The following is a 261131-nucleotide window of genomic DNA, read 5'->3' as shown; positions in this document are numbered from 1 at the left end:
GCCCTGTCCCGCCGCCGCGCTCGCCTCTGCCTCGCCGCCACTCTCGCCTCCAGCCCGACCCCGACCGCCGCATCACCATACCGGAGATCATGGAGCTGTACGACTCCGACACCGACACGATCTAGTCCTCCTCGTCGTCGGAATCTCCCATCCCGGTGGCCGGAACGCCTCGCGTGAGCTCACCTCTCCGCGGCCGCCGCCTCGCCTCTCCGCCGCGCTCGCCTCTCTGCCGCCGCCGCTCTCGCCTCTCCTCCGCCGCCGCCTCGCCTCTCCGCCGCTTTCGCCTCTCCTCCGCCGCTGCCTCGCCTCTCTGCCGCTTTCGCCTCTCCTCCGCCGCCGCCGCCTCACCTCTCCGCCGCTTTCGCCTCGCCGCCGCGCTCGCCGCTGCCTCGCCGCCGCGCTCGCCTCTCTGCATCCGCCGTCGCCTGGAGAAGTGAGAGAGAGAGAAGTGAGAGAGAGAGAGTATTGAGAAGAGAGAGCAGTGCATGACAGGTGGGTCCCACAATTTTTTATAAAGAGAATGATGACTGGACTGCTACGTGTACGCCGTGTACGCCACGTAGACTAAAACTACTGCGGATTGAATCGAGGGGAGTAATTCGTCCGGTATTTATAGTTGGGAGTGAAGAATGTCCGATTTTATGGTCGGGGTAATTCGGACGGTTGGGGGTAATTCGTACTTTTCTCTTAATTGTAACGCTAATAAGTACTAATAATTGAATTAATTGTTTATCAGATCCCTTCAGATCTCATGCACGTTCAGCGTGTACTATCTGGTGGTACACCTCTCGCATGGCCTGCTGTCTGTCTTGTCAGTTATCAGCCACAAGCATATATTTTAATATTAAATTTTGATTCTAGAATTGATTTTATATTTTTTTAACTTTACTTTTTAGCATTTTCTTTTAAACCACAACTATTATCCCATAAATATTTCTACGGCTTATTCTCATAGCAGTTTGTATGCTGCACAGTTTTATGGATAATTGGATATACAGTAGTACTTTCATCGTCTCATAATAAGTTTATTTTTATTTCTTTTAATTTGTTTTAAAATAAGTTTATTTGAGCTATTGAAGTTTGTGAACTCATGATATATAAATGTACTTAGAGTAGATGAAATTTAGGAAAACAGGAGTATTATAGCCTTTTTTTTCTTTATTGGTATGTGTGGAATTATTTTAGAATTGAGAAAGTACAATGCAGTACCGCATCATCTATAGTACGAGCAACTAACAAATGAGGCCGGGCACGTATATCAATCCCTATTTCGATCCATCAGCTCCTACAAGTGTAGAGGCAATATTGTAAAGAACCATGCCTATATAAATCTGTGTTTTTTCTTTTTGTCACCATGTAATGATGCATGCAACAAGATCCTGAGGTATTCTTGTGTTCATGAGACTATCAAGGTGTCAATCGAAGTTGCCTGTCTCATTTTGGTGAAGAACATTAAGGCTATGTTTAGATCCAAATTTTGGATTCAAACTTCAGTCCTTTTCCATCATATCAACCTGTTATACACATATAATTTTTTAGTCACATCATCTCCAACTTCAATCAAAATCTAAACTTTGCCATCAACTAAACACAGCCTAATTGGAATCCTCCTCCAAAGTGATTTGGGGTCTGGACCAATCAGGTATTCAGGTGGAGTACTACATATTTTCGCTGCAAGGTTGTTGAGCTTTGTGCTTAGTGATGTGACTGACCTTGGCCGGCCGGCGGAAGCCGGCTTAAGAATTTCTTCTCGTTTTCTTTTTAGGGCATGTTGAGTTTCTAAACAAAATTTTTCACGCTGCCACATCGAATATTTAGACACATACATAGAGTATTAAATGTAGACGAAAATAAATTACACGGTTCGCTAGGAAATTGCGAGACGAATCTTTTAAGCATAATTACGCCATGATTTAACAATGTAATGCTACAGTAAACATTTGCTAATAACAAATTAATTAGGCTTAATAAATTCATCTCACAGTTTTCCGTGGATTCTGTAATTTATTTTGTTATTAGACTACGTTTAATACTTCAAATGTGTATCTATATATCCGATGTGATATGTAGGGGCAAAATTTTTTGCCAACTAAACAAGCCCTTAGAAAGGGAAGACTCTTTACCAGAAATGATCGTGACATTACAAGCCAAAAAAATATTAATAAGTATATCAAATAACAGACTATTCTTTCTTTAGATAAGTATAACAGACTATTCTGAAGTCTACCAGGGACGGCAACTGGTAGTCTGGACAAAGCGATAGGAAACAGAAGCCGAATCTGAACGAAAGCAAGAAACGATTCCGCTGTTGCTGCTTCACACACAATCGAACGAATGGGACGTGCTATTTCACGCTGCAAATCGGACGCGGGCGGGCGAGAGGACGGGGTTCGAAGCTCTGGAAATCGGAAGTACTCCCTCCTTCCAAAAAAAAAAAAAAAAGGCAAACCCTGGATTTTCTTGCCAACGTTTCACTGTCCGTCTTATATGAAATTTTTTTATAATTAGTATTTTTATTATTGTTAGATGATAAAACATAATTAATACTTTATGCGCGACTTATTTTTTAAATTTTTTTTATAATTTTTTTAAATAAGACGGACGGTCAAACATTGGACATGGAAACTAGGGTTTGTTTTTTTTTTTTTGGACGAGGGAGTAGTAGGTAACTGGAGAGAGGTACCACTCGTTTGCTTTACTATACAAGTACCTGAGTTTCGATTGACGCGTGTACGTACGGTAAAAATAAATGAAGTACCAGGGCAACCCCCCCCCCAGCCCCTCTCCTATGTAGCTCCGCCCCTGATAGGCAGATGACGTACCAAACGAACCGATGGAAACATTTCATATGCGCATGTACTCTCGAATGTGTCTGTCGCTTTACACGATATGGACATCTTATCTAGCAACTGACTTTTAGAACCGGTGGTGGAATTGGCTAATGGTGTCCGTGGTTGGATGGCCGGAGCTGAATGGGAGTTGGTCTTCTAGTTTTTGGTGATGTTTGTTTGAAGGGTAGGGTGAATGAGGCAGCTAAAAAAATGAAATATTCTCTCAATATTCACGATAGAGGGATTAGGCTTATTTTACCGGATGAAGACATCCATCATGTGGATGGCCAAATGGACTGTCCAGCCGGGGCATGACCAGACCCGAGCCGGAGATCAGTTGGGTCAGCACGACTTGACCTGCATGTTGGGCCGGGCCATGCCCACCCATGGGCTGCACCAACAACCCAAACACAGTCCAATAAGACTCGGGTCGTGCCGAGCTGGCTCGAAGGTACGAAAGCCCACCGTGCTCCTCCTTGGAATAAGTCTATTTTATGTCCCTCATATCTTTGGGCCGTGTCTTATATGGCTGGAATAAGTCTATTTTGCATTCTTTATCTCTTTGGGCCATGCCTTATATGGCTAAAATAAGTCTATTTCTCTCCCTCATCTATTTTGCCTCCCTAATCATTGGAACATGTCATATCGGGATGGTCCACCATGCTGAGGCAGAGGCCCAAGCACAGCCCAAAGGTTGGGCCAGGCCATGCCATGCCTGGGCCAAGTTGTCGAGCCTCAGGCCTTTTGGCAATCTATAATCCACCTTGTCTAGAATACTAATTAGTGTATGATTACTAAGTAGGTTAAATTATGATTAATGATATTAAACATGTTTGATATTGATTAGTAATTAGCACGATAAAATTAGTGTAAACAAGTGCTAATTTGTATTATTAATTGTATGACTTACTATTATTATAGCACTTCTATATCCGTACCTAACTAAAAGATTCGTATTTTTTCTTTAGTCACACTTTTTTCGTCCGTCCGATTCCCTCCATCTCAGCGCGTGCGTGCGCAGATTTGAAGAGAAACAGACTCGAACTATAAAGCTAGGGTTTCTCTTCCGACATCTATACGACGTGGTTTTGTTTTGATTCTTGGGAAAACAGAAAGGGGAGAAGATAAGGATCAAAACCCCTCACTCAATTTCTAATTATCTCCATGGATGTGGACTGATTTCACGGAGGAGGCGGATTCAGGTGTCATCGGGCAGATGCGGCAATACGGACGAAGGTAGGAGACAACCCGGTAGCACTGGCCCACATGACAGTAAAAGAAGGAGCAAGGGATGCTGATTAGACTTGTAGTGCGTTGCTGGGCCGGATGCGTACTTGCGGGCCGAGGAAGAAGGGAGGAGAAGGGAGAAAAGTGGGCCGGCTAGGCTGCAGGCCGAGGAAGGAAACGGGCTGAAATTGGCCCAGAGAGAATGGAGAGTTTTTATTTAGATTTTTTTAAATAAATTCTTAAATGATGTTTGTATTATTAAAGTTAGCAATTGAGATCTGAAAATTTCAAGAAAATTCCAGAGAGTGTAATTAATCATGGAGAACTTCATTAAAAATTAAATTCAGCCATATCATTTTATTTCCACACTTACTTTACTTTTAAATTAATTTAAACACCTACCTACTTAAAAAAATCAAGTATTCCAGGAAATGTGTATTTAATTTAATTACATAATGTAAATCTTTCTCAAATTCTCCTCAATTTTCTCATCTTTTCTTCCCGTTGCAACACACGGGCATTTTTTCGAGGAAGATATTATAATTAAGTTTATTGCTTTCATCCAATCCATCCTCATCCTACCAATCAAATAAGCTTATCCCATCCTAAAAAAAACTTAGCTTCATCCTCTAAAATATAGATGGCTATATTACATCCAACCATAACCTTGAACCAAACATACCCTATCCGATTGATGAAACACTAGTGACCAAAGGCCAACTCAAGAGCCTAGACCACTTGCACAACAACCTAGGACCCAGGTTGGTCGGGGGCTATCACTAACCAACCTAGAGAAAATTGTCACCTGCCCTCACGTCCAACTCGCATACGGCCACACCTTACCTCATCATGAGTTCATGACTAAGATTATTTAAGTTGTGGTCTTATGATCTTCTCATCTTCTGATTTTTGCATCAATTTAGCCTAAAACTTAGGCTAGGATTTTGTTTCACTCTTATTTAATTTACTTCACAATTTTAGATGTTTATCATGTTAGTAATTGTTGGTATTTCTCAATGTCACAGCTAGAATCCGCAAGCGCACGGATATACTGATGTAGCACTTCCCCTACGGAGTATTCCAAAGGTATCGAATCCAAGAGAATGTGTATGATTATCTCCTCGTCAGGTTCATCCAAGGACACAAAGCTAATGTGGGCAGAGGGCAGAGAGGATTTCCTAATGAGAAACAGTGTCTAAGGAAAGCTTAACTTTAATCCTAACACAATACTTCAGGCACTGGCAACCCGCTGTTACCAGATGTCGCTCTACTACGTAACCGGACAGGGAGTACTTGAGTGCTCTTGAGGGCTGTCACCACCTCTACACCTACCTCAAACGTACTATGGGATACGCAGCAACCACTGCAGATTAATTATCTAGACACCGCATCTACGCAATTAATAACTACTCTAGTGCCGATCAAACACTAAAGCAATCACTATAAATAAATAGACTATAGTGAACAATGATCCCGTATGCTAATTAGGAACTAACCAAGAAGTAATTCTCACTAAGCAAATCTTAATTACTCAGAATGATATTTCTATTAAAGCAGAGTAAATAACAAGATACAAAAGTAGGAGGAGATTACCGACAACTCCGGGATTCCTCCGATTCCTTCCACCTTACCCTCTCCCTATTCTAATATACAATAAAGTATACTAGAGCCTCTTATAATTCAGCTTATGATTTGGTGTGTGTTTACAAGTGAGGATGAGAGGGGTATTTATAGGTGGAGAAGTGCCTTGGGAGTGTGGAGATGCTCCAAGCATCCAAAGAGCATCATCTCTCTTGTGTTGCCAAGCGTCCAAGCTTATGACGGTTTCTACCGGTGAAAACGGCCATAACCGTCATTGGGGGGCGGATTGCTACCGAACTGAACTTGGGCTGGGGCGAACGGCCTCTGCTAGGGTTCGGCCGAACTCGGGGGTTCGGCCGAACCTGGGACGGCTCCATTTGCTCCGGTTTTCGTCCTGGACACTCATTTTGGGGCCCTCAATTCATTGTATGAATGTTTGGCCCATATGGAGGTGTTTAATTGGGTTTATAGGTCCAAAACTCCTTAAGTTCGGATACGAGTTTGATTCTCATCCTCCTTCATGTATATTTCCTCTCAACCTTGGTAGTTTCACCTGCATATGAATATACACCAACACTTGTGGAAATTATTAGAAATAAGCCCTACCACTATGTTGGATGTTTACAATTATGGTCTTATGCTGGTACTGACGGTGTTAATTCGATACTTAACAGCCATCAACAGTAATGTTTATTTGTGTTACTTTAACTGATACATGATTTATCTCTTCTCTGTCTCTACTATTATAAAAATTGAAGATGTTTCCGCAGTCCGTCATCTGTGTTTGAATCGATTATAAAAATTGAAGATGTTTTCGCGGTTCGTCATTCGTGTTTGAGTCAACTTTAATTTTATGTTTTAGTTTTAGTCTATATCTCTTCTCTATCTCTATCTCTATCTCTACTATTATAAAAATTAAAAATGTTTTTGCCGGTATTTTGGTACGTCATCCGTGTATGAGTCGGTTTTTAAGTTCGTTTGCTTTTAGAAATACATATTCGCATTTGAGTCAGTTTTTAAGATGGTAATATAGAAGGAATCATATGAGAAATATGTTTAAAAAAACTCGCATGCTAACTGAGACGATCGGATTTCTAAGTGCAGCTAATGATTTCCTAAAAATATATATATCCAAGTGAACTCCCACAGTGAATTTTATCTTAACTAAACCATATAACAATAATAAGATTAAAATAAAATTCACTCGTTGTAATGTACAGGTATTTTTTCAAATCAAATATATTTAAGCCCTAAGCGCCCATATTACCGAGTTTGTTTAGGGCCCTTGTAAATATAGCGCCGGCTGGGCCGGCGACGTCGATGACTAGACGCCCGGCACGGGCACTCTAAGGATTGGACGGAGCAGGAGGTTGGCCTTGCGGCGCGCCGTGATGCCGAACGCCTCTGTCATGTCGAACTCGGTCGGGTCAGCCACACCGGAGGCCTCCCAGTCGAAGTGGAAGAGCAGGCTGGCGAGTGGGAGCTCCACGTTTGCGAGCCCGAACGCCATCCCGGGGCACATCCGCCGGCCGCCGCCGAACGGCAGGAGCTCGAAGTCGGCGCCCTTGAAGTCCACCGCGGCGGCCGCCTCGCCGTCGCCGAACCGCTCCGGCCGGAACTCCTCCGGCGAGCCGCCGGGCCAGTACCGCTCGTCGCGGCCGATCGCCCAGGCGTTCACCAGCACCTGCGCGCCGCGCGGCACGTCGTAGCCGAGCACCCGGCACGGCTCCCGGCACTCGCGCGGGAGCAGCAGCGGCAGCGGCGGGTGCAGCCGGAGCGTCTCCCTGACGACGAGGCGCAGGTACGGGAGCTCGCCGACGGCGAGCGCGCTCTCTGACACGGCGCCGGCCGCCTCGAAGTCACGGCGAACCTCGGCCGTCGCCTTCTTCATCGCCGCCGGGTTCCGGATTAGCTCCGCGAACGCCCACCCCAGCGTCGTCGCCGACGTCTCGCAGCCTCCGCTGATGACATCCTGCGTGTGTTTCATCGTTTTTGTTATGATATGAAGCTGCGTGATCGAGCATTCGAGCTGGCCATCATGGCAGAGAAAAAAGAAGAACAGCTTGGAAAGACACCATGAAACCATTGTTCATAAGAAATGCTGCTAGTCACTCACAACGACGACGCATTTGACGGCGTCCATGTCGAGAGGGAACTCCAGCCCGCCCTCCTTATGTATCCTCAGCAGCACGTCCAGAATGTCTTCGCCGGCGCCGCCGCTGCCAGTCTTCTCCAGGTGCGCCTGGATGATCCCGTCGAGGACGGCGAACATCGTGTCGCGACACCTCTCGGCCTGGCGCACGGCGCCGCTGAGACGGCCGGCGAGACGCGACGACGGCCACAGGTCCGCCACGTTGAGCCCAGCAGCGAGCTCGATGGCGCGGTCGAGCTGGCGGAGGAACACGTCGAGGCCCGCGCACCGCTCGCCCACCACGGCGCGCACGGTGGAGTCGGCCACGAGCGCGCACAGCGCCGCCCGCAGCTCCACGATCCGCCCGTCCGCCGCGGCCGCGGCGACCGCGCGCAGCGTGGCGGCGACCTCCTCCTCGCGGATGGGGCGGAAGGACAGGACGCGGCGCGCGGAGAGGAGCTCCGTGACGGCGATCCTCCTGAGCTGGCGCCAGTAGTCCCCGTACGGCGCGAAGGCTATGTCCCTGCCTCCTTTGGTGGCCGCGCGCACGCTGGCGCTCAGCGGCCGCGACGCGAACGCCGCGTCGTGCGTCCGCATCACCTCCCGCGCCGCGTCCCGCGACGACACGACCAGCGTGGGCACCTCGCCGAGCCGGAGCATCATGACCGGCCCGTGGCGGCGCGCCAGGTCGCGCATCGCGCGGTGCGGGAGCTTGCCGGCGAGGTGGTGCAGGCTGCCGATGACCGGCAGCTGCCATGGCCCCGGCGGCAACCGCAGCCCGGCGTCGCCATGTGCCGCCGCCGCCGAGCGCCTGCGCTTGGCGAACAGCACGACGAGCAACGACACGAGAGCTAAGCCGAAGTAGAAGTAACCATCTGCCATTGCTGTGTCGCGCAGGCAGGATGCTTGGGCGCTCGGCTAGTGTTTGCCAATTGCCAGTGTGGGTGCGTACAAAATGGAGTGGAGGAGAGTGGAGACGGCTCGTGGATCAAGGGGATTTGGTTCTTAATCTGTAGTGAATAGTGATGTCGTTTTCAGCATGGAGCTCCATAATCCGGATGCGACGAAAATGCAGTTAATTTGCGTGAGGACAAATGAGTGTTACCTGGTTTATTTCTGGTCATTTATAACGTTAATCGTAAAATGGGTATAAATTAACCGGTTAGGTTTCTGGAACCTATTTATACGGATTTAAATTATAAAGAACAGGTACAATAACAGGCTATAAGTCAGCTACAAATATATTTTAAGGAGATAAATGAGGAGAGAGAAGGACAGCTGGCTACAGATTTATAGCCAGCTATAGCACGGACTCTAAGACGCAGTGTGTGTATAATATATGAGACCAGGTATTAATAGTGTAGTATGTAACTATTGTATAAATAGACTATTAGATTTAGTTATAGATGAATTGGAGCTAGTAGTTGGCTATACTATTAAACTTGCTCTAAGTAGGCATAAGCACTTGTCTTTATGACTAATTATTATTAGACGATGGGGCGCGCCAATGGCATGCCTCCTGTGTGTTGCTTGTTCGATCATCTATGTGGGCATATATGTTTAGTTTTTGTTTTTAAGACAATAAAGAAAAAGGGATGAAAGAAGCTAAAGGTAAATGTGAAAGGCATATAATTTGTCTATTCGGTAGTCACTTCTTAGACGTTGATGCTTAGACGTTGTGCACTTGTGGTTATAATATACTCCCTCCATCCCTAAATATTTGACGCTGTTGACTTTTTAAAATATATTTGACCGTTCGTCTTATTAAAAAAAATTAAGTAACTATTAATTCTTTTTCTATCATTTGATTTATTGTTAAATATACTTTTATGTATACATATAGTTTTACATATTTCACAAAAGTTTTTGAATAAGACGAATGATCAAATATGTTTGGCGTCAAACATTTAGGGAAGATAAGAGTAGTTCATGCACTGACATGCAAGGCCAGCATACGCCAAGCAGTACCAAATTGACCTATGTACAATTAGTGTCATCCTGAAGTGGTATATATACTTCAAATGGGAATATCAGTACACAAAAGCATCCATCTATGGCATAAACGGCAAGTGTGTTACTAAAATCGCAAATAATAAAGGTTGGTGCAAAATCACATACATTGACGAAACGACCAGAGACCCACATGATATTGTAAGCTCCAGGTTGCAACCTGCCGAGTGACGACAAGTCGACAAGCACATTTGTGCTCCAGGTTACAACCTGCAAGATGACCACAAAATCGACAAGCACATTTGCATGACACTGCTCTAGATATGGCAGTGCAAATTTCACTACCAAACTTACAAAGAGGGGGTTCGCCTCCTAAGTATAACAAATATCAATTAACATCTTCCTTAAAGGGAGGCGCTTCCTAAGTATATCAAAAACATCAATTAATATCTTCCTCATTATTGGCTTGGAAGAAACAAAGGTAACACTCGCAAATTGTTTAGAGTTTATGCTCAGTTATTAACACCAACAATGACCAACGTGTAAAAAGAAGTAGCTTCAAGCAGGCCCTGTGGAGTAGTTTTCCAGCCACTCGAAGCTGACACACTTTGGTCTTTTGAGCGCAAATCAGCTGTATCACTAATAACGTGTCAGCACTTGTTGGTTGAAGAAGCAAATATAGAGGCAAAGCGTGGAAGGGAAGTGGAGTATTCGCGCGTTCTAAAATAGATTTGCTATTCGATTATAAGTTCAAGATTAAATTAGTTACTACATTATATAACCAAAACGGATAAACAACCGCGAGAGCTCCAGATAACTGTTCAGCAGGATCCGCTGTGAGCATCAACATTACGACACGATTTTTTGACATGCAAATACCGATGATATGTTCTTATAATCTTATATCTTAATCAACAAGATGGCAGTAAAAGAGCAGCGAAGATGAATTGAAGTAGTATTATACCTTACTAAGCTCAGCGACATCGGAGGCACAACTTCATACAACTTGAAGATCTGAAAGAGGATAGGTTGATATAAATCACATGGAGAGTTGGACTGAAGTCATGCAATTGAATGAACATTTTAGACTAACCAGTTGGAAAAGTGGATCCTCAGGCAAGTAATTCAGTGTAAACTCCCTCTGACAAGTATATCATGGAACAATCTTACGCATAACTCCATGACCAAAGCCAGGAACAATCTACAAATAAATCCGTCCTGATATTAGTATATTTGAATTTTAATTCAAGTTCAACAAAAAAAGTAAAAGTGATAATATATTTGAATTTTAATTCGAGATTCAAACAAAAAATCTGTGTTGAAGATCATTAGAGAGAGAGGGGGGGGAGAGAGAGAACAAATCCAACATAGCATGGATGCACAATCAACTTGAGTTCACTGCTTAGCAATGAACTTTCAGAAAGTAGAACACACCGTTTGCGGAGTCCCCCGTGTCGTCCTCCCTCACGGGCGACACGGGAGGCGGACACCACCGCCGCCGTCGTCCGTTCCCCCCCTACCTTTGCCGCCTCGCCACCGCCCGAGCGGCCGCCGGCAAAGCCGCGCGGCCACAAGGACGGCGGCGGCGGGGCTTCGTCTCTCCCTCCCGTCGGCGGTGGGGGCACCGACGCGGCCTGGGGCGCGAAGACGGCGGCACCGGCCTGCCCGGCCGGCTGGCGAGGTGAAGAAGGCGGCGGGGTGGAGGAGGCGGTGGCGGGTTGAAGGAGGTGGCGGCGGGGTGAAGGAGGTGGCGGTGCGGCAGAGGATGCAGTGGCAGCGAGGGCGTAGGAGGCGAAGTTGGCGGCGGGGTGGAGGCCGTGACGACGGGCTTGCCGGCGTGCGGCGACGCCGGATCTGGCTCCCCTAGCGCCGGATCCGGCACTCCCCCACCTGGATCTGGTCTCCCCTGCGCTCCTCGCGCGGCGGAGGCGAGCGGCCGGCTTCGGTGGCGACGGCGTGGGCAGCGCCCGGTGGTGCGGCGGCGGGCGAGGCTGACTCCGCGGCCATGGAGGCGCGCGGAACCCGTGCGACGGCGGCGGCTTCGGCTGGCGCAGCACTGGCGGGGCGGCTCGGCCAGCGACGGCACAACCCAGCACGGCACGGGCAGCGGTGCGTGGCCGGCGGAGGCCGGCATGGTGGCAGCGGTGCACGGCAGGCGGAGGCCGGCACAGTGGCGCTGGTGGCGGCGGGGTTTGCTGGCTGCTTGTGGCGGAGGGCGACGGCGCAGCGGCTTCTTTAGCGGTAGTGGCGGTTTGCGGAGACGGCGGCTGGTGTCGGCGGCTGGTGACAGCGGCAGCGGCGACGGCGGTCGGCTTGCGGCGGTCGTGTCTGTGAGGCGCTGGCGAGGTCGCTAGATGCGGCAGCGGCTAGCGACGTCGTGCAGACGATCGCCGGCGATAGCTAGTGGAGGCGGAGAAGGAGTCGGGTGCGAGGTGTGGATGGCGACGGGCGTTCGGCAGCAGCGGCTGCGGTGGTGGTGACCGTGTCTGCGGTCACTGGAGGCATGACGGCTTCGGTCAGCTAGCCGAGGGCGTGGCAGACGGCTACTTCTTGCTGGCACGGCATTGTTTGGAGGAGGGGTCGGAGACCGGCTTGGCGCAGAGAGGCGCAGCCGATGGCAGCGGAGGCCGGCTCGGCGCGAGAGGTGCGGGCGGTGGAGAGGGAGGCCGGCGTGGCGCAAGAGGTGCGGCCGATGGAGGGAGGCCGGACTGGCGCGAGAGGCGCATCCAGTGGAGGAGGCCAGCTTGGCGCGAGAGGCGCGGCCGGCGGTGAAGGAGGTGACCTCGGTGTGAGGGAGAGCTGCCGGTGGGTGTGGCGCGGTCTTCGGCGCACGAAGGCTGGCCGGCGGGGGGCACCGGTGCAGGGGTCCCACATGTCGGCAGAGCTTGAATGGTGGTGGAGCATCGGGGCACCAGCCGTGGAGTTGCATGTGGTGAGCAGCAGGTGAAAACCCAGCCCGATCTTGGCCGAACCGGCAACGATGATTCCCCCTCCTGAGGGCGTTGTCGTGATGTCTCACTCCTCAAGGGTGGTTGCAGGGCGAAAGCCCAGTCTTGGCTCCTTTGAGCCCCGACGGACGGCGGCGGCGGTTCTTCCATCGCTTTCTTCTTGAAGACGTCGTTTTGGCATCCCCTAGGGGGTGATCTCGTGTAGGTTCTTTTGTTGGTCTAGCGGCGGTCGGTCACGCTTAGCGGCGGCCGGTCCGGTGCTTGCCTTCTCCCAGGCTTGTGTGTTGGCGCTGTCGATGTGTGGGTGGTGGTATATTTTTTCCTTTATCTTGGTTATGACCCTCCAGGGTTGTAATCTTGTAATTTTTTCCTGCTCTATCAATAGAACTTCGCACCGTCTCGTGCAAGTCGTTCAAAAAAAAAAAACTTTCAGAAAGTTGGTGTTTTCAGTTAAAACACAATCATATGCACCTTCTCTTCAAATAGATATACTGAAATACCTTTCCACTATTTAGTGTTTTCCACACACTCTTTGAGCTGGTCAGTTTTAATGTCACTACCAATCTGACCAGTTATAGGTTTGATCCACAACAGCACTTCCTGCATTGCATGTTGACTATGGTGAGTTCATACTTCATAGTTCACACAAATATCGATTTAAAAACAAAAAAAATGCATATGCTCCTTTAAAAGAAGAACTGCACCATATGTTCTAAGCCAATAGCACAGTGAGTCCTTGTTTACCAGGATGTGAACGCATACCTGATTAGACATGCCATGCAATGGTCTGGCGAAGCTGTTGAGCGCAGCTACAAAAGAAAGATAAGGACCTTCCAGAGCACTTCCAACCTGTAATTAATTAATATCATCAGTGCATATTGAAGAGGCCTGTGCCCAAAAATGAGTCATGAGAGATGCAATGGCCAACAAAAGAAAAATAAAAGGTCATAAGTGACAACACAAGGGCTTGAAACAACCTTGTACGATAGTGTAAAAATCCTAAAGCTAATGGATTGCTGCAAGGTTTTCCATGGTAGATTATGAGGCTACCTTATACTATCACCACAACCACTTCTACCTCGAACATAGAGATTCAACTCTCAGGATCACCATACAACCAATTACATTAACTTTTTCCAATGCTTTACCACAAGGCCACACTAATACACACCATGATTTTTCTAGATATACAATAGATAGATAGTCTCAATATCGTAGCTTTGATGCTATTAGATAAAATTTAGTCACTACTATGAATTTCGTAAGGCTAACAACTCCATGTGTAGTCAGCAAATCCTTCACAACAGGTCGACAACGGTTGAACTAAATAAGAACTCACCTAAAACTATTCCGCTTAGTTATGGTCCAATGCAAGTTCATAATCCTAGTTGAACTAATTGGTTTATCCATGCATACTAATATATCTCTGATACATAGTAACCATAATGAAGAAAATCAAAGGCTTGAAATGGCATCAAGTGCAATGGTGCATGCTAAAACTGTAGCATATAAAAAGGAACAAGGATGATACAACACCAGGAGTGATCGTTTGCAGGTTGAGATCAACTGTAGTAACACTAACAAGAAAATCAAAACTGAAGCCAAAGAAATAATAAATACGATATGCACTACGTTTCCGCATTCATGATCACAGGAACAACCAGGTGGGGGTAAAGGACGCGACTACACAGAGACCGGTATCGCGATAGCGCTATCGCGCGACGCGCGCATCTGGCGATTCTGCGCCGCGCGCGCGCCCCATGCCAAAAACGGAAACCACGTTTTTCCTGGGCCCCCACACGCGCCATCGCTAAAAAAGGAAAGCGCGCGCTTGCGCGCGCAAGCGCCGTGCGACGCACGCGTCACTAGCTGGCGTGGGCCCCACCTAAAACAGCGCAATGCGTCTCTCTCCCCCACTCCAACCCATCCGGCGACATCAATCCACACACAGCCGCCACGGCGGTAAAAATCAGAAAAAAATCGTCATCTTGGAAGAGAGGAAGGAGGAGAAGCAAATCCAAGAAAAATATCCAGGTAAAGTACACATGAAGTTCAAATTCTGTCTTCTTGAGATCCATCCAAAAAAAAAGAACTAACCTAGAAACTTTTAGATCTTTTCTGTATTCTTCGAGAAACAAATTGATATGAATCTGTGCTATAATTTTGTAAGTAATGAGCTGTAGTCTTGTTTTCTGTCTTCCTTCTTGATTTCTGTCTTCCTTTATACCCCAAATTCACTTTCTAGTGCTGCTGAGAAAAAAGGTTGTAGAAAAGGCATGAGTACTGGTGTTTCAAAAAACTCAAAGCAATTTTTAGGAACATGCAACTTACTTCCAGATAAACTTGAATTCACAATTCCTAGTTTACAGTTTACACAGCATGAAATCATCCCATCTAATCATCCCATCTAGTTACCTCTCAGTGCAATCTGAACAGAAAAGTTACTTTACTTCCCAAATTAAATTTGAATTTGCATCCCCTAGTTACATAGGCATGAGTGCTGGTGCTGGAAATCTCATAGCAATTTTAACAGAAGTCTCAGTGCATTTTTAACAGAAAAGTTACTTCTAACACTTCAATGAGTTACTTCCAGGAAACATTAAGTTACTTCTCACTGTGTATTAAGTTACTTTTCACCGTGCATTAGGTTCTCATAGCAATTTTAACAGTCTCAGTGCAGTTTTAACAGAAAGTTACTTGTAACAATTCAATTAGTTACTTCCTAGAAACATCGAAGTTACTTCCCTATAAACTTGAATTTACATTTCCTAGTTACACATTTTGCACCTTGTTTCTATATACAGCATGATGCATCACCTAGTTGCGTCTCAATTTCATCTTGTACTTCATCAAAACAAATTGTGAAAAAAAAAATCATTAGTATAGCCACTGGTCTTAATTTGAGAAAATTGCTTCCTAGAAAGCATCTAAAAAAGACATGTAGCAAAAACTAAAGTTACTTCTCCCCCCCCCAATTACTGAATTACCTCAATGAATGTTCTGTATAAACTTTGTTACTAATAGTCTGAAACACATGCAGCAAAAATGAACTTTGACCTCAACAGTATCCCGGAATTAGTTTCTGGTGAAAATGAACCTCCATGATGAGATGCAAGTATTTGAAGAAATGTCAGAACATGCAGACACAATGCATACTAGTGTTGCAATTGGCGCAACAACTGCTACTGCCAACACAATTTCAAGTAAAGACTCTGGAACAGATGAACACAATTTCAATTTGAACACAATTTCAATTTGAGATCTACGAGGCCATGGAAGCCAACCCCCTCTATTAGTCGCTTTTGTTCGCCACTCATATGGGGATACAACTTTATAAGTTTCATAGGTGAAGCCCTGCTATTTTCTTGCTGCAAATGTATAAAACAACAAAAAGAAAAATAAAAAAACATGAGCATTTGTTTATTTTTTTAAAAAACATATATAAAACAGTTGAAAAAAGGGTAACTGAACCAAGAAGTAACTTGCCATTAAGTTAGTTCTAGAAAATAACTTGCCCTCAAGCAGCAGCATCAAAATATTTTAGGCACGGCGAGAAGTAACTTAATGCACATAGAGAAGTAACTTAATGCACAGAGAGAAGTAACTTCAGGCACATCGAGAAGTAACTTCTTACTTGTTAACAGAAAATCTCAAAGTAATTTTAACAGGAAGTTACTTCTAACAAATCAGTAAGTTACTTGCTATGAACATGCAACTTACTTCCAGATAAACTTGAATTCACATTCCCTAGTTACACAGCATGATACATTCCATCTAGTTGCCTCTTAGAGCAATTTGAACAGAAAGTTACTTGTTATAAAACTCAAAAAGTTACTTCCTAGAAACATGCAAGTTACTTCCAAAATAAACTTGAATTTGCATTCCCTAGTTACATAGCCATGAGTACTGGTGTTGGAAATCTCATAGGAATTTTAACAGAAGTAACTTAATGCACAGTGAGAAGTAACTTAATCCATAGTGAGAAGTAACTTAATGCATCATAAGAAAATGTAGTGCATTGGAAAAGGCAAAACATTGCTTGAGGGCAAAAAATGCATAAAAAAGGTGGATGCTTAATACCTTTGATCTGCTCCTTTTTGGAGGAGGTTGCTCTATATCATCTGCATGATCATCTCCGATACTTCTTTTCTTAGCACGTTGCGAAACCCCCCTTGTTTTTTTACTTGGCTCTGGTTTGCCTAACATGCCTTTCTGTACAATGGTTTTTCTTTTTCCCATTCCTGGAAATACATTTTGGATGTTAGTAATCAACTTCCAACTAACCATCGATCAACTAATAATCAACTTGCAACTAATAATGTTAGTAATCATTTTGGAAATTCATTTTGGATGTTAGTAATCAACTTGCAACTAACCATCGATCAACTAATAATCAACTTGCAACTAATAATGTTAGTAATAATTTTGGAAATTCATTTTGGATGTTAGTAATCACTAGTAATCAACTTGCAACCGGAAAAATCTACATAAGCCAGAGAGAGAGAAATTTAAATACCTTCAAATGGAACCTGAGATCCACAAGCTGACGCTTGAGGGGGCGAATTCCACCGCAACCTTGCGCTCGCCGAGAGAGGATGAACTAGCACCTGATGAATGAGGGAGAGAGAGAGAGAGGGGAAATAAGGGAATAGGAGAGAACAAACCGGGAGGTTTGAGGAGCAATTTGCGCAGCGAAAAACTGCCCAATCTCTCCACCTCCCCGGCACAAAAAACGCACGGAAAAACAGCCCCATCACTCCACCTCTTCGGCTCAAAAAAACCGCAACGAAACCGCCGCATCACACCGCAACTTACCGAAAAAATGGCCGCCGGATTTGGAGGAGAGAAAACCACCTCCGCCGTAGCCTACACTTCCCACCGCAACTGCCGGCGCGATGAGAGGAAACCGTCGGCCCCGCGCCTCCGCCATCAGCTCCGCCGACTCTGCCGACGCCGGCGCGACGAGAGGAAACAGCAGCAACTCCCCCACCCCCCCTTCGCCACGGATTTCGCCGGAGATTCACGCCGCCTCCGCCACTCTCTCTCTCTCTCTCTCTCTCTCGTCGAGCGCCACCCAAAAAATTTGAACAGTAAACCCTCGCTTGTTTGGTCGGAAAATGTGACGCGTAAGGTCGCTCGGTCGGCCGGTCGGGACGCGCGGCGCGCGCCGGATGGACGCCACGTCACCAAGCGCGGATCGACGGCTGCCACGCGTGTCGCGCGATAGCGCTAAATGGAGAGGCCTCTCCGTTTAGATTATAGGTGGGTAAAATCAAACCAAGTGCTTTAGAAATAAATGTAGAGATTAAAATAAGGATGGGATCTTTCCTGTTTGTGCTGTCTCCTAGGCCAATTGGATCATTTAGCACTTCAAAGTGCCACCAGGCCCATGCAGACCCAGCTGCCCAAGCTGCTGCTCGTGCGGTCGATCCCAAGCCAGCCGCAGGTCACGCTCTTTTTTTTTTTTAGCGGGGGGGGGGGGGGGGGGGAGGGTTGCCACATATGTTTCCGGATACGGTTTTGGACCTTTTCTTTTCCTAGTAACTTGAATTTATCTTAGAAATCGAGCCAATTTTCCTGCTGACGGGCTTGAAAGCTTCTAAAGGAATCCCTTGAAGTCTTGGAAAAGCAGAGAAGACAGTTCTTGTGGGCGGGAAACGAAACCATCACAGGAGGGAAGTGCAAGGTGAATTGGATGCGGACTTGCCTTCCTACTGCCTCGGGAGGTCTTGGCATCCTGAGTCTTGAAAAATTCGCAAGGGCCCTTCGATTGCGATGGCTCTGGCATAAATAGAAGTCACCGAAAAAGGCTTGGGTGGGGTCAAAAACACCTGTGATGAAACTGACAAGCTGTTGTTTGAAACAGCAACAACAATACAAATTGGAGATGGAGCGAAAGTGAAGTTCTAGGAGTCGGCTTGGCTCCAAGGGCGAAGATTGAAGAATGTCACACCACTAGTCCATGTGGCCTCTAGGAAAAAGAGCAAGACCCTCAAACATGCTGCTTTGGCAGATCAATGGTTGCACGACCTTGCTCTACCAATAAACGAAGGATGGACAACGGATCTGATTGACCAGCTCATCACCGTTTGGAGCGCTGTTCAGAATGTACACTTCATGGAACATGAAGACCAGATCACCTGGAAGCTAAATAACCACAGCGAATACGCGGCCACCTCAGCTTATAAGGCGCAGCTCCTGGGTACAACATCGTCAAATTTCGACACCCTAATATGGATGCCTTGGGAGCTGCGCAAGTAAAAGACCTTTGCCTCGCTGATACTCCAATACAGAGTGTGGACATCAGACAGACTAGCCACCAGAGGCTGGCCCAATGGTTCCACATGCCCTTTATGTCGCAAGACTCAAGATATGGCTTTCCACCTGCTAGCAGAATGTAGATACACAAGGAGAATCTGGAATGAAATCGTGCAGTGGGCAGGCAGCGACTATCTAAGACCTTGTAGCTGGCAAGCAACTTTGACGGTATGAGTGGTGGGAGGCCACCGTAAGCATACAGGAAGCACACACTAACCTTGCTTGTGAACTAGGAGATATGGAACGAAAGGAACCGGAGGACTTTCCAGCATAAGGAGTTGCCAGCGTCAACTCTGCTAGCCAAGATAAAGGAGGAAGCAAAAACGTGGGGGCTGGCAGGCGCGAAAAATCTCGCCGCCTGTTTGACAATGTAATTGCCTATAGTTAGGACCGTGGCCCTAGTTTGTTTCCTGTACATTCTCCCTTTTTGTACAGTTTTTTCTTCTCTATTTAATAAAATTGGCAGCCTAGTCGATTCGTTCAAAAAAAATTATCTTAGAAATCGAGGTGCCACATGAACCAATCAGATGTTGACATAACAACATTAGAAGCATTGATTGATTGATTGATTGGTTGATTAATAAGCCCTGGGACGTTGTACGTATTTCTCTTATGTTTCAGGATGCACATGTCAGTTTCTACAGCCATTACAGAAGCAGTATTGGTATACTACTACCTTCATTATAGTTGTGTGTTTCTGTGTCCAACATTTAACCACTATCTTATTTGAAAAATATATGAAAAAAATAAAAAATAGTCACACATAAAGTACTATTCATGTTTTATCATCTAATAACAATAAAAATACTAATCGAAAAAAATTTTCAAATAAAATGGACGGTCAAATGTTGGACATAAACCGTGCAAAACTATGATATTTCTGGAACGGAGTTAGTACAAAGGATCACGAGGTCACCAGTCACGAGACTAAAAAAAGCATGCACATTTACTTCACATTTATAGTAGAACGTCATGCTATTATGCAACTCCTGTGCTACATGCGTAGTAGGGGTTACATAATGTTTACAAAATGTGGAGACACAAGATGTAGAGGTAGGACATACTCTCATTCATTCATTCATTGCTCCAGAGTATAATAGTGAGTCTTTTACCTTCTATTTATAGGCATATATAATACATATATGAAAAGTAAGGTGAAGGGTCCAATAAGTATATTGGGCTGGGTCTTCATGGGCAAGCCCAAATGTTTCTTAATAGGCCAGACTTATTGCGTTGGATGAGCATATATAAGGACGTAACTACACAGCTAGTGGTAGCTGGTTTGACTCCATCTATAAGAGGCACCATCCACCTATACTTCAAATATAATTTTCTCTTGAACTACTCATCCGATCTACGATCCGATTACACCGTTGTGTTCGTAACAATTAAATCTTTACAACAAGATCTCACATGATTATATTTTGATGAAAAATCAAAAATTACTTTTATGATATGTCTAAATTACTTTTAGATTTCACTAAGTTACTTCTTAGATATATAAAAGTAAATTCAGTAAAACCTAAAAGTAATTTACATATATTATAGAAGTAACTTAGAACAAAACGAAGGTAACTTTGGCATGCCATTTGAAGTAAATCCGTTGTAGAGATAAAAACATGACTCTATCTAGAAATTAAATTAATCCGCATAAATTATGGAATTAACTAAAAAAATAATAAAAGTAATCACCTCATAGCATTATGAATGTATAGGAAATATTTTAATCAAATCTAAAAGTAACTTATATATATATATGATAATTTGTTCAATGAAAAAAGATATTAATTAAAGTTACTTTCTTTTTTTATAAGTTACTTTTATAATATATATGTAAATTACTTTTAGGCTTGACTGAATTTACTTTTATATGTCTAAGAAGTAAGTTAGTGAAATCTAAAAGTAATTTAGACATATTATAAAAGTAATTTGTGATTTTTCATCAAAATATAATCATGTGAGATCTTATTGTAAAGATTTAATTATTACGAACACAACGATGTAATCGGATTGTAAATCGGATGAGTAATTTAAGAGAAAATTTTATTTGAAGCATAGATGATAGGAATATTTTCCCTACTTGTTCAATGGTTAGTAGCAACTAAAACTCCTAAAGTACTTAGCATGTGGGTGTCTCTGGTTAAGACTAATTGGAGAGGTCTCTCCAATTAGATTTACCGCATATATAACGATGGTTGCGTTGGATAAACTTATATACTATGCGACATATGGCCAGTGGCGGATTTAGGCTATTTCTGTGGGGTCGGCCGACCCCACAGCTTTTTGAAAAACGTCCATAAACCTCAATTTTCATGTATAAATCTAAAAAAATTTAGAGAAATGATCTCACTTAAATACAAACCACTGATCTCATTGGTTTAAATTCCTGGCTCCGCCACTGCATATGGCTGAGGAGTTGTGACATCTGTACTGCGCAACGAGCTACTATTTAAGTGTTCGACGAAACGTCGGTGATCTCGGCTAGACGCCGGGCACGGGCACGCGGAGTATGGGGCGAATGACGAGGTCAGCCTTCCGGCGGACACTGATGCCGAATGCCTCGGTCATGTCAAACTCGGCTGGGTCTAACAAGCCGGGCACCTCTCAGTCGAAGTGGAAGAGCAAGCTGGCAAGAGGGAGCTCCACGTTGGCGAGCCCGAACGCCACCCCGGGGCACATCCACGTTTGCTTCTCCCGGATGACGTTTTGTCCTTTAATTTACAATTGAAACTTGTCCTAATTGATTGATCTACTTAAGTTCGCGTGTGGCACGTGCCAGCGTAGCAGTACGTTGTACCGTTGCAGCTCATGCGTGTGTGTTAGTACCAACGGTAGAAATTTGCTAGTACTTGCTTTCCCTGCTTACCGTACCATGTGCAGAGAAGCTCAAATGGCCATTTTCATCGGCAGAATAGGGTAGGCAGCTGGTTGCATCGAGCCGAATCACTTTGGCAAAGCTGCCTATTATCATTGTTTCTTAACTATGACAATGCTTTAAGCCAGACGCCCGATCCATAATAAAAAATTGGGCGCCGCTCTCCAGTACACTACGTTGTCATTGACTATAACTAACCTCTATTATTTCTCTCATTTTTTATTCACAGTACATATCTGGACATGCATGTTATGTTATGTCTAACCATGTATGTGCACATTGGTTTTTATAAGTCATTTGCACTTTTTCTCTTTTCTTCAAATGTTTTTTATCCTAAAACAATTATCAATTTTACGATCAGATTATACCGTTGTATTCTTTACAACGGGACATGTCGCCCCATTCTTTTCTCCAACAAAAATTGGATGAAAATTTGGATATTTATGGCACACTACTTAAACCGCTAAACGGTGTGTTTCGTGCGCAAACTTTTTATATGAAAGTTTATCAGATAAATATATTTTTTAAATTTATAATAATTAAAACTTAATTAATCATCATACGTTAATACCACCTCGTTTTACGTAAAATACTTATCTTTCATCTGACCTGGCGCGGAGAGCGATCTTCCTGAGCTGGCGCCAGTAGTAGTCCCCGTACGGCGCGAAGTCTATGTCCCTGCCTCCTTTGCTGGACGCGCACACGCTAGCGCCGCGTCGCGTCCCGCGACGACACACCACCAGCGTGGGCACCTCGCCGAGCCGGAGCATCATGAGTCATGAGCGGCCCGTGCCGTCGCGCCAGGTCGCGCATCGCGCGGTGCGGGAGCTTGCCGGCGAGGTGGTGTAGGCTGCCGATGACGGCCGGCCGGCAGCTGCAACCGCAGGTCGCCGTCGCCACGTGCCACCGCCCACCGCCGAGCGCCTGCGCCTGGCGAACAGTACGACGAGCAATGACACTAGAGCTAAGCCGATAGGTGCCACATTGTTGGCATAAAGTATTGCTTGATTGATTATTAGTTGATTAATAAGCCCCGGACGTTGTATGTATTTATGTTGGGGCCGCTAATGCGCGCGTACGCGCCAGCAATTTAGGAGGGGTTTAGATTTAGGGGTGGAAAATTTTGGCGTGTCACATCGAATATTATATAGGATGTCGCATAGGGTGTTCGGGCACTAATATAAAACTAATTACCGAATCCGTTAGTAAATAGGAAGACGAATTTATTAAGCCTAATTAATCCATCATTAGCAAATATTTACTGTAGCGTCAAATCGTGGAGTAATTAGGTTTATAAGATTCGTCTCGTAAATTAGTCGCAATCTGTGCAATTAGTTATTTTTGCCTATATTTAAATACTTTATGCAGGTATTCAAATGTTCGATGTGATAGGGTGTAAAATTTTTGTGTGGGAACTAAACAAGGCCTTAGCTGGCGCGCGCGCGCCAGCTGGCCCCCCCCCCTCCCCACACCCTTTTTTCGCCCTTTTTCCTTTTTTTTTTGTGGTTAGTGATATTTTCTGATTTTTGCTTCGCGCGATTTTCTTTTTTTTCGCCGTTTCTTTCAAAAAAAAATTTCAATCTTTCGCACACCTCTTTACAAATGTAGAATTAAAAGTTATAAATTTTTTCTCGAAAGATTTCAAATCATGACTCAAAAGTTTTCAAATTTGGGTTGAAAGCATTTAAATCTGGGTTGAAAGTTTTAAATTTAAGTTGAAAATTTTTAAATCTGGGTTGAATATTTTCAAATCTGGGTTGAAAATTTTAAATTCGAGTTGAAAGTTTTTCAAATTTGAGATGAAAAGTTGAAAGTTTTTAAATTTTGACTTCAAAACATTCAAATTTCGAGTTGAAAGTTTTCAAATCTAGGTTGAAAGTTTTCTAAATTTGATTTCACGTATAGATTTCTTTTCAATTTGTTACTTTAAAAATATCTTCCAAAAAAGACAAATCTACAAATCTTACCTTAATTACGGTCATTATCTATTAGGTACGCATCTCCGAAAAAAATCCCAAAAATAAAAAAGGAACCGCTCAAAAAAATCCGAAAAAACCCTAGCCCCTCCGCGTGCGCGCTGCCAACACGAGTGCGCGAATTAGCCTTTCCTTGTTTCAGGACGCCTACAGCCGTTAGAGAAGCAGTATTGGTATACTGCTACCTCCGTTCTTTTTTAAGTGTAGTTATACGTTCTTTTTTAAGTGTAGTTATACGTTTTCGTGTTCAACGGTAACCATCCGTCTTATTTAATAATTTTATGAAAAAAATAAAAAATAGTCACACATAAAGTATTATTCATCTTTTATCATCTAATAACAACAAAGATACTAATCGTCAAAATTTTTTAAATAAAATAGATAGTTAAATGTTGGAAATAAACAATACAAAACTACAATATTTCTGGGACGGAGGTAGTAAAAGGATCACGAGGTCACAAGTTAAAAGACTCAACAAGCACGCACATTTACGCCACTCTTACTAGTACTGCTACTTATCTCTGCTGTAAAATATAAAGAAATTTATAAATATAACTATGTATACATAATTTCTTATATTTTAAATATAGTTGGTAGTCACGTTCCCTACTAGTAGTATTACGGAGGAGGGAGGACAGAGACGGCGCAACCGTGCAAGGTCGGTGCGGCCTTGCGATGCAGCAGCTGGATCAACGCTTCGGTTAAAGCAGGTACAATAGCAGTCATAAGCCAGCTACAAACATATTTTAAGAAGATAAATAAAAAGAGAGAAAAAACAGCTGTAGCACGGACTCTAAGACACAGTGTGTGTATGACAGGTAGGATCAGGTATTAATAGTGTAGTATGTAACTATTGTATGAATGTGATATTAGATTGATTATAGATGAATTGGAGTGTTGGTTATACTATTAAACTTGCTCTTAGGCATATAGCCACGTGGCCCTGTCCTCTGTGGCTGCAAGGCACGAAGAGGGGCGGCCATGCGATGGCGGGGCAGTGCGGCAAGCAGCCACGGCCCACTGCAACTCGTTTGTTGGTGCTTCTTTCTTTTTTTTTTCTCCCATGGCTCGGTGCAATGTCTGTGGCCGATGCGGCATGGTGAAACGCTCATTGGAGGGCAACCGTTCCCAAAAAATCCCCGATCGGTATTCCCCGGCGACTCCACGTCGGCGTTGGAGGATTTCTCCGAGAGCAGTAAAAAGGAACAAGAATAGAGAGAGGAATCTGTTTCGTGATTATATTAGTGAGATGCAAAATGGATTTGCAAGTTGTTACTCTCCTTCTTCCTCCATTTATAGTAAAACGTCATGCTATTATGCAACCCCTATGCTACATGCATAGTCCAGAGAGGTTGCATAGTGTTTAAAAAAAGTGAAGACATAAAATATAGGGATAGTATATACTCTTATTCATTCATCCATTGCTCAAGTGTACAATAGTGAGTCTCCTACTATCTATTTATAAGTATAATGCATATATGAAAAGTAAGGTGAAGGGTCTTATAAGTATATTGGGCTGGGTCTTCATGGGTCTAAGCCCAAATGTTTCCTAATAAGTGAGACTTATTGCTTAGATGAGCATACGATGGTGGTTGCGTTGGATAAGCTTATGTACTGTGCAACATATGGCTGAGGAGTTGTGACACCTGTAGTGCGCAACGAGATAATATTTAAATGTTCGACGAAACGTCGGCGACCTCGGCTAGACGCCGGGCACGGGCACGCGGAGTATGGGGCTAATGATGAGGTCAGCCTTTCGGCGAACACTGATGCCGAACGCCTCAGTCATGTCGAGCTTGGTCGGGTCGGTCATTCCGGGCACCTCCCAGTCAAAGTGGAAGAGCAAGCTAGCGAGAGGGAGCTCCATGTTGGCGAGCCCGAACGCCATCCCGGGACACATCCGTCGGCCGGCGCCGAACGGCAGGAGCTCGAAGTCGGTGCCCTTGAAATCCAACACGGCGGCTGGCTCGCCGTCGCTGAACCGCTCCGGGCGGAACTCTTCGGGCGAGCCGCCAGGCCAGTACCGCGGGTCGCGGCCGATCGCCCAGGCGTTGACCAGCACCTGCGTACCACGCGGCACGTCGTAGCCGAGCACCTTGCACTGCTCCCGGCACTCGCGCGGCAGCAGCAGCGGCCCCGGCGGGTGGAGACGGAGCGTCTCCTTGATGACGAGGTGCAGGTATCGGAGCTCGCTGAGAGCGGCCTCTGACACAACGCCGGCCGCGGCGAAGGTTTGCCTCACCTCGATCGTCGCCTTCTTCATCGCTGCCGGGTTCCGGATTAGCTCAGCGATCGCCCACCCCAGCGTCGTTGCCGATGTCTCGCTGCCGGCGCCGAAGACGTTCTGCATGCATGTGAGCCATATTTTTAGGACGTGGATTTTCATCCCTCGAGGGAACATCCCCTCATTGTTTGCATGTCATATTAAAAAAATTTAAAAAAAATTGACAACATATATGCAAGACCAAATTTAACTTCTATAAGTTGCAACAAAAATAACAAATTAAACTGAAAATAGTTATCGCACATTCGCAACTATATTTGTTATTTTTGTTACAACTTGTAGAAGTTGAATTTAAACTTGTATATTTATGGAGTGATATATTTCATATTAATCTATGTTGTCAATTTATTTCATATTTTTTTATGACTATTTAGGTGATATGTACGAAACGAGGGGATCCCCTCGAGTGATGATTTCACTTTTCCATATTTTTATTGAAGCTGCGTAGCTAACCATCACGAAAGAACGAATAGATTGGACTTCATGGCTTTCAATGACGATCAAATTCGTACCGTAGGCTCACTCTAATAAACCCGAGATACAAGATACGAAAAATAAGACAATGAGAGGCATAGATGAGGGAGATCTAAGCGCTGAAAAGAAGCAGAGGAATGAGATCAGATAGTAGGAATTTCCGGAAGAGGGGGACTGGGGGAGGTCTCTATTAGTTTCTACAGGTGATGTTTTTATATATATATACTACCTTCGTTCTTCGTTTTCTTTAAATAGATGATATGATTAACTTTTAAAATAACATTTAGAATAACAGTGAGATACAAGCCCTACTTAACTTTATGTAATAATAAAATAAGTCAGAATAAAATAAATAATATTAATATATTTTTTTAAAAATAAGACGAATGAACAGATGTCATATCAAAAGTTAACATCATCTATTAAAAAACGGTGCAGTGTCATCTAAAAAGTTAATTACAAATTTGATAAGATAAATCAATATATTGTATACCAGCCCACAAATATGCAAGTTTAAATTTGACATATATAGCATATGTATATCACTTAATAAACATGCAAGTTTAAATTTGACCTATATAAATATATTTTTTTAGCATGTTAATTTGTGGGGTGATGTACCATAGATCTATCTTTTCTTTTTTTTTAAGAAAACAGTTTATGACTTTATAAACGATATGCACAAACTGAGAGGATGTCCACTCCATTCTATCTCGAAGAGGCAGCAATGAACATGAAGAGAGCCAACTGGCCCAACTCTAAGGTTTTGTAGTGTTCTTATGATGTTCATCATGTCTTCACTCTGTACACTCCCATCGTTTAACCTTCAGCTTATAAGCTATAGCCGAAATTTGATATGAATTACATTTCACTCTTTGTGGATTTTTTAGTTAAAGTTTAACTTTCAACATTTGATTTTAATTTACTAACAAACTCATGTATAAAAGTTTTATCATAATTATCTTTTGTTGTTCTAAGCAGTAACAGCTTATACACACTACTATAGAACTTCTAATAGGGCTCGGCTCATAGTAGCCGATTCAATTGGAACCAGTACCTATTACCATTTCCCACCTCTATAGGCAAAAAATAAAAAAAAGTATACAACCGACACCTTTGAACAACTATAGATACCGGTTTTAGAGAAAAACTGGCAACAATACTAGTGATATTGATTTTTTAAAAGAACCGGCACCTACAATGTATTATAATTGCCGGCTAATTAAAACATAGGTACCCGTAAAAACCGAGCTAAGTCGAGCCTCTCATTCTTATCCATTCACGCTGAGTCCTTTGACCAACCGTTATCTCATTTTCCCCTCGCCACCAGCGAGCACTGGTGGCACCCTCTCCCTCGCGAGTGGTGGCAACATCCTCTCCTTTGCGAGCAGCAGCAACACCCTCTCCCTCGAGAGAAACGACGACATCCTCTCCCTCGCTAGTGGCAATGGTGATGGCGGTGGAACCGATGCCAAATCCAGCGGGCCTGAGTTCGGGGTCCATCGGATTTGGCTCCCGCGCTAGTCCCCGAGCAGCATCTGGCTTCTCCTTCCTTCGACGTCAACAAGGGTGAGCGGCGGCGCCCGTTCTAGTGCTCTAGTGCTTGTTGTGGGATGTTGGATGATGAATGTTTGTTTGATTCTATTATGAACATTCTTGTGTTATTGTGTCTTTCAATTCATTTTTTTGTTGGATTTGGAGCATCGGTTCAACTCACTTGAGCTGAGTCTTTTCTTTTCGCAAATCGTACAGTTCATAGGTGCCAGTTTATCGATAAGACTCCTCGTTAGTGCATCTGTTAGATGCCGAGTGGAAAATCCGGCACCTATATAACTTTCCCATCCGACGCAATTTAACTTTTGTGAAGTAGTGACATTAGCAAAGCGATGACCGTGCTCACCAGCTAAAAAGCTTTGTACTGCCCTCTGGTTAAAAACCATATGTGACCAGATGCCATAGTGTCAGGCTGGAGGACAAGTTGACAGTTGGCACATGACACGGAAAATGACGTAGGGTCTATTTGATAGAGCTCTAATTTTTTCATTTAATGTAGGAGTTAGGTATAAAGTGGAGTTATGGAACAGTCTAAATCCAGCTTCACCTATTGAGTTGAGAACGCTCTACCCAGCTGTGCTCCTATTTTAAGATGGAGCTGAAATTGTTTGGCTGCGTTCCAACTTCAAAAGAGGTGAAGCTGGAGCTGTGCTAAATAGTGCCCTAAGATAATTCGTGGGGGCGTAGTCACTTACATGGATGACAGACTTGATGACGTCCATGTCGAACGGGAACTGGAGCCCTCCCTCCTTCTGTATCCTTAGCAAAACATCGATGAGGTCCTCGTCGGTGGCTTCAGCGCCGCCGCCGCCGCCGCTGCTATTCTTCTGGAGGTGCTCCTGGATGGTGCTTTCGAGGATGCTGGACATCGTGTCCCAGCATTTCTTGGCCTGGCGCATGGTGCCGGTGAGACAGCCGGCGAGGCGCGACGATGGCCACAAGTCCGCCGGGTTGAACCCGACCACGAGCTCGATGGAGCGGTCGAGCTCGCGGAGGAACACGTCGAGGTGGGGGAACCGGTCGCCCATCACGGCGCGCACGGTGGAGTCGGACACGAACGCCGACAGCAGCGGCCGCATCTCGACGGCGCGCCCGGCCGCCGCGGAGGCGGCCACCGCGCGCAGCATGGCGGCGACCTCCTCCTCGCGGATGGCGCGGAAGGAGGCCACGCGGCGCGCGCTGAGGAGCTCCGTGACGGCGATCTTCCGGAGCTGGCGCCAGTAGTCCCCGTACGGGGCGAACACGATGTCCCTGCCGCCGTTGCTGAACACGCGCGTGGTGGCGCTCAGCGGCCGCGACGCGAACGACGTGTCGTGGGTCTTGGTCACCTCGCGCGCCGCCTCCCGCGACGACACCACCAGCGTGGGCACCTCCCCAAGCCGGAGCATCATGACCGGCCCGTGGCGACGCGCCAGGTCGCGCATCGCTTGGTGCGGGAGCTTGCCGACGAGGTGGTGCAGGCTGCCTATGACCGGCAGCTGCCATGGCCCCGGCGGCAGCCGCAGCGCGCCAGAGCCATGCGCCGCCGACGAGCGCCTACGCCTGGCGAGTTGCACGGCGAGCAGGGAAACGAGCGCCAGGCCAAGGTACAGATAGGTGTGAAGATCTGCCATTTTTTTTGTGTGGTGTACGACGATGCTTCTGCAGCTGTGTTGGGAAGTGAGGCTCTATGTACTCGTATATATATACAATTCTTGGGTGTTGGTTTTAATGGCGTCTATATGGAGCACCAAGACACAAGAGTCTTTCATAATCAGATGTGTTCTGTTTTTCACAAAGAATTAAATGTACATTGGTACAACTAAAATTAATGTGTACAAAACAGGAGGTTTGATTATGGTAACAAAAATGAAAGTACAAGTACGTATTACGAAGTACCGCTAAAGGAAGAGTTACACTACTTACATGCTTTTATGATATATCACCCTAGCTCCTTCCTCCCTATTGAGACCTTTGTAAAAAAAACTACCCCTGTCCTATAATATAATATAAGAGATTTTAAGTTTTTACTTACACTGTTTAACCACTCGTCTTATTAAAAAAATTTAGAATTATTTTTTTTGACTTAATTTATTATCTAAAGTAATTTAAGTACAACTTTTCGTTTTTTATATTTGCACAAATTTTTTTGAATAAGACGAGTGATCAAACAGTATAATCAAAAACTCAAAATTCCTTATTGTGGGACGGAGGGAGTACTTGTATATTGTGGAACGGAGGGAGTACTTGTTCATGCTAAGCCATCGGTAACTCTCTTGCCTTGGTAAATAAAATTTACCACAGTACACGTTCTAACTAAGACCTCCAGAAAAATTTAAATAGATTCCATGTAGTCATTTTCAATTTTTTTTCCATCATGATAGTATGACGATAAATTATCTCTTTATCACAAGTATTACTACAGTGAATCACCATTTTGTTTTTTAAAAAAAACTACTTACTGAAATTCTAGAATAAATTAAAAATTGCTACCTTGTCAATTTTCCCACTTTATTTTACACAAAAAATCAACATATAGGTTGGGCAAAGCAGAAAGGAACTTGCACCCTCATCTTAGATTAAGTTTCCTATAAATGACAAATTATGGAAAATGAATCTTGATATTTTAATCTGTCAAAATTTCCTTGGAAAATCAATAGGATTTAGAGGTTGGTGGACGGGAGCGTCCATACCCTCATTTCAAATTAGGTTTCTTATAAATTGAAATAAATTAGCGGAAATGAATCATGATATTTCTAAAATTTAGCAGAAAATCAAAAAATTTTGAAGAGGGATGGGAGGAGAGAAGAAAAATACTATGAGATATGGATGCTCAGTGCCAAACCAACTGGCGTCAAGGGTTGGGTGTTGGTATCGAGACATTTAACTTCAGTGCCAATAGCCTTAGGCGCGAGCTATGGGTCCACTTTGATAGTAAGGTTTACAAAGGGGCCATTGTAAAATAAGTTTTTAGAAATAACCAAATTGTAAAAAAAAAATCAGGTTATTTGACACTTTTCGATATGGTGTGTAGGCTCGCATTTACCACGAACAAAATAGGACAAAACAAATGGTACACATATACAACTTAAAAAACCAACATGGCGAAGCAATGATGAAAAAATTTTGTGAATAAATTTTTCAATAATTTACGTTTATATGCCCGTATGAAAATATAGATATACTCGTTTGGTGGAGTGAGGACGCGGGGACGCGGCTGATATGCGATCAGCCGCGCGCGCGGAGGCGCGCAGTCAGCCGCCCCACCTCCTACCTCCAGTCTCTCATATGTACTACTATATACATCATATGTATATACTATATATATACGTGTATATATATATATTTTTTATGAATATATTTCAATGCATAAAAAATATATACACACGTATACAAAGTTTGTATACGCGTAAATAAACTTTGTATATATGTATACAAACTTTGTATACGCGTATAGAAAGTTTGTATACGCGTATATAAACTTTGTATACGCGTATAGAAAGTTTGTATACGTATATAGAAAGTTTGTATACGCGTATACAAACATTCTATATATACGAATACAAACTTGGTATACATACGAATACAAACTTGATATTTATACGTCTTGAAAAAAAAGCCGAACTGAAGAGAAACCGGAAAAATAACAAACCGAACAAGGAAAAAACCGAAGGAAAAAACCAAACAGAAACGAAAACACTGGTGAAAAAAACCAACCGAACAGAAACGAGAAAAAACGAAAAACTCGCTCCTCCCTCCGGCGCATCGCCGCCTCCTCTCCGCGCGCGACATGTGTCCAGTCGCGCTAGAGGGGGGGGGGGGGGGGAGACGCGCGACTGATCGCCGAATAGCAATCTCGGTATGAATCCACAAGGTGACCGCCGGCCCGGCTATTCCCGAGCGGAACCGCCACGTACAGTCCCGCGACGCGAGCTAGAAGTGCGGGATCACGGTGGTTGCGCGGCTCAGACACGGGCGCGGCAACGCAGCGGCCAGCGAGATCGCGCTATCGAGGCAGCGCACCGCGTCGCATGCATCTAGCGGCTCAAGCATGCAGCTACGCATGCATGCACATCAGCACATGCACCCGGTCTCCCATAGCCAGCCCGCGGGACCATGCGGTGCCGAGCAACGGGAATTACCTGCAGTACACGTCAGCCACGACTACTGCAGAAGCAGTATTGCAGAGGATCTGCAATCGGTGCCAAGCACCCGGTACTGCGCGCGCCCGCAACGCGGGATTGCACCGGCCGCTGCTCCCGTGTTTTTTCACCGTGCCAAAAACTTGGTTCCGTGTTTCGAACCCGCAGAATGCCTATATTTTTACAATTGTTTTCGAAACCAAGTATATAATTAAAAAAGGTTAAAAATAATGGATATTTCCAAATTTTTTTCAAGCAATGATCGAGCCGCAGATTGACTAGCATTGTATTATCACCTATAGAATGATCCCTATAATTAATCATCACCATCAGCATATTTAACAAACTATGTTGATGACTAACAAAAATTTTCAGGCGCCAAGCTCAACCAAATGGAAGTATTATGAAAGAAAATCATGCAATAACATACTATGGTTTATATTAATTAGAAACGCTAAACAGAGAAGGCAGACACTGTTCAATTGAGATCGACGATAGCAAAATCCTAAAAATTCCTAATAACTACAGAAAATAACAGGCTGAAGAGGACACACTTTTGAGCTTCAGTTAATTTGGCTATACCGACCATGCTGACCCGGTGTGTTTGCTTCTCCCGGATGATGTTTTGTCCTTTAATTTGGAAACTTCTCCTAATTGGTTGATCTACTTAAGTTCGTGGCACGTGCCAGCGTAGCAGTACGTTGTACCGTTACCACTTGCTTTCCCTGCTTACCGTACCATGTGCAGAGAAGCTCAAATGGCCGTTTTCATCGGAAAACTCTGTTCATCCCCTCATTTTTACGTGCCAGTTAAAAAGTCATCAAAAAGTTTAAAAAAAATTAGTGGAATAAATCAATTTGTGATATGTCACTTTACAAATATGCATATTCAAATTTCAACTTATACAAGTAGAAACAAAAATAACAAATTTAACTATAAATTAATAGAATGCGCAGTTCACGATCAAATTTATTATTTTTGTTTTGAATTGTATAGATCAAATTTTAACTTGTAGGTTTGAGAAAAGATATATCATATATTGATCTATCTTCACATTTTTTTTCAATTTTTTTGATAACTTTTAAATGTCATGCACAAAACGAGAGGACGTGCCGTCGAATGACGAAAATCCACTTCCGTTTTCATCGGCAGAATAGGTAGGCAGTTGGTTGCATCGAGCCGAATCACTTTCGCAAAGGCACCTATTATCGTTGTTTCTTAATTACGACAATGCTTTGAGCTGGACGCCTGATCCACTATCTAAAAATTGGGCGTCCCTCTCCAATACTCTACTTTGCCATTGACTATAACTTACCTCTTATTATTTCTCTCATTTTCTTATTCACGATACATATCTGGACATGCATGTTATGTTATGTAATGTCTAGCCATGTATGTGCACATAAGTTTTTATATCTCATTTGCACCTCTTCTCCTTTCCTCAAATATTTTTTCTCCTAAAATAATTATCCGTTTTACAATTCGATTATACCTTGTATTCTTTACAATTAAATCTTTATAACAAGATATCACATTGATTACATTTTGATAAAAAAAATCGAATATTGTTTCACCACTTAAACAAAATCGTTTCAGTTCACTGTATAAAGTGTTTTAGAGAAATGCAACATCTAAAAATACTAACTTCAATACCAATAACCACATATAGGAAAAAGTATGAATTACCCCCTAAACTATCGTGGTCGTCCAAATTACCCCCATAAACTCGAATGCTAGATATTTCACACCCTAAACTTTTAAATCCGGACGAATTACCCCCCCAACTGTTCTGAAGTGGTTTTCGTCCCACGTGATGTACATGTGGCAGTCTGGTCGGTATTTTTTTAAAAAAATAATCGGTGGGACCCACATGTCAGCTTCTCTCCCCCTCACCCCCTTTCTCTCTCTCTTCCATGATTCATCCTTCTCTCTCTCATCTCTCTCGCATTTTGTGCGGCGACGACAGTGGTGGACGGCGGTGTCACAGGGAGGGAATGGCGACCAATGGGCCGAGCCGAGGAGAACGGTGGAGGCGATGGGTGGCGCCGAGGAGGACACTGGAGGCGGCGAGCGGCAGTGCTCGTGGGGAGGGCGCGGCGGCCGATGGGCCATGCCGAGGAGGATGATGGGGGCAACGTCGGCGACAACTGGCTGGAGGAGGTGGGGTTCGAGATAAGGGCGGCGGCCAGCGATGAGGCTTTGAATGGGGAAAGTGGCCAGTGACGGAGGTGTTTAGGGCGGTGGTGGAGGATTTCTAGGCCTCCTCCCGCTTCCGCCTCTCTTCCTCCTCCTCCTCCTCCTCCCCTCTCCTTCCAGCACCGCTCTAGCCGCAGCGGCCATGTCGGGCTCAAGATGGGGCAAGAAAGATGAAGAAGGGGGCGGCCGTGGGAGTGGGAACTAGTTGCGTGACTAGGCGGGCTCAAGTGAGGCTGTCTTAGGCGAGGCGGGCGTCATCCGCTGCCGCCCCTCTTCCTCTCCTCCCCTGGAGGTATATGGACACCGGCGAGGCGAGCCTCACCGCTCCTCATCCCTTCCTCCCACCTCCACCCACTCCTCCTCCTTCTCCGCCTCCTCCTCGGTCGTGGCTATGACAGCCAACGTCCAGCCTTCATGTCCTGTGCCGCCGGCCACCGCCTGCCCCCGCGCCACTCACCTGCGCTCGTGCTCGCCTCCTCCTCCACCACGCTCACCTCGCCGTAGCCTCGCCTCGCAACGCCTCCCCCGCCGCCGCGCTCACGTTGCCTCGCCGCTGCCTCCGCCGTCGCCCTAAAGAAGAGAGAGAGAGAGAGAGGGAGTGAGAGATTGGGTAAGAGACAAACTGACAGGTGGGGCCCACCTATTTTTTTATAAATGAATTGCTGACTGGACAGCCATGTAGGATCAAAACCACTGCGGATTGTGCCGGAGGGGTTATTTGTCCGGTTTACAAGATGAAGAATGTCCGATTTTGTGGTTCGGGGGGTAATTCGGTCGACCGCGATAGTTCGGGGAGGAGTAATTCGTACTTTTTCCCCACATATATGAAACATTGAGTACCAACAAGCAAAACTAGAGAAGTAATATGAGAGATACAATATACTTGAAAAAGCACAATATTGTTGAAATATTTTTATTACATGAATATTAAGTTGTAGCTATTGAAACCCTACAAAATACTTACCAAAACATTGCAAGAACACGGCGTGCAACATTTGCAAATTAACTAGTGAAACATCATACGTATACTAGTTGAAACATTCACATAAAACATGTGCAACATTTAAAAAATACATTAACAAGCTAAATATTATTTTTATTGAAATACTACAATATGTGGTCTTGTACTAAAGATTTAATTGTAAAAAATTTAGCGGTGTAATCATATCATAGATTGAACAAGTAATTTAAGAGAAAAAATAATTTAAGGATTGCTAAAAATAGGTATACCAACCCAACTAACCATGGTTATTTTTACTACTAGTGAATTTAGCATACATGTATCTAGTAGTGACTAATTACATATGGAGCTCCGTAGGATGTAGCTCCGCCAGGTCTCCATAACCGTTTGCTGGTTGAGCGACGGAGGCTGAGGCAGGTCGCGTCATCATAATTAGTAGTGCTAACTATATATCGGACAACGGTCAGTCAAAATAGTTAGGTCCGCTTATTCAGTCCAACTATTTGTGGTAGCACCAATAGTACCCATTATTATGCCGTGTTTAGTTTCCGTCCTATTTCCAACTTTCCATCACATCATATCACATTAAAAACTTTCCTGTATATGTAAACTTCCAACTTGTTTTTCAAACTTCCAACTTTTTTCAGAAACTCACCCTTACACTGGTAGAGAAAGGGTCTTTTCTCCCGATTTGTAACCCCTTTATACTCCTGGTTTTGCAACCGGGAGTATGAATCCGGGACTAAAGATGAGTATCTTTAATCCCGGGTCAAATAACCGGGTCAAAATCAATTTTTAGTCCCGGTTAGTGTTCCCAACCGGAACTAAAAATGCTAGAGCTAGAACTGGCGACGCGCAGTTTTTTTAATTGTTTTTTTTTTCATATTGATTTCACTAATCACTACATCACCTAATCATCCCCGAATAGAGAAATCCCCAAGTCAGCTCCACATCACATCTCCAAAATCACAGATCAAATTCATCATAAATTCTAAAAAAATTACATCACAAATTCTGGAAAAACAATCACAAATACATCACATATTCACAACACATATTCACAACACAGATCACATCACAAATTCTCAAAAAAAATCATCACAAATCCTAAAAAAAAAGAAAACAAATTCCGAAGAGCACCGTGCCTCCCCAACCGCCGGATCTGGTGGAAGGGAGCGCGAGGCGCCGCCGCCGACCCCGCCCGCCCGGCCAGCCGCCGCCGCTCCCGCCCGATCCAGCGCTCGCTCCCGCTCCCGCTTGCCCGGCCGGCTGCCGTTGCTCCCGCCCGCCCGGCCTGCCGCCGCTGCTCCTGCCCGATCCAGCGCAGCAGCGCCCGCCCGCCGCCGCTCCCGACTTGCCGCCGCCGCCGACCCCAACCGGCCGCCACTGACCATAGAGGTCATGGTAGGAGGAGGAGGAGGCGGGGAGGGGGAGGAGAGGGGAATGGGGAGGAAGGGGAGAGGAGAGGGGGATCAGAGAGAGACGATTGAGATGGGATCGAGGCTGGATAGTGGAGATGGTTTTTATCGGTCTTATTGATAAGACCGAGAGAGAGAGAGGACTCGGCGCGCGCTCGGGAGGATTTTTGTCCCGGTTGGTATAAAGAGCCAGGACTAAAGATCTATTTTTAGTCCCGGTTGTTTATACCAACCGGGACTAAAGATAATTGGGGTCCAACTCGACCTGATAACTTCTTTAAATCGGGACTAAAAATGATCTTTAGTCCCGGTTCCTATTCGAACTGGGACTTGTGATTTTTGGGCGACCGACCAAAGATGGTTTCTCCCAGTAGTGTTAGTCTTCTAGCTACAACTTCTACTATTGCTGCAGAGAAGCTGCAAAGCCAGCAATCTCTCCTGAATACATCCACAAATATAGAAATACACAATTTTATCATTTGTATAATGATATTTATTGATAATTATTTAGAGCCAATAACATGACAATTAGAGTTTAGTCTACTAACCCTACACCCGCTAGAGATACATATACATTTATATGACCACACTTGATTAGGTTTATTATGGTGAAAATACATGATTTTCACATGCATTAAACTGGTGTCCAATAAATGAAGATTAAGTAAGGACACAAAATGGAAAAAGTTATTAGCACAAGATTAATTAAGTTTTAATTATTATAAACTTGAAAAATAGATTTATTTAGTATTTTAGATCAACTTTTACAAGAAAAAAAATCGTACGAAACACACCATTCAGTAGCAGTTTGAAAATCGTGTTGATAAAAATCGAGAAAAAATTTGCATGTCAATGAAAAAAGAACGGGGCTTAGAGGTCGTGTAGTGTGGTTGACCCCATGCAAAAACATGCTTTGACCAACTATATATAAGAATAGTTTCTCCAGTAGTGCAGTACGAACTAACACATTGTACCCCATACGTGTACAAAACAATTTAGTCTCACCACACACTTATACCTTATACGTACTAAACAATTTAGTCTCATCACACATTGTACCGTACCCCATACATACTAACGTGTACAAACCCAATAGGACAGGGCTATTATTGCCTGAACCTGTATATTTTTTTTCTCATGCGCATATAAGCTGGTCAATGCAGTGCAGTATCAATTGTCTTTACATAAATATGATCATATACAAACTTAAAAGCACTAGTAGTTACAAAAATAATCATCCACGGACAGGACTATGGTCCCGTTATTTTCTCCCACAAAAGTTGGATGAAGATTAAGATTTTCGTGGAACGCTTTTCAAACTTCTAAACGATGTGTTTTGTGTGAAAATTTTCTATATGAAAGTTCCTCTAAAATATCATATTAATCTATTTTTCAAGTTTGTAATAATTAAAACTCAATCAACCATACGTTAAAACCACCTCGTTTTGTGTAAAAAACTTAATCTTCATCTTCATCTTCATTTTCATTATGTGATTTAGCCCCATCTATGATGAGATCTGCTTTCGTCACAAATATTAAAAAAATTGTCACATACAAGATCATTAATTAGTGAGTAAATTTTATAAAACTGCATATATTTTGACCAAACTATCGCAAAACTACACATATTCAAGGCATTGCATCAAAACTACAGATATTAATAGCAAATTTATCGTAAAATTACATATTTAAGGCCTACTATCACAAGACTGCATATTTAATATCGAAGTTATCAAAAAAATTAAAGTATAGGGTTTAAATCCCTTGCAATTCCATTACCTTGGACTACAAACATTATAGCTTTGTGCTCACATCAGCACTACACCTATAGTTTTATGATAAATTTGCTAATTAATCTTTATTTTTATAATACTCAATCTTAAATATGTTGTTCTGAGAGAACTTCTGCACTAAATCTATATTTTTATGATACAACGCCTTAAATTCGTAGCTTTGTCATAGTTTGCTCGAAGAAAATATGCTCTCGTAAAATTTACTCTTAATTGGCTGAAGTATACATATCAATGTACACAAGCCTTCCCATGTACACATCATGCACATCAACTAATAAATGTCACCAAAAAATCTAAAAAACATATACTTTCAATAGCATTATATCTATGTATAAAGTTTCATCTTTAAATTTATTTTACATAGTGCAATAAAAAGACAAAATTCTAATAATAGACTTGTAGTCTTAGAACTGCCAAATTTTTTATGGCTAAAATAAAATGAATTTGAGCTTAAGACTTTATATGTAGGTGTAATACTATTGAAAGTGTATACATAATTTGTTCTAGTTTTTTTATGATATTTGTTAGTTGGTGTCCATAAAGTATGCACGTGAAGCTTGTTTACACAAAACATGTTCTCGTAATGCATGTGTACGCAAATAACGATATAGCTAACTATGGTAGTAGATTTTTTTTATTAGTGGGATATACGTTTTCTATTTTGCACATTATTTGGTGAGTATTTGTCACATCCGGATAAATTTATCCCAAGTTAAAAACCACCTTTCTAAAAAGAATAATAGAAATAACTAAAAAATCTAAAAGAAATATCAAACACTAAAATACATCCAAGACAAATTTGAAAGTGGCTTGGAATATTTTTATTTAATTCTCCATGCTCTAAATTGGTCTTTCAATTTTTACTTGAATTTTCATAGCACAAGAAATAATTTTAAATCAACCAAAAACCAAATTCACAGTTAATTAAAATGGAAAACCAAAAATTAAATCTCTCCTTCTAAGCGCGCCCCCGCCGATAACCAGTGGTGCCGCCGCCGCCCGCCGCACCACCTCCAACCGTCTTCGGCCACGCCGCCCGTGCGCCAGCCGACTACACCGTCGTCACCCCCTAGCACCGCGTGACGTTGTTCTCCGCTCCGGCCAAGCCTCGTCTTCGCCGGCCCCGTCGCAGCGCCGTCGGCCGCGCCGTCTCATCCTCGGTTCCATCGGCTGGCTATACAATTTCGAGGGCTCTACACAAACTCGGTATCATAGGCTCTTAAGACTATTCTTTTACTTGTAATATTTACACTATAACTACTTATATCCTTTACAGAGAAAGAAGTAACATTTCTAACATGATATACAATAAATCATACTTAATAAATAATATCGATAATATCGATAGTATAATTGACAACTAAAAAACGTTGCATAAATAAAGTAGTATGAATACCTTAATAGGAGATCGCAAATATCACTTGTCTCTTATAAAATTTTTTTTTCGGGTATTTCTTAAAGCAAAATCACTAACGACAGTTTTGAGATCAATATTGTCCAAGAAATTCTTATCAATGTTGCACATAGCCAAGCCATTCACGCTTTCCTGCCTATGCGAATCAATAAACTGTTCGTTTCCTTTTCTTTTGTATTTTTTATGAGCACCTGACAAATGCTTTTTAGGTAGAGTATTTTTACCATCCTTGAGTAGATTCCATGAGGTACCAGGTACTGGGAGTTATCAACTCCATCCATCCGTCCCTTCACAAAGGATACGATCGGAATAGCGCGTCTGCGCGTGTGGTACCCCTCCGCTCCTACACCTAACATCGTCTCTTCTCCGTCTTCTTCTTCGTCCTCTTCCCCTCCGCTCCGCATCCTTGTCTTCACTTGCTTTGGCGCCGGCGCACGTCCCTGGATGGTGCGGCCTCTCCTTTCCTCCAGGACGCCGTCGGCCGCCCATCTATAGCGCCGCCTCCACCCATCTATCTTGCCGCCGACCATCGATCCACGGCGTCGCTGCTTCATAAAGCCAGCCTCCCCGCTTCTTCTGCTAGCGTCTCTGTCCTCCCCGCGGTAGGGTGCCACTGCTCCCTCCCCTGGCCGTCTCCGATTCTTTGTCCTTTCTGCTGCAGCCACAGTGCGCCGTTGCCTTCATCTGTCGGCTATCTCCCCCTTTGCTCTTGGTCATCGTGCCCTGCCCAACTCCACACTTAGACAGTCATGTCGTGTCCATAGCATGCATAGTGGTTTGTCTTGTGCTAGTATATATGCCGTGCTTCAAAGCTCGCATGAAGTACGAGTGTTCAGTATTGTGAAAATGCCAAGTTCAGTTCCTGGAACTCTGAACCAGTGAACCTTGTGAAACTCAAATGAAGTGGAAGTGTGGAACTCTGAACCTTCTTTAGTGTGGTACGCAGTGGTTATTCAGATCTTGTCTGTGGAATATAGGATTTGTTAGGAATTTATGTCAGATATGTATTCAGAACTTTCTAATGATGACTGTTCTTCAAGCTCCTTGTTCCTTTTTAGTTGGAGTATTGTTCTTGAAAAGGCTCTTTTGTAAACCTTTCTGTAATTAGTTGTGGTTCAGCGCATAACGATGCAATTAGCTTGCAAACAAATGTCTGGTTTGCAGGACTTCTAACTCCTTGCCATGAGGCCTCTGAAATTCATGGATTTATATTGGCTTCTCTAGATGAGCTTCTCGAGTGAAAAGCTTTGTCTGCTTCAAGTTTCCTGGTGACCTCACCGTAGCCCGTAGCTGCCAATCGCCCTGGCGCTATTTGACCTTGCAGCTGCCGGCGCCCTTGCGATGCCCGTCCTCGCTCTGGTGGAATGGGTAGGAGGGACTAGAATTAATGCGGCGCCGTCAGGATCGAACCGGGAGGAGGAAGGAAGCGGGAGCACTAACGGGAGGGAACCACGAAGTCGCCGGCGTTCCCCATCGGCCCACCTCCCCCGAGGTCACTGCCGCCCGGAAGACCACCGCATCGGTTGTCTCAGGCTCGTCGCCGTGTTCGCCTATACGGTTTCTGTTCGATTTGAGGAGTCGATGAGTAGACGACTGCATCGGACAGATGGTGCTCCGCTCCAACTTGATTCCTGCATGTGAAAGTACAAAATTGCCCTCCCACCATCAACAACATTCAGTACCTGCTTTTGCGGGAGATGTGGTACCGCTAGGTACCAAGCCTTCCTAGGCCGTTAGATTGAGTGGAATGGATGGCTAGAATATGGTACCTTCTCCAATTAAGAACAGTAAAAAGCCTCTTTTAGCTAACATTGTAACACCTAAAGTAAATTAAATAGCAAGAAAAAATCATACAAACAAGAAAAATCCTACGTTCCTAATCTTTCTTAGAACTAATCAAGGAGGAAGTAAGAAGGCTGCCTGCTATGTTGTGCCTCTGGTCCTGCACTGCTGTGCTTGCTTTGATTGCTGCGAGATGGGATCACTGGATAAACAAAGGAAAGAAGAACTCCCTCCGTACTCATAACGGAAGTCGTTTTGGACAGCGACACGGTCTCTACAACACAATTTTGACTTCTCGTTTCTATAAAAATATTTGTTGAAAAGTGATATAAGTATACTTTTATGAAAGTATTTTTCAAGACAAATCTATTCATATAACTTTTACATTTTCAAACTCAACAATTTGAAAGTTATTCAAGATTTATATTCCCAAGGTTTGACTTAAACATTGTTCTGAACGACTTCCTTAACGGGTACGGAGGGAGTATTGTTATTAGTAAGGTGAGCCATTTTAATAATTTGGAATAGAAAATGAGCCGGAAAAATTATTTTGGGGCTAAGTGTTCTGAAAAAATATAGTTCAGAAAGTAAAATGAAATTCTTTTTTTAGAACCGTAATACTTGACACAGATTAGAGCGGCATAATTCCGCAGCTTTTTCCTTCAATTATTTCTCCACTTATTTAACAGAGAAGCTACAACATGGCTTGTTGTGTTTGACATATATAATTATGATATTAGTATTACTAGTGACTTGTATAACGGTGATTAGGAGATGTAACACAAGAAAGAAGGCTGAGCAGATGGCTGAAATTCTGGCAACGGCTTCTAGTAGCCGCCGGGCACGGGCATGCGGAGGACGGGGCGTAGCAGGAGGTCGCCCTTGCGGCGCGCCGTGATGCCCAACGTCTCGGTCATGTCCAGCTTGGCAGGGTCGGCCATGCCGGGCACCTCCCAGTCGAAGTGGAAGAGCAGGCTGGCGAGCGTGAGCTCGATGTTGGCGAGCGCGAACGCCACCCCGGGGCATATCCGGCGGCCGGCGCCGAATGGCAAGAGCTTGAAGTTGTTGCCCCTCAAGTCGACCGCCTCGGCGCCATCCTCGAACCGCTCCGGCCAGAACTCCTCTGGTGAGCCGCCGCCGGCGACGGCCGGCCAGCACCGCTCATCACGGCCTATCGCCCAGACGTTGACCAGCACCTGCGTGCCGCGCGGCACGTCGTAGCCGAGCACCTGGCACGGCTCCGAGCACTCGCGCGGGAGCAGTAGTGGCCCCGGCGGGTGCAACCGAAACGTCTCCCTGATGACGAGGTGCAGGTATCGGAGCTCGCCGAGCGTGCCCTCGCCCTCCGACACAACGCCGGGCAGTGTGAAGGCACGTCGCACCTCTGCTGTTGCCTTCTGCATGGCCATCGGGTTCCGAATCAGCTCTGCCATTGCCCATACCAGCAGCGTCGCCACCGTTTCGCCGCCACCGCTGAAGAGGTCCTGCATATGAAGAGATGGGGGGTCATTGAATAGACTATAGGAATATGTGGAAGAAACAATAGTGAGGAAGAGTGCACGAGCATGAGCATTCTGTAGTTGCATGCTCATGGTGTCTTAGTATCTACACCATGCAACTTTTAGAAACAATTATGTAATTAGAATATAATGATAGTACATGTAACTATAATGTAATTTATTTGTAACTTTCACGTAATTTTGAACTGTTGGATTTTTTTCAAGATTTGTGTAAGTGGGAAAGAAAAAAAGGCCACTAGTACAGATCCTTCTATCTGTGACGGGCTCTAATATGTTTAGAAATAGCGGGCCGTCCGATTGAGATATGGTCGCACAGACATGTTAGATGGGTATAAAACTTAAGCCCGTCACGGATGACACCTATTAGTGACGGGCCACAACTTTAGGCCCGATTGAGATAACATTCCATATCTCAAACGGGCCTAAAGTGGTGTGACGGGCCACAACTTTAGGCCTGTTTGAGATAACATTCCATATCTCAAACGGGCCTCAAGTTGTGGCCCGTCACAAATGACCATCATCTGTGATGTGCACCAACTTGAGGCCCGTTTGAGATAACAACTAAGTCCGTCACAGATGACTCATCAGTGGCGGGCTATATACTTAATCTCTATCGGGCATTAACTAAAGCCCGTCAACAATGACTATTTTTCCATTTTTCATATGAAATGTTTATATTTGTAAGTTGACTATAGCAAATAATTTTACAGGTAGTAAATGATTTCAAATGGAAAAAATGTCAACAATAAAGTTGTATAACTTATCAATATTTACAACTTTTAGTTTGGTCATTTTTCAATATAACATTTTTTTGAACAATTTGAATTTGAATTTAAAAATATGACAACTTCAAACAACATTTTCAAATACTAAATGATTTCAATTGAAAAAGTCATCAACAACAAAGTTGAATAGCTCATCAAGATCTAAAACTTTTATTTTTGTTATTTCTTCATCTGACGAAATGTTAGTAATATTATTCACAAATTTTATATATATGTGTTATAGTTTATAAAACCAGATAAGAGATATGTCAATTTTGTGAACAATATTACTATCACTTTGTCGTATGAAGAAATGACCAAAATAAAAGTTTTAGATCTTGATGAGTTATTCAACTTTGTTGTTGATGACTTTTTCAGTTGATATCATTTAGTATTTGAAAATGTTGTTTGAAGTTGTCATATTTTCAAATTCAAATTCAAACAGTCCAAAAAATGTTATATAGAAAAATGACCAAAATAAAAGTTATAGATTTTGATGAGTTATACAACTTTGTTGTTGATGACTTTTTCAGTTGAAGTCGTTCACTGATCTAAAATTCTATTTGAACTTTTCAAACTTTGAATTTTAAATTTCAAATTGTTTAAATAGAGTCAGATGGAGAAATGACCAAAATAAAAATTTTGCACCTCGATGAGTTTTACAACTTTGGTTTTGGTAACTTTTCCATTTGAAATCATTTAATAACCCCAATTTGACATCCTGGCCTAGGGCATAATAGGATTAATAGAATACTCATACCAACATGTTACAATTACTTTTTCGGAAGCCAATCTCTAAAGAACTTTGACGTTAAGTGTGCTTGGTCTAGAGCAATTTTGGGATGGGTGATCGACCGGGAAGTTCACGAGTGAGGGCTAGCCAAAAATTAAAATTTATTTATTTTTGGAATATACTCATCTATGACGGGCATTAACTCTACCATAAGTTAATGCCCGTCATCTGTGACGGGCTATAATTAATGCCCATCACAGATGACTCATCTGTGACGGGCTATAGTTAATGCCCGTCACAGATAAGGGTCATCTGTGACGGGCGCTAGTTGTGGCCCGATTGAGATAGGTCATCTGTGACGGGCTATAGTTTGACTGGTCGTCTGGGTCAAAGCTATCGGTGACGGGCTTTACTTAGGGTCCGATTGAGTTAATGCCCGTCATCTGTCATCTGTGACGGGCTATAGTTAATGCCCGTCACAGATAAGGGTCATCTGTGATGGGCGCTAGTTGTGGCCCGATTAAGATAGGTCATCTGTGACGGGCTATAGTCTGACTGGTCGTCTGGGTCAAAGCTATCGGTGACGGGCTTTACTTAGGGCCTGATTGAGATAGAATCATCCGTGACGGCCATTTGCCCGATTGAGATAGCTCTTCACATCAGTGACTTCTAGCCTGTGACGGACGCCATGCCCGATTGAGATGGGGCTTACTGCCCGATTGAGATGAGGGTATCCGTTCTAGTGGGCACAGCGCACACACGTGTGAGAATTACTTCTCATGACCTTTGTTTTACTATAGTACTCCCTCCGTTCCATAATATAAGTCACAGCTACTTTTTCTTGAATGTTCCATAATATAAGGCATGCATGTATGCATACAATTAACTAGGACCTCTTCTCTATTAAATTATTAATTTTTTAAATCATCCACCCTTAAGATCTCTAATTCTATTGGATGCATGCATTATATTTATTAGGGTGATCTAAACTAGGAGATGATAATAATGGTTTCTTGGTCTTTGGGTTGAGGGTGGTTGTGCCTTATATTTTGGAATGGAGGGAGTATCATGTTATGGAGGGATTTTTTTTAAAGTTACATACATGTTTACTGTAGTTGTAGTTATAGTTTAATTACGTCAACGATTATACTATAGTTACAACTGTCCAATTTTTGAAAAAAAATTTGTAGACAAAAGTATAGGTGATTTCTAGACAAAAGTATAGGTGATTTCTTGTACTCCATCCATTCCATACGATAAGATATAACTACTTTTTTTTTATAATATAAGACATGCATGCATGTATACAATTAACTTAGTATATTCCCTCCACCAAATTATTATTATTTAACTCTTCCATATTCAAGATTTCTAATTCTATTGGATCGTTGGATCGTTGTGCCTTATATTTTAAAATGAATGGGGTAACATTTTGCATGACATAAGGTTGGACATCTACTTAAGTGATTAATTAGAGTTCCCGTATCTTCAACCGGGCACAAAAGCGAAAAGGCTGGTGAGTGAATGCTCTACGCTTTACTTCTCTTGGCACCAAATAAACCATCGGTAGATAGCAGTGATTTACACTTTCGCTTTCATTGAAAATTTCGGTATTTCAGCGGCAATCGAAATTTCTGAAAATGGGGTTTTTTTTGCCGAAATTATTGGAAAATATAATATTTTTTCATAAATTTGAATAAATTTTGACCAAGTTCACAAAATATTGAAAAAAAATCGGCAATATATGTGCTTGTCGGTGGGGGGCAAAATTACTGAAATTTTGAAAATTTCGTTCTGAAATTGCAAGCCCTCTGTCCATATGTCATAGTGTCATGCTCCGTGGCAAGTTGCAGGTTCCTGTTCTTCATAAGAAATCACATGAAGGCAGTTGATGAATAAAATTTAAAAATATACCTTTTTTCATAATTTGCGTTTTTATATACTGGGAGGAGGATTTACGCAAATATACCTCTCTCGCGTGCTAGGAAGGCAGGAGCGAAACGAATACGCGCCGTGGTGAGCCGGTCCCGCGCCACCGTTGCGCGCAACCGCTGCGCCTTTCGGTCACGCACCACCACGCCGCGCATTCGTTTCGCTCCCGCATTACTAACAAGCGGGAGAGGTATATTTGCGCAAATCCTCCTCCCCGTGTATATAAACGTAAATTATGAAAAAAAAATGGGTATATTTTCAAATTTTATTCGGCAGTTGATCACTTACAGTGATGACTAATGTGATGTCGTCCATGTCGAGCGGGACCTGGAGGCCGCCGGCACCGCCATCCTTGTGTATCCTCAGCAGCACGTCCAGAATGTCCTCGCCGGCGGCGCCGCCGCCGGCGCCGCCAATCTTCTCCTGCAGGCGCTTCTGGATGATGCGGTCGAGGATGCCCAACACCGTGTGGAGGCTCGCCTCGATCTTGCGCACGGCGCCGCTGAGACGGCCGGCGAGACGCGACGACGGCCACAGGTCCTCCGGGTTGAACCCGCTCACGAGCTCCATGGAACGATCGATCTCACGGAGGAACGCGTCGCGCTCCTGGCAACTCTCCCCCACCATGGCGCGCGCGGTGGAGTCGGCCACGACCACGCACAGCGCCGCTCGCATCTCCACGGCGCGCCCGTCCGCCGCGGCCGCGGCCACCGCGCGCAGCACGGTGGCGACCTCCTCCTCGCGGATGGCGCGGAAGGAGGCGACGCGGCGCGCGGAGAGGAGCTGTGTGGCGGCGATCTTCCGGAGCTGGCGCCAGCGGTCCCCGTACGGCGCGAACGCGATGTCCCTGCCTCCCATGGTGGCCGCTCGCACGGTGGCGCTCAGCGCCCGCGTGGCGAACACCGCGTCGTTCGTCCTCATCACCTCTTGCGCCGCCTCCGGCGACGACACCACCAGCGTGGGCACCTCGCCGAGCCGGAGCATCATGACCGGCCCGTGGCGGCGCGCAAGATCGCGCATCGCGTGGTGCGGGAGCTTGCCGGCGAGGTGGTGAAGACTGCCAATGACCGGCAGCTGCCATGGCCCGGGAGGCGGCCGCTGTGCCGTCGCCGTGCGGCTGCGCTTGGTGAGCAGCACGCCGAGCAGCGCCACGACAGCCATGGCGAGGTAGACGTAACCGTGAGATGCATCCTCCATTTTTGCGTCGTGCGCCATGCTTGCTTGAGCAGCTAGCTTTCCGTTTTTTGCAGCGTGGGGATGTGTACCATATCGTTATATATGGATCGATCGAGATAGCTAGTTCACCATCAAGGGACCGGGTTGTACTTAATGGTATAACGGATAAGAATATTCATTCATTATTATAGTTATGTTTTATCTTCGCCAGTTTTACTTAAAAAAAAGCATAAACTTAAGAGCATCACTAAGAGAGTACGTATTATCTCCCCTTGTTTTTTTTACTAAATTAAAAATGGAGCTGTCTATACATCTATTAACAGAAAATCCCACCTTTCATCTTTCAAATTTTGGACCATTGGATGTGTTTTATGATTCGTGCAGATGCATTAACCCTGCCTCTCCTCCTCCCGTTCCCCTCCCATCGCGTTCGCGAGCGGCTCTGCCCAATCCCCCGCTGCCACCGCCCCACCGCGCCGCCGCCCGCCTCACTGGCTGGCAGAGGGTGTCAACGGCGAAGGCGAGCCCGCGCCCCCCTCCCCCCGACCAGCCTCCTCCCCCTACCCCCTCCTCCCCTCCTTTCTTCTCGAGCCGTCGACGGCGAGGTGCCCTTGCCACCGACGCTGGCCCACCACCCTCCTCGAACGCTGCGGCTCTGGTGCTGCCGGAGCCGCCTCGTCGCCCACCTGATCCGCCTCCCACCGCCGGGCTACCGCCTCCCCCAGCCATCCCTCTAGAGCCGGCGAACTTCTCCCCTCCCCCTTCCCCCTTCCACTCCCACCCCACCCCACCCCGGGACCCTAACCCGTAGGGTCCTCACCGGCACCAGAGAAGAAGAGGTTTGCCGGAGTTGGAGGAGATGACATGGAGCACGAATCTCGAATTCCATCTGATATCCTAAAATCTGTAAGATTTGGAGATGCAAAATCTGTCCAAAAAAGGTTAACAATTCCCTTTTGTTAAACAAAAAATAAAATTCTCTTCTTTTTTTCCATCTAACGTGGTGAATCAAACCAAAATTGAAAAATAGGAAGTAAAAAAAAACTCTCCAAAAGAAAGTCTAAATTTTATTAAAAACTAAAAGTGAGCCACTCGATTAAACTACCAACAAAATTCTCCTGTTTTTTCCATCTAACGTGCCGAATGGGATCGTGAGATCCTCCATCTAACACACGGGAAGGAGAGGAGTGACGTGGGACAGTTGGTGATGCTGTAAGACGTTGGGGCCACCAACTTGCGCGCAATTGCAAACAAAGCACTAAAAAAAATAAAAAAAACTAAGGGTGAGTTTAAGGAGAAGGTGATCGAGGAGATTGGGAAGATACGCAAAACGAGATGAGCCATTAGCTCATGATTAATTAAGTATTAATTATTTTAAATTTCGAAAATGGATTAATATGATTTTTTAAAACAATTTTCTATAAATTTTTTTTTTACAAAAAATACACCGTTTAGTAGTTTGGGAAGCGTGCGCGCGGAAAACGAGGTGTTATCTCCTCGATGTTACCCGAACGAACGCAGCCTAGGATTATTACCCACACATTGGGCCAAAAAGTAAACATACCCAACAAACAGCAGAACTAGACATTTTCAAGACACTACTACATTGTTGTCGCAAAAACGGCACATAAGCCACTGCCATTCCACTTCCTCCTCGCCTTGAGCTAGCTTCTTCACCACCGTCCTGACCGCCTTCATCTTGGTTCGTCCTCTCTTTCCAAGCCCCTGATTCTGGCAAGCAGCAAGTTCTTGAAAAAGTCTACCTCTCCATTGATCTTCATCGATCCAGCGGCCTCCACTGTTGCATCAAATTCACCACCTTGTCAGCAATGCTACAAATGTTCATAATGTATTTAGAGATCTGCTCCGGTCCAGTAAAAAGTACCTCGAGGTATTAGTATCTCACGGTATCAAATCGTTTTCGATGGTTGAATCTAACAATACCCATCCTGCACAGCTAGATCCAACGATTGGAAACAATTTAGTACCGTGAAGTACCGGTACCTCGAGATACTTTTTACTAGACCGGAGCAAGTCTCATATATTTATCATTGAAAACTAAATCATTTCTCATAAGCCAAATGGCCCAACAAGCTGCAGAAAAAAGGCAAATACAGCTAGGTTGCTCTTCTCTCCAGGGTCCTTCAAATTTCTGAGCAAGTCAGCTCTGCCCTTTGCTTCGAGGTACAGAGCTCTAGTTTAATACTCCCTCCGTTTCACAATGTAAGTCATTTTAGCATTTTTCATATTCATATTAATGTTAATGAAACTAGATAGATATATATGTCTAGATTTATTAACATAAATATGAATATGGGATATGCTAGAATAATTTACATTGTGAAACGGAGGAAGTATATCTCTCGCACAGCACCATATAAATCTTGCTGGAGCACATCTAAACATCACATGGTCTACTTCAATTTCTCCACAAAGTCTACAGAGTTGGTTTCCCAGCCAATTCATTTTCTTGAGTTGCTTAGCAGCTTGAAATCTCCCTATCAGCATTAGCCATATAAAAATTTTGATTTTCAGGGCTATTGGAGTTTTTCAGATTTCTCAAACCCCCCCCCCCCCCCCCCCCCCCCCAAAAAAAAAAAAGTCAATTCCTTATACGTACAAGGATTTGACTGAGAATTTGCCCCATTTTTTTAGTTTCCATTTCATCTCATCTACTATAATTGAGTTGCACTTCCTGTAGCAATTCCGGGCCTTCCATTCCTCTAGTTTCTCAGCTGATATTGTTAGCACCGGTAGCAATTTTGGTCTCGGTCTGTTCTCTTGTCAGTTAGCATGATCAATGGAAAATTTTCCTAAATGTTCCTATCAATCGAGAGGAAGATCATGGGCTTATTTTTGATAATATATAATTCCTGCTGTGTTGTCTTAGAAGACATTCTTCAATAATGATCTTTCTCTCCTTTACCGAGTAAATTTAGATGAGAGATCTCTTCTTTCCTCTTGTTAAATATGTTGTAACTCTTTTTTAATAGTCTATTTTAATATAATTTTTTATTTACTGTGCGGCTTCCCCTACAGTATTTTTTTTTAAAAAAAGTTGATCTTAACTGTTACATTAATGCGGTTAAAAAAAAGAAAACAAGTGCTTCATTAAAACACGTATGCTGGCCCATACGGTTTAGAAAAAGACATATATAATCATGTTTGCCTAGTGATTCTTGATGGAGAAGAAAGGGAAAGAATAGGACGGATGGATATGTGGCCCTCACAGTTGTCTAACTACACCCTCTCGTTATTGAATCTCTTTTGTGGATTTAATTTTTTAGAACGTGCCAATTTCATCCAATTTTATACAGCATGAAAGTTATATGCATTTGAAATAGTTGTACAAAGATTAAGAGAAAACTAAGGTAAGAATTGTGAGAATCGTTTTGACCCCGGTAGGTCTCAGGTTTTAGTCTCTCATTTACCTTTGCTGCGAATCAATAAATTATTCGTCTCCTTTTCTTTTGTCTTTTTTTCCGAATACATGACAAATGCTTTTTAGTAGCATCGTATAACATCTAAAGTAAATTAAATAGCAAGAAAAAAAATCATGCAAACAAGAAAAATCCTAAGTTAATTTCGGGCCTATTTGGCACAGCTCCAGCTCCACCCCTCTTGGAGCTGGAGCTCAGCCAAATAGTTTCAACTCTACTAAAACTGGGAGTGGAATTGGGTAGAGCTCTCTCACAAAATCTACTAGAGTTGTAGAGCTGGGTTTTGCCAGCTCCACAACTCTAGTATGTTTTGTGAGAGAGCTCCATCCAACTCCACTCCCAATTTTGGTGGAGCTGAAACTATTTGGCTGAGCTCCAGCTCCAGGAGGGGTGGAGTAAGCGCAAGTACTATAAGCATCTTATCACTAATTACAAGATGCCATGTAGACTCAAATGATGATGTGGAGGAGAGAAAAGAAGAGAGAGAGAGGAGCAGCCACCCCTCATGTAAGGGGCAACCTCCACACAAGTTTCAAGAAATATGAGAGACAGAGAGAAGTGGATTGGTAGCAACTGTATTGGGTGTAGTGTAAGTAGATGTAATCTATCGTATGTATTACCTCTAAGTTAATAATGTATAGATGATTTGGACAAAATTAGATGTTACCATCTCCTCTATTATAAAACTTACCCTAAGAAGGCTACCTGCTGTTGTGCTTGCTTTGATTGCTGCGAGATGGGATCACTCGATCAGGGCCGGCTGGCTGCACTCAATCAGACGATCAACAGCCCTCGTCGGCTTCTTCGCTTCGAGGTCAGGAGAGAAGGCGCAGAGACGATGGGAGAGAACTACGCGGCGCAGCAGTAGATCGATGGGATCGAAGACGAAGCGACGTGCGGTGGCCTGGGCTGAATCCTGAATGGCCGCGCGCCCACGCGCCCGGTGAGACTCGGCCTCTACTGGAGTACTGGGCCTGTACGTCGGCTGCCACGGGTGGGGGTCTGGGGGATGGAGAGTTGGTGGGTGGGGCCGTCCGCTCTAGCTCTTAGGCGATCGCACAACCGGCCTAGGCCAGAGCCATCCAAGAATGCTGCATACATGCAGCGTTACCGGCCTAGTCTGCTTTTCTTTGTCTATAAAAGGAACATTTAATTAGTCTCCAGCAAAGAGTAATGCATTGTGAAGTAAATAAGTGAAGTTCAGACAATTGTGCTTTCCAGCTTTTCGTTGCTCTGTTCCTACAAGTCCTCTCAGTAGTGTGTATTTGTGTGATGTGAATCTACTACAAGAAGAAGTATTTTTGCAAGCTGTCAAAATATATTTTTGCAGGCGGACCCTTTCTCCGTCTAAGAAAATAAATTTCGCAGACGACCTCTCCATCTTCGCAGGAGCTAAATCCACCCGACTATGAAAATATTTTAAACAAACAAAAAAAAATCCTCCGCCACCACCCTTACCCGTCGCCGCCCCCCTCCTCCAGCCGGATCTAGGGTGAGGATTTTGGGAGGGAAAGGGAGGGGAGGGGAGAGCCACGCCGCCGCCCTCCCCCTCCGGCCAGACTTGAGAGGGGATGGGAGGGCCGCCATCAGCCAGATCTGGTAGGTGGAAGCTAGGAGAGGGGAGTGCCGCCACGAGCCCTCCGTGTCGCCGCCACCCTCCACCCCTCCCCCCCCCCCCCCCACCGGCCGGATGGGAGGGAAGGGGAGGGCCACCGTCGGCCGGATCTAGGATGTGGGAGCTAGGGGATTGGAGCGCCGCCATGAGCCCTCCGCACCGCCTCTGCGGCCCTCCCTCCTCCGACCGGATCTGGGAGGGGACGGGAGGGGAGGGCCGCTGTCGGCCGGACTGGGAGGTGGGAGCTAGGGAGGGGAGCGCCACCACGAGCCCTCCGTGCTGCCACCACTGCGGCATGCGGTGGTTGCTGCCACCACACTCACATCCTTCTGTCGAATCTAGGAGGGAGGGAGGGGAGGGGAGCCACGCCACCTGCTTTGAGAAGGGTGGAGGGTGAGGTGAAGGAGAGGGAAAGAGAGGTGGGAGAGGGAACGAATTGGTGGGAGAGCCATTTTGATAATTAGGAGTGTGAAATGAGCGGAAAATTATTTTGGGGGCTAAGTGCTCTGGAAAAATAGTTCAGAAAGTAAAATGGACTTTTTTTTTTACACCCGTAGTCAGACAAAACATGAGAGATTTGTGCGGCATAATTCCACGGCTTTTCTCCTTCAATTCTTTCTCCACTTATTTAACAGCGAGGCTACAACATGGCTTGTTGTGTTTGACATATATAGTTGCGATATTAGTGTTACTGGTGACTTGTATAACGGTGATTAGGAGATGTAACACAAGAAAGAAGGCTGAGCAGATGGCTGAAATTCTGGCAACGGCGTCTAGTAGACGCCGGGCACGGGCATGCGGAGGACGGGGCGTAGCAGGAGGTCGCCCTTGCGGCGCGCCGTGATGCCCAACGTCTCGGTCATGTCCAGCTTGGCAGGGTCGGCCATGTCGGGCACCTCCCAGTCGAAGTGGAAAAGCAGACTGGCGAGCGTGAGCTCGATGTTGGCGAGCGCAAACGCCATCCCGGGGCACATCCGCCGCCCGGCGCCGAACGGAAGGAGCTCGAAGTTGTTGCCCCTCAAGTCAACCGCCTCGGCGCCATCCTCGAACCGCTCCGGCCGGAACTCCTCCGGCGAGCTGCCGTCGCCGCTGCCACCGGTCCAGCACCGCTCGTCGCGGCCGATCGCCCAGGCGTTGACCAGCACCTGCGTGCCGCGCGGCACGTCGTAGCCGAGCACCTGGCACGGCTCCGAGCACTCGCGCGGCAGCAGCAGCGGCGCTGGCGGGTGCAGCCGAGACGCCTCCTTGATGACAAGGTGTAGGTACCGGAGCTCGCCGAGCGCGCCCTTGCCCTCTGACACGGCGCCAGCCAGTGCGAAGGCTCGTCGCACCTCCGTTGTCGCCTTCTGCATGGCCATTGGGTTCCGGATCAGTTCTGCCATTGCCCAGACCAGCAGCGTCGCCACCGTTTCGCCGCCGCCGCTGAAGAGGTCCTGCATACGAAGAGATTGGGGTCATTGATTGAATAGATTATAGGAATATGTAGGAAGTGGATTTTAATCCCTCGAGGGGATATCCCTCGTTGTTTGCATCACTTAAATGATTATGAAAAAATTTGAAAAAAAAATTGAGAAGATGTATTAACATGTGATATATCACTCCACAAACATGCAAGTAAAAATTCAACTTCTACATCTCGCAACGAAAAAAACAAATTTGACTCTGAATATACATTAACTAGTTGCGGTTTAATTTGTTTTTTTCGCTGCAAGATGTAGAAGTTGAATTTAAACTTGCATGTTTGTACATTATTATATCACATGTTAATACACCTCAATTTTTTTATTACCATTTGAGTGACATACAAATAACGAGGGGATATCCCCTCAAGGGATTAAAATAGTTTTCCGAATATGTATGTGCTGTAGTCGCCCATGGTGTCTTTATCTTCCCCATGCAACTTGTTAAAATAAAAACTCAAGTTTATGGAGTGATGATATAATATTACGTACTAGTCTTTCTTACTAATTTTAATTAATTTTTAAAATTGAAAATTTTTGCATGATATGTAAGGTTGAAGTTCCGCTCCACTTAAGTGTGAATGCCTCATGCTTTCCTTTTGTTGGCACCCACCAAATAAACCATAGTATATCGGTACGCAAAATCTAAACCGAGTTTAGGATAGGCAGCTACAGATCGGACGTCCGATGAAACCTATGGCATCAGATGCCCGCCTGTGATGACCCCATTCGCAGCTGCACATACAGGTTTTGTGGGCCCATGCGCTGCTACCATACTACACACTACACCTCTAGAAGTATTAATTAGTGCAGCAAGCAAGGTGACATGCTACATCTATTCAACATCTTCTCTAAAACAACCTTTAACAAACCTTTAAGCATCCTTTACTTGTAAAAAAATTATCTTATGTAATATTCAATTGCATCATCATATATATTATAGTTAAGTCTTTAAATCAAGATCTCACATGATTATATTACTAATATATAAAATTATATTTCTAATTGACACATTAGTATATAATACATGAAAGTGAAACATCACATGGTACTTATTAAAACATCCAAATTACATAACATGCAACATTTACAATAAAATAGTGAAACATCACAAAATACTGGTGAAACATCTAAATAACACTGCATGCAACATTTTATAAATGAACTAGTGAAATATCACAAAGTACATGTTGAAACATCCGAACAACACTATGTGCAACAATTAAAAAATCAATTGCAACATAACAGTTTGAAATATGCAACAATGTCGAATTCGGACTGAAACATACACTTCTCACATGTGAAACATCGAAATTTTATGGTTGAAACATATATTTATTTTAGATTAAAATACAATCATGTGTGATCTTGTTTGATAGATTTAATTGTAATGAATATAACGGTATAATCGGATTGTGGATTGGGTAAATGAAGTGAAAAAAATGTTTGAAGTTTGAAAATATAGTGTCATAGATGAAATGAATATAAATGATGTATCGATGCAAGTGTAGGTGATATAACAAAATAAAGGGTGCTGCATGCACATGCGTTTCTACGTATAAGAGAAAGGGCTCATTGGATGTTGTCGGTGTTCGATATTTTGATCTCCATCAGACGACCGAAAGTAAGCATTCTCGGCTTAACCAGTGAGGGAAGTACTACACATGCATGCCTCTTTTCTACTAGACATGCATGTATTTTTTCCCCTTTTTATAAAGTTTTCTCTTAAATTACTTATCCGATCTATAATCCGATTACACCATTGTGTTCGTTGCAATTAAATCTTCACAACAAGATCTTAGATGATTATATTACAATGAAAAAATATTTTTACTTTTAAATTACTTTTATTATATGCGTAAGTTACTTTTATCATATATATATAAATTACTTTTAGATTTGACTGAATTACTTCTTATACATCCATAATGCTCTAAGTTGATTATTTTGTTATTTTTTAATCAATTTTATAATTTATGGACTTTAAATTTAATTTTAGATAGACCATATTTTTTCTCCCTACAACGAATTTACTTTTAATGTTGTAACAACTTACTTCAATTTTGTGCTTAAGTTACTTTTAGGATTGATATAAATTACTTTTAGACTTTATTAAATTTACATTCATAGATACATTTTATCGACGAGTGATACTCGTAGACCAGATGATTAGGGTATTGGGGTACGTTGGAACGATGAACTACGTAATATGACATCAAGCAAATAGAAGATAAGGATTATACTGGTTCAGGCCCCTTATTAGGTAATAGCCCTACTTGGGTTTATATGGGATTGATGATGAAAAACCACATAATACAATGGAAGTAGACCAAATCGATGATACCGACGAGATCGTGATCGATGTATTCGACGAGATCTCCTGGCGACTTGGCTTCGCACACTCCGGCTTCGTAGGCTGTGATGGGTGTGTTGGTGATGAGATTCGATGCCTTGCACCCCTACCTGCGGGTCCCTTTTTATACCGTGTACCATCTTGATCTCCAAGTAAGACTCGGAAACATCGGATCTTGTACAACATACTAGAAACTCTATCCCTTCCAAGTAGGACTTTAGAAATCACTTGACTCGTAGAGATATTTTCCATATTTTGTAATGGATTCCTACAACGTATACGGGAACAACCCGTGTACATGAAGGTATACCATATCCGTATATTCCATAAGTCGTAGAATAGGAGGTATTCCTTATTTGTAATCATGACAAATATAGTTCTATATGGAAACTATAAGGACTACTCGGATTGTATCCATATTGGTCTCCCTAGTTCTACTTGGACAAATGGACACCTATGGGTATAAATAGACTCCTTAGGAGGAGAGGGGGACAATCAAGATAGACACAGACCAACAAGACACAACAGATCGACACACAAGACAAGACATGCCAGATATTAACATCAGAGATTAGTCTAGACATACCCCATCCGGTGCCTACAGAGGCCGGCAAGAGGGATCTAGCGTCATCTCTGATCTCGACGAGTTCATACTCAAGGAGGAAGACTACCTTGTCGTCGACTACGTGTCGGTTATCCATGCCGCCAAGTCGACGACAGCTAGATATGTTATCCCAATTATTGTACTTGCGTGATTCAGATGAATGAAGAGCAACACCGACTTTGGCCAACAGGAGTAGGGCTATTACCTATCAGATAAGGGGCCCGAACCTGTATAAAAATCTTTGTCTCCATACTTTAATCTCGTATATACCCTGATACCAACGATCCCCATACTACGCAAAATACCGTAGTCGAGATCTCAAACGTTGACAAGTACAATGATGCAAATAGATCTTGAAAACAATATGTGATTTAAAAGATATAAGTTATTCAAGAGGTTAAATCTAAAAGTAATTTATATATAAGATAAAAATAACTTACATATATAATAAAAGTAATTTACAAGATAAATAATTTTTTTATTAGAATATAATCATGTAAGATCTTGTTGTAAAGATTTAATTGTAATGATCACAACGATATAATCGGATTATAGATCGGATAAGTGATTTTAAAAAAAATTCTATAAGAAGAAAAAGCAAGACATGCACTATTGAATGTACTGTACTAGTAGCAATCAAAGTGAGCTCAACTGGGTATACGTGTTGCGTGGAGGACCCAGTGCTTTTTGTTGGAAAGCCATGTGCAAAAACAATGTGTGATTTTATTTTTAGTAACAGAGTGCTGGTCGCGGATTAGGACTAACACGCTACTATGCTCAGTATAGTCGCGTCCATATATCATATATAGTGTCATTGCTCCACATACGGCAAGTTGGAGGTTACCGGCGGCGACAATACTTTTTTTTAATGACTCGCACCAGACAGTATGAAATTCATATTGATAAAGTAGGAAAAAATTACAAGATTATAACCTTGAGAATATGGCTATCAACAAGCCGAACTTGATCGAACGAGCTTATATGTGTAGGCTCGAGCTCGATACTAACTCAAGCCGAGCTCGAGTCGAGTCTGGTTTGAACTTCGAGCATAAAAACGGGCGCGAGCTTGGCTCGCTCGAGCCTCGAGCTTTTTCAATTTTAGATTTTAAATAGTCTGTATAGATGAGAGCATGGGAAATCACGGCGGTATTGGACAAGTATACCCAGCATTAGGGCAATAGCAATGCTTAAGGTCTTGGTGAAAATAAGGTATGTCCCACCATACCCTATGTCCATGGCCACAATATTGAAGGCAAGAATATATGTTAAGATGGGTCCCACATCTATGTAAATAAATTCTACTTTAAGGTAGTTTCCACCATATCATAATCTATTCTCATCCTCTTTAGTGTGCATGTGTACTTTATCTCATTTTTTTTCTTAAGGTTGAGCCATAAGCTTTATGGTTATTTTTTAGCATTTAATATCTTATTGCTAGTGTCTACAATATATATGGCTAGTCATTCTTATAGCACAATATTGGAGATGCCCTTAGACTTGTACCGGAACTATTATCGTTTTAAAACATGATGTGACTAATAATAGTAATATTAAATGGAGATGCATGCATGCTAATAGTACTAGCAGGAGGCCAGGGCCTGCAGGCGTGAACCCATGCTCTATTTCTATGCAGCTTTTTATTAGGAGTTGGGAGATGAGTAGTAGTTGTGGTGTCTCTGCTACAAGAAAATTTTTAAAAATGTGAGAGACAGTAAAGCCAGCTGAAAAGAAATGTTGGCAACCTAGGCTCAACGAACTATTCGAGCTTGGCTCGTCAAGCTCACGAGCTTGGAGGTAGACTTGGGCTCGGTTCGAATTATTCACGAGTCGAGCAAGCCAAGCTCGAGCAGCTCAAAAGGGTTCACAGTTTCGGATAAATTTTTGAAATTTCGGTTCTATCGTACCCCCATACGATATTATTTTGGCTGAAAATTTTAGTTTTTTTATTTTTTTCGTGAATTTGGTAATATTTTGTTCAAAAATTCATATAATTTCGGTCCGAAATAATTTCGGACACCACCAATAGAAAACCCTCAACCGAAAGATTAAACCCTTCAGCTCACGAGCCTCAGGCCTTTTGGACAGCTCTACTTGGGAGTTTATACTCAGGAAAATGAAAAAAAAAAAAAACACCACCCACACTCTGACAGCATCAAAACACAAAACGAGGCGACAATACTTGTTCTTCATGAGAAATCACACGAAGGCATGCATGCAGTTGGTCACTTACAGCGATGATTAATTTGATGCTGTCCATGTCGAGCGGGAACTGGAGCCCGCCGCCCTCCTTGTGTATCCTCAGCAGCGCGTCCAGAATGTCCTCGCCGGCGGCGGACGATGGAGCAGTCTTCTTCTGCTGCAGGCGCTTCTCGATGAGGCGGTCAAGGATGCCAAACACCATGTGGAGGTTCGCCTCAATCTCGCGCACGCCGCCGCTGAGAAGGCCGGCGAGACGCGACGACGGCCACAGGTCCGCCGGGTTGAACCCGCTCGCGAGCTCCATGGAACGGTCGAACGCACGGATGAGCGCGTCGCTCTCCTTGCACCGGTCTCCCACCACGGCGCGCGACGTGGAGTCGGTCACGAGAGCGCACAGCGCCGCTCGTAACTCCACGGCGCGCCCGTCCGCGGCGGCCGCGGCCACCGTGCGCAGCGTGCCGGCGACCTCCTCCTCGCGGATGGCGCGGAAGGAGGCGACGCGGGGCGCGGAGAGGAGCTCCGTGGCGGCGATCTTCCTGAGCTGGCGCCAGTAGTCCCCGTACGGCGCGAAGGCGATGTCCCTGCCTCCCATGGTGCCCGCTCGCACGGTGGCGCTCAGCGCCCGCGTGGCGAACACCGCGTCGTGCGTCCTCATCACCTCCTGCGCCGCCTCCGGCGACGACACCACCAGCGTGGGCACCTCGCCGAGCCGGAGCATCATGACCGGCCCGTGGCGGCGCGTAAGATCGCGCATCGCGTGGTGCGGGAGCTTGCCGATGAGGTGGTGCAGACTGCCGATGACCGGCAGCTGCCATGGCCCCGGAGGCAGCCGCCGCTGAGCCGTCGCCGTGCGGCTGCGCTTCGTGAGCAGCACGCCGAGCAGCGCCACGAGAGCCATGGCGAGGTAGACGTAACCCTGAGATAGTACATCCGCCATTTTTGCGTCGTGCGCCATGCTTGGTTGAGCGGCTAGCTAGCTTTCAGTTTTTGGCAGCGTGGGTGTGTACATGTTGAATTTATAAGCACATAACATAACGATTTAATTTATTTCATAAATAAATCATGATATTACAGAGATAAACTAGCATAAACGCATCATAAGATTTACAAATGTAAACTAGACAGTAAAGAATGAACAGATCAAATATGCGTAACATGCTGAACACATACTGAGGGTATCGGAAAACCGGCTGCTTAGCAGGAAAGACTCGCAGTTGCGGGCTTTAACGACGGTGCGCAGCACGCAAGCGAAAAGGAAAACAAGCCGTTGTGATCGAACAGGGAGCAGTCGTACGAAGTGCTTCCCATAAACTTTATTACCACCTTCTCCCATTGCATGACGGCGAAGGCGAAGGTTCCGGAGACCTGCTCTCCCGATCACCAGTGCACGTCGACAAGCGGGGTGGAGTAGACTACGAGCGACAGTGCAGTATAGAGGAAGAGCCAAACCCTATATTGATTTCACGTGTATTGCGTGGAGGCTACGGCTTGACTTATATAGAGATATTAGGACGCTTGATCAGGACGCCTGTACGATCTCCACTCCGCGTAACTGAACCAGATGAGTTGCGTGTAACTTATTCGGACTCCACACCGTTTCATCCCAGTGCAGGACGTCGAAGGCGAAGGTTCCGGAGACCTGCCCCCCCGATCACCATACCGGTGCACGCCGACAAGCGGGATGGAGTAGACTACGAGTGACGGTGCAATACAGAGGAAAAAGAAAACCCTAAATTGATTTGACGTGTATTGCGTGGAGGCGGCGGCTTGACTTTTGATCAGGACGCCTGCACGATCTCTATTCCGTGTAACTGAATCGGATAAGTCGCGTGTAACTTATTTGGACCCCATGCCGTCTCACGCACTGGATTATTCGAACTGTTTCCAAAAAACAAATCCGAATTTCCCGCAGCAAAACAAAACTACAAAAGTAGAACTGTTTCCAAAAAACAAATCCGAATTTCCCGCAGCAAAACAAAACTACAAAAGTAGACTGCATCTACACATGGGTGATGAACCAATTTTGTCGGAACATTTGATGTGCACGTGCGCCACCATGCCAGGTGAGGCGAGGAGCACGTGTTCACCCTCTTCTCTCCGCACATGCCTGAAGTGGCTAGAAGAGTATCATCCTTATAAGGAGGTATCCCTCTCCTAGAATAGGTATGGTGGTACTAAACTTTCTATGCATGTCATCTCATAAGGTGTGCTTTTGTGATTTTCCAAAAAAAATATTCTTTGAATGGGGGTAAGGCCCATCTATTAATTCTATATGTTGGAGATAGCTAGTTCACCATCGATCAAGGACCGGATAGTATTTTAATGGTGTAACCGGATAAGAATATTCATTAATTATAATAGTTATGCTTTATCTTTATCTTGACCAATTTAGTGAGTAGTTGTAGGTTCGACTCTTGTACTAGCGCAAGATGATTATATGTATATGTTTGTCCATCTATTATCTTATAATCTTAAAAAGAAGCCACGATTCTTTCTATGAAAACCTAAAAATTACACATTAATAGGATAAAACAAGAAATATTTATATAGCTAAAAAATTATTAAATTAACCGAAGAAATATATACGACTAACTTGTGTGTTACACGACATGTGATTACTAAAGTTGTTATCTTTAAAACTCTATCGGTTTATATTAAAATAAAAGTCCACGTCATTTACAGCCCATTAATTATTAATTTTAAATTTTATAAATAAATAAAATATTAAATTGAGAGTTAAAGATAGATCCGATATACCGTCAAATTATAGAATTACTAAATTAGAGTTCACGATAGATTCGAAGGTGATGAATTATAGTGGTTGAAACACATACTCCAACCCAAAAGTGGTGAAGTGTGGTTGTTAAGCGTCTATTTGGAAGTTCGTTTCGCTTTTGCTTTTTTTTCCGTACGTAAAATAAGAAATGACATTATTATATAATTTATTAAGCATTCTATTATAAATATAAAAAATATATTTATTTGATTTTCAAAGAAACTTTATCTATATAAAAAGTTTGTGTAAAAAAATCTATCATTTAGCAATTTAGAAAGTGTGGGGGTGCTGAAGCCAAACGAAGGAATGAAAGAAGCCTCGAGCAGTACAGTAGGATATTTATTTACAGCTTTTAAGAATGGACGACGTGCATATATATCTTCAGTAGAGAGGACGCGGCTGCAAAACATCATATGGTGTTTCTCCATTTAGCGAACAGGATGAGATTAGATTGGTGCCGGCGTCCTGTTGTGAGTTCGTCATGATCAAATCACCAATGAGAACCGGTTTGGGTCATCAATGATTTGGCTTACGTTCGGCGTGATCAATGCACTACTGCCACAGAACGGGCTAACAATACCGGTTTATAGGCCTATCACTACTGGTTCTCTTTGAAGGTTCACACCGGTAGCAATTTTGGTCTCGGTCGTCTGTTCTCTTGTCAGTTAGCATGATCAATGGAAAATTTTCCTAAATGTTCCTATCAATCGGGAGGAAGACCATGGGCTTATTTTTGATAATATAATTCCCTCTGTGTAGTCTTAGAAGACATTCTTCAATAATGATCTTTCTCTCCTTTTCCGAGTAAATTTAGATGAGAGAGATCTCTTATTTCCTCTTGTTAAATACTACTACGTAGTATGTGTAACTCTTTTTTAATTGTCCTATTTTAATATACTTTTTACTGTGGTAGCTTCTTCTACAGTTTTTTTAAAAAAAAAGTTGATGTTTTATCTTTTTTTTAATTTTCCTATTTTAATATAATTTTTGATGTGGGGCTTCCTCTACAGTGTTTTTTAAAGTTGATCTTAACTAGTAATTAATGCGGTTTAGAAAAAGAAAACAAGTGCTTCATTAAACCATGTATGTTGGCCCATATGGTTTAGAAGAAGACATATACAATCATGTTTCCTCAGTGATTCTTCACGAAGAGTCATGATGGTGAAGAAAGAGAAATAATAGGACGGATGGATATGTGGCCCTCCCACATCCTCTCGTTATTGAATCTCTTTTGTGGTTTTATTTTTTACAAATCAACGTATAAAACGTGCCAATTTTGTCCAATTTCATTTAATATAGCATGAAAGTTCCATGCATTAATTAAAATAGTTGTACAAATATTAAGAGAAAATTAAGATAAGAATTGTGAGAGTCGTTTTGTCCCTGTTAGGGCTTAGGTTTTGGTCTCTCACTGACCTTTGCAGTGAGGAAAATCATTGAGAGTTCTCCGCGCTAAAACACCCTTTGGATCCTCCCTTTTCATATCTCCCAAGTCACTAGTAGATATACGAATGATAAGATTTTCAACCATCAAAACAATGGATTTAATATTCTAAAGTATAATAAATAAAGATAATTCTAAAGATCATACTTAGGTTGAAATAAAAAAAATACGGGAAAGAGGGAAGGAACAAAATAATTTTCATTTTTCCATCAAGTATGACCAATTTTAGGGTTATTATATAAAACCTCTAATTTAAAGTCCCAAGCCATTTTCAACTTCACTTTAATTCTAGCCTTGAATAAGTTCACTTCAGGTCTCTCATCTTGTTCCTTTTCACCAGCAGATCCTGCTCTAACCACACCACGTTTCATTATCGTCTAATACCGTATTATTGTTAGGTCATGTGGACTTTGTCACAATGTTTCTCACCCCTTTGGCCCCTCCCACTGTATGGCGTTGTCTCTTGCCCTCTCCCCTCATAGGTTCCTCCACCGTGCCCAGCCTAGCTATATTCCGTGGCCTAAGCTCACGGGGCTCCGACTTGACCATCCAAAGCTTGGGCTATTCAAATTTAAAAGATTTGTCTCTACTACTCTCTCCATTTACTTTTGATAGGTATATTTTCAAATCTGAAAATTTTATGTTTGATATACATATTTCAATCCAACCACCTATATCATCTTAATGACTTCGTCGAATTTAATGAGTGACTCTCCATTCTTCCGTGCAAAATTGGCTATATGGGTATCGAGAAATGTAAATATTGATAAATCGCTTGTTTATAAGGAATAACTAGTAGCATATTTAAATGGATGATATACTTATCCTTAGTAATTGTGCCAAGATGAAATATTACTATCAAAAGTAGATAGAGTGAGTATCTAAAACCGATGTCATGTTCCTTCCATCCCTTCCTCCCATCACGTGTAGCACGTCCATATGTTCCGTGTGCGTAACTACTTCTGTCAAATAAATATGGGTATATTACTATTACATGTTTGAACTTGTTGGAGAGTTAAAAAGTAAGAGCATATTCAGTAAAGCACCCTAAACTAAACACTCATACAATTTTTGTTTTTGTGTGTGTGGATGTGAAGAAACGAGGTCCATACGGACCTCTAATATACGGCCAAAAATAAGAAGGCCCCCAAATCAACTCGTATATCCTATAGACCTGGGGACTCCACATGCAGGCTGCAGCCCCCAATCGTCTTATTTTCTTTGGCGAGGAAAAATTCTTGATCTCGCGTGCCATTCCATCCTTCCTCAGTCACGCGCCATCATCGTTCTTACACTTTATCCTCCAGCTAGCAACTTCAGCATGGCATGAACTGATCACCATTAGTTTTCTTTCCCTGTAGTAGCAGGCTAGCAGCTAGCTACATGCATGACGATCACCTTTCAATTTCTTTGTATTGTTAGAATTTGTTACTCCATCTGTCTTTAAATATAAGGGATTTTAGTTGGACGTGACACATCCTAGTATAACTGTACTAGGATGTGTCACGTCCAACCAAAATCCCTTATATTTAGGGATGGATGGAGTATATTGTCTTATTGACATGTTGCATATAATCCTGTGGCATAAGTGGCACTTATCAGATCATTTAGAAACAGGAGAAGTGGTTGGGTAGTTGACTTGTCACTCGTTTATAGCTAGCAATCATGCATGTATAGTCTCAAAGAAAAATCATGCATGTGTACGCTACCTTTCAGAAAATATATAATATTCCCTCCGACTTATAATATAAGAGATTTTAGAGAAATGTGCTACATACTTTGTTCAGATTCATAGTATTATAATGTGTCTCTCTAAAATCTCTTATATTATGGGACGGAGGGAGTATATACTACCATGCACATATATGCGGTTTAGAGAGAGAGAAAAGAGAGGGATTAACTATTTTTCAGGATGATCTTGATTGAATTGAAAAGGAAATATAATTAATTAATTCCATCTTTTGACCAGTTCTCGCTTAATTTAATATATTAATTGTGTTATGAAAATAGATGCACAACGGAGACACGAATTTTTACGTGGAAAATACTTGCGGGAAAAAACCACGGGCGCCGACCGGCAATGATCACTATAAAGGAGATGATTACAAACGTAGGGGAATCACAATGGGAACGCCACCCCTTCCTGAATGACTTACAAGAGTATATATAGGGGATAAAAGAAAGACACCTAATAGGACTCCTACTAGGAAACTAATCCGAATATATTGTGGGCCCAAAATTCGGATCACATATTTAACAATCTCCACCTTGAGACGAATTTCCTCTTGTAGCATAAAAACATCAATCACAAAAAATACCTCATGTAGGTAAAATCACCGCGCGCCAAATAGTCTCTAGGACTATACTGTAACACCCACCAAGCTTGAGCAAAGCTCAAACTTAGTAGCAGGAACTGACTTTGTCATCATATCGGCTGGGTTATCATGAGTACTTATCTTGCATACCTTGACGTCACCTTCGGCAATCACACCTCGAATAAAGTGATATCTCACATCAATGTGCTTTGTTCTCTCATGGAACATCTGATCCTTTGTAAGGCATATTGCACTTTGACTATCACAAAATATATTAATGCAAGACGTAACTCCACAAAGCTCAGTGTACAAACCTCTAAGCCAAATAGCTTCTTTACAAGCTTCAGAAATAGCCATATACTCTGCTTCAGTAGTAGATAAGGCAACAGTTGCTTGCAAACTTGCCTTCCAACTAACAGCACATCCTCCAATAGTAAAGACATAACCTGTGAGCGATCTTCTCCTATCTAAATCTCCAGCAAAATCTAAATCCACATAACCAACAAGTCCATCTCTAGATCTCCCAAACTGCAAACAAGCACTAGATGTACCACATAGGTATCTGAAAATCCATTGAACAGCTTTCCAATGCTCTTTGCCAGGATTAGCCATGTATCTACTGACAACACTCAATGCATGTGATAAGTCAGGACGACAACATACCATGGCATACATAAGTGAACCAACTGCACTTGAATAAGGAACTCTAGACATGTACTCAATATCATAATCTGACTATGGACATAAATCTGAAGATGATCTGAAATGTGCAGCTAAAGGAGTACTCACTGGTTTTGCATCATGCATATCTGAAGAACTTTTTCAATATAACCTTTCTGACTAAGATATAACTTGCCAGAATGTCTTTCTCTAGTAATTTCCATACCGAGAATTTTCTTCACTGCACCCAAATCCTTCATCTCAAATTCACTACTCAATTGTGCCTTCAACTTTGCTATCTCTGATTTATCTTTTGCAGCAATCAACATATCATCGACATAAAGAAGCAAATATATAGCTGAACCATCAACAACTTTGAGATAAACACAGCTATCATAATTGGATCTTCTAAACTTCTGAGAAAGCATGAAAGAGTCAAATCTCTTATACCACTGTCTAGGTGACTGCTTCAACCCATAAAGAGATTTCTTCAACCTACAGACTAGGTTCTCTTTTCCAGGAACAACAAAACCTTCAAGTTGCTCCATATAAATGTCCTCTTCTAACTCCCCATGTAAAAATGTAGTCTTAACATCCATTTGCTCTAGTTCATAATCATGCATTGCAACAATACTGAGTAAAGTGCGAATTGAACTATGCTTCACAACAGGGGAAAAGACATCATTGAAATCAATACCTAGAATCTGGCTATAACCTTTAGCAACTAGCCTTGCTTTGTATCTTGCCTCATCACTTGGAGACATACCTTCCTTTCTTTTGAAGATCCACTTGCAATGGATAGGTTTCTTCTCCTTTGGCAACTTCACCAATTCCCAAGTATGATTCTTTTCAAGTGATTCCATCTCATCATGCATAGCAGTTATCCATCTATTGCAATCATCAGAAACAATAGCCTCAGAATATATAGAAGGTTCGGCATTACCTTCAATTTCTTCTGCCACACTCAAAGCATAAGCAACTATGTTCGCTTCTTCAATATATCTTCGAGGAGGTTTAATATTTCTTTTGGGCTTATCTTTTGCAATAGAACGTTTTGGAGACTGATGAACAACAGAAGAATCTGAATCTTCAATAACAGGTGCATCTTGGTTAATAGCAACATCTTCTTTTTCTGGTGCATGCCCTGAACTGATCAAGTGCTCCACCTGCACACTTGCTTTCTCCTGACTCTCAACAGGAACATTAGTAGAAGGTTTGTCATGTAATATAACTGATTCATGGAAGACAACATTTCTACTAATCACAACCTTTTTGGTTTCAGGACACCATAACTTATAGCCCTTCACACCAGACGGATAACCAAGAAAAATGCACTTAATAGCTCTAGGCTCCAATTTACCATTATCAACATGAGCATAAGCAGTACAACCAAATACTCTTAAGTCTGAATAATTTGCTAGGGAACCAGACCATACCTTAATTGGAGTCTTCTTATCAATGACATAACTGGGTGATCGATTGATAAGATAACAAGCAGTGGAAACAGCTTCCGCCCAAAACTGTTTAGGCAAACCTGCATTAGACAACATACAACGGGCCTTTGATATAATTGTCCTGTTCATACGCTCAGCTACGCCGTTTTGTTGAGGTGTGTGAGGAACGGTGTAGTGACGCACAATGCCTTCAGACTTGCAATATGATTTAAATATCTTAGAACAGAACTCCATCCCATTGTCAGTACGAAGGATTTTCACCTTCCTCTCAGTTTGTCTTTCAACCATAGTTTTCCACTCTTTAAACACATCAAAAGCTTGATATTTGTGCTTCAAGAAATAAGGCCAAACTTTTCGCAAATAATCATCAATGATAGTCATCATGTAACGAGCACCTCCAAAAGATGTCTTACGAGCAGGCACCCATAAATCAGAATACACATAATCAAGAATACCTTCAGTAGTATGTGTAGATGTGTTGAACTTCACCCTCTTATGCTTGCCAAATATGCAATGCTCACAAAATTTGAGCTTCCCGATGCTTTGTCCATATAGCAATCCTCGCTTGCTCAATTCTGCCAAACCAATTTCACTCATATGCCCAAGACGCATATGCCAAAGATTAGTAGCATCGGAATTAGATAATGAATCAGAAACTGCTGCAACATTACCTAATATAGTTGTACCTCGCAGATGGTACAGGTTGGTAGATTTAATATCAGCTTTCATCACAACAAGAGAGCCTTTAGTTACCTTCAAAATTCCGTCTCCACCGGAATATTTGTACCCTTTGCGATCAAGAGTACATAAAGAGATGAGACTTCTCTTCAAATTTGGAATATGCCGCACATCTGACAATGTTCTGATACAGCCATCAAACATCTTGATTTGAACTGTTCCAATACCTGCAACCTCGCATGGTGTATCATCACCCATCAAAACAATACCACCTTGCAAAGCTTCATAGGTGGCAAACCAATCCCTATTCGGACACATGTGATAGGTGCATGCAGTATCAAGAATCCACTGGTCACTAGTTTGTGCACAACCAGCATAAGCAACAAGCAATTCTGCATCAGACTTCTCATCAGTAACAACTGTGGCTTTACCTTCCTCTTCTTTCTTACCTTTTGGTATATACTTTCCGGTTCTCTTGTCTTTGTCCTGTAGCTTCCAACACTTAGAGATATCATGTCCATCTCTCTTGCAGTATTTGCATGACTTATACATGCCTCTGGACTTTGATCTCCCACGGTAGCTACTTGAGCTTTTATCTCTTGATTGGTTCTTTGTGTTCTTCTCCTGTTGCCTGCCCCGAACAACCAAGCCTTCTGCTTGTGAATTTGAACCTTCAGAGGTTACCATCTTCTTCATCTTTTCTTTGGCATGCAAAGCATCATAAACTTCTTTCAAAGTTAGAGTATCACGGCTATAAAGTATAGTATCCCTGAAGTTTGCATATGAGCTAGGCAATGAACACAATAGAATAAGGCCTAAATCCTCTTCATCATACTTTACCTCCATAGACTCAAGGTCAGCAACAATTTCCTTGAAAGCGGAGAGATGGTCCATCACAGACTCATCATCTTGCAACTTGTGCAAAAATAACTTTTGCTTCAGGTGCATCTTACTGGTCAGATCCTTAGTCATGCATATCTGTTCCAGCTTCAACCACAGCCCAGCGGCTGTCTCCTCCTTAAGCACCTCCTGCAAAATATTGTTAGATAGATGAAGATGAATATATGACATAGCCTTATGATCCCTTTTCTTCTCATCGTTGGACCAATCCTGAGTCCTCTTATCAAATCCAGAAAGCGTATCATCGAGGTCTTGCTGTGCAAGAACGGCTCGCATCTTCACTTGCCAAAGTGAGAATCTTGTGTCTCGGTCCAGGAGCGGTAGATCATACTTCAAACTCGCCATGGGAATTAATCCTGAATTTGCTGGTAAGAAATTAGGGTAAACTAGCAAAAACGCCGGAAGACACAGGAATAAGGGGATCATTTCCAAAATTTTGCCTAGGCAAGATATGCCCTATTTGCAAGATGGAACGCCTGTTGATATGGTTTTCAATCCCTTAGGAGTACCCTCCCAATGTGGGACAAATATTTGAAAGCTCGCTCGAATTAGTAGGGGATCTCCTAAAGAAACATTCAAGGAGTCAGGTCCACTTACTTTATCTTTCTTTCCAATTTTATGGGGTGGGTTGGTTTGATAAGACCCCTTTTTGCTTTGTTGATAAATAATAAAAAAAAGAGTTTTTTTCTATAACCTGCTTGGTTTATTATAACAAGTCCTAGCAATTTCCTCCTTGGGAAAAAGCCTGAACAGAACAGCCAAGCTCTCGGCTGATTGTTTTAATCCTCGTGACGCGTGCGCTGCTTGTAGTACTCCTCTCACGACGCCTGAGCGGCTGTTGCTGCGGTGCTGCCTTTTCTTCTCGCGCAGGAGTGGGACGAGGCCGACTCGGAGTCGACAGGTAGGGGGCCGAACAGATTGATTCGACGGAACGACGAACACGACGACGCGTGCCACCGATTAGATCGATTTCTTCGATCGGGAAAAATCGCCGGTAGCCGGGACTGCAGTAGATCGATCTCCAATGCTCTGATACCACTTGTTATGAAAATAGATGAATAATGGAGACACGAATTTTTACGTGGAAAACACTTGCGGGAAAAAACCACGGGCGCCGACCGGCAATGATCACTATAGAGGAGATGATTACAAACGTAGGGGAATCACAATGGGAACGCCACCCCTTCCCGTACGGCTTACAAGAGTATATATCGGGGATAAAAGAAAGACACCTAATAGGACTCCTACTAGGAAACTAATCCGAATATATTGTGGGCCCAAAATTCGGATCACATATTTAACAATTTGTAGTGTTTGGTTTAGGAAAAGGTGGAATAATTAACTATACCATCACACCGATAGTTGTTCTCTTTCTACTTCTTAATACAGCAATCCGTTGTAATTTCTTAAAAAAGAAGACAGAAAAACTAATGGATAGAATTCCGTCGGAAGGGATATACTACTTAATATAACGAACACCCCAACAACCCATATCCGTTTCTTCTTCCCCAGATATATCTCTCATCCTCATTTCTCTCTGTCCTCCATCCCCACCACCACACCCCCCTTGCCCCCCCACCCCGCGCGGACTCCTCCACTCTAATCAATATGGCATCCCTTCGCGTTCTCAACAGCCAGCGGTAATGCAGGGTCAGTAGTTCTCAGCGTGAGGGTAATCTCAGAGTTTATGCGGGTCTCTGAGGTTGTCGCATCGTACTCCTCGCTAGCTCCTTGTGCTGCTTCCTTTATTGTGGGTAGGTAAGTCATCCTCGACTGGTATCAAGTATCAGTCATGATATGTCTAGGGTATCATGGCTGATACCAAGTATCAGGCCTGGTACCACGGAGAATCATGAATGATGCCCACAAATATCAGCCCTAGTACCCAGGTACCAAGATTTGATACCTAGGTACCAGCCGGTACCCATAGGTACCAGGTACGAACCGAGTGTGAGAGGGAGCACACGTCATCGCCGCTAGACCGACCAGTGAGCCCCTTGCTGTCATCTCCTATCCTCTTCTCCCTTCCTCTCCTTAACATGCCCCTTCCCTTCCCTTCTGTTGATGTAGCTGGCGAGACAAGGGAAAAAATAAGTGCATTTGCTATCCGCTTGCACGTTAAAGCTCAGCTAGACATAGGAAAGGAAGAGGGAGGAGTCACTTAAGTATCCCGTCCTAACTGGATCCTATCATCTAGTCGCTCTCTAAAAAAATGACTGAGAATTAACAAACGGATAATAAATACTAGGTCGGTATACCGTTGGTCCCAAGGAACATTTTAAGTGATGATATCACACAGACATAAGTATGATGCCTTAAACTCTAGTACCTACCATGTTGATGCTGATGATACCATAGGTAACACACTTAGTGCCGATGATACCAGATACGATACCTATACGTAACACATCTAGTACCTAGATACCATACTAACATCATGATGATGTCGACAAACATACTCCCTCCGTCTCATAAAAAAGTAACCTAGGATAAGATGTGATATTTTCTGATACAAAGAATTTATACAGTAGGAAATATCACATCTCATTTTATGTTGGTTTTTTATGGGACGGGAGGAGTAATCGGTGAACTAATATACTGTGAAATTAATTAGTGGGCTTGGCCCAAACAAGAAATAGCCCAAGCAAATAGCCCATGTGGTCTTCGTAGTGAGGCACCGCCGTCGCCTCGCCCTCGACCCCTCCCGCCGCCGTGGGTTTCCGCCTCGTTCTCGAGCGCTCTCGCCGCCGCCGCGGCCTCCTCGCTGCGGTCTTCTCCCTTCCTTCTTCTAGTCTAAGCCGCCGCTGTGAAGTGGAGCTCGATCTGTGCCCCGTGAAACTTCGCCGCCAACTCCATGGCCGCCGCCGCCGGAGGCCAGACCGTCGGCCGGAGCAGCTTCTCTCGAGCAGCGGCACCTCATGTGGCGTCCTCATCCACCGCCGCAGGAGTCAAGCTTGGTCCTAATGGCGCCGCCTTCGTCTCCTCGGGCATCCCCGACCTCGACAGTAAGCAGATTCTTGCTTGCAGACCCTTTTTATTGTTTTGCTGAATTAAAATCTTGCGTTTTTTTTTCTGTTCTACTAACGCGATTATTCCTATTTATGTAAGAAATTCCTTTTATCTTTAGGTCACTTCACATGCTTGGTTGTTACCTAGGAGATTAGGGAAAGGGTGCTAATTGGAGTATTATTTCATAGTACAATATATGCTACTACTAACTATTTTTGCAAATGCAATGTGCGTAGTTTTGTTAGGAATCAAATAAAATTGCTTCGATGATATATCTTGATCACCTGCATTACTTGTTATTTTAGGAGTACAAATTCCTTTCAATATTTTGTGTTTAGCCATGTATAGATGCCGTGAGGAAAGGTTGGTTCTTGCGGTGAGTTTAATGGGGTAAAACCTTTAAACTGGAAAAAAAAGCTGATGCTCTTATGAGTTATGGTGATGTGCAATTCAGTTCACCATAATTTACTAGTTTAACGGATGCAGGGATTCTAGGTGGGGGTTTTCTTATTGGATCAGTTGTAATGATCATGGAGGACTCTGATGCGCCTCACCACCTCCTACTGCTTCGAAGCTTCATGGCGCAGGGTGTTGTGCACAAACAACCGCTGCTCTTCGCAGGACCTATGAAGGAACCCCGCTTGTTCCTTGGTACATTACCTGCTGTTGCATCTTCAAAGGAGGATGGACGACAAAGAGGGATGGGGGCTGGAACAAGTAGCGATGGCCGAACAAGTGTATGTCTCGAGGAAGAATATTTGGCAGTCAACTTGAGCCCTGAAAAGTGTTATTATTTTAATGTTGATCTCGACATGTAATTGTGTAGGACGAGGCTTTGAGGATAGCTTGGCAGTACAAGAAATACTTTGGAGAAGAGAAGACTTCTCATGCTGAACACAGAGGTGATACTATTATTTCCTTTGTATTCTTGTTGGCCATGAATACGCAAAAAAGCATGCTTGTAAACATTTTTGAGGATACGCAAGAAAACAAAATAAATAATATTGTTCGTGAATGGATTTTGTCTGAGCCCTTAGCTTCTATAATCTACTTATTCCTAAGCACCATTGTTGTCACTGACACCTGAGCTGGGCATTAGGATACATTTAAGGCGTGGATGATGATGATAAGAGATTCCCACCATATCATAAGATTCGCGTTCTTTCTTGAAAATCGACATTTCTCCAAATCCAGAAGAAAGATGGGATTCTAGGATTATCCTTTTGGGCAAAGACCTAAATGCATAATATTAGCATACTTCAGGATAATAGCAATGTTCATAATACCTATCAGTTTGCTTTAAAAGTGTTTTTTATTAGCTATCATCACTGTCTATCAAGATGTTTGTCAAAGTTCTGACTCAGTTTAGTATAATTGCAGACAACAAGCAAGAATTTAGCAATGATTTTGATTTACGGAAGCCCTTGGAAAGGCATTTACTTAATGCTCAGAATATTGAATGTGTTAGCACTCAAGAAGGAGACACTCTTGGTGTCCTCCAGGACCGTTGTTCCACATTCTTGTCCAAACTTCCGAGGTAAGGGTTCTTGTCTCTATGTTCAGACGGTTTTTCTGAAGGAAAATCATTCTAACATTGCAATGCCATGTTACCATAAATTCGTCTACCATAATATTTTTTTTATTAACATAAAATTTGATGGCATGTACCATATTCGTTATTACTCGTGAATTTATTTTGTTATTGGTGTTCAGAAAAGATGGTGGAAATGCGCATGCTGGACGGATTGCTATACAATCACTATGTGCACCACAATGCGGATACTTTGAGAAGGAAAGTATTTAATGCGACTGATGTCTATTAGTCTTGATTGGTTGCTGCGATGCATTGAATCTTTTTTCAGACCAATTTATATATTTTCACCTTTCTAATATCATCGTTATGTACTTGCAACTAATTATATTTGTGTATTGCAGGACTGGGACATGGTCTCATTTATCAGATCGCTGAAGGCCATGGTTCGTGCATCTAATGCAGTTGCTGTTATAACATTTCCAAATACAGTTTTATCAAGCTCCTTTTGTAAGAGATGGCAGCACCTGGCGGACACACTTCTGTCAATCAAAGCAATTCCAGGTAAGCAAGCATGGCCCTTTAAAGTATGTCATGTGATTGCTATTTTGATCAACTATATCCTTTATTAAGTTTCCATTTTATTTGTCACCAGATGAGGACAAAGAGTTAGCAAAACTCCTCACTGGATATCAGGATATGGTTGGTTTTTTACATGTGCATAAGGTGGCACAGACTAATAGCCAGGTATCAAAGCTTTCATGATTGTTTTTTTTTTCCACGAATTAAGCTTTCATAATAGTTGTATAAACAAAACTTTGCACTCTCTCGTTTCAATGCCTTTCTTATCAACAAGCAGGTCCCCGTCATATTGGAGGCGTCCACGTTTTCTCTGAAGTTGCGCAAGAGGAGGTCGCTGGTGTTAGAACGGTTGAATCAAGCTCCAGTGGATGGATCAGGTGGTCCTTCACTTGATGCATCTGGCAGTTGCTCCTCATCCTCACAAGGTTCACAGCTTGATTTCTAGTTCAGATGCTGAACCTGGTCTCCGAGAAGATGGGAAGGCCTTCACACGAGCTTCACAGTATCACTTGATGACTAGTAGCTTTCATGTTTCAGCTGAGAGGATGCTCAGAAAAAGTATTGACACAGAAGGTTCTGGTGTTGTGTAATTGTTGCTCTCTGGAAAAATGTAGTTTGTAGAGGTTTAGTTCTTTACAAATTAGGCAATTTGGTGGATAGTATCAGCCAGTCCAATCCCATGTATGGTTCAGTTGTGGACTTCTGCTATACAAACTCTTTTGTTAATCAGGTTGAAATTGTACTACCTCTGTCCAAAAAGACTTCATTTCTAGCGACGAATCTGGACAAGTACTAGGAATGAAGTCCTTTCGGAAAGAAGGTATATTATATGCAGAATTGCAGATGATGCCATATAATTTCCGATGTTGATTGTGTTGCCAGCGTTTATGGCAATTTTCATCCATATTCGCATGCCGTTCATCACGTTGCAGATGCAACTGCAAATTGATAGATCGGGAACAGAAAATCCAGGGATACTGAGAGATTGCAGTGTAATGACAAAAGCAAAAGACAGTATCAGGATTTGGACTGCAAGCCTACAATTTACAGACATAAGCACAGAACATGTTTTTGTGAACATGGAGATGATAGTAGAGTGAAGGTGGAAATATTTACAGGTCTTGTGGCAAGACAAGTTTCAGGTCTAAGTATGAACTACGATTTGCTTGGGCGTTGCATTATCCAGTAGTTCTGAAACTCTCCATCTTGCACTGGTTTTGATTTTCATTTTATCCAGAAAGCGTAGGACCGTCTCTAAACAGCATGTTTGCCACAGTTGGAGGGAGCCATGCTGCATTGGCATTGTTTTGCACTTCTTGCTGCTGTAGTTGCTGATGATCACTCTGATCAGAGACGCTGGCAACCTTTCGACTTCTTGGCCGAGCAATGCCCTTCCCAACAAAGATGCCTAGCTTCAGAGCGGTGAAGAAACCTACAGCAATGAACAGCGGCCTGACCGCCCAATGGAAATCCTCGAGGTGCTCGTATTTCTTCACGATCCCCTCACACTTGTCAAAGCTCACCACCTCAACCTCAGAGGGATCTGCCAAGCAACTGCATACTTCACCAAGGTTAAATTTGCCTGGAAATTTTATGACAAGGCATCCATTTGGTAGTATCTGCGAAATACGGCCTGTAGCCAGTCCTCCACCTCTCTTTCGCTGCCATTCAAACTGTGGGCTTGAAATATTGGCTTTCAGCCGCACAAACTGCCCAACACAGTAGGCTTCAGCCATTTGAAGGTCAGAGTATTCACCCTTCCAGAGGGTGTCCACTCCAATCAGACCTACATAAACAGTACCACTACGGTCAATGCTATGAAGAATTCCAACCTGAGATCGCTTCTTCTCATCCTCCCTAAGCCGTACCCAGTCTCCAGCAGCGAAACCATAGGTTACCCTTTCCACTGTTGAAGAGCGAACCTTCAAAGGATCATGTAAACCATGGATCCTTACAAGAATGTAGCCATCACGCTCTCCATTATCCTCCATTCCAACTATGGTTCCATCAGGGACTTCCATGGTTGTTGGACTACAAGTGTTTTTAAGCTTTCTCGAGCGAACCTTGTCTCCCACTTGCAACTTGTCCTTGAAGAATGACCAGTTAGTGCGGCTTGGCAGGGCTGGACTGACCATCCTTAGATTTTCAGAATTTCCCTGGTCAGTATTTTCGTAATCTACGTCTTTTGCACTGATCAACATTAAAAAGAAATAATTAGGACAACATGTAATCCAAGTTACTGCTATGGGACAGTAAAGAATTATGCAAAGGAAAAAAATGCATATAAATATATAAGATACTTCAAATTACAACAAGCTAACAGAATACAAGTATTAAAACACACAATTCCATGGATTCACATATTTAGCACCGATTAGCTTTTGTAAATTATAGTATATAAGCAAAAAAAATAACTCAATGGCAATTCAATCAAAATGTAAATTGTTGAACATGAAAAGCAGGATAATAAGCATGTTACCTCTCAAATGCATCTAAAATATCAGTCATCTGGGGGCGGTCTCTAAAGTCATATTCAAAGCATCCAGAAAGGACATTCTCTATTGCTGGAGGCAAATTGTATGGAAAAATTGGTTTTTCTTTCTTCAGGACAACCAACTGATAAACCTCATCTGGTGATTTGCCACGCCATGGTTGAATGCCACTCAACATCTCAAGGATGCTGCAGGCAAAACCCCATGAGTCTGTCTCATAGCTAATTGGCCCTCTAATGCTTGGTTGCCATTGTTCTGGGGCCATGTAATTTGGAGTTCCAAGTCGTTGGATAAGATCTGGATTAGGCAGTGAGAGCCCAAACAGCAAGGACGGAATTCCAAAATCACCCAGCACAGCATGGTCATGTTCATCAAGGAGAAAATTACAGGGCTTAAGATTTAGAATCAATATTCCTCTTGAGTGCAGGTCTATAATGCCACGGGCCAAATCAGCACCATATCTGTGAATTAAAAAGATATATAAGAAACATTCTGAAGAAAATAAGCACGAAATTCCTCTAAATAGACCATAATCACTCTCAGAAATCAATAAGAACTTGTGCCAATGCTAAAATGAGAAAGGAAATCAGACAAATAATCCAACCAACCAAGTCAGCAGTCAGAACATCAATAGGAAGTTGCAAACTACATGCTGAAATCCTAAGGTTCAATTTGTAATGCGTTGATCATGGCAATATTAGTATATGTGATAAACTGTGGGAAATTCTACCGTACCTTAAAACATCTGATAAAGGGATCCTTCCACCTTTAAGCCGGGCCATCTTATCTCCAATGGATCCTTCGTAAAACTTCATTGCTATACAAATCTAAAAAACCATGATACAAAATAAGCTATTAGGCTGGCCTGATGTGCAAAGATAATCAAGACAAGAAAGATCAACACACCACTAATAGCATACATACCCTTCCATTCTGTGTTGAGATGCCATGTAGGAAGCACACATTGCTTAGACCTTGGCATTTGCTAAAGATCTCGTCAAACCTCACTGAGAAGGCTTGCAGTTGGTCCTCTCTAATTGGATGCAACATCTTCACAGCGACCTCATGGTACCGATCATGATCCTCTGTCCTCTGATGGTGGGTTGCAATCCAAACATCCCCAAATGGACCTCTCCCTATCCGGTGCTGCAAAGTCAGCACGCTCGGGTCGATCCACGGACTTATCTGGCTCGGGCCCGAGAAGACTGTACGGTAAAGATCAGGGTCCCTCTCAAGCAACATGTATTCGAACGATTCATCTGACTGCGAATCAGATCTTTGCCCTGCCATTTCCTGCCAACACAATTTCGCCATTAAGCACTCAGGCAACATTCAACTTTCTATGTTCTCACCAAGATTTTCTTGTTTCTGGAGCACAGCACTCCACCAAATGAAACTCAACCCAATTTTCTGTGGCTGAAACTAGTAGCATCAGAAATCCAAAACTTTTTTAGTGGGGTAAAGTACTAGAAGCTTTTCTTTTTTGCAATTACACGGCAGACAAACGCACACACACCACTACTCACGTGACACCACACTCACACCCCCGCATATACACCACTTAACATAGGCTCTAAGAGACGGACACCAGCCGCACATCCCTGATCTTACTAAAATCCTTTTGAAAGTCCACATGCATATGCGTAATATTCACGGGCACCAGGATTTAACCGTGCTTGCCGGGGAATGTGGTCACTCCAAGCTCAAGCAAGAACAGCTCAGTAACCAGTAAGGATCACTCAACCCGGCCAATTTGGCCATTACAATAACGCAAAAAGTCAATGGGGCACGAGAGCAGAGGAGGACATAACGCCGGGGAATCGGTGTTCAGCCGATTAATTCCCCAATCCTCTCTTCAAGCAAACTGCCATCTAGTAACCTGTACGGGTTAACAAATTGGGTGTGGAATGGAAGATACCGCACAAAATCCATTGTTCGCCCGGATGGATCTCCAATCTATGACGGCTCATGAAGTAGCAAAGGGAAGGAGAAACGGATACCTTCAATTCGGTTAGAGGAGCAAGCAGGCCTGCCACGTCGCCCCCCAACTCCAAACCTGCTCGCCGGCGGCGGCAGCGCGCGCGAGGAGGCGGCACAGGGAGGGTGGGAGGCTGCGGCGGGGTCGGGGGAGGAGACGACGCCGTCCGCGCACCTGCCGACCCGCTCCGCTCGCCGGCCGCGCGCGCGAGGGAGGAGAGGAGAGCGAGCGAGCGAGAGAGGGAGAGAAAGGAGGTGTGGAGTAGAACTGTAGAAGAAGCGGGGGCCGGGGGAAGGAGGGGAAGCGGTGGAGGGGGGAGCGAGGGCATTTTGGTCATTTCCTTTTTCGAGTTATTTAATTTTTTTAAACAGTTATTTGAATATTACTTGGAAATAAAACTTGTTATTTCCTCGATCTCAAAATATAAAAACGGAACTTATCCGGACTAAATTCTTATATTTTAAGAAAAAGGAAATACTAACTATCAACATTGAGTTCTAACTTGTAATTCAAGACTCATGAGGCATAAAATTTTTCCTTTTCTTTAAGAAAAAAAAGGAAGGATATACAAGTAATTTACAACATCATTAAAACGCAAACTGACCCATACTAAAAGTTATTCCCTCCATCCCATAATATAAGGGATTTTGATTTTTTTTTTCTTGCACTGTTTAACCATTCGTCTTATTCAAAAAAATTTGGAATTATTATTTATTTTTTTTGACTTACTTTATTATCCAAAGTATTTTAAGCACAACTTTTCGTTTTTTATATTTGCAAAAGAAATTGAATAAGACGAGTGGTTAAACAGCAAGCAAAAACTCAAAATCCCTTATATTATGGGATGGAGGGAGTATGCCATATTTTTAAAAATTCTTGATTTTTGTTTGTACGGTTCCCAAGCTTCCAAGCAACACCTTTTCGTGCAAAAAGAAAATTATATTTTTTTTTCTTGAAATACATTTGTAAAACAACTTTATAAAATTTTACAAGCTAATGCATTCATTTATACTCTTAAGATATCACAAAGATCAGATTATCCATGGATCAATCAATTTCAGTTATCTTAAATGGGCCCTAATATTTCAGGATTAAAATATCGAGGGTAATAAACAGGTGTAAAATCTTAACGTAGAGATGATATATCAAAGATACGCAACATTGGGGGAATATTTTTTTATTTTTTTGAACCTTTTTTATTTTAAATACTTATTTTAAAATCTGAATCTTTTAATCACGCTAGCCAAACTACCATGACAAAAGCCGGTCTCGCTAGTGTGATAGAGGTATTTGGCTACGCCGGTCTCGTTGGTGTGGTAGCGTTATTTGGTTACACCGCTTTTGCTGGCGTGGCAGGATAAAACTGTTACACCTACTTCAGGTGACGTGTCAGTGTTGTTTTGCCACGCCAGACGGGCTGGCATGGTCAGAAGGTTTAGATTTTGGAAATTAATTTTGAAAAGGTTTACTTTTAAAATTAAAAATTAAAAAGGTTCAAAAAAATCCAGTCAGGGATCCCACATTAGTCCACTTTTGAGTATTTTTGTTTTGCTTTTAACCAAACACTTTTAGTTTTACTTGATGCAAGATGCAACCACTGGTTTTCCAAGGGAATGATGAGGCTACAAAACTTTATTTCAGTGCCGTCATTTTGGACTGCAAATGGTTGGTAATTGCTATACCAAGTACTAAGATTGTTGAAATACTGTCTCAGGCGCAACATATTATTATTCCCTACTTCTCCATCCTTCTCGACCATGCTGTGGTGCTATCATTTGTGTGGTAAAAAAAGGTTGCTAGTTGATGAAAGATTCAGTGATTCACTTTGTCTATATAATTGACCCTTTGTTTCCACAGCAAAAGATGGTAAAATTTGATGGCACTAAGCAAGGAAATTCAGAAGCAGAGCAGAGTTACATTCAGTTAATAGTAACTCAGTAATAACAGATGATTTGATTTGACATAGTCACTATTACTAACTTAAGTAGATGATTTGACATCCAACTGAACAGCTGAACCTACACCACTAATTATTAATCATTTTGCTGATTTTGTGCCCTTTCCTCCCTGAAAAGCTGAAAGCCAAACCAAAGAGGATTTGGTTATCTGAAGATTTGGTATGGTCCAAAAATATCTAAGCACACTTGATTGCCTTCTAAAGAGCTCTGGACTAAAGCCTCTGTCTGACTGTCAGCAAAGGAATCCTAGTACTATTATCTCTCTATTTTACTTCAGTGCAACAAGACACAACAATCTGACTAGATTACTGAGCTACTATCTTGTTATGATAAGAATTTGAAAGAACTTGGCTGCTCCATTTTCTGCAAGATTTCTGCATCTGTGGCCAGCAATGGCTCCGGGTGCCACACTCTTTCGCATCAGTTCTCTGCTTGTACGCCTCATTTCTTACTGTAATGACAAACTAAAGCACTAACAAACAAAAGGCATTAGCAAAGACAAGATTATGTACAGAACTCTTCAATGCTAAAAATGTACGTTTAGCAGAAAAAAAAAGAGAGTATAATAGGTTTGCACTTGGACTCGATTACATGAGCATGGAAACACCTGTTTAAATTACTAATTAATTAGCTCAAATTAAAGATTGTGTTCCCATGAGCAGCTGACAAAGCCTGAATCCTCAAAGTAAAGCTTGTACCTAGTTCCAACTCCCAATGAATACGAGGCTATGAGCAAAGTACAATGGATGGCCTGAGACAACATTGTCATACATAGTACTGACAAAAGATAAAAGAGCCAAGGTATCTCCATCTTGTGCAGTGTTCTTTGTTGGAGAAATAGGTTAATATTTATTACTAAGATGGTATTATTGGGGCCTTCACATAAAGAGGAACAAATAACAGTGACAATATAATGACACTCGTCACAGTCATCGACTATGCTAAGGATGAAATATCTAGTTTTCCAAATAGGCAAACAGTTGCAGAGTCTCTGTTCAGGTTACAGCTTCCAAATTGACGACCCATTGTGATGGTGAAGCTTTGTCCTTATACAGTTCAGTTCCTGTCAAAGTTCAGAAGTCTCACAGAAACAAGAGACATTGCTTCACAAGATTGACATGCTTGAATCGATAAAATTGCAGCACAAGAACTCCAGATCCACTTTGCTTCGAGGTTCAGCCGTTCAGGAGGACAAAAAGAAACAGCAATGGGCGCTCTCACTGGCCCTGCAAATGACTAGACATGATAGAGTGATAGAGAACGATCGTGTCTTGGATCTGCGAATCACTGGATCGGACAGTCACTGCTACTTGCTTAATCTTCTGTTATTCAGTTCAGTCAAGGTTGCGTCTTGATCTCTGAATCCTTGGTTATTTGCTTGCAAGGACGATGGACTTTGCTCGTCAGAAACTTCTCTCAAACGAGAGGATATGGCTAATTTCGAGAAAATAAAAGAGAGAAACGATTTCGTGGAAAGATACAGGTACTTAGAATTTGTCAAATGACAGGCAGCAAAACCGTAAAAAATAAAAGGGGGGGCTTACGACAATTCTTTAGCAATTCCGTCTTGGATTTAGATGTGGAAATTTTGTGTTTGTTTGAATAAGTTGAAGATTAATCACTCGCCGTATTATACTCGATCCCGATCTTTTATTATCCCCGACACATACATCTCGATCGCAGCACGTTCCACTCCGGCTCGGAGATAGAGTACGTACGTAAGTAAAATGGAGGAAACTACATACGAACACCCGATTCCAAAATAAAAAATAAAAAATCAGATGGTTAAATGCTTCGGTTGATTACCGGTGAAACATTCAGTTATATGTGGTGAAATGAAAAACCAGGCATTGACACATTTAAAATATTTTTTGAAACATAGTGGAAACACCCGATGAAGCATGTCACTATCACATATAAAACAAGAAGTTTTAACGGTTTAAAACATATATGATATCTTGTTTTCTTTTATCAGAAAATAATTATGTGATATCTTGTTATAAAGATTTAATTACAACTAGTGCAATGGTGTGTTCGGATCGTAGATCGGATAAATAGAATAGGAGAAAAAGTATTTTGAATATCGTTATATGCATGCATATATGGAGTGGAGAGAGAGAGAGTAAGGGCCCGTTTGTTAGAGCTCCAACTCAATTTAACTTCAGGAGTTGGGTCTGGAGTGGAGTTGTAGAGCTGCCTAAACCCAGCTCCACATTTCTAGTTCATTTTGTGAGATAGCTCTACCTAGCTCCACTCTCATTTTATGTGGAGCTGAAATTGTTTGGCTGGGCTCTAGCTCCAGGAGAGGTGATGCTGGAGCTGTGCCAAACAGACCCTAAGTAGCGTGACACGAGAAAGAGTAAGGGTAGGTAGTTGTGTAGCTTTGTTAGCCACCGCTAGCGGTGAAACATTATGTTGTCCATGATGTAAAAAAAATCAACTATTGAAACATTTTTTTTTTGGAAACATAGTGGAAAAACAAGTTGAAACATGTTGCTATCCCGTGTGAAACTTAGTTTGAACAGTGTGGAACATATATTTTTTTCATCAGAACATAATTATTTGATCTCTTGTTGTAAATATTTAATTACAACGAATACAACAATATGCTTAGATGGTAGATCTGACGAGTAGTTTATAAGAAATATTATTTTTAAAATTAATATATACATTCATGCATGAATAGAGTAGATAGTTAGTAGATGGTTGCATCGATTGACCGATCCATAGTTTTCTTTTAAGTAAAACCTAATTTTAAAAATTAGATTTCTTATGTGAAAATCTTGCTTAAACGGTTCTTCTAAAGGTGTATCTAAAAATTAGAATCATTTTCTTCTCCTTTCTCACTCTCTACAAGTCAGAAGAAGCTCTCGCTCTTAATTTCAACTCTACAAAAGGAGGAGGCGACACGTGGAGAGAGTTTGCGCGTGGCGAGGGAATGGGTAAAGGGATAAACATGACTACCTAGTGCATGGTAGCACGATTACGCTAACCAGCGACCCACGCGCTTTCCAAAAATAGAACTTGCATCTTTCTTCAAAAGGAAACCTCACGACCATCCCATACGCTCATTTCTAAGAATAAAAAAAACGCACCGCACGCCCCAAATTTCCTCACATGGGCCAACCCAAAGCCCACCACAACTAGCACCTTTGGCTCCCCTGAGAACTAGCACCACCATTTCCAGCAATAAAAAAAGATAGCGAAGCCCACGGCACCTTCGCCTCTCCAAAAACCAGTGTTGCCATTATAGTCAGAAAACAGAACTGAAGTAAGGAAGAAGAAGGCATGGAATACCCAAAATCAAATAAAAAGGTGATCCCAAAAAATTTTCATGTAATTTACATCCCACATTTAATAGATCTAGATCAGGTTCGCCAAAAGAAGAAACACAAAACAAGAATTAAACACACAAGTAGTTCATAGAAAAATAAAGCACCAACGAGTGCCACAGATACTAAAAGCAACATGCTGCATCGACCCCCTAAAAATCTAGTTCCAAATTTCATATCCTTTTCTACAACAAGCTGCATGTAAAAATGTGAAAAAGAAAAATAAGTCTATACTTAAAACGACTATACATAAAGTTACTTCTCGGGCATATAAAAGTTACTTGCTAGAAACATGTAAGTTTAAACTTATGCTCATTTGGCATCTCTTACATGATTACTTATTTGTACTAGCACACGTATATCAGAAACATGTATAATAACATGGAGAAATTTAAGGTTCCATATCCAATTCTTTTCAATTCAAAAGTTCCTTTTCAGACATATAGGAGTTACTTACTAGTAACACGTAATTTACTTTTGAAGGTTCCATACCCAAGTTCTTTCAATTCGAAAGTTATGCACAATCGATTACAAAAAGCTTGGTAATTTAAATAGTTACTTTTTAGACATATAAAAGTTACTTACTAGTAACTTTTAGGAAACATATAAAAGTTACTTACTAGTTCAAAAGCCCGTTGTCGTCTCTGCTACAGCTGAAGCCCGCAACCGCGGAATCCCATCGCGGCCACCGCTCGTCGCTGTTGTAGCAGAAGTCGTCAGTCGCTGCTTCATCAGAATTTTAGGAGGAAACAATCACTACCCTCCCCTTCTTCGTCGTGATTTGTGGAGTAAAACTGCTACATCCATCTACCTCTTCACCACAATGAGGGGAAATAGCCGAAACCTACCGCAGTCTTCACCTCCTCTGCCGCGATGGGATGAAACTGCCACAACCTCCACCTTCCCTTGCCGCGATGGGACAAAACCGTCATAGCCTCCGCCCCTCTCTCTCTCTCTCTCGATTCCCATAATTTGAACAGTGGCGAATGAATGAGGACGAAAACGAACGGCTTAGATGGGAATGTCAATGATGCGTGGTGGGAACAACTGGGACAACGACGCGTGAATGGACGGCTATCGAACACGTCACGCTATAGAATGTAACCGAGAGCGCTCTCGATTTAGATTTCCCCATTTTTTTTATATATACATAACGTTGGTAGTGATGAGTGGATCCACCTTTTATTATTGGGAGTTGATTTAACATATCTCCTAGAGATAAAAATCTGGTTACACCATAAAATCGAATTAGAAATCTAAAAACTAAATTTTAGAGATATTTGTGGGTATCTGTTAGCCATGCTCACGATCGGTTGGTCGACAGCGCGCGCCCATAAATCCAACGACGCGCCGTCGGTGGCGGCGGCACAAACCGCACAACCACAGCGATCAGCTCTCTCCCAGCCTCGACGTCGAACCTCGTCTCGCCGGATTAATTCAGCTAGCCGCCGCGCGCCGGCCGAGGCGCCGACCGACGACGACCGCGACCGGCGACCAGCCATGCATTGCCATCACTGCCCAGTGCCGATGATCCTCTTCGACTAAGCAGCAGTAACAATCTCGAGCTCGTCGTCGTCGTCGTCGTCGTCGTCCGTACGCCGGCCGCTAGTTCAGAAGCCGAAGCCCGCCGCCACCGCCGCCGCCGCCGCCAACGGCGATGATGATGCCGCCTGCAAGGTACGTATAGCACGCAACGCATCCGATGTCAACCACATTATTGCACTAATTAAGCGCTATGGATCGATTTTTGATTTGAGAACTAATGCGATCTCGTTATTGTGTGTGTGTGTGTTTTCCCATCTTTGGTGCAGTGTGCGTTGATAACCGTCGGGATCGTCTGCGTCGTCGCCATCGTGGCCATCTTCATTATCTTTTTGTGATCGATCCAGCCTTTTTTGTCAAATGGACCAACATGCATGGCTACGAGTTAATAATGGAAGTCAAGTTATGATCAGTAGCTAGCTAGGATCAATATAGTAGAGATTTCAACGGTTTCCATGTAATTTCCCATTATATAAGATGGTTCGTGTAGTTTTGCTTTTGAAATATCGCGTCATAATTGATTTTATTATTCAATGGAGGCCAACGGGCTAGGAGAACCAGTACATATACTGTTCTAGAGTAATTTTACTTTGTACATGACAAGTAATGAGAGGTGTTACATTGTTTTGGGAAAAAAACGAATTAACCCCTAAACTATTGCAAAAGACCAAATTATCCCATAAATTATAAAAATCAGACATCATGACTTTCTAATCAGATGAATAACCCCCTAACTCAATCCGAAGTGAGTTTAATCTAACATGGCCCCTAACTCAATCCGAAGTGAGTGTTGGGGAGGAGGGGGAGAAGCAGCGGCAGCGCTGCCTCATCGAGCTCGCTCTCTACAGCCTCACTTCGAAGGCAATGGAGGAAACGCTCACCGGGGGCTGCCTTGTCGAGCTCGAGCTCTATAACCTCCTTGTGCCGGAGGTCAAGAAGGAGACGCGCTAGCAGCCACCTCCTTATTTCTTAAGCTCAAGCTGTCACCCCAAATAAATAATACTTCTATTGGTTTTTTTAATAAAACGAACGATAAAAATCATGTCTAGAAGTCAATAGCGTAATATATTTTAAAATGGAATTATTAGTTTCAATAGATTTTCAGCTTTAATTTTTGGAGAATTTGCAAAAGAAAAAGCACCCCATAAATCACTTGAAGTTTGACATTTCATCACATAATTCATTTTCTTATAAATGTTTGTTGACCTACTCAGTTTTGTTGCAAAAACCACTCTAGTGTACATGTGTTTTAGCCAAATGAACATTAAATTATGAGTCGTTAATATTGTCTTTATCAAAATTAAATACTTCTAGAGTATAGTCTTGGACACTTTTTTGGAGAGCTTAAATGTTGTCGCGTTGAGTTTTGTTGTATGCGAAAAAAAAGTTCAATGAAACGTGAAGAATAAATGCAAGCAGTTGGAAAGATGGACTCGTGTAGCTTAGCTTGTGGTAGCTCTGTATTAGTTATAACGGATCGATTTGGTTAAACACGTGCACACTAGGCTGATTTTTTTTTTGAAACCTTAGCCAGCTTAGCTGGTTTTATATTTCAGAAGATAAGCACTGTACAAATGTCACCAAAGGTGACGAGGGGAAAGACAGGGGGGAGAAGAGTAGAAAAAAAGGAAAATTACAACAGAGGATGAGATGTTAAGGCGCTATTCTCGCAAGATTTTTTGCCCCACATGCCGACCATGTATGTATTTCATCCACTATTCTTGCCATTAGTTGAGGGATTTGAAGTTATTTATCTTTGAAAACTCATCTATTCCTCTCGCACCAGATTTCCTAACTCAAGAGCATGTGCAGTGAGTGCATCCCCTTACTTTGACATTTGCTTTGTTGCTTTGTTCTTGATTCCCACCAGTTAACTAGACTCTCGTCCGGGTTGTGCAACAAAACTAAATAAGTGGTTAGGATTTTGCAACAAAAATAACTTATGGGATGAAATGTCAAACTTCGAGCGACTTATGGAGTGTTCTTTTACAAATTTCTCTTAACTTCTTCGTAATGCCGCCCCTAGTCGCATACAGATAGAATACATCTTGCAAGCACGGCAGTAAATCCATCATCCATCGATCGACGCCATAAGTAAATCGTCTCCAACTCTAAGTCGATCGATCGATCGATATATCTCGCCAACAGGTTAACTTAAACCCAACACGAAAACACCGAAAAAAAAACCCACGAACCCTTTGCATCGATCTACCAACAAATCATCATCCGGATTCCAGCCATGGACGACATGCATCACCATCATCATCATCATCACCACCACCACCACCACTATCACCACCACCACACCCAGCCGCCGCATCATCACCATAATCACCATCACCACCACCACCACGGTCACCATCACCATCATCACCAGCAGCAGCAACAGCAGTGGATTGTCGCCAAGATTCTCAAAGAAACCAACCCACCGTCGTCGTCGGTGGCGGTGACGGTGGACACAGCGGCGGCGGCGCCACTCCTGGAGCCCAAGCCCGACACCGGCAACCTCAGCGATCTGGTAAGTACTCCCTCCATCTAAAAGCAAAAAGACCAACTCTGGATTTCCATATCCAACGTTTAACCGTTCGTCTTATATGAAACTTTTTTATAATTAGTATTTGTATTGTTGTTAGATGATAAAACATTATTAATACTTTATGCGCGACTTATCTTTTTAATTTTTTTCATAATTTTTTCAAATAAGACGGACGGTCAAATGTTGGATACAGAAACCCATGATTTGTCTATTTTTGGGACGGAGGGACGCATCTGTAGGTATCTATAGTTAGGTTATTTTTTTGATCAAACGATGAGGTGGGGGGGGGGGGGTTGATCAAACGATGGATGAATTGATCGACCTGTGTTGATCTGCTCGTGGTTGTAGGATTCTGCGGTTGGAACCTGCGCATGCTTCGCCGTCATGGTGATCATCATCCTACTGGTCTTTTACGCGTTATTAAAGTAGGGGAGAATGGGAGATCTCTGGATAAATTTGTTCTTTTACATGAGAACTCGAAATAAAATATGCTGTGGATTCTTGTTCTCCTGCTTTCTGTGTCTGTGTGATCAGTCTGCAAGCTTGATGACAAAAGGGAGAAATAACATATCACTCTCTTCTTTTGTTTATGATATGCGGATGCCATATGCAATACAGGTCTTGTTTAGATCCAAAAAATTTTAGCCAAAAACGTCACATCAAATGTTTGAACACATACATGGGACATTAAATGTGAGAAAAAAACCAATTGCACAGTTTGCATATAAATTGCGAGACGAATCTTTTAAACAAATTACGCCATGATTTGCCATGATTTGATAATGTGATGCTAAAGTAAACATTTGCTAATGATAGATTAATTAGGCTTAATAAATTCGTCTCGCGGTTTACATGCGGAATCTATAGTTTGTTTTGTTATTAGTCTACGTTTAATACTTCAAATGTATATCCGTATACTTCAAAAACTTTACACCCAAAGAACTAAACACACCCACAGTTATACAAACATGCAAAAATGCATTGTAGTGGTACATTAAAAAGCGGGTAATTTCTGTAAAAGACATTGCTATTCTGGATTTGGGTTGTACATTATCTTCCACATCTCCAAATCTTTGCCCCTGTCATATTCTCTGATGTACTGAGGAACCTCTGCAAGGTCCATCTGCTCTCCAACAAAATCTGGTCTACATGAATTATCATCCAGAGCTCCGCTTTCTGCGAACAAAAGATTGTGAAAAATGAAAGACTGAGTACTGTGGAATGAACACAGACAATTGAGATCCTGATACCAATTCTACGTATTCTTAGCTGATCAAAATGCTTTGCAAACAACCTACCATCCTGAACCGTGAAGAAACTTCGGAAGTGCTTGTAACCATTGGCTACAACATCTAGTTCGTCCATACTGAAGTTATATCTCTTCTCCAGGGTCAAGTACAATACCTACCAGATACAAAGGAGAATACCAAGTCTTCAGCATGGAGAGGAGAAACATCTTATCTTAGGGTTTTTGTCAAATTTTAAGAAAAAATGACGGTAACCGGATAAACCGATACCTTCTCAGCACCATGAGACATCAGTTTCTTTGCTATGCTGAAAAACAGATCAGTCAGATCGTCACTGTAAATAACATCCGCAGCAAATAGTGTTGTAGCTTTCTCAGCCGCCTCGATTTCACTTGTATACCATAAGTATTTTGAACTGCATTGGAAAAACCGTTTTACTTAGGCATCAATCATTAAAAAAAATTTTGTATCTCAAACAGCATTGGAGAACATGTTCCTAACCAATGCTGAGGGTATGTTCACCAAAAACATAAAACATGCAAAAGCGTATTACACAAAGAAGTGTAGAAAAACTCCCATGTCTTTGTACACAACAATGTACTAATCCTGCAAGTTTTACATGAATTTTTAATTAACCAAAAGTTGTGAAGACGCACATGACTATCAGATACTCGCATTCACATTTTTACATGAATTCGTGGTAGATAACGCATATTATGATGTATGAAAATTTGTATAAGTGGGAATAGTTGGTGTAGAAGCAGAAATAACCTTGGATCAGATGAATCACATTTAAACACAGGTGGAGGCCATGACATTTTCCAATCCAGTTCCCGCACACAGGCTTTAGCTTCATCAAACTTTAGCATGCTTGAGTTAAGTTGGACATTAGCCAAGCAGTTATCGAGGATATCAGAGCCCCTATCTGATCATTTGCAATGATGAATATGCCGAAATGTTATCAAGATTTTAACATTACCAAATTACAGGTGTCATGCAAAACTAACCTTTTATATATCAAGGAAAGGTTACTAAGACTAAGGAAAACAGTAAGTAATACTCCTGCTGGGTTATTTACCTTATCTTAGTAGCAAAATTGAGTCAAATAATGCAAGACAATGAACACTAAATAAGACTTTGAGCTTCATAGATTGAAACTGAGTATAAGGATTAGAATTGGAATTGCATTCTTAGACTAATTAGATCCATGTATAGTAGAGGAAATTTTGATTTATGCGGTCGCACATGAACTGAATTCTCATTTGAACCAAATTCTGTTATATAGTTTTGCCATTTCAATTAACCCTGTTTGTCAGATATACGGATCAAATTATACCTACTGGATTGATGTGGAACATGCAACTGGACAAAAGGTAAAACTCTAAAACGAACAACTCTACAGAATCGGACTCGAGAAGGCCTAACTACCTACCTGTAATGAAGATTTTCTTAGCAACTCGAGCTAGTGCCAACCCTACCAAACCTGGCAAACATTCATGATTGTAGAGGATCACTAAATTAGTAACAAATGACACATAAATCATGATTCTGGGAACACTTTTTGACTAATTTCACATCGACTAATCACCTGTCCCAGCACCGATCTCTATGGCAGTAACACCATTAAACTCAGACGATGTAAAGCTCTTATGCAATACAAAATCAGTTAATAGCAATGCCGCCTTCCAAACCTGTGAACCAACAACAAACGTGATCGTAAACAAAAAGGAAGACGAAAAGGAATTACAAAAGCAGCATTTTCTCAGACCTGGAGACCAACGCTCCTAAGAGAGGAGGTGATACCATGCTGAACAGTGAGCACATGATCACTCCCTGCAAGCCAATGGTCAGATTAACTGCACAAACCACCAATTTCGGCAAGACAGAATGCAGTTAAAAATAACAAATGCCTCACTGCCTCTGTTCCTTCTCCTGTCAAGAACGAGATCCCCGTCCTCATCCACGGTAACAGCGTCAGGCGAACCACCTTCCCAACAAAGCCAAGAATCAGTTCAAGCAAGCACCACCTTTCAGTCCTCTACACCATAGCAAGAAACAGCCCCACGCACGCTCACAAGAACTGCTCGACGCCGCGACCTGCTCGCGCACACCGCTACATTCTCCGCCGTCGCTGCCCGCAGATGGCCCTGCAAACATCGAATCGAACTAAACCATGGCTCTTCCATCCACCCCCCACATCGGGTTGCGCCCAAGAAGGCGGTGCAGGCAAGGTGTTCGACGGAATGCGCGAGACCGGGCTGTTACCTAGCGGGCGGGAGGAGAAGCTGAAGCGGGAGACGTAGAGCCCGGAGAAGCGGGGCGGGCATCCCAGGTGCACCTCGCTCATCACCTGCTCCTCCTCCTCCTCCTCCTCCTCCGCTCCTCCTCCTCTTCCATCTCCGGTCTCCATTGCCGCCTTGCAGTTTCGCTCTGGTGGAGTGGAGGAGTAGACGCCGCGAGCCTACGAAGAGGAAAGCTCGTGGGCCTAATGGGCCGGAAATATCTACTACACCTTTAAGGAAAAAGTCCACTTTAACTCCCTTAAATATACACCGAATCTAATTCGTACCCCTCAACCAGAAAACCGGTTAGGATGACTCCCCCAATTACTAAAACCGGTACAAATTGACTCCCTAAGTGGTTTTTGAGGGTGGTTTTGCTGACGTGGCATGCTGACTTGGTCTATTGTGCTGACGTGTCAGCCCAGTCACCAAAATACAGATGAGGCCCATATGTAAGTGATAGGAGAAAATATAAAAAGCATAGGGCCTACTTGTCAGCCATCTTCTCCCTCTCTATCATTTCCCCCAAATCCCCCAAAAAGAAACAGCAGAGCAAGCGGGCGAGGAAGCCGAGCGCGTAGTTGCTGTGTGGGCACTGCACCGCACGTTGTCGCAGGTGTAGACGAGGGTGTGGTTGTTGCTGCTCAGCATCAGCTCTGGCTCGCTCCTCTCCTGGTACTGTGCCGCCGCGTCGCCGGACCCGGACGGCCCCGCCAGCGGCCTCGCGCCCGGCAGCGACAGGTCCGGCAAGCACTTCGCCGACCGCTTGCTCCCGAACCGCCCCGGCGCTGCCGCTGCTGCCGGCTTGAGCGTGCCCCTGCCACGAATGAGCCGGTAGATTCTGAGGTCCGCCAATAGCGGCTCCATGTCGGCGTCGAGCAGGATGTTGCTCGGCCGGACGTTGCCGCACGAACTTCTTGTCGTGGAGGAAGGCCAGCCCTCTCGCCATGCCGCGGGCGATGCGTCGTCGTTGTCGATCCTGCGCACCGCCAGCACGGCGCCGTCGTCCAGCACCGCCATGTACACGATGCTGCTGCCCGCCGCGCCCAGGATGTACACCGACGCCTTCAGTAGCGTCTCCATCTCCACCGCGCCGCCGCCGCCACCGTCCTTGGCCCCATGTCGTCCGTCTTGGCGGCGAAGGACGCCGACGTGTCAGTCACCTCCTCCGTGTCGTCGCTCTCGTCTCCGGCACTGCACCGGCGCCGCGCACGGCAAGAATTATACCATTTCTCCCCTCGTCGAGTGTACAAGAACTCCGCGGCGTGTAAAGGGACAACTCCGGCGCCCTCCCGATGACCTTGACCTTGGCCGGCGCCGGTAGCCGCATCCAGCACCCGAACTTCCCACGCCGCCGCCGCCACTACGGCGGCGGCGGAGTGTTAACAACATCGCATCAACATGGAGGTGGAGCTGTACTGCCACGGCAGCCGCACCCGGCACCCGATCTTCCTACCGCTGCCGTCGCCATCGCCTCGCTGTAGGATACGCGACAGGAGCGGCCGCGGCGACTGGCAGCTCTCGATGCCGCCGCTCCGCCCGGCCTTCACGCCGGCCTTCTCCACCCACCGCCGCCCCACGGTTTCACGGCTTCGCGCACTCCCTTGGAGCCCTCCACTCTGCTCCCTCGCAAGCTCTCCGTGCCCTCGGCAAGCTCTCCGCGCTGCTCGCCGACGGGAAGAGAAAGAGAGAGATAAGGGAGAAAGAGGGAGGCATAAAGGTTGGAAAGAGAATGACATGTGGACCCCACAAGTCAGTGGATCCTATTATAATTTTTGTGTGTGAATGACAAATTGGTCCCACATATATATTTTTAAATCTAATCTTACATCAGTGCCACGTCAACGCCACGTGGGACGAAGACCAAGTCAACACCGCCACGTCAGCAAAACCGCCCTTGAAACCGCCGAGGGAGTCTATTTGTACCGGTTTTAGTAAAATGGGGAGTCATCCTAACCGGTTTTCTGGTTGAGGGGTACAAATTAGATTCGGTATACATTAAGGGAGTCAAAGTGGACTTTTTCCCACCTTTAAACCCTAGATTTTTAATGGGCTTTTGTATTGGGCCATAAATCATCTCGGAACCGAATCGTGTTTGTGAGAGTTGGATTGGGGTACGTGTTGAGTGAAAACCCCAAAAAAGAAAAAAAGGGAACGGGAAAGCGGCGAGCGTGCGCGGCGGCGGCGGCGGCGGCCGCGGAAGAGAAGCTGGACCCGACTGTCCTCGCTCCTCCTCCGGAAGGGTCAGTCTGCTCTTCTCAGTTCTCTCTCCGCCCCCGTTTTGCGAACGAAGCATATTTCACGGCAATGTCGCTAACGGAGAAGCGAACCATCGTCAGGTGGTAGGTGTGATTTGGGTGTAATGGAAGAGAAAGGGTGTGAGTTCTTCGGGAATTCTTCGCGTTAGCAAAACTAGCTGATAAAATGGTGTGCAGTAATGCAGTATCAAGCCCTCCCAACTGTTGATCCTTATCTCTATCAATTTGTTCAAGCCTGAAAAGTTTCAAGCACAGTTTCATTAGGTGTGTTTCTATTGTATGCTTTGTAACTGGTTGGATGAACATAGTTACATAGTGTTGATTGCTGATTGTGTTAACAAGTGCTGAGTGCGTACATGCCAATTTTGTCAGAAATTATTCTCTTCTAGTACATCTGCTAGTCTCACTTTGTGGAATTACCCGTTGTATTAAGGCTTGCTCTGTCTGTGGCTACTTTTTTGGAAACCAAAATAATGTCTGGTGGTTGACTCATCTGTACTCTTTTCAACAAATGTTTAATTTTATGCGTAAATGTAAAATTTGTAATACATGCGGATGCGGACCATGCGGTACACCATTTCTTTCCTTCTAGTACCCTGTTTTCTGTAGCTCCATGAACATTTGATCATTATGTCTTCCTATTCTGGCATTCATAGCAACAATGATCTTAACACTGTTGGTCTATGAAAATTATGGCATCTTCTGACTTTGATCTGTGCAGCCTAACTGCAATCTCTTCCCATGCTATACTCTTGCAGATCAGGATGAGAGGCAAAGATCATAGGAGACAGTGTGCTCGACGGAGGATACAGGATACTGATCCTTGAAAGTTATATATATGCCCCTGATCAAACAGCATTAGGAATATGAAGAACCAAAGGCTGTGGCTTTGCCATAGCACCATCTCGACAGCTTCCTGTCGTTGTAAGCAAGAAACAATTTGTAACTTTATGTACTTCCCCCATCTTAATGAAATTTGGTGGCCGTTCCTTCGGCCGACCCGGCAAAAAAAAAAAAGAGAACCAAAGGCTGCACAAGGCACGTTTTTAGACAGTATAATTAACGTGCTTCTCTCCCAAGCAAAGATCAAGGAGGGAGGTCATACTTGTTGTCTACCTGGCGCACGAATGCACCGAGTTCTTATCAGAACATTGGGCTTTAGATTTTATCACCACCCTTAGCTTGGGAGCTTTCCTTTTCCTTCCCCTTGCTGTTATCAAAACCCTTTCTATTCTATTAATATACTAGGCAAAACACCTGCCTATTTTTTGAAGAAAAAGAATTAATATGCTTGCAGCGAGTGAGAATGGTTCTAATTAGTTCTTTTTTATTTTACAGTAAAAATGGAAAGCATTATATGTGATTAAAAATATTTGGGTTTTTCTTGTGTTTTTCAAAGTTTGATGTTTTTAATAATAAATAATTATATATCCTGGAGGTTGCAAATTAAAAAAAAAAACTCTAGATATGAGAGGAAGGGGTCTCATATCAAATTTTATTAAGAGGGGTGATAAGACTTCGAACTTAGGCTGGCTAGCCCACCACCTTGTGCTGCTAGCCGAAAGACCCCCGGCGTTTCTTGTTGCAAATTCATATCAACTTCAAACTCAAACTTTGCTGAAAGATATTTGGCTAAGGCTAACATACTTGACGAAAACTCCAATGGGTGAGTGAAATGCAGGTTCAAAGATCCACTGTAGTTTGAGCAAATGGTAATTACCCTATGTCTCCTTTAAAAAAGGCGGGGCCGGGGGGATTAACAACCAAGGAGAAATAGTAAGAGTGTGTTGTTTTCTAACACACACGCACACACTACAGTCTACAAGATGAACTTAGGGGTTCAATCATACAATGTTAAGGTATATTTGAAGCAACGTATTTTTTCCTGATTATCGACATATCTAGCCCACATGTTTCTTGTAAGCTTTAAGCAATCCTAAGTCCTCCATATGACATCTGCATGTGATGTGAGTGCTTGAGACCTTGAATTTAGTTATTTAACAGGTAGGCCCTGGCTCGGTTCATAAGTGTTGTAAAACTTAAGAGTGCTCCTTTTGTAAATAATGATGCTTCATTATGCACCGCAATGTGATCACCTGCCATTTCTGCAATAAAATGTGCATCTGGAACTCTCATTGCATTGCTACATGCGGTTGCTTTCAGCATGTGCCTTATTACTGATTTGCTTTGCAGTTTGCACATCATGAGCTTTTTTTTTTTTTACCTATTTTTATACCAGCCTCATTCATGTTCTGCTTATCTTTGCAGCTTAAATATTTCCTGTCATTCAAGAAATGAATGCTGGATGATATGCTTATCATCCACTAAAATCATCTGGGTTATGGTGTAAAGAAACATTTTTATGTTCTCATGCTTCTCTTTGCAGTTGAGAATTGCTGTGAAGTTACATATCGTTGTAACTCAAGGCTATAGATACAGTAATGGAAAATTCAAAGAGGACCAGAATTTGCTTCGTTCCAACTTCCAAATGCGCCGCCTGGTGGTGGTGGTACATTGGGTTTGGTGGACAAATAAAGGAGCTTCGTACTGTTGCATTGGCTACTTCTGGGGAGCTCCTCCTTTTGTAGCATTTGATTCCCCTCCTCGCACACACACTTGCCACATTTCATGGCAGGGGAGCATAAAAGCACACTGCTCTTTGTTTTTAAGTGCCTGACAACTGTTGCCTCCCCCTGGGTCCTTGCCACGTTCAAGCTGAAGAGGAGGATCGGATTGATTGGGATAGGAGTTGCAGATCCAACAAAATCCTACTGAAATATATACCACAATGGGGTTTTACTACTTAGCAGTAAATTTCTTTTTTTTTTACTGAACACATATTCCAACACTATGTCATGAACTTGAACATTGTAGTATTAGACAGATAAGATGTTTTCACAAGCTGTAGCATTCATTGTCTGTGCATGGTGATTGTTGCTGTTCTTCGGCTGGGATGCCTGGATGCACACCAAAAGACAGGAAGAGGTGGATTTGCAGCATCTGGGGCTCAAGCATATATTGCACCCAAAGGTACGGCCTTCATTTACTTCTTTTCACAGTTTGGCTGGATCTAAGTTGTAGGTAGCATGACAAGGGGAACTGAACTGAAAATGGGATTGAAGTGATTGTTTCTGCTGGTCTGTGATCAACAAAGGAGGAGAAGATGAGTGATTGATGAGCAGTAAATAAGGACTGCAGCAACCCTGCAAGTCTGCCTCAAGGGGTGACGGATAGAGGAGAGAGAGCACAGGAGGGGGGAGGCAAGAAAAGGAGGAACAAGGACCTACAAGGTACTCTTGGATTGGCCTCTTATGGAAACATTTTGCTTGCTTGCATTTGATTCCCCCCTTCCCTTCGCAGCTGTTTATGATGGTTGGACAGCACTGCTTGGAGATCTAGCACAATAAAAGCTAGCCTCATCATCATCATCTCCCGCATAAATACAAGCGGCTCTTTTTACTCATGGTATTTACTTGCTACTACTACTCTCTCTCGCTTTTTTTTTTTCCTCTTCATGTTGCAATGTATGCACTGCATGTTTCTTTCGTATAGAGACTGTTGGTTCTTCTGAGGAAGACTTTTCCTGCAAAAAAAAGGTGTAGGTGGATTCATTACACTGTCCCTTATATACAGTAAATGTGTTATAGGAGTAGATCTCTTTGTCGATCTGGTACAAGTTATTTAACATCTGAATGTGCTTTCATTGTTGCCTTTAGTTTGGGGATAACAAAAACCCATCAAATCAGTCAGTGGAAAGAAATTGGTGACGGATTGGACAAGTTGATATCTCAAGTGGTGTTCTGTCTGTAGTTTTAGGTTGTGTTTAATTCAGCGCAAAGTTTGAATTTTGGTTAAAATTAGAGATGATGTGACTGAAAAGTTGTATGTGTATGATAGGTTGATGTGATGGAAAAGAACTGAAGTTTGGATTCAAACTTTGGATCTAAACACAGCCTTATAAGGGCAAGGCATTGTGCCAATTGCTTGTTTTTCACATGTTTTTTTAATAAGTTTTATCTCTTCCTCCTAAACGACGTTCTTATAGACAAGTTTAACAACTCCGCATGATTTTAGCATCTATATTAGTTGGACAATTCATCTCCAAGCAATCTTAATTGTCTACTTCAATTTATGCCAACAACAAAAATGAATGCCCTTTTGGCAAGCTTGTTTAGACGCTTTTATGAAGGGCAACACCATAGCTTTCCCAAATCCAAATGCAATTGGCTTTGATGATTTAATGTTTCTTTAAGAGCTACACGGCGAGTATATTTGCAATTTGAAATATCAAATATCTGACAAGCCGTGCATAGTATGGATGTTCTGAAAATTAAATGGAGTCTTCTGATAAAGTGATAAACTACACCAACTACTCATTTCCTATCATACCAATAGCAGTACTAACACAGCCAAAAGAGGGATATGCTTCCTTGGTGTTGCAACAAGGAATAGAACTAATCAATAACAAACATTAGAACATTCCATGAAAATCGCTCCAATCCATATCTTAGCTGCAGCTAACCACATCCCAATCAGTACTGGCACAACGTTAAAGAAAAAATTAGGAATATCTCAACCACTCTCCTTTTCTACTTTAAACATGCAACCTCAGTGCTAATCTCTGTCTCCTAATTATTTTCCATCATGGGTAGCAAGTATGCGCACTTGCCAATACCTTACACCCATTGCATTCGGAATACTGCTCTTCATAAGCACACGAACAAAAACCTTAAGCTGATCAGTAAAAGATAGGCAATATGCTACACACTCATAAACATGGCATATTTTTTTAAACGAACCAGTACAAGAGGGTGCCAATTTCATTGAATAGAGGGATGCGTCGTTGGTGTTGCGTATGATAAACATGGGGTGTGTTTAGTTCACGTCAAAATTGGAAGTTTGGTTGAAATTGGAACGATGTGACAAAAAAGTTAGAAATTTATGTGTGTAGGAAAGTTTTGATGTGATGGAAAAGTTAAAAGTTTGAAGAAATAGTTTGGAACTAAACTCGGCTATGGTGTAATGGACCCAAAATGCACCGGGGGATAAGAGTATTTATCATGCGTATGAACGTATCATGATGTTTTCGATCTGGTTAACGTGGTATTGGGGAGCTGGGGCCTGGGAGTACATGATGATATGGATCTTGAGATCTTCTCCTCTTCTGCACAGGCAGAGGCCAAACATGATATCTTTGCATTGCTTCTGTATTAAACCCTCTTTCACTGGCGGGTGGGTGATGGGGCCTTTATATGCAGAGAAGTGAATGTGCAGACAATGGCTGGGGTGGATTGGCCCTAAATGAGGTAGTACCCAGTGTAGTGTTGGCTGAATACAAGAAACCTGTGAGCTACTAATTAGTTCTGAAACATCTATTGCTCCCTGCTCTGGTTACTTGCAATACACTAGTCTGAAATATGACTAGAAAATTATGGAAAAATCTAAGTGGATTGCTCCCTGCTTTGGTTACTTGGCTACTTGCAATACACTAGTCTGAAATAACAGAGTAAAAGCATACGACAATACTACCTGCGAGAATGATATTGTCTGGAGAAATTTTCAGTGGGATGCATGCATCCCTGTGTTCCAACACAAACCAATGGGCATCGCATTGTGCGCGTCATTGTACATACATACACTGTGCAACGGTGCTACTCCTTACATGTGATCCATTTTTGATCGGTGCCTGCAACAGTGCAAGTAAATGTGCATCATGAAGAGGCATAAAAAGGAGGGATGATTGTTAGGTGAGGAGCCCAAAGCACAGTGAGAGGACACAGAGAGAGGATTAGCAGTAGTAGTATTGTAGGGATGGAAGGAAGCAAGGATAGAGGCCTGGTGATAGATACCGATCTTACATCGTTAGCATGCTTTTTAAACTGTTTAACGATATATTTTGTATGAAATATAAGATAAATTTATCTTTTTTCAAGTTCAAAATAATTAAAATTTCAATTAGTTATGTATTAATGGCTTTCTTGTTTGGAGTGTTTTTGAGGTGAGGCTGTGAGAAACATAGCCCGGGGGTCCCTCTCAGTCTCAACCCTGTGTGTTGGTGTTTTCTGTCTTCTGTTCTGTGTTCTCTTCCCTCCTTCCAAAACCCCCCCATAAAAAGAAGATGCATGACATGAGGTGATAGCATGCTCAGAAATCTCTTTCCTTTCCTTTCCTTAGCCCTTCCTGCCTGGCTCCTTCAGATACCAACCTCACCAATCCATCATCTTCTTCATCGCTGTGCAGCTACACACTCTCACTGTGTGGAGACGAGACAGAGAGAGAGATCACGTAGCAGCATAAGAGGAGGAGAGGAGAGGACAGCGGCCATGGTGTAGAGCAGCTAGAAGAAGAAGAACGCCGGTGTGTAGTAGGCCATGGCGGCAACCTTCTACGGCGTCGGCAGCATTGCACTCGCCATGCACGAGGACGATGAGGAGGAAGGGTCTGGGAGGGTCTTTGGGTTCGCCGCCGGCGATCTTGTCCGGCCGGCGGTCGTCACCCAGCAGTTGTTCCCGATGACGGCAGCGGCGGCGGCGGTGGTGCCGGAGTCGACGGAGCAGCGCCACGTTGCCGCCGCCGCCGAGCAGTGGGCCCGGCCGCCATCGAGGAAGACGCGGCGGGGCCCCCGGTCCAGGAGCTCGCAGTATCGCGGTGTCACCTTCTACCGCCGCACCGGCCGCTGGGAGTCCCACATTTGGTCAGTTCGTCTCTTGTCTTCTTCTTGTATTTATACATGTGCATATTTACGTACATTTGCTTTGCTTTCATATACTTGGCAATTGTATTCTGTAAAATGATTCTGACTGACCCATTTCAATCTCGCTTGCAATGTGCCAGCAATTTAAAAATTTTGCTTCTGTTATTTATCTTTGCTTGTGCTCTGTGTTTTTGAATGTGCAGGGATTGTGGGAAGCAGGTGTACTTGGGTGAGTGCTTTTGTCTTGTGGAAATGTCTCAGTTATATGGTCTGTCAATGCTTAATCAATTACGTGTCAGAATTTGTTCATGTGTGCATTGTGTGATTGTTTCTAGGTGGATTCGATACGGCACAGGCTGCTGCAAGGTAAAGCAGTTTATAACAGAGTTCTGCACATTGTCTTGTTTTTATCTGAAAGAGAGAGAGAGAGAGAGAGAGAGAGAGAGCAAGGTGGGTTAGAAAAACTATCTGAATTGTTCGTCTTCTATGATCTGTTCCAGGGCTTATGACCAGGCTGCAATCAAGTTCCGTGGAGTGGAGGCAGACATCAACTTCACCCTGGATGACTACAAGGAGGACATAAAGAAGGTGATCAGATTAAGCCAGAGCAGAACAGATGCTACCCAAGAAAGAACTGTTCTGTTCACATGCATCTTTCTGAATTTTTTTTTTTTTTGTCATGGCATTTGCATTGGCAGATGAACAACTTCAGCAAGGAGGAGTTCGTTCAGGTTCTCCGGCGACAGGGCGCCGGCTTCGTCAGGGGGAGCTCGCGGTTCAGAGGTGTCACCCTGCACAAGTGCGGCAAATGGGAGGCCAGGATCGGCCAGCTCATGGGCAAGAAGTAAATCAATCCACTCATTTCAGAAAAAAAAGAAGATGAAATTTTGTTAGTTTTAAAAAGTGAATGATTCAATTTTGTTCTGATTCGGTTTCGTTTCCTCCCCGATCGTCGCAGGTACGTGTACCTTGGCCTGTATGACACGGAGATGGAGGCTGCCAAGTATGTGACATCATCGTCGCTGTCTGCTGGAGAATTGCTTGTGATCATCACCTTCATGATTTGTTCTTAATTTATTTTTACTATGATATCAGGGCTTATGACAAAGCGGCGATCAAGTGCTGTGGCAAGGAGGCTGTGACAAACTTTGACACCCAAGCGTACGAGGACGAGCTCAACCTGCAATGTAATCTATCTCCCTGTTTGTATTACAAAACGCTTTGATTTTCTTGGGTCAATTTTTTTTATCAAATTTATAGAAAAACATAGTAACATTTCCAACACAAAACAAACATACTATCAAAATATACATTTAACAAAATTAGTTTAGTATTGTCAATGTTGTTAATTTTTTCTATAAATTTGACTAAAATTAGAAAAAAAAAATTGAAAGATAAATATCTTGAGGAAGTATCTCAGTTCTCTGATGAATGATCACGACAAAAATAAGTTGCCTGACAATTGGCAACTGGTATGCGCCTCGCATTTTCCTGACCGCAGTAGTGTTTTTGTTGTTGCAGCTTGGGACAGCGAGCTTGATCTTGAGCTCAGCCTCGGGTGCTCCGGTGGCGAACGGGCCGCCGGCGAGGTCCTCCACTCTGCACCAAGCAACCAGAGGACGAGCCTGACGGTGAGACTCGCATGTCCATTGCTAGATGACACTGTCGGTGACATTGACGATGAGCTGTTCCATGCCCGGGAAAAAAAAACAGTTCATGCTGCCGGAGGAGGAGGAGATGACCGCCTGCCACCGTCAGAGGAGCATCTGGGCTAGGCCTTCCTTGGCTCCGGCGATGCCGGACGGCGGCGCGGTCATCCGTCCTGATCAGCATCAGCATCACCCCAGTAGCCGGAACATGCTCCTGATGGTATGTATGCTTACTGACAGTGGTGTTCCTACATTGATCTTCCTGAGATCACGGGCCCTGAGTAGATTATCTAATTCTAACTAATGTGTATCGTGTTAATTAGAAGTAAAAATTGGATAATTAGTACTACCTCTCCATTTCATATTAGGCTTAACAGTACAAAAGTGGCTTATGACTTTAAAAAAAGTCAAATGAAAAAGTTATTTATTTGTTTAAGCTTAGACTTTTCAACTCATAAGCTGGCCTATAAGCTTAAACAAAGAAGTCCTAAGTCGTTTGACTTTTTTTAAAATCAAATTTCTTAAGCTTTGATCAAGTTTATAGAAAAATACATCAATATTTTTAACATGAAACAAAGAAACTATCAAAATGCATTTAGTTCTATAAGTGTTGCTGTATGTTTCTATAAACTTAGTTAAACTTTCTAAAAGATTGATTAAAAAAATACCAAAATAATTTATAATATGAAACGAAAGAAGTATATATAGAACTCCAGGCAGTTTTAATTCTGAGTTCGCGACTGCTCGCTGATCAGTTGATCACCTCACTAAAAGATGCATCATGCATGCTAAAAATTGCTAACCACGGGCTACAGGAGTACAAGGACGTGTCGTTCTGCTTTGATTATTTTTTGGATTTGTGACGCAGTGATGAGTAAGTGTAACCCAACAGTATCTGACTAATGAACAGAGCCAGGTCATCAGCAGCAGTGGCGGAGGAGGAGGAAGCGGCAGGCAGGGCGCAGCAGAGCTACACATGCGTCCGCGCCATGGCTGGTCCAGCGGCGGCAATAATTGGGCGCCGCCGTACGCCGCCCGGCCCCGGCTGCCCGGCGCCGAAGACGACGACGACGACGACGACGACAGCGCCGCTGCAGCATCATCAGGATTCCCCATGGGGCAGGTGGCCACGGCGTCGTCCTCGTCCAGGCCCAGCAGCAGCAGCTGCAGCAGCAGGAGGAGCAGCACTGCCGCTGCCACTGCAACTACTGGCCGCTGAATCAGTGGGCTCTCAGCTCGCTGCCTGACTGATCTGCCACTTGCCAAGCTGGGCACGCCGTGTTGCCTAGGATTCTTCTTAGCTGCAGGAAGCCGACGACCTGATGTTCCCCCCTCGGGGCGCCGCGCCGCCGCCGCCGCCGCCGCCGCCGCCGATGACGACGAAGATGGCCGGATTCTCGTTTTTGGTAGGGCAGCCTCGGTGCATATCGATCCCGGCACGGCCGGCGCCGGCATTAGCAGATAATATTTGTACCGTGGACGACCCGTAGTGCATGCGCAGATAGATCGATAGATCGCCATGCTTGGAAAGATTCGAGCGGGTTGCATTCAAGCTTTGGAATTTTTTTTGTTTGAACTGTTGGGTTTCCCTGCAGTAATGGAATGGAATTTTACCATGGATGCCTGCAAATTGTCGATGCTTGATTGATTGATTCTTCCGTTTCTGCTTGCTGAGTTGCTGTGCCTCGCTCTACATGATGTTGCTCCAAATGAAGGGACATAAGAAAAACATGCATAAACGTGCACTGACATTGCGACACAAGGTGTAGAGTCGCAGGGATTCCTGCAAAAAAAAAAAACTGAACTACTCATGTGGAATATGTACTGGTACAATTTTTTTTTATGAAGTCCTTGACTTCTCAGCCCTGTAGTTAGTGATATTCCTCAATTATTTTTAACATTTGAATGATTGATCTGTTGTCATCATGTCCCGCCCAAACACCTAGTGCAGTTCTATTTAGTTACAACTTATGAATGGTCTTAACCCTAAACCATTATGCACTTGGGGTGGATTGGTACATTAGTTTTTAAGGAATAGATCAACTTGGATCTTTGGGGAATATTGCATTCATAGGGATCATCCCATTCTAACTATTCTCAAACCAAACAGTCCGAAAAATGTGTTCAACCCAACCCCATCCATTCCATCTCTTTGTACCAAACACATGATTAGTTAATCATATGTGAACCCTTGGGTTATAGTTTTCTCATGCTTTATTCGATAAATAGGAATACTTAGTAGAAAAAAAATATTATGCCGATTCGTTAGGAAAAGAAGAAGAGGCCAACCCTATGGATTTCTCACTTTGCTCCACAGTCTACACGCAGGTCCCCATCCTTTTCTCTTTCGGATTATGGATTATAGATTATTATGGTCACACTTCCTAAGCTACTAAATGGTATAATCTTTAAAATATTTCTTTATTGGTATTTCTTTCTTATAGAATAGAACTATATTAAACCACCTTTTTAGCTTTCTAATATTTCATCCATTCATCAACGCCCTCAAATAATTGTGATAAACTTTGTTTCGGTCTTCATCTGTCATCTATATGATATGTGGGACCTTACGTTGTCATTGTTGAGTCCTGACCACATCGCTATCATTTACTCCATCCGTCCTAAAATATAGCAATATAATATAGGATGGAATACATCTTAATACTATAAATTTGGACATGCGTCATGTTTAAATTCATAGTACTAAGATATATCTAATTCCATATTAGGTTGCTACATTATAGACAGAATGAGTGTTTTATTCTTGCTCTCCCATAGGGTGATTTATTGTCGGGAGGGGGCTGCCAGCAAAATTTCCACAGCGTGCCCTACCCATCGTCTACCACGTCACATTTCTAGCTCTAGCATAGAGCGATTTATATTCCCCATCCTACGGTGGAGCAGGAGGAGTAAATTTCTACAAAACTTCGAAACAGTCATTTATTTTTTTAGAGTAAAGTGCACAGGCGGTTCTTAAACTTGTAGAGATGTGCTATCTAAATCCCTAAACTCTCAAATACATATCCAAGTCCTAAAACTTGTCAAAGTATGTCATCTAGATCCCAAAATCGCCACGGCCCCTCCAGGATTCTACGTGACGCTAATGTGACATGCCACACGGAAATGACGTGGCATCATCTTGACTGACAAATGGGATCCACTTAAAAATTTTCCTTTTCCTTTTTTTTTCTTCTCCTTCTTCTTTTTTCTTTTCTTTTATTCTCCTTTCTCTATGACCCGAGCATATCGTGTGGCGGTGGCCTACAGTTGTTGTGAGAGGAAGGAGAAGAAAGGAAAAAAGAGGGAAGGAGAAGAAAAAGAAAAAGGAAAGAATAAAACAAGGAAAAAGAAATTTTTTTAAGCGGGTCCTATTTGTCAGTTAAGATGATACCACATCACATCCATGTGGCATGTAATATTAGCGCTATGTAGGATACTAGCGAGGCTGTGGCAATTTGGTCCTATTACATGTGGCATGTAATGGCTTTTTTTTTAACGGAGGGAGTAGATGACACACTTTAACAAGTTATGTGACCTAGATCTGCATTTTGAGAGTTTGAGACTTAGATGACACATCCTACAAGTTTAAGTACCGCCCGTGCACTTTACACTATTTTAAAAATCTTTTTAAAAATCAATAAATAAATATATAAAAAAGAAATTCTAGTAGTGATGTGATATAGATGGGCCTGATGGGCTATCCCATCTCTCGCCCTTATATGGGATAACTGAGCCCAACCAGATAAACGGGCTTTTTTTACCCAAGTCTAACAACAACAACACGCCCAAAGTCCCTAAACCGACCTCCACCCGTTATAAATATCCTCCACCCGAACCAACCTTCCCCACCTCACCGACCCAAACCGCGACCCGCTAAGCCCGACCGCCTCCCCCGCGGGGGGCCCCACCCATCAGGGACTCCTCCTCGTCACCAACGCGTTATTAACGAGGCGCTAATCCATCCTTCTCTCCCCCTCTTTCCCCACCGCCTCCTCCGCCCCAACGCGGTCTCCCTCCCCCCCCCCCCCCTCCCCCGCGCGATCGCTCGCACGCACGGCCGCCGCCGCCGCCGCGCCCAGCCATGGCGGACGTCGCCGCGGACCGGCCTCCCGCGGCCGAGCAGGAGGAGGCGCGGCCGCCCTCATCCACCGCGGCGGTGGCGGAGGAGGACGAGGAGGAGGAGGAAGGGGACGTGTGCCGGATCTGCCGGAACCCGGGGGACGACGAGCACCCGCTCCGGTACCCGTGCGCCTGCAGCGGCAGCATCAAGTTCGTGCACCAGGACTGCCTCCTCCAGTGGCTCGACCACAGCAACTCCCGCCAGTGCGAGGTACGGAACCCTCGGTTCGCTTTTAGGGGCCGCGGGGGCCTTGGGGTTTGTCTCGATTCGGCGGTGGAATCGATCGATTGGATGATAATCCGGTGCATTTGCTCGATAATTTCTGGTGAATTTTTGCGGTGTTGTATGTAGCTGGTGGTTGTAATAGGTCAGCATCACTTCGCTCGCGCTGGATAGGGGCAAGTGATAACAGTGATACCTTTTATGGGCGAGAGAGGTTTCTACGGCTCTAAGATGATATAATTTAGAGAGGTTTCTACGGCTCTAAGATGATATAATTTGTGCAATAGGGTTTGTGAACCGTACGCTGAGACATTGTTTTTATTTAGATTATTTTACAAGGCTGCTAGCTGTATTTATTTGATCTCGTGGCAACATTAGCTAGTTTCAGATATTTCTCTACAATCACATTTACAGATGTAAAGCTTAGTATGGACAAGGTTTTCTACCTGTGACTGCAAGAGATTGAAAACTAGCACATTATTTAGCTTGCGAAGAATATACATCTTGGATCTGTTCATAATATTGACGGACCAGTTAGGTTTAGGTTGATAGATGCCGGGACATGTGCCTCTATTTGCATAAAAAAAGAGGACATTAGCTTAGTAGGGACAAGGTTTCTTCCTGTGTCTGCAAGAGATTGAAACCTAGCGCATTATTTAGCTTGCGAAGAATCTACATCTTGGATCTGTTCATAATATTGACGGACCAGTTAGGTTTTGGTTGATAGATGCCGGGACATAGTGCCTCTTTTTGCATGAAAAAAGAGGACATTAGTATTCTTTTCTCCTTTTGTTTTGTTGAACTCAACAGTTTGCAACTTTGCTTAGGTAATTTTTTAAACTATGTGTGTATATGCTTTGCAGGTTTGCAAACATGCATTCTCTTTCTCGCCTGTCTATGCTGACAATGCTCCGTCAAGACTCCCCTTCCAAGAACTTATTGTTGGTGTTGGGATGAAAGCGTGCCATGTGCTTCAGTTTGTCCTCCGGCTTGCCTTTGTTCTTTCAGTTTGGCTCATGATTATCCCCTTCATCACTTACTGGATATGGAGGTTAACATTCGTGAGAAGTCTTGGTGAAGCACAGAGGCTATTCTTGAGTCATATCAGCGCTCAGTTGATCCTAAGTGACTGTTTACATGGTTTTCTTCTCTCAGCTATTATTGTCCTTATATTTCTTGGAGCTACCTCTTTAAGGGACTATATAAGACACTTGCGGGAACTTGGAGGGCATGATGCTGAGAGGGATGATGGGGGCCGTGAAAGGCATGGTGCACGAGCTGTCAGAAGGCTACCTGGTCCTAATAACAGGGTTCCTGCTGCAGATGGAAACATTGACGAATTAGCAGAAGCCCAAGGACTTGGTGCTGGTGAACTTTTGAGAAGAAATGCAGAAAATGTTGCTGCTCGATTAGAACGACTTGAAGCTCAAGTCGAGCAGATGCTAGATGGTTTGGATGATGCAGATGGTGCAGAGGATGTTCCTTTTGATGAACTTGTAGGCATGCAAGGCCCTGTTTTCCACTTGGTTGAGAACGCAATAACAGTAAGGATTTTGCTTTCCTGCCCCACAGCATGTTCTTGTTTTTTTAATGAACAGTACGACATTGCCATGTTGCAGAACTTCTTGCTTCTTATGGGCCAATTTGGAAGTGATAAATATTACTTCCTCCGTCCCACAAAATGTGTCGCTTTAAGGTTATGTAGCCAAATTAACGTGATGTCAAAAAGACCAAATTGCCCCCATTTATTTGATTCAGTTCTCGATCCTCTATCACCATTGTTGACTGCGAATATGTGTGGTACACCGAGTCCATCAAGCAAGCTGCACCTCACCACCTGCTTTGGAGGCTCCAGCTGCTGCCGCCACGAATCCCGCCACCCCTGATTGCCGGTCACGCCGCACCCTGGTTGCTGGCTGCTGCCACAAATCTCGCCGCCCCCCTGCAGGTTGCCATTGCTGCAGCTGCCGCCCTTTGGGTTGCTGCCGTCGCCAACGTCCAGTCTACCGCTGACAAAGCAACCGCCGTGATGCCCCTCCGCATCGGAGAAGGATCGACATGCATGCTACTCCTCAGTGAGGAACTGGACGCTATCGGCGCCGAGCACTCCACAACGGCGCCTGCATCCACCTCGCCTTCCTCCACTTGCCTGCTTGGATGTGGCCCTACTAACCAGCTGAGTTTGGCCTCCAGGGCCGCCGCGCCATTGCCCACGCTAACTGTGGAGGGGAGAGGCGAGGTGAGGAGGCTAGGGATTGGGGATTGGGGTTAGGGGCGACATAGGAGCCGGATCAAGGTGGGGGGAGATTGGGGATCGGGGTTGGGGGCGATGGAGGAGCCAGATCAAGGCGGGGAAAATAGAAGGATCGTGGGGGGCGGCGAAGATTGGGGATCGGTGCGGTGGGAGGGGGCGAGCGACGGAGGAGACGAGGAGTCGGATGGGGTAACTGAATCAGCGAGAAGGTAAGATCACGGATTGGAAAAAAATAGTTTTTTTCTGGTTCCACGCGTAGACTGGACCCACCACCCATCTGTACAACGACACATTTGTGAAATGGCAGGTTTTGTGGGACAGAGGAAGTATTGAATATGCTACAAAACTACACACTACTTCCCAAACTGGCTTTGCATAGTTTATCTTGGTTTCTTCGTTTGACGTGATGTTCAACACTGTTGCGCATTATGTGCTTATTTTGCTAATTTTGCCAGCTTTTTTTTCTTCCTTTTTTTGCTTCTTCAAGCGTGTTTGTTATTCCTGACTCCTAAAAAATGCCATGAATGGCCTGAGGGAGTCTTTTCTATATCTTCATTTAAAAAGCTTGTAAATCAATAGTGTGGCATGTGCTTTTAAGTTTTAACATGGACCACTTGATCTTTTCAAGTTTTACTGCAGTTGTGCTGTGTCCCATAGTGTTCATTCCTGTTTTTATTTTCTCCAGGTTCTGGCCAGCAATGCTATATTCCTCATTGTTGTGATCTTCGTACCATTCTCATTGGGAAGGATTGTCCTGTACTATCTATCATGGTTCTTCTCTTCAGCCTCTAGTCCTATGCTGGCAAGAATGATGCCGTTTACGGAAACTGCTATTTCATTGGCTAATGATACATTGAAGAGTGCACTTAATGCCGTGAAGAACTTATCTGCTGACAGCCATAATGAAGGTGTCATTGGTCATGTCATTGAGGTGGTTACTCAATCATTGAAGATAAATGCCACTGGTCTTACTGTAATGCAGGCCTCTGGGAAGAGTAGTCTGATAAAAGGAACTGCTATTGGCTCATCCTATCTTTCTGATCTGACAACTCTTGCTGTGGGATATATGTTTATCTTTTGCCTTGTGTTTTTGTACATTGGATCATTGGCTTTACTGCGGTATGCTAGGGGAGAACGTTTCACCATTGGGAGGCTCTACGGTATAGCTACCATTTTAGAGGCTATCCCATCTCTATGCAGGCAATTCTTTGCTGGAATGAAGCATCTCATGACTATGGTCAAAGTTGCATTCCTTTTGGTGATTGAACTTGGTGTATTTCCCCTTATGTGCGGTTGGTGGCTTGATGTATGCACCTTAAAGATGCTGGGTGCAACAATTGCTCAAAGAGTTGAATTCTTCACGATGTCACCCTTGGCAAGCTCCTCTATCCATTGGCTTGTTGGGATTATATATATGCTTCAAATAAGCATATTTGTCAGCCTTCTTCGAGGGGTATTGCTCAATCCTTTTGCTAGTTCCACTATCAGATTCGTAAATTCTCATGGATCTCATTCTCACTGACTCTCTATGATAGGTACTGCGCAATGGTGTTCTTTATTTCTTGCGGGACCCTGCCGATCCAAATTACAATCCGTTTAGGGATTTGATTGATGATCCTGTGCATAAACATGCCCGGCGAGTTCTTCTGTCTGTTGCTGTTTATGGAAGCTTGATTGTGATACTTGTTTTCTTACCTGTCAAACTGGCCATGCGAGTAGCTCCATCGATTTTTCCTCTGGACATCACGTGAGTATCATCTCTGTGTGTGTGTGTGTGTGTATTTATTTATTTTGTTCCTTTTTCATTTTAGATTTTTAAACCTACATTGTTGTTGTGGATTTGCAGCATTTTTGACCCATTTACAGAGATCCCAGTTGATGTGCTTCTGTTCCAAATATGCATCCCGTTTGCAATTGAGCACTTCAAGCCTCGTGCAACAATTAAAGCACTTCTGCATCATTGGTTTGCTGCTGTTGGTTGGGCATTAGGCTTAACTGATTTCTTACTGCCAAGACATGAAGAAAATGGTGGGCAAGAGAACTGGAATGGCAGAGCAGGTAGAGATAGGGTACATGGTGGCCGGGAAATGGTTGCCCCACAGCTGGAGCAGCGTATGATACAACATGTTGCTGATAATCTGAATGGCAGGGGTAATGCCAATGACAGTAACGAGGTCGCTGAAGAATCTGATGTTGATGACCAGGGAGATTCAGAGTAAGTATAATATCTAGATATGTGTAAAAGAGTAACTATTTTTTCTGTAAATGCTTAAACTCGCACACATTATACTATCATCTCATATTTACTTACCTACACTGGTTTGAATATAATTGAGTAATGATTCAAATAGTAGTAAACTGTAGATACAAAAAGTAAATATTGTCTCTTAATATTCACATCTTTTATTAAATTGTAACTATAAAAAAGTAAATATGGTGTTTATTATTCCCTCGATGTTCGTATGTTTTATTTAGAAAAATCTAGAAGTCAGTCAAGAACCCAAGATATTATTTTGCATCTATAGCATTATTATATTATTATTATATCTGTGGCTCAATTATATGATCTTTTTCAAGGTATGGTTTCGTCCTTCGGATTGTGCTCTTGCTTGTACTGGCATGGATGACTCTGCTGATATTCAATGCTGGAATGATTGTTATTCCAATCTCACTTGGTCGTTTAGTTTTTGAGGCTATTCCCCGCCTGCCAATCACACATGGCATCAAGTGCAATGGTAATTTGCTGATGTTAATATGTTCAATTATTTTTTTTGCTTGATAGCTTTCCGTGTTCACAATATTGGTTATCTTCATATTTGCTAACACCATGGTAAATTGTTTCTCTTTGTTAGATTTATTCTCTTTCAGCATTGGATGTTATATTATCTGGAGTGCAGCAGCTGGAACCAGATATGCAATTGATTACATTCGATCACGACGACTGGCCTTCCTAGTGCAACAAATCTGCAAGTGGTGCTCTATTGTTGTGAAGAGTTCTGCTCTCCTGTCAATATGGGTAAATCATCTGGGCTGAATTTCTTTTTCTGTATTTATGGCTTTAAGCTTATCGAACCATGGTTGAAGAGTGTAGAGTCCTTTAACTAGAAGTTGTTCTATAGTTTATGGGTACTTTTGGAGGCTACTTTATATCTAACGAGAAATGTTATATCCTTTTCAGATCTTTGTTATTCCTGTGTTGATTGGACTCCTGTTTGAGTTACTGGTCATTGTACCCATGAGGGTGCCTATTGACGAGAGTCCGGTTTTCCTGTTGTATCAGGATTGGGCTCTTGGATTAATATTCTTAAAAATATGGACTAGGCTGGTAAGATTACACAAATTTGTGATCATTTTGTCACCTCAGTTAATTTGTTGATTGTGCTCCTTAGAGGTCATTGAGGTAGGTTTGTGCTGATTATTTGGCTTACATACTGTTTCCAGGTTATGTTGGATCAAATGGCACCTTTGGTTGATGAAAGCTGGAGGACGAAGTTTGAGAGGGTTAGAGAGGATGGCTTCTCCCGTTTGAGAGGTCTATGGGTCCTGCATGAAATCATAATGCCTATCGTCACCAAGCTCCTTACAGCTCTCTGCGTTCCATATGTTCTTGCAAGGGGTGTCTTCCCAGTGCTTGGTTACCCACTCATTGTGAACTCAGCGGTCTACCGTTTCGCGTGGCTTGGCTGCCTGATATTCAGCGCGCTGTTCTTCTGTGGCAAGAGATTCCATGTTTGGTTCACCAATCTCCACAATTCCATTAGGGATGACCGTTATCTGATTGGGCGGAGGCTGCACAACTTTGGTGAGGACTCACCCCATTCAAGTGAACCTGGAACAACTACAGCGTCTGACGATGATGAACACGAGCAAGCACTCATTCCTCGCGATCAGGAAGGAGAGTTGGGGCTGAGGTTCAGGCGCCATATCATGCGTGGAAACCAACCGAGAATGGCTGCATAAGCAGGGACGAGTTTTTGGACAAAGCAAGGGGCATATGCACGATCTGACTTCTGCCCTGGAGCTTCTGCTTGTGATTAGTAATCCGCATTGTAGAGTGAAATGAGTCCGTCAGTTAGTGATAGGAAAAGTAAGGATTGTTGTACAACAAAGTCCAAGGGAAGAACAGCTCAAAAAAAAAGAATACACACCAGAAAACTCATGGTAAGCTCACTTCCCTGTGGCTATGTGTTGCTGACTGTAAATATAGACGAACTACCCCACACAATTTATTGTGGTTCTGATGTGTAATGGACAATGAATTACTCCTACAGTAGTACATCAAGTTGGATAGTAGCTAGGGTTGGTAGACGATGTTGTCCACACTTCATTTCTTTTCATTTCTTGTGAACTTTTTGTACCTGTTGGTGTTGGATCTTTTTTTTTTTTACCGCGTCTCTGCTGACAAGGAAGGCACACAGCAGCAGCAGCGGGGAGGGGCAACTTGTCGGTTGACTTACTCGGTCGGTACGTGCAAGGAAACTTCGCCTGCATTTGTTCACATCGAGATCGCCAAGGAACATATAAAATAAATGCTTGCTGTGTCTTTGTATTTTGATTTCGCCTTAACGAGGGTCCCGGGATTTGTTTCACCCGCTACGGTACCGCGGGCGGGATTGAAGACCTGCCTAGATCGTTATAGCAGCAGACACGGAATGCCTATATATGTGCAGCACATGGGATTTCACAACCCAAAGACGGGAAACCTCTTGGCAATTGAATGGCACGTTTGCAGTTGAGGATGCACGCGGCTGAAGATGAGCACAGCGGAGACTTAACGCAATCCCTTTAGCAAAGCATTTTTTCTGCGAATATGAATCTATTCTTTCAGTTCATCTTATAAATAGACTTGCCTAACTTTGTTATATGAATCACAAGTGTCTTGGCATATCCAGATTCTAGAGTGGTTCTCAAAAAAAGCAAAATTGTTTCAGTTCGAACAGGGCAGGCTCCAAGCCTACAATACGAACACTACTAGCCTAGAGGCTCTAGCAGAGTCGTCTCGGTTCATCGTCAACTCAGCTCCTCTCTTTCTTCCCCTCCCCCGCTCCTCCGCGAGACGACCCGCGCCCGTAGCCATCCATGTCGATACAAGGCCAGATCCTCGAAGTCAGAGGTGACCCCGAGAGTTTTTTTCCTCGCTCAATTCCGAATCCGAATTTGGCGGCGGCGGCGTCTCACCTGTGTGGCTTTCCTGTGTTTTTCTTTCTTTTTTTGGGGTGTTTTGTCCATCCGTCATCAGTCACTGGGTGCAGGAAGCTGAGGGACACGGAGTTCTTCACGCGGCAGGATCCCTACGTCTGCATCGAGTATGCCACCAACAAGTTCCGCACCCGCACCTGCACCGGTAAAGCCCCCTCTCCATCTTGTTAGTGCTTTGAGCTGTGAATCGTGAATAAACCCGAGTTCGGTAGCGGCAATCCAGGAAGAACCGCTAGGGTTTTGAGCTTTGAATCGTGATGAAATACACTCGAGAATTGGGGTAGTGTTTACTGTGCGTTCCTCTGTCAATGCCGTCATTGTTTTGTTGCCTTTCGGGCGGCACTCATCCGATTGCCTTGAGTGATTGGTACCAAACATGGTCGTTCTTCCTTTGTTCATGGGAATGGGGTTTGCTCAGTTTTGCTTTGAAAGAGCGATGGCGAATTGGTCATGGTTGGAATAGTTAGCTGAAATAACTTGTGAAGTAGTACCTTGCTGACTATTTCCCTAGTTTCTATGTGGACCATGTATTAGACGCGATGCGCCATAGTGTTCAGATTGTTCTTTACAAAATTAGATGTGCCATGGCGTTTAGCTCGTTTCTTTACAAAATTAGAGGTGGAATTATGCCACCTTTACCTTTGTGTTATTCCTTCCACATAAAGGCAGTCCTACACGCTTGTGGTATCCGCTACTTATTGCTTCTCGGCTCCATCATCTTAACTCTTTCTTTTTTTTATCAAAACAGGCAAATGCTTTGCGTCATTTAACAATAGGAAGATTAAAAAAAATAACAAAGATAAAGGTGTACGCCATTCTTTGCCTAGTTTTCTTGTTGACAACAGCAGAATAACAAAAGTACCCTTGCTAGTGGAATTTAGGAGCGGTTTCTTAGGGTACTATGATGATTAGCCATTACGCAAGTGTCTTTTCAGGCTAAGGAAATTACCATAATACTATGTGGTACAAAAAAGAAATTCTGAACCATGTTACCTTATTATCAGAATTTAATTGCTACCAGTACAAGGCTAATAATCAACAATTGGGATTGTAATCTTGTTCCCTTCTGTAAAGTCTGCCAGTTCCTGACATGTGTTGGGTAGTGCTTTCATGCTTTTGGAAAAATAAAGTCACAAATGGAAAGGGAAAAGGCTCCTATAAGAGTGATATGTATTCCAATCTTTCTGGTTTAGAAGTTGAGAAATTCAACTTTTTTGTTTAAATGGGGAAATTGCTGCATACCCACATCCTAGCCTTACAAACCCCAACAAGGAGTTTATTAGGTTATATGTGAATTTTAGAGGAGTGTGCCATTAAGACCAATTTTTATGTTGTTCTTATACTATACAAAGTTTAGAAGAGTGCTGAAGAATGTTTTCCCCCATTTCCAGCTACCTTACAAGTACTGTGCTACAACTGAAAATCCAGGCACTAGCTGCCCTAAACAGCATTTTATTATAGTACAAACTTCGAGTTAATATAGTAATTGTCAGGAAGTTTTCCAAATACGGCGACATGTTCCTTATTCAACTTCCAAGGGGTTCTTAGCTCTGTACTATGTAATAATGAAATCAATCATCAAATGCCCTTTCCTGAGTGGAGTCTAGGATAATATTCATCTTGCTGATATTTTATATCCATGCGCTTCTTATTTTCTTATACAAGCATCCTTCTGCTAAACTGAGCTTCATCGTGCCACTTTCTCTATTCTCTACCACAATCCAGTGCTATACTTTTTTTTATATGAATATAATGTTTCTGCCAGATGGGGGAAGGAACCCTACTTTTGACGAGAAGTTTCATATACCTCTCATTGAGGGGCTTCGTGAGCTAACCGTCACAGTGTGGAACAGCAACACGCTCACCCATGATGATTTCATTGGCAATGGCAGGTTTGTGGACCTCAATTACGCCCATTTGGTGATTACTGTTCTTAAATAACTGTCCACTGAGCCTTTTTGTAGGGTGCAGCTGCATAAGGTGCTTACGCGTGGCTATGATGACGCCTCATGGCCCCTCCAGACACGCCATATGAGGTAGTCGTATTTCTTTTACCTTGTGGTCATTGCACTTGTGAACTTCCTGATAGTAGTGTATCTTCAGGTCTGCTGGGGAAGTGACGCTCATTATGCATTTTGATGTTTCAGCAATGGTGAGAGACTGGTTAATCTTTGCTGCCTTATTCTTGTTGGTATGGCATTGCCTCATGGGTTTTCTTATGTGCACCAGAAGAACAAGCCGGGAAAAATTTCTGCCGCGTCAACCACACATTCTGTTCTTCCAGTGCCGGTACCAGCAGTACCATATGCTGCCCCCTCGCCTTCATACGCACTACCCCCTGCAGGATACCCTGCAGTACCGCCATATCAATCCTATCCTGCTAGCCATGTCCCGGCGCCATATCCTACTTCAGCATACCCACATCCACCACCACCTCTGCTAGCTCGCGATGTTGAGCATGCGGCATACCCTCCTACAAGTACAACATATCCTCCACAGCCGTACCCACCACAGCCGCAGGGACAAACATACCCACCGCAGCCGCAGGGAGAAACATACCCACCGCAGCCGCAGCGAGAAACATACCCACCGCAGCCTCAAGTACAACCATACCCACCAAAGCCACAGGGACAACCATACCCACCGCAGCCGCAGGGACAACCATATCCACCGCAACCATATGGACAAACTTACCCACCACCTCCAGAAGGACAGCCCACATATCCACCTGGTAAGATATGGCTGAGCAGACATGAATTCATCCATTCACATAGCATTAGTCAATAACTAATAAGGTAATTAATCTCTGTTTACCATGATGGATCTTATGCAGCGCCCTATCCTTCAACTTATCCACCAGCACCATATTGATATGGCACACTTGGTGGACTGAAGTTGTCCACATACAAAAGCAAGTAAGCAACAAGTGATGATCAGTTCTTGTATTTATCCAGGGTATCCAGCCTTCATCATCCAGTTAATTGAAACAAATGAAATCATTCCTGAAGCGATTCATGTCAACATCTTAGCAACCAATGGTAGTAGTTACCATCTGGTATGTATCATGTATCATAGCTTGCAGAATGTCACGAATGGAATTTGTTCGATTATGTTGTATGTTTTGGGCTTGTTATAACAGTGATCCACCTTTGTTCTGTTTTGAGGTCATGTTTGGCTGTTCTGTGACTGTAACTACTGCTTTTTACAAAGGGGGGAAGCAGTAATTCTAGTTCTACCTGCAACTGCCTGATAAGTGTTAACTGTGAAAAGTTGCAGTAGCTTGTCGACTTTGTACCATGTTGTTTGAGATGCTCAATAAATTTGCTTTGTACTCTTGATGTGTGGTGAATTTAAATATGATCGGTTTGTTTTTTCGATTAGCTTATTGCTGATGCTGAATTATGGTGGCATTAATTTGCCCCCATTTTAGGTTTGGATGGCTGATTTGTGTAAAGTTGGGCTAGAGTTGGTACTTGATTTTTGCGATGGGCTTGATCCAGATTCCAAGCTACAGTCTCATGGGCCCCTGTTTGCATAACAGGAATTTAATTCCAAAGGAAAATTTGTGCAATACAAATTTATATCAATGGATGATGTTTCCTGTCCTCCAAACTTTCTACAGAATTTTGAAACTTAAACGTTTTAGATGGGGTCTACACTAAAACAACATCAAAACCATTTCAAAAATTTATATCATGGCTGTGTTTAGATCCAAACTTCCAACTTTTTCCATCACATCAACCTGTCATACACACATAACTTTTCACTCACATCGTACCAATTTTAACCCAAACTTTCAACTTTGGAAGGAACTGCACACAGCCCATGTTCAAAACGCACAAATTTCTTAGGGAACCGTTTAATTCTCACACGACCAGAGAAACAAAAAAGACGTCTTATCTTCCAAAAAAAAAAAAACCAGCACGTCTTATCTTCGATTTTTTTTAATGTAAAAAACAGTACGTCTCGCTCGAACTGCGAGCGCCATGGCTCATCTCGCCACCGTCGTGCTCCTGCTCGTCGCGGCCGCGCGCCAAGCTCCCCTCGCCGCCGGCGACCACTCGGCGAACCCTCGCCTCCCCACCTGCGCATCCGCACCGGATGTGGCTGCGCCGCAGGAGCACGGCGACGGCGGCGGCGTAGGCGGCGGAGGGAGGCGGATCCTGGACATCACGCACGCGGTGCGGGCGGAGCTCCCGGTTCTGGGTTCGTGCGACGGGGTGGGCGCGCTGGTGCGGCTGAAGAAGTCCATGGCGAACGGCTCGCGCTCCAACCTCTCGGAGCTCCGGATGAGCGTGCACACGGGCACCCACGTCGACGCCCCCGGCCACATGTGGCAGCCGCACTTCGACGCCGGCCTCGACGTCGACACCCTCGACCTCGGCCTCCTCAATGGTATCGATCGATTATCGAAGCTTACTTTTGGCGTGGTTTTCTAATTCTCCTTTGCACGAGGCCACGCGCTCGAATTTTGTTGGTCCTTCTGATGAACTGATATTAAGACTGAACTCTTTTCAGAATCCATGTGAGTAGTCATGATTATGAGATATGTGAGGCGCATATTCATCTGTACTTTTGGTAGTTTTTGTTGTCAATTTTTTAATTATGGTGATCAGGAGAAATGCGTGTGATTTTGATTTTAAAGTTAATTATTCCTATAAAGTTGTAATAATCAATTTCTGATTGTAATGGACAGGTCCTGCATTGCTGGTTGATGTCCCGAGACACTCAAACATAACTGGTACACAATGTTGTAGTTTCTGAAATTTGTTGAGCACTTTATCCATTAAATGTTGGACTAAATTATCTTCCATCCATGTCAACATAAATCTAAATTTTTATTCCGGGGCTGTAGAGATAAGTGACCTGATGCATGGTTCACACCATTATTCAGTTATCTCTAACTCAGCCCAATTTAGCACTTTGGTTCTATACTTCTTTAAGAAGCTTAAGTTAGTATGTCTGTTCTCATGTGTTTGGGTTTGTAGTACTAACAAAATTGCGTTATGCAGCTGAAGTAATGGAGTCCCTGAACATCCCAAGAGGAGTTCGTCGAGTTCTTTTCAGAACAATGAACACTGACAAGTAATTAATAAATAGCCGACTTAGGTGTACTGCATGATTTTTATCATTTAAGCTCCATGCGTTGAAAGCTTAATAGATAGGGAATTTTTAATTTCCAGGAGACTGATGTGGCAAAAGGAGAGTGATCTGAGTTTTGTTGGATTTACAGAGGATGGTGCGCAATGGTTGGTTGGTTACACTGATATTAAGCTAGTCGGTAAGTAATTGCTATGCTGACATCCTGTCCTATGGAACATCGGTCAGTTGGTGTATATGGTTCTGATAGGTTGATGTGTTTACCTTTTACAACCTGGACTTAACATGTTTGCTTGATAATCCTGTAGGGGTGGACTATCTTTCAGTTGCTTCGTATGAACACATGATTCCTGCACATGTAGTGTTTTTGAAAAGTAAGGTAAGAAACTTGACTTCCTGTATGAAATATTTAAATCTATGGATCAGCTTTAGTACTCTCACCACCTGTAATAAGATCTATTAGTCTCTTACTGTTGAATTTGTTGCCTGTACTGCACAAATTTTCTGTATCAGGCATTGTTGATCGAATTACTCTGAGAATGCTGATGCTAGATCCAAAATAGTACTTCCAAAACTAATCAGCATATTTCTCCTTTCTATTTATTGAACTACAGCTAGCTCCCCCTCCTTTTCTTTAAATCTTTGGAGTACAATTAGGAGGCATAGAAATTCAATAATGGTGTGTTCCTGGGTCCTGAGCTTCAAGATCTATCAGGGGACATTTACGAAACAAAAATAGCTGCACAAATTACAGGGTCTCATACTCCAATGGTGATACCAAGAGGGCAAGAAGTTCCTTGACACTAGTGGTGGATTTAGTCTTGACTTATATGTTGAATATTTTTTTTTCTTTTGCCAATTTAGCTTTCTAAATGACCATCTAACACAAGATGTGTTACTAAATATGCATTGTCAAAGATCCATGCTCAATCTCTTGTATACCAATGAAAAGAAACTCAGATAATCAGAATTAGAGGACTTTCTTGGACAAAGCAACTCAATGATTCATCATTTGTATACTCATTGGTTGACAAAAGAAAAGGATTTGTGTTTTATAAAGAAGCATCTTTTGGCTAGTGCTGGCAGGGGCTTTGGGCTTTATATTGGAAAGGCGATGGTAATAATAGAGTTAAACTGACAAGGTTGGAGATGATGATTTTACGCACTTTACTCTTCACTTTTTGTAATGTGTACTTCCCTTTTGTCTAGTGCTCCTCTGAAGAACATTACACTATGTGTGTCGGTGATTCGAGAATGGTGCATGCTGCTTTTTATGTCAGTCAGATATTTCTTTACTAGTTTATGTGCCACTTATTTATTTGGCTATTTTTTCATGAAGGAAATTGTAATTGTCGAAGCTCTGAAGTTAGATGATGTGGAACCTGGCATGTACATGTTACATTGCTTACCTCTAAGGCTGGCTGGAGCTGAGGGTTCACCCGTTAGGTGCATCCTTATAAAATGATCGCGTCATTGAGGATTTGAGGTACTGTACCAGCTGAAGAGACCGCTGTAATGTAGGATTTGGCTTTCAATGATCATGTACCTTCAAAACAGAGTTCTTTTTCATGTACGTGTTCTTTGCTCTTCCATTTCTCTTTATCAATTCAACACTTGTGATTTTTTTATATATATCATATCTCTCAAGTGCTGTAATTTCCCTGGTTCCATTCTGGTATTATTAGGATACTATCAAATGAGAGTTGGGAACACTATTATTTATGTACAGGTCTATTAAAAGTTAGGTTCTCTGCAGTTAACTAAGTAATCCAATGTCCTATTTCTCTATTTCTAGTTGGAGATAAAGCTCATTCCAGAAACTGAAACTGTATGATGGAACCTGCATCAAACCACTACGTTCCACTAGACCACATTACTGCACCGACATTGCTGGTGTGAAATTTGCACACTCACTCAATGCCCTTGCTGAAAATTATAATCCGGTTGAACAGACATGAACCCTTAAATCTTTTTGCCTATTTCACCCACATCCATTTTCTCCAGTGAGAGACAGAAAGTAGTAGTCCCAGGATCATCCGGAATCTCAATGGCCAGTTGGCACTTGCACAAACATCTACAGAGAAAAGGAGCCCCAAACAGTTCAGATCTTACTACAAAATACAGGGTTGAAACTACTAACTGGTCATTCAATCATCACAGGTCAGCCTTTCTTCAAGGACAGGTCCTTTCCCTGCAGGTCTTCCTAAGCTGCTTTTCTGCTATGTGCTCACAGCTTCACAAGGAGATGAAGACGATGCAGAGTTGCATATAGAACAAGCGGACTATGCCATGGTGGTTAAAATGCCAAGGTAGCTTTGGCATAAAATTCTTTTAATTTACAGCCTTGTCCCATCTGTAGATGAACTGGTACTGAAGATGGTAGACCTCACCTAACCTTCGAACAGGTGAGAAATGCTAGTTCTATCATTGGAGCCGTGTTTCTAATTATTGAAGTGTCGATTGATTAATGATGAGTTTATGCTACGATGTGTTGTTTATATCTTTTGCTTCACTTCATTTAGCAAGGTTTCTAGCTGGGCTGACGAATCTGGTTAGGTTTAGGTGAAGCTGGTTTATTATATATGACAAAATCTGTCTAATCTGCTTGTCTGAGTCTGATCTGGTCATGTACTTGTTCTTTTCGTTCTAGGTAACGAAATAGTAACCTAATTAGATTGTTCAGTTCAGTAGCTTTTGAAATTAGACCTGAACTTACTACAGTTTTTTTTCTTCCTGTTTTCATCTTTTCAAACTGCACAGAACATGCCAAATTGGAGCAGTCATGTCTCCCTTCAAAATAGAAAATAAAGATTGAGTTGCCTTGGTTTCAGAACTTGCACCCATTAAGTTTCTTGGGAAAATTCTCCATTACTTGCCTCGACTTTACTGTCCTACTAACTTCCAAGTGACATGTACAATGTGTACAGCACATTTCTTCAACTTCAAACTTATGATCTGTGATTACTCTTTGAAAATTTGATGGTTGGGGACTAATTAAGCACATGTCCTGGAATGTTTAGATCGGTACTTAAGTCCTAGGAATTCAGCATCATGTTTAAACTAAACTGACCTGTATTTATTCACCAAGTTGGGGGTATCTATCACCATCAACTGGGCAAGAAAACAGCTATTGGGTTGTTTGATAATGTCAGTTGACCTTAAACATGCAACGCTTTGCAGGTTCTTCAGTACACACATGACACCAAAGCACAAATGCGTAAAGCCGGAACGCGCTTGGGGCAAAAGTTCCTGCTTTTCTGCGTGTTTGTCCATTGCATTTGGATCCTCTCAAGGTAGACCCATGACTCAGATGCCCTAGGAAGAAAAAACTAGCCTCATATTTTCCAGCATTATCCACAGTATAATTACTAGTAGCACAGTCTGGGGGCTAATGCTGGGCTGTTTTGTTCCTAATGGCCTTTTGCTTTCTTGCACTTGCATTGCACCGGAGTACAGCCTTTTTTCCTCGGTTGGTATCGAGTCTTGCTCACGTCCAGCCTTCTCTACACAATGATATACAAAGATGCTGATCAGATCAGAGAAACCATGTAAGCCAAAACAATAGGCAAGGAAAAAAAAAGATTAAACTGTAGTGTTTGTTATTTTGCTACTCAGTTTTTAAGTATTTGGTGTATTTTGTTTGATTAGGATAATTTTTTTACGAATAATTACTCTATTAGGATATTTTTTTTACATAATATTGAATTTATTAGATGCATATTTAAAAGTATGATTATGATTTCATATCACATGAATTATATCCTAATAGAGTAATTATTGATCGAAGCCTTTCCGTTTTGAACGGGTGGAGTATGTTAAGTTTTTCATCTGTGTTTGCGTTTAGGAAACTGTGCATGCATCCAATGGTTATAATATTCTTGATGAAGATGAGCCAAAACGCTAGGTACAGGTTTTGCTTACCAGAATACCAGATGCACTATTAATTAGCCTGGTGGTGTTAATTGCTTTGCCATCCCACGTGTTGCGTTCACGGGTCTGTACTGTGATCACATTTATGTGTATGCACCATATGGCAATTTTTAGACAGGATGGTACCCAGAAGGACTGACATGGCCAAGGGCTCAGTGAAGGAGCGCCATTACTCGGTTGCTTGTACAGTTGTGCTCCTGTAGTCCTATGCAAGCAATTAGCTGGAGGTCACTACTTGCTACACTACACAATACCAGTACATCACCGACAATGCCTTCTTCTTGCCAAACAAGGCCAAGGACCATATGTACATGTGGCCTTGAGGGGAAATGAAATGTCCATGAATCTCTAATCACAGGGGAGCAAGCAAGGAGGATCCAAATTACTACTACTACCAGAATGGACCACTGAACTTGTGTAGTATATTTTTGCAGGAGATAATAGTGAAATCCAGAAGCTGTGAACCCCTGCTATCTGCTGCTGGCGATGGTTCACTCTGGTTCACTGCAGGTTTGGGGGCTGATTTCTACAGGCGTTGGTTGTGTGCGACGTCCTTCCCGGCTGCATGAAGATTTGGCCATTTCATTGCTGTACGTCCATCCACCTACTACACTACTGCATCTCTTGTACAAGTTATATAAGGTCACATAAAACCATAGATTTTAACTCTTGATTACCTATATGAATATGAATATTTTGAACGCACATGTGGAAGTTTCTTTTCAACACATGTACAAGTAATCAGCATGTACTTTTCACTACATCTCAGTTTTACCATGTTCTAGGAATATGAATCTCAAAGCCTGCTTGTTTGAGTTGCACCAATTTTGAATTGTAGAATTAATTTAGGGTTTTTTCACCATTTTCGTCACTCAACCTTCTGAAAGAGATACAAAAGGTTAATATTCTTTCCATGAATTATTTTTTATTGTACCACATTTTTATTTTCTGACTACACAATCTCTGACGTGCTACTTTGATCAGCAATTTATGGATAAATAAAATATTTTCAAATAAAAAGAGTTGTGCATCATGATAGTTTGTTTAACGATAAATATAGTAACATAAATCTTTTATGTTTTTTATGGACAGTTGAAGTTAAAAAAAGATTTGACATTACCTTTATATTTGTGGATAGAGAGAGCAGTTTATAAGCCACACGCATAAATACCTTCCAAGCAAGCACAGTTAACTGTACTTACTGCATTTTGTTACTACATTTTGTAATCTGCAATTCTCTGCATGCATGCAGGTATAATCTTTTGCCAGATGAAACCAGCTGCATGTATGGCTGAGCGTGCGTGGGCGCACAGTTAGTGATCAGTATTCAGTAGGTGCCTCCTTGTGACCACTGACCACGCTCCTTTCTACGAAAGCCATATGCAATTAACCACCAATAAGGCCAGACGCTTCTTATCTACAAAAAGAGAGCAAAATTTCAAAAAGAAATACACAAGAAGAGAGCATGCAGCATCTCCGGGCTGCAGGAAGCTGCCCAAATGCAACGGGCTAATCCAGTGGTGGATTTTGTCGATTCCCTTGGCTTTTGGCTTTGCAAAAAAAATTGCATGTGAGTATGTATGTGACCAAGCGAGATGTGACAATGTGACCGACCACGTAGTCACGCATGCACGTATATGTCCAAGGATAAATTTTAAACATGAACAGCTTAGGCTTTTGTGTGTACGGATCAGAGCATGCAGCTAATTAAGCTAGCTCATGTGAACAATTTAACCGTCTTGCTTAAGGCTCGGAGGGAGAAAAGGATGGGTCTTTGCGTAATCTTGCATCGCTCACACACTAATACTCTATATATTCTCGGACATCTGCTTGTCTCCACCAGGTATGCACCTGATGCTTCTCCCTTTGTTTAATGCCTTTTTAATTGGTGCCATTGGCTAGATCTTTATAAGTTCTTAATTAATTTGGGAAGGTTTTGTATTGATGTTTCATTGCTCATTGTTCTCTTTTAAGAAAAGATCTTATAAACTAGCTAGTATGATAATATCTTTTAAGAAAAAGATTATGTGTGAAGCTGGTAATATCTTTAGACCACAGCAATGAAATTTACTCAGTGTGTAGAAGTATTCAAGATGCTTTTCACCCGATGGTCTAGAATGTTATGTTAATTGTTTTAAAGTAACTTTCTTTGTTAACTTTTGAGCCCAAAGAGGATGGACTTTTGGATTAGGTAACTTCAAAAAAGAACCTTTTATACCCCCTTAATGTTCTTAGCCAGGGGCAACACTGAGAAATCACCATCAGCTCCCTAAAATAGTATTTAGGAGCAAACATCCCAAAGCTAATGATAAACCCTAGATGTGCTCTTCCTAATCTATAGTAATTTCCTTGTGTGAGTGCACCCACAAAGGACATAATTTCGTAGGAATCCCAGACTGCTTTTTTACTAACCTTTGTCAGATCCTCACAAATGCCAACATCACCCTGTCCACTAACCTTCTCACTCTCACATCATGATGACATGATCCCCCGGCCCATGTGGTCCATCACGCACTCATCACATGCAACGGCCAAAGCAGCCACACGGAAGAAAATCTCATGACTACACACCTCCTCCATCCATGGGTGGTCCAGTTAAAAGCATATGCAATGCATAGATCCAACACCAGCAACTCCCCCCCTATTCACACACAAAAAACCTCATTCCATGTATGGCCAATCTGCATTCCTAAATCATGGCATTTTTCATATATTGATTGTCACTTGTTAGTGTATAGTAATATATATGAACACTCCATGCCAAAAGAATTTGTTGTATATATATTCGCCAGCTGCAAAATGTGTCAGAGAAATTGTTCATAGTTCAGTTTAAGAGAAATGGTTAGAAATGCCATCAACAAATGCATTATTCTGTGTTTTGCTATTGGCGAGCACAAGTTTTAAGAAATGTCATCGTACAAAGTCAATTCATCTAGATCCAAGCAGTCAAGGTGTAAGCTAACAATATGGGTGTCGATTAATCCACAGTACTGATTTGGCGACCCACTATATATTTTTTAGTTTTTGAACGAATGCACATTTTCACAATAAATATTTAGCAATAAAGAGAAAAAGGTACAATGTTTAGCATAAATTCAAGTGGGTCAACCGGCAACATGAATTCACCAATAATTAACATTCATCTATAGTACTCTATGCCATCTCATGATCAATGTGAAGAAATTTTGTTCAACACTGGTACCGGGCGTTACACCAATCCAACTACCATATATATATCATAGCTTTGTGTTTGATGGCTCTAATGTTTCCTGTTGTTTCATAGTCCTCACAAAAAAAAAAGTTGATGACTTTGTGTTTGATGGCTCTGCCTAATCTGCCCCTTTGATGGCATGAACAATATTCTGCCACAAATTGCACTTATATTGTTTTCTTGCATATAGACATTTAACAAGCCATCACTAAGTACACACAAATAAGTTCGTGTTTCATGTTCCTGAAAACGGACTGTTAGTTTTGTTGCATATATATACGGTATACAGTGCCTATGATGTTGAGTTAGACAGCTCCATTACAAGGAGATCACACAACATGATAATGACTTGACTGTCATATATATGTCAATATGTGTATACTTGTATCTTCTTACATGCATGAATGGATCTCATCTATCAACAATCATGATTTCTAACACTGTTGGTTCTATGACTTTGAATAAGCAACAAACTCAAGCTTCTGGGACAAAAAATCAAATGATATTCTTGTGGAGAAAACAACACCACAAAAGAATTGGCATTGTGTGGTCATATTATTGTACAGATACAATGATCAAATTCAGGGCAAAATCAAGCTGTTTTGTGGGGGCATTTCTACTCCCTGAATTGTCCACCCAACAAGAGTACACACCATGTGTGTGAAGAACAAACACATGGCCGGCCGTAGAAAGCACCCGGCTCGATCTGAACGAACGACAAAGACGTGTTCACTTCACTGATCATCTAGAGGGACACATGAACAGCTCCAGGGTCCAGCTAGGTCTTTTTCTTTCTTTCTTTTTGAAAAAAAAAATGCAGCTATGGTAGTTGCATTCATGCATGCAATGCATATGAATTGATGGACGGCTGATTACTTGATGATAGGATAGGATAGATAGATAGATGGTTACAATTAGCTAGCATGCATGCATCAAGATTTGTTCGCAAGATGCTTTCTCTGGGGGCTTCTTCGGAACACAGGATTTTCAAAACACGGGAACAAAAGAAAATCTTTCGAACACAATGTCATGGTGTCATGCTATAATGTATAAAGTATTGTTTGGTAGCTTTATAGTAAAAATAAAGGAAGTTTGAGTTATATGGAAAAGAAAATATGAGGTCTAATCCCTGTTAATTTCAGAGAAGGAAAAAATGGGGATTGAATTGTTACTTTGGATAAGCTCAAAGAGCACATATAAATTGTGTACAATAGGAGGGGGAGAGACTAAACTGCCCTTAGCATACTAACTCACACTTAACAGTCTCATGTTAGATTTTTTATTCAAAACTCATATGGGATGGGCCATCCATGGGATTTTCAAAGGAATTTGAAAGAGACATTCATATTTTCCAAAGACCATATATCAATTATTTCTATAGGAATCCCCTCTATTTTTTTCTTTGTTATTACAAAGAAGCCCTATGGGGGGGGGGGGGGGGGGGGGGCAACAGGTACCACATTGCAGCCTGTATGCACAGTAATGTGACAACTGGAATCTCTCCTTTGTGAGGGGCCTCGTGCAGTTAAGATTCCATCATCCATATGGGAAAAATCTCCATTAATTGCATGGATGATCCATTTATTCCTGAGGACCCAGATGCTAACCAATCTGGTCATTTCACGTACGGTTCCACCTGTTAGACTCAGAGGAATGGTTGAATCATTAGTACATTATTGATTATTCACATTTCACTTGTACTGGTAGTATACATGAAGCTTAATTACCTTGTACGAGAACATTGGAATTCCTGGCTGTGTGTACTGTTTACTATGTGTACCATTTCTTCCGGAGGTGTAACCAGAGGTAGATCCAAAAATTAAATTAGCCTGACAAAATTAAATATAAGGACAAACTTAAGTATAGTGTAAACGTTTGTCCTAAAATTGGTAGTACTCTGTCTCCAATCCATACAGTAACACGAAAAATACATTGATCTTTTGCCAGTGCTAAATCACATGGTTATCCTGATGCTGTTCTGTTTCTATGACCCGCCATTGATTCTCGACAAAGAGGATCACTGATGACATACACAATAACCACTCCCAACCGAAACTAATGACCTCTTAACGACTAAACCGATCGATTTTCCAGCGCAAACATTATAAAATATTTGGACCAGGGACGACCTCAGCTCCAAAAATGAGAAAAATCCAACAACTATGCCATTGACTTAGCGCACTATTAAAAACTACCATCGACGAATACAACTTTTAAAAAATACCGTTGTAAATCTAGTTTATCTTAGAAATACCCAACATTGTAGGGTTTCATCCAACCCTCTCCACTAAAATATAATCGAGGAATGGATGCGATCCTAACGATGATAATATTTACCGAACAGGCTCCCTCGTACGTTATAATTTTTTAAAAGTTATATATATCAATAATATTTCTTAAAATAAGGTGTTTGTTAACCGTATTTGTTGGATTTTCTTCGTCCCCTCAACATACCTAAACAACTCCTAAGTAGCTGCCCAACAAAATCACGCACCATCAGTTCATCACCAATCGATCCATCCATCCAGCAGGTTGCCCCTCAACGTCACGCTTTACGATGCCATCCACAACGCAACATACACATCCATTGACACGGGTAAACAAAACATCTTTTCGTACAAATCATCATCATCATCCATCTCATCATCCGAGTAATCCATCCGTCAAAAAAGAAAAAATAAGGCCGTGTTTAGCCCTTTGGCTATTTTTTTAAAATATACGGACACACATTTAAAGTATTAAACGTAAACTAATAACAAAACAAATTACAGATTCTACATGTAAACTGCGTGACGAATTTATTAAGCCTAATTAATCCGTCATTAGCAAATATTTACTGTAGCACCACATTATCAAATCATGGTATAATTAGACTCAAAAGATTTGTCTCACAATTTACATGCAAACTGTGCAATTGGTTTTTTTTCGTCCACATTTAATGTTCCATACATGTGTCCAATCATTAAATGTGACGAAATTTTTAGAAGTTTAAAGGGAACTAAACATATCCTAAATCAAGATTCATTATATCAGGATATATCAATTATAGATTTGTCTTTTTAAAAAGAGAGTAGTAGTACTCCCTTCTCTTCTTTACGGGTTCTTGTATCTAACATTTGACCATCCGTTTTATTTATTTTTTTTATAATTAATAATTTCATTCTTATTTGATGATAAAACATAACTATTACTTTATGTATAACTTATTTTTTAATAAAATTTTTAAATAAGGTAGATGGTCAAACGTTTGAAAAAAAGAGCACTTAAGAGCATCTTCAACAGCCTTCTTATTCAACTCTCCAAGTTAAATTTTGGTAATTTTGAAGCAAAATCGTGCTCTAACAGACTAGCCAACCAATGGCCAAGCCATCCGGCTGGCCAAACTACTCCTCCCACTGGCCAAATTCGGCCAGCCAAAATAGCCTAGCCAAATCATGGGTCCCACCCCTTTTCCCCTCTCTCTTTCTCTCTCGTCTTTCTCTCTCGTCAGATGAACGACGGCGCCGCACCTTCGCCGCTTCGTGCCACCGCCCGTCCGCCGGCTCCGCCCCACCGCCCCTCTGCCCCTCCGCACCACCTCTCCGCGCCGCCCCTCCACGCCGCCGACGACGCCCCTCCGCGCCGCTCCTCCACGGCGCCGCCCCTTGCTTTGCCGACGCCGCCGTCGAACGCTACCGGGGCCGCCCCTCCACCATTGTCGTCCTTTGCCGACACTGCCCCTCCGTGCCGCCCCTCCGCGAGCGTCGACGATGAGAAGGAAGGAAAGAGAAAAAGAAAAAGAAGGAAGGAGAGAGAGAGAGGGGAAGAAGAGGAGTGGAGACTAACATGTGGGTCCGTTGTTATTTTGGAGAGGATCAATAGAAAGTCTGTTGAAGTGATCATCTACTATATGAGTGTTTGAAAAGTCTAATTTAGAGAGACTGTTGGATATGCTATGAGATAGAGACCAGGGAGTAGTAGGAGTAGTACCTACCGCTTCTGCATCACGTAGCCCCGCATCGCATAGCGTCGCACTGCACAGCTTCGCGATAACGACACTGTCCCGTCCGTCCGCTGCCCAAAAAACTCGAAAATTTATAGCGGCCGCCCTCCCCCCCACACCCACACAACACAAAACCCCACCGTTTCCTCGCCGTTTTCACGGCCCTCCCCTCGTCGTCTCGTCTCATCCTCAACGCCACCTCCACCCACCCTGCACTCCCCCTTCTTTATTCCCCCGCACATGCCATTGCCAACCTCACCCTGCTCCTCTCCATCTCCTCCCTCTCCATTGTCAACTCGCCTCGGTTCCTTCATGTCGCCGGCGACGACGGCTGAGTAGAGGTAACAGCGGCGGCGGCGGCGATGGAGGGGAGGTGGGTGGTGGTGTTTTGGGTTTTGGTGCTGATGTGCCGTGGCGCGTGCGGGCTGAACGCGGACGGGGTGCTGCTGCTGTCGTTCAAGTACGCGGTCACCGCCGACCCGCTCGGCGCGCTCGCCGGGTGGGGGTACGCCGACGAGTCGCCGTGCGCGTGGAACGGCGTCGTCTGCAACGGCTTCCCGCAGGCCGACGCCGCGGCGGCGTGGACGGCCAATGTCACCGGGGTGGCGGCGGCGGAGGGGGGCAACTCGAGCGCCGCTGTCCCCGTGCCGTCGAACGGCACGGCGGCGGCGGCGGCCGGGCTCGGCGTCAACGCGTCGCTGGCGGCGGCGGCGACGGTGTCGCGGGTCATCAGCCTCGTGCTGCCCAACGCGCAGCTGTCCGGGTCGCTGCCGCCCGAGCTGGGCCGCGTCGAGCACCTCCGCCACCTCGACCTCTCCGGGAACAGCCTCAACGGCAGCTTGCCGCCGACGCTGCTCAACGCGACCGAGCTCCGGGTGCTCTCGCTCGCCGACAATGACATCTCCGGCGTGCTCCCCGACGGCGGCTCCGTGCCCTACTCGCGCAGCCTCCAGGAGCTCAACCTGTCGAACAACGCGCTCGCCGGGCGCCTTCCGCCCGCTCTCTGCAGGCTCCCGAGCCTCGCCGTGCTTGGCCTCGCCAACAACTACCTCGCCGGCGAGCTCCCCATCGGCGGGCTCGCCGCCTTGGAGGTCGTCGACTTGAGCGCCAACTACTTCAATGGCTCCCTCCCGTCCGACTTCGGCGGGAGCCGGCTACGATTCCTGAACATCTCGTCGAACAAGCTCACCGGCGCGCTACCCACCGAACTGTCCGCCGTCGTGCCGGCGAACTCGACGGTCGATCTGTCGCACAACAACTTCACCGGCACGGTGCCGCAGGCCGGCCCGTTCGCCGTGCAGCCGGCGGCGGCGTACGAGGGCAACCCGGAGCTGTGCGGGCCGCCGCTGAAGAAGATGTGCTCGATCCCGTCGTCGCTGTCGAACCCGCCGAACGCCACCGACTCGCCGCCGGCGTTCGCGGCCATCCCCAAGAACCCGACCCGCCCATCTCCGGGAGCCCAGGCGCAGGCGCCGCGCGGGCAGGAGAAGCTCCGCCCCGCGGCGATCCTCGCCATCGTCGCCGGCGACCTCGCCGGCGTCGGGCTCCTCTTCATGCTGTTCCTGTACATCTACCACATCAGGAAGAAGAGGCGGCAGCGGCGGCACCATCATCATCAGCAGCAGCAGGATTCGCCGCTGCAGCACAAGAGCAACCGAGCAATCGGCGACGTCAAGACGCTCGACATCGCCGGAGCCAGAGAAGAGAAGGCGTCGACGTCCACAGGCTGCTGCATTGGCCGCAAGAACGACAGCTCGGACGAGAGCTCCGACTGCTCGGCGTCGTCGGGGGCGGAGACCTCCGACGACGACGACGACGGCGACCTCAAGAAGCGGAGCATGAGCTTCATCGGCCGGAGCACGCCGCAGCATCACAGCAAGAAGCACGACCACCCTCATCATCAGGCGGCGGCGGCGCCGCCGGCGCCGGCGACGCTGGTCACCGTCGACGGCGACGGCGAGCTGGAGATGGAGACGTTGCTGAAGGCGTCGGCCTACATCCTCGGCGCCACCGGGTCGAGCATCGTGTACAAGGCCGTGCTCGCCGACGGCACGGCGCTCGCCGTCCGCCGCATTGGCGAGAGCGGCGGCGCCGACAAGCTCAAGGACTTCGAGGCGCAGGTCCGCGCCGTGGCGCGCTTCCGCCACCCGAACATCCTCCGCCTCCGCGGCTTCTACTGGGGCGCCGACGAGAAGCTCCTCATCCATGACTACGCCACCAATGGCAGCCTCGCCAACATCGCCTTCAGCAGTAAGCAAACGCTTCCAATTTCGCTTAAAATTTCCATTTCATTATCTGCGAAACATTGCAATTTTTGGTCAATTAGTTGTACTCGTAGTCATGTATCCGTAGCTGGATTTGATTTGAGCAGATAGCGTACGGGTGACAGTGTTAAGCAAGATCAAACTGGTTCCAACGGTATAATGTCACCTTTAAGCTTTAGTTACAGTGCTGTACTTGAGAGCTTAATCGTACTGGCAAATGGTAATGATAGATAGCTCGTAATTTGGCATTGATTATGCAGGAACAGTAGACCAACTTTATAAGCACTAAATTCACTTGCAAACTAAGCAAAAACTGAGGTGTAGAGATTAGAAATTTTAATGGAAAGATGATGGGCGATTTGCAGGGCGGTTCGGGGCGTCGTCGCCGCTGCAGCTGAGCTTGGAGGCGCGGCTGCGGATCGCGCGCGGCGTGGCGCGCGGGCTGGCGTTCATCCACGAGAAGAAGGGGGTGCACGGCAACGTGAAGCCGAGCAACATCCTGCTCGGCGCCGACATGGAGCCGTGGATCGGCGACTTCGGCCTGGACCGGCTGCTCTCCGGCGAGGCCGTGCACCGGAGCACGGGCGCGTCGGCGAGGCTGTTCGGGAGCAAGCGCTCGATGCACTCGACGAGCAGCCTGCCCGACCTGTCCCAGATGCCCGGCGCCGGCGCCAGCCCATGCGGGTCGTCGTCTGCGGCGACGTCAGCCGTGGCGGCGGCTGCGCCGCCGCCGTACCAGGCGCCGGAGTGCCTCAAGAACCTCAGGCCGAACACCAAGTGGGACGTCTACTCCTTCGGCATGGTGCTCCTGGAGCTCCTCTCCGGGAGGGTCTACTCGGAGGTGGAGCTCTGCCAGTGGCACGCCGGGTTCGTCGTCGAGGAGCGGAGCCGGCTGCTCCGCATGGCCGACCCGACGCTCCGCGGCGAGGCCGACGGCAGGGAGGACGCCCTACTCGCCTGCTTCAAGCTCGCCTTCGCCTGCTGCGCCATGGCGCCCGGCAAGAGGCCTGCCATGAGGGACGCCGTGCTGGTCCTCGATCGAATACCTTGTTCGTCTTCATCTGCCTCAACCACCACCACCACCACCGCCGCCGCTGCCATTCCTTGATCCAGTGAATTGAATGCCAATGACGACAATTATCAAGGAGGCTGGATGGTCCAAACAACAACAACCACCCCCAAAAAAGAAGGAAAAAAGAGGACGAGATCTTTGTGTGTTAGGAGTGTGTAGATTTGTGTCACTAATTTTGATCCCTGTGATTAACCTCGCGAGAGAGAAAAAAGACCTTAGCTGATGGAGTGCTGATCTAGTAGTGATCTTGTAATCTGTTGCCTCTGATTTGTAATGTGATTGTTACAACCCTTGCATTGCAAACTTGCAATCGCATCCCCTCTCTCTTTCCCTCTGAAATTTTGTTCAGAGTTTCAGAGTAGCGAATTGCCTCTCTTTCTCTCTGAAATTTGTTCAGAGTTTCAGACTGAATTCCGTAGTAGCGAATTGCAGTGGCTGCACGGCGTTGTCAGCCGGTCGGCTTCCCGGCAAAATGTGGTGCCCTCTTCATCTTCATCTCAGCGACCAGACCATGCATGGGAATGCGAGCTCATTGCTGATGCTTCCATGGCTGGCAAGATGGACCACGGGAAGGAAAGGAATGAGACTGAATTTTTTGGGGTTGGAGAGCCGTGGAAGATGATGCAGGATTTTGGCGTTTCGAGCACATAAACAGGCAGCCGTGTCTGCCGGGTTGCATTGCAGGGTATATGTCGTTGCTGGCCTCCTATTTGCATGTGAGTATTGGTGTCTGTGTGCCAAGAACAAGTTGGGTTTCTTTTCCTTGTCCCAAACGGACCAGCCGTATACGGGACGTAGTAAACAGTTTTCAGAAATTTCGTCGGAAATGGATCGGTTTTGAGAGGCTATTACACAGTTCGAGCATTTCGAATGGCTGCATGATACAACTACTGAAGGTGGTTAATAACCATTGGAGTTACCACCACTCCACGGTTTGACGGTTACCGCAAGGTTTACCGTCGTTTTAAAAACTGAGAAAGTTGATAACCGTGAAAACCGCACAGTTTTACCCATGTTAGAAGGACATGTTTATCTATCTTGTCCAATGTCCATTCTTATGTCAATGTCTTCCTTTTATCCAAAAACCGGGTAAATACATGATGAAAAACATGGAAACCACGCAAAAAAGTTGAAAAAAAAGGATTCCACATATAGCTAAGATAATATCAGACAATCTTTCAAAGTTCCAAGAATAAACTCAACTTTATTTGTCATATATGAAATTTAGAAGCAACAGAGGAAAAGAACAACTAACAATAACAATAACCTTTTTCTTTATGATTTGTTAATTTTATATCTCACAAACAAAGCTAGGTTCGTTCTTACAACTTTGCATGGTTGTCTATTTAAACCTTTGCTATGTGTGCTTTTTTCTAAAAAAGGACTTCTATACAAAAGTTTCCAAATTTCCTTAAAAAAAAAGGTGTGGTTTTCACTGTATTCTGTATACTTCCCCCTGAAATCTCCTTTGGAACGTCATTTCAAAGCATGCAGAAATCAAACCTACTACTCCTATGAAAATCACGCGATGTTCACAAACAATTTCAGTGTTCCAATGAAGACCTAGAATATAATACTCCCTCCGTTCATAATATAAGGGATTTTGATATTTTGCTTGTACTGTTTAACCACTCGTCTTATTCAAAAAATTTGTGAAAATATAAAAAACGAAAAGTTGTGCTTAAAAGTAGTTTGGATAATAAAGTAAGTCACAAATAAAATAAATAATAATTCTAATTTTTTTTAAATAAGATGAATGGTTAAACACTATAAGCAAAATATCAAAATTTCTTATATTAGGGGACGGAGGGAGTAGATGCTTGGAAAGGATGGACAAATCAACATACCGTACCTTAACAGCTTGTTCTTAAAATAAGGCTCTGTACGGCATTTCAATAAGATATAAACCAAATTTTGAACATATCCAGTAGTATGTTAGTTGGCAGCTGCACAAGTAGCTAATATCAAACGGAGACTGATTAAGACGTAAGTGAAGGCGTGATCACGGCGCTTCCCTCTAAACCGCATTCAGATCTGAAACGAAGGAATATGGTAATATGCAATCAAAGTTGAGAACGAAAGCTGCTAAGCAAAGTCAGCATATGGATTTTTTTTCTCTTTGTTTTTTTGGTCCCAGAGGATCAGAATACAAGCAGTAGTACAGTACAGTGATAGTGCAGGAGCATGCTTCAACTACACTGCTTATGGGCACATGGATGACAGATACTGGTGTGGGAACACAAATGGCAATGTTGACCATGGCTATGGGTGCTCAAAGAAGTTCATTAATAAGTCAAGAGAAACATATATTCCAGATGAAGTTAATACAGCTGTGAGTTATGTTAACCTAGATAGATCCGACAGTAGGGTGCAAACAGAACAAATGAAGATGGGAGGTCTGAAGAACTGATTGGATAAAGGATTATCATAACTTCTGTCAGAGCAAAATCCAGCTTTCAGATCTCTACTGTACAACCAACATTATCATGCACTGTTTACAAGAAAAAAAATTTGCATGAACAAAGCTTTAAGCAGATCTGCACCAGAAAAAAAAAAGGAGAATTATATACAAGGTAGAAATCTGGCTCAACACTGACCTATTTGTTTGATGCAGATATTCTTTGAGGTTCAGTAAACATCTGTCTCTGTTATCATAAGCTATGCAATCAGTTCAGGATTCAACTGCACTGCATAGGTTTCTGATTTAAAGAAATAAAAATCAGATGCACCACCATAGTGGTCAAGCATGACATCGCCTTGTCAGTTGATCAGTGAGTTTGGTTGGAAATCATCAGGTGATGTCCTTGGATTAGTACTTGATCACATGATGCCGCAGCCACAATTCATACATAATCATGTGAAATGCGTCGTACAGAACAGGAGGTGAATGCCACTCGAAGTGTTTCTGAACCTGCAATCCGAGAGATATTTCAGTGATATATCAGCATTAATATCTCTCAACTCAAAGCATAAACACAGTGAGTGCTCCTAATTAATGCTTATTATTAGATCAACACACGTTAGAATAATGAAATATTCTCTAGTCAACAGGACAACAAGAACAAGATAGAATCTGAGACAAAGAACATGGCCATTCCTGATACTACTGGCTTTATTTAAACACACAACTGACTGCTGATGTCATGGCTCATGTCTGCTACTCAAAAATAATGAACCAACCTGAACTAGCGACTTGTGTAATGAAACAAATTCTTTCTGTGATAAAGACTTCAAGATACTCTTTAGCTCAGAAACATCGCTCTCCTTCAGGACAACAGCGAATTTTCTCCAGTTAAGGATACCACTGAAAGGTAGGTCATAATAGTCTGACAAAATAACTGGAAGGATGAAAACAGAAAAATTAGAAATAACATCTGGGAGATTCCTCAAAAGCATAATTCCCTAGTAGGGGGGGGGGGGGGGAGAGAGAGAGATTGGTCGAATGAAAATCTTGTAGAAGCACTAACCTGGCACACAACCATAGTGTATGGAATCAGAGATACGAGCACTATTAACTTGAGAACCACCAGGGCATACGCAAAACTTGGTCCGAAAGAATTGCTTCTGGTAAACTAAATTTCCGATAGCTCTGTTAATCCGGTTGTTGCTGATAGCAAGCTCAGTATCATTCTCCCAGATTCGTGCTAAAATAACTCTTATTTTGGAATTGCGATGGCCAGCCCAAAAACCAAGTATTGTCCTGCTTCCATTTTTTTTTAAAAAAAAAACACCAAGGGCATTTTCAGCATCTTGTTCAAAACTATAATGCATTTTCAGAAATTAGAAAGTCTCATTTCGACCTGTTCTCAATGTCATTTCCTCCTGCAGGAAGAGCAAATGGCTGCAATATTTGTGGAAGAGCGACATCCTTGTGCGGGATATAGCCAGCATTATAGCTCGGTGAACATACCACTCTGATAGAGTTCTTAATGATAAAGGGAAGCCCTTCGAATGCTCTAACACCAACATCATGGCATGTAACGAAAAAATGGTCAACCCCCACCCCCCAGTGTCCTGTTCCAGCAAGGGTACTTGTTTATCAAGCTCTCAACATAATTCTGAACTATTATTGTCATATTCTCATAAGAAGTACCCTGCAAAGCTAAAGATGGCGCATATATTAACAATGCCAAATTGCTTTAACAAAAGTGCCCCAACATTGGAAAGGAAATAAACATGCAAGCTTAATTTAACTAACAGATTGTAACATCAAAGTAGTAGGAAATACATAATATCACAGCACCAAAGCCGAAATAATTGCATCAAACTACCAAAGAAGAACAAAAATTTTAACAACTTAATCCAAGAATCCACCATTAATTTGCTAAATACCAGAAATCAAATGGAACACTTTAAAGTTTTTCAATAATGAGATTCTATTTCTTGTCTAATTCAAAAATGATCCATTCATACTTCAGTGAGTTTGCACAAATTGAAAATGTAGTGCCAGACTACCAGTATTACAGGTCCGCTTGATCCGTTGCTCGAATTGTCATGCTTACCACGAAATGATGAACAAAGCGGACACCACCAGTACAAATCAAGAAACAAAATAGATCGATCATATGATCAAATATGCAAGATTAACCACGCATATGTAACGAGTAGCAAAGAACTGGGGACCTTGCCGCGCATCTTGTGGGGCGAAATGGGGACGAAGAAGAGGTGCGCCTGCTCGAGGTCGTCGGTGCGGAAGCGGCTCTCGCGAATGTTCTGGAAGAAGTAGCCCTCGCTGGCGTACTTGCCGGTCAGCTTCCGCGGCGTCTGGTAGAACGTGCCGGGGTCGCCGTCGGGGTAGACGAACACCCTGAAGCTCCTCTCCATCTCCGTGTACCCCGCCGAGAACACCGCCGGCGAGTGGTACACCTCCGACGCGGCGACGGCGGGATTAGGGGAGAATGATTGGGCATCAGAGAGGGAGGGGGCGGCGGTGGGGCGGAGCGAGCGGAGGGAGATGGAGACCAAGAAGAGGGCCAGGGCGGAGAGTAAGTGGAGTGCTCGTGGGAGTTTGTGTTGAGGACCGGCCAGAATCAGTCCTCAAACTTCAGTGATTTCATAGAAGATTTGGCTCAGTGACTAACCTAATGGGAATAACAAGAAAAGTAAATGCAGAATAGGAATAACAAAAGAACTGAGCGCCGTAAGACTTAAGGATAATATTAGGGTTCAAGTTTGTGATACAGATTCAGAGCTTCAACTCAGCTTTTAACCCAACGCCAACACAAATAGACAAATGGATGACGTGCACAGTACGGTGCCTGATAGCTACAGCTACTACTAGTAATGATGTGCACCGTTAGATTCATATCACTTTCCTTGCGAATCGTTAAGCGATGATCTGAGCCGTCCACTTCCTTCTTCACTGCTTCTCCTCTTATTTCTTCAGACATTCAGTTTCAGCATTCCCAAACTGAATATTTTCAGTTCCTGTCAATCCTCCCCCCTTGAGTCCCATGTCCTCATGGTTTGAAAGCTGGAAAAACCTTGGCAATGAAAGATGCATCCTCCCAGGTGGCTGCTTCTGCTGGTAAGTTTGCCCAATGAACCTTCCATTGCACAACCGGCTCATTGTTGCGTGGAATCATCCTCCTTTCCAAAACAGCAACAGGTTCTGTTAGTACATTTCCTTCAGCGTCAATGAGAGGCAAGGCTGTTTCAGGTACTGCCTTGGGCCCAAGGTGCTTCTTTAGCTGGCTAACATGGAACACCGGATGAATGAGACTTCCTTCTTGTAGTAACAATATGTATGCTACTGCCCCCACCTTCTCAGTCACACGAAATGGTCCATAATACTTGGAATGTAGCTTCAGGGAACTGTGCAATCCCAATGAATTATGCCGGTACGGTTGCATTTTCAAATAAGCCATGTCCCCAACTTCTAGTGTTCTCTCACTCCTTCTCCTATCTGCAAAATACTTCATTCTTGCCTGAGCCTTTTCAAGATTAGATTTAACCGCTTCAAAGATTGCAGCCTTAGCCTGCTCCCTGTTCCTTGCCCCTTCCACCAATGATGATGGCAATATGTGTTCAGCAACCAAAGGAGGCTTAACCCCATGTAATGCCTGGTATGAAGACATCCCCAAAGAAGTGTGAAAGTTTGTATTATACCACCATTCAGCGTGTGACTGTAAGGAATACCATTTCTTCGGTCTGATAGACGTCATACACCTTAGATAATTCTCCAGACACTGATTCACTCTCTCCGTTTGCCCATCCGTTTGAGGATGATACGCACTACTGAAATGCAGTCTCACTCCTGCCTGTTCGAACACATCCTTCTACACTTGGCTAGTGAATATTCTGTCTCTATCACTTCCAATCACAGTAGGCAGCCCATGATGTTTATAAAAATTGTCTTTGAATTTCTCCAGGATTTGTTCAGCTGTGAATGGGTGGCTTAAAGCAATGAAGTGTGCATACTTAGTCAATCGATCTACAATCACCCAGATTACATCCTTTCCTTCAGATTTAGACAGCCCCTCGACAAAATCCATGGAAATATGAGTCCATGCCATATCTGGTATAGGGAGTGGTTGCAGGAGCCCTGGACTCAACTGATTCTCACCCTTGTTCTTTTGACAGACTGCACACATCTTAACATACTGTTTGATATCCTCCTTCATTTTGGGCCAATAGAACAACAGTTTTACCCTTTGGTATGTTCCCCTTTCACCTGAATGTCCTCCCAAGGCTGAATCATGGAACGATTTCTTAAGTTGTTCTCTCAAAGTTCCCCCACTCCCAATCACAATTCTGTCTTTATACCTCAAAATTCCTCCACTCAGGGAGTAGGGTGGTTGGGCCTGACCATCTATTCTTAGTTTTGCTTCCAGCACTAGGCACTTTTCATCTCCTTTGTAGCTTTCTATTACCTCCTGCACCCATTTGGGTATCACCAATGTGACTGCTTGCAATTGCTCTACTTGAGGCTTTCTAGATAAAGCATCAGCAGCTCTATTCTCCTTTCCCTTCTTGTACTCAATCTTATAATCGTAGCCCAACAATTTAACCAACAACTTATATTGTACTCCTTCAGTAATTCTATGTTCATTAATGTACCTGAGGGAAGCTTGATCAGTCCTGATAATCACTTATGTCCCCATGAAGTAGTGCTTCCATTTCTTAAGGGCCTCCAAAATAGCCAGAGTTTCCTTGTCATAGGTTGAATATCCAGCTGCTCTAGGTCCAATTGCCTTGCTGATGTAAGCAATCGGTCTGCCCCCCTGCATCAACACAGCACCAATTCCACTTCCACTAGCATCAGCCTCCAGTATAAATGGTTAAGTAAAATCAAGTAAGGCTAGTACAGGAGCTTGTGCCAATCTACTCTTGATTTCATCAAAAGATTGTTGTTGTTTTTCTTCCCATTTGAATCCCATCTTCTTAAGAGAATCAAACATGGGTCTGCAAATAACCCCAAAGTTCTGTATGAATCTCTTGTAATATCCTGCTAGTCCCAAGAATCCCCTCAACTCAGTTATATTGGTTGGTGTTGGCCATTCTCTCACAGCCCGAATCTTTTCAGGGTCTGTGGCTACTCCTGCATCACTTATGACATACCCCAAGTATTCCACCTGTCTTTGCCCAAATACACATTTACTTCGTTTGGCAAAGAGTTGATTTGTCCTTAATATTTCCATAACTTTGCTCACATGTTCAACATGTTCTTGCAAAGTCTTGCTGTATATGAGAATATCATCGAAGAACATCAATACAAACTTTCTCAGATGTTCTGCCAAAATTCTGTTCATCAAGACTTGGAACGTAGCAGGAGCATTAGTTAGGCCGAAGGGCATAACAACAAACTCAAAGTGACCCATATGTGTACTGAATGTTGTCTTAGGTACATCCTTCACATCCATCTGAATCTGGTGATACCCCGACCTCAAATCAATCTTTGAAAAGTACTTCGAACCATGGAGCTCGTCAAGTAAGTCTTCTATAACTGGAATAGGGTACTTATTCTTGATGGTGTTGGAGTTTAGCTGCCTATAATCAATACACATCCTCCAAGACCCATCCTTTTTCTTAACCAAAATAGCCGGGGAAGAGTATGGACTCATACTTGGCTTGATGGTGTTAGAACTAATCAATTGCTTAACTAACTCCTCCATAGCATTCTTTTGGTGGTGTAGCAACCGGTAAGGCCTCACATTAACAGGCTTAGCTCCAGGAACCAGGGGTATGGTATGATCACAGTCTCTAGTGGGAGGCAACATTTTTGGCTCCTCAAAAACATCCTCAAAATTTGCCAATACTTTCTCAATTGATTCAGGAGTCCCATGACCTTCCTTCTCCTTCTGGACTGATTTCATGTATAACACTGCACCGGCCATTCCCTGATCGATCCACTTCTCCAGTTTATGCATACTAATCATGAAGTTTCTTGCTGGCACTGTCACATCTGAAAGCACCACTACACTTCCCCCTTTGTTCACTGTCATCTCTTTTGTTTTCAAATTGAGAGAAACAGGACTGGACTGGCGAATCCAGTCACAGCCAAAAATAATATCATATCCCTTCATCTCCAAAACTCTGAAATTGTCACAAATTGTTCCCCTTGGATTGAATATACTTGCTGATGGCACTGTGCCCCAGTATATAGAAATTCCCCATTTGCAACCCTAACTGGGATTGACTCACAATTTTTGATCTCCAGTTTGGCTCTTCTCACTAGTGCAGGTGATATGAAGGTTGTAGTACTACCACTGTCTACTAGAGCAGAAGTTGTTACCTGCCCCATCCTCACTTTCAAGGTTAGAGTTATGGCTCCCTTCTCTCCATTGCTAATGGCATGCATTGCTATTTCTGGTTCCCCCCTATTTTTGTTCTTCCCTTTTGGGCTGTCAGGTGGTGTAGTATACTCTACCTCTCCTTCAGGTGATTCATACTCCTCTTCTTCCTCTTCTCCCCCATCTTCTTCTTCCATAGCCACCAAACATATCTGTTTGTTGGCTTTACACACCTTTCCATGCCCAGGAACCCATGGTTCCTGGCATCTAAAGCATTTGCCACTCCATTTCACCTTCCCCTCTGTTTCACTTTTCTCTTCCTTCCCCTTAACTTCCTTTTTACTGGTACTAGCCCAATCATTCTTTTTCTCATTCCTGTGGAAGCCACTACCACCCCTGTTTGTTTGAAGACCACTATCATAGTTCCTTGCATGCTCATAAGCCTGAACTAGAGAGTGAATCCCCATCGACTTCAGTGGTCTTTTGATGTGTTCCTTCAGCCCTGAGATGAAATAGTCCATAAAGTAATCTTCATTGAGGTTTGAGTTGTTTCTCTTGACAAGGGGCATGATTTTCTCAAATTTGTCTATGTAAGTCTCCACAGAACTATATTGCTTCAAGTTTCTAAAGGTATCAGTGATCTCCACTTTAGATTTTGCAGCAAATATTTTACAAACCATTGTACAAAATTCAGGCCAAGTCAGAGTTTCCGTGGGAATATCATAACTGTCTATCCACTGATCAGCCTTGCCAGTGATATAGACCTCAGCCACCAATACCTTCTCTTCTTCAGGAGTCTTGGTCAAGGAAAAATACTTGTTTGCCTTCCTGATCCATGCCTCAGGGTGCTCTCCATTAAACTCAGGAAAATTGAACTTCTTAGGGCCTTTCTTCACCTCTTCTGCATATTGATTCCTTCCCCTATGCCCATGTTGCTCATTCACTACATTGCCCGTTACCTCTTGTCTATTTGGTGGTGGCTGATTTTCTGTTTGTGTTGGTGGCTCTTGGTGGGGAAACATCCAAGGATGATGAAATTGGGGGCACTGTGGATAGTAGTATGGGGAAGTGTGGTAGTTCATCATGTGGGCATTGGGGTGGAAGTATTGAGTTCCAAAGCTATTTTGTGGTGGGATTGTTTGGGTTGGAAAGAATACTGATGCATTAATCTCAGGTGCAGAGAAAATTGGTGGATTCGTCTGAGGGATATGACTACCAATGCTAGGAGTGACAGCTGCAGTGAATGATTCTGGTTGCGACATGGAACAAGAAACTCCTCTCAGATCTACAGCTCCTGGGGTGGAAGGGAACATACTCATACCTTCACTTTTGTGGGCTGTTTGGGTTGCAGATTGAGCAGTCCCCGGTGTTCTCACAGCGTCGATCTTCCCCTTGGCTTCCTTCCCTGAACAGCTCGTTATTGAGCTCAGCATCTCCTGAATAGCCTTCAGTGACTGCATCATCTCATCGCGATGGATCTGAGCTTGTACAGCTTGGTTCTGGATCTGCTCATGGATGGCCTTGTTCTCTTCCTCGATCTTCTCTTGCAACTCAGCCATAGTTTGCCTCAGCTCTCCTACTTCTCCTGCCCACGCCGGTTCTTGCTCCTCCAAAACAGTTTCAAGATTTTTTCCCCTTCCCATTTTCGAACAGCAGCAAGTTGGGGATTTTACAGAGAAAAAACGAAGTCTTCTCCAACCTTTCCTGCTCTGCTCTCAGATCTGCCCCCAAATCGAGTTTCCTAGCCTGGCTCTGGAATTTTACAGAGAGTACTTGTCTCTCAAACCCTCACCAGCTTAGAACCACTCAGATCTGGGAGCTGGCCAAGAATCGAATTGCTCTGATACCAATTTGTCAAGGACCGGCCAGATTCAGTCCTCAAACTTCAATGATTTCAGAGAAGATTTGGCTCAGTGGCTAACCTAATGGGAATAACAAGAAAAGAAAAGTAAATGCAGAATAAGAAGAACAAAAGAACTGGGCGCCGCAAGACTTAAGGATAATATTAGGGTTCAAGTTTGTGATACAGATTCAGAGCTTCAACTCAACTTTTAACCCAACGCCAACACAAACAGACAAATGGATGATGTGCACAGTACGGTGCCTGATAGCTACAGCTACTACTAGTAATGATGTGCACCGTTGGATTCACATCACTTTCCTTGCGAATCGTTAAGCGATGATCTGAGCCGTCCACTTCCTTCTTCACTGCTTCTCCTCTCATTTCTTCAGACATTCAGTTTCAGCATTCCCAAACTGAATATTTTCAGTTCCTGTCAGTTTGGAGGATGGCGCGGCGGCGGCGGGGAGGCGGCCGGCCATCGCCGGAGACGAGCGGGAGTCGCCGGAGTTGGAGAGGAGCGCGTGATGGAGGGGGTAGATTGGAAGGGAGGGATAAGTGAGGGGGTAATTCGTAAAAGTGATTTACTGAAAATCAAAGTGCATTGGAAGAAAATTCATGTAAAATTTTGTAAGCTATAGTACAGAATTTATGTAGAGTTTTTATTAACCTATTTTCTGTCATTCAAGTTTCAAACAGTGATAAATTGCTGAGGTGAGGACTTTATTCTCTATAACAGATTTCTCCGTTTTTCAAACAATGACAAATTACTGAGATGAAGACTTATTTTCGCTGAAACATAGTATTACTCCATTTTCAAACAGTGACAATTTTCTGAGGTGAAGCCTTATTTTCAAACAGTGAAATGCATATACACCCACTGATCCAGGCAGAAATACATAACACAATCATCCAAACTAATTCACACGCAGATACAAGATTGCAAAATATATTCACCACTGTAATTCATATCACAAATGAGTGAAAAGGTTTCAGTTTCAGTTTCAATGCATATGATCTAGATGTCTAGATGGTCATATTGCATTTACAGCTATTAATAACTATTGTCATGGACCTTTTAGATCCCATTGAGAGTAATCACAATCTGGCGAGGAGTAGCGTAGTCTCGATGTTCACAGAGCCATATACCCTGAAAAGAATAAAATGTCTAAATATGAGGTAAAAAAAATTGCAGGTTATGTCGCAGTTAAAAAAAATGCAGGCTATTGACTACTCTAGTATGAGGTTGACCAACAAATTCAACATACGACTGACAGGTTATGTCGCGGTTAATAACTAGAACTGTACTGTATTCTTTATCTGGAAACTAGAGGCTCTGCGGAATTTCAATCAGGTTCAACTAGAAATAGAGCCTTAAATAGAAATAGTGGAAACTGGAAACTAAGATGTTTCACCTATAGTGTTAAATAAACTGGAAACTAAAGAGATGCTCTGTAGTTAAAGGGGTAAATATTTTCCAGCACCTGCCAAGTTCCCATGTTGAGACGCCCATCAGTGATAGGAATCCTGATGCAATGAAAAAGATGTTACAAATATTTTGGGGACGCAACAACAAATTATGGGCGCAAGGGAAAAGGGAGCACATACGTCAGGGCACAACCAAACATCGACGATTTAATATGTGCTGGCATGTCGTCTGGCCCTGCAATCAGAACACGACTATTAATGAGGGAACCTACGACCAATTTTTAATCCTTACATATGAAAATGCATACAGTCATGAAATTTTTTAAAATATTTCTAGACATGAGGTATGGTATCATCTGCTACCCCACAAAATTTCAATTCAAAACACAACTTGTATAAGGATAAACAAAAGAGAAATGCCATTGGGGAGTAAAGTGTCCAATGGTATTTCAGAGGCATAGTGAGCCAAAGAAAAGTTTGGTGGTCAAATGCTCTGATAAAATGTTAGGGAAGTGAAGTAGAATTTTTTTTTTCAAAAAAAAAGGAACTATGCACTCTAAAGTGCTAAAAATTGTTCGCAGCATATATTATTAACTAAACACAAATGTTGTAATAGAAAACACCATATGCCAGTCTTATGAGGCTTCACAGTTTCAGACAACCAACCTTCTATGGTGTGCCTCCATGGAGCAGATGGACCCTGATCACAATAAATAAAATGATCAATCAGTCATATCAATTAGAACCACTTGAATAGAAACAAATAATAAATTTTTGAGTGATTAACCTCTGGGACAATGCGACTAAGAAATGTTTCAGTGTCAAACTGGACATCGGAGTCATAGTTCTCATTGATAGTCAACGAAGCGCTGGTGTGCTGCACTGTAGGGCATAACGAATTAACCATTTAATAAATACTATAAACAATAGAAATTGAGCACTAAAAGCATACTAACTAGACACCCCATATTATATTCCTTGGCTAAAAATTAGCCAATGACACTGTAAAGTTTTCCTGATATATGTTTGGAGTTTTTGGTTTATACTCTCTTGAAACAAAACAGAGGAGCTTTCTGTCCTCATTAACCTGGAATATATGTAATTACAAATCTAAATAAGTAGTAAATGGGACATCCATACTTATCTTTTACACTACACGCACACCTCCACATACTACCAAGATCACAATTACACACATGAATGAATATGTTCTCCTTCCCCAATCTGTTGTACTGAGAGGAAAAGGATGCCAAGTACCAACGAACTCTTCAAATTGATTCTATGTTGACTCTCTCCTATGTAACAAATGCAAATTCAACGCACAGCTAAATAATCATTAGAACATCTCTTTGATATCCATTTTGGCAGGACAATCATGTATATAGATAATTGGTCAGATAAACATGATGCGCCAGATCAATATTTCCACAAATTTCCCTTTGCAAAATTGCAATACTCTATACCATCAGTTCATCACCAAACAAGAACAAGAAAACAATAACACAAATTGCATCGGGTGAGTGTCTGCATATATATACATACAGAACAGATGTGCCATGCCGCACTTGAACTCGGAGAGGTCGTCTCTTATCCCGTTCACAATCTGCAACGGCCAAGAAACAACAAGAGGATAGCAATTAGCACCAATCTTCGCAATCACACCATTGTAGAACCCAAAACTTGTGGGTGGGGGACGCAGGGGTGGAGAGGCGGAGGCACCTTGGGGGTGATGAGGTGGCAGCCGCGGCGCTGCGGCGGGATGACGACGGTCCTCTGGGCCCAGCGTGGGGCCAACGAGCCGGCGGCCGACGACGGCGCGGAGGCGGCGAGCTCGCACCGGACGGCGCCGGCGCCGGCGCTCGCGCCACGGCGGGGCCGCGCGGAGACGGCGGAAGCCGAGGAGACGATGGGCGGAGCCCACGCGGGTGCTGCCGCCTGCATCACTGAATTGAGCGCGGCGGCGGCGGCGGCGGCGGCGATGGGCGCGGCGGCGCGGCGAGGGTGCGTGTGGTGACTTGCGACGAGCGGCGGCGGTTGATTCTACTTCTCACTTTTTTTTGTGTGGGTCTGAGTTTATTTGCAGTTTCGTTTCTTGAATAATTTCTCTGGTTTTAAATTTTGCGAAATACTCTCTCGTTCCCTATATGTTTGACGCTTTTGATTTTTTCACATGATTGACCGTTCGTCTTATTAAAATAATTAAGTAATTATTAATTCTTTTCCTATCATTTGACTTATTGTTAAATATACTTTTATATATACATATAGTTTTATATATTTCACAAAAGTTTTGGAATAAGACGAATGGTCAAATATGTTTAGAAAAATCAACAATGTCAAATATTCAGGGAAAAAAGGAGTAAGTACTTCGTGTCTCTGTATTTTTTTTTAAAGTACATTTTAGATAACCTTTTTGTAATATTTTGAAAAGAAATAAAAGAAATGGTCAAACTATTTTTAAGACTATAAATTATTCTGAGAGTGGATCATTGAAAAGGTAGAGCCAACAAAACGATGCCAGTGCTATCAAAACATCGAAAATAGGGTTATCGAAAACACCGTATCATAATAACAAGCAAGAAATAACCATGTTTATATTATAAATTTACATCATATGCAACTAGTGGCGAATATTCAAAGTATTAATGAAGTAACTAATTTAAATACTTCATAACGATCATATAGCATTTTATTGACAAGAACATATTGTGGTTATTTTTTTTTCCTATTTTGATGCATTGTCTGTATTTTTATGGTATTGCTTTTGACAATTATATGGTACTCTACCATTCTATTATTATTATTATTATTATTATTATTATTATTATTATTATTATTATTATTATTATTATTATTATTATTATAGATAGATTAATGGTCTCATCTTTTCGCTTATACTTATACTTATCAACCAAAATTTGAATTTGCAACCTTAAATTTGAGTTGATTTTAAGATTTTTTTTCATCGAAGTTTATTTTTCAGTATTTGCTTTTAGGTTGCTAAGAACATGTATATAAAAGTTTTGTTCACAAATTATTTTTTATTTGCAAATATGTCGTTTCGCTTATTCCCTAAATAAGCGAAACGATGGAGCCGTAAATTTCACAAAACTATTTGATCAAAGTATTGCAATACTACATTATACCATAGAACTACATGTTTTTTTTACCAAATTTATCCCAAAACTACATATTTAATATGGCATGCAAGCTTGCATAATGTCTTAATTAGCGTCCAACTTAGTGAAATTAGTTACAACATGTTATTTTGGCTTTGGTTTGCACACATTATACAAGTTTATGTACCAAAATAAACGATTTATTTATGTACTAAATTACACCCCACCTCGCAAGTTTACGTATCACTGGTGCAATTTACTCTATTATAAAACTACATATTTAATATTGATATTATTACAAAACTACAAGCTTAGAGTTTAAATTCTTAACACTAACGTTATCTTCAAGTTGTAAATGTTACTAAATTTGTAATTTTGTAATAATTTATTTGTAATATGTGGTTTCGTAATACATAAACTTAAATATGTAGTTTTACGATAGTTTGATTAAAACATCTATAATTTTGTAAAATTACACTTTTAGAAAGCATAGAATCTAAATAAAGCAGTCGCCAGTCGGTGCAAAATGTTTATTGCTATTGATTTCAGGGACCTCTGGGACAAAATGCTTCACAAATTTTGGGGGTTTTACGAAATTACACACACACTCTCTCTCTCTCTCTATTTTCATCATTTTTTGCAAATGCAACCTTCCTGAAAAACATGGAAGTACGAAGCTGCCCCTCCTCGCCGGAGCAGAGAAACCTCTAGACCGCCTAAACCTACGCAAGGATGCAGGCGCTCCTGCTCTCCCCGGCGGCGGCGCCACGGCCGCCCCTCCCCGCTCCGAGGCGGCCGTCTCTACCCCCTCGAGCCACCTCGATCCTCACGCCGGCGCCGCGCTCCCCCGCTCTCCGTGTGGTGGACGCCTTCGCCGCCGGCCGCTGGGGAGGACGCGCTGCGTCGCGCCTCCCGGCTGCTGCTGCTGCGGCGGCGGCGGCGGCTGAGGCCGGTCCTCCCGACCCCGCGCCTTCCCCCGCCGAGGACGAGGCCGAGCGCGCCATGCTCGCCCAGGTGCCCCACTCGCTTCTTTCATTTCATCTGTTCAGCTCAGTGGCAGTGATGGTGGGGAGGATATCTGCTGTCCGGACAGGATCATAATTCGTGTAGAGTTCTTGATAGTAGCGCTCTATTGGAATCTAGGTTCCTGATTCTCAAGAAAAGAAAGGGAATTAGGTTCATGCGCGCCCATTTACCCCGATTGGCTGAGAGATTAAATCGGTATCAGGGAAATGGACACTCATAATTGAGAGTAGTAGAGTTCATCAAGAGTGTGCACGCAAAATACACACATTATTGGGCATTGCCATCTTTTCTTAGTTCCTCTATTTTTTTGAAGTTGCGCCAAATCCATGAGCCTTTCGTGAGTTAAATGAAACTAGAGATTGTTGGGGATGGATTTATTTCTTCACCTCCTGCTATCACCATCTATTAGTTACTCCATTCCAACTTCAAGCATTTGGATTGTGTGTTCTATTAGCCACCGCTCCATTTGTCGCTTGTCTGCATTCTCATTTACTCCATCTGCACTTTTGTACTATGATCTAGCACCGTATTCTGTTATATGAGAATTTAACTCGTCTAAAAAGGAGTAGGTGAGATCAAATTGATAATATGTTAAACTGTGTTATCGGTCATTAATAATTCCTGAAGTTGTTCTTTTGTGTAATTTCTCTGGTGCCCATGCAGTAAGAGTCTCGTTTGGCATTCTACTCTCAGTATAATCTTTGGTTTAAACTGTAAACCAAAGTGTTTATTCTAGATTATTAGGCTGTTTACTTTACCCCAATGGTTTGCATCGTACACTTGTATTCTCGCTTACAAGTGTATCTACCAGCATGTTATGACCCTCAAGTATTAGCCTCTCTCTATTTCTTTATTTTGCAGGTTAGCAAGAGGCTAGAAAAAACAGCACAGTATTTCAAGACTTTGGGCACCCTGGGATTCTGGTCTCAGTTAGTGTGCACAACTGTCTCAGCAGGAATTTTGTCATTCTCGGCAGTCGCTACAGGGAATGCAACATCTCCCTTTACATTCTTTGCAACTTCAATTGGTATTGTTGCGGCATTTATTTCAGTCTTTTGGGCTTTTGGTTATATCCGTCTTTCACAAAGGCTTAAGAGAACAGCAAACAAACCTGCAAAGGTACTGTCATTTCCTAGAATATATATAGCACTGCGCTATCATCTCTTTGCTCAAAAACTGATGCTTCCATGCACCCACTAATATTGGCATCCCATCTCATACCTGCCCATAATCATCTTGATATCATATTGCCGAACAAACTGATTGAATGGTAGTATCATATTATTATGCCCAGGGGTGTACTACTGTTCGCCGTGTTTTAATTTAAACTGACATAGTAATAGCATTTGATTCTATTATCCATAGCAGTCATGTCAAACTGCTTTCCAGACATAACTAAAATTACTGGCTCTTTTTCCAGGCTCCTCCACGTGCCGATGTAGTAAAAAATCTCAAAAATGGTATTGTGCTCAATGTTCTTGGAATGGGTGCTGCAATTCTTGGTATGCAGGCAACTGTAGGGGCATTGGTAGCAAAAGCCCTCACTACATCTGCAGTGCCGTACTACCAGGGAATATCTCCTGGCCAGAGCCCTGTTCTATCTTTAGATGTTTTCCTTGTTCAGGTATGACATCCAGCCCCAAGCCCCTTATTTATTTAACTCCTAGGCATTCTATTCTTAGTTTTCCATTAATCATATAACTGTATCACAAGAACATCAATTGAGCATTTTTTTTTATTAAAAAACCTGCACAGGCTTCAGCCAACACGATCCTCTCACATTTTCTTGGATTATCGAGCACACTGGAATTACTGCGATCTGTAACCCTGACAAAAGTAGAAGCTGCCTCAACCCCTCGATCTCAGCCAGCATGAGCTTAAGCTTTCCAGAGTCCAGACCAATGTTCCTCCGTTCTTTCTTTGGTTGTATTTTTCTCTGCAATTGCTTTGTGTATTCTTAAAATTTTCTTTTAGTGATAAGCTTCGATCAGTCTAGTTGCGTTGCCTTTGCTGAGTGCAGATTTGAAGGACGCATTCAAATCTGCTCGTCTTTCTTACTACCTTTGTTTATTTCTGAGCATATTAGAAGTTTCTGTGAGAAGTGAGCAAGTTTCGTGATTCCTATGATGTGCGGTGCTGCTTCATTGCTGTTATGGAAATTGGAAAGAAGTTAGACAGATTCTACTCTTTGCTGTTGCCCGCAAATTTGCGCTCGGTTCTTTTTTCATCGACCATCTCCATTCTCCAATGCTTATAGTGCCTTCAAGTAGTCTTTAATACTACGAACACAAGAATTTCTCCATCAAAACATCAATACGAGGATTTCATAATTCAATCCGATCCAACGGCAGACTATAGATCAGACAAAAGAACAATGAAAACTTGCACAATGCAATTCTAAATAAATTGCCATTTCTTTCTTCTGCAATGTAAATGATTGTTCGTTACACTTAACTCTGTGTGATGTTGGCATGTAATATAGGTAACCTAAAACATAAGAAAAATAACTATATGTACATGACAAACAAAAATGGAACTTCCGAAGAAGGGTAGAAAAACAATGAAGAAAACGAAACTTGTTTTACTTCCCTATATATATACGGTTGTCTCGAACACTGCACCTATCCTGTTGTATCAAGTTTGGTCTGTCTCGGTCAATCAAAGAACCTGTCAAAACTCCTGCTGTCACCATGATCCAAAGCGGCTAGATTAGTTCGTTGAGATGGTAAGTCTTCGCGTTGAAAATCTGATATCCCCTCTAAATGCATTAGCTATCAAACTCTTGCTGTTCTCATGATCCGAAGTGGCTTGATTAGTGCATCAAGATTATCAGTCTGCGCACTTAAATCCCCCGAGTCCAATTCCATCAGCGGTATATCATCTGACGCATCTAAAGCTGTAACATCTTCATCCGCATCATCATCCAAGCTGATAAAGCCCAAATCCCCATCAGAGAAAACACGTTGAGGTTTCTCTCTCTCGTCTTCGTCTAAAGAAACTTTCCTTGTCTCATCTTGATGGTCAATGCTGGCATCAAAATACCGGCCCCAACTACTGTTTTGCAAGAAATCTGGTCTTCTGCTCTTGGATTTGACTTTGCTCTTCGGGTGATGAAGTTTGCATCTAGATCCTTGTGGGCACTCTCCAGTTGCCTCGAAGACAGGACATACATAGCTGTGCTTTTTATGACACTGCTCGTAAAGAAATTATTTCAAGATCATGAAAAAGATTAGTGATCTTTATTCAGAATACACAAAGGTTTGTGAAAGCCCCCAAAGTTCAAAAGGCTAACGGGTACATGGCAAAAAACTACCAGCAAAATCATTTTCATCTAATTATATATATCAACACTAAATAACACTAGACACGCCATGTAGACTGAACAATCAGATGCATGCCTTCCTAGATTACAGGAAAAAGAGCTCCTATAATCTCATGCAGTGGATTATATCAACTAAGTATTTAAAGCGCAAGGAGTTATTATTTGATTGATGGAATATAAGAACAGCCTATCACTGAACAGTTTTTTGTGCACCTGATGCTGAATTCCTCCTTTAGCTAAAATGTAGGAAACTGAACAAGCATCTACGTTATTCTGTGATTCTGCGAGCGGAAATTTGATAAAGATCAGCAGATATCTAGTGATAGCATCACATACCTCGTCACCATATGCACAATATCCTTTTAAGAAGTCTTCACAAACAGGAGCATTCAAGTTCACTTTCACATGCCTATAGGGGCAGGCTATGTTGGTACAGAGTCCTGCATGTGATGCCAAAATGTAAGCACGACATTTTTTTGCAGAAGAAAGAGAAAGTAATGACGTTAGACTGGAATGAATCACCTCTCAGAAAATAAGAACAATCTGGCATTCTTTCTGGAAGGACCTGCAATACATGCTCTTGAAATGAAAAAAAATGTCAATGCAAGATTAGTATAGAATCAAGAAGAAAGACCTTACCTTGTGAGTCAGTTTGCAACTAGTATTAGAACACAATCCTTTAAGAAATTTAGTACATATAGTCACTTTAGCTCGGTCATGAATATAAGGGCATTTGCCCCTGGGTTTTTTGCACTCGCCAAACCGAGTGAAGAATTGGCAGTACTGTTGTTTCTTTGCTAGGCGTGATCTCACAGTGTGCAAACTCCATCGAACTTTGTCACTTGCTAGCATGCGGATTACATTCTTCGGATTTCTAACCAGTTGGTTACCTTTGCTAACGCGCACATATCTGCTTCAAACATAAAACAAGGGAATGAGTCAAATTAGAATATCTATGATAAAAGGGTTCATAACATACTCAACACGTGTTCATAACATACTCATTGCAAGTCGATGGCTTTCTCAAATCGGAAGACGATTGGCAGCTGTTTCTTAATTGATTGCCAGTGACAGATTCAAATTGATGATCTGCAAAATTAAGACATCATAGAGCGTAAACAAAGAAAAGCTAATGAAAAAAATGATTAATCAGTAAAATATATGTTTGCAGAGAAGGCAATTCAAGGAAACATGTTTCCACAAGAAATATGAACTCATCGATGGTAAGCACCTAAAAAGGTGATCAATAAGCCACAGTGCTCAAACTAAAGTAACAAAACAGGTTCCTTGTGCTCTATAAAGTAATGCCATAATGCAATTCTGTCTATAGCAGCTCAAATGTTTATTTGGTAAGTTGGAACTTAAGTTGAAATTTTAACATGAAGGAGCATGCGAGTTTTACTTGAGAACTAGTTAAATCTTCTTCATCAGTACTAATAAGAAAAGTTTAACCATGTCAAATTCACAAATTAACACATTACCATTACCTCCCTTATCATGGAGAGACTGCCGCTTCCGTTTCTCCCTTTTCCTTCTTTCAACTTCAGCGAGTGCCAATGTAGCTTCCTGCAATCCAGAGTGCAATTTGATTTTTGTTTAATAATGAGAATAAAAGCACCATAGATTAATACTGATGTTCTAAATGCAGCAATTGGACAGTCACACCACCCTGTAGCTTTTAGTATATGGTCTTTTAAAAGGCCATCCATGGTTACACTATTTAAAATTCAGATGCTCATATAGTATCAAACAAATGAGTCTTAGCAGGGCGACATCATTTATCAGATAACAGAATTTCTTCAGGTCATATGCTCCAGATCATAAAATATGATTGTGATGGATGGATCCAAAAGCTATAGATATAGGCATTGTTTTTTTTTTTAAAAAAAAAGGCACCAGCATAAGGTGGGCAATCATTGCAACATCCCTGTCTTTAGAGCTTACAGTTTAACCAGTGAAAGAGTGTTAAAATCGTATAGTTGTTCTAATAACTCAAGTGTATACCCAGCACAACCTGAGCTGGAAACTTCTAGATATCATGATCAGATGAATAGAATTATAGAACTCCTGGAATCATTTCTGTTGATGACTGAACAAGAAATTAGGAACAAAAATTTCACTGAAGTGAAATACCTTGTTGACCTTTTGAGAACGCTTCTCAAGGGATCTTGACCATTTCAAACTTGATCCACCAACACTTAACACACCAGATTTCCGTAGAGAGAACCCATCAGTTGAGACAGTATAAATCATATCTCTCTTCCTTGTTTGCAGCAATTTTCTATCAAATTATAGAGGATCAGGACATGCCAGTAAGAAAATTCAATAAAGTAAAGTGAATGAATAGAAATAGGTACAGAGAAAAGACCAGACTGAAATATTTACCTGACAATTCGTATGGAGCTCACATTCGACATGTGACTGCTTCTAAAATTCTTGCAGAATATTTTTCTTTTCCATGGAAGTATACGTGGGAAGGCATTCATATGACTACTGCCCATAAAACCTTTCCTCTGTGGCTGTTGCCCATTGAGTGTCCACACATGAGAGAAACGCCCCACATTATTTGTTGTCTGAAGAGCTGCATTGAGAGAAGTGTATGCATATAATATAGTACAAAGGGATTAGCATTGCTTCAATATTACATTATCAGTTTACATAATGCTGTACCCTCCAAAGTAACAGATCAAGAGGCAAAAACAAAGGGACTATCTATCTATATGGCGCCATATTTTTCATGAAAAAATAGTCAGAATGTATTTACATTGTAAGTCCCTAAAATTACATATGTAATTTTAATGTATTTACACTGTAAGTCTCAAAATTGCATATGTAAGTTCTAAAATTACATATGTAAATAGCATGTAATTATAGTGTAAGTAGGAAGTAATTATATAACACTAACTATTTTATCCCTCTCTCGTTACGTGTTCTCATTCGTACGGTCTCTTACTTTGACCAATGTGCAACTGTGTACGAGCATGTAGCAGTACCCAACGTAACACATCTGCTCGGTGAAGTTATCGTATTTCTGGTGGTTATGTACAAGAGCACGAATCTCGGCGTCAATCGTGTGGGTCAAAGAATCGACTGAAATCAAGGTAAAATTGTGGCGCCACAAATTTAGCAGAACCGAAAACAAATAGCACAAGAAAATAATATAGTAGTAGTAAACAAACATATGCTACACCATAAAAGGTAAAGAAATGGGATGATGAAACCATAAGCAAAATGGAAAGCCATCATTTAATAAGCATAACCAGAATAGTGATCCCTGTCTAGAGCTTCAGTGTGGCTAAGATATTAAACAAATGGCTTGTTTAAAACCACATTATCCTAATTGATTATTAACCTGTAAGGCTCTAACTCACATTTGGAGTATGGTTCTTAACCTTTTATCTTTAAGTTTAGATAAAGTTCCTTACACTGAAATAGTTCCTGTTCATTGATTGAACTTTGAATAAATGGAAGACCATTATAAGTTTTCCAAAGGTGTAAAGGTGGTTATTGTTTATGGTTACAAAACAAAATTCTAGTGAACTTCGAAATTTTAGGGTTTTCATTAGATGGTAAAGTTTGCAAAGGAAGAAGAAGTAACAAATGGTTGTACAGTAGATTACCTTTTTGTGGTCTGTCCTTTACCCCAGGGATACCACTGATAGAGCATGCAATCATTAGATCTTTCTTCTCTTCTGAATTTGAATTCTCAGCAGGTAACGTTTCTTTGGTACTCAGACCATCAGAAGGGGAGCAGGAACTCAAAACAATTTGATTTTTCCTTTTCTTTAAATAGAGATCAGATGCTATGGGTGCCTGCAGAGACAGAATCTTATCTGTGGGACTGTTGACTAAATCAATAGGGTGTTGCCTCTGTGCAGCAACCAGTTGGTTTGATTTGGGCCTAACATAAACCACTTTACTAGGATCCGAGGGTTCAGATTTTTGTGCACTTTTGATGCTTGAGTTATCAACGCCTGACTTTGGCTGCCCAGTGAGATCCTCCTTTTCAGCTTCATGACCATGCTGTTTCTGCAAAGTTTGAGACAATGGCTCCAAAAGGGTTGTAGGGCAGCTGGATTTTGTGTGAAGTGGTAAAGGAGGGGTCTTGGGTCTTTCAACTGAGATGTTAGAATTTGCTAAGTCTTTCGTATCAGCTTTCCTTACAAAGTTCATGCTTCTCCTTACCACAGGTTTATTCAAGTTATTTTGAGTATCGTGACCTGTAGAAGAATGAGGATGATTACCATTTGATGGATTTCTAATAAGAGCATTACCTTTCCGTATATAAGAGTTTTGAGCTTTGTCATTCTTCTTGGGTGGTAATTTTGGGGGTAATCCTAAAGGCTGTGAAGCATGCAAAGATGAACTAGAAGATGCTATGTTGCCACGATGCCATGTCCTGTGCCTTGCATTTTGATTTGCTCGAGTGGGTTCTCGGGATGAACTAGGCAATGTTACTTGTTTAGGAGCTACCTTTTGGAGTGTTGAGCTTGCAAAATTTATCTGAGGAGATTTTACTGCAGAAGGCACCACTGTTTCCAGTAATGTTTTCCTGTCGCTGTCCTTTGGTTCTAATAACTTATCTGGCAAACCAACAGTGAGCGGAGTGGACTTGCATGGTGGGTGTTCCTTTTTAGCCTCTGATACAATGGCTTCAATCCAAGAAGACAACAGATCCTGCTTTGCATTTGACTCAACCCCAGCATTCTCAGTATTACTGTCATTGGTGTGATCTGGATTAACGCATACCTGAGAAGAAACTTGATCTGCATCCATAGCATCAGAAGATTTTAAAGCTGAGGGAAGCTTATTCAGTTTATCCACAGGAATATCATCTGTTTGGTAACCATAGTGACCTAAAACATTTACTGAACTACTAGGGTGCAAACCTGTGAGAACAATGCCACTCTGATCCTCACCATTCATGCTGCTCTCTTTGGGTGCCAACAAATGTGAATGAGGCAAATCGCTACCACATAACCTAATGCTGTGATCCTGACTAAAGAAAGCATCCTCACTTCCACGCTGGTCCATATCTTGTGCAATATCATGATCCTGACTCACTGAAGTAGCATCATCCATACTCTGGTCTAAACCTAGCCTACCCTTACTAACAGTAAAACCATTATTCAGAAATTGCCCAGACATCTCCATGCTGTTGATTGATGGAGGTAAACTCAGCCAATTTTGAATACCTGTACTGATGAAGCCCGCACCATTCAGGACTTCTATTTTGCCAGGGCTATCAAGTTTGCTTGTTGTCTCAACAGTTAATCCTTGCTGACCTTCCACTACTAGCTCATGTCTTTCCTCAGGCCAATCATCAGTTTCCGCACTACTAAAATAGATATTGCTACCAAGTGTCAAAGCTGTAGGGACAGACTGCTCACGGTTACCAGATACAGATGAAGTGCCCCGGGAATGTATCAAAGAATCATTCTCAGAAGAAATATGGTCTCTATGAAGATCCAAAAGTTCTGCTGCCTTAGATGTAGTGTTCCTTCCCAAACCAATATTCAAAATACCATCACTGGTAGAATCCTCCATAGGATCATATAATGGCGATGCATATGTACTTTCTACATTTCTGGAAGATGGAGGAACAAACACAGGGGAATCCTCAGCATCAAGAGGATCATCTGTTTCATTTAAAGCAGTTCTATTGTTGAGTAAATCTTCCATCTGATTATCCTCAGTTGCACAAGCTAAACCAAACTTTAAAGTAGTTGCAGAATTACCTCTAGCACCTGAACATCTTTCATTTGACCTCGTTGGGCCTTCGACCACCTTTCTCCCAAGTGACACACCTGTAATAACCTCTTCTGTACTAGGAGCTTCTTCATGGTGCATAATTTCAAAAGTAGTATTTTCACATGATTCTATGGGCCTGTGGCTCTCTTTCTTCTGGGTGTCCTCACTCAAGCTGAAATCCTTTTCATTAGAAGCATTCACATGATTCACGGAAGATGTATTTGTTTCACTTGAACCCATGGGTATTCTACACTCTTTACCTTGGCTATCCCCGCTTCCACTAAAAGCATTAGCTTCACTTAACTCCATGGGTTTTCTGCCCTCATTCACTTGTATGTCCTCATTTCCACTAGAAGTACAAGCTACAATTGATTCCATGGGTACTCTGTCCTCTTTCTCCTGGATATCCTCCTTTTCACTAACTTCTGTGTAATTAAGACCTCCACAAGAGTTCAATGACATAAAATCCTTTTCACTAGGATGGCTTGGCATGTCATCTCCTTCGTTGGGGGCATCCTTACTGGCACCAAATTCTGTTGTCCTATGAGTTCCCACAGAATCACCTAAAAAGCCGATGCTCTTTTCACTTGAACCAGTGAGAATTATACCCTCTTTTTTCTGAGCACCCTCTACAGCAGTCATGCAAGTATCAGATGTACTAGAACTTCTGGCAGAATTGTTTAAAAGGAAAGCTTTCTCGTCATTTATGCCAATCAATTTTTTTCCACATTCCCTCCTTGCATCTTCAATTCCACAGACTTCTGTTGTATCACAATTAGAAGCAACTCCATCCATGCAAACAGCATTGTTTGCATCCACATCCTTAGGTACTTTGCTCTCTTCCATGCTGGAATCATCACACCTAGGAACTTCCCGTGCATCAGAAACTCTCACAGAATTGATTGCAACTGCGACATTCATTTCACCAACCTCCTTCTGAGTATGATTGTTCGCATCTGCAAAAGCATCATTTACACCTGAACCAATAGAGCTCATATCATGCTCCTTCCTAGGATGCTCAGTCCCACTTTTCTCAAGCACTTCTATAGGTTCAACGACTAAAGAAGCATTGCTATTATCAACTGGATTCTTTGGGCTTAGAACCTCTTCCTTTCCAGGATGTGCACTCCCACTACCATTTGGTGGATCGGGAATTTCCATAGATCCATTGGCTGAAGCAGCATTCCTTCCACTTGGATTTGTGAAGTTGGTGTTTTTTTGCTTCTGATCATTTACAGCATTACCAAAACCAGCTGTGTCACTAACGGCGATCGGATCATGTGCAGAAATAACATCCTTCTCAAAAGATGATGTAGTGATCTCACCCTCTTCTTTCTCACAAGCATTAGCATCAATACCATCTCTCTTTTCTGAGACAACCGGGGTACTGTTTTGATTACCTTTCCCATTGATCTTCCTAACAATCTTTTTTATAACTATCTTCTTCACTTTCTTCGCACCAGCACCAGGGCAGGGAGTTGAGACCAAACTTCTAATATTGGAATGCACTGCATTCTTCTGAACCTTATCAGGTTTCTTGAGCATCTTCTTAGCAGCCACTTCCTTTTCCTTGGGCTCCATTGGAGGCTTCACAAGCACTGAAGCCAACACCTTTTCATTCTTCTTGACAGGATTCTTCTTTGTTCCTGTATTACTATCACCATCATTACCATCAGCACTCTTCCCTCTACAATCCACAGAAATCACACTGGCCAACTCCTTCGAAGCAGGAGCAACATTGTTTGACTTGCACGGCAAGACGTGCACCTCCTTAGGCATATGCGGCGGCGGAGAAGACGGTTCATACATTGCAGGGTTCTCCTCGATTCGGTGCCACACAGACACTCTAGAAGGGGCAACCTTCTGTGGGGCTCGCCTCGCATACCCAGCACTCGTGCCATGGGGAGAGCCAGGCAGTGCCATCTGCGTAGGCATCTGGATCTTCCTGCTAACCTTGCTATCACTGTGGATTGAGAAGCCCTCATGGACCATGTAACCAGGATGGGCATTGTTCCTATCTACAAAACTATCATCCAGAGCATAGTCCGGGTGGGGTTGCTGCCTCTGGCGGCGGGGAGGCGGGCCAGAACTGGAGGTGCTCTCAACGTCGGCGTCGTGCACAGCGCAGCGCTGCCTTTTCCGAGGACCAGACGGCGATAGTCGGAGCTGCTGGGTGGCGCCGCCGTAGCGGCGCCTCTCTTCCTCAGCCTCCTCCCACGGGAGAAGCTGTTGCAGCTGCGGATGGTGGTGGTGGTGGTGGTGACCACCACCGACGCGGCGGATCTCGTCGGCGGGGAGGAAGTCGTCGCCCCCGTGGCAATGGTAGTGGTGGTGCGGGGACGGGTCGTGGTACGGCGGCGGCGAGTAGGCGTCGGGATGGCCGCGGGGAGGGAAGCCGTAGTGAGGAGGAGGGGGCTCGAGGCGGTGCTGCGGCAGGGGAGGCGGCGGCGGCGGGGGCGGCGTTGGCGCGGGCAGCTGCTGGTGGTGGTGGTGGTGATGGTGCTGGACGCGCGGTGGGGGGTGGTGGTGGTGGTGGTGGTGGTCGGGGAGGTGGTACTGGTGGTGAGAGTGGGACTCGTAGCCGCCGCCGCCGCCGTACTCGTACCTGGAGCGCGCAGCCGCAGAAGCAGCGCCGCCGCTGCCTCCGCTTCCGCCGGGGGGGAAGTGGTGGTGGTCGGAGTAGTGGCGGCGGTGGAGCGGGTGGTCGAACGGGGGAGGCGGATCCATGGCGGCCCTAGGGATTCGGCCTCGTGGGGGAAGGAATCGCGAATTTGGAGGCGAGGGAAGGGGAAGGGGATGCTCTAGGGTTGCGGGAATCGTGAGGATTGATGAGATCCTTTGCTTACCGAGGCCGGCAACGACGGCTGGATCGGCTGGGCTGGGTGGGGGTGGCTGCGCTGCTGGAATCTGGACGCGTTTGGGTGGGCTCGGATCTGTGTGGATCGCGGCCGGCGGCGGTGGCTGCGTCGTCGCGGGTGCCTCGTGGAGTCGTGACGATCGCGTACACCGGTTCAGGTGGGGGATTCCCACCAGATAGAGCAAAACGAAATGCACGAATTCGGCAAACGTCACAAACCCAACAGTTTGTCCCCCTTACCCTTCTTTTTACTCCCTTTTTACACCGGAAAAGATTGGACAATGGCAGGTCGGTCATTCGAGTGGTGAGGAGTGGTAGATAGGAATTGGGATGGGTTCGTCAGATGGGATGGACCTTGCAACGTGTGATCCACATGGATCAGGCGTGATCTCCACGGACCACGGCTTACATGATAAGATGTTCTTTTATGAGTGTTATCTAACTCTAATCTCTATCCTTTCTTTGATGGGAGATGCTAAAGAACGATAAAGTTACATTATACAACACAACCGCTATAAGTAGACACGCCAGTGGGTGAATACCGAAAATATACAATTTTAAGTAGACCGGTAGAGTTGTTTTAGGTATTATTCATTTAATCTCCATAAGAAAGGGTTTGGATGGAATTGAGGGAGATTAATTTCACATCTCAATAATTATTTCCTCCAAATCCTCTTCAATCCCTTTATGTGGGGATTAACCAAACATCGGAACATGGCCAACTAGGTTAAGTGGGAAAGTCCGTTGAGTTGTGTTCCTTGTCATGTAACAAAATGACTAACTATATCTTTGTTGTTTCTTACTCCTTTATCCCTTAAACATGACTATTGTCAGGCAAAGTAGTATAGGGATAGCACACCCATGTTGATGGGTAAACATATATAAACACGTATAACGTCAATAGATCATATAACTCGTGATAAATACATGTACCATGTACGAATAAGGGATGCGAGATAGGCATACATTAAGTATTGATAAACTCATACAAATTGTCTAAATGTTTAATTAGTTTGTAAGAACAAGTAGCACTTATAAACACATATAAAGGCAATCAATAGATCATATAACTCGTAATAAATATATATGCCATGTACGAATGAGGGATGCGAGATAGGTATACAATAAGTATTGATAAACTCATACTAAATGTCTAAATGTTTAACAAGTTTGTAAGAACAAATAGCACTTATAAACACATATAACAACAATCAATAGGTTATATAACTCGTAATAAATACATATACCATGTACGAATGAAGGATGCGATGTTTTGATAAAGTTGGACTAAATGTATGACTTAATTGTATAAACCTATCCATCAATCATAAAGGTTTTGTTTTGTCACAACATGGACTAGATAATACTACCTCCGTCCCAGAAAACCGTAGTAATAAAATGATGGGAATCAATTCACTATTTCATCTTCTTGCCATTTCTTAGTTGTTGTTCCCATACAAACCAACATTGTCCTCACGTAGATACTTAGAAAAAAGATGGCGGAAATTGTTCAACTCTTACTTCTTCACACCTCTATTCCAACCACCATACATGTTTGCTTGTAGATATGCATCTATCTTTTTTATCACTATAGTACACCTCTAGATAGTTTGAAAACCATAATAGCGCAGGAAAACCAATCCTAACATGTGATTGATTTACCGCCAAGACCTCCTTGCGCCAAGGGTGTAATGGTATATTATGCATTGTACAAAATAGCTCTTGGGTTCACCTTCTTATTGCAAGAATCCATTAAACAACTAATTGTAGTATTTGATTTTTTTTGTTATACAATATATTAACTAACAATAGGTTCTACTTCTCCGTTTCATATTATAAGTCATTTGACTTTTTACTTATTCAAAATTATTTAAGTTTGACCATTTTTTTTAGAAAAATATAGTACCATTTTCAATAGAAAATAAACATATTATCAAAATATATTCAACGTTAAACTTAACTAAACTAATCCCGTGTTGTAGATGTTACTAATACTAAATCTGTATTCGCCGGATATCTACAAATCGTTACCATATCCTCACTTCGGATGGATTTAGAGCGGATAGTATCCAATTCGCTTTCGCCCCTAATCACTATAATGCGGTTGAGTTTCTATATATGTGATGAAACAGTTGAAATTCTACAATTGGGCTCCTCCCCAAATCTCCCATAAAGCTACATAAAGCTAAGATGATCGACGATTTTATAGTCTCTTTTTAACTGTGTTTCTGTTTACTCCCACTATAATCCATTTCATATTCAAGGAAGACTTTTTTGTATCGTTTTTTTTTTGCAATACGAGAAATTAAGTTTCTTGAACACTTCACGATTTGCTAGCCTCGGAAATACATGCCTCATTTTTGCAAAAAGCCCATCTCAAATCTCCTACAAGCTCACTTCTCAATGGATCAAACAAACAAGCCACTAGATGGCCTTTTGGCCCTTGGGCCTTCACCACGAACCTTCGGCTTCACCAAGCTTCTCGTGTGCCCACAGAGCCTACAAAGGTACACAGAAAAGCCAACCTCTGGCCTCTTACTCCATCAAAAGGTACAAAAGGCCCATACTTTTTTCAGACCGCAAAAAGGCCCATTCTCTCACGCAGCAATTACCGCAAAATTGTCACAAAGTACACACACCGTTCTTTCTCCTTGCCGTACACAGAGCGAGATCTGAGCGCATCTCCTTCCCCAGCTGGCGAGCTCGACCTCCCGGGGTTCGCCGTGGCTTCCTCCCCACCGTCTCCACCTAACAGCCACACCCGCAGATAGATATCTTTATCACAAGTCAAATGGTGGCCCTGGCCCATCATCCGCAAGAGGAATCTGGGATTACGTGGCCATCGTCCTAAGCTAAGCTAAGCTAATCTGCCAGCCTTGATCTTGACCAACTGCCCTTCACACTACCACCTCCACCTCATCGCCTCCGCTTTTCCAAAAAGCACAAAACCGCCGCAATCTTTATTCACGGAACCAAATAAACAATGGACGGACGGCCCGGCCACCGCGACGCGCCCGTACCACCTAACCTCAACGCCTCATTCAGTCGTTTTAGATCAAAAACGCGCACGCACGCACCGTTTTAGTACTAGTAGAGTATTTTTTGGGTGTCTTGGCTTGATGATGGAGCAGCTCACCGGTTAGCAGAAGAAGCAGCGTGCGTGACAGCTGAGATAGAAAACCGTTATTCTATTTCTATCTACTATAATGGCACCTCCGGATCCGTCCGGTGTGTGACGTCGGCAGCGATGCGCGATGGCCCTCGTGTCCCGTGCGCATTTGACAAATACTCCCTCCGTCCCAAAATATAGTAATCTTGTACTGGATAGGATACATCATAGTACAACGAATCTCGATATACCCCTATCTAGATTTGTTATATTAGGATGTGTTTTATCTAGTACAAGTTTACTATATTTTATATTTTAGGGGACGGAGGGAGTATCCTATCGCACGCGTGCGATCGATCGATCGATCAGCAGAGTAGTAGGACTTGTATAGCGTGGCAGATGGCATGACAGCGCGATGGGAATCCAGCGTCACAAGCGGGGATCGTCGGCGTGGAGTGAGCGAGAGAGCGAGCGCCTCGGTCTCGGTTGCGCTAAAAAAGCGTCCCAGGAAGCTGCGAGGAAACTGCCCGCCGCCGCCGCGTGCGCCAACCGCCCGATCGAAGCCAGCGCGCCAGGGTCTCGTGTTTTTTTAACGAGTAGTACTAGTGTGGGTGTGTGTTGGGGTTGGGTGGTTGGCAACGGCAGTTCGCAGTAGCGGCTCGTGTCGGTGGGACGGGGGGCCGTTCAATGCCGAGCCAGGCTGGCCTCGTCTCGGGAGCCGCGCGCCCACGCCCGCCCCCTTGAGGCCCTGACCACGTCCGTCCTTCCCCCTCTCCCTGGTCCCACCGAGTCAGCACCCACTTGCTCACTACCCTGCCCCGATTGCGACAGTGGTAGTAGTAGGGGGTGTTTGGGAGAGAAAACACAAGTCTCTCACACTTATGTTGAGACTTTTATGTTTTTAAGAGAGGGGCTCAAGTTTAGCCCATCTCTCCTAAACATCCCTGTAGTAGAGTGCTACCAGTAAAAAGTTCTACCACTAGTGGTGGGTGTATAATTTTACTTACAAGAAATTGGAGTATAAAGGGGTATTTGCATTCAGACCTTGTCATATTGGATGTTTAGATATTAATTTGAAGTATTAAATATACTATCTCCGTTCCAAAATAAGTGCAGCCGTGGAAATCCATGTCCAACGTTTGACCGTTCGTCTTATTTGAAAATTTTATGAATTTTTTTTAAAAAAATAGTTGCTACTAGCTCCAATTCATCTATAGCCAATTTATACAATAATTGCTTATTATACTATTAATATATGGTCCTACCTTGTTAACGCCAAAATTTGGTAAGCTCGAAGTCATCATCGGCCTAGAGTTAGTATTGGCTTCAGTCTTGGAATCGGGCGATGGGAGTCGTCAAATCGCCCGCAGTTGTGTTCTTGGTGAAGTCGGATCAATTAAAGAGAATTTATCTATAAGAGTCCGAGTTCAAGGATGCTACGGCATGGCAAGTGTATCTATTAATTAGGAATAGTTTGTTAGTTCCTTTTATCTTTAGAAAAGTGGAAAGTGTGTTTAGTATCCTATAAGAACTTTATGTTTTTCTTTATCTTTAGGAAAATTTCTTTCTTATCCTACAAGGACTAGTATATCCCTATGGGTATAAATATGTACACCCAGGGTCATTGTAAAATATCTCTAGATCAATACAACTACTCTCGGCGCATCGCCACCCTCTTTACGGAGGTTTTTATTTATAATCTGGCGGAATTTGGCATCTGACGCGGGGCTGCATTGGTTCAGTTCGATCTCTGGCGAATGGGTAAGTCCTATGTTCCATCGGCCCTGGTGAATCTATCGGCTACGTTGGTGTTGTTCAAGGCCGCATCGCTTCGATCTCTTGGATCGCTCTGGTTTGGTTGATATATTTGCCTACATGATATCTCAATTCTATCTCTAATCGCATGGTGTTTAGAGACGTATCGGTTTAGTTGGGACTATCTCAGTTAGGTCCGATCTTATGTCTTAGCTGATATATCTCTACAATCACAATGTTGTTCTAAATAGATTTGTTATATCCGCCACATTAGACAGATCTATCGGCTCATCGAGTATTAGATTATCATATACAATCTCGTGCTATATCGATTAGGTTCGACCTACTAAATTGTTGTTGATAATATAAATCTTGCTGAGCTGATAGGTTCATGCTAGTGTTTTATCATGGTGCTAGTCGATAAGTTATCTGGACGTTGCATCGGCTTATAAGGATTACATACAAGTTGGGTTTAGCCGATCGCATTATCAAAATATATTCAACGTTAAACTTAACTGAACTAATCTCGTGTTGTAGATATTTCTAATTTTTTCTATAAATTTAGTCGAACTTAATGAACTTTGACTAAGAAAAAATGAAACGACTTATAATATGAAATGGAGGGAGTAGTTGTTTTCACCATAGTTATTAAGACCGGACTGGTGAATGAACCAGTTGAGCTCTCGGTTCACTGGTGTAGTGGTCGGACCAGTGGTTTGACCGGTTCAACCACGGTTTGATTACTAATATAGAATGAGTGTTTATATAGTGGCACAAGCGTCAGGATGGTGGCTTGGCTAGCGCGTGCTGCTGTCAATCCCATGATCAGAGGTCAAATCCCCATCTCCAAATTTTGCCCGGTTAATCTCCAGTTTTATATAAAAACCGCCCGAGTTAACCGGTTTTCTTCGGTCCGATTGCATGCCCGATCTTTTAAGGAGACCGGACCGGTTGGAGCCCTGGTTCCGGTTTTTTCTGATCGAACCGCGGGTCCAATCCGGTCCTAATAACTATGGTTTCACTCATCAATCATCGTCACTAATATTAGGGGTGAAAACGGATCAAATTCGGATGGATAGGGGTCATACCATATCCTAATTCCTAAACCATATTTTTAAAGTGGAATCGGGGTAGGTGCGGATGAGGAGCGGATTTGTTTCGGATGTTGGAAATAGAGCGGAGCCCGTGCAGACTCAGCTCAGAAAACAAATTAAAAATCATTAGATGAGGAGCAGATTGTTTCGGATGTTAGAAACAGAGTGGAGCCCGTGCAGACTCAGCTTAGAAAACAAATTAAAAATCATCAGATGCAACATATATATTCAACCAAAGCAACATTAAGTCACTAATTAAACAGACAACAATGCAATAACAATATCACAAGCACATAATAACAATAGCCATGAGAGATTGATACAGGACAGCTAGAGTAGGTACAATAGCAGACTATAAGTTAGCTATAAACACATGACAAGAAGATAAAAGAAGAGAGAGAAGAGCAACGGGCTACAGATTTGTAGCCAGCTATAGCATGGACTCTAATACACAATATGTATATGACAGATGAGACCATATATTAATAGTATAGTATATGTTTATTAACTCACATATACAAGACTAAAAACGATCCAAATAAAGTGGATTAGCTGAGAAACTAATCCCAAAATTGACTAGATGGGTTGTCTCATGTGAAATGAGCCAAATAAAGTGGTTGCATGGGCTAACAAAGTCAGATTATCCACCAACTTAACTGGATAATTCGCATCCACCAGATATCACCGATACTACATCTGGCTCCATATTCGCATGGTACTATCCGCAGGTGCGGACCTAGCCTTGGCCTTGTCAGGCTAGCCCATTGCACTTTGAGCCAAGTTATGGTGAAAATATATACTGTGGCCTATTACTTCATAGTGGATTTTCACTCCTAGGCCTCGGACTGTGGCCTAGGTGGCCCAAGCCCTAGGTCCGCCCTTGACAATCCACATCCAAATCTGTATTCGCCGGATATCTACAAATCATTACTATATCCTTACTTCGGATGGATTCAGAGCGGATAATATCCAATTTGATTTCACCCCTAATCACTATCATGCAGTTGAGTCTCTATATATGTGATGAAACAGTTGAAATTCTACGATTGGGCTCTTCCCAAATTTCCCATAAAACTATATAAAGCTAAGATAGCGACGATTTTACAGTCTCTTTTTAACTGTGTGTCTGTTTACTCCCACTATAATCCATTTCATATTCGAGGAATTTTTTTGTCGTTTTCTGCATTACGGAAAATTAAGTTTCTTGAACACTTCACGATTTGCTAGCCTTGGAAATACATGCCTCATTTTTTTTTTCAAAAAGCCCATCTAAAATCTTCTACTAGCTCACTTCTCAATGGATCAAACAAAGAAGCCACCGATGAAAGATGGCCTTTTGGGCCTTGGGCCTTCACCACAAACCTTCGGCTTCACCGCGCCTCTCATGCATAGTGCAAAAACCCGGACCGGAGGTCGACCCGGTCATGTGGCTGGTTCACCGGTTTGCCGGTCCAACCGCTGGGTCACTGGTTGAACCGCCGATTTGACTTATATTAATATTTTATTCATTTAACATTATTTTTTATGTAAATAATGCAGTTTTTGATATGATATATAGTATGAATATTGACTTATCCAAAGTTTGCAAAGAACAGATTAAAACTGACAACCGAAGATCATATGCATCTAATTCTAATATATCTCTGATGCAACTTCTGTTGAGCCTAAATTCCCCATTGTCAACGAATAGATCAAAGGTGATTTCCAACCAGGGAGAAAAGAGAGAAGCAAATAGATCTCGTATAGTGCAAGGTAGAGACAGTAGGAAATCTTGATGAACTAGTGCTAGAAGCATACCAGATCGTTCTAAGCTAATGAGCTTTGTTGACTTGTGTTGCTCGAAGAGCGGCTCACGCACTACTAGAAAAATCATTTTTCCCAACGTGGGGATCTTTTTTCACAGTCGGACATGACCCTTGAAGCCAAATGACCGCCTACAAAAATATAAATCGGGATGAAGTTCACTGTCCGCCTGCGAAATTCACAGGCGTACCTTATGTGGCCCGCCTGCAAAAATCGTACCTACCAAAAAAAAATTCATCCTTATCCTATCCTCAACCATCCTTATCCTTTCCTCCACCACTCATTCCCTCCCCCCTCCTCTCTCTCTCTCTCACAGACAGTTAGAAAAATCCTCCCTCAGCGCCTCCGCTGGCTCCCTCCTTGCCCCATCCGTCGGCCGCGACGACGACGGATCTCCTCCGCGCGCCGCCGGCTTCCCCTCCTCTCCTCCGCCGTCGGCCACGATGAGCCACGACGAGTGACGACGGCTCTCCTCCGCGCGCCACCGGCTTCCCTCCTCGCCGCCTCCGCCGGCCGCGACGACAACGGATCTCCTCCGCGCGCCACCGGCTTCCCCTCGTCGCCCCCTCCGCCACCAGCCACGATGAGCCACGACGAGCGACGACGGCTCTCCTCCGCATGCCACCGGCTTCCCTCCTCGCCCCCTCCGCCGTCGGCGACGACGACAGCTCACCTCTCCGCCGCCGGCTTCCCTCCTCGCCGCCTCCGCCGGCCACTTCCCCTCCTCGCCCCCTCCGCCGCCGGCGACAACAACGGCTCGCCTTCTCCTCCGCCGGCCACGATGGATGACGATGACGGCTCGCATCCGGCCACCGGCTCTCCTTGTTGATGTTAGGAAACGATAGGCGAACAAACGATAAAGAACAATAGATCAATCACAAAAGACACGAGATTTAACATGGAAAACCCTCCCAAAATAGGAGAGAAAAAACCACGGGCGCCAGCCAGCAAAATATCTTCACTATATCTGAGGTGAGGTTACATCACCGCACGGCGGCTTACAAGAGGTATATATATAGTAGAACCCTAAAAGGGATGATGATCCGTACCGCGGGGGCTCTGCCCCCGCACCCCCGGGCATCCCCAGGCGCACAGCCCAATGGGCCAACTTCAGCCTTCACTCCACTACGGCAGAAGCTGGCCTTTATTAAGTGCAAATGAATTTGGATCACAACTCAACAAGTTGACGCGACAACGACGATGACGGCGCCGACGCGGTGGCTCGGGTCAACGTGGGGGCAGTGGACGGAGGAGAGCCATGGCCGGACGGTGGCCGGCGGCGGGAGCCGTGTTTTTCTTTTATTTTTTTAGATGATTTTCGCAGGCGGGCTACGGGCCCAACTGCAAAAATGGTCTATTTTTGCAAGCGAGATGGTAGCGGCGTTCCTTCCCCCGCCTGCGAAAATTGATTTGGGCCGCTTGAAAAAATCTTGTTTCTAGTAGTGACGTCCACTGCTCCGCCGGCGCAGCACAAATGCTCGCCGTTTCCAATGCCGTGGTCATCATCGCATAGCATTCATCAAGCTGCCGCAGTCACCGTCTAATCCAGACAGAGCAAGCTGTGAGTTATGGCAGCTGGTTGCTGCAGTGCTGCGCCATGGCGGCGCAAGGGAACGGCAAAGAAGGGAGGTAGAAGGAAAGCTAGCCCTAGGATACCTTACAGTATTGGGCTAGTTGGGCTGAAATGGCCCAAGTGGCTGTTCTGCGGGATGTATTTCCCTTCTGACACGAGCCGTCCGGTTCGCCTAAACCGTTCCGGTTCATGGTTTTCCTAAAACCGACCGGTTCATCCAGTTTTCTCCGGTCCAATTACATGGACGGTCTTTAAAGCAAACCGATCCAACAAAGTGCTTGGTTCCGGTTTTATCCGGTTCAATCGGTGGACCGGTCTAGTTTTTTTATACTATGCTCTCATGTGCCCACAGAGCCAATAAAGGTACAGAAAAACCAACCCCTGGCCCCTTCCCCGGACACCCCCCTCCGAGAAGGTTAGTGGGCGAATGTTCGCCCGCTATGTATGTCACGAATCGGTCGGAGCGAGGAGGATGAAAGACGCACGATGTACGGAGAAGGGGGAACTGGGGGAGCGATATTGTTCTTTCCTTTCCAATTTTCAGTTATCCTCTTCTTACGTGGTCTTTTTTCTTTTTCTTTTTTTTCACTACCGTTTTTCTTTTTCAGATTTCTATTTTTGTTAATTATTTTCATTGTTTCTTTAACAAAAACATTTTTTATATGAATCATCTCATGAAAACTTTCTACATATCCATATAGATTTTATGTATGTAAAGTTTCTATATGTAGACTTTATGTATGTAAAGTTTCTATACGTAGACTTTATGTATGTAGAGTTTATGTATGATGAGGACATAACTAGCTGGGATATAGCCATGACTACCTTATATATTAATCAACCAAAGGTGCATATGTTCTATATTAGATAGTCATGGTTATATCCGAGCTAGTTGTGCCCGAATCTGAATCCAAATCGTGTAGAACTTTATCTCTTGTCTTCTATGGACCAAAAGTGACGTGGTGAGAATGTGAGATGAAAGAAGACTTGGAGAAGGTTTTGGTTTGGTCCCTAATCAACTTCTTCAATCATCTATGTATGCTTTACGCTCGGTCTATTTTCCTTCACCCAAGCAAGTACCCCTGTAAACGAAAACACATGAAACTCATTGTATAGCAACGTTTGTTTAAATATATAATAAGTAAATCTAATATAGAACATATGCACCTTTTGTTGATTAGTATATAAGGTAGTTATAGTTATATCCGAGCTAGTTATGTCCTCATTAATGTATATAAACTTTATATATAATTTATATCTCTGTAATTAGAAAGTTTAGTGTATCAATTTTAACAGAAATAGAAAAATGCTGATCATCACCGGATATATATATATTTTAAAAAAGTCCAATCCAAACAAACGTTGCAACAAGAAAACATAAAGCATGCGTATGCTTGTATTTTAACTGATGAAACAAACCACCGGCTCATTAGTCATTACTAATTATGATTAAGCACGTAATTATGCATGTAATTAGCAATGAGGAAGAAGAGATGAAACGGCTGTCGGAACATTTGTGAGATTCTTACCTCGCGAACGTTCTACCGGCCTTGATCTTGACCAACTGCCCGTCACACTACCTGACTACCACCACCACCTCATCGCCTCCGCTTTGTCGAAAAGCACAAAACTGCCGCAATCTTTATTCACGGAACCAAACAAACAACGGACGGACGGCTCGGCCACCCGCGACGCGCCCGTACCACCTAACCTCAACTCCTCGTTTAATCGCTTTAGATCTAAACGCGCACGCACACACGCACCGTTTTTTAGTAGAGTATTTTTTTTTTGACGTCTTGGTTTGATGATGGAGCAGCTCACCGGTTAGGAGAAGAAGCAGCGTACGTGACAGCTGAGACAGAAACCCGTTATTCTATTGCTATTTCTATCCACTACTATAACGGCACCTCCGGATCCGTCCGGTGTGTGACGTCGGCAGCGACGCCCGCGACGGCCCTCGTGCCCCGTGCGGGCTCTGGGAGCATTTGACAAATATCCTATTGCACGAGTGCGATCGATCGATCGATCGATCAGCAGCAGAAGTAGGAGTAGTAGTAGCGTGGCAAATGGCATGACAGGCTGACAGCGCGGTGGGAATCCAGCGTCACATGCGGGGAGGCGGGGGCAAAGATCTCGTCGTCGGCGTGGAGCGAGCGCCTCGGTTGAGCTAAACAAAGCGTCCCAGGAAGCTGCGAGGAAGCTGCGAGCCGCGTGCGCCAACCGCCCGATCGAAGCCAGCGCGCCAGGGTCTCGTGTTTTTTTAACGAGTAGTACTAGTGTGGGTGTGTGTTGGGGTTGGGTGGTTGGCAACGGCAGTTCGCAGTAGCGGCTCGTGTCGGTGGGACGGGGGGCCGTTCAATGCCGAGCCAGGCTGGCCTCGTCTCGGGAGCCGCGCGCCCACGCCCGCCCCCCTGACCGGTCGACGACTCCACTGCGCACTCATTCACCACGTCCGTCCTTTCCCCCAACTCTCCCTGGCCCCACCGAGTCAGCACCCAGTTGCTCCCTACCCTGCCCCCTGAGATTGCGATAGTGGTAGTGGTAGCAGTAGAGTGCTATTCCCTCAGTTTGATAATGTAAATTATTCTAACATTTTTTATATTCATATTAATATTAACAATAATATAAATATGAAAAATGCTAAAATAATTTATATTGTGAAAGGGAGGGAGTACAAGTAAAATGTCCTACCACTAGTGGTGGGTGTATAATTTTATTTTAGGAGGAATTGGAGTATAAAGGGGTGTTTTGGGATATGGATTAAACTTCAGTCCTTATCAAATCAGATGTTTAAACACTAATTTAGAGTATTAAATATAGACTACTTACAAAACTAATTATATAAATGAGAGCTAATTCACGAGTCAAATTTTTTAAGCCTAATTAATCTATAATTAGCACATGTTTACTTAGCATCACATAGGCTAATCATGGATTAATTAGGGTCAATAGATTCGTCCCGTGAATTAGTCTAGGGTTATGAAATGTGTTCTATCAATAGTCTACGTTTAATACTTTTAATTAATGTTCAAACACTCTACTGTGACAAGGACTAAAAATTTTGATCCCCAGTATTGTTACTTGTACCAATTTTTTATCATTATTTTCTCCGTGGAATACCCAAAATAAAAGTTGCATTTTACGATAATATGTACCAATATTCTCTCCGCAAATCAAAATTAGTGTTTATGATAATTTACTAATTGAAAGGTAGAAGGGGGAATGACTACAAAACATATCCGTTGAGCAGAGATGAAAGTTGATCTCGGTGATCAAATGATGCTGAGCGAAAGGCCCATCGCTCAACACATAAAATTACTCGAGGATGAACTTTAGGCTACGTATTCTTTAATTAGAAACACGCCTTTGATACGGGAAGATATTGCTTTCAGATAACTCACTCCGTCTCTAAAAACCAGCTTATGTTCATACGCAGATTCGTAGCTAGATATCGATTTATATAGGGCGGAGGGATACCTAGGCTAAGTTCTTTTGAAAAATAGATTAATATAATTTTTTAGGTAAAAATATACACCGTTTAGTAATTTAGAAAATATGAGTGTGAAAAATGAGAGATGTGATGTTGGAAAGAGCATGGGCGCCCTAGTACAGCTAGTTGGCGTTGCACTGCAACGTGACATTGCTTTCATTTACAGCTCCGGCCGTCCTGCGCCTGTGAAGCTGGGATGGGCCGCCCGCCGCGGTGTAACAGGGCGGCACGGGGAAAACGGTACGTACTACTACTAGCAGCGGATTAGATTAGACCAGCGGGCGAACGAGCGAGCGAGCCCGTACGTACCCGCGCGCGTACGACCGCGTACGTGGCGTGCGCGGGCACGTCCGTCCGCACGCAGGCACAGCTCACACAGCTGTGCCCCCCTCTCGCACCCGTCCGTCTCACGGGGGTGGCCCCCACCCATAACTGCTTCCCACGAAACCGCGCCGCTGCAACCGCGCATGCGCTCCAGCCTGGCCGTGGACCGCCCCACCCGTCCTTATCCCCTCCCCGCACAGCGCCCTAACCGCCTCCCGGACCCACCCGTCAGTGGCACGGGTATCGCCTCTCCCCGGTGACCCCTGCTGCTGGCAGGAGAGGGACAGGTTCATCTCCATCCCCAGATCTCGCAACCCCGCGCGGGGAAGGGGGTACGTACCCGGCCGGTACACCTGTACGGCTGCGGCGTTGGGCCCCCCCGGATCGGGATCGGACGGTTGGGGTTAACTGCGGGATGGGGATGGGCAGGGGAGGTGCAGTTCAGTGCACCGCGCTCGCGGGAGCCGCCACGACGACGACGACGATGGGGGAGTGGATCGTGCCGGTCTCGTCGTCTGATCGGTTCGTTCGTGGGACGGGATAAGCACAGCGCATCGGTGGTCGTACTCGTCCGCACAACACGCCACCTCACACCTCGTGTCGGTTTGTTACGCACGAGCACGAGTACGAGTACTACTCCCCTCCACTGCCGTTGCTTTCCTCACGGTGGTTTCGAGTCCACTCCACTTCCTCTCTCTCCCTCTTCTTTTTTTTTTTTGTCGTGGTATCGAGGTCGCTCGGTTGTACAAGACGACAAGTTAGCAACGAACCTGATAGACGTGTGAATCAATCCTGTCCGGGTTTTTTTTTTCTCTCAGCTGAAAAGAAACTAAACTCACGTAAAAATGGTCGATTCGAATTTTGAACAGACACCGTTAGGTTTACCCAAATTACCGGAATTGGGACCGATTCACTACCGCGGGAAAAGGGTGACAAGTGCTCATAAATCCGTTGGCCGTTTCGGCGCCCCCCCTCTCATCACTGATCTTTCTCAACGGCGACTGCCGTTTCCCACTTTCCCACGTACGAAAACAGAAGACACGGTTCAAATTTCGAATCCAGCTAGGCAGAAACCGCCCCCACCTAAAACCACGGGGCTCGGGTCTACACATCGCTGACAGGTGGGTCCCGGTCGTAGCAGGGCCCACATGTCAATGACGAGGACGAAAACGACAACGGCCCCGGGTAGGAGGCGGTGCCGGGGGGACGCGACGTGTGCAGCGGGTGCCAGCTGTATTGCCGGTCAGAGTCACCGGTCGACGCGCCGCTATAAATACCGTCCTCCTCCACATCACTATTTCTCCAACCCCCATCGCCACCACCACCACCACCACCACTCGCGAACTAGGCAGAAACCGCAAGAAACCAAACACCTTTTGGCTCCTCCACTAGTAGCAACTACTCGTCGTCGTCGTCGACTCGTCGTGGTAGTAGTAGTCTTCTTGGCGTGACGCCATGGGAGGAGGAGGAGTTGAGGCGGATTGCGACAGGATCAGGGGGCCGTGGAGCCCCGAGGAGGACGAGGCGCTGCGGCGGCTGGTGGAGCGGCACGGCGCGAGGAACTGGACGGCGATCGGGCGGGAGATCCCCGGGAGGTCGGGGAAGTCGTGCCGGCTGCGGTGGTGCAACCAGCTCTCGCCGCAGGTGGAGCGGCGGCCGTTCACCGCCGAGGAGGACGCCACCATCCTCCGCGCACACGCGCGGCTCGGGAACAGGTGGGCTGCCATCGCGCGCCTCCTCCAGGGCCGCACCGACAACGCCGTGAAGAACCACTGGAACTGCTCCCTCAAGCGCAAGCTCGCCGTCGCCACCACCACCACCACCACCACCGGCGCCGCCGCCGCGCCGGGAGTGGTCGCCGATGCCGCCGAGCTCGTCGAGCGGCCGTGCAAGCGGTTCAGCCCCACGCCGGACAGCCCGTCGGGGTCTGGTTCCGGGTCGGACCGCAGCGACCTCAGCCACGGCGGCGGGTTCGGGCAGATTTTCCGGCCGGTGGCGAGGACCGGCGCGTTCGAGCCCGTCGACTGCGCCATCAGCCGGCGGCAGGAGGAGGATCCCTTCACCTCGCTCTCCCTCTCGCTCCCTGGGACGGATCAGCGGTTCAACCACGACAGCGCCCACAGCCACTTCCAAGAACTCCCGTCCTCCCCCTCGCCGCCACCACCACCTCCCCCCGCCGCCGCCGCCTCGACGACACAGTACCCGTTCACCCCGGAGTTCGCCGCCGCGATGCAGGAGATGATCCGCGCCGAGGTGCACAAGTACATGGCGAGCGTCGGCGTCCGCGCCGGGTGCGGCGACGCCGGCGGTGCCGACCTCCACATGCCGCAGCTGGTGGAGGGCGTCATGCGCGCCGCCGCGGAGCGCGTCGGGAGGATGCACTGATCAAAAACCTAGCGTCCATTAGAATCTCTACTATCGTTTCAACTTTTTTTTTCCTTAAAAATTTGTTTCTAAAACTGCTGTGAAAACCGAAACAGCAGTCCGAAACGGAAGGAGAACCAAAAAAAATGCGAGGAGAGATGGGAAAGAAATGTTTCGAGCTACGAAAAAAAACCGAAAAGCTCGGCTACCTATGTACAGGAAATGGAAATGGAAATGCAAATGGGGGAAGTGAGTGGTGAATCATGCAAAAAAAAAAAAAATCAGAATTCACCATTTTTGCTACAACTACTAGTGCTAGCTACCGTCTGATCTGGCTCTGAATGAAATGAGTGAATGTCACCGATCTGCTGGATCTGTGCTGACAGCTTGCAGTTACTAGTACCACCAGCCACATTTGAGTCTAAAAAAACAAACCCTTCTCGTGTTCAACGTTTAAATCTCCGTCTTATATAAAATTTTTTTATAATTAATATTTTTATTATTGTTAGATGATAAAACAAGATTAATACTTTATGCGTGACTTGTCTTTTCAATTTTTTCATACTTTTTTTTAAATAAGATGAAAAGTTAAATGTTGGCTACGAAAATTTAGGATTTGTTTTTTTTTTTTAAGGACGGAGGAAGTATTTGACACTGAAACCGAAAGCGATCGGTGCGATGGAGATCCATCTCTCCCTGAAATGGAGAGGCAACGGCTCGTAAATGCACGTCGGTCCAGCTGATCAGCCGCTTCGCTCGTTTCGTCGTCGTCGGGGAGAGCCGGAAAACGGCCAGCCAAACTTTCTTCTTTCGCTCGCCCACCGCGTCTACCCGTCGTCGATCGCGACCGGTTTGGTTGCGAGTAGCCGTCCTGTAGCGTGCGTGATATGTACTGTACCTCCTGACACGATCGAGCGATCGCTTTCGCTATCAACGGTGGAGGGGAAGAGGGGGGGATTCGGGCAAAAGTTGGAAGCGGGCAGTGGTTGCTTTCGCACGAAGGGCCCAGGCCCAGTGGGAAACGCGGTCCGGTTCGTTGCTCCTTGGAACGGGAAAAGTGTGGATCAGTGGATGGATGCATGTCGGCGACGGTGAAATCGATCGAGCGATCGGTTGCTTTTGCTTGTGGCTCGATGGAGTATATGTATGGAAGGTGGCACGTCGTATCGTACCAGCCGGTGTGGCGAGATCTACCGCACGGGATTTGCGTTCGGTTCGGTCGAGAAAGGCGGAGTTTGGCAACGCAATTCCAGGCGTGAGAACTCAGAAGGAATGTGCGTTTGTGTGGTGGCGCGTGTACGTCCTTGTGCTGGGTTTTTTGATGCTACCGTTATCGTGGTCAGTTTGGGCTCAATCCTAGTGGAGTCTTTCTATACTTTTCTATTGGGCCATGTGGTTGATGCTTACTGGTTTGCACTTTGGACTTTCACATTGGATGCTTAGTTTGCTTAATAGACCTCGATCCATGCGCGCATGATGACTGGGGCACAAAGCCCCCTATGTGCTGCCAGCCCGGCCCATATAGTTAGTTTCCCTTCATCATCCTCATGGATCGAAGTAGTAGGAAATCGAGGCAGATAGGACCCCATCCGAATAACCCAAACGGCATATTTGCAAACCAAATATAATTTGTGAAATTGCTAATTAACTGTCCACAGTTTTCAGCGCCGAAAACTTTCGGTTTTTTTGCCCGTTTGATCCGGTTCCAAGATTCGTGCTGGCGGTGCAGGAAGATGGAAAAAAATTACAAGCCCAGTTCGTGCTAGCGGTGCAGGAAGATGGAAAAATTTAGCAAGTGCACCATGGGGATCGAACCCGAAAACCGCAGCATACACATTTGCTCCATTAACCAGTTGCTCCATTGCACTTTTGTGGAAGTTACACCCGATCGAGTTACAGACTTAGTATATTGCAGTTACATAGCAGTTACATAATAATTACAATGTAATTACATTATAGTTACATAATAGTTACATTTGAAAGTTTTTCATCCAAAAAACTGTCGAGTGTTGTATAGCTACTCCCAATTTTTATATGTGTGTTCTTAATAATCTAAAAGCAAAGTCTGAAAAATAAACTTCGATGATAAAACCCCAAAATCAACTACAAATATAAAGCTGAAAAATTTAAATTTTGGCTAATAAGCATAAGCATAGTATGACCGAGATTTCACCGAGAAGAAATTGCCTTTGACTGTCCATCAGTTTCTTGCATACATGGTCATCGCAAGAGCAAAAAGTGTGCCAAAGCTGCTGGCGTTTTCTATGTTTCTTTAAAATACTCCAGTGGTGATGGTGAATGGTGAGTTTGTCATCACTCATCACCACTATCATGTGGGATCTTTTAATAGCGAGTAGGTGAACCGTTATATAAACAGATGTACAAATACATATTTGAAAGCAATTACGTATGCTTGACATACATGAAAAAAATGATGTGAAATATTGATTACAATGAAAATATTATTATTATGATTTTCGGAGCTTTAGAACGTAAGGTGGGGTTCTCTTTTTTATTCCGATGCAAAGCACCGGCATTCAACTATTTATAAATAAAAAAAGATTAAAAGTTCGAGGGACTTGATGTAGTGAATATTCCTAGGGTGTGCATTCTACTTTGAAAATTTTAACCTGTGATGTATTGAAACGGTAACTAATACCTATCGGTTTTTACTAAGAGCAAACAAAACCTTGAACGTTATTTTGAAAGCAGCGCTAAAGCGATTGGTTACAAAATTATAAAACTAATGGTCAATAGATGTACAGGAGACCTTGCAGATTTGTCTAAGCCCTGTTTGAAGAACCTCCAAATTCTAATAAGCAGTTAGCGAGTAGTCAGCAAAACAGCACGAAAGTATTTAGAAAAGTTGGGTTTCTTATCTTGTGTAATATATTTCATTTTCTGAAGTTTATAACTACAAAATTTTAAAATCTAGATAGAAATATAGATTATTTCATGAAGCTGAATATTGATTTTGAAATAAACTATAGTGGTCAGAAACTCTCTCAACCAGAATAGAGACAAAAGGATCATGTTGAACAGTAGCAGTAACAATTACCGCCACTGTTTGTAAGCATATGTTCTATTTGCACATAGTACATCTCACATGTGCATATCTATTCATTCCTGTGAAAAAAAAAGACATACTATGGCTATACATGTACATGTTCACTACGTCATCATATAACCTAGTAGGAGTATAACCCAAATACACATCACAAAAGAACAAATGTAATAGTACAGAGCAAAGGGGCATGAAAAACAGAGATTGTGCTTAGTTCCTGAAATTGGGAAGAAGTTTAGAAAAAAATAGTAGGTTAGAAAAAAGTTAGAAGTTTATGTGTGTAGGAAAGTTTTGGGTGTGATGTGATGTGATGGAAAGTTGGAAGTTTGAGGAAAGTTTGGTGTTAACTAAAACAGGACCAGAGGCTTTTTCCTCAATTCAGCCGTGCACGCATGCTCCATCGCTGATGGATCCCAAAACCCCTGCCACCGCCGGCGTCTAGTGCCCGGCGCCGGGGCTCGGGCCGGAGTCCTTGATCCCGCCGAGCATGTCGAGGCTGACGGACTTGAGCCACTGCAGGCCACCGTCGCCGGCGCCCTCCGTGTTCCCGTCCATCGCCTCCAAATCGACCGCCGGCGACTCCACCACCGCGTCCCCGTCTCTCTCCATCCGCTTAAGCATCCTCGCGTCGGCCATCTTCGTCGTCGTCGCGAGGACGAGACACGCGACAACAACGAGTGTAAAGACGATCACCCTCTGCCTGAGCTGCTCTGCCATTTTGTGCTGCTACTGAGCCCTGCACGGACGGTGTCGATGTAAGTTGGCTGCTGATCAGGGTGTTGGGTTTGAGGGGGGTTTATGTAGGGGAGGAGGAGGTGAACGTCAGTCTCCGTTTTACCAGTAGCCAAGCAGGTGGAGCACGAGAGGTGTCGTGGATTGGCGTCGGGGAAGCGTCGGGGAAGCGAGCGAGCGTACGAGGGTCGCAGCATGCACGCGCGGAATTCTCGCGTTTAAGCAACGACTTTGAAATGTCGCTGAAGCCGACGTGGTGACGACGAGGCGAGAAACGGTTAGCTGCCTGCGAGAAGTTGTTGTGGCCTGGCTGCGTGATCGACGCAGAGAGTCTGGGGGCGGCCGGCGGCGACGACGACGACGACGATGGCGACCGGGAAAATTGAGAGAAGTCAGCGAAAACGCCGGGGAGAGAGAGAGATGGGAACCAAACGTACAGAGGTGCGTACACCTGTGACCTGAGGCGGGTTGGGTCGAGGTGCTGACGCGTGTGCTGCGAGGTGCGACTGACTGATGAGGGATGACCGACCCATGGAGCCAACTCTGACACGGTTGGTTTGGTTTTCATCGTCGGATATGTACCGTCCTGATTTTCACCAGTATTTCGTACAACTTCAGGACCATTTGCTTGCCGACGACCGGCCGGTCGGCCTTTACCGTGACAGCTCGATATATGTCGAGTCAATTTAAACGACGGCCGCAGTAAGGTGTGAATTGTGATGTGTGGCTGTGCCTGAATTCCAAGGTTTATTTGAGCGATTTTACGGTTTTTGAAATTTCTAATTTAAAATTTGCTATATCTCGGTACGAATATTTACACAAAAAATTTTAGTATTTCTTAGTATCTCCTAAGTACTATAAAAATATCTATCTCTGTTTCTAAGGTTTTAATTTCTGTATAAGAGCTTGGAGCGAGTTCAGATTAACACACAATGAACCGAGATCACTGAATATATATCATGCGTGTTAATTGTGCATTCTAGCCCAAAAGTCCATATAGCTGAATGCCACGCGGGTCGAAAAAGACGCATACTACATCTGCCGCCTAACATCCCTGAACGAAATTCCATTGCTTTTTTGTTAATGGTATGCATCGATCAGCGACAGCATGATCAAATGTGATCTTCAGGAGATCATCGGCACCGGGTGCGTGGCAATCTACCCTGTGTACGTACTGTCGCCGTCGAAGCTCCGTGCTGGATCAAAGGATCGACAATCTATATAGGATCAAGAAAATGAATCTATACCAGAACAAATTAATGAGTAATCCTAGGCGGATTACGAAGTGATCCAATTATTTGGATCACTGCACGGAGTCATAAGAAAGTGCTAGATGTATCAAAGAAAATCCCATCATTCAGTATCAGACTGGGCCTTCTTCCCGGAAAAGCTGATGCGTGATCGATCGCCAGGGCGATTTGGGTAGCGATCAGTTCGCCCAATCGCCCCCCCCTCCCCCCTTCCTTACTCCACCTGATTTCCTTTTTTGACATCACATTACTTTTCTATTTTAGTAAATTTATACACCTAAAGTTTATACACCTCAAGTTTACACATATAAAGTTTAGAGACCAAAAGTTTATAAGACAAAAGTTTATATATTCGATTCAAATTTGAATTTGAATTCAAATATTTTTATATATAATATTTCTATACATCTAACGTTTATAGACCTAAAGTTTATAGATCTAAAGTTTATAGGTCAAAAGTTATATACCCGTTTCAAATTTAAATTTGAATTCAAATATTTTCTATATATAGTATTTCTATACATCTAAAGTTTATACACCTAAAGTTTATAGATCCAAAGTTTATAAGTCAAAAGTTTACATATCCGATTCAATTTTGAATTTGAATTTAATTTTTTTATATATATTATTTATTTACATAAATTTTTCTAACTTTTGTGTTTTTTTTAAAAAAATTTGTGGTGTACTGTAGTAGGGAAGAGAAGGAGGAGGAAAGGGGAGAAGAGGAATGTATAGGGGGAGGGGAGCGATCACCCGTGCATTAGCAGTCCCCCTTCTTCTGCCCTTCACCCCAAAGTGCCTCTGATCTTGCTAGCTAGCACATCACCAATCTTAAAGCAGAGTTCTGTATACCCACACCCTTACATTCCATTGTTGTCGCCGCCGAACGAGAAGTGAAAAACAGAAAATTATCAGCGTTGACAGCAACAAAAGCATCCCCTCTTTCAACACGCACACATTTATTTCACTAATTTTGCTTCCCAGTGCGGCTAACCGATACTTTAGTTTATTATAAGAGAAGTCTACGTTTGGTCCTTCAACTATTGACTTGAATCGATTTTGGTCCCTCAGCCACAACATCAGCAAGTATTAGAGCAAGTTTAATAGTATAGCCCATTGCTAGCTCCAAATCATCTTAGCCAATGTAATACTCAATTCATACAATAATTGCTTACTATATTATTAATATCTAGTCCCACATGTCATACACACATTACGTCTTAAAATCCGTGCTGTAGCTGGCTACAGATCTGTAGCCCGCTGCTCTTCTCTCTCTTCCTTTATCTCTTTAAAATATGTTTATAGCTGGTTTATAGTATACTATTGCACCTGCTCTTAGTCATTCAACTGTTAAAGCTTTTAGTATTCCTAAACCACGGTGGTTTTCGATGGCGTGAAGCCTACATAAAGTTTATGTGTGGCCGAAGAATGATGACATCAACATAACAATCAATGGTAAACAACAAAATTAAAAAAAAAACAAGAAAATACTATAAACTATGCGAAATTGCTATATAGCATTTGACAGAAATTTAGAGATAAAATTTTACATGTTTTGGACCATTGGATCTATGCCAAGATTCATGCATTGACTTCTTCTCCTCCAACTTTGACAGGCTCCCCTTCTTCTCTAGCGTCGGCGACACCACCAAATCTGGCAGGGAGCATATGGGTTAGGGTTTAGTGTTAGGGGAGGGGGAAGAGGGGGGTTTTCTCGGGGCTTAAAGGAACGGTCGTGGACGGTGGAGGACCGGTGGTGGGTGGTGGATATGGGTGGGCGGCGAGGAGCTGGTGGTGACGCCAAAGCTGCGGGGTTGGCAACAGGGGGAAGGCTAGCGTTGTCGGCGGGGGAAAATAGGCTGCAACCTTGGGGAAGAGAAGGGGGAAGGGGAGGAGGCCGACCGGCTAGGCGGCGAAGCCGGGTGGAGGCACGGTGACTGTGCGGGAGGCAGAGGAGTGCTCGCGCTTGGGCACATGTGAAAGCGGCGGCGGCGGCGGTGGCGAGAGGACTAAGAAGTGGAGGAAGAAAAGTAGGGTTTAATTTTGTTGCACGAATCTTAAAGTGATCTAATAGTTTAGAATTTCCGAGATTTTGGGAGGTTTTTTCTATCAAAAGACATCTAGATAGTCCCTAAACTATATGTCAACTTTGCTTTCTTTTCCTCTTTCTACCCCTAATCCTATATATTATTAATTTTCAATTGCTAGTCAGGAGGCCACACATGGCACCACATCACTGAAAGTTACTTCAATAGTAGTATCCCCGTTTAGGTAAGGATGAAATATGGAAGATCTAAAGAGCTGAAGAATCATCAATAGTAACTTTCGGCCTTGTTTGTAGTGGGCCTCAATCTTGGCCCATTCACACATATAGGCTAGGATTAATTTTCAACTAGATACATAATTATGCATTATAGAATATACTCCCTCCGTTTCACAATGTAAGTCATTCTAGCATTTCCCATATTCATATTGATGCTAATGAATCTAGACATATATATCTATCTAGATTTATTAGCATCAATATGAATGTGGGAAATGCTAAAATGACTTACATTGTGAAACGGAGGAAGTACATAGTTAATTTTATCAAACTAGAGTGTTTCAAGAAATTTCAAAAAAAAAAAGGGAGTGGTTCAAGAAGCATCTACAAAGTATCCCATATCCATCTATCCCTAGGTGTAATGGTGCCACTCTAGAGTTTATGGGCGGTGTCAAGGGACTAACTACCTCCTCTGGGTAAGATAGCAAGCCACACCTCAACAATGGCGAGAACATAGAATTTAATCAACTACTAAGAGCAGATCACATGTGAATTAACCAACATTATAAATGATACAACCTTTAGCAATTAATATTTGATGCCCCCGCAACATCAGCGGCCACTACATAAGCGGCATCAAAAATTGATGACCAGAGGGAGCATTATATGGATCGATGAATGGTATGATAAATCAATGATGATTTGAAATTCATGTTAACTACAATAAATTCATATATTATGCTTTTTTAGGGAAGCATATGCACATGTTAACTTATCTTGCCGAACACCCTGAAAAAGAAAACTTAAATACTCAATGTTGTTTAACTATATTATATCCCTGATTAATTGAATTAGTAGGAACGTACATAACTCTATAGGATTTTGTTTAAACTAATTAGTTTATTTTCCGTAAAAATCCTTTGAAGCTAGAATGGTTCTAAAAGTGCACTAAATTAGTTACGTGCATGAATCATTTCCCGTATAGTCTAGTAACACACATTTACGAACTACGTACATAAACTTAGGAAAAATTGAGTGGATATTACGTAATTAAATTAGCAGGGGTAGTAGATTTTTATTACAAAACAGTACCTTCATATATTCTTGCCTGGAATATATATATATATATATATATGATCTGGCACGTACAGCAATCAAACTAGCAACAGCTATCAAATTAAATAGAGATTAGGGGGTTCACCTGCCATGGCTAATGACAGATCAATTAATGAGCTTCATGGGCAAAGGAAGCAGGATATAGGAGAGGAAGAGATATTGGCGCGGCTCAATCAGATACTGATTTTACCACTGCTGTAAAACCAATCATCGGATTGAACCTCACCAATATCGCTCTTTCCATTGATCAACCATGCAACTTCTGAAGGCCATGCAAGCTAGCTTGGACGATCCATCTCATGCATGGTTGCAAGAAATTAAGAAACTTTCCACCTTCCGGTAAGAAGAGATCTGCAATGTGAGAAGGGACAACAATTAATCAGATATATATTCAGATCATCAACTGATTAATTTGCAATGTAAGAAGAGATAACAATTAATCAGATATAACAATTAATCAGATATATATATTCAGATCATCAACTGATTTGCAATGTAAGAAGAGATCGAGAACAATTAATCAAACATGAAACACCGGGAATCAGGTCAAGCTAGATATATAACTAACTGAAAAACATCTATACATATCCCGGATATATCGATCTGCGCATAGCTCTAGCTGATCAATCTCCATCAACCGTACGCGTCAGTTGTTATTCACAAGCAGATAACATATAGAAACAATAGAAATGGTTAGTGGCGAACCAAAGCGACTTTTGGCTGTCTGCACATGAAGTGGTGTGTGTGTGTGTTATTGCTAGGGTTAATTGGAAGCTTCATGTAGCGCACTGTCCTCCCAAATGACTTACATGTAAGATCTCACAAGACGTCGCTGTTGTTGTTGACTCTCCATCGATCTGCGAGACTGACATAAACGATGACGATCGACTGACTAGCTCAGTCTCACTCAAATCTGCATATTGTTCAGAAATTATGCAGAGATGGAGACAGATCAGAGATCGATCAGAATTATTCAGAATGAAGGAGACGAGGAAGGTAGCTAGCTAGCTAGCACAGTGGATTTGCAGGTAGGGCACGGAGATGGCGAAGGGGGAAGGGGGCCATGAAATAGGAGGAGGCAGCTCGGAGAGAGAGGCACGCGTTCCGGCCTGGCTCGATCTCCATGGGAGAGGGGGTAGTGAGCAGAATGATGAAGACGAGCAGACCAAAAGATATATACAGATCTCTCTCTCTCTCTCTCTGCATGGTCAGCATGCATACAATAGTGGGGTAGGTCGAGCGTTTCGCGGGCGAAAACAGTTGGGAAGAATGCCAATCAATTCAGAGAATAAAAAACATAAGATAAAGAGAAAACCATCGGTCAAATCATCAAATTCCTTTTAATTTACGTGATTATATATATAACATTAATTAATTAATTAATTTTCGACAGCCACAGCAATCGTACTAGAAGGAAATCGAAGGAGAAGAAGAAGCTAGACGACACAGGGAATGCGCATCGGGGGCAGGAGCGCAGAATGTGTGTGCCTAGAACGACGACGAAGAAACTGAAGAATGCTCTCAGCTCGATCGGAGTGTCCGTACAAAAGGCGGCCAGTTTCTTAATCGGGAGCACCAGCTAGCTTGCACGTAAATCCGTCTCCTCCTCTCTCGATATCTCCGAATTGATCTTTGTAATTTCTTAATGGCGTTTCTCGCCTTTTCTTAACCAAAATTGAACTGATGGTGGGCTAGCTAGTGGTGGTGGTGGCCAGCAGCAGCAGTAATCAATGGGGATCGAACACCTGCGAAGCCGAGCGGGGACAGCGGCGGCAAAGCGGCCCTGCCATGGCGCCGCGCCAGGGGACATCGCCGAGCTCTCGCGCATTGGGGCTCGTTGCGTTGCATCGCATTGTGTAATTGCTTTCTCTCTCTCTCTCTCTGAATTTTGCTTTCTCTTTCTCGTGTGTGTGTTTGTGGGTTTGGTTTATGATCATCGATCGATCGCTGGCTGGGTTGGCTGGCTTCGTTGCCATATTTTCCTGTCACAATTATTGTCTCCTTTTGGTGTTGCTTTCTCTCCTGCTTTTTGCGTCTTTCTTGAACGCTTAAAATAATTAAAAAGGGCTAGACTTTTTGTATTTGGTGCATCATGCATGTTAGCTAGCTACTACTCCGATCGAACTCCCTCTAGACACACCCGGTCTCAAATTGATCAATAATGTTAGTTTTAGAGTGGAGTTGTGTGTAAGTAAGCGCAAAAAGGAATTGATGATATTTTATATGTGGAAATGAAGCGGATTTGTTGAAAACAGCTTTGGGAAAATCAATGAAAAAATAATTGCATTGAATAATACTAGCGATAATACGCTATAATGATCTTCCCTCTAAAACCGCATAGCCTAGCACATTTAACGGGTGAGCCCACTTACACACATATCACTTTGCTTACATTTTCGTTTGCACTTCGTGTAAAAGGGTTGCACATAAGTGATATGGTTGAAACAACAAAATCTTATAATTAAGTTGATTCTACCCTCGCTAAACTAGCATTATGATACTAAACATGCGTACATAGCTCTCATGGGCCACACATGGGCCAATCAAATTGGCTCGGATGTCACACTCGCAGTATGCTCTTATTGGTCGCTTTAATCCACGCATTCCATAGACTATTGCTATTGCTATTGATATTATATTACTCATGCATTCAAAAAAAAAACTCTTTTTCAGTTATATCTATGTTCAGAGTTTAAAAACTTGAATTATTTAAATTCTCTTATCAAGTTTTGTGATTGGTTGAAAATGCTTGGATTTCTATATATTGGAATCAATTACTTAGAAAAACTTGTATTGTATTGCAAATTTTGAATCCTAGAAATGCTTATAATTTGGAAAGGAGAGAGTAGTTATTTTTTTTAAAAAATATATTGTGTATTAGATTTGGAAATTAAAAATTCTTGATCATTAATTTTGCATATTGAAATTAATTCAACAATATATACTTAATTGAGAGTCCTATATTGCTGCAACTTCATAGTATTTATTAACTTTTAATTTTTGACAAATTAGTAAAAGTGATGGGTACATGATATATATTTCCATTTACATGGTTTTACACGAGTTATTGATACGATCCAATTAATCAATTAACAGTTAATTCTGGTTAATGAGATATTTTAGATTAACGTAGGAGCTTTTCTAAAAATGTCCAATTAGTACAGATATAGATTCTTGATTGAATTTTTGTGTAACACAAATTTTCAGTATGATCTACCATCACAACAATTCGATTCACCTAATCAAACGGCTAAATCTTTTTTTTTTCACACACTGGAGGTAACTCAGTGCCCAAACTAGTATAGAGGTATATGTAGACAAAAATATCTTCACACGCACATGTATACATGACAAAGAAAAAGAAAGGTTAACTCACTACAGAAAAAAGGCAAAATTGGTTAAAATTGCAAAGCAAAGCAGTTATATAATGTTAGGCATTTGAATGACCATACTTAATCATGTTCTCTCTCTCTTAGTATCACACAACAAACAAGTGTATAAAGAATACCAGTTACACAACTCGATCAAATGAGTAGTTGGACGCGTGCGTATATTCGATCTCTCCTCTCCGTTTTAAGATAGTTAGTACTACTGGCTACGAACTACGCTACACTTTAATAATTATGCGTGTCTCATGACCCCATGTATATACTCTAATGGGCCCCTAGCTAGCTTCTTCTTTGCCAGGGGGACAAGCTCCCAAAAGCAGATAATCAAAGAGAACTAAAGGAGAATGGTTGGATGGATGAACTGAAGAAGCATATATAGCTATATATAGGCAACATATCCTATGCACACAGGCCCTCACGTGTACACACGTGCACACCAACTAAAAAACGTCACCAAAAAACCTAGAAAAAATCATACACATACTTTCAATTGTATTACACCTAGGGTTAAAATCTTAACGTCAAATTCATTATATTTTAGCTGCAACAAAAAAAAAACAAAAAATCTGACAGTTTTAAGGTTGCAATTTTGTCAGAATTTTATCTTTTTTGTTATTCTCTATGTAGAATGAATTTGAAGATGCGACTTTGCACGTAGATGTAATACTATTGAAAGTACATGTATGAATTTTCCTAGAATTTTTTGTGATAATTTTTAGTTGGTGTACACGGTGTGTACACGCGAGGGCCTGTGTGCATAGGATACGCTCCTATATATATGTGTGTCAAAGATGTATTGTGTGTATAGTGGGAACGTATCATATGCACACAAGTCTTCCCGTGTATACACCGTGCATCTTATATATAAAGTCTCATCTTCAAATACATTATATTTAGGGAACAAAAAACAAGAAAAAATTGTGATAGATTTATGCTATTAAAGCTGTCGGAATTTTTATATTTTTTACAGCTAAAATATGTTGAATTTGAGGTTAAGAATTTATACATAGTTATAATACTATTGGAAGTATATTTTTTTTTGAATTTTTGGTAAAATTTGTTAGTTAGTGTAAATGGTGTGTACAGGAAAAGCTTGTGTATAAGATATATTCCAGTGTATAGTGGACTGGTTGACGTGATGATAAGAGTAGCTAGAGCTCGATCAGGTTCATCAGGTGGCCGGCGTGCCAGTTGGTGCACTAATCAGATTCCCACGCGCTAACCCAACCAAATCATCACTATCCCCATCTACTACTACTCAACTTTTTAACCCTCTGCATACCGAGCAAGGCATGCAAAACCGTGGTAAGAAAAAAACCAAAGTAAACTCAAAGTAACAGCATGGATGAGAGTAGCTTTTTACAGGCCATAATAGTGGGACATTGCAGGAGAGAAAGAGATGGAAAGAAGAAGGCAGCAGCACAACTTTTTTTTTTTTTACCTGGTCCCATGCGTGTGTAGAGATATTAAAATTGAAGAGAGCTACGAAGATCGAGTAGGGAGGAGAGAAGAGGAGAGGAGAAGTGATCGAGATAGTTGGGGGCGGCCGGCGACATTCATGCATGTTTTGCTCTTGGCCAACATCTTTGTAACCGAATCCACGCACGTCAAAAATACGCTTTTCTACCCTGCTTTTGCCCCGCTTTTTATTCTCCCTTTCCTTTACAAGGGGATTAGGCGGCCGCCGGCCAGCAATCCCTTGAACACGCACAGGTCACCCCCTTCTTCACCACCCTAGCTAGCTAGAAACCTAGCTAATCTAGTAATGTGGGGAGTAGTGGTGGGCATTCGGTCTGACCGAGGGATTCGGCTCAATGTTTCAGTCTTTGAAAAATTTCGGTTATATACGGGGCGGAGCAAGAAAATTAGTTCATCAGTGTTATCGGGATCAAAATACACTAATCCTGTTTAATTTCTAGTGTCATCTTAATTACCTAAACAATATAATTATATATTTCGCCGGTGTCGGCTGACCCCGATGGTTCTACTGTAGCTCCGCCCCTGGTTATATAAAAATGCATTATGAGATATTAAAGACCGAATAATTCGGTTTGGGTTTATTTGGTTCGTCTTCGGGTATGCATGACGGGAGTTTCAAGATACCAAAAATCCATATAGTCAACAATGAGTTTTGACAATATTTCTCTTGTTTCAGGACATGTTTTAAAAGTAAACAATAAAAAAATAGTATATATAACACCAATTCACCAAGATATAAATTGAAATTTAAAATGAATGCTTACACATGATACTTAATAGGTTTGCAGTTTACGAAATTTCGGTCTATCCGGTTAAGTTAACCAAGACTAATAATCGAGCAATAAAGAAGTAGCATCCAGCTAGCTAGCCTTTCTGTAATTTTCTTCGAAGATGCTTATAGGTGTAGAGTTTGTGTGCGTGTGTTTATAGGGGTGAATGTGCGTGCGTTGTGAGTGTTTGTGTTATATTGTGTAATTATATATATATATATATATATATATATATACATATATATATATATATATATATATATATATACACACACACACACTAGCCTTTTCGTTTCGGGTCACTTTTTTTTTTAACGTTTCGGCCATTTTTTTCCCACCTCAAGCATGGAGAGAGCCGGATCATGGAGTTAATTCTCATGTGTACAACTCAGAAAATATGATTCTTTTTTTTATGGCCATGCGCACCACACAGGCTAGAGAGTGGTTTCTGAAGCTTACAAAATTCTTCCATCAAAATATACCATAACCTAATTAAATAAGCATGCAAGAAGCTGACGGCTGTGTTCGTTTCCTTGTGTTGGGAACAAATTTTCTTCACACAGAAAACGAGATATCTTATTAGCACATGAGAGTATTAGCTAAAAAACTTAAAAATAGATTAATATGATTTTTTAAAATAACTTTTATATAGAAATTTTTTTTAAAAAAATACATTTTAATAGTTTGAAAAGTGTGCGCGTAGAAAACGATAAAATAAAGTTGGGAAAGTTGTTCAAAGAACATAGCTCTATGCTATTTTCGAATGCATTTACGCACATGTGCACACTAACTCTATTTGGCATAGCTCCGTGTCTAGGATTTTTTAGCTGGGCATTTCTCACTTAACAAATCTATGAATCTAAATTAACAGTTAAATTAACAGTTATGCTGATAACATTTAGATTATAATTTTTTTCTCTATTTTAAATGGAATATAAAATATTATTAAACCATTATAATTTAACATAAATGTAGTGTGGATCGTGAAAAAGAAACTTAACTATACTTATGAACGTTTAGTAGTTAATCCCTTTGATCCCACCGTACGTTATCTCCCCCCCGGCTCGCGTACGACGCGCGGCGCCCACCACCACGACGCGATTCGCGGGATCGATCACGTCGTTTCCCCGGCCGCGCGTGCCGCTCCGCTCCGCGCGCCGCGGCGCGCGCGCACCGGCGACACGCTCCCGACCTCCCCGCGCGCGCGTGCGCGGCTCGGCTTTCGCGCGCGCGATGCGCGAAGGACTCCGTCGGATGGCCGGTTGGGTTGGCGAGCTCGCGAGAGTTTCCCATGAAAGCCCTCCTAGAGCCCATGCTGGCCCATAATAGCACATGATAGCTAGTACTCGAGTATTTTATAGATGGGCCGCGAGTATTTTGTAGCGAAATAAGTTCACTTCATGACCCTCAAAAAGTGATCGAAATCTAATCCGTGACTCTAAACTACAAAACCGGATATCTCGACTACCCAACTCTTAAAACCATTGCAATTTGACTCCTTGGAGGTTTTGGAGGGCGGTTTCGCTAACGTGACGCCTACTGCCCAGTATTGATTCGGTCTTCTTTCCACGTGGCGTTGACGTGACACTTAGGTGGCATTAGAAATAAAAAATAAGGTCTCACCTTCCTTCTTCATCCTCCCTCTCTCCCTTCTCTCTCTTCCTCTTTGGCGGTGGAGCATCTGCGAGAGCGCGACGGGTGAGCGTGCGGTCGGAGCAGGCCCGCGAGCGTGCAGCTAGCAGAGCGGGCCCTCGAGACCTCACCTCGCCGCCGATGGCATCCCATGACGACGGCGGCGGCGATGATGCATGGGTCGGCAGCGATGCAGACTTACTCTTCGAGGGGATGGTCCTTTTCACCCTATCCCTCTCCGTTGATCCTGATCCCAAGCCGCCTGTCGTCAAAGCCCCTGACCCCGAGCTGCCTACCCCTCACCACGATGCCGATGCCGTCGCCGTTGCCGGAGCTGACGTGGCGGCCTCCCACCTCGCCTCAACCCGCGGCTCCTTCCCCTTCACCAGCCGCCGCCCCCGCTTTGCTCCGCCGGCCGCCGAAGGAGGAGCGTAGCCGGCAGGTAGAGTTGGGTGGAGGAGGGAGCAGCAACTGCGGAGGTGGCCGGGGGAGGAGCGTAGCAGCGGCAGGCGAGCTCCGCCCACCACGTCTTCGTCGTCCTCGCTGTCCTGCCTAGGTCTCCTCCGCACCCCACCACCGCCACCCCTCTCCGCTCTGCTTCGTGCGCCGTCGGAGCACCCGACACCGCTCCACCTGCCCTGCTGAAGAGAGAGGATAGAGAGAAGAGGGGAGGAGTGAGGATGACATGTGGGCTGCATAAATTTTTTATACCCTCTTTGCTGACTAGGATGCCACGTCAGCGAAACCACCGATACATACTGTCATAGGACCTTGGGTGCACCGTTTGTGTGAGTTTAGTGTACATATTTATGGTTTTGTAGTTAAGGGATCTTAAAAAATCTTGCTATTAAGTTGAGGGACCTCCGGTGAACTTATTCCTATTTGGAAAATGTCCACTTCAGGTTCTCTTGACTATGGCCCGAGTTCCATTCGTGTCAATTAACTGTAAAATCAGATCCATAATTTCTAAAAGCAGCATAAATTAAATCCCTCGAAAATATTGACAGTGGTTTCAGCTGATGTGGCCTACGTGGCACGTTGATCCGGTTTTCATCAAATGTCATGCTTATGTGGCATTCCAGTCATGTTTGTTTTTTTTTAAAAAAAATGGTAGGTCCCAGTGAAATATTTCATCCCTTCCTACTCTCTCCTCCTTTAGTATTTCTCTCGACAAGGAGCTTGTTACGGAGGCAGTCTCGACTCTCGAGCTAGGCAGCCCAACCACGGGAAGGTGACAACGTTGGCGGGTGACTGGCAATGAGAGCTTTTGTTTTCCACCCTGACCAATATAATGTGCCGCTATCTTCCTCTCCCAATGCGCCTCCCCTTCTTGATCGTTGTCGTCGTCGGCCCTATCGCGTTAGTGGTTGGCTGGTCACTTGGCTTGGTCCTACTCGTGCCTTGGCGACGGAGTCACCGTCTCCGCCGTGCCCCTGGTGTCACCGCCGTGCCGCTGCCGCCAACGAGTCCAGAGCTGATCGGCCGAGGAACACTGCTAGTAGGTCCAACATCGGGAAGGCTAGCGGCCACGCGTGACGACGACGGCCACATTGCTGCACCGCTTTTGCATGCCCAATAGCCAGGCGTCGATGAGAGCAGACAAGGATCTGTTCTCCCAGGGGTGGATCTACCATTGGGCTATGGGATCTTAACCCCCCACTACCAGCGTTGTAATCATAAGAGCCCTATGAAACTCTCACTGAAATTTTGTCATGTATTCATTAGAAGAGGTGACTACGGAGTATAGTTTTGTATAGTTAATTTGTTCAGCCCCATCTATTAGTTCTTTTTGGATCTGTCCCTGCCTTCTCCACCACCATCCTCTTCTTGTCTTGGCCAGCTCTGCCGTGTGCTTGGGTAGAGGACGACAACGCAAGCTCATCCCTCGATGGCCTTAGGGATGATCGGCTTAGATCCAAATCGGCGGCTGGCTTGCCTTGCTTATCTTCGAAGCTGGCTGCGCAAGCATTGGATATAGTCGGTGACGATGATGATCATGGGTGGGAGGGTAAAGTGTCAACAAGGTTCTCGCTGCTTGACATGGGCAAGAGGGCGAATCGGCAATCGGGTCCTAGCTTGTTGCCATGTCATTCAGTATCCCTCTCTCTCTCGTCCTTCCTTCTCGTGTGATCAACTTGTAGCCCCACTCATCATCCACCACTACTAGAAAAAAAGGTTTTTGCATGCGGGCCAAATCTGTCTTTTCAGGCGGACGGGCATTCCGCCTGCAAGCAAACGCCTGCAACAATAGATGACTTTCGCAGGCGGACGGCATTTTCGCAAGCGGTAGATTCACCCGCCTGCAAAGAACATTTCGGCAAATAAAAAAAAAGACGCACCACCACAGCCGCCGGCCTCTCTCTCTGGCCGACGACGGCCTCCTTCGTCTGCCGCAGCCCCCACAAGTGTCGGCGTCGTCGTCACGTCGACGCCGTGGTCGCATCGTGGTCGTGATAGTCGTCATGATGGCGGCAGTCGTCGTCGTCGCGTCGGTGGAGAGGAGGGAGGAGGGAGTCGACAACAAGGAGGGGAGTCGACGGCAAGGAGGGGAGTCGGCGGCGGAGGCGGGGAGGAGGGGAGCCGGTAGATCCGCAGTTTCGCGGCGTCGCGAATGTCATCGTCATCGCAGCCGAGGGGAGCCGGCGGGGAGGAGGGAGCCGACGGCGAGGAGGGGAGCCGGCGGCGGAGGCGGGGAGGAGGGGAGCCGGTGGATCCGTAGCTTTGCAGCGTTGTGAAGGTCGTCGTCGTCGTCGAGGAGGGAGCTGGCGGTGGAGGTGGGGAGGAGGGAGCTGACGGCGAGGAAGGGAGCTGGTGGTAGAGGCGGGGAGGAGGGAGGAGGGGAGCTGGTGGATCCGCAGCTTCACGGCGTCGCGAAGGTCGTCCGTCATGCCCGAGGGGAGCTGGCGGCGTCGCGGTCGTCATCATCGTCGAGGAGGGAGCCAGCGGCGGAGGCGGGGAGGAGGGAGCCGACAGCGAAGGAGGGATGGAGGCGGAGGATTTTCTGCCAAGTGTGTGTGTGTGTGTGTGTGAGAGAGAGAGAGAGAGAGAGAGAGAGAGGAGGGGAGGGAAATGAGTGGTGGAGAGGAGAGGATAAGGATGGTGGAGGAGAAGATAAGGATGACTAGATTTTCTTTGGGAGGCATGAGTTTTGTAGGCGGACCACATATGGTTCCGCCTGCAAAAATCATATTTTTTTTCAGGTTCACCTACGAAAATAAAGGTATATATTTTTGCAGGCGGACGGTGAGCTTCACCCTGGTTTACATTTTCCTAGGTGGCCATTTTGCTTCGAGGGTCATATCCGGCTGGAAAATTAATCTTCCAACGTATGCTAAAATGCTTTTTCTAGTAGTGCATATAAGACAAAAGCACTATCGTAAACGTTTGGGGACGTAAAATGAACATGTATTAATTGAGACAAGGGAGGCAAGTTAAACTCGACCCATAGTCGAGGGATATACTATGGACTATTTCAAGGATATTTTGCAATTGGGCCCTACCTTAGGCCGTTTTGTTGGACCAACTTCGTATATTTTTGTCTTTAGGACTAACAAGGATGGTTTACTAGGCAAATCCACAACACAGATGCATGATTAATCGATCACATAATCGTATGAAGCTCACAATTAGCCATTAACACTAGCTAATTAGTACCACTAGTACACATAACATATAATCAACAACAAACAATCAGTTACCTTCATCATAAATTCATCAAACAACAAGCACACACAAAATTAACCCCACAGTTAGCACCCAGCCGATGAGATCCATTGCCGATCAGTCGATCGATCACAACCAAACCACACGCCGTTCAATTCAGTGGCCGAGGACGACGAGGTCGTCGTCGTTGGAGAGGTCGGGGTCGAAGTAGTCCTCGTCGGCCGGCGGCGCGGCGGTCGGCGGCGGGGTGGCCCTCATGCTGAACAGCCCCTCCTCCTCCGAGTTCTCCGGGTCGTGCACCGCGCCGACGCGGCACGGCCCCGTCGCGGCGCCCGGCTGGCACTTGGGCTTCCCGGCGCCGCCGATCCCCATCGACTTCTCCGCCGTCGCCGCCGCCACCGACTCCGCCCCCACCACCGCCGGCCGCCGCGGCAGCATCACCAGCGCCAGCGCCAGCGCCGCCACCACCACCCACGTCTGCGCGCTCGCCGCCATATATACCACCACCACCGCTCGCTGTTCGGTCGATCGATGCGCGATTATTACACTAAGTTAGCCAAATTCAACGCGAGACGGCGAGATTATAAGGCTGCAAGTCTGCATGGCGAAGGAGAATTTCTGGGTGGCTGCCCTGGTTTTCAGGGGAGAAGCTAGCGAACGGGAGGTCGTCAGATCACTTCCCTGCATTGCTGCAGCTAATTTTAGCTTGCAAGTTATTTCGGTTCTAGCTTCTAATCACAGTCTAGTCCATGTTTAGGAAAGGTTATCAATCTGGACTCAATAGTTTCTGAATTATGGGTTTGTTTGGCAGTTCTAACTTCAATTTCATCTCTTCTTAAGTTGGAGTTCAGCTAAATAATTTCAGCTTCACCTGAAGTACTCTCACAAAATAAACCAGAGAGATGAAGTTGGTTTAGACGTTGGAACCTTATCAAACATATTCTTAGAAGTTATATGAGAATCTATACTTAGAAGACTCTTAAAGTTAAATTTAGTAGTTGAAATCTTATCAAACATATTCTTAGAAGTTATATATGAGAATCTATATGTTTCACAGAGTTGGGGATTCTGAGGAATTAAAGTTACGGATCCTTGACATTCTTGAATACTCTTGAAGTTAAATTTAGAAGTTGAAACCTATTCTAATATATTTTTAGCATTTATGCGAGAATCTGTTTGAAAGAGTTGGGATTCCAGGGGAAGCTACGGCTCCTTGACACTCCCCAAACAGATCACTTAATTTCATCATCTTAACCTGCTAACCAATTTCATAAAAAAAAAAGAGAATATCAGAATAATCAGACAGAAAAGATAAGAGTACAAACTCTGTGTCTCTGTGAAGCTAGCTAAGCTAGCCATCACCCATTAAGATGCATGCTGGCATGACCACGCATGTCGATCGTACCAGTACGTCGCTCTGCCTACCTGCAGCCTCTGCATATATGTGCCGTCGCTCGCTGGTGTCACCTGGATCGCGGCTAACTGCACACAATAAAGCAGCGATGGCGATACGAAACCAAATAAAACAACCTTTATGTCCGGCAGTTGGCGCCACTTAACCATCAACCCACTGATTCTGCACGCATGCATGCTGCATGATCCTAGTTAGTACTAGTATGGTTTAATTTCCAACCTAGTATGTACGTAGACGTCCAATGAGTTGTCGCACACGATATTCTATCTCGTTGACAGATTGATCAAGGAGATACTAGTAATACTGATGGTGATGTGTGTGATGCATGTGGATTTGATCGATCTGTCGGGGGAAAAAAAATCGGTTAATGCGAAGTAAGGCGCAGGAAAGCGATCGACTGCAGTCGGATCAACGTTGAAGCAATTGATCAGTCGATCAACTTTGATTTGACACCGATTGATCATGCAGAGATTTGATTTAGTTAGGCCTTATTTAGATTAAAAAAAACTTTTGGCAAAAAAAGTCACATCAAATGTTTAGACACATGCATGGAGCATTAAACGTGGATGAAAAAAAACCAATTGCACAGTTTGTATGTAAATTGCGAGACGAATCTTTTGAGTCTAATTACGCCATGATTTGACAATGTGATGCTACAGTAAACATTTGCTAATGACGGATTAATTAGGCTTAATAAATTCGTCTTGCGGTTTACATGCGGAATCTATAATTTGTTTTGTTATTAGTCTACGTTTAATACTTCAAATGTGTGTCCATATATTTCAAAAACTTTAAACCCAAAGAACTAAACACACCCTTAGTATTGCATTCATCTCAAAATATACTCCCTCCGTCTTATAATATAAGGGATTTTGGGTGAATGTAACATATCCTAGTATAATGAATCTGGATAGACGGATGTGTTATATCCACCTAAAAAAATTTTAAACCGGTTTGAATATTTTTTTAATTGTTTAGATTCGTAATAATAATAAATATCCAATCTGATTTTAGGTTGCTAATTTAAGATGAAGAAGAAATAATCCATCCATGATGTTTGACAAATTGAAGCTCTTGTCAGTCGTTTGTCACATGCATATGAAGGAGAGAAGAGAGCTTTGTGTGGGCGCAGACGCGCAGTGTGTGGTCATCAGGGTCAGTGTTGTTGGATGGATGGCCCATGAGCATGTGTATCCTTTATTACAGGAAATCATATGTAGTACCATATGACCACGGACACATGGAAATCACATCCATGGTCTCTACTATGAGCATATACTGTAGGCAAGAGTACATTGGATCTATTCAGTTAGGACTTCTCTAGAACATTAAAGATTCAATCGAAGCATGTGCCATGAAAATAGTATGTAGTACTCACATTTGTATAGGGAAAAATAATTAAGTGAAGTGAACTTTCCCATGAATATGTTACAACTGTTTAATGATTGATTAGTCTACTTTATTTTGGGAGATTAGTCATTTTATGTTTGGCTTTATGCTCAATTTGGTTGCTGACGTTCTGTTTTGTTCAAATGGCATGTGCTTTCATTTTCTCGAGTGGCCTAATATAAGTCCTTTGACCAATATTTTCGTAATCTCATGGATTATGGGAAAGTTAGATGTTTGGTGGGACATCGCATCCACATGTATGACGTTTTTGTGTAGATCTGATAGGCCATAAAACAAATTTTGATAAAAATGTTATGCCAATGACTAAGTTGACGTTGGAGCAAAACTTTAGCAGAGCGCCAGAGCCTTAAAAAATTTCAGCAAAGATTTAGTAAAACTAGACACAGTTAGTTGTATCCTCAAGGCTACTGCAAATATCTTTTCGATATACCATTTTTTTTAAAAAAATAATGTAATTTGATTTAGTTTGGTTTTGACATTTTACACAATAATATCACATCTCTCTTAAAAACCATCACAATGCAGAGAAAATATACTACCATTGTTTGTAATCTACGTCAAAACAATAGAGACGCTACATTTGTTGGTTGATTTGCTGGTTTACTGCCGATAAGATTAGGGAAGGGATACAATGTTACCGGTTTTCCTTCCTAACATGAAACAAATTAAAAGATAAATTATATATGTTTTTTTTTGTGATTGGTACCAAATAGATTCTAATTTAAATTGGAGATAAACTCCGAGCCCCACCAGTATCGCAACAAAAAGGAAAGAAGAAAATAGGCAGAGGGAAAACCCGAACTCTCTCTAACCCTAAAGCCATAAACTAATCTCCTTATCGATTTTGATGCTGAAAGGGGCTCATGAGGCATCTCATGCAAGATGATGAAGGAAACATAAGAAGGAAGAAGAAGAAACAGAGAAAGGCGAAAGGAGAAGAATGAAAGGAAAGAAATCAACAAGTGGTTTCAATGGCTTCGTCCTTAGGGCAGCGAATCAACAATTTCCGCATTAAACAGAAGTGATCATGTTTAGGCTAAGACTTAAAATAGATTAATTAGATTTAGCTCCAACAACATTATGTTTTACCACACAATAGAATAAGATATTGTCACAATAGTATAGCTACCTACTATGCCGCGCAACTATTATGTGCACCGTGTCCTTCTTTAAGATAGTTGTCATCTGTTTTACGCCGTGTTTAGTTTCAAAGTTTTTTTTTTCTAAACTTCTAACTTTTCCATCACGTCAAAACTTTCCTACACACACAAACTTCCAACTTTTCCGTCACATCGTTCCAATTTCAACCAAACTTTTAATTTTAGTGTGAACTAAACATAACCTTACTCTAGTTATTATTATCGTGAAAATCGTAACACATTTATGATGTAAAGTACATGAGTTCAATATTACCATGCCAAACATACCACTTTCCCAACTAACATCGATAATTTTTCGCATCATCTAACAAAGCGAGAGCGATCATGCGCCCCTCGATGCAACCTTGAAAAGCCATCTCAACCAGTTTACACACGTCACAGTGTAGGGTACACGCAGCCACTCTACTGTATACTGTACACCGTACACCGCACGCACGTCACCCCCTCTGTCTTCGTGGCCCCACCACCTCGCCTCGCCTCTGTATTTAATGGCGCGCCGCGCGCGAGCATGTACACCCACACCACACACTCCCCCGCACCACCTCAGAGTTCTCGACGATGTCGTCGTCGACGGCGGCGCTCGCCGCGGCGGCGGCGGCGTCGGCGGCGCTTCTTGTTCTGGCCGCGTTCGCCGGCGGCGTGGAGGCCCGCGAATGCGGTTCGGCGTGGTTGCCTGCGGCGAAGAAGGTGCCGGCGGCGGCGGAGGCGAAGGTGCCGGCGGTGATCGTGTTCGGGGACTCGACGGTGGACACGGGGAACAACAACGCGGTGGCGACGATGCTGAAGAGCAACTTCCCGCCGTACGGGCGGGACCTGGGCGCCGCCACGGGGCGGTTCTGCAACGGGCGGCTGCCGCCGGACTTCATGTCGGAGGCGCTCGGCCTGCCGCCGCTCGTGCCGGCGTACCTCGACCCGGCCTACGGCATCGCCGACTTCGCCCGCGGCGTCTGCTTCGCCTCCGCCGGCACCGGCCTCGACAACGCCACCGCCGGCGTCCTGGTACGCAACGCCCCTACCTAGCGCACATTGCAACCTATACTCGTTGTCTCACTAAGCTCGCACTAGTAATTACTATCTCCGTGCGATAAAAATTAAATTTATAGAAAATTAAGGACATATTATAAGGATATACAAATGACTACAATAACCCTAATTAATGAACACAGTACATGCACATATTCCATATATAAACTTGAGACAATGATTAGATATGGATGGAAGGAAAGAAGATTACACGAAAATGTAATCAGTTTAATGGGTCCCACATCAGTAGAAATATAATTTTTATGGGACAAAGGTTCAAAGGTAAAAATTTAATTTTTATAGGACGGAGAGAGTAGTATACTAAACTGTAAAATAATCTTACGCTAATTAGTAATTACAAGGTTTTCACCGAGCTAGAGTACATAGTATATGAGAGCTGAAGATACTCCGTCGGTAAAAAACAATCTCATATTAGATATGACACGTTCTAATACTAGAATACAACACAGTCTAATACAAACGAATCACTGAGTATGTCAGATTAGTTGTAGTTAACTAAGGGAGTATGTGTTAATTCCTTGTTGTGGAAATTTTTACCCATTTTTCTTACTCCATTAAATTTTCTAGTAATTTCTTTTTTTTCGGGGATTTTCTAGTAATTTCTGACCGTACGACGTTAGAATTTGGTCATGTGACTACCGCTAGCCCGGTCCCTAAGGACAAGTGTCACGTTCTCCTATTTTCAAACTATAGACCGGCAGAACAACTGCCAGTTGTATTTCAGAAATATTTAATAGAAAATTCGCCTTTCAGTTGAGATTGGACCACACAGTATAAGATTTTGAATGAATTTTAGCCAAAATCAACATAGCCTCGCTGAATTTCGATTTTGAGTTCTAGTCGGTGAAAAGGTGGGGGGCAGTGTTCGTTGTGCACGATTGCGCTCGTACTCTTTTAGTACTGTGATCCAGGCATAGTGGGGGGCACACCATTCATCATCTGTGCCCCATCCAATTGAAGCACAAAAGACACAATAATAGAGACGTACATCCAAGAGACATGGCCTTAATTATTTCTTATTGCTCTAAAAAATAGGGAGTGATCACTTTAAGATAACATACTACTTTATCCGTTCTAAAATATAAGAGATTTTAAAGAAACGTGATACATTATAATACTACAAATCTGGACATCTCATGTTCAGATTATGGACGGACGGAGTAGTAACTATTACTCCCTCTATTTAACAATGTAAGTCATTCTAGTATTTCTCACATTCATATTGATGTTAATAGATCTAGACATATATATCTATCTAGATTCATTACCATCAATATAAATGTGGAAAATGATAGAATGACTTACATTATGAAACGGAGGAAGTATTTCGCATCGCATCAAATTTTCACGGAAATATATGTAATATAATCACAAATGTAATATAAATCTGAAAACTATAGTAAGATATTAAAATAGATTATAAGATTTGTACAAATTTTAGACGTTTATTTTCTATCATACGATAGTTCGTAAGTTTTCACTGCAAATGTGACTTTCACAGAATATTTTTCCAATATCAGTGAGAAAACAAAAACTCAAATCAATATGTTTGCAAGCGGATGGGGGACATGTACGTACTGTCATCTCGATATGGTCTTTTTGGAGGCACACATCTGACAACGGCAAAGCTTGCAGCCATAGACTTTTGTTGCGGCGTGCCGAGATGACAAGGAAAGCAATCAGGTACTCGCAGAAGAGATCCCGTGAGCTATGTGCAGTAGTGTCCCGTCTAGTAACAAGCTAACAACCAGTCAAAACTGTTTTGCTCTTTTTACTATGGCTAGCAGGACACCGGTAGAAAATTGGAAGATAGCACGGGAGGAGAGTAGAAAATATAGCACCACCAAGCCAAGAGTCTGACAGTGCGATTCAGGATTTCAGGTTTATCACTTCACCTTGCGATAAAGTATTAAATATAGGTTAAAAAAACTAATTATACATATTGCGACTAATTTGCGAGATGAATCTTTTAAGGCTAATTGCTCTATGATTTGATAATGTGGTGATACAGTAAACATTTGCTAATGACAGATTAATTAGGTTTAATAAATTCATCTTGCGGTTTACTGATAGACTCTGTAATTAGTTTTTTATTCGTGCCCGAATATCCCATGCAATACCCTATACAATACCCGATGTGACACACCAAAACTTTACACCTCTGAAAAGTCCTTCCACCGGTTTGCCCAAAACCAAACAAAAATTGGTAAAAACTATAACTTTTAAGTCAACTTCAAAGTGGGCTCATTTAACTTGTAAAAAAAGGGGTCATTTTTGTTAACCTGGTGTGGCTCCTGCAATTCATGAATTGAAGGCAGTATTTCAAATAATGGGCTCATTTAGGGCTTATTCGGATCACGGGAATGTAAAAACGTAGGAATAGAAAAATCGTAGGAATATGATAGGAATGCATGTGTAAAACGGAGGATTGGAAAACACATGAATTCTGTAGATAGGATTGGTAAACATGTGTTCGGATAGGCAGAGGAAAAACATAGGAAATGGAAAAAATGAGGTAGGAGTGGATGGAAATTTTCCTTTGTTTCTCTATTGTTTCCACAGGAAAGGAATTTTTCCTCTGATTTTCCTTTGGGTTGATTCCTATGAACCGAATGACAGGAAATGAAATATTTTCTATCTACAGTATTCCCTTGAAAATCCTCTAAAAATCCCTCGATCCGAAGAGGCCCTTAGATTGGAGCCATTTTTTGTTCTACCAATTTTTTTAACAACTTTAACAGAACCACATTAATGTTTGGTTTAATACCAATCTTTACACACACTAGACACTGTACCAACTCTATCTAGCAAATTTGGTAGCGCTCAACTTATCAAGGTTATTTGGTAGTGTACAAACTGTCTCTAATTCGAACTTGCCGAATGTTCTTCTGTAAACCTGATTAGATGGTGCAAATTATTGTCTGGTGGTTGTTGATTCAGGATTAGAGTTCCGCGAGGTGGCACATTCCGGTGCCAAACTGTAGGGGCATTAAAACCTTTTGCACTTAGTGCTTGGAGTCGCTGTGTGTGCACCACTGCACATGCTTTCTAGGCTATAATTCTTCAGAAACTCTGGTGTTCTTGAGATTTATTCGAACGGTTGGTTCAACTACCGGTAGCAAGATCACTGTGTTCTTCCCTGCTCTAGAGGAGCTCATGTTCGGTGCATTGGATTTATCATGGTACAGTTTTTCATCAGAAAACTTCCATTAATCACTTCATTTGAACCTAGTGAGTAGCTTTCGTTTGAATGTGCATACATCTTCTTTCCTTCTCAACCTTTCCCCTTTTTCATTTCCTTCATCTGTCCAAAATCAATGTTCATATGTTCAAGAGACACACATTTATGCTAGGCACAATTGCTAAGTTGATGACAGTTGTTGGCTGATGTAGCACTTATTTAAGGTGGTGCCCAGCTAGTTTTCCTAGAATTAACTCTCCCTTTTCAACAAAATTTGGTTGCCCAGAAAAGGTGTTCTTGTGTAGGAGTAATTTGGGCCATGATCTACCAACCACCGGAAGTGATCTGCCAATTGAATGGAACAATGCACAGTACAGATTCAGAGCCATTGAACCTCAGCATCTACTAGTACTCAGAAGGACTGGTACCACTGTTCAATGTTCAGATTTCAGAGATTAGGCCTCTAGAACATTTCATTCACTGACCGCATTTGGATTCAAGGGGCCAGTTTGGTTTGCGACCTAAATTGGCCTTACCAATTTTTGGCAATGCCAAATTTTGGCAAGTTTTGGCATGACAAATTTTAGGAAGGCAAAGTTGTATTTAGATTGAAGCTAAAATAGCCTAAGTTAACTATTGAAATGGTATATTTTCATAGGCATGCCAAAATTTGGCTTCAAATTAAATAGACACTAAACACTATTAAAATTGCCAAATATTGGTAAGCCAAATTTAGGCCTCAAACTAAACCAGCCCAAGATCTTCTATGATTAAATTGCAAGAACTCTCTTCATTCTTTGCATTGCATTAGATTTTTGGATAACTGAAAAGTATAACACACCCCTGGCTCTGCATGGCCAAATATTAGACATCTTGATATATTAGTGAATAAAAAATCTCTGACATCTATAGGACTAAAATTCACAAAAAAAAAAATGAGCATAACTGCATTGCAAAAATAATACTCCACCCTTTTTAATAGATGTCGCCGTTGATTTTTAAACACATGTTTGACTATTCATCTTATTTAAAAATTTTATGTAAATGTATAAAATATAAATCATGCTTAAAATACTTTGAGTGATAAAACAACTCATAACAAAAACAAATTATAATTATGTATTTTTTTTAAATACGAATGGTAAAATGTATGATAAAAAGTTAAGAAGGTATAGCACACGGGTATTAAGAAGGTAGATAAAATTAAATAGAAAAAATGTGATTGGTTGAGAGAGAATGTTGGTAAAGAAGTTGTTATATTTTGGGACAAAACTTGAACGTTAGAAGTTTTATATTCCGAGATGGATGGAATAGTAATTCTCAACGGTCAACACTGACATGACAAGTGAACACATTCTGTGTGGTTGAAGGCAGTGATCCCGCTGTGGAAGGAGGTGGAGTACTTCAAGGAGTACCAGCGTCGGCTCCGGCGGCACGCCGGGCGCGCGGCGGCGCGGCGGATCGTCCGCGACGCGCTCTACGTCGTCAGCATCGGCACCAACGACTTCCTGGAGAACTACTTCCTCCTCGTCACGGGGCGGTTCAAGCAGTTCACCGTGGGCGAGTTCGAGGACTTCCTCGTCGCGCAGGCGGCGGGGTTCCTCGCCGCCATCCACCGCCTCGGCGCGCGCCGCGTCGCCTTCGCCGGCCTCAGCGCCATCGGCTGCCTGCCGCTGGAGCGCACGCTCAACGCCCTCCGCGGCGGCTGCGTCGAGGAGTACAACCAGGTGGCCAGGGACTACAACGTCAAGCTCAACGCCATGATCGCCGGCCTCCAGAGCTCGCTCCCCGGCCTCAAGATCGCCTACGTCCCCGTCTACGACGACATGCTCAACCTCATCAACAATCCTTCCACACTTGGTGAGCTATATATATTTGGCGCTGTTCTTTTCAGCTTCTTCACCGGATTATTATCGCAGATTATTTGTTTCACGTACGCTGGTAAAATTTGATTTCTTTGAGAACATTTTTTTACTGCATTGCTTTTTAAAACACTTATTTTAAACTATTTATTAAGTTTATTTCTCGAAACATTTAATTTATCCACATAATCGAATAGATAATCTGTGGCAGTAATCAATCCTATGAAAAATCTGACAAAAAAATGCTCAGAACTGTTGCATGTACGACAAAGTACAGTTAATTTCCACACGAACAACTCACTGAATTCAGCATCACAATGCACGTCAAGAACAGTTTATTTCCACACGAACAGATCACTGAATTCAGCTTCAGAATGTATGACAAAGTTTCTCAAACTGTGATGCAAATGACAGGGCTGGAGAACGTAGAGCAGGGGTGCTGCGCGACGGGGATGTTCGAGATGAGCTACCTCTGCAACGAGAAGAACCCCCTGACATGCCCCGACGCCGACAAGTACTTCTTCTGGGACTCCTTCCATCCGACAGAGAAGGTGAACCGGTTCTTCGCCAATTCCACTCTGCAAATCTGCTTGAGGGAGCTCCTCTCTTGAATGCACAATATTCACACATCCAATGTGGATGTACAAAAAATATTCAGACATTCAGATCAAATGTACTATGGTCTCTGTGTCGATGACCGCCCGTCGTAGATAGGTTTTCGTCGAGGACGATCTAACTTGTACACCGTTCCAATGTGATGATGATCAATTCTTTGGGTGGTTTTAAAGAGAGGGAGATAAAAATTTACACATTTGAGGTACATTTGGTCCATCATTCATGCCATTCAGTTCAGACTTCAGATACTTGTCATGCAAAGCACAAACAGAGGTCTTGAGTAGCAAGGTTACATCAGCATGTGTGTTTATCTTAATCAGAGATTAATTCAACATACATGTATAATTAATACTACTCCAGTATATACGTATGGTGAGTATTTTGATCGAATCAAGCATGCACCGGTATGGACAAGTTGTTGGTGATGCAGCCCATCCTGAAGATCTTGGCGAAGGAGCTCCAGATCCTGAGCTCCTGGTGCGCCATGATCGGCATCCCTTCCTTCACGCAGTGGTCGTACTTCTCCAGCACCGACACGATGTAGCTGAACTCCGGCCGCCTCGCCGGGTTCGCCGACCAGCACCTCTTGATCAGGTTGTTCAGCACCGGAGAGCACGAGGTCGACAACGGCGGCCGCAGATTCTGCTCACAAACAAACATCACATGAACAAGAAAGAAATGATTCAGTAATCCATCCTGATGAAAACCAAAGCAAGAAACCAAGAAGAGGTTGATAGTGATTATGAAGTAAGTGATTCGAACAGTATCACATTTTCCAATGTAAAATTTGATACCTTTAGTACTATGAGGTACCAAATTTTACGCTAAAAATTTTGGTATTTCTCATTTTCGAGATTTGCTTCGGTCCAGCAAAAAGTATCTCGAGGTATCGGTACCTCACGATACTAAATCGTTTGCTAGCTAGATCCAACGGTCGGAAACGATTTGGTATCGTGAGGTACCGATATCTGGAGGTACTTTTTTTTTTTGTTGGATCGGAGCAAATCTCATTTCTCAAAGATGGTAAAATTTTTTATGATGACCTTCTCGGAGGCGGCGTAGGCGGCTTGGACGGGGGTCATGCCCTGGAAGGGGAGGAGGCAGGTGGTGAGCTCCCAGAGGACGATGCCGAAGCTATAGACGTCGACCTTGCGGGTGTAGGGCTTCTCCTTGGTCATCTCCGGCGCCATCCATCGGTAGGTGCCCTTGTTGCCCTTGGTGGCCTGGCACGCCGTCTCCAGGCAGGACGTGCCGAAGTCGGCGACCTTGACGCGCATCTCGTCGTTGAGGAGGAGGTTCTGCGACTTGAGGTCCCGGTGGATCACCCCCTGCGCGTGCAGGTACTCCATCCCCCGCGAGATGTCCAGCGCCAGCTTCAGTATCGTCTCCGACGACAGCGAGTATGGGTCCTTCTTGTTCAGGTACATCCTCAGCGTCCCCTGCGACATGTACTCCGTGATGATGCAGTACACCGGCGGCTTCTTGCACGCCGCGATGAACTGCTCGCCACCGGTCGAACACTTAGCGGGTGTGGTGTAAGGCAAAAGAGAGCTCGCCACCACCGGACGAACACTTGGCGGGTGTAAGGGAAAAGAAAGCTGACCTGGACGATGTTGGGGTGGTAGAGGCGGGAGAGGAAGGCGACCTCGGAGTTGAACTGGTCCTCGAGGACGGCGCGGCGGGCCTCGTCGCGCTCGGGGATGCGGACCATCTTGACGGCGACGGCGCGCTGCTTGTAGATGCCGCGGTAGATGCGGCTGTTGGCGCCGGAGGCGAACTTGTTGCCGATGAAGAGGTGGGAAAGGTCGGCCATCCACTCCTCCCGCCGCCCGCTGTCGCGGCTCGACGTCGGCTCGCCGGAGGGCCCCATGGCCGTGTCCAGCAGCATCGACCACGACTCCATGCTGTCCCACCGCTTCTTCTCCATGTCGTCCGCGTCCGCCGGCCACGGCTGCTTCCCCGACGTCGACGGCGACCCCGCGAACAGGCTCGACGCGAACGGCAGCGACGGCCGCCTCGGCGACGCCGACGCCGCCGCCGCCTGGTTCGTCTCCCCGCCCGGCGGCCGCGGCAGCCGGAAGCAAGAAAGCATGAGAGCTACAAGCTACCCCCTCTCTCTCGACCGACACCGATCAAGACTCGCACAGCATGCCGGTGGCCGGCGGACGTCGGCGGCGCAGCGACACGCCGGCGACCACTCGCCGCCGCGCCACGCGCATTGCTCACCACGCCGGAATCAACCAAACACCTCCTCCTCGATGCAAAGCAAGGTATATCCACGCCGACACGTACGTACTTGCGCACAATCCAAAAGCAAAGCTCAGATCCCCATCTCCCAACCCTACCCTACCAAATCCACCATGGATGCCACTCACCTGTCAGCTCGGCCGCTGCTTTTCTTGGCGGATCGATCGACACAAAATGGCAAGAAAGCGCAAAAGAAAGGAGACGATGCTTTCGTAGTGTTGAGAAGCAAGCTGAAACAACAACGACGACGACGATGACGAGTCGACGACGACGACGGCGACGACGCTGGATTTAGCTGTTGACTCTAGAGATAAGCTAGAAAGGATTAAAGTGGCAATCTGCTCAAGGATGTCTCGTGAAGATGCAGTTCAGAAAAAGGGCATGCATGCATCCATCCGCTGTGCAGGGCATCGCCTTTATTTTCCTTCCAGCAGCTATACATACATGCATCCACATTGATGCTCACTCATCATATCATCTTCCATCGATTCCAGTTTTTTTTTTCTTTTTTTGCCAGCTCGTGTAATTAAGGACGTGTATGAGATTACATATCTCTCTAACAAAAAAAAAGTGCAAAGAAATGTATTTGTGAAGAAAAAAAAAGGTTCGTTAAAAAAGGTTCGTTTTGACGTGACATGACACGAAGTGAGAAGGATAATTAAGGGGGGAGGAAATTGCATAACGAAATTAATTAAAGGTGGAGTTTTGACAGGAACATTTTTTACATTCAGGAAAGCGCATTAGTGGCTGTATGTGGGAGGGAGACGTGGTTTAGTGGTTTACGCTTTGAGGTCTTGATGCGCTTTTTTGTGGCTACTAGTACGAACGACCCGCCGCCGGTTGTATAACATCAGCAGATGCGTCATTTCCTCATTTCTCCCCGTAAAGCAAGAAAAAAAGGAGTGGTTATTGGAAAATTAGGGAAACTAATTTTTGTTAGGCCCATTATGAGGCCTAGATTCATGGGCCGTCAGGCCGGTGTTTCGGCTCTTATAGACAGTGATGAGTCATAAGTAATAAGTTTACTATTCCTCCCTTAACTCATGTCCCTGGTTGAATCGCATCCCTCAACCGCAAAACCGGGTATACCCGTCCTCTAACTCCCAAACCCGCTGCAAATCGACTACACGGGCGGTTTTGTCTGACGTGGTAGTTGACTCGCTAAGTCATCAGGTGGGACCCACTTATCAACGGCCTCCACCTCATCCCATCTTCTCCGTAACCTCACCTTTCCCTTCTCTCTCTCTCTCTTTCAACTCTTCATCTTCTCTCACCTTCCATCAACACAGAGCAAGGGCGGTGGCGACAGCGCACAGGGAAGAGCTTGCCAGCCGGCCGACCGCACGCGCACGGGGAGAAGCTCGTTGGCATGGAGGCTCCTTCGCCACCGCTCTTCTCACATCATTCCTCGTCTTCACACCCTTTGCCCCCATTGCCGACAACATTCTCCAACTGGACCGACTAGCTCTCTCATCCTATCGTGCGGAAGCGCGGTGAGGCTGAGGCCAGCGTGGCGGTTGTCCAAGCCTCCAACGGCAAGCAACAAGAGCGCGCCGAGCGCCATGAGGAGCGTAGGTCCAACAACAATAGTAGCAGGTGCAGTAGTTACCCATGCTACCGCCCGCAGCCGCGACGGCGTGGAGGAGGCATGGCGTGCACTTCTCGGCGTCCAACTTCATCCAGGCGCCGCTCTCCGCGCTGCCTGAGTACTCCGAGATCCTCTACGCGAACCTACTAACGAATTTTAGCAGTGAAAAAGATATTTTATAACTCGACCTACTAAAGTAGGTCATGGGAGGTTAGAGGGGGAAGGGAAGGTACACTAGACTAACTAGGAAAGACAACCGGACTCCTGAAAATAAGAAGGAAAAAGGAGAGAGAGTATAAGTCTAAGTGCCAAGAAGAACTCCTAGGAGATTAGACATCACTGTAACCCATAGCTTCCCTCCTAGCTCGATGAGATTACCCATTGTCTCCATCGTGAAAAGAATCCCCTCGAAGATGCAAGTGTTTCTCTTCAGCCACAGGGGCTAGGTAACAATGAGGGCGAGGAAATCGAACCCCCCTTCCTACTGTGATCTTGCAGTTGCCGGTGAGAAGACTCCCACTAAACTTGAAGTGAAGTTTGTCGGCAGGGTGAGAGGGAGCCCAACCCAAATTTTGTAGCAACTTGTGCCAAACTTATCGCATGAGGATGCACTCTACAAAGATATGGTGACACGTTTCTAGCTCCTACGCACACATAGGGTACATGGTGTGACTGTCCATTTCGCGGCTACACATTTGATCGGCTATCCAACGACCAACACCGCCGCTGTCCATTTCGCGGCTACACATTTGATCGGCTATCCAACGACCAACACCGCCGCTGAAGTGCAAGCCAGAGGAAAAACTTGCACTTCGTGAGACCAGCGCTGTGCGAAAAGAACTTGGCGTATGGCAAGGAGTATCAAAGAACGTGTTGTAGGTTAGGGCGGCACTGTACTCCATCGCTCCCCATCGCTCATCCTGTACTAGATAAAGTCATCTTGGATGGTTGATATAACATCAAAATCGTTTCCCTGTTTATTTGTTTCCTATACCATTTTCATTTTCGTTTTATCAGTTACCGTTTCATTGGTTAGTAGAAATTGAAATCGAGTGTCGTTAGAATTTTATGTAACCGTTTTCACCCCCTGACAACCATCAATTCAAAAGAATGGAACATATATACTCCATCGAATCATGAATGTAAAGAAAAAAAGACAAACTCTGTCTACGAATCTAAACACACATATATCCAGATTCGTAGTTAGGATTGATATATATTTTTTTTTTGAAACGGATGGTGTACACGAGACTCTTCCCGTCGCAGAGAAATCACATAAATCTTGTCACCAAATCTTAGGATCAAGACAAAATTTCTGGGATAATATTCGAGGGGCGTAAAAGATGACTCTGTTATCTGCACCTGAGCCACTGTCACTAATCTCCTTTATCCAGACGTCATTGTTCGCTAATCTCGCTTTTGACAGTCGGCTTCGCGGCAGCACGAACCAAAAAAGCGGGCCCCACTTCCCCTTCAGGTCACCTGTGACTCCCGAAAACGACGACACGTCACGAGGCCGTCGCAAGGCTCACATTCCCATTTGCCCCGGGCCCACCACATCCCACACCCCCGGTGGGTCCCGCACCCACACCCCATCAAATCCCAGCCGTCCATCACGCCCTCCCGACCCATCCCTGACGTCCACGTATCCTCCCCATCTCCCCCACCAGCTCGGTGTGTCGGCAGCCGCTTCCCCCCTCCGCGTGGCCAACGCGGACGGCGGGGAGCCTGCCACGTGTCACTCCGCGGGCTTACCTGGCGGCGCCACGTCGCCCCGACGCGATCATTATCCCCGTGCCTGCTAATTTAATCACTCCCGGTTAATTATCCTCTTTGCTGCTAATGGTGTCATTATCCCGTGTGTACTCCACTTGTGCCGAATATGTGAGTAGTAGTACTTCGATTTAATTTAAATGCGTGAGATTGTGCGAGTGCTTACAAATCGCTGTCCCATGGAAATCGAGAAGCGACCCAATATCGTCACGGGGTTCATTGAAACCGTGATTAGTTTTATATATTTTTTTCAAATTGTACCTGCAACTCAAACACTCCACAAGCAACTAGTATTAATCAGAGAAACACGTGATAATTAAACTGATAATGGTAAGGAAAAAAATTCACCTAAATATAGTGTTGTTTGGTACTATATCGAGTTGGATTAGTTATTTTGTTTAATAATCCGAGATCAGATGGGACGTCAAAGGTTAGAGAAGAATTTGAGTTCTTTGTGCCGGCAAATGCTCGAAGAGGAAAAGCATCGATACCTATAGGGCCCCCACATGACGGCGACTAAAGCCGAGATTTTTGAATTTAAATTTAAACGTATAGTGCCTTCCCTTTTACATATCGTGCCACGTACACGTATGGCCCGGCGAAAAGCGCGGGAAGCAGTGGCCTCCTCAGAGTTACCGCCACTTCCGTCGGTATTACTCTGCCACGACCCGATTAGCTGCACGCTTCCCCTAATCAAGTGCAGAGAAAGCCACTAAAACCTCAAGCTAATCTTTGTACTAAATACATTTAAATAGTTTGTAATTTTTTGTATTAGTGATCGTTTCCAGTCAAGCCGGCCTCGAATTAATTCGGGATTAAGCAAACAAACGCGCAGAATAAACTTCGATTAACACTAAACAGTGCAGTGCATCCTACTCTGTTCTTGATAAGTTGATCACGACATCACGTTGCGAGCTAAAGCAGCACTACTCCTCTTCCTCTGCTTCGTCTTCTTCCTCTCGCTGCTGCTTACGATTCCTCTTCTTCTTCTTCTTCTTGAATTCTTGATCGTGTTGGGATCGGCGATGCACAAGATTGGGAGTGGGATGTACGTGTCCGGGCCGGCGCCGGACAGGGGGAAGGAGCGGCGGCAGCTGTCGTCGGGGTCGGTGGCGACGCCGCCGTACACCGGCGGGGACGTGTCGAGGTCGGGGGAGCTGGGGCGGATGTTCGACATCGGCGGCGCGGGGGTGTCGCCGGCGTCGTCGCGGCGGAGCTCGGGGCCGCTGCCGAGGCCCCTGCCGTTGCTGCCGTCGCCGGCGTCCGGCCCGCTGTCGCAGCTCTCGCACTCGGGGCTGCTAGTCGGGCCGTCGCCGCCGCCGCCGCCGCAGACGCAGCAGTCGCCGGCGGGGTCGTGGAGGAAGTCGAGCCGGAGGCGGGAGGAGGCCGCGGCGGCGCCGGAGGCGGCGCGCGGGCGGGCGAGGCTGGGCGTGTCGGTCGCGTGCTACGTGGCGGCGAGCGTGGCCGCCACGGCGGGGCTCGGCGCCGGGGCATTCTTCCTCGTGGCGTGGCACCGGTGGGAGGTGCTCGCGGCGGCGGGCGGCGCGGTGGCCGCCGTCGCGGCGGCGTTCGCGTGGAACGTGCGCCGGCGCGACGCCGAGGCGGAGAGGTTCTTCCGGCGGCTGCCCGACACGGTGTTCGACCAGAGCGACATGCCCATCGGCGAGCTCGTCAAGATCACCGGGGTGAGCAACCTTGCCATGCATCTACTACTCATCTTCTCATCAAAATCAAATCAAATCAAATCAAATTAACTGTTCAGCTTGCAGCAATTCTATCGTTCCGAATGCAACATCTCTCTGTCAGTGTCCATCCATATCGAAAAAAACCGCATTATTTTTTAGAAGAACCGCATGGTCGTGTTAATTATTTTCGTATTGGGAAACGTTTGCCGTTGCTAATTAAATTAAATAATTTGGAAGCTGATGCGGCGTTTGCGGGCGTTGCTGAAGTCGCCGGTATGCTGTGTTGCTTGCATTCGGCTTAGCTTAATCCACAGGGGAGCGTATCCTATGCACACAGGCCCTCACGTGTACACACCGTGTACACCAACTAAAAATTATCACAAAAAATTCTAGGAAAATTCATACATATACTTTCAATAGTATTACATCTACGTGCAAAGTCGCATCTTCAAATTCATTCTACATAGATAATAACAAAAAAGATAAAATTCTGACAAAATTACAACCTTAAAACTGTCAGATTTTTTGTTTTTTTTGTTACGGCTAAAATATAATGAATTTGACGTTAAGATTTTAACCCTAGGTGTAATACAATTTAAAGTATGTGTATGATTTTTTCTAGATTTTTTGGTGACATTTTTTAGTTGGTGTGCACGTGTGTACACGTGAGGGACTGTGTGCATAGGATATGTTGCCAATCCACAGGCCCAAATTGTTGCTTGCATTTGGTTATGCGTCAGAGGATGTCAACCAATGTCAAAATGGCTTTAAACTCCCATGCGCTGTGGTCAATGGCTTCCTTGTGGAAGGCATGGTACCAACCACTTTTGCTTCACCTAAGTTTGCTTTGCTATCTATCTTATTACTACTACTATTTTCAATTCTATAATTCTTGATATTTTGAACAATGATACGGTCACCAAAATATATCTTTTGACTATTTGCTTTCTACTATAATATATACAATAAATAAATATATTTTTTATTTTTATTATAGTACTTTGTAAGACGAATCTATATATGTTGTTCTGATGCCTTTAAACTAAATATTTTAAAAATTATTGATAATCAAAGTTATAAAGTTTAACTTCAACCATATCCAAAACATCAAAAATTATAGAACCAGAGAAAGTATTGCTCTGCAAGCAACAACAAACAAATAAAACAGGAAGAATCCAAATAACCCCAACAAGTCAGTGGTCTTTCCAATCCCCTTCTCACCGCAATGCGTAACACTCCCCACAAGTTCATTTTCTCTTTCAACTTTCCACCTCTATCTAGTTTTCGGCATTTTCTCGTGCCCTGTGGGCCTTCATTGTGGTTAAGGTAAGTTGTCCCTTGCCACCAAAGATACTATTCCTTTTTGCTTTCGATTTTCTATGCTTTAATTTCATCTAATATACAGCGATAAAACACGATGATGACCACATAACGTTAGATAAGGTGTATTAAATCTCATGTCCAATAAGAGAGAACATAGGTGCAATTTCCCCCACCATGCTGGAGGTCTATAGAATGTGAAAAATCGCTAAGGAGCACGACGAGAATGACTAAAAACTTGACATGGGGGAGAGTTGAAAAGAAAATGGACTTGTGGAGAGTTTTTTCTTACGAAATTAATTTGTAGGGGGAAGATTGAAAAGACTACCACTGCATGTGTACATATTGGTGAAACTACTCGGCATGTTTTTGTTGATATGTCATCTCGAGACTTGTTGGCATGCTCTCCAACGAACGTGTAACGAATATTACTCATTTAGTCATTTAAAATTTGCATTGTTCGTCTAGTGTACTTAAAAGTTTAAGCTGAAAGATGACTATCACGGAGAAATCACTTGTGGCCACCGACATCTCGGAGATCACTTTATCATGTTTGGAACTGGTGGGCCATAAAATTCATTTCCATTATATTACCGTTTCATATTCATTTTATTATAGGTCTATATATGCATATATATTTGTTTTCGATTTTGGAAGAATACAGAAAATCAAATTATGTAAGAAAAGAAGTAACCACCTATACATATATTTCCTGATCTTTCTAATATATAATATATGAACTTCCACACCTCTCAATCTTGAGAGTAGTACCAGCTGAAACAAATTTTATTTTTCACATGTAAAACTCTTATCAATACCAGCCAAATTCTAATTTTCACATGTAAAACTCTTACTATATCATCACCGGCGTTCTCCTCCACATCTCTTAACATAGCAAATATGTGAGAGTATAAATTGGTTTACTCAAATATCTTATCTTTTTATTTTCTAACCGCTATTTCTCCCAAACCAATATTTCTTTATTTCCTCCCCGCTACTCCTCAGAAACCATAAAATGCATCTCCCTGTTGTTGCTCCCAAACCATACCATGTCCTGATGCCTATACAAATTCTCGGTGACTGGATCAATTAATTTATAGTGCTGAATAACATAATAAGAGAGAGCTCATGCGTGGGACATGTTAAGCTGGTATACCATGGAAGTTCTGATAGTGTAACGAGTCATGCCTTTTGGCCCCGTTATTTTCTGTTTACTGCGCCTTCTGTTAGGTTAATCCACAGGTCCAAATTTTTCCTTGCATTTGGTTATGCGTGAATGTCAACCAATGTCAAAATGGCTTAAACTCCCATGCGCTGTGGTCAATGGATTCCTTGTGGAAAGCATGGTACAAAACCACTTTTGCTTCACCAAGTTTGCCTTAGACATCTTACCACCGTTCCACCCTGTTTTGCAAAATAAATAAAAAACTAAAATAAATAGATAAAAAAACAGCATGTGTGCATATAAGCTTATTGCTGAAATTAGTGTGGATCTTTATTGATGGAATGTTGAAACTTGTTGGCATGGTCTACCGAATTTGTAATGAAGACTATTTAGTTGCATTGTTCATATATATATGGCTTACTTAAAAGTTTAAGCTAAAACATGACTATATCACGCAGCAAGTCACCTGCGGCCACCAACCTCTCGGGGCACGCTTCCACGACGCAGCCCGGTGCATCTTCACGTCTGTGCAGCTGTATGAGCGCCGTGGATGCTGCTTCCGGTGGCAACAGACACACTCTGAGGTTAGAGCTAGCAGAGTCTGCATGATTTTCTGTCAGTTCATCAGTTTTAGAAATGGTTTTGGGTAGGGTTGTGAATAGTATATGTATATGGCGGTGATGCACTGAGGTTTCTCATTGATTTTACTTGCAATTTGCAGACACGGACGGCGAATTTCTACATCTCTGACAGGAACACTGGAAAGAGGTTCTACGTGAGAGCTGGCGAGGGTGGCAAGATCACCTGGATGATTAAGCAGAAGACGGACAGCTTCGATGGCGAGAGGAAGGGAGCATCAAGGAACCTCAAAAGCTGGATGGCAAGCAATGATTTATCGTGTGATGGCACTGTGCGTGTCAAAGAAGGGTAAGGTGCTGATGCTTTAGAGAATGACAATTGAAAAAACCCGTCAATTTGAACATCATAAACCTATTTTATAGGTTGAATTTTTGAAATTTTCAAATAAAATTCTACACCATAGTAAGGTTTTATTTACAGTATGTAGTTTTTGAAAATTGAAAAATACCTCTAACGTAAATTAAATCATTGTAATCAACATCAGGATATAAAATATATGATAGTGACGGTTTGAACTGAAAAAAAAAAGAAGAATCATAGGTGACTCGAACAGTCGTGGTTAAAATACATGATAGTTACGGTTGGAACTGAAAAAACGAAGAAAAAAAATCATAAGGGGTCTATCAACGGCGGCGGTTAGAGGTATTTCTATATTCTATCAAGAATTTGTTTGTTTGATTTCCTTAAATATCTGAGCATACAAATCTCAACATGCCATTCATCTCCGGTGTTAACAGATTATCTCTATGTTTGAAAACAACTGATACTATTCCATATTATATATAACTCAACGGTAAATTACTTACTAAGGTCGTGAGATTTCATCCGCATAACACTATTCCTGTGCTGCATGTAAAGTTCAGATCACGAAAAAGCTGTGCCCGCAAACTTGCATTGACATTTGCATCACACAATTTTTTCATTGGGGATCACAACAAATTCTTCAGGTTCATCAGGGAAGGGGACACTGCTAGTGTGATTGGAGTCCTGAAGAAGCACCACGCCTACGACATCGTCGACGCGCCGTCCGGCGTGGTAACCACCGGCTGCCAGTTCACGAGGTGTATGTTTCCAGTCCACGTCGAGGGTCTCATACTTGTAGGAGACGAAGACCCAGATGATGAAGTTTATATGGTCTGACGAACTCTGAACATACAAATATTCCTCTGCTGCTTTGCACAAATCGCATGCAAAAAACTGGACTCCCATGGCTCCAACAACCCACTTTGCATTTCAGTTCACAATGTGATTTGGATCTTGTGTGGTTGTGCTATATACTCTTATTCGTTTTTCAGAGGTTTATTGTAGACTGTAGTGAATGAGGGTGTTTTAGTACCTCGAATTTTAGTTACAGTTGTGTAAATTAAATTGACACTTACAGGCTTGCCAGTTGCCAGTAGGACACTTTGAAACATGATTTTATTTGATAACTTAGTGAGGAGGGACACAAGAATTGCAGATATTCCATACAAAGGTTTACTTTTGAGTAGCATACTCAGAAGTCATGTAACAATTGAGCATATTTCACTATCCGATTAGACTTAATTTCATATAGAAAGCTTCCTGTTTATGTTTTGGAGATGGAAGAGGGTTTCCGTACCATTTGAAAAACAGTGAACATGTTATAAATGTTGCAAAAACACCAACAAAGATTACAAAATTTTACTGTTCGAGAAATATATGTTCCTGTCAATCCCATTGGTACCTCTAGTACCCTACAAAATTCTCTAGCAGCGGCACACCTGGGAATTGGGAGAGTTTCCCTGGAAACTGATGCGGCAATGGTTAAACAAGTAGTAATATCTACAGACTACGATCTCTTCATTCGCGGTGGCTTGGCCCTTGAACAACTGTTGGTAACAAATTTTGTCAATATTCAGGTTAGACTTATGCCTAGAATGTAACAGAGTAGCTCATGTGTTAGCTCAGCTTGGGACTGTTTGCCTGGCTCAGTCTGAACTAGTACTGGTTGATATTCCAGATGATATCTCGGATCATGAGTAATGAAATGTCTAAAAAAACTGCAAAATAATACTAGTAATAACAGAATAGCCCACCAAACTTCTCTTGGAGTTTTCTCTGCATTCATTTCACTGCCCTGCTGTTGTAATGCATTCTAGTTGGCTACTACATATCATTACAGGCTTAATAGTTTTATAGACAATGATAAGCTGGAAAAAGTATTTGGTAAAAATCACATCTTGGGTAAAACTTTTTTTAAAAGTTCTAAAAAATCTCAAAAAAAATCATACATGTAGGTAATATGTAAATAAATAACCATACGAAACTATTTCACGACTAAACTCAACTTCATTAATGAAGTATGAAATTAATTAATAACACTATTCCTGTTGTTGTTTTCTTTTTTTTTTTTTATGTTTCTCAATTTTATATCTCACAAATGAAGTTGAGTTTAACCTCGATACTACTATCTGCAGATATTACCATATACTATCCAACACAGATGTTAGAATAGGTGTTGAATATACTAGTTCTATTTTGGTTATAGTTAGACTTGGGGTTGTAATAGGTGGTAGGGGGTGGAGTTAGAGTTGGACTCTGTAACTCGACATCTCTCTTAAATGGAAAGGAGGTGGTGACCATGGCGACTACAATGTAGCGTAGACACGCAGGGAGATGATGGCAGCGTGGCCATTGATTCGTAGTGGCTAGGAGCTATATTGATTGGGGAGGAGCGCCCATAATCAAAGCCTCGGAGATGTAGGCTTTGGCTAAACTTCGTTAACAAATATCGTGTGTTCCTGTGTCGTCATCCGGTGTGTCTTGGGTGATCAATGACTGAAGCGATCAAGAAGGTTAGTCGTCGTTTTGCTACATTGACTAACTTTTATAATGACAGATGGTCGCCTGACGTGCTCTTACTCTACATGTGACTTTGTTGACAAAGAGATGGCACCGAGTGTAAGTGTCGTCATCTTGCAGGTCATAGTTAGCTAACTTATCTGTATGTGATTGATTATGCAGGATATCCGAAGCTGAATGCCTAAAAATTTTCCTTGAGAGAATGGAATTATTGTTTTAGACATAAGGTTTTTAACGAGGCAACAACATACAATGTATGAGCGACACTATGTACTTTTCCTCCTCGTCTTTTTCTCAACTATTGGGTTTTGGTAGGAGTTTCGACGAGTCATTCGTTGATCACGGTTAGATCATGGAAGAGTGCTGTAAAACAAATCTATAGGAGATATGCTTCTTGTGGTCTCGTGGGCATATCCAAAACAAAGTATAGATAGATTTATCTTCTTTCATATAAATGTGTAGGGGTGGGGTGAGACCTGAGACGTTTGGGTAATTGTATCCGAGAACAGATTTAATAAAAAGATTTCATCCTAATGTGTTCATCATCTACTTATGTTAGATGGATATTCTCCCCCAGGATGGATATTCTCCTCTAATGTTGTGGCAGGATGGATATTAATGTTGTGGAGTGTAAGGAATTGATTTATTAATTGTCTAATAGACCGCGAACGGATTATGGAAATCATGGAAAAAAGTCACATCAACGTCTTCGAGTGATACTTGATTAGTTATAAGGATAGGTGACAATTCCTTCTATTGTGCAAAACTTTTATTTGAATTCTCATATCTGGTACAAATTCTGTCACATTATGCACAATAGATTCTATGATCTTTTATTTGTTTGTTAGGTCGTTTATGGATACTAATGGTGTTATTTATGGATTATGTCTGAGTCGGTAACGCGGGGAGCACATCCTGTTTATAAAAGCAAATATAAAATTCATTCATCAAAACCTGGTTTCTACACCATCACCATTATTTTTAGTTAGATTTTGCGATGGGTAAAGTAAGTAAACATATATGTTGCTTTGCTCAAACATCTCACTTTTTTTCCTCTACCATCATTGCATTACCATATTCTATTCATCTCAGCAACCATGTTGTTTAATTTATAGTGCTGATCAATCAGCGAGAGGTCACTCGTTTGGCATGATGCATACAAAGCAATAAATGAGTATGATATTGTAAGTAACCGTGCTTTCTTTCTTCTTTTAACTCAATTGGTTTTGCTCAATGGCGTCTGTCTTTCTTCTTTTAACTGCCAGACCGTATTAGCAATTGGTTTTGCTCAATGGCGCCTGAGCAGAGTAGGCAAATCATCGCAGAGCTGTAGAGGGAAGGCGGATAGTAAAAGCCACCACATGTACACCGGCGATGTGATTCCTCTCGCAGCACCATTCTGTGCACCCCATTCGGGCGATTGATCGGGTAGGATATCTAAGTTAAATACTTTTTTTTCTATGGGTTCTACCAACCTACAAATGCTGGTTAGAGAAAAGTAAAATGTCTTGGAATTTATTTTTTAGAGCATGTGGGAATTTAATTTGAGAACCTATATATATACCACAATACACGTTAGCAAATTTATACCATTTATTTATAATGTTTATTTTTATTAAACACAAAACAACTTTATTGGTGCTATAATATATTACAAATTATATAAAAAATATATCTAACATATCCATAATCTCAAACAATCGATTTACAAGGACAATCATGTATGGAAATAATAATATTGGTGATATGGAAAAAACACAAATATCATTAACGCGGGAACCATCCGTAATATATAACGACTGCGCTGTCGTTATTACAATATCTAACTACATAAATCTTTGCGATCATTAAATTGGTTTTCTCAAATATTTCAAACTCACTAGCTTCCATAAAGCTATTATTGTTTCTCGTGCATTTATGAACTTGTACTAATTTTTCTTCGTATGATGGTTCCTACGCTTCGTTTGATTGACAGTCCACTTAATATAGCAAAGCACGGTCTATGTTAAAGCTGGTAAAGCATGAAGGCAACGAGTCTGATACTGTGTTGAGTCATGCCGTTTGCCTTTTTTGTCTTGCCAATTCCTCACTGATGCTGCATGGTATGCGTGGCATTTGCGCGCCAATATGCAATGCCTTGTAGTTGTAGCATGGGGGACAGACAGGCCACGGCGTGGTGACAGTGGATCTGCAACAGTTTGCTGCGCCTTGAAACAGGGCTCTCTACTTTGGGATGTGTTCAGTTTATGCCAAAAATAAAAATTTGGTTGAAATTAGAACGATGTGACGGAAAAGTTGAAAGTTTGTGTGTGTGTAGGAAAGTTTTAATGTGATAGAAAAGTTAGAAATTTAAAAAAAAAAGTTTGGAACTAAACTCGGCCTTGGTTATAGAAGGAGAAACCAGAGTCCAGAGGCAAGGGGCAACAAGGGGTACTTCGTCTTCGCTTTCAGCACAATATATGCATGTTTCAGCATAATATATGGCAGAATTGTCAGTTTAGAGAGCAAATAATAAAATTAAACAAGACAAGAAACCAGAAGGTTGGTCGTACCTAGCAGTAGGAATCGGCTCCAAAACCAGCAATATCGTTTCCCTTATACTTATTACAAGCGAAATGACTTTATTAATGATTAAAAATAATTCATGGTAAAACTTTTAAGCAAGCTCTGAAAAATGAACAAAATACTCAAAATCAACTTAAAATTGAGATTTAAAATTCAAATTTTCGCTTATAGTTATAAGCTGAAGGTTAAATTAATGATGGGTCTGCATGTCTCCATCTTAAATCTCCAAATTCAAATTCCCGTGCACGCCATGTCTAAGAATTTCTTTTATTTTCTGAACCTTTTTAATTTTAAAACTAAACCATTTCAAAACATATTTTTAAAATCTAAATCTTTTGGCCACGCTAGCCCATCTGGCGTGACAAAACAACACTAGCACGCCACCTGCAGCGGACGTGATAGTTTTGTCCTACCACGCTAGCGAGCGTGGCCAAATAACTTGTCATGCCAATGGGAGCAGCATGACAATATTATTTTGCCATGCTAGCATGGTTGGCATGATTAAAAGGTTCAAATCTTGAAAATAAATTTTAGATGGGTTTATTTTTAAAATTAAAAATTAAAAAGATTAAAAAATAAAAAATATTCCCTAAGAATACGACATGGACCTGCCGGCCGCCGCCTCGTTGTCGGTTTCGCGGAAGGAACGAGGAACATGCAATAAACTTTAAAGATTTCCATATTTATGAATTTTTCACTCCAAGTTTTTATTATTGGAAAATTTTCTACTATCATTATTTCAATGGTTACAATAATTAGATATAAATCGTTGGATGAAGAATGATAGTGAAGGTCTTGATCAGTTTATGCTAGTAATAGAGAGTACCGTAAATACACTCTAGGATAAACCATAGAAGACAGCATGGTTTGATAGGTTGATGAGTTATACCTTTTGTCTTATCAATTGATTTTTCGACCGCATGCTACTAGCAAATGTATTTTTTGGATAATAGCAACTAATAAGCTTCATACTAATTTATTTTCTTTACGTGATGCTTATGTTGCTTCTGCTTTAGTGCATGTTTTTTTTTATTTCATCTCATGACCCTCATAGAGCTTGCCTAGACGTGTATACAGATGTAGTTTTTTTAGTGCGTACTACTCCTGTTTTTTTAGACGTAACAGGAGTAGTTGGTAACTTGGTATGGGATGGTACAATATTTTATGAGTGACACGGGACGGTAAATAACTTTTTTTTTACCATAAAGAGTGAGAAAAGGGGAAAGACAGGAAAACGTGGACCGGAGGTGGGGACTGGGAACACTATGTGAGGCACTGTTTTATAAACAACGGTTGGTTACTGTTTCATAAAATAAGTGTGATTTAATGTCATCTTAAATTAAACTTCTCTAACATAGATAAGTTTATAAAGAAATACATTAGCATCTAAAAAGAAATAAATGCACCAGCAAAATATATTTCATGGTGGATTTATGAACTTATTTGATGTTTTTGGCGTTGATGTACTTTTCAATAAATTTGGTTTAAGCTAAATTATGAAGTTTAACTTAGGAGTTAGGACCAAACTAAAGCATTTACATTATGGAACAAAGATTATAGTTCAGGCTTCATGTTTTAGAATTTTGCATAGTAGAAAGTGAGCATTTAAATGAACTGAGTTTGGCTAAGCTATAGAAGTCATGTTGTATTATTGGGTATTAAGAACTCAACGAATAATGCGAATGAAAATGTTCTGGTTTTATTAAAATTTATGTATTAATATGCGAAATCATCTCATATATATAGAATATGATAGTTATTAACAGAAATACGCTATACAAAGAAGGACGTTACAAAACCATTTATATTATTTTTGGAGCTATTGATATCCAATAATATACCAGGGAAGTAGCTCAAAAAAATTTATTGCGCGTTAGTACAAGTATGCAGTCCTTCTGATATATAAGATGGGACTATTCGATCCAGTGGTCTAACTTTACATGTAAACCTATAAACCTTTTTCTCCTCCATAATCATAGGTAGATGGGACAGTATTTTGTATATTTCAATAGGTGTTGTCAACAATCATAAAATGTGAATTGGTTCCCACAAATATCTCATAGTGTGCTTGGCTTGGTTTGCAAACTGTCATGCCCAATCCGACTGTCTATCCACACTCACCCAGATTGATTTATAGTACTGAACGAGCTCTGTTTGTTAAGGTGGTAAAACCATGAGAGAATAGACTGGTTGATAGTCATGCACTAATTACTCAATTTGACGGCCAATTGCGCATGAATAGGCAACGAACGACTAAGAGCAGGTACAATTGTGGGCGGTAGATGGTCGATTGTTTTATGAGCTGGAGGAGAGAGGGGAAGACAGAGAGGAGAAGCGGGCAACTAATTAGTCGCCAGGCTATACGCTCAGCCTGAGGTCACGGGGCCCACCAGCAGAGACGGGTTCACCATCCGCGTCGTCCACCACCGTTGCCATCGCTCTCCATTATATTGCCATCATTGTCTTGCGCTCCACCAAGTCACCGCCCTCGTCCGTTATCGCCGCCGCGCGCGGCCAACCTCGTTCGTCGTCGTCGTCGTCGCCGCCGCCGCCAGCCGCCCGTCGCACTCCATTGAGTCGCTGCCCTCGTCCGTCACTACCGCTGCCACCGGCCTACTCCGCCATGGCCGCCGTAGCATTCCACTGGGTCGCTGTCCTCGTCTGTCGCCACCTCCGCTGCCCTCGTCCGCATGGCTGCCGACAAACTCCACCCTCATCCTTCGTCGCCGCCGCCGCGCCCTCGTCCACCATGGCCGTCGTCTTCTTCACACTCCGGGTCTCCATCCTCGCCCGCCATAGCCATCATCGCCGTCGTTGTCACCTACATCCTCCGTAGCCGCCGCTGCCTAGTCCCTTGCTGTTGCCATCACCCTCTTCCGCCGCCGCCGCTGTGCCCTCGTCCGCCATGGCCGTCGTCTTCATCGCGCTACGGGTGCCCTCGTCTGCCATAGCCGTCGTCACTGTCGCCGTCGCCACCGCTGCGTTCCTCGTCCACCCCAGCCGCCTATGTCCGCCTCGGCCGTGGCCCTCATCCACCGCGGCCGCTGCCGGCGTGTTCTTCCACCGCAGCTCGTCCACCGCAGGCTGCTGTCGTCCTCTTCCGCCGCATCTGCTGTCCACCGCCGCAGCTGCCATCATCGTTGTTCACTGCGTCCTCTTCTGCATCGAAAGAGAAGAGGTGAGAGGAAGGAGAGAGAGGGAGGAGAGAGAGGAAGAGACATAGGGAGATGGTGGATCCCATAAAAAAAATAAAATATTTGTGTTATAGTATTTTCTATTGTACAGACATTAGCTGTAACGTTTATTATAAATGACATGGCTATTTTTTTAAGCCAACAGTTGGCTGTATTATTGACCTTGCTCTAATTGATGGGCACAACCGGCGCAGCAGTCACGCCACAGCTTTTGCCGACTCAAAGCAGCCGCACGCAACACGCAGTCTGGTCTCGCGGTTAGCTGCCGTGTTCGAGACTGACTGCAGGCTCAAGCTGGTTCCACTTCCCAACTCCCTACTTTCATTTTTCGCACGTACGTTTTTCAACCTTCTAAACGAAGCGTTTTTTCAAAAAAGTTTTCTATACGAAAGTTTCTATAAAAAATCATATTTTTCTATTTTTTTAAGAAAATAGTAAATATTTAATTAATCACGTGCTAATGGATCGTTTCGTTTCGCGTTTCGTTTTCCGTGTGTACTGGGGAACCGCTGAAACGAACACAGCGTGTTTTCGTGAATTCCAAGGCGCCCAGGGAAGGGAGTCGTGGTGGCCTTGTGGGACGGGCAGTCGGGGATCGGTGGAGCGACTCGCGTTTTGACAACGCGTGATTTCAGTGGGCTGGATAATATCGGGAGTGGATACTAATCCGAGGATGTTCCCTCATGTATTTTTTTTCATTTTTTTTTCAAATTTGAGATAAATAGTTATGAAGTAGTAGAGTTCAGTGATATCCATTGATCCTTAGAAAATCAAATTCAAATTTGACCTATACATCGATAAACAAAAATAATAAATTCAGATGTAAACCGTATGCTACTATCATATGTTGAATTTAACTATTTTATATCTTGACGTATGAGTTAAATTTAGACTTAAGATTTTATTGAGTTGTATAGATATGTTATATGAGTGTATTTTTTTAGAATTTTTTTTATAGCTATTTAGATAGTTTTTAATCAAACGGGAGAATATGTCCTTAAGTGATTAAAATAATTTCTCGATAATATCCCATCACAGGTGTCAAGCAAGCTGCTGCGTGGGTGACTGGCGGACGGGTTGCAAGCCTGCAAATGTGTAAATGCGCGAGTCTAAGATGGGCGTCATGTAACACCAGTGCATATGAAGTACTCCCTCCGTTCCAGCTAACTGTAATTTTGCACGGTTCATATCTAACGTTTGACCGTTCGTCTTATTTAAATTTTTTTTATTATTAATATTTTTTTTATTATTAGATAATAATACATAAATATTACTTTATATGTGACTAACTATTTAAAAATTTTTCATAAAATTTTCAAATAAAACGGGCGGTGAATGTAGTAGTTGCTAAATACTAACCCCGCCAAAAAAAAAAAATCCCCATTCAACCTTTTTGGAATTTTCTCAACTCAGCCAGCCATAGTACCCGAAAAAAGAAGAGCGAATGTACTACTAGTAGCATCCTACCACAATAACCCTGCACACGAAGAAAATGGAGAGGGAAAATGATAGACAACACCGTTCACAATCCCAGCCTATTAATGTGCACGATATACGGACCTAGATCGATCAACGTCACATACATGAGAGGCGATTTTTTTACATTTTTATTAAAATATTTAGAAAATAATTTTTCATTTCAAAAATTTATTATCTAGACGTCTCACGATCTCTAGTGGGATGTTTTTTTTTAAAAATCGTCCTTCCAAGAGCGTCAAGGGACCAATCTAATAATTTTTATTTGTATTTAAATCATTTTCACCAGTTTTAATTCGACACTTCAAATAATTTTAAATGGAAAAAATATAAAGTCTTTTATATAAATCTTATTTCTATCTGATATCGTTTGAAATGTGGATCTAAGATTCCGTTAAAATAGGTTTTAATCTTATAACGAATGTTTGAACATCTAAGCGATCTTAAATGAAAAAATTGTTAACTAAAAGTTGTCGTTCTCCTCGAGAATTTTCATATAAAGTTGATTTCATCCAACTTTATATGATATATTTTTTAATTTCTAAATCATAGAGTTAACAATTTATACTAAAAGAATATATTTAAGCCCCTTAACATGCTTTGGATGGAAACGCCCGCCAAAAGAGCGTGAGGTATCCAGATTTGCAAATTGTTGATAAAAAATATTTTTGTAAATGTTATAATGAAAAAGTAAAAAAAAAAAAAAACGAGAATCGTCATCGTCCTCAGCCTCTTGTGGTTGGTTGGAAGTACACGGACAAATTTTCAGCATAATCAAAACGGAATTTTCAGCTTAGAAAGCCGTAAAACACACGGCCTAGCTAGCTAGCTAGGCAGCGAACTGCTGTGGTGCAAAGCAAATGGTCCCTGTAATGCTTACGCCGGCCACCCCGGGCGGCCGTGCCCCTGGCCGCCTTCCGTTTCCGTTCCACTTGACGTTCTCGAACTGCAGTACTGCCCCGTATATGAACCCCAGCGCCGCTGCCGCCGCCGAGCTGTTCTGCTCGTAGATCTTTTTTTTACGAACACGTAAAAGGACTGCACGTTAATATATTAGAAGAAAACTGCTCGTCCATCACACATGCAGACACAGCCGATGGCCTGCGTCGGTTCGGCATGTCACCACGGCAAACACGTAAAAGGACCGCACGTTAATATATTATAAGTGAACTGCTCATCGATCACACATGCATACACAGCCGATGGCCTCAGCATGTCACCACGGCAGCACGTAAGTCATGACTCATAAGTCCAGGCGTGTGCACAATGCTAAGCACATGTCTGTAGTGAATTATGCTCCATTATAGTGTTGATAATGGGCACAACAACATAACCAAATAACCAAATTTAAGTGGGAGTGAAAATGAAGATAAGTTGTGTGATTATATATGAGGAAAAAGAACCTTAAGAAAACAATATAGGTATACATATGAAATCATAAATACTGCTACGGCAATCGCCTCCTTACAATGAACTACTCCTCCTCAAAGAACTCCTCCTCCTCAAAGTCAGCATGGATGCATGATCAATCTTCACTTCATCCCGAACTTCTCTTCCTCAGTGTCAGCGTGATCAATCTTCACTTAATCTTCACTTGTGTTGACGTTTTTCCTTATCTTCTCATTTTCCCTCTATCATTCAATTTGTTTTTATTGTCACAGTTTCTTGATAATAAATTTATTATCACCTGGAAGACTACCCCATACACTATTACCGTTAATAGGTTTTTTCCTTATCTTCTCATTTTCCCTCTATCATTCAATTTGTTTTTATTGTCACAGTTTCTTGATAATAAATTTATTATCACCTGGAAGACTACCCCATACACTATTACCGTTAATAGGTGGAACACTTTCTATCCGGTCTTGAAATGAGTGTATTTCATTAATCATTTCTTTGTAAATACTTAACTATTTAACTATGATTAGGTAAGTAAAAACTTAAATTGGATTTCACCAATATCTCATATCCAGCCTTTATTCCTAACTGGCATAGCTTATGCATAGCATCCACTCCACCCGTTCATCTCACTGGTAGAAGATAGAGCTCATCCTCTCGTACCATTTTTAAACCATCCAGTCGATAAAAGGTGATAGTCATGCGCTCATACCTTCCACCTCGTCAATTGGGCAAATGCGCATGAATAGCCAACGGATAGGCTCTTTGGTACTTGGGCTGCAAGTCTGAAAATATGTACTCCCCCTGTTTCATATTATAAGTTATTTGGCTTTTTTTTTTCAAAGTTCTTTAGATTTGATCAAATTCATAGAAACAATTAACGATATTTATAATAAAAAATTAATTTTATTAAATTTAACATTGAATATATTTTGATAATATGTTTTCTATATATTGAAAATGTTACTATATTTTTCTACAAACTTAATTAAATTTAAATAAATTTAAGAAAAAAATCAAACGACTTGTACTATGGAACATAAGGAGTAGCTGTGATCTGGCTTGCCTGCAGGCTCTGCTTTTGTTCATGAAAGTAGAGTAGGGGATGTGAATCACATCATAGACCAACACGCTTATATTACACTTAGGCTGTATTTAGTTCACACCAAAATTGAAAGTTTGGTTGAAATTAAAACAATGTGATGGAAAAGTTGGAAGTATGTGTGTGTAGGAAAGTTTTGATGTGATGGAAAAGTTGAAAGTTTGAAGAAAAACTTTAGAACTAAACACAGCATTATACGGATAGCTCGCAGCATGTTCTACGTGCATGGCTACTGACAAAGAGACGGTGCTGGAATGAGTTATACCGAAGGTGCCAATGGGGTGGGCAGAAAAAGACCGAGATCGAAAAGACCGAAACCGATAAATTTGGTCCAGGCAGTGAAATACCGAATTTTGTTCGGTCAATTCGCTTAGTCTCCTTGGTTAACCGAATAGACAAAAAGACCGAATTAACAAAAAAATATCTAAATGCAACCTACAATCCACTAAGTTTAATAGGATTAAACTCTAATTTTCACATCCCTACTTCTTCTAGTCATGCAACCTAATAAGAGTATTTACTCATACGTGCTTACGAATTTTTTTTTATGATTATTGTGTTGAAAATTTTTATTATTTCTTTGCATATATGAAAATTTTGTTAAATTTCGGTCAGGGTCAGGACTAAGACCGAAACCGAATGTCTGTTCTAAAATTTTTGGTTGAAATTCGGTATTCATTTTTCATTTTTCAAAGACTAAAATGACCGAAAGATCAAAGACCGAGACTGAAACTTCCAGTCAGACCAAATCTCCACCCCGCGCCATCATCATGCAGGTCCTAGCTAGCTCATACATACTCTTCCGTACCTAAATATATTTGACGCCATTGACTTTTTTAAACATGTTTGACCGTTCTTCTTATTCAAAAAATTTTGTGAAATATGTAAAACTATATGTATACATAAAAGCATATTTAACAATAAATCAAATGATAAGAAAAAAATTAATAATTACTTAAATTTTGTGAATAAGACGAACGCTCAAGCATGTTTAAAAAAGTTAACGGCGCTAAATATTTAGAGATGAAGGGAGTATAAACGTAGGTGATTTTTCTGATTAACTGTGGATAACTCGAAGCTAAATTTTCCTTTTTTTCGCGTCCACATGTTGAGTGCAAGATTAAATATGGGAGGGAGAGGGAATGAATATAACTATATTTTTTAGCGCTCACAGGTCTAATGTCATAGGGTTTTTGGTACAGTATATCTTCAGAAGCAACATACAGTACTCCTCTTGGAGTGGTTAAAATTCTATATAGATTTTTGTAGAGTACCCTAATTATTCCATGAATATGAGCCATTCATCTGGCTTAATTCTGAAAGTGTCAATTAGGCCTAGAGGGGGGGGGGGGGGGGTGAATAGGCTAATTCATAAATCAACTAAAAGCAGAAGCAGTAATTATCGGATATTTCCGAAATTTTCGGATATATCCGAAAATTTTCGGAGTCAGCACAAACAGCAAAGTAAATCCTAGATCTAGTTGCCTACAACAAGAATATGCTAGCACAAACAGCAACTAGACCTATAGCGGCTCAAACAAGCAAAGCTAGTGGAGAGGGAGGAAGTAAAGTCACCAAAGATGAAGCTCACGAGATTGTTCCCGAAGTTCGAATCCTTGAGAGGATTCTACTCTCCGTTGAGGAGCTCACTAAGAGTCGGGTCTTAGCTAACCCTTTCCTCAAGAGATTGCACTAAGCACTCCTCCTTCCACTAAGGGTATCTCTTCCCTTTCGGAGGTGAGATCCGACCTTCACAAACTTCTCCCGGCCAACCACAAGTAGATCGGTGGCTCGGGAGCGACACCTAGCTGCCTAGGAGTCCTCAACCTCCAAGAGTAACAAATGAAACAAAGAACTCCCGGAGATGATGCAAGTGCTCACAAATCTTCACGAAGTCAACAACAAGCACTCACACAAACTTGAATCCACAACTCTCACACTCACACCAAATCCAAATCGAACACGGGTGAGAGGGGAAACAAGAAAGCAAGGCTCAAAAGTGCTAGAGAGAGAGAGCAAGCCAAGGGCACAAATGATTGGAATGGAACCAGCAGCCCTCACAAGTGAGGGGAGGGGGCTATTTATAGCCATAGCCCAGATTCTGCCCGTTATGCACAATAATTGAGATTTTCGGATATTCCGAAAGATTTTCGGACATGTCCGAAAATTCCAGCCCAGCACCAACAGCAAAGTCAACGAAGGATTTTTCGGACATTCCGAAAACTTTTCGGACAAGTCCGAAAATTTCCAGTACCAACAACATCGTTCTGGATGTTTTCGGAAAAGTTCGAAAATAACTTTCGGACAAGTACGAAAATATACAGAAGCGAAAATGACTCTACTAAAGAATTTCGGAAAATCCGAAAATTAGTTTCGAACAAGTCCGAAAATATACCGAACCACTTTTGCCTTCGCAGTCTTTTTCGGAAAGTCCGAAAATCACTTTCGGACATATCCGAAAATTTCCAGAAGCGAAAAACTGGTTCTGTGTGTTTTCGGAAAGTCCGAAAATGAGTTTCGGAAAAATCCGAAAAAATCCAGAACACACCAAAATGAGGAGAAACACTTTTTTTTTAAAAAAAGATTTTGAGCACTTTGATCACTCCTCGTATGTAAATGCATCATCCCTCTTAATAGTGCGGCTTTCCTATTAACTCAAGAAAAACGAAAACGTACAAAATGCCATTTGCTCATTTGCCGCATCACATCACATCAACGTATTCGGCGGGATATGCATTACGCTAACTCATTGAGGACATAACAACCTTCACATTTGCTTAAATAAAAATGTTAGTCCTCTCTAATCGCATTGTAATTAATCACCAAAATCATTAGGGGCCTAGATGCACTTTTAATCTCCCCCTTTTTGGTGATTGATGACAATACGATTAGAACACAAGAGAGAATGAATATAATTTAAGGTTTTTGGTGCAATGTTTTAGTGAAAGCTCCCCCTAAGAGTGTGCATAAAAGCAAGTGGAGAGCTCCCCTTAAATCATTGCATCCACATTGAAGCTCACAAGAGAATAAATATATCACATATGCTTATCACATCCAACACATCACATGCAAATGAATAATTACATCTCATCACAAGCAACATATAAGGAGGATAAGACATTGCACCACATTAAATATAATAAGATCCATTACATCACAAGCATTCATAATTAAACAATAGACTTACAAAGCTTTAAACTTTAACATAAAAACCACAATAGTCTCATACAGATAAAAACCAACAGTGCTCGACTCTAAGGACAAGATAGATAAACTAAAGCCATGATAGATATTCTCCCCCTTTGGCATCAAGACACCAAAAAGAGAGGACGAGGAGACGATGACTCAAGCGAAGGGCGCCTGAGGAGGATCCTCGGGAGGTGGTGGAGGAGGATAGCCATAGCCATGGCCATATCCAAAGAAGTCGAAGTCGGAAGGCAACCCGGCAAAAGGATCCTCAATCTCTTCATCCTCTGGCTCATCGGGCTCGGTCTCGAAACCCGGAGGAGAAGGAGGGATAGCAATGTGGTGGTCCTCATAATACTGTGCCTTGAGGAACTTGACATCACGAGCTGTCTTCTTCGCCGAATTCCGCAATCGGCGGTTCTTTTTGGCCTCCGCGGAGCAAAGACCAAAAAGACTCCGCAAAATGCGGAATAAAGGAGACGGCTCACGACGAGCCATAGAGGCAGGGCGCTCAGGAGCAGGAGGCGGCTGAGTAGAAGAGGAGGGTATGTCCCGAGCAGCTGAGGAGCGGGGGGCCTTAAGAAGGCGCAAGTGAAGCTGAGAATGAGTCACATCATGGCGAAACTGGAGCTGAGTCACAGTCTCGATCATCCGCATAATGTGAGGGGCATAGACCAACCCCTTCTTGTACTGAATTGAAGCCATGCGGATCTCCTTCCACACAAAGTGATAGATATGGAAGCGATGAGGAGGGGGATCAAACCGGAGAAGCACGGTCCTAGAGAGATGGTTAATGCTGCTAGCATCACCATCCTTAGGCACAAAAGACCGGCGAAACATCCGGTTCAAGTAGGCAAAGTACGGCTTGAGGCCATCAACCTTGCCTAACACCACATTTGGATCATTTGGAGTGTAAAGGGGAAGCAATTCTGTGTTGACAGGAATTTGAAGATTATGAAGGTCATCAAGGTTGAGCAAAGAACGAAGACGGAAGCCCCAGATCTCAGCCAACTGCTGATAAGAAACAGAGTACCAGGACCCCTGAGTCATCCAGTGCATGGCACGATAGCGATCAAAGTATACGGTGGCATAAAACTGAGCAATGATCTCGTTGCACCAATTGTGCTGCAACGTCATGAAGGAGCGGATACCCATGAGATCACAATTGGCAATCACAGAGTTGATCACCGGATCATTGTGTGCCTGCAACTCCTCCCAATTGATCCATTGCATGGGAACAGTGGGATGAGCTTTGGACTTAATCACAGACTCATAAAAGTCTTGTTGAAAGAGAGTCCAAAACCGCGGATCCATGGCGGTGCGGTGAAGGGAGCGCGGATCCTCATCCCGACGAGGAGCAACAACCTCAGACTTGCACCGCCAATCATACACTTGGCGAATCACCGCCGGATCCCTCTCGGGTGTATGAATGCGGAGAGGCCCAATGGGAACATTTGGTTGGTGCGGCGGCGTTTGCGGTTGACGGGAGGAGCCCTCACCATCACCACCACCATGAGCATGAGTAGACCGCCGAGCCACCCGCGCAACCTGAGGAACCGCATCCGCTTCACCAGACCAATCACTGTCCGAATCACCATGAGAAGATGGAGTGGGAGAGCGATCCCTCAGGCGCTTGGACTTGTGGGAGGTTTGCTTGCGGGGAGGCATCCTTCAAACAAGAGAGATACAAGGAATCAGGTATGGAAGCCAAAGAGACAAGAAACAAGTGATTGAGGGCAAGAAACATGCAAATCCGAAGTGATAGGGGTCGGCCAGGATTTTTCAGAGATATCCGAAAATTTTCGGACAAGTCCGAAAAATTCCGGTCGAACCCTAGAACTCAGATGCCGCACAAATCCGCCAACAAAAACTTGTGAAATTGAATCTGCAGGGCCTATGGCACTAGGGGAACATCTCTACCAAAGGAAATCGCAAGAGAAAACTTGAGGAATCTAGGGATTTGATTGAAGGGCAAATACCTCAAGAACGCGAAGAACACGGGAAGAACGCGGTGAAGATTGACAATGTAGGGCCCAAGAAGTGCCCCAAATGTGCTCCCTCGAGGTTGGAGAGAAGGGGAGCCACGGGAGGTCGCCGGAGAGGAGGAGGAAGTCAATCCGAGGAGAAAAGAAGTGAAAAGAGAGAGAAGGGAGTCCACGGGGTGGAATATGAACACCCCGAAATTTTTCGGATATTTCCGAAAGGATACAGAAGAGAGGCGCACGGTTCTGAAGATTTTCGGATATGTCCGAAAATTTTTCGGAAAGTCCGAAAAATCCTGGGATTGCAGCAATTGAAAGATTGACAGGACAGAGATTTTCGGAATGTCCGAAAAATTTTCGGAAAGTCCGAAAATTCCTGGAAAACACAGTTTTGCAATGAGATTTCGCCAGGAATTTTGATGAAAATATTTTTCAAACATTTTAAAGGAAGTTTACAAGGGACAAGCACTGGGAATTTTGACAAAAACAAGTTTTACAAGGATTTTTGATAGGATTTAGAAGGGAAGGGATGGTCGAGCACTAGAGGCTCCATTTGAACTTGTGACTAGCACACAATCAATCACACAAAACAATAGCCACAAGTCAAATGGACGATCCAAGGGATCAAAAGAGAGGGAATTACCATGAGACAAGATAATTCACCCTTGAGAGAGGGAATGTGTGAATCTATTTCAAGTTGTGCTAGGACCAAGATTCATTGAAAAATGAGATCCCCATACACATATATTCAAAAATCTCCACAAAAAAAAAATGACTAGTGTCCATCCATGAATTGAATGACCATTTTGTCACAAAGTGGTATGCAAACCTATTCTACCAAGCAAACGTGCATGCAATAGATCAAGCCACATTCCGAGAATCCAAAATATTTAGTTCACTCCTCAACTCACAAAACCTAGCTTCATCTAGAGGCTTGGTAAAGATATCCGCCAATTGTTTGTCGGTTCTCACATGTTGGATGTCTATGTCGCCTCTTGTGGAATGATCTCTCAAGAAATGGTGGCGAATATCGATATGTTTGGTTCGGGAGTGTTGAACGGGGTTGTTGGCTATCTTAATGGCGCTCTCATTGTCACATAGGAGTGGGATTTTGGATACATTGAGGCCATAATCTCTCAAGGTTTGCTTCATCCAAAGAAGTTGAGCACAACAACTCCCCGCCGAAACATATTCCTCTTCGGCGGTGGATAGGGCGACGGAGTTTTGCTTCTTGGAAGACCAAGAAACAAGGGACCTACCCAAGAATTGGCAAGTACCCGATGTGCTTTTCCTATCCACTTTGCACCCGGCATAATCCGCATCGGCATAGCCAATGAGATCAAACCTCGCTCCCTTAGGATACCAAAGACCAAGGTTAGGGGTGTGCACTAAATATCTAAGAATTCTCTTCACGGCCACAAGGTGACACTCCTTCGGAGTGGCTTGAAATCTTGCACACATGCACACACTAAGCATAATATCGGGCCTAGATGCACAAAGGTAAAGAAGTGAGCCAATGATGGAACGGTATACCTTTTGATCGACGTCTTTACCTTGCTCGTTGAGGTCGAGGTGGCCATTTGATGGCATGGGAGTGTGAATTGGCTTGGCGTTCTCCATCCCAAACTTCTTGAGCATGTCATTCAAATACTTTGTTTGGCAAATGAAGGTTCCTTCCTTGAGTTGCTTGATTTGAAAGCCGAGGAAGAACTTCAATTCACCCATCATAGACATCTCAAAACGTTTGGTCATCATCCTACTAAACTCTTCACTAAAAGACTTGTTAGTAGAACCAAATATAATATCATCGACATATATTTGGCACACAAAAATATCATTATCATGTCTTTTAGTAAAGAGGGTTGAATCGGCTTTCCCGATTTCAAAGCCGTTTTTCACAAGAAAGTTGCGAAGACACTCATACCAAGCTCTAGGAGCTTGCTTAAGCCCGTAGAGTGCCTTGTGGAGCTTGTACACGTGGTTGGGATACTTTGGATCCTCGAAGCCCGGTGGTTGCTCCACGTATACCAACTCGTTGATAGGCCCGTTGAGGAAGGCGCTTTTGACATCCATTTGATATAGCTTAAAATTGAGGTTAGTAGCAAAAGCAAGTAATATGCGAATCGACTCAAGTCTAGCTACCGGCGCAAAAGTTTCACCGAAATCTAATCCTTCGATTTGGGTGAACCCTTGCGCCACTAACCTCGCCTTGTTCCTTATTACGACCCCGGCCTCGTCTTGCTTGTTGCGGAAGATCCACTTTGTGCCAATCACATTTTGCCGAGGTCGCTCCACCAAAGTCCACACTTCATTCCGGGTGAAATTGTTTAACTCCTCTTGCATCGCCATCACCCAATCCGGATCATTTAGAGCTTCTTCCACCTTTAGCGGTTCAAGAGAAGACACAAACGAGTAATGCTCACAAAAATTTGCAATACGAGAACGAGTGGATACTCCCTTGTTGATGTCTCCTAAGATGTTGTCGGTGGGATGATCTCTTTGGATACTTTGATGGATTCTTGGGCGAGCTAAGTTGATCGGTGAGGGTGGCACTTGCTCGCCTTCTTCACCTTGATCCAAGCTTGAGATAGAGGGATCGTCGGCTTGGGTTGATGTAGGTGGCTCCACTTGTGTTGAGGAAGAGGCTCCTTGTTGTGGTTCCCTAGGACGTACATCCCCAAGAGCCAATCTTTTGATTGCCTCGCTCGGATCCTCCTCTTCACCTAACACATGTGAGTCAACTTGCTCTACTTGAGAGCCATTAGTTTCGTCAAATGTCACATCATGCGCGATCTCAACAATACCGGAGGTTTTGTTGAAAACGCGGTATGCGCATTCATTTGACCCATACCCAAGCAAGAATCCCTCATCCACTTTAGGAGCGAACTTAGATGATCTAGCCTTCTTATTAAGAATGTAACACTTACTACCGAAAACATGAAAGTAAGAGACATTTGGTTTGTTACCGGTAAGAAGCTCATAGGGAGTCTTCTTAAGAAGGCGGTGAAGATAAAGGCGGTTGATGGCATGGCATGCGGTGTTGATTGCTTCGGCCCAAAAACGGTCCGATGTCTTGTACTCATCCAACATGGTCCTCGCCATCTCAATAAGAGTCCTATTCTTCCTCTCGGCCACTCCATTTTGTTGAGGTGAATATGGAGCCGAGAACTCGTGCTTGATGCCTTCTTCATCAAGGAAACTCTCGATGCACGTGTTCTTGAACTCCTTGCCATTGTCGCTTCGAATGTTCTTGATCTTGAGGTCGAACTCGTTTTGTGCTCTTCTTGCAAACTTCTTGAAGATAGCTTGTGTCTCACTCTTGTCATGCAAAAAGAACACTCACGTGAAGCGTGAAAAGTCATCAACAATAACAAGACCATATTTGTTACCTCCAATGCTTAGATAAGCAATTGGTCCAAAAAGGTCCATGTGGAGAAGCTCCAATGGTCTTGTAGTGGTCATCACATTCTTGACGGGGTGATGTGCAACAATTTGTTTGCCGGCTTGACATGCGCTACACACCCTATTTTTCTCAAATTGAACATTTGTTAGTCCAAGGATGTGATCGTGCTTTAGAAGCTTGTGAAGATTCCTCATACCAACATGGGCTAGCCTCCGATGCCAAAGCCACCCCGTGTTGAACTTAGCCACTAAGCATGTCTCATGTTTGGCTTTACTTGAGGAAAAATCCACAAGGTAAAGCTTTCCCTTGAGAACACCCTTAAAGACCACGGAGGAATCATTCCTTTTATAGACGGTCACATCAACATCGGTAAAAAGACAATTGTAACCCATAGAACATAATTGAGAAACGGACAAAAGATTGTAGTTTAGAGATTTTACCAAGAGAACGTTGGCAATGGAAAGATCATTAGAGATTGCAATCTTACCCAATCCCATAACCTTTCCCTTTCCATCGTCCCCGAAGACTATGTTATCTTGTGAAGTGCCATTTGGATCAAGAGTTGAAAACATTGATTCTTCTCCGGTCATGTGATTTGTGCATCCACTATCAATCACCCAACTTCTTCCACCGGAGACATATTCCTACAAGAGATCAATTTCTAATTTTAGGTACCCATACTTGCTTGGGTCCTCTCATGTTAGTAACAAGTGCCTTAGGCACCCAAAGTACTCTCTTGATAGAAATATTCTTGCCCCTCGGACCTACATACTTAGCAACAACACGACCACTAGTATTCTTCCTAAGAACATAAGATGCATCAAAAGAACAATGTGAAACACAATCATTAGGAAGGATACTTTTGGCCTTAACAAAGTTGCTAAGACCTTGGGGCCTCTTGATCATCACACTCTTGTCCACCTTTCCTTTTGGTGGAGGAACATACCCAAGACCCTCATGGTTGAAGTTGTCCCTTTGATAGCCTAGGTACTCTTTTAGGGCCTTACTACCCATATGGCACTTAAGTAGGCCATTGTGAAGGAGTCCCATAAGCTTCTCATTTTGCTTTTGCAAAGTACACAAGGAAATAGAATTAGTAGCACAAGCTTCAATATCAATATCTTTGCATCTTGCACAAGGTTCATTGCTTGGAGCAATTTTGGAGCATGATGCCTTGCTAGGGAGAGAGACACTATTCTTTAAGGTTTCAAACTTCTCTTCAAGAGAGAGGTAAGCTTTATCCAATCCATCCATTCTCTCTTGAAGTTGAGCGTTTGCCACCTCAAGATTAGCATGAGACTTTTTGGTTTGCTTGTAAAGCCGTACCAAAGCCTCATTTTTGTCTCTCTCCTTAGCAAGTTCACACTTGAGTTCATGAGATCGCTCTTTCTCACGAATGAGCAATTCCTCTTGCCTCTCAAGTGTTGCATATTGATCCTCAATTCTCCCAAGCAACTCACTCAAGTGTGGTATGGATTCCTTGGTTATAGATTTAAGCAACTCGTCATCCATAACCTCATTCTCAACCTCATCCTCCTCGTCACTAACAAAATCAACATTAAATGACTTGAGAGGAGAAGGTACCTTAGGCTCCTTTGCCATGAGGCAAATGGGAGCATCCTCATCACTTGAGTAGTCGAAGAGTCTCGGTGGTGATGAAGGCTTGACGGCAAACGTGGCGACTCCTTCTTCATCACTTGAGCTTGACTCGGAGTCGGAGACGAAGATCATCCCAAGGTAGCTTGACCATAGTGTTCCCGCTTGCTATGCTTGTGCTTCTTCTTCTCATCCTTCTTCTCACCCTTCTTCTTATCTTCCTTGATGTGGGAACCATCCTTGAGGTGGGGGCAATCCGCAATGAAGTGCCCGGGCTCTTTGCACACGTAACACACTCTTGCAGAATGTCTTCCACTTGACTTATTGGAGTAGTGCTTGGAAGAACCTCCCTTGAAGAAGCTGCTTCGCCTCATGAACTTGCCGAACTTCTTGACGAAGAGAGCCATCTCTTCATCATCGATCTCTGCCTTGCTCTTGCTCTTGCGGATCTCTTCTTCTTCTTCCTTCGCCTTCAACGCCAAGTCTTCCTTCTTGATGCTTGTGGTTGAACTTTGATTGATATATTGGATGACATCCTTGGACTCTTGCACGAGCATGTCATGGGCAAGAATACGTCCGAGCAAATCATGAGGTGTGAGAGTCTTGTAGTCCGGACGCTCACGAATGATGGTCACCAAGGTAGAGTTCCTTGGAGTGATTGCTCGAACCATCTTCTTGACCACAACCTCATCGGTCATGTCCTTGGAGCCAAGTCCCTTGATCTCATTGACGATCTTGCTCAACCGGTCGTACATGTCGCTTGGGCTCTCACCATCTAACATCACAAATCTCTCAAATTGCCCCTTGAGGATCTCCACCTTGGACTCACGAACACTATCCGTGCCTTCATGCAAGTTCCGAAGCGTGTCCCAAATCACTTTGGCACTCTCAATGCCATCCACACGGTTGAACTCACTTCCACTTAAGGCGCTAAGTATTGCATTAGCGGCTTGAGCGTTCTTGTGCTCGTTCTCGTCGTCCTCCTTGGTGGGATCTTTGGGATTCTGCAAAACATAGCCTCTTTCGACTATTCTCCAAATAGATGGGTTAATAGACTTCAAATGCATCTTCATCTTATGCTTCCAAGCGGCGTAGTCCGTACCATTGAAGTACGGAGCTTTGCCGCTATAGGTACTCACATAAGATGTAGATGTAGAGGGATAGTCATAAGGGATCTTAGCTCCCTTATCACCATCGTTCCCATCCCCCGCTTGGCCCGACATGATCTCTCCAAGCGGTTAAGCCTAATTAGGAGATTAGGCTCTGATACCAATTGAAAGTGTCAATTAGGCCTAGAGGGGGGTGAATAGGCTAATTCAAAAATCAACTAAAAGCGGAAGCAGTAATTATCAGATATTTCCGAAATTTTCGGATATATCCGAAAATTTTCAGAGTCAGCACAAACAGCAAAGTAAATCCTAGATCTAGTTGCCTACAACAAGAATATGGTAGCATAAACAGCAACTAGACCTATAGTGGCTCAAACAAGCAAAGCTAGTGGAGAGGGAGGAAGTAAAGTCACCAAAGATGAAGCTCACGAGATTGTTCCCGAAGTTCGAATCCTTGAGGGGATTCTACTCTCCGTTGAGGAGCTCACTAAGAGTCGGGTCTTAGCTAACCCTTTCCTCAAGAGGTTGCACTAAGCACTCCTCCTTCCACTAAGGGTATCTCTTCCCTTTCGGAGGTGAGATCCGACCTTCACAAACTTCTCCCGGCCAACCACAAGTAGATCGGTGGCTCAGGAGCGACACCTAGCCGCCTAGGAGTCCTCAACCTCCAAGAGTAACAAATGAAACAAAGAACTCCCGGAGATGATGCAAGTGCTCACAAATCTTCACGAAGTCAACAACAAGCACTCACACAAACTTGAATCCACAACTCTCACACTCACACCAAATCCAAATCGAACACGGGTAAGAGGGGAAACAAGAAAGCAAGGCTCAAAAGTGCTAGAGAGAGAGAGCAAGCCAAGGGCACAAATGATTGGAATGGAACCAGCAGCCCTCACAAGTGAGGGGAGGGGGCTATTTATAGCCACAGCCCAGATTCTGCCCGTTATGCACAATAATTGAGATTTTCGGATATTCCGAAAGATTTTCGGACATGTCCGAAAATTCCAGCCCAGCACCAACAGCAAAGTCAACGAAGGATTTTTCGGACATTCCGAAAACTTTTCGGACAAGTCCGAAAATTTCCAGTACCAACAACATCGTTCTGGATGTTTTCGGAAAAGTCCGAAAATAACTTTCGGACAAGTACGAAAATATACGGAAGCGAAAATGACTCTACTGAAGAATTTCGGAAAATCCGAAAATTAGTTTCGGACAAGTCCGAAAATATACAGAACCACTTTTGCCTTCGCAGTCTTTTTCGGAAAGTCCGAAAATCACTTTCGGACATGTCCGAAAATTTCCAGAAGCGAAAAACTGGTTCTATGTGTTTTCGGAAAGTCCGAAAATGAGTTTCGGAAAAATCCGAAAAAATCCAGAACACACCAAACTGAGGAGAAACACTTTTTTTTAAAAAAAAGATTTTGAGCACTTTGATCACTCCTCGTATGTAAATGCATCATCCCTCTTAATAGTGCGGCTTTCCTATTAACTCAAGAAAAACGAAAACGTACAAAATACCATTTGCTCATTTGCCGCATCACATCTCATCAACGTATTCGGCGGGATATGCATTACGCTAACTCATTGAGGACATAACAACCTTCACATTTGCTTAAATAAAAATGTTAGTCCTCTCTAATCGCATTGTAATTAATCACCAAAATCATTAGGGGCCTAGATGCACTTTCAAATCCCATGGATAATATTCAGTTCTACTACACCTGGTAATTTAGCACTAGAAGTTGTGGAGGGGCAAATTTGGAAAGATGTATTTTGTTTTAATTCCTAATCTTAATTGATCCATAACCCATACACACGTACAGATCCAAAATTTTGGCTAATCGCTTGATTATGTGCGGCTTAGTCAGAGAGAATAACATGTTCTAATTATTCCATGCACGCACGTACGTATAACCTATCTAAGCGAGATAACTGCGAGGGGATCAATGCAACGGCGAGCCACACGAGGGAAGGGGAATAGATAGGGAGGGGGATAGTGAGTATGACAAAGTGGTTCATAGTTGTTTTTTTTTTCTAGTCACTTACATACGGGTCCACTTCTACTTTGTGATTGGGTTGCCATGTTTAGCAATAGGGTTGACCAAGTCAATAAGCTATGTCAGTGAAAATTGCTCTTAAAACCGCTGAGGAAGTCAAATTACACCGGTTTCAATAGTTAGAAGGCCAAGATATCTTATATTACGGTTAATGGATACGAATTAGATTAGAGTAGTATTTAGGGACTCAAAGAGAACTTATTCCTTGCGAGGGATATATAGCCCAGCAAGGGTGGTACGCAGGCTGCTGCTGCGTTGGTGACCATGGACTGGGTGACTTCTATCTCTTTCTTCACCAAAAGGAGAAGAGACACAAGTGAAAACTAAAGAAGCACACATGATAGATCAATAATGTACTCACTTATACATCCCATGTAACATATACATATATATATATATATATATATATATATATATATATATATATATATATATATATATATATATATATATATATATATACACTCAACCTTTTGGAATTTTCTCAAGTCAAAAACCAATCCAGTGAAAGAACATAGAAGAAAGACCAACATCCCAAGACCACCACACAGAAAAAGAAAGGGGAGATAATGATCAAGACCTAGCTAGGTCAAGGTCACATACGTTGATACATGTACAGGATCGGATCAGAGAAACATCGCCGTTCGTCCTCATTCTCTTGTGGTTGGTTGGAAGCACCCGAACATCTGCATGTTTCAGCACAGCACAAGCATAATTTTCAGCACAGAAAGCCATAGAACACTCGGGAAGATTAGTCATGCCTAGCTAATAGTCTCTTCATTCCAAAATATAGCAATTATAGCAGAATTGAACAAATCTTAATATTATGAGACTAGACAGCCATGGTTTGAAATTTCGGCTCGAAATTTCCGAAATCTCGGCCCCCACCGACAAGGTTAAAATCTCCCCGAAATTTTCAGTTTTTGCCAAACATTTTTAAATTTGGTCAAAATATGTTAAAAAATCAAAAAAAAAATCGTCCAAAAAATTCCGAAAATTCAGTTCTTTCGGTCACCAGCGGCAAAAACACAAGTTTCGAAATTGCAAACCCTGATTACAATATATTCAAGAGTAAAATGCACCAGCGGTCCTTAAACTTGTCAGGAGGTTTCACTTAGGTCCACGAACTTGCAAAGCGTACATCGAGGTCTCTAAACTTGGTTTATTATATCATCCTGATCTAAAGCCACGTTTGACCGTGGTCTTGCCTACGTGGCATGCCACGTGGACGATAACATGGATTTTTTGAAATTTTTTCTCCCTCCTTCCTTCTTTTTTTTTCTCTTTTATGAAAAGACGATGACATGGACGACGTGTACAAGGCATTTTCGTCTTTTCGACAAGGAAGAAAGAGAAAAAAAGAAGGAAAAAGGGAGAAAAAAATAAAAAAATTCCATGTCATCATCCACGTGGCGTGCCACGTAAGCAAGATCACGGTTAAACGCGGTTTTGGACCGGGAAGATACAATAAACCAAGTTTAGGGACCTCGATGTGCGCTTTGCAAGTTCGTGGACCTAAGTGAAACCTCATGACAAGTTTAAAGACCGCCGGTGCATTTTACTCTATATTCAATCTGATCCTTATTGCTATATTTTAGAACGGAGAAAGGCAGTGACCTGCTGCGATGCAAACAACGTGTACCTTGGACATGAGGGAGTGATCCCGAGAGTGCCTCATGTTGGCGGCGCTTATCTCCTGCGGCGGCGAGCGCGGGACGACGCCGGCCGCGCCGGCGCCCCGGGCCACGGCTCGGCTCCGCTTCACGTTGTCGAACATCACCGTGAACCCCTGCACCGCCGCCTCGCCGTTCTGCTCGTCCCACACCCCGAACTTGGGCACCGCCGACGCCCTCTGGCGGCCGTATATGTTGTGCTGCGGCGAGGCGGACGCGGACCGCGCCTTGGGCGCCACCTGCTGGTGGTGGCGGCCGTGGTGGTGCCGCCTCGACGCCGCGTGCACCTGCGGCGACGGCGACGGCGCGCGGCGCCCACCGCCGCCGCAGTTGTACCCGGCATGGGGTGGGTGGTGTCCGTGGCCATGGCGGTGGTCGGAGCTGTGGTGATCGTATTGGGAGGGGCTTGGGCTTGGGCGGAACTGCGGCGGCGGCGCGAACTTGCTCTGGAAGTCGCCCGGGTCCGACGCCACGCTGCCGGAGCGCCGGTGGTGCTGGTGGGAGCCCGGCGGCTGCTGATGATGCCTCTGCGATTCGCGGTGGCCGCTCGACGTCGCCGGCCTGGAGGACGGCGCGGCGGCGAGGTTGTCGGCGGCGCGGATCACGCCGGGGTTTTCGGCGGGGTCGTTATGGTTGTACGGATGGCGGAGCGGCGGCGCGGTGGCGCCCTTGTTCTCGCGGATCTTGTCGAAGTAGAGCGTGTACCCGACATTGTCGGCCTCCCAGGTGCCGAACTTGGGCACGCTGGGCCGTTTCTGCAAGTGCACAAAATCACACACTCATCAGACCATGTCCTCGTGGGCATTTAAAAAACGTGACAAAATCATATACAAGAATATTTTTAGATAATGGGAATAATTAATGTTTCACACTCTCGGCTTCAGTCATAAGACACACAAACATAAATTTGTTAAAAAAAAGTGATGAGATAAATCCCTAACTCTCTCTTGTTATTAGCAAGAACTTATTTAGAAAATAATTTTCTGGTTGATGTGATGGTATATGATGTGATCTATTGTGGTCACTGAGATGGTGGGAGCACCCTTTGTTTCTCACTTCTTCTGTCTTATTTTTGGGTGATTTCTCACAGTGTTATGATATATAATAAGGCAAAGAACTTATTATTTTATACATTAATCAATACAGTTTTGAAAATATTAATACAAAAATAACCACAAATTTCTACTGTAACATAGAGTATTTGTTAAGATCCTACAAAATTGCACACAGTACTACCTAAAACTGATTTACAAGAGAAATCTACATAAATTATTTTGTATATGCAATCTAATTATTTAAAATACTTTGATGTATAAGGTCTTGAAAGTGTGACTTGATTTGTGTCTATATAAAATGACATGTAGTTACCTGTAGGTTACTTTCTCCATTACAGTACGTGCTAGCAAATATGTCACCAAAAATTAGCTTAATTACATGGTCAATGGCACATCCATTTTCTAAATAAAGGTAAGTCAATAGAAGATAATACATAACTTAGACATAAATGTTTAACTCCCATGTCAGGAACCTAAGATATACACGACCAAACAATTAAGTTCATGGGGATATGATGCAGTTTACTCTTTAAAAAATCAACTGGATTTGTAAACAAATGCAAAATTAAATTATTAGCACTGTATTAGTCATAATCTAGCTGTTTTGAGATTTACAAAAAAAAAAATCATCACAGTCAAATGGGGCCAAACAGCAAAGTGGCATTCATAAAGAAAAATGGAAAAGCAAAATCAAAGTGGGTACGTGTCATGCATTTCATGTTTTTTTTAAAGAATTGTCCCATGTTTATTTTTCTAATCTCAGTGAACCAAGAGCTGAAGATCATCAGATATGGATACTGTATTTCTGGTCAACTTTGTATCTGCTATACTATTGGATTGCTATATGGCTCCTGTCAGAGTCGTGCGAACCGCCTCCTGTATTTGAAAGCTACGTGCTTCCAAGTAGCTATAAATTAAACAAAACCGCGTTTCTTTTGCCTTTCTAATCATACTGTATTCTGGATGTGTGGTTTGAATGGGTAAACAAGATTAAGAAAACAGCAATATAATTAACTTCCAACCAAGATGATCGCTCGGACAGTACTTATATAAAAAGGATATATAATCTTATTGCGGCGCGTCAAGATATTCAATGACATACTCGTTCTCATCAATTAATTAATGTATTAATGTGTGCACAGATCTTCAAATTGAAACAAATTGATCTATATGAACGCGTCTCCTAGATCATCTTCTTAATCGTGCATGTCAACAACAAGAAGCTTGGAGCGACAGGAACCTTTCTCTACCATTTCTTCTTGCTCTAATTCCGCTAGAGATCAATTCATTTCAGCGAGATGGTTTAATTTCCGGCATGCATATGTGCTAACTCGTCCTCTTCGATTCATGATCCTATTTGTTGCCAACGTAATTAAGCCTAGAAATGATCTTTATGAAGGTAAGTAATTAATTAGCAACATGATCAACGGCATGCTTGGTCGTCAGAGAAAACAGGTGAAACAACAGTTTATGCATGCAAGGAATAACAAAGCAGAAAGAACATTGATTAATTAAGCAAAGCAAGAAGCCAGCAAGAACACAATTTTGATATGCAAGAATTAAATTAGTTGAAGCAGGGCAATTAATTAAGCAACGAAGAATTGAAGCACTCACGGCCATATATACGCCTGAAGAGGGTTCGACCGGAAGACGGCGGCGACGACGACGACGACGAATCGATCGACGGCGGCGATCGACGACGACGGCGAGCTCTAGCTACTTCTCTCCCCTTCCCCTTGAGAGAGGAGAGAGAGAAAGCAGACAAGCAGGCCAACCTCAAACACGTACCGCCCCCAAAAAACGCCTCTCTATATATGCAATATGCTTGTGTTTATCAGGAGCTTAAATTATCCAGCCTCTCCTAATAAAAGCAAATTAATCGAGCAAAATCAAGCTGCGAAATGGTGGCACCCGAGTACGTTGAGAAGATGGCGACAATAACTAAGATCGAGCAGCAAAGAAAGCTAGCTAGCAAACGGCTGGCTTTGGCTGAATATATATAGGAAAAAGGGAGAAGGAAACAGCAGAAAAACTTCCTACCTACTACCAACCGTGTCCATCTTGCAGATATGTATGTAGTCGTCGTCTCTTTCGTTGTTTGACATTGCCTACACTGACATCGTCTTCAGATAATCGTACCGGCCCCATTGTTTCGTTTATTGGGGGAATAAGCTAAATAACATATATATTTGCAAACAAAAATTAATTTGTAAAAAAAATATATACATGTTCTTAACGATTTAAAAGTAGAAACTGAAAAATAAACTTCGATGAAAAAAAAAATCTTAAAATTAACTTTAAATTTATAGTTGAAAATTTAAATTTCCGCTGATAATTAAGTATAAGTATAAGTATAAGCGAAAATATGAGGCGTAGTCGTCTTTGCCCGTACGTGTGGATGTATGCGTGTGTGGTGATCTATTTTTAATTGGTCAATTTGAACATGCACACGGCATGCATGGCTGGTGTGCTAAAGCTGCAAGTTTCTTATTTAATTTAATTGTTGCTACTGATTTGCCTTTGTCTCAGTTAATTGAAACTCTGATTTACCAGCTGGTCAATATATATATTTTCAGATGCTCGTATACTACCAGTCTACCACAGAAAGGAGATATTCATATACTAGCTACTAGATAGTATTAGTACCTTAATTTGGTTGTGAATTCTGATGCCATACACAACGACACGACCAGTATTTCCTGTCACCTTATGTATGACCATCCAAAGGCTATATATATATCTCTACTTATTATTTTTCAGACCAAGTTCATCAATAAGAAAATCTACATTTCAGTTGGACCTACTGCAACTTCTCTGAAAGAGATTAAGAGAACTTCTTTTAGCTATATATTATTTTGTAACATAAAACTCGGATGCTTCTCTTAATGTGTTTTGAGTCCAGCTAGCTAGCTATAGCTAGGACGCACGCATGCAACAAATCAAATTGCCACAAAGACCGCGTTTTTTCTTCTCATAGAACCACAAAATCAATAATACCATTAAAAGAACAACAAAATCTATAATAAGAGTACTCTACACACCGCTTTTTTTCCCCTTAATTAAGTATGTATCTCAGAGACGTTTAATCAAATATATACTACCTCCTTGCACAAATGTATGGGACGTTGGTTAGTTCAATTTTGAGCTAACCAATTCAAACAAAAAAAAATGGAGGAAGTATTAAAGAAGTGCGCAATATATTAGTTATTGATTCTCACAGCAAGTAATCATGCATGTATGCATAATGAAATAGCATTATACCAGGATTAGTTATACTATACGCCTTCACATGTTTGAAATTAAAACATTCAATTTCAATTTATTTTCTTCTTACATTCTTATCTAGGTATCCATAATATGTTTTTCCTCTCCAAGATCATCTTAATTATATATAGCAGATTAATTAGCAGTATACTGTTTTGACTTCTTATCTTGTATATAATATATAAATATATACTGAACATTTTCCAAAACTATACATATTATATATATACCGATGTTCTATAACCTCCATAATCCACTGCATCTGCTAGCACTATTTGATAATATATGCACGGGAATCATATGGTCAATTTATATATATGAACAAACCATGTTCAAGGAATGCCTCATCGTTAGTACAATTTATTCTATATATCCTGTAAATATAATCTTTCATAGATTTTAACTAAAACTGCAGTTGAAAGCAGTGTTATTCTAGTACGAACAGATCATATCACACCTTAGAAACATGTGTGGGCAGCCAATCCAATAGTTTGAAATATCTTGATGAACTAATGAGAGTATCCAAGAAACAACTTCAACATTGAATTCCATTAATTTAACTATGTTTATTAATATTATCATAAGATAAATTTCATGAAAACAAAAACACCATGCTTCTTCCATAATTTAGGAATTATAACTGAGAGTATACTGGTACTACAAGAGAACTAATCAATTTATCATCAAACCCTCTCATATTGTGTGTGACCATGTGTGCTTTGAAATCATAGGAAAAATGCCTTTCCTGATCAGATTACTAGTAGGTTATCCAGATATTATTCACTACTAGAACTTAATAATAAAAAAAAATAAGATTATGCCGAAACATTTTTTTATTTCATAATTACTTGAATTGACTATATATGTCAATATGTGAAAAATATGTGAAGGATATGTAGGTATATGTATACTAGTATTGGAACAGATTCTGATACAAAGGGGCCTCTACTACGTTACGTCGTTGTCCAGTAACTTTCGACCTTTCAAGGTATGGAATGACTTTCTGCCAATGAATTATAGGGCTTACATCGAACTATTTTTTATGCCAAATAAAATTAACACTCAGATTTTGTCACAAAGGGTCTCTAGTATGTATTGTCCACTTTCCACGTGTGCAACAATTTTTGCCAATGAATTGTAGGCCTTATGTCAAACTAGTTTTGGCGTCGAATGGAATTAAACAATGACATTTTGGCATTAATTCTTTAACATTGTGCCAAGTAATACTTTCTTCCACATATGCAACTCATTTTTGCCAATAAATTCGAGGATATCTCCGTGGAACTATTTTATGTGCCAAATCTAGATTTCTTCGACTTTGCACAATTACCAAACAATTGACTAGACAAGATTGTCTTTACACCGTTGGATACATAAAGTTCTCACTCACCCTGCTATATTGTCCATTTCAGATAATTAATTATCAAGGCACCATACTGCACATCTTGCTGCATCACCTATATATTCACCTTTGGATAAATCATTATATGTCAACTGAATTCAGGGCAAAATATGTAGTACAAACTGTATATGTAATAGAAATTTAGAAACTATCGTTACATAAAAAATAGATGTCTAAAATGGTGTTCACGTCATCAAAAATAAAACTTTTACTTCCAGATTTAATCATGAGAAAAAGTTTTACTCTTGTTAACATGGACAAATATCAAACATCAATTTTTGGATCCAACGATAGTTTTCAGGTTTACACCAGATGTGTGGTTTGCACTGTATGTTTTCCAGAATTTCAGTTAGATGCCCATTACACCATCGCCTGTGATAAGTTCTCAGAGTATAGCATTGCTACAAGCATGTATTCGGTAATCCCTTTTAAGCATACATGATATATTTGAGTAGCTACACTGTTCTTTTGATTATACCCTTATATGAGAAACAAGAGGGACACTGCCTACATACAGTATAATTTCAGGAAAAAAACAGTTAATAGATTAAGAAAAACTATTACCTAATCTTGAGGTCTTAACAGATTATTCGCGTTGATCAGAAGAGGTTGCAAAACAGCAATATAAACAACATAATACATGATAGCATGATGGGGAAAACCATAATGATACAGAATCTATAATATATATATACCATAACGTGATGAACTAATTATACATGAAGACATATCAAGGTATATATATATGAAACATTATTAATTATTCATGGTAAACAACAACAAGATGGATAACACCGACTATAATCTATAATTCTATACTATACTTCTATAAGACAATAGTGGTCATAATATCAATATAACTTGTGAGTGCTATAACAGCTTTTATCATGTACTGGTGGAGTGGTGTTGTAGTAATAGTCATTAGTTGCGCGCTCTTGCTGCAATAAGGTTCTTTAATTTTCTTGCCATCACGATTAAGAAAACTTACAAACTTTTTAGGTTTTCATTGCAGTTTAAAATGAGATAGACAACACAATTTATTGACAAGTACATATTTTCTAATCATATGAAAATGACATACTTTAACAAAGATACTGTCATCGATTTGTACAAAAATCTAGCAATGACATTTTTCTTTTCGCTTTTTGAGACAAAAAGACTTGTTTGAAACAAATAGAAGCTAATATTTTTTTTCAACAAGGACATATGCGATTTTTTTCTATTTTGAATTATCTGTTGTAATGCACGGATATTTGTCTACCTAGTCTATACTAATACAAAAGATGGTAGTGGTGGTGAGTCTGCCACCACCACCACCACCCAACTACCATACGGGACCCATGAACTGTGAGTTGCTTGTCTCTTAGCCTCACATGCCATAGTTCCTGTCGAAAGAAAAAATATGACAATAGAATATTATGAAAAATTTTATCTTACATAATGACAATAAAATTAGCATAATGATAGTATAGTAGACAATTAAGAAAAAAAAAACGTTGCAACACACAGCCATCATGCTAGTGTCTAGAGAATAACTTAAATTGACTTACAACAATGGTTCTTTTGTCATAAAAAAAAAACTAGGTAAACATGCTGGTTTCATGCCTACATGACATGAACAAACCAGCATCAGTATAGGAAAACAGGTAAATTAAACTGAGTACAGATACATATAGCATATCACAATTCACAACATGATATGCTCAAAGAGCCATGAGGCCAAGGATCGAAACGTAGATCAAAATAACTAAACGATTCTTCTGATGATAATCTCATCACAACACACCGAGGAGTTCTTCCAGCATCGTCGTCAATGAATTAATCCCTTCGATGCAGCACACCATAATTATTCAGGATCAGGATCATTCTGGTTGCTTACTGTGTGTCCTCGCCGTCGCCGGCCGGATCCTGCCAGAACGAGGAGCTGAGGATGTCGTCGCCGTCGCCGAGATCCGCGAAGAACTCCATGACGAACTGATCAGGGCTGTCCGGCGGGGTGTAGACGCCGAGGAGCTTCGGCTTCTTGTGCGGCAGCACGGGCTCGTCGTCGGAGATGGCCGACAGCAGGAAGTCATCAGGAGCCACCACGCCGCCGCCGGGAGGGATGATCATCGGCTGGAAGATGGCTTGATTGGCCGGTGCAGGTGCCAGCGCCGGAGCTGCAGCGGGTGTAGTCGCCTGCAGCATCGGAGAATCCTCGGCGACCACCCTCGCCGGCGTGCGCCCGCGGCCGCGGCGGCCGCGGCGACCGCCACCGCGTCTACGTCCACGCCCGCGCCCGCGCTCTCCACGGCCGCCTTGAACTTGTAGCTCGGGCTCAGGAACCAGCGCCGACGAGGGAGGAGGAGGAGGAGGAGGAGCCTCGCTTGCTGGGGCTGATGGCGCCGCCGCCGCCGCCGCGCGACGGCGTCGGCTTCTGCCGCGTCCACCGGCACCACCACCGCGTCCACGTGGGCCACGTGCCCTTGGAACGAGGGAGCGCACCAGGTGGGCGATCCCGAAGAAGACGAGCATGGAACGCATCACCGGCGTGGTCGCCGGTCGCAGCGGCGCGCGGGGGAAGTTGGTCGTCGCCTTGTCCCCGTGGATCACCGTCGCCGCGGTGTCGTACGCCCAGGCGGCCTCCTCGGCGGTGCCGAACGTGCCCAGCCACACCCTCTCCTTCACCCCCATCGTGTTGCGGATGCGGATCTCCGCCGCGTACTTCCCCCACGGCCTCTTCCTCGCCCCCCGGTACTTCCTCTCCGCCGCCACCGGAAGCTCCGCCGTCAAACCTTCCTCCCCCTCCACAACCGGCGCCCCGACGAAACCCTCTCCCTCTCCCTCGACGGCCGGCGCCACCCAGCCCTCCCCGTTTGCGGCCGCAAAACCCTCCGCCTCCGCGGCCAGCGCCGCCAACCCGTCGGTGTTGATCTCCCCCTCCACCGCCGCAGCCGCCGCCACCGCCCCGTTCCCCGCGGTAGCCTGCGCCGCCGCGCGCTGGCAGTACTCCCTGAGAAGCTCGACCAGCCACGTCGTCGTCTTCTGCTTCACCGGCTTCCCCATCCCTACGACCTAACTCCGGCGATCGACGCCGCGCGCGGGCCCTAGCCCTAAATCCCTAATCCCTCTAGATCTGCCTCCCTCCCCTGATCGATCCCCTCTCGCTCGCTCTCGCCTCACGCTTCTCAGGAGAGAGTCACTCACTTGAATGCGAGGCCAGCCACAGCCACAGCCAGCGCCCTAATAGCTTTCCCTTTTTGTCGCGCGCGGGTTTCAAGGCTTTCCTCCTGATCTCACTTGGCGGCGTCACGGCTTGCGTGTGCTGGCGTTTTGCTAGCTAGCTAGCCGTTTGCTGGGCTAGCTGGCGCAGCAGCAGCGGCGGACAGCGGAGCATCCGTACGTCGCCGGTGGCTGGATGCGCAGCGCGCGCGGTGGCCGTGGCTGGGCTAGCTTTAGCTGCGTTGCATGCGTTGCCAGTCTCTCTCTCTCTCTCTCTCTCTCTCCCTCCCTTGTAGGAAACGCAGAGGAATTAAGTGGGCATCCTCTGCCGTTTGGAGATTGTACTGGAGGTTGTGCAGTTGTTTCGATCTGGGTCGCTCATCTGGAAAGGGACGGGAAGGGAGTAGTATGTCACATGGTTTATGTTGCCACTCGGTTTGTTTCTACTGGGGTAGGTAGGTTGGAGTGGAGTCTACAAGAGTAAAGATTCGTCCGACATCTACGTTTGTGGACTCTAGTACACTGTATTAATTTTGATACACCAAGATTTCTATTAAAATTAATGCTGCTAAAGAAAATAAATTTATTCCTAGAATAGAGATGCACATATTTATCAATTATTTGCACAAGAAGAGGCATATCTTTATTATCTTGTGGCTACTTTGGCAACTTTAAATTTCGAAAGGAGCAAATAATGGGCATTTCAATTTTTCACCAAGATAAATGACACTGCTCTAGATTATACGGGTCATAGTAGGGTGAGCCTGGCTAATCGAAGTATGTGAGGTGGCAACACTACTCTAAGGTGAGGTGGCAACATTGCTCTAGGGTGTAGACGGTGGGTAAGGCAGGGAGGTACTTGGTACTATTAATCAGATCAACGGCAGCAAATATGATACTAGTTGTGTCTCTAGCCAATAGTGTTCAAAAAAATTGTTAAGACATGTAGGTAGTCCATTGGATGGTCAATATATACTAGTATAGGAATAAGCCGATAATCAAGTTCTGACAGAGAATGGCCTCTAATATGTGACATCACGTCTAGTAATATTTTATATACGTCAAACTAGCTAGTTATGCCAATAAACGCACTTTACATCAAATAACTTTCCATGTAAGAAACGTTTTTGGCCAACGAATACTCGGGTAGATACTAGGGCTTATGTCGAACTAGTTTTGGCACCAATAATTAATAGTACTGTGATATAAGTCATCTGATGAATACATTCCACGTAAGCAACGCTTTTTTTCTAATAAGTCCTAGGGTTTGCGTTGAACTAATTTTGACGTGAAATCCAAATTTCCTCAACTTACTTAAAACAATGAATCTATATGATTTTTTTTTTGTTTCTCGCATACTATACGATTTCTAATAAACAAAGCATCGATTACAAGATTTTCTTTTACACCAGTGGCTAAAAAATAAGTTCTTAATTAACCTACCTGCTAGATTGTCATTAAGATAATTTATTATCTGACACTTGGTTACCACTGCTCAATAGCAAAGAGGTTTTACCTTTTGGAGCATAACATGTCCCCTGTGACTCTAGCTAGGCAATAGAGGTAGAAACAATACAATCATGGTGAAACGTGTAAGTAGTCCATTGGTGGTCAATATATACTAGTGTAGGAACAAACCAACAATCAGGTTCTGACACGAAGACTAATATGATACGTCACATCTAGTAGGGAAATAACACCTTAATTTGTGCCAATGAATTTTAGGGCTTACGTCAAACTAGTTTCGCCAATAAGCGAACCAAATTTTGACACGAAGGTTCTCTAGTGTGTACATCTAGTAACTTTCCACTTATACAATGTTTTTTGCCAAATAGTGCGGCGGATAGTAGGGTTTACGTCAAACTAGGTTTGACGCCAATAATAATATTGTGACATTAAGTCATCTCCTGCGAATACTGATTATATGTTTCATGCATGCAAACAACACTTTTTTTTGCCCATAAATTCTATGGCTTTCGCTGAACTAATTTTGGCGCGAAATCCTAATTTCCACAACTTTGAACAATTAACCTAGCTATATGATTTCCAACAACCAAAGCATCGGGCACAAGATTTTCTTTTACACACCGTTGGCTAAACAAAAACAAAAAAAATTAACCCAGTTGCACATGTGAAACCCAGTTAAACATCCACATGCAAGGGCACCAGACATGCCAGCAATGTGTGTACAATGCGAGCTCCAGATCGGGTTTCTCCGATGCTGCAACAGCAACTGCAAGCTACTGATCCTGTAGAGTATAGGACGAGACCAACGGTTTGCATCCTGACCGTGATAATCTCTTTTAATTAAGCACCAAATTAAAACATTCATATCTAGCTATGCACCCTCACTTGCATCATCAGTTGCGGCTACCTAGCTTGATATATATAGTCGTTAATTAATCGTGGTAGGCTGGCACAGCAGCCAGAGCAGAGCGAGTGAACGGGGGGAATCGCGTGTGTGCCGCACGGTGGGCATGCAGCTGCGCTACATACAATCAAAGTCGTTCATCTGGAAAGGAACGGAGGAGACCAGCATGTGTATACAATAATCCGTAATTTCTTTGGCGGCCAAAAACCGCTAAGGTTAGCCTGTAAACTGCCAAAGCAATATATCTTCACGGCCAACTGTAAAGTAAGAACCGCTAATTATAGAGCAATAGGGAAATCCCTATTTTTTAACTGCTAACCGTGAGGGAGAGTTTTATTGGTGGTCCATCTCAACATACTATACGTATAGTGTATGTTGTGGTGGCTTACGACCGCATGATACTTGGATACACACATGGTTTATGCTAGCCGCGTGTATGTCTAGCACTTCAATTTATTTTCAGGGATACTGGGTAGAAAAGGAAAGTATATAAAAGTAAATGATTTTGATATCTCTAAGTTGGACTCTAGTACAATATCTATTATATTATTAAAGGAATAGAAAAATGAGCTTCCACGTTTGCTCTCACGGCCTAGAAATTCTCACATTAATCGGAGAAAAAGAAAAAACAGAGTCTATATAGAAATACAATTTAGAAATAGCTGAAATTCGGAATTAAAAAATAAGGAATATTAGAAGAGGAGACTAGAGTCCATATAGAAATACAATTAGGAATAACTGAAATTCGGAATTAAAAATAGAGAACTGCTAGACCACGGCATCCTGCTAAACGGGATAGATTATGATGGGTTAATAACGAGTCATTGCCCCCACCAACCGCGTCCATGTGTCCCCACGCGTCTGCATCGTTCACCCATACCCTTCACGTGTCTGCTACTCCCCCACGTGTCCATGCACTGGCATCAGGTCCCCTGTCTAATACCAATCTGGCACCAATATCTGATACGATACTTGATACCTGAGGTACCAGATCTGGTTGGTACCTGAGGTACAAGATCTAGTACTATGATATCAGATTCGATACTTGGGGTACCAAACCTGGTACGCACTGTCAGGTACCAAATCTGGTACCAGTGTTTGATCAGATACTTGATACCTGAGGTATCAGATCTGGTTGATACGTGAGGTACCAGATCTAGTACCATAGGTATCAGATTAGATGCTTGGGGTACCGATTGATCCGAGACTTGATACTTGAGTTATCATATCTGGTTGATACTTAAGGTACCAGATCTAGTACCATAGGTATCAGATCAGATGCTTGGGGTACCGTTTGATCCGATACTTGATACCTGAGGTATCATATCTGGTTGATACCTAAGGTACTAGATCTAGTACCATAGGTATCAGATCAGATGCTTGGGGTACCAAACCTGGTACCCATGGTACTAAGGTTGGTGGTACCTGGTCTGATACCCATGACGTATCAAGACCAATAGTTGTATATTAGGCCTGGTACTTAAAAAAAAAGTACCAAAGCGTGGTACCTAGCGCAGCGGTATCATCTGGTACCAAACAAGTTATCTTCTTCTTCCTCTCGCTAACACGTTGTATCCCAATTAGCCGTTGATCCCTAGGCATGAAATGAAAGCAACAACCAAAAAAGAAAGATTGTGAATAGATGCAGGCAACAAATCCATACTCTCATCTTCCTCCTTCTCGTGGACATCTAGCCCCATGCAGCCTCTGCTGCTGCTGCACTCCTATCGGCTTCTCGAGGATGGTGCTGATGGCCAGCTCAAATAGGGTGTTACGATCGACATGGCAGGGGAACGGCTCTGGGTGGCTAGTGGCTCGTGGGTGCATAGAGGGGGACACGGAGGGATCAGTGTGCGCGTAGTGGGTGGTGGATGACGTTGTGTAGACGATGAGTCAAGATGAGGCGTGGGGCGTTAGGTGATCATTAGTCTATATGGTATTCCGTTTTATAGATTTTCTGTTAAAAATAAGGAATATTAGAAGTAGAGTATAGGGTCCATATAGAAATACAATTAGGAAATACCTGAATTTCGCAATTAAAAATAAGGAATATTAGAAGTAGAGTATATAGTCCATATAGAAATACAATTAGAAAATAACTGAAATTCGGAATTAAAAATAAGGAATATTAGAGGTACAGTATAGAGTCCATATAGAAATACAATTAGGAAATAACTGAAATTCAGAATTAAAAATAAGGAATATTAGAAGTAGAGTATAGAGTCCATATAGAAATACAATTAGGAAATAATAGAAATTTGGAATTAAAAATAAGGAATATTAGAAGTAGAGTATAGAGTCCATATAGAAATATAATTAAGAAAAAAATAGAAATTCGGAATTAAAAAAATAAGGAATATTAGAAGTAAAGTATAGAGTTTATATAGGAATTTAAAATTAACCTAAACTTTGGAATAAACATAATAAAATTAAAGTAGAGTTTAGAGTCCGTATAAAAATACAATTTACAAATGGAAGAATAGCCTAGAGTCTATATAGAAATGCATTTTACAGATAATGAAAATTCAGAATTAAAAAAAAAGAAATATTGAAAGACGAGTCTAGAGTCCATATGGAAATATAATTTACAAATAACTAAAATTTGATATTAAAAATAATTAATAACTAACACGTATATATAATACAGTATAAATATTACACATTAGTAGTTTCGTAAAGTTAGTACAAAATTTAAAATTATATTATCATTTTAATATATTTGAATAATACATTAAGAAAGCATATATGCTATTACTTAAGAGAAAATATGATGATGCTAGCCGCGCAATCTGCGCGGACCTCCATGCTAGTTAATTTTGATATACTAAGATTTCTATTAGGAATGTTGCTGAGGAAAATAAAGTCAGCTCTGTTTGGACAACTAGGAGATAGAATAGAAAACACATTCCTAAGATACAGATGCACAACTCTGTCATCTTGGGGCTCTACATGGCAATTAGTATCTCTTTCATCATCAAGCAATCATAGGGATAAATGGGTTTTTAATTTTTCACCGAGACAATGCCATTGCTTCATACAAGACAATATATAGCCGCGAGCAGTACGTCGCCGGCCACGTGTGCCGCGCGGTGGCCGGACTAGCTGCATGCGTTACCAGTCAGGAGATTGTACTGGAGGAGGTGCAGTTGTTTCGATCTGATCGTCATCTAGAAAGGGATGGCGAAGGTGTAGTGTGTCTTGCGGTGGCTTAAGACTGAGGATGGTTTGGATTCACATGGTTTATGTTTTGTATCTCTTGTTCAATTCTCGATTTGTTTCTACTGGGGTAGGTGAGGGGAATAAACAAGACTTTGTGAGACATCTAAATTGGACTCTACTGTATTTATTAATTTTGATCTACCAAGATTTTTTTCTAGGAATGCTGGTGAGGAAAATAAATACACCTTTTATCTGAATAAAAGAGAGAGATAATAGAAGGACATTCCTAAGATAGATATGATCATCTTCATCAATCGATCAATTGCAAACTAGATGCACATCCGTGTGCCTAATTTGGCGACTTTCTTTCTCATCTTGGCCGCCGGCGATGGCTGCGGCGACGCATGTGATGGCCATGCGATGTTGGAGAAGACACCATTGGGGAAGAAGGTTGTCATGACAACATCATGGGCTATCAACACCGACTTTTCTGGTTATGGCACAACTGTTGCGGTGGCGAGCTCAGTCGTCACCGGTGCCGGTGCCGGTGTAGCTACGGCAGAGGCAGCGGATATGTATGACACTGGGAAAATCAAAGAATTTGGCTCTAGTGACGGTGCCGGTGCAGATACTAAATAAAAAAGGCACCATTTTTATGCAACTTTGAGCTCTCATGTTATTATTGTAGAACAAAAGAACTCACACACAACAATAGATAACACATTAATTCATGTCAACATAATTAATGTGTGAAACACACAAC

General features: G+C 43.2%; 22 protein-coding genes and 1 pseudogene across 35 annotated transcripts; 10 read left to right on the top strand and 13 right to left on the bottom strand.

The window, feature by feature from the left end:
* Positions 1–6753: 6753 nt before the first annotated feature.
* Positions 6754–8703, bottom strand: LOC127777260 (zealexin A1 synthase-like). The gene is made up of 2 exons (XM_052303831.1): positions 7756–8703; positions 6754–7611 (listed from the first exon to the last, which is right to left on the bottom strand). Exons 1-2 carry the CDS (start codon positions 8650–8652, stop codon positions 6964–6966), a joined length of 1545 nt encoding a protein of 514 aa, XP_052159791.1. The 5' UTR covers positions 8653–8703; the 3' UTR covers positions 6754–6963.
* A 16522-nt stretch (positions 8704–25225) lies between these two features.
* On the bottom strand, positions 25226–29800 carry LOC127775631 (zealexin A1 synthase-like). Its single transcript, XM_052301906.1, has 2 exons — positions 28845–29800; positions 25226–26181 (listed from the first exon to the last, which is right to left on the bottom strand). Exons 1-2 carry the CDS (start codon positions 29760–29762, stop codon positions 25540–25542), a joined length of 1560 nt encoding a protein of 519 aa, XP_052157866.1. The 5' UTR covers positions 29763–29800; the 3' UTR covers positions 25226–25539.
* Positions 29801–42653: 12853 nt separating this feature from the next.
* On the bottom strand, positions 42654–47998 carry LOC127775819 (zealexin A1 synthase-like). Its single transcript, XM_052302124.1, has 2 exons — positions 47072–47998; positions 42654–43318 (listed from the first exon to the last, which is right to left on the bottom strand). The coding sequence occupies exons 1-2, from the start codon at positions 47996–47998 to the stop codon at positions 42662–42664; spliced, it is 1584 nt and encodes a 527-aa protein (XP_052158084.1). The 3' UTR covers positions 42654–42661.
* Positions 47999–53540: 5542 nt separating this feature from the next.
* On the bottom strand, positions 53541–60607 carry LOC127775817 (dolabradiene monooxygenase-like). Its single transcript, XM_052302123.1, has 2 exons — positions 59662–60607; positions 53541–54447 (listed from the first exon to the last, which is right to left on the bottom strand). The coding sequence occupies exons 1-2, from the start codon at positions 60583–60585 to the stop codon at positions 53788–53790; spliced, it is 1584 nt and encodes a 527-aa protein (XP_052158083.1). The 5' UTR covers positions 60586–60607; the 3' UTR covers positions 53541–53787.
* Positions 60608–72516: 11909 nt separating this feature from the next.
* On the top strand, positions 72517–75936 carry LOC127776644 (elongator complex protein 4). Its single transcript, XM_052303137.1, has 8 exons — positions 72517–72862; positions 73353–73603; positions 73693–73768; positions 74247–74403; positions 74580–74660; positions 74804–74961; positions 75053–75144; positions 75257–75936. The coding sequence occupies exons 1-8, from the start codon at positions 72712–72714 to the stop codon at positions 75422–75424; spliced, it is 1134 nt and encodes a 377-aa protein (XP_052159097.1). The 5' UTR covers positions 72517–72711; the 3' UTR covers positions 75425–75936.
* An 18-nt stretch (positions 75937–75954) lies between these two features.
* LOC127776643 (E3 ubiquitin-protein ligase KEG) lies at positions 75955–79702 on the bottom strand. Of its 2 annotated transcripts, XM_052303135.1 has the most exons (5): positions 79472–79702; positions 78396–78764; positions 78207–78298; positions 77459–77932; positions 75955–77169 (listed from the first exon to the last, which is right to left on the bottom strand). In XM_052303135.1, exons 2-5 carry the CDS (start codon positions 78759–78761, stop codon positions 76209–76211), a joined length of 1893 nt encoding a protein of 630 aa, XP_052159095.1. In that variant the 5' UTR covers positions 78762–78764; positions 79472–79702; the 3' UTR covers positions 75955–76208. The 2 variants fall into 2 exon arrangements, with proteins under 2 accessions (XP_052159095.1, XP_052159094.1); XM_052303134.1 differs by lacking the exon at positions 79472–79702 and having other exon boundaries at positions 78396–79439.
* A 9743-nt stretch (positions 79703–89445) lies between these two features.
* Positions 89446–92516, bottom strand: LOC127777234 (uncharacterized). Of its 2 annotated transcripts, none has more exons than XM_052303794.1 (10): positions 92330–92516; positions 92134–92211; positions 91980–92051; positions 91833–91897; positions 91653–91755; positions 91497–91547; positions 90836–90989; positions 90335–90479; positions 90116–90221; positions 89446–89993 (listed from the first exon to the last, which is right to left on the bottom strand). In XM_052303794.1, the coding sequence occupies exons 1-10, from the start codon at positions 92472–92474 to the stop codon at positions 89845–89847; spliced, it is 1068 nt and encodes a 355-aa protein (XP_052159754.1). In that variant the 5' UTR covers positions 92475–92516; the 3' UTR covers positions 89446–89844. The 2 variants fall into 2 exon arrangements, with proteins under 2 accessions (XP_052159754.1, XP_052159755.1); XM_052303795.1 differs by having other exon boundaries at positions 89447–89993; positions 92140–92211; positions 92330–92515.
* Positions 92517–100731: 8215 nt separating this feature from the next.
* On the top strand, positions 100732–104576 carry LOC127775939 (APETALA2-like protein 4). 2 transcript variants are annotated; one of them, XM_052302259.1, is made up of 10 exons: positions 100732–101298; positions 101502–101527; positions 101634–101664; positions 101799–101886; positions 101997–102142; positions 102257–102301; positions 102394–102485; positions 102820–102929; positions 103012–103167; positions 103864–104576. In XM_052302259.1, the coding sequence occupies exons 1-10, from the start codon at positions 100976–100978 to the stop codon at positions 104164–104166; spliced, it is 1320 nt and encodes a 439-aa protein (XP_052158219.1). In that variant the 5' UTR covers positions 100732–100975; the 3' UTR covers positions 104167–104576. The 2 variants fall into 2 exon arrangements, with proteins under 2 accessions (XP_052158219.1, XP_052158218.1); XM_052302258.1 differs by having other exon boundaries at positions 100733–101298; positions 103858–104576.
* A 2395-nt stretch (positions 104577–106971) lies between these two features.
* Positions 106972–113851, top strand: LOC127776648 (probable E3 ubiquitin ligase SUD1). Its single transcript, XM_052303141.1, has 9 exons — positions 106972–107277; positions 108153–108833; positions 110229–110996; positions 111079–111290; positions 111390–111758; positions 112121–112278; positions 112396–112559; positions 112722–112868; positions 112985–113851. Exons 1-9 carry the CDS (start codon positions 107029–107031, stop codon positions 113501–113503), a joined length of 3267 nt encoding a protein of 1088 aa, XP_052159101.1. The 5' UTR covers positions 106972–107028; the 3' UTR covers positions 113504–113851.
* Positions 113852–114050: 199 nt separating this feature from the next.
* On the top strand, positions 114051–118075 carry LOC127776649 (extensin). The gene is made up of 7 exons (XM_052303142.1): positions 114051–114656; positions 114783–114887; positions 116508–116634; positions 116707–116778; positions 116846–116894; positions 116972–117473; positions 117576–118075. The coding sequence occupies exons 1-7, from the start codon at positions 114623–114625 to the stop codon at positions 117611–117613; spliced, it is 927 nt and encodes a 308-aa protein (XP_052159102.1). The 5' UTR covers positions 114051–114622; the 3' UTR covers positions 117614–118075.
* A 569-nt stretch (positions 118076–118644) lies between these two features.
* LOC127776651 (cyclase-like protein 2) lies at positions 118645–126134 on the top strand. Of its 8 annotated transcripts, XR_008018214.1 has the most exons (11): positions 118654–119137; positions 119439–119483; positions 119755–119827; positions 119926–120023; positions 120151–120221; positions 121182–121412; positions 121638–121735; positions 121847–122002; positions 122076–122247; positions 123023–124362; positions 125025–126122. XR_008018214.1 is itself a non-coding variant. In XM_052303143.1 (6 exons), exons 1-6 carry the CDS (start codon positions 118729–118731, stop codon positions 121305–121307), a joined length of 822 nt encoding a protein of 273 aa, XP_052159103.1. In that variant the 5' UTR covers positions 118654–118728; the 3' UTR covers positions 121308–121610. The 8 variants fall into 8 exon arrangements, 1 of the variants encoding a protein (XP_052159103.1); XR_008018216.1 differs by having other exon boundaries at positions 118645–119137; positions 120151–120216; positions 121638–122002; positions 125025–126134; XR_008018212.1 differs by having other exon boundaries at positions 121638–122002; positions 125025–126123.
* Positions 126135–131077: 4943 nt separating this feature from the next.
* Positions 131078–134604, top strand: LOC127777147 (probable LRR receptor-like serine/threonine-protein kinase At4g37250). The gene is made up of 2 exons (XM_052303684.1): positions 131078–133215; positions 133595–134604. The coding sequence occupies exons 1-2, from the start codon at positions 131328–131330 to the stop codon at positions 134335–134337; spliced, it is 2631 nt and encodes an 876-aa protein (XP_052159644.1). The 5' UTR covers positions 131078–131327; the 3' UTR covers positions 134338–134604.
* A 1984-nt stretch (positions 134605–136588) lies between these two features.
* On the bottom strand, positions 136589–140378 carry LOC127777036 (probable glycosyltransferase At5g03795; annotated as a pseudogene).
* A 5428-nt stretch (positions 140379–145806) lies between these two features.
* Positions 145807–148367, bottom strand: LOC127775822 (uncharacterized). The gene is made up of 7 exons (XM_052302128.1): positions 148021–148367; positions 147844–147904; positions 147089–147183; positions 146968–147001; positions 146482–146536; positions 146358–146400; positions 145807–146023 (listed from the first exon to the last, which is right to left on the bottom strand). Exons 1-7 carry the CDS (start codon positions 148240–148242, stop codon positions 145952–145954), a joined length of 582 nt encoding a protein of 193 aa, XP_052158088.1. The 5' UTR covers positions 148243–148367; the 3' UTR covers positions 145807–145951.
* A 1724-nt stretch (positions 148368–150091) lies between these two features.
* Positions 150092–152623, top strand: LOC127777149 (protein TIC 21, chloroplastic-like). Its single transcript, XM_052303689.1, has 4 exons — positions 150092–150434; positions 151308–151565; positions 151867–152070; positions 152202–152623. Exons 1-4 carry the CDS (start codon positions 150153–150155, stop codon positions 152319–152321), a joined length of 864 nt encoding a protein of 287 aa, XP_052159649.1. The 5' UTR covers positions 150092–150152; the 3' UTR covers positions 152322–152623.
* A 218-nt stretch (positions 152624–152841) lies between these two features.
* On the bottom strand, positions 152842–162588 carry LOC127777148 (uncharacterized). Of its 3 annotated transcripts, XM_052303687.1 has the most exons (10): positions 159507–162588; positions 157389–159407; positions 156154–156349; positions 155902–156049; positions 155250–155334; positions 154770–154857; positions 154408–154678; positions 154291–154333; positions 154105–154208; positions 152842–153637 (listed from the first exon to the last, which is right to left on the bottom strand). In XM_052303687.1, the coding sequence occupies exons 1-10, from the start codon at positions 162244–162246 to the stop codon at positions 153221–153223; spliced, it is 6111 nt and encodes a 2036-aa protein (XP_052159647.1). In that variant the 5' UTR covers positions 162247–162588; the 3' UTR covers positions 152842–153220. The 3 variants fall into 3 exon arrangements, with proteins under 3 accessions (XP_052159647.1, XP_052159645.1, XP_052159646.1); XM_052303685.1 differs by having other exon boundaries at positions 157389–162588; XM_052303686.1 differs by having other exon boundaries at positions 155256–155334; positions 157389–162588.
* A 14242-nt stretch (positions 162589–176830) lies between these two features.
* LOC127778105 (transcription factor MYB77-like) lies at positions 176831–178346 on the top strand. Its single transcript, XM_052304763.1, has one exon. The coding sequence runs from the start codon at positions 176980–176982 to the stop codon at positions 177907–177909; it is 930 nt and encodes a 309-aa protein (XP_052160723.1). The 5' UTR covers positions 176831–176979; the 3' UTR covers positions 177910–178346.
* Positions 178347–180905: 2559 nt separating this feature from the next.
* LOC127777316 (uncharacterized) lies at positions 180906–181750 on the bottom strand. Its single transcript, XM_052303890.1, has one exon. It carries the CDS (start codon positions 181667–181669, stop codon positions 181391–181393), a length of 279 nt encoding a protein of 92 aa, XP_052159850.1. The 5' UTR covers positions 181670–181750; the 3' UTR covers positions 180906–181390.
* Positions 181751–197143: 15393 nt separating this feature from the next.
* Positions 197144–197828, bottom strand: LOC127776805 (uncharacterized). The gene has a single exon (XM_052303353.1). It carries the CDS (start codon positions 197739–197741, stop codon positions 197403–197405), a length of 339 nt encoding a protein of 112 aa, XP_052159313.1. The 5' UTR covers positions 197742–197828; the 3' UTR covers positions 197144–197402.
* A 3926-nt stretch (positions 197829–201754) lies between these two features.
* On the top strand, positions 201755–208137 carry LOC127776804 (GDSL esterase/lipase At4g26790-like). The gene is made up of 3 exons (XM_052303352.1): positions 201755–202229; positions 206826–207315; positions 207732–208137. The coding sequence occupies exons 1-3, from the start codon at positions 201789–201791 to the stop codon at positions 207926–207928; spliced, it is 1128 nt and encodes a 375-aa protein (XP_052159312.1). The 5' UTR covers positions 201755–201788; the 3' UTR covers positions 207929–208137.
* A 14-nt stretch (positions 208138–208151) lies between these two features.
* LOC127776802 (serine/threonine/tyrosine-protein kinase HT1) lies at positions 208152–210548 on the bottom strand. 2 transcript variants are annotated; one of them, XM_052303351.1, is made up of 4 exons: positions 210308–210548; positions 209536–210227; positions 208976–209431; positions 208152–208574 (listed from the first exon to the last, which is right to left on the bottom strand). In XM_052303351.1, the coding sequence occupies exons 2-4, from the start codon at positions 210022–210024 to the stop codon at positions 208323–208325; spliced, it is 1197 nt and encodes a 398-aa protein (XP_052159311.1). In that variant the 5' UTR covers positions 210025–210227; positions 210308–210548; the 3' UTR covers positions 208152–208322. The 2 variants fall into 2 exon arrangements, with proteins under 2 accessions (XP_052159311.1, XP_052159310.1); XM_052303350.1 differs by having other exon boundaries at positions 209536–210548.
* Positions 210549–214439: 3891 nt separating this feature from the next.
* LOC127775941 (uncharacterized membrane protein At1g16860-like) lies at positions 214440–220096 on the top strand. Its single transcript, XM_052302262.1, has 4 exons — positions 214440–215225; positions 218169–218294; positions 218432–218637; positions 219297–220096. Exons 1-4 carry the CDS (start codon positions 214566–214568, stop codon positions 219487–219489), a joined length of 1185 nt encoding a protein of 394 aa, XP_052158222.1. The 5' UTR covers positions 214440–214565; the 3' UTR covers positions 219490–220096.
* Positions 220097–244694: 24598 nt separating this feature from the next.
* Positions 244695–248917, bottom strand: LOC127777420 (RPM1-interacting protein 4-like). The gene is made up of 3 exons (XM_052304008.1): positions 248586–248917; positions 245886–246671; positions 244695–244929 (listed from the first exon to the last, which is right to left on the bottom strand). Exons 1-3 carry the CDS (start codon positions 248589–248591, stop codon positions 244894–244896), a joined length of 828 nt encoding a protein of 275 aa, XP_052159968.1. The 5' UTR covers positions 248592–248917; the 3' UTR covers positions 244695–244893.
* Positions 248918–261131: the final 12214 nt, after the last annotated feature.

This window comes from Oryza glaberrima, chromosome 6 (assembly GCF_000147395.1).
Source record: "Oryza glaberrima chromosome 6, OglaRS2, whole genome shotgun sequence".
NCBI lineage: Eukaryota > Viridiplantae > Streptophyta > Magnoliopsida > Poales > Poaceae > Oryza > Oryza glaberrima.
Note: the sequence above shows the minus strand (reverse complement) of the source record. Positions and strands in the feature narration are given on the sequence as shown.

What these genes read in the sequence shown, in the direction of transcription:
- LOC127777260 (XM_052303831.1), bottom strand. Translation starts at nt 8,652, where the DNA reads ATGGCAGATGGTTACTTCTACTTCGGCTTAGCTCTCGTGTCGTTGCTC. An exon ending in CCGTCAAATGCGTCGTCGTT is followed by an intron (nt 7,612 to 7,755) that starts GTGAGTGACTAG and finishes AAACACACGCAG; the next exon opens with GATGTCATCAGCGGAGGCTG.
- LOC127775631 (XM_052301906.1), bottom strand. Translation starts at nt 29,762, where the DNA reads ATGGCAGATCTTCACACCTATCTGTACCTTGGCCTGGCGCTCGTTTCC. An exon ending in TCATCAAGTCTGTCATCCAT is followed by an intron (nt 26,182 to 28,844) that starts GTAAGTGACTAC and finishes ACATGCATGCAG; the next exon opens with AACGTCTTCGGCGCCGGCAG.
- LOC127775819 (XM_052302124.1), bottom strand. Translation starts at nt 47,998, where the DNA reads ATGGCGCACGACGCAAAAATGGAGGATGCATCTCACGGTTACGTCTAC. An exon ending in ACATCACATTAGTCATCACT is followed by an intron (nt 43,319 to 47,071) that starts GTAAGTGATCAA and finishes CTTCATATGCAG; the next exon opens with GACCTCTTCAGCGGTGGCGG.
- LOC127775817 (XM_052302123.1), bottom strand. Translation starts at nt 60,585, where the DNA reads ATGGCGCACGACGCAAAAATGGCGGATGTACTATCTCAGGGTTACGTC. An exon ending in GCATCAAATTAATCATCGCT is followed by an intron (nt 54,448 to 59,661) that starts GTAAGTGACCAA and finishes CTTCGTATGCAG; the next exon opens with GACCTCTTCAGCGGCGGCGG.
- LOC127776644 (XM_052303137.1), top strand. Translation starts at nt 72,712, where the DNA reads ATGGCCGCCGCCGCCGGAGGCCAGACCGTCGGCCGGAGCAGCTTCTCT. An exon ending in TTCTCATGCTGAACACAGAG is followed by an intron (nt 73,769 to 74,246) that starts GTGATACTATTA and finishes GTATAATTGCAG; the next exon opens with ACAACAAGCAAGAATTTAGC. An exon ending in TGCGGATACTTTGAGAAGGA is followed by an intron (nt 74,661 to 74,803) that starts AAGTATTTAATG and finishes TGTATTGCAGGA; the next exon opens with CTGGGACATGGTCTCATTTA.
- LOC127776643 (XM_052303134.1), bottom strand. Translation starts at nt 78,803, where the DNA reads ATGTTGCCTGAGTGCTTAATGGCGAAATTGTGTTGGCAGGAAATGGCA. An exon ending in CCTTTATCAGATGTTTTAAG is followed by an intron (nt 77,933 to 78,206) that starts GTACGGTAGAAT and finishes TTTAATTCACAG; the next exon opens with ATATGGTGCTGATTTGGCCC. An exon ending in ATTTTAGATGCATTTGAGAG is followed by an intron (nt 77,170 to 77,458) that starts GTAACATGCTTA and finishes AATGTTGATCAG; the next exon opens with TGCAAAAGACGTAGATTACG.
- LOC127777234 (XM_052303794.1), bottom strand. Translation starts at nt 92,474, where the DNA reads ATGGAGACCGGAGATGGAAGAGGAGGAGGAGCGGAGGAGGAGGAGGAG. An exon ending in CTTCTCCTCCCGCCCGCTAG is followed by an intron (nt 92,212 to 92,329) that starts GTAACAGCCCGG and finishes CGATGTTTGCAG; the next exon opens with GGCCATCTGCGGGCAGCGAC. An exon ending in TAAGAAAATCTTCATTACAG is followed by an intron (nt 90,990 to 91,496) that starts GTAGGTAGTTAG and finishes GCAAATGATCAG; the next exon opens with ATAGGGGCTCTGATATCCTC.
- LOC127775939 (XM_052302258.1), top strand. Translation starts at nt 100,976, where the DNA reads ATGGCGGCAACCTTCTACGGCGTCGGCAGCATTGCACTCGCCATGCAC. An exon ending in CGCTGGGAGTCCCACATTTG is followed by an intron (nt 101,299 to 101,501) that starts GTCAGTTCGTCT and finishes TTGAATGTGCAG; the next exon opens with GGATTGTGGGAAGCAGGTGT. An exon ending in TGGGAAGCAGGTGTACTTGG is followed by an intron (nt 101,528 to 101,633) that starts GTGAGTGCTTTT and finishes GATTGTTTCTAG; the next exon opens with GTGGATTCGATACGGCACAG.
- LOC127776648 (XM_052303141.1), top strand. Translation starts at nt 107,029, where the DNA reads ATGGCGGACGTCGCCGCGGACCGGCCTCCCGCGGCCGAGCAGGAGGAG. An exon ending in ACATGGCATCAAGTGCAATG is followed by an intron (nt 112,279 to 112,395) that starts GTAATTTGCTGA and finishes TCTCTTTGTTAG; the next exon opens with ATTTATTCTCTTTCAGCATT. An exon ending in TAAAAATATGGACTAGGCTG is followed by an intron (nt 112,869 to 112,984) that starts GTAAGATTACAC and finishes TACTGTTTCCAG; the next exon opens with GTTATGTTGGATCAAATGGC.
- LOC127776649 (XM_052303142.1), top strand. Translation starts at nt 114,623, where the DNA reads ATGTCGATACAAGGCCAGATCCTCGAAGTCAGAG. An exon ending in CTCCAGACACGCCATATGAG is followed by an intron (nt 116,779 to 116,845) that starts GTAGTCGTATTT and finishes GTGTATCTTCAG; the next exon opens with GTCTGCTGGGGAAGTGACGC. An exon ending in ACAGCCCACATATCCACCTG is followed by an intron (nt 117,474 to 117,575) that starts GTAAGATATGGC and finishes GATCTTATGCAG; the next exon opens with CGCCCTATCCTTCAACTTAT.
- LOC127776651 (XM_052303143.1), top strand. Translation starts at nt 118,729, where the DNA reads ATGGCTCATCTCGCCACCGTCGTGCTCCTGCTCGTCGCGGCCGCGCGC. An exon ending in GAGACACTCAAACATAACTG is followed by an intron (nt 119,484 to 119,754) that starts GTACACAATGTT and finishes TGCGTTATGCAG; the next exon opens with CTGAAGTAATGGAGTCCCTG. An exon ending in AGAACAATGAACACTGACAA is followed by an intron (nt 119,828 to 119,925) that starts GTAATTAATAAA and finishes TTTAATTTCCAG; the next exon opens with GAGACTGATGTGGCAAAAGG.
- LOC127777147 (XM_052303684.1), top strand. Translation starts at nt 131,328, where the DNA reads ATGGAGGGGAGGTGGGTGGTGGTGTTTTGGGTTTTGGTGCTGATGTGC. An exon ending in CGCCAACATCGCCTTCAGCA is followed by an intron (nt 133,216 to 133,594) that starts GTAAGCAAACGC and finishes GGCGATTTGCAG; the next exon opens with GGCGGTTCGGGGCGTCGTCG.
- LOC127775822 (XM_052302128.1), bottom strand. Translation starts at nt 148,242, where the DNA reads ATGCAGGCGGCAGCACCCGCGTGGGCTCCGCCCATCGTCTCCTCGGCT. An exon ending in CGGCATGGCACATCTGTTCT is followed by an intron (nt 147,184 to 147,843) that starts GTATGTATATAT and finishes TATGCCCTACAG; the next exon opens with TGCAGCACACCAGCGCTTCG. An exon ending in TCAACATGGGAACTTGGCAG is followed by an intron (nt 146,024 to 146,357) that starts GTGCTGGAAAAT and finishes TATTCTTTTCAG; the next exon opens with GGTATATGGCTCTGTGAACA.
- LOC127777149 (XM_052303689.1), top strand. Translation starts at nt 150,153, where the DNA reads ATGCAGGCGCTCCTGCTCTCCCCGGCGGCGGCGCCACGGCCGCCCCTC. An exon ending in CAGCAAACAAACCTGCAAAG is followed by an intron (nt 151,566 to 151,866) that starts GTACTGTCATTT and finishes CTCTTTTTCCAG; the next exon opens with GCTCCTCCACGTGCCGATGT. An exon ending in TAGATGTTTTCCTTGTTCAG is followed by an intron (nt 152,071 to 152,201) that starts GTATGACATCCA and finishes AAACCTGCACAG; the next exon opens with GCTTCAGCCAACACGATCCT.
- LOC127777148 (XM_052303685.1), bottom strand. Translation starts at nt 162,246, where the DNA reads ATGGATCCGCCTCCCCCGTTCGACCACCCGCTCCACCGCCGCCACTAC. An exon ending in CCATGATAAGGGAGGTAATG is followed by an intron (nt 154,858 to 155,249) that starts GTAATGTGTTAA and finishes TTAATTTTGCAG; the next exon opens with ATCATCAATTTGAATCTGTC. An exon ending in AAGCCATCGACTTGCAATGA is followed by an intron (nt 154,679 to 154,769) that starts GTATGTTATGAA and finishes TGTTTGAAGCAG; the next exon opens with ATATGTGCGCGTTAGCAAAG.
- LOC127778105 (XM_052304763.1), top strand. Translation starts at nt 176,980, where the DNA reads ATGGGAGGAGGAGGAGTTGAGGCGGATTGCGACAGGATCAGGGGGCCG.
- LOC127777316 (XM_052303890.1), bottom strand. Translation starts at nt 181,669, where the DNA reads ATGGCAGAGCAGCTCAGGCAGAGGGTGATCGTCTTTACACTCGTTGTT.
- LOC127776805 (XM_052303353.1), bottom strand. Translation starts at nt 197,741, where the DNA reads ATGGCGGCGAGCGCGCAGACGTGGGTGGTGGTGGCGGCGCTGGCGCTG.
- LOC127776804 (XM_052303352.1), top strand. Translation starts at nt 201,789, where the DNA reads ATGTCGTCGTCGACGGCGGCGCTCGCCGCGGCGGCGGCGGCGTCGGCG. An exon ending in ACGCCACCGCCGGCGTCCTG is followed by an intron (nt 202,230 to 206,825) that starts GTACGCAACGCC and finishes GTGTGGTTGAAG; the next exon opens with GCAGTGATCCCGCTGTGGAA. An exon ending in CAACAATCCTTCCACACTTG is followed by an intron (nt 207,316 to 207,731) that starts GTGAGCTATATA and finishes TGCAAATGACAG; the next exon opens with GGCTGGAGAACGTAGAGCAG.
- LOC127776802 (XM_052303350.1), bottom strand. Translation starts at nt 210,024, where the DNA reads ATGCTTTCTTGCTTCCGGCTGCCGCGGCCGCCGGGCGGGGAGACGAAC. An exon ending in ACCACCCCAACATCGTCCAG is followed by an intron (nt 209,432 to 209,535) that starts GTCAGCTTTCTT and finishes GGTGGCGAGCAG; the next exon opens with TTCATCGCGGCGTGCAAGAA. An exon ending in CCTACGCCGCCTCCGAGAAG is followed by an intron (nt 208,575 to 208,975) that starts GTCATCATAAAA and finishes GTTTGTGAGCAG; the next exon opens with AATCTGCGGCCGCCGTTGTC.
- LOC127775941 (XM_052302262.1), top strand. Translation starts at nt 214,566, where the DNA reads ATGCACAAGATTGGGAGTGGGATGTACGTGTCCGGGCCGGCGCCGGAC. An exon ending in GGCAACAGACACACTCTGAG is followed by an intron (nt 218,295 to 218,431) that starts GTTAGAGCTAGC and finishes TGCAATTTGCAG; the next exon opens with ACACGGACGGCGAATTTCTA. An exon ending in ACTGTGCGTGTCAAAGAAGG is followed by an intron (nt 218,638 to 219,296) that starts GTAAGGTGCTGA and finishes CAAATTCTTCAG; the next exon opens with GTTCATCAGGGAAGGGGACA.
- LOC127777420 (XM_052304008.1), bottom strand. An exon ending in ATCACTCCCTCATGTCCAAG is followed by an intron (nt 244,930 to 245,885) that starts GTACACGTTGTT and finishes TGAAACATGCAG; the next exon opens with ATGTTCGGGTGCTTCCAACC.